This window comes from Aethalodelphis obliquidens, unplaced genomic scaffold (assembly GCF_003676395.1).
Source record: "Aethalodelphis obliquidens isolate GAN/ISIS:26980383/991018 unplaced genomic scaffold, ASM367639v1 scaffold86, whole genome shotgun sequence".
Taxonomy (NCBI): Eukaryota; Metazoa; Chordata; class Mammalia; order Artiodactyla; family Delphinidae; genus Aethalodelphis; species Aethalodelphis obliquidens.
The window spans coordinates 5,070,994-5,311,801 of record NW_020838030.1 but is presented as its reverse complement, the minus strand read 5'-3'; the positions used below and the strand labels follow the sequence as shown (position 1 = coordinate 5,311,801).

Genomic DNA, 240,808 nt, shown 5'->3' with positions numbered 1-240,808 from the left:
CACACACACACACACACACACACACACACACACACACACACACACACCAGAAAGGAAGAACGTAATTTAAAATAAAGGATAAAGAGCAGGACATTAATTATACACAGTGAGTTTTATGAGGAAATCCCTGCATCACCCTTAGGTTTTCTGTAGTGCTGCAGAATGGGAGACACTTCAAGGATAGAGAGCGGTCCAGGGACCTTTCGGGCAGACCACCTTATTGTGACAAGGAGACCTGGGCCCTTTGGACCTCGCTGTACTGGCTGCAGGCCCTAGTCCTGTTGAAGCCAAACTACAAAGAGATTCACAGAGGCAGCAGAGAACTGTGAGGGCAGAAAGAGGAAGCAGGGCGCTCCCGCAGCCTCAGCGGAAGCTCTTCCACCCAAAGGAGCCATGCTCCAGTGGTCCCTACCCACAAGACAAGGGAGGAGAGCAGAAGGGGCAGGCACGGCAGGGGCAGGAGGAGATGTTGCCGGACTGGGTCTGGCTCTCCTACCCCTCCTCCCTCCCACCTCCCCCACCACCACCCTCAGACTCAGGAGCAGAGTCTCTGAGCTTCAGCTTTATAAACACAGGGAAAAAGCTAATGTGAACTTTCAGCTGCATTACCAGGATCAAGGGATGTGTTATGAGTCTCGCTGGCCTCCATATTGTTCCAAGTACTTCCAAAAGACAGTGCTTAGCTTGGGCTCCATATTTTAAGGGATATTAATAATTTGGAAAGTTTATCAGTGGGCTGCAAACTCAAAAATGGTCCTCCTCTATTTGGGAAAAATACTGCTCTAGGAAAAACCCCAGTCCGGCCAGCCAGATTGGTTAAATCCACCCTAGAAACGGATGAGGTAGAAGATCTGGCAGCCAGATGGCTTTTAAAACGTTGATAAGTTGAAGTGTGGCAGGAAAAAGACAACAGAAGGTGAGGGAACAAGTCACCTTAAGCACAAAGGAAGAACCTAACATGAGAATTCCCAGCAGAGAAAACAAATACCTAGCACATATACCACCACTGCTCACCCCCAAGCCCATGGTAGATATAATCTTTTCCTACTGACCCTGGAACACAGCCTCAGAATCCTTCTCAACACAGCTCTCCAGCAGCCACTACCAATCCATCACAGTTGGCACTTGGTTGGGGATCGTTCTATCCCCAAACGAGAGTTCTCTCCATAAAGGGGCACAGATGGCACATTAGATATGAACTATTCCCCATCACTGACTTAGGAATACATTAAAGCGGTCCTCACAGCATGGAGACGTTACCATGGGAATAAGCTTAGACTTATTCTGGTTGTTCCAAAGGAAGTGACTTGCAGTTCTATTCAAGGAAGACCTTTCTAGCAAATCTTTCCAATAATGGGATGGTCTTATTTATGAGGTGGTCAATGCCTTGCTATGGGAAGTTCCAATCAGAAGCTTCACAGCTATCAGAGATTCCTGCCTAGGGTGGGCATTTGGGCAAATTCTGTGATTCTAAGTAGGAGTCGAGGTTTAGATATAACACGTATATACTGAGCATCTAATGTGTGGCAGGGATGGGCACACAGGCTATCATGGTGGATACTGTGACCCCATTTACAGAGGAGAGCACTGAGGCTCAGGGGGACTGAGTAACTTCACCCAGTGAGGGAGTGGTGGGTCAAGAACCCAAATCCCTCTCTCCCAACTCCAAATCCTGCATGCCCCTGCCTTTCTGCCCCCTGCCTCTTTTAGCTGCAAATGAACACCAAGACAAGGCCTCCTCTGAAGCCAACTAGTCCTCAGATAGTACCTATGCTGGCTGCTTTTTCCTCCCTAAAGATGTTGCCTAGCTGTTATGTGATGGCCTCACATCTCTGCTCTAAAAGTGTTCAGGTCCAGGGCCAAAGCTCCCTCACTGCTGGACAGCTGGCATCTTTTCTGCTAATCCTATCCCCAAACGAAGGGGCACCAATGGAATCTTTGATGTCGCACTTAGTATCTCCATCCTAAAATCCCATGCACTTTCTTTCTCTTGGTTTAAGGCACTTGTGGCTTCTGTTCCAATGCAGAAGTCCCTAAAATGGGTGACATCTGCATCGATCACTGACTCCCCAGATGAGTAGCTAATCGTCAGCTATGAGGTCCTGAGCAATGGGAGAGAGAACAGGAAAGTTTCAGTGAGGGAAAGGGAAGAGGAGAGTTTGAACTCCGTTCTCATTGCTGGTCCTGCTGCGACATCACGGCCCCATTCAGATGCCCTGGGATTCCGTCTTGTACCCCAATTCCCGCTCTCTCAAGTCCCGCCTTGTCCCACACTCCGGCAACAGTATCTACCTTATTCCTCAGTGCCTGGGTCCTGTCTCTGAATTACCCAACCCCTTGGCCAGGCCCTGCTTTTTGCTCTGTCTTGCTGGCACCATGCAGAACCCCCATCCCAGACACCCAGCACTCCCACCTGGATAGACCCGCACCTGCTTGCACTCCTCTTGCCTCTGTGGAGCTGGAGGCCCCTCCCCCAGGGGCTGGACTTCTAGCTTCCAGGCCCTCCTGTTACAGCCCCACCTGTCCCCTTCTGCTACAGTGAACCAGACCACCGTGGACCGTGCCTCCAGCCATGTTTCCCTCTTCCCTGAGTGCACTTCCCACTGCTCTAAAGTTACTTCCCCGATCTTGTTAAGGAACCAGACCACACTCATGTCTGTAATTCTATGTCTTTACCCATGCCCATTTCCCTAGTCTAATTTTTTGTTTCTCATCTGCCCTCAGAGAACATATATTTGCTGCCTAAAACTCTTCCTGGTGATGCCAGCCCACAGCCCTTTCCTGTCTCTCTTTTTGCACTCAATGTCTATACAGCAAAATCAGTCCCTTATTTATACTATTATCTTCTTCACTGCCTAATGAAACAATTTAGCACATCTGACATCCTCATTGCCACTAAGTATTTGTTTTACCTTCCAGCTAGTTTATAAATGTCAACGGATAAAAATATTCTGTTTCATCTTGCACCTGCTTAATGCCTAGTCAGGGCAGGGCTGTATAGACCTCCTTCGTTGGAAAGTGCCTGCCCCACCGGTAGCATCCTGGCTGGCAGAGTTGTGTCGTTAACCCCACATTCCTGTCCACAGTGACTGGTTCAGGGACCACCTAAGCTGGGCCAATCAGAGTGTCTTCCCCAGTAATACTGAAGTGAGGGAGGAGGAAAAGAAGGCAAATGAGAGAGAGACAGAGGGAAGGAGTAAGAGAGACAATCTTTCCACGCATTCACTCCAGCTAAAACATGAACTTCGGAGCTGTGGGCAACCATGTACACCCGTGACGTACACGTATCAGAAATAGCCAGTTTGCTAAGAAGGAAGAGTGAAGCCGATGTACAGAGAGAAGCCACAGTGAGAGAAAGTACACCAATTAACATCGAGAACAAACCAGGGCTCCCTAGCACCCCGTTCCTGATCCCAAACCAGTCTGAGGCCAACTTCATTTCCCCACCTGGGTTCCAGATAACACCCTGCATCTTTATAATAAACTCCATTTTCACTACCATCAGCTTCACCTGGTTTTTGTTGTTGCAACCAAAAGTTCTAATTAAAGTGAGGGCACATGTTAGGTGTTTAGTCAATTCTTGTACATTGATTGAATACATTCCTGATTTCTCCCTGCAGACCTCAATTTAAACGGCACTGGTGAATCTCTTTAGCACCTCCCATTAGATGCTTTGAAACAAAGACCTCTAACTGGATAACTTTTCCACTGGCCACATTCACGCTTAACAACACAAATGCCATGGTCATATTCAGACCAACTTGCACGCAAACACCCACATGCACCTACGTGTATATCACTTTGAATGCACAGGCAGGTACTCAGTGCATTTTGCCCCCTTCCTGGGTCTTTCACTCCAGAAAAGCAGAAAACAATGAAAAACAGAATTTATAGTCAACAGCCTGGGTGACATCTCTGATGGCACTTAGCAGTCATACACCCTGAGCAAAGCATCCAACCTCTGAGCCACATTCAATGAGACATTGCCACCATGCCACCTGTTCTGGGAGCTGGGAGTGCAGTCCCTATGTAGGACTCTGGACACTTAAAGCAGCATCTCTCCAAGGATGCTTGTTCTAGAACAAGGATTAGCACGCTACAGTCCATGAGTCAAATCTAGCCCACAGCCTATTTTTGTAAATAAAGTTTTGTTGGAGCACAGGCACGCCCACTCATTTCTCTATTGTCCATGGATGCTTTGGCACTCAAGAGCAAAGCTGAGTAGTTGAGACAGAGATCATATGGCCCACAAAGCCTGAAATGTTTACTATCTGGCCATTTACAGAAAAAGTTTGAACATCTAGAAGATGCCAATAGGTGTCAAAAAAAAAAAAAGGACCTCAGTTAATGAGTTCAGGAAACAATGGGTTAAATATTTTCTTTTTTTTTATAGGACTTATCAGAGCCTTTAATATGCAGCTGTGCTCTATGACTCTCTAAGGAGGGAACACACTAGAATGCTTCTCATGCCTATTTGAACACACAGCCCTTTTTAGAGCAGACATCTTGAGGGACTGGTGTTCCAGAGTCTAGAGAGTTCCTCACCTATAAAATACAGATGATGATAACCCAGCTCTACCTGCCCCACAGGCTGTGGAAGATCAAATGCGACAACAATGTGAGTGGGTCGAGCAAACCACAGGCAAATGAGAATTACACCTTCAGCCCAGTAACTTAAAGGTATTTTCTCTCCATTTCCCACCAGCCATTCTGAGGAAAGACATGAACAGCTTCAAGGAGTCAACTGTTTCCAAGAACCTGTTGATTCTAAAGAACTCGCCTGGCCTCCATAGAATAGTGCACTACTGGAAGCCTAATGGGAAGGGTTGCTGAGAGATTCAATTTGTTTCCATTAAAGAACATCAATCTTGACTCTGGATGGAAGATAGGCACCTCTCCTCTTGAAGGTTTGACTAGCTCCCCGCACTACAGGAGTGACATGGGCTCCAGATAGGCTGTTTCTTCACGCAAACCCATTCCACAAGCCATGGGGTTCTGATAGGGACAGATGCTCCTGCAGAAGGAACATTTGATCTCCCCCCCAAGAAAAGACCCTTGCTCATACTCCACACATACATGCTCCATGCCCCTAGCTTTTCCATGTATCACCTACAGCACCAACTGGATTTTGTCACCAAGTATTACCCAAAGGTAATACTTTGGGTAACACCAGTTAATGGAACAACTCTTTGAGACAAAAGACCTCTCTACTTCTTTTTTTTTTTTTTCCAATTATTTTTTTGGCTGCATTGGGTCTTCGTTGCTGTGCACGGGGTTTTCTCTAGCTGCAGTGAGCAGGGGCTACTCTTTGTTGCGGTGTACAGGCTTCTCATTGCGGTGGCTTCTCTCGCTGTGGAGCACAGGCTCTAGGCACGTGGGCTTCAGTAGCTGTGGCACGCAGTCTCAGCAGTTGTGTCTCGCAGGCTCTAGGGTGCAGGCTCAGTAGTTGTGGCACACGGGCTTAGTTGCTCCACGGCATGTGGGATCTTTCCAGCGCAGGGATCGAACCCGTGTCCCCTGCATTGGCAGGCAGATTCTTAACCATTGCGCCACCACGGAAGTCCAAGACCTCTCTAATTCTGACCCAGATGCAAGGAAGTGCGCAGGGAAGGCGAAGCAGGTCAGGTAGGGAATGGCCAGGGCCCCGGATTAGCAAACAACAATGATGTTATACTGAGATGTCACACTACTTAGAAATGGATGTTGCCATTTCCTTTTCCAAAACAAGAAGTGGGGATTGTGGGGAAGGGGACAGAAGGAAGAAAGTGGGAAGGGAGATGGATATATGGAAACACCATCCACCCACCCACCATCCTGCAACTCTAACCCTCTCCAGGCAGTTCAGATGGCACCTGCCCATCTTCTCCCCTACCATAAAGATCCAGCATCTTCCAGATGCCAAGTAGTCACAGACAGTCCCTGGCATTCCCAAGAGATAAGTCTTCCTAGAATAACCACAATCCACAAATACCACGTCTATCTGTGGAAGAAAGGTCCCAAGAAAGGCAAGTCTTCAAAAAACGATTAGGGAAAGGTGAAAGGAAAATAACAGGCAAAGGATGACTCAATAAAAGGATACACTGAGGCAACTACAGTAAAAACAGAAAATCGCCGCCACATGACTGTGGAGAGCCAGACAAGACCCTTTGTCTACACTAGAAATACTCAGACCAGAAGGGCATTTCCTAAGTGATAAGCCCAAGGTCCCATGCAGGGAGGGGCTCGTTCTACAAGGAAGTGGTGTTGGAGGGAGTTCCTAAGGATTTTGAAGGTCTGGGTTGGACAATTTCAGTCTGAGAACCTAAGAGCAGAGAGACAGACTCAAGCAGGATGAGGGTCTAGCAGATTCTGTCTCGGAGTGGGGCAGCCAACCAATAAGTCCACAGTGGGCCTCACTCCCCTGACTCCTAGCAGCCATCAGACACTGAGCTAACAGCCCTTGACCATCCTCGCTTCTGGTGAAGTTCTTGCAATTTCTACCACCAAATACCAAAGTTTCCTAAGAAGATTCAGACCCCAGCAGCTGGCAGAGAGGTTCTGAGGCTGGCACCAGGAGCCTCTGGAGAGGAAGGTGCTTCATACGAAACTCGGGCTTCCAAGCAGAAGCAGCCAGCTTGGGAGCCACCTGTGAGCAACACTGTCTCAGCCGCCTCCACCTGGTCTCTCTGCGACCCCGCCCACACCCCATCCCCTCCAAGCGGGAAAGGTCAGCCAGCTCGCAAAACAGAGGAAACCACTAGGCAGACATCTGCAGGGCTGTGCTGTGCAAGGGGAAGCCATTGTTCTGCATGGCTCCAGAACAGGCCCATGGTGTGGAAGTTACAAGGGTGAAGATTTGGATCAATATAAGGAAAACCATCAGAAGCCTTGGAGCAGTTCAAAAGAAGAGGCAGGGGTGTCTGCTGAGATGCAAGAAACGGGGGCTGATGGTATGCAAGCCAACATTATTCATTAGGAGCAGCTGCAAAAGCATCTCTGCTCCCCCCACCCTACTCCCAACCCTTCCCTGTAGCCCCCAGCTGCCTGCCACACTGTTGGGGAGATGACCAAGAGGCATCCAGGACTGCACCTTAAAGATATCTCTGACCATGCAGGGCATTTTGATATAGCCTTGCAAACAAACTGCTGCCCAATGTACTGGTCATGCTTAAATAAACAAACCTCTTCTGCTCCTCAGAGAGTAAGGCATCCTCTGTATAGTTAGTCCTGGAGGAAAATTTCAATTTGACATTGACACTGGTGCTGTTTGCATTCTTGGTCCACACTGTCTTGGCACCTATAGCAAGTCTTTCCTGAGATACAGATTTTATCTTGCTTCCAGCTGCTCTGAAGATGTCTAATTCCTCTTTGAGGTGCCCCACCCAACCCGCCTCCTAGAAAGTGAAATACAGGCAAACCACAAAGGCCATATTTTAAGTCAGACCATCCCAAACATGATATTCCCTCCAAAGTTGGAGAAAATCAGTGACTTTTATATAATGAAAATAAAAGTTCAATGAGATTTTGATTAAAATAAACAACCACCACAACACTACACCAGGTGTCACTAACTCCAGTACCTATAGGGGCCTCGGGGGCTCAGGTGAACTAGCAGAGCAGGCGAGGTTAGGGGGATGAGGACAGTGGCCAAGTGAGAGCTCGAATCCTACCCAGGAAGGGCTCTGGCGCTCAGCCCCATCGCGTGCTGCCACATGGGAATGCAGGCCCAGCGCTGCCAGACCTTCTGACTTTTTAAAAAGGTGCTGGAAGTCCAGATTTTATGTGAAATCTCCTCATTTTTACTTGTTGGCATCTAATTCACATTTTTCAAAGACACAGCCCAGGCCAAATCAAACACGACTAAGGGCTGGATCTGGCCTGTGTGCCTTCAGTTTGCAAGCTCTGCATAAAAGTTCAGCTTAAACAAATTACCAGAATGTGCAAAACAGATCCTTCCCCATCACCCCCTCCATCTCTGAGAAATGAGGGGGGCGTCAGGGACAGCGTTGCAGGTGAGATGAGGTTCAGGAATGAAGCAGGGCCAGTGACGTGTGCTGTCCAAATCTCTAGGTGAGAGCTGCAAGTTTACATTTCCACTTGGACAGAGTCCGAGCAAAATGGCTGCCTCTTCAGCGTGTTCTGCTTTCCTCTATCAGAAAGCAAGATTTTTACTTTTGTTAAGGAAATTATCTTCTTCCACTGGGCTGCAGGAAGCAGAATCACAGGGTTGGCAGAGACCTTATATGTCACTTAGAACAAACCTCCCTCTGATGCCTAAATCCTCACTCTGACAATCTTTTCCCGGGGCATGTCACCCAGCTTCAAACTCCTACACCAGGGAGCTTGAGGCTTCCTGAGGCTGTCTGCCTGTCCTTTCAAGACAGCTCTAATTGTTAGAAAGGTCTTCCAGACACTAAACTTCCATAAACCCAGCCCCAAATCAGATTACGTTTTTTGGCAGCTGCCTCCCCATGACTCACACCAAACTTAATGTCAACGAGAACCTTGAGTCTTTTTCACCAGCGCTCTGCTGAGCACACCTCTCCCCAGTCTGTGCTTGGCCAGCTGGGTTCTTAGACAGAAGGGCAAGCTTTACACTTTCTTCCTTCTTAAATTTCAGCCCACCTACAGGTTGTGATAAGGCAGCCATCCATTAACAGGTACAAATCTTTGTTAGTGTCCCAGATTCTTTTAAGAGGACCTTGGCACTACCTCTGCCCCACAGATTTCTGGAGCTGAGGGCCCTGCGTGCAATCAATAACACAGAAGGCACTGGGGCATTTGCCAGTAAATACGACCTGCTGTCTCCTTCTCCAAAGCCTGGTTGCTGGAAATATTTATGGAGGATTGAATGAAGGTTGGTCCCTTCCTCCAGATCAAAAAACTCAAACGCCCAAGCAGGTAACAAAAATGAGTGAAGTGAACTAGGTGGGCCCTAGAAAAAGTGGAGCCTGTGCCCCAGTTGGAGGGGGCAGCCAATTCTTGCCTCTGTCTGAAAACAGGCGCCCAGTGTTTTCTAGATCTTCCCATTTCATAAGAAATGCCAGAAATCTGGATTTTTATGTAAAGTCTCCTGATTTTTTAAAGACTTTCTAATTTTTTTTTTTTTTTTTTTTTTTTTTTTTTATTTTTCAGTACGCGGGCCTCTCACTGTTGTGGCCTCTCCCGTGGCAGAGCACAGGCTCCGGACGCGCAGGCTCAGCGGCCATGGCTCACGGGCCCAGCCGCTCTGCAGCATGTGGGATCTTTCCGGACCGGGGCACGAACCCGTGTCCCCCGCATCGGCAGGCGGACTCTCAACCACTGCGCCACCAGGAAAGCCCAAAGACTTTCTAATTTTTTAATGTTGGGAATTAATTCACCTTTGTAAATGTTCCAAAGGCCAAACAAAACACACTAGTGAGTCTAAGTTTGCCTGCAAGCTGCCGGTTCTGCTCTAGATGTTCTAATCTCACTCTTGGATCAGATCAAGCCCTTCACATCTGGGGAAGCGTAACAGAGTGTGACCCACGTTCCAGACACTAAGCTAAATACTGAGTGTGAATTATGTCATTTAATCCTCACAAGAGTCCCAGAGAGAACTTCCCTGGTGGCGCAGCGGTTAAGAATCGCCTGCCAATGCAGGGGACATGGGTTCGAGCCCTGGTCCGGGAAGATCCCACATGCCGTGGAGCAACTAAGCCCATGAGCCACAACTACTGAGCCCGCGCGCCTAGAGCCCGTGCTCCGCAACAAGAGAAGCTACAGCAATGAGAAGCCCGCGCACTGCAACGAAGAGTAGCCCCCACTCGCCGCAACTAGGGAAAGCCCGTGCACACAGCAACAAAGACCCAACACAGCCAAAAATTAATTAATTAATTAATTTAAAAAAAAAAAAGAGTCCAGCGAGGTGCCCATTTTAAGGAGGTGGAAGCTGAGGCGTAGAGATGTGAGATGACTTGCCCAAGGTCAAGCAATCAGTAAGTAGTGAAGCTGAAATTCCATTCTGGGTCTGACTTCAGAGTTCAATGCACAGTTCCTGGACCACACTGTTTGAGCAGAATTGCTTTTAGTGAACTGTGCTTCAGTGTGCAAACTATCAACTTACACTGGGGGGTTTTTTAACTACTAAAAATGTGTTGTGACTACTACAGGGGGATGACTAAGGCCACCACGCACCACATCACCAGGTCCTCAATGGCCTCCAGCAGCTGAAGGGCCCTCCAGCCCACCTCCCCCCAGTTCCCCTCAGGGACGGGTCAGAGGCAGCCCCCACAGTGCTTCTCCTTGGGGGAGAGTGTCTTGCCCTGGACTCCAACCTCAAACTCATCCTTGAGGAAAAGTAAAGGCTTTACTTAAAGTAATGAAAGGGAGTCTCTATTCTGAAATTTGAAAGGATGGTGGCAAGTCAGGCATTGTTGTTTCATAGATATTGCACCATTTGCTATGCTGTCATGTGATTCTCATTGTGCAATCCTATCTGATGAGCATAATTTGAAAGACAAGATAGAATGTAACTTCTTGGCCTTATTAAGAAATGGCAAACCCAACTGCCCATAGAAACCAGGGAGCTTAGGGAAATGAATGAAGCAGTGGGTGTGAGATAAGGGGGTGTAGGGACCCAGGAGGAGCTCCTGGCCCAGGAAATAGTGGAGACTTAAGAGTGCAGGCCTCATCTAAGAACGGCGGCTGCCACTCAGCTCTGGCTGACTGGCTGCTGTGAGGGAACAGGGGCCCAGCACACCAGATCGTCTGGTTTGTCTCATAAGAGTCAAAAATACAGATTTTTCTATGAAGTTGCTCACTTTGTTGTGCATCTCAATAAAATACATCTTGCTTGGTGATCAGTGCTGGTCTGGAAGAAAATAAGTTGAATTTTTTTTTTTTTTTTTAGTTTTGAGCTGCTTTAAACATCTGGAGAAAGAGTAGGATATCAAGGAGTCATTCTTAAATCCAGACTTCTGAGGATGCAGTCTGGGAGTCATTGATTCTCCATTGACTTCTTCCACAAAGGGAGATAGCCACACCCTGAGTTGACCATAGGCTTGGCTGTTAAGCTCCTGGTGGTGTTAGAAGAAAGGTCAACAAGGATGGGGAGGGAGGGGGATTTTGACCTCTAGTGAGCTAAAGGCCAACTCAATTTACTTCTTCCAAGTCAGGGTCACAATGAAGAGCATGGGAATCCATCCATTGGAGTGATACAATATTATACACTTGCCAGGTTCTAGGCACCTTTGCGGACCAAAATTCCAAGAGGTTGTACTTCCAAGGAGGTCAAACGTCAAGTCTAGGTGAGTCCAGGCTTCTGACTCTCTCTTCTCCTTTGTGTCTGGTTAGGCCTGTTGGCATCTCAGAGAAAAGTCAGGGCAGTTGTCCAGGCTGGTCCCTACAGGGACGGGGCAGAGGTTCAAGCTCCAGACCAGCTTTGGTTACCCTGGAGCAACAGAACCAAGATTCAAGTATGGGCTTGGAGGGGAGGCCTGCATGCCCAAGCCGCCTGGGCCAAAGGAGTTCATGTAGAGAACCAGACTTCTGCATTAGGGTGTTGAGCCACAGCTTCAAGCCAGGTGTTCATTTCCCAGTCCGTGGCCTCTATCATCTATTTCCCTCTGGAACCTCCCGGGGTGGGGGGGGTGGGAGGGGCAAAAGCCACCTGGACAAGGGACCAGGCTGGGGCCAGGGTCCAAGGTCTGGCATCCTAACCAAAGGCCAATTTGTTATTGCCCCATTCATGTTTCTATCTATTCAAAGGAGAAATTCCTTTCAGAGCTCAATATCTTTCTCTTGAAGAGTTGGTAGTATTCTCTTAAAGATACTATTAAACTCACATTTTTAGAGTCAGTACCTCATCCCATTCTCTTAAGATTTCTCTGCTTCCTGGTTCTGTCTGCCACACGATGTGCTGTTTCTCTTAATGATAACCACTGTTTATGGGGCATCCACTGTGTGTCTGTTCTGGCCTGAGTGCTTTGCAGAAAGGCCCAACGTAGGTATTATTGTTCCTATTTTACAGTGGTACAGAGAGCTGAGCCTCAGAGAAGTTAAACAATTTGTCCACACTAATAAGCAGCACAGCTGAAATCTGAGCCCAGATCTACTGGACTCCCAAGCCTACCATATTACTCTTATACTTGTGATTATTAATAATAATAACCAACACTGAGTCCTTACTATGTGCCAGGCACTGTGTGGAGGGCTTTACATTCATTATCTAATTTAACCCCCTAGATAACTCTTTGAGGTTGGATAATTATCTCCAATTTACATATGGGGAAACTGAAGCTCAATGAGATGAAAAGGCTTGCCCAAAGTCACACAGCTAGAAAGTAGAGAAGCTGGGCTGCAAAACTCGGGCAGTTCTATACCAACAACCAGGTCCTGGGACTTCCCTGGTGGTGCAGTGGTTAAGACTCCATGCTCCCAATGCAGGAGGGCTGGGTTCGATCCCTGGTCAGGGAACTAGATCCCACATGCATGCTGCAACTAAGAGTTCACATGCCACAACTAAGGAGCCGTGAGCCGCAACGAAGGAGCACACGTGCCACAACTAAGGAGCCTCTGAGCCATAACTAATGAGCCTGCCACAACTGAGACCCAGAACAACCAAATAAATAAATAAATAAATATTTTTTTAAAAAAAACATGTCCTTACCACCAAGCCTGCACTCCTTGGTTTCCTGACATTCTCAAACTGGATAGACATGCTCATGTCCTCATCCAAATACTCAATTAAAACAATGAACAGGGCAGAGCCTTTTGGCAGGCCACTAGAGACTTCATCTAGGCTGACAACGGTCCATGCAGCAATCAGCACTTGTTTGGACAATTATGAACCCATGTAATGGTGTTCTCCAGCTGTCCTGTGCTTAGGCAACTGGTACGGGAAAGGCAGAAGACAGTGCAGATTCGTGGCAGTGCTGGAGAAGGGTCCAGACTGCCAAAGCTGAGATTGGTCCCCTCTGCTCTAACTGCAGATCTACACCAGGGCTCTGTTTCCAGTCTTGGCCCCAGTCCACCCCTCTGCCCATTCAGATGATAATTATCTGGGTCTTAGAGGTAGCGGAGCCCCTAAATTGGGCCTCAGATAATCCTTCCAGTTTTGTCAAGCAACTTATTTTCCAGGGGAAGTAAGGGACTTTGTGGTTCACCAGCCAAGGTCTGGGGTAGAGGCCAAAGAGGGCCATTGTCTGAGGAGTCCAGAGAAGGCTTATTCTAGGGCTCTGACAAACAATAAAGGAAACTGGTGATCCAGGGGGCATTCCTGTTTCTTGGGAGAGTTTTCTCCAGGGGTATCAGGATTTGCCTTTTCACAATCTTTTTTCATTCATCTTGCCCTCCCTGGAAACAGCCATCCCGCACTTGACAGTAATGAGGATGGAGAGATGTGGCTGTCTCTTTAGAAACTGGGCAATTAAATTTTCCTTAATAAAGTTCTTTACCTTCTCCTGGCAGTATCATTTCTGTTGTCGACTTGGATGAATTTTTTTTAATTCCTTTAAATAGAAGTAGAAGACAGCATTTCCTGGAAGAGCATCTTAATATTTTCATAAGCCAAAACCTAACTGTGCACGTATTTTTCTATCCTTGATAGCTATTCCAGAACTTGCTTTGAATGCCTCTTGTGTTGCAGGCACTAGGCATAAGAATTCAGGGAATGAATAAAACAAGGCCCCTGCACTCAATGAGCTCACAGGGAGACAGACACATAAACAACGCGGCGGTAATAGCAGCATGTCCGCGGGGGGAGCTAGGCAAAAATAGAAATAATTAACATTTCTGCAGCACTCTAGAGTTTACTTTCTCACACAGCACCTCATTTGATCCTCGCAGCAACTAGCGCTTAAGGTAGATAACACCCTCATTTTACGGATGAGGAAGCAAGGATGCAGAATGGAGATGTGCCTTGCTCAAAAGATAGATCAGAGATGAAAATCAGGTCTATGCCTCTGAATCCCAGACTCTGGACACAGCACCACAATGGCTTCTGATTTAAACCCAATAAACTAAATGGTTGGGCTTGACTATTCCCCCTCTAGGACCATCTCTTAGAATTGTGGAAGAGCAGGGAAAAAAATCTTCCTCGCTACATGGAGGAATAATCCAGTAAAATAATACATTGCATTTCAGCAATCATTCTTACTGTATATAATGAGCACCACAAGAAGTTAAGCATAACTTAAGTATCTCTTGCAGATGTCTTTCTTTCTTTCTACATTTCTTTCTTTTCTTTTCTTTTATAGTTCAGTTGATGTCTGAACATCCTCCACAGCAGGAAAATTTGTCAAATTCCTTACTTATTGTCATCTTGGTGGCTTTTTAATTAGAAAAGTAATCATGCTCATTATTTTAGAATTGAATCAATATTGAACAATATAAGGAGAAAAGGTCTCCTTTCTGCTGTTCCCTGTCACTACCATCCTGCCCCATCCCTGACTTCCACTCCATTCCTAGTTCCCAAGAATAAACATCATTACCAGTCAGTAAGAACTATCAGACTCTTTTTAGGCACACCTAAATAAATAAAGACAAACATTTTTTATTAAAAAAAACACAGGATTGTAACATACACACACACACACACACACACACTGGGGGTTCAGGTTTGTTTTTTTTCTCATTCATCAGTAGTCGACATGGCAACTAAATGTTCTTTTGCCTTCAAAAAACGATACACAGACAGTCAAGTTGGTGAGTTCACCACAGTCCAGGTCCAAATATTTCAAGTTCATGAAAACTGGGACACTTGTAAAACGCAGGTTCCCAGGTCCCACCCCCAGAGATTCTAATGCAGGTAGCCCAGGGGTCACACTGGGTAAAAACACTGCAATAGGCAAAGAAAGCATCATGCCTGTCTAAGAGTTACTGGAACCTTCCTCTCCCAGCTGCCCATACAGGTAACGCCACCTCTACTGATGGTTTTCCAGTACTGTTGCATTTTCCTCTCCCTACTAATTGGTACACTCACTGAGGGCGTCACCTGTAGGCTCAGGTTCACTGTCCAAAGACTCAATGTTGGTGACCTTCTGAGTGGTTGAGCTAACATTTCCATCGTTCAGTGAATGCTCCTGTGTGCCAAGCAGCATGCTGGAAATTCTGATGTGTGTTATTTCAACTAATTCTCACACACACACATACACACACACACGAGTAGGTATGACTATCCCCATTTTTCATATACGGAAACTGATGAGGTATTATATCTATTTTTCTTCTTTCTTGGATTAAAAAAAAGACATCACTCAGCTGATGAGCCATAAGCCAAGACACAAACCCAGGTCTGTGCAATTCCATCCAGAGCACGGTCCCCCCCATAACACAGCTGCCTCCTTCCACAATCCATACTCTTGTCTCACCCAATTTATGTGACTTTAGCCTAACTCTATCCAACCAAGATGATTTTCAATCCTCTTCAGTTGATCCCTGGTTTTAATTTCACCTTAAAAGCACTTATCCTATGATTATATTTACCAACTTGAGTATAACTATTAGAAAATTCCTTTTTTGGAACTACTTTTATCTTTTACACAAAGAATTGTGTGTTACTCTTAGAAGAACCCATCTTCCTGACCCCTTAAGTATTTTGATAGCTTCTGACCCTTCTCTAAATGGAAAGATGGTTCGGTCTAGATCTTAAATAACTCAGGAAATAATGGTGGTGAGGTAAGCTTAGCCAATATGATTCAGTTTTACAGACAAATATCAGAAATCACAACATTTTCAGCAATTTAGATCCATTTGCTACAGGTTCCCTGAAGAACTCTGAACCACCCTTACATAATACTCAATCTTTTTGTGATTACAAGTTAAAATGTGTCTCCCTCACAGCATTATAAAGTCTATGAGGGCAGGGAATATAGAAGGAACTCAATAAATACTTGTTAAACTAAATCAAAGTGGACTGACCCACCACAACCTCAACATTTCTTTCCCACTATTCCCAATGGTCTAAAAATTCTGTGTTTCTGGCAGGAGACAATAGGACCCCTGCTGTTTTGGGCGCAGAGTTTCGATGGCACTATTATGCCAAGTATGAGATCCAGCAAGACAGAGACACTCAGGATAAGACCTGAGACAGGAGGGTCAGGCCAGAACTGATCAGGCCAAAGCCCTACATTAGCTTTGTCAAGGGACAAGTAAACTCAAAAGACCAAAACCAGGCAAAAGCTCCGGAGTCCAAATGACTGGGGTTGGAGGTCCAGGAGTAATCAGTTACCAGGTGTCAGAAGTGAGAGAGTGGCTGTTGTTCTGCCTCAGTTTCCCCAAGATGATAATATGTCTTCAGGAGATCCAAAACATACTGTCTGGAGAGGCCACTGATCAAAATACAGATGCTGTAAACTAAAAAGTAACGTGCTGGCAACTCTGCTTGAAATATCCTGCTGAGACAACAGCTGGGGAGCAGTCACATTGCTCAGACAGTTTGCATTCTTTAGTACAAATGAAATCAGAGAAGAGACACCCACTCTTTTCTGTCCCTGAAGGTGGCTAAGGTGTTTCACTGGTAAGGGTCCTCTCATGGCATGTCTCTCTAATTCCTTATAAGGCACTCTAAGCTATGGATGGTCCCCCTTTGGAGCTGTCCCCTCCCACCAAGCTCCAATTCCTCCATAGGAACTCTACCTGCCTACAGGAATCCAGGCCTTTCTGTCTGACAAAGAGTTGGAAAACTTACTGATCTATAGTAAACCATACCCAGGAAATACCCTCACCAGCCATCAGAAGAAAAGGGATAGCAGGTTACCACTGCTAGGAGCAGACCGGCAAACAGGAACCCCAAAAGTACCACTGATGACCAGGGACGCGGGCAGAGGGCCAACAATGAGGAAAGGTACCACCAGGGAGGGGGAACCTGCTGTGGAGGCTAAATTCTTTGCCTTTGACAGGTCTCTCCTTTTAATACTTCCTGCCAAAGGCAGGAACAGCTGCCTGGGTACCAACAGGGAAGTGAGACTATGTAGGACCAGGAAGGGGAGATTTTTTAGCTGAAAGTAGCTGGGACAGATGTGGAGATGGGGAAGTTCTTGATGAGTTTTATATAAATCTGGTGGGACAGAAATGGCCACACACAAACCTATCACCACAAGAAAATGGTTTCCGACAAACAAATCCCCAGCCCTCATGGACCATCAAAACACGTGGGAGGTCATGCATATTGACTGATGTTCTTACTTAGCAAAGTCTCTTTATTGTAAGGTCATACTCTATTTCAAGCCGTAGGCCTATAGGCCTACGATGTTTTGCCTATCAGCTTCATTTTTATAATTTTTCATTAAAGACCTAGGATCCTATTTTTTGTTATATATAGATATAAAACAGATCTGAAGTCTGAAAGGTAATACACTGAATTTTTACAGTGATTATCTCAGGTAGTGACTTCTAGATTCTTCTATTTTTCCTGTATTTTCAAAACTTTTAAAAGAATGAGCATGCATTATACCCAAAAATCAGAAAAAAGTATTATCAAAAAATAAGAGTTTCATCCACTGTCTCCAAGGTCAAAGACTCACAGGAGCCAGTGGTTAGAAAGGAACTTCAAAATCCTCTCACTTCTGGTCTTATCTCCCACCCCTACTCCATTCTACCTACTCTGGATTTTAGCCACATCAGACTTCTCACCATTGTCCAAGTACCCAGGCCCTTTCATGACACCCATGCTTTTGCGCTTGCTGTTCTCTCTTCATGAGATGCCTTTCACCACTTGGAGAGCTTCTACCTATCCTTCAAAACCCTACCCAAAAGTCCTTTCTTCTAGAAGAACTTCTCCATCTCTCCCCAGCAAAGCTGTCACTTTCACTCTGAGTTTCCACAGTGTGTGATTCCAGTGCTGTCCCAGTACTTACCACACTGTACTACAATCGATTAATCTATTTTTGTAACTATCTTTCCTGGAAAACTATGAGTCCATCGAAGACAGGGACAGGGACCATATTTTATCCATTTCTGTGTCCCCATTTCAGCTATATAATAGGAACTCAACAGAAAACATTAAATTCCCTGCAGTATCCCTGCAAGTGGCCCCCTGGTCTCTCTATCTCATTCCCCTCTAAGCCAAAGGTTGGACAGCTCTGCATAGATACAATTGTCCCTTCTTTGGATTCTTCGTCTTCTTGAATTACCTCTCAGTCAGGGTTTCAGAAAGCCTGGATCTGCTCCATTATGTGCCTCTAAACTACAATTCCTGGTACAAGCCCATTCACCCCAAAGCAGAATATACATGTGTGCTTAGGTGCAAAGTCCGGGGACCCAGTGGTAAAGAATCCGCCTTCCAATGCAGGGGATGCAGGTTCGATCCCGGGTCGAGGAACTAAGATCCCACACGTGTGGGGCAACTAAGCCCGGGTGCCGCAACTACTGAGCCCGCTCACCTCAACAAGAGAGAGAAAACCTGCACGCCGCGACAAAGAGCACACGCGCCGCAAGGAAAAAAGATCCCACATGCCTCGCCAAAGATCCCATGTGCCGCAACTAAGACCTGACGCAGCCAAAAAAATAAATTAAAATAATAAAATAAAATAAATAAATATTAAAAAAAAAAAAAAAGGCCAGCACAAGGACATCTACACTTACCATTCACTCACCGAATCCCACGGTCACCTATTATATACCAAATGTTATTCTAGGTACTAACAAAACACAAATGGACATGAGAAACAAAACTCTTGTTCTTAAAGACTTTCAATTCCGGTAAAAAGAAAAAAGAAGGGAAAATATCGTATAGGGAAAACATCATACAGCTTGAAGTGCTCTCCTGAGACTTCAAGTCAGCTAATCCAATAGTTACTCCATAGATACTTAAGATTGGGTGGTCAGGAAGTGACATGCAAGCCAAGAGTTGAATACCTAGAAGAGGCCAGCCATGTGACAATCCAGGGGAAGAGGATTCCAGAAAGAAGGAAAAGCTAAGTGCAAAGTTCCAAAGGGGGTACAATTTTAGAGAATTCAAGGCACCAGGAGAGTGGAGAGATGAGCTGGCTGAGATGGGCAGAGTAGGGCTTCGTAAGCCCAGCTAGCAGCTTGGATTCAATTCTTGAGCAGTGAGATACTACCAGAGGGTTTGAAACTAGGAAGTGACATGATTAGATTAAATTGTGTGAGGATTACTGCTGGCTGCTGCAGGGAGACAGACTATAAAGACAAGAGAAGAAGCAGAGAGACCAGTTAGGAGAGCGGCTTTAACGCAGGCCTAGACTTTTTTGGTTGTCACAACTTTGGGGGCGGGGAGGTGGCTGCTGACACCTCTACCTAGTGGGTAGAGGTCAGGGATGCTGCTCAACATCCCACATGGTGCAGGACAGCCCCTCACAACAAAAAATGACGCAGCCCCGGGCTTCCCTGGTGGCGCAGTGTTTGAGAGTCCGCCTGCCGATGCAGGGGACATGGGTTCGTGCCCCGGTCTGGGAAGATCCCACATGCCACGGAGTGACTGGGCCCGTGAGCCATGGCCGCTGAGCCTGTGCGTCTGGAGCCTGTGCTCCGCAACGGGAGAGGCCACAACAGTTAGAGGCCCGCGTACCGCCAAAAAAAAAAAAAAAAAAGACACAGCCCCAAATATCAGTAGTGCGGAGGTGGAGAAACCCTAAGTTAGGGGGATGTTGCCGTGGTCCCAAGAAGAGGTGATGGTGGCCTGGGCCAGGATGGTGCAGATGTAAAAGGAAGGAAATTCACTGCATTTAATATTTTGAAATATTGAAGGTTTTCCTCCCATATTTCCTTAGACTTCCTGGACCTTATTCAGGCAGGGAGGGCATTCTGTGTTCACTGTCTCAGGGATAATACAGGGAAAGAGTCAATTCTTGGCTTTTGACTTTCAAAATCGCAGCCCTCAGGGAGAAGAGAAAGAATGTGGGTTATGGACAATAGCTTTGAGAGAATGATGACAAAGAGCCAGGCTACCACCCCTATTAATCCCCCTCTCCTTCCCTCCCCCACACATGGATAAAGATTCTGGGAGACTATAAAGCAAGGTGTGTGTAGATTTTATGGATCTGTAAGAAAATAACCCACATCCTGCCTCACCACAGACAAGCCCAGGGAAGGAGGGTGATGAGGGAATGTCCACATATATTTGCACAATCTGAGACCCGAGGAACTGGGCCACTTCCCCAGGCAGCACCCTAGGGAGGTCCTGGAGGAGAAGTGAGTGCTGGACACAGCAAGATGGGCCTGAGACTAATGCCCAGAGTCTCTCACGACCCAGCACGGTGTGTGAGTCCCAGGATGACCCCCAGTGCCTGCAAATCTCATAGAAGGAGGTGAGGAGGGGAACAGGCAAAATGGCCTCAGGTTTGGAACAGAGAAGGACCACTGGCTGGACCGACCACTGCAGACCCAACAGGAAGGAGGATATCTTGGTAGTTGCCAAAGTAGATTGATAATAAACCACAACAGATGTCCCCTTGGCACTGCCCCAGTCCCCCTGCACCTTGGGACACAACACTGGAGAAAACAAGAGGAAAACCCCCAATTCACTTAGATTTATTTCTGCCACTCGCAGCAGAATAGGGATGTGAAATGTAAATCGAGTTACAGAAAAATAAAGAAAACCATATTTTTATTGCACCTGGATTTGTGGCTGAGATCTGCTCACCCTGAGGCGCCACAGGCCACGGGCTTCTGCGTGTCCATCTGCATTGTTATTAGCTGGCATCAACTGTGCGATCCCAGCGGTGGCACCAAGGTCCATTCAAGGTCCCTTGCACACTGCCTGCAGCTGAGTGCACCTCCTTACTGTCACACACAGGCGGGCACGCGCGCACACACCACGCATATTGATCAGAAAAGAACTGTCACCAAATTACCATTTAAATCAATGGTTGCGCGCTCAGTAAATGGAAATGTCAAAAGCCACATTTTCTAAGTGACCTCGAAACACCACATTGATATCACTTATCTGAGCTGGATACGCATTTGTTTTACCTCTTTCCCTCTTCAAACTGTCTTCTTAGGAAACTGTAAAAGTTAGGGAACTGGGCAAAAGGCAAAAAGAGAAAGAATCTGGGTAACCCACAAACTGTGTAGCCTGACATTGTCCAAAATGTAATCTCTGGAACAGTCTTGTGGGATATTCTATGAAAAAGGTTTACAAGGCTGAGTAAGTTTGAGGAAAGTCTGTGGCCCGCTTCTTGGCGGTTCACACTTAACACATTCAAGTCCTGTGGGAAACAAACCTATTTAACTCACTTTATGCTAGAACTTCCAAAACCTATTTGACCACAGAGCTATTTTTTTCCACCCAATGCCTCTTTACATCCAATTTCATGGAATACACCTCAGGGAACACTACTCCAAACATAAATTGGCCTAATGATTAAACAAATTAAGAGAACGGAGCCAAAACCCCACTCCTGGGCAGCCAAGATATTTTATAAACACCAACAAGCCATCAGGAAGAAATCATTTACAAGTGAAATCAAGCCGAGGATACAGCTTGCTGCAGCCTGTATTAGGCCAGAGGTTCTGAACTGAAACTCAGCACCTTTAAGACGTCAACCCCTGTCCCCTTCCTGGCAGCTACAAGGACAGGACCGAGTTTCTGAACCAGCCTCACCTCCTCTCCTCCTTTCCATGTTATACCCCCGCCTCATCCTATTTTCCAAGGCACCTCTGCTCTGCCTCCCAGGCAACCGTCCCCACCTGGCTTGCCCCACCCACCAAAGCAATTCAACTCCATGCGGTTATTGATCACCAACGAGGTGCAGGCACAAGGCTACAGCAATGAGGCTACAGCAACGAGCCAAGCGAATAGAGCTTTTGTGTTCACGGAAATATGGTCTAGAAGTGCCTGCGAGCCAGAAGTCTTCTCTGAACATCAGCTTCCACATCTGGAGGGGAAAAAAAAAAAAGTGGGAGCGTTGGACTAGAAGACACCTAGGATTGCTGGTTCTGTATTTCCAGGCTGGTGGATCCTCCGTCAAGTCTCCAGTGGGCCCTTTTTCAAAGTGGGAGTGAGGGATCTGACACAGCTAGGTGGCTAAGTAGGGGATAGCAGAGATTGGATTAGAAGGAGTGTGGAAGGGTTAGGAAGGGTAGGAAGTCAAAGACTAAAACCCGCCCCAGACTGGCCCCCCAGTGAAGGAACCCCTGGGTTTCAGGGCCAAATTGCCCTGGCATACATCTTGCCTCCCTGTACAACTGGAAGTCAGAAAGCCTCCAGTTTAAACCTCGGCTCTGCCACTGTTCGCTCTGCAATCTGATACAATTTATGTCTCTGAATTTTACGTTTTAATCCGTAAAATAGGAATAATAATGACTATTTCACAGAATTTGGGGGATCACAAAATGAGATACCATATGCATGACTGAGACGTAGAGATAAATAAATTACCTCCCACTGATAAGCAAAGCTGTATAGCCTGAAATGAAGCATGGCTTGTAACAGTCACTGAATGAGTGAGTGAGTGAGTGAATGAATGAACAAATAATAGAGGTTTCTGGAAAGGAAAGGTCGTCCCTAGCATATAAACTCTGGTGGTGAGAACTCCAGAAATGGCCAATATAGACCCCCAGATCCACTGATTTCCTCAGACTGGGAGGTGCCTGGTGTGCCATGTGCCCCAACCACATCCCACCACGACTGTGACAGACATCACCCCACCAAACATCACCTAAGCTTTCAACACATCAGCCTTCACCCAGTCTCCATAGACAAACATCTCCCCTATCAGGCACAAACAAGGAAACTCATCAAGCCATGAAAAATATTTCCTTAACAAATAAAAGCTCCACTTTCAATGGAACAGAAAGTATGACATTGTTAGGGGTTGAATGTTTGGTGTTCCTCCCCAGATTCACATGTTGAAGCCCTAACCTCCAATGTGATGGTGTTTGGAGATGGGTAGGGCCACTGGGAGGTGATTAGGCTCACATGAGATCATGAGAGTGGTGCCCTCATAATGGAAATAGTCCCCTTCTAAGAAGAGGAGGATAGAGAGCTCTCTCTCCACACACAGAGGAAAGACCATGTGAGCACAGCGAGAAGGCAACTGTCTACAAGCCAGGAAGCGCGCTCTCACCAGGAACCAAATCTGTGGGCACCTTCCTTGATCTTAGGCTTCCCAGCCTCCAGAATTACGAGAAGTAAATGTCTGTTGTTTAAGCCACCCAGCCACCCATGGTATATTGTTATAGCAGCCCAAGCTAAGACAAGTGTCAAAGAAAATATAACTCGAGCTTGAGCTTGAGCTGTGAGTTATAAGAGTAAAACTTCTTATTAGTAACTTATCAGTCACTCACTCAACTGATTGTACGCCAATCACATGGGGGAAATGAAAATGACCATAAGCATTTCTGCCCTCAAGAGTTCATGGCTGAAGGACTAAACATAAAATAGGAATGAAGGATAATAAGGCTAAAAATAGAGAGGCACATGTGAGGAATCACTCATTCTGCCCAGAAGAGTTATTAGGAAGGCGTCATGGAAGAGGGATCATTTGAGCAGGCATTGAAGTATGGTCAGGAGTTGCCCAGACAAGAAAAAAAGAAAAAAAAAAGAGGGGAAGAAGGAGTCATTTTAAGCAGAATAAAGGCACAAATGGGGAAATATTTGGAGGTGAAAAAGTGTATGGAGGATGCAGAGACAAGGAATTGGTCTAAAGTGGATATGAGAGCACAGGCCTATAATAGAGAAAACAACTGAAGATGAAACAGGTAAATTGGCTGAGGCCCCATCACCAAGACCCTTTATGGATGTCAACTTGTAGGCCACAAGTTGCAGACTGGTGGGCACAGGCTGAAGCTCTCCTACCAACAGGTTTGCTCATGTAGCAAAGAGTTTCTTAAAAACTTGAGCTACCACTTAAAAATCAGGAGATTTTCATCATGGCCTTGGATTTGGCAAAAGATTCTTAGATATGACACCAAAAGCATGGGAAAAGAAAGAAAGAAATAGATAATCAGAACTTCATAAAAATTTTAAAACTTTTGTGATTCAAAGGACACCATCAAAAAAGGGAAAAGATAACCAACAGAATGGGATAAAATATTTGCAAATCATGTATCTGATAAGGAACTTGTATCCAGAATGTAGAAAGAACTCTTATAGCTCAATAATGAAAAAGACAACCCAATTTTTTAAACATTTTAAAAGTTAAATTTTTAAATATTTAAAATGATAATCAGGAGACTTTGGTTTAAAATCCAGATGCCCTGGAAACACTGAAAGAACTAACCACTCTGGGCTCACATCCCTTCATGGTAATGACAGGCGAGAGCTGAGCAGGGGCTGCCTCCTCTAAGTGAGCTCTCTAATCAGCCACAGTCCTCACTACTCCCCACTGTTCCCCAACCCAGCCTACTTTCCTCACTGAAGCCACTGAAGGTGGTGAGGCCTCCTAAGGTCATTGTCCAATCACTCTATCGCATAATCTCTTTAAGACTAAATTCATTCTGGTGCTGAGTTGGAAGTTTTTTATGTTTGGGGTTTTTTAAATTTCTTTTCCTTCACTGATTTTATTGCCATATTCCAAGAAAACTCTTAGCCAAGAATGTATCCTATATTTTGCGTCTCTCACAACACCCAGCACAAGACTAAGAACAAAGCCGATGCTCAATGTTCACTGAATGAACCTATAAATGAATGAGTAAATAAATACTTCTCTGTGATCTTCTTCAATACCTTGTCTTCTTCCCCCCAATTCTAGACTTACGCCATTAAGAAGATGGCCTAAAATGAATATGGATGTGTAATAAAAAAATAAAACACGAAAATCAATCACTACATTTCTATTTTCATTTTCTATTAAGATGAAATGGAAATGGGAATTCTGAATAAATGCAGAACAGACCATTATGTCTAACAGCAAGACGAATTAGAGCCCAGGACAGTGGAGAGCACCTGCAAATAAGATTACCAAACACTATCAGGGATCTTTGAGGAAATTGTGAAAAATAGGATAGGCGCCATAAAGCTGGAGGTGGGCAAATGTTCTGATTTTCAAGAGGGGAAAGAAGTTCGAGCTTGCCAGTTCCAGACTGAGAATATGGTGTCACTCTCAGGCATGGTTCCTGAACAGATTCATAAAGGGACACTTGTGAACACCTCGGACAGAAAGCAACATCGCTTTGGAGCCAGCACAGGGTCACCAAGAACAAGTCATATTAAATTCACTTCATTTTCTTCTCTCTGACAAGGCTCCTAGCCTAGTGGATGAGAGAAATATAGCAGATAAAATATATACAGTGCAATGATGAGGTGGGCAGTGAAAAGGGCTAATTCAACCCTTGGGCTGTATTAATAGAAGCATTACATACACCATAAAGGAAGTGATAGTGGTTTTCTTTCTCCAACCACATTTAAAGAGTCGCATTTAGAACTTAGTATCACTCTTAAAGAAGGCTTTTGACAGTACAATCTTTTGGAGGTCTATTTGGCAAAATCTCTTCAAAAGCATAAAGCTCTAATCCAGATTACTGGTATCTGTTGAAAAATTGAAAGATCTGGCTGGGCCTACATTCTAAGTGGTAACAACTGGTTGAACCCAAGTAGAGACTGCCCATTTGGACAGGACATGTGCTCTCGGGCTGACCATAACTACCACCTCTTCTTATGTTGCCCTGGTTGAGGCAGTGGGCCAGCTGCCACAACTCATCTTACTTAGCCAGCTTCACTCACTTATTCTACCTGCCAAGTACTCAAAGGCACTGGAGTTTGCAACCCGGGATGCAGTAGCTCCCAAGGTGAGTGAAGATGATAAAGCAGCAGTGAACCATCTTATATGAACAAATGGGAGATAATCATAGTCCCTGGGTTATGATCGGAGTCTCCAAACACCCAATGGGCAGTCATGGGAAAGAAGCATCTGTCTTGTTCTATGAAGTCCCAAGGTATAGAACCAAAAGGTGGATTAGAGACATACTTAACCCAACATAAAAACCACTTACAACAGCCAGAGTGGTCCAAAAATAGAATATGTGGGCTTGGGAAGTGGTGAGTTCTCTATCACTGGAAATGTGCAAGCATGTGGTGTACTACTGTGTTGCAGGTATATAATCAAAGGGATTCAAGTATCTGATTAGGCAAGAGAAGGCATGAGTCTGAAATTTTTCACAATAGGAAAAAAAAAAGCTGTTTTAAAACATTCCCCTTTAAAGAAAAAAAAAAATTCCCCTTTGTTAGGTCAGTAAATGCTTCAAAAAGAGAAAAAAGGGACTAAGCCAACAAAGAACTCAGTATCATTTTTAAAAATCAAAAGTTCCCCTCACAAAATGCACAGAGGACAAAATCTGTCAAACTAGGTGGAGTGTTTGTGGCAAACTGGCCAGATGATATCGAAGGTAATTGGCATCAGGCATTATTTTTGGTGTTTGGTCAAACGCTCTTCAGAGGCCAGCAACAAAGGCAAGGGAGGAAAGTAAGAGGGTAAACAATGGGCCGTGATCGAGAGGCAGCCGGTCCCCACCACAAAACTGCCATCTGCTACTGACATCAATCCTTCAAGGGGCAGCTTCAGGCAAACAATGTATCGGGGACACTGGGCCTGGAAGAAAACCAGCTGCCTTCACATTTCCCACCTTGTGACCTTGGGCAAGTCATTTAACACTACAAGGCCTCAGTTTCCTCATCTCTAAAACTGAGCTCCTACAGACCCTGTCTGTAGTTTGTGTAGGCCAAGAGTGGTGAGGTCTGGGAGTGAGCCATGGAAACAGTTGAGCCCTGAACACACATCAATAGTTATGATGATGATGATGAACAAAGAGAATTTTGACAGAAAAGATTCCGGACAATTTCGGGCGCAATAGCATCCTGACCTAAATTGTGTGGGTGTCAACCCTGAAGGAATAAAATCAAACTCTTTTAACTAGAATGCAGAGACATTTAGAGTCTGGAAGAGACAAGATCATTTGGACAAATTTCCTGCTGAAATGCATTACCTTGTCCGTGCTAATTAGTTGTTAAAATAAAGGCAAAAAATAAAAAGTAAAAGAATCAGCCAGAGCTATAAATGTTTAATTGATCCTCAAGCAAAGTTCAGGGGCCCAGTGGTGGCAATCCTTCAAAAATGAGATGAGCACATTTTCTACCAAGACGATGCTTATAAAAACTCCAGACTGTCCCAAACTCACCATACCCTTCTCTCTTATGGCATTTTTCAAGGGAAACTCAGTTTTAAAAAACAGTAATAATCAGCCAGTCTTACAAAACATAAACTTCCTAAAAAGTGTGCAGGCAAAGGCTGAAACCAGGCTTTGTATTGAACACTCGAGAGAATTCAGATCTCTGACCAATAAAGGGCGGGTATCTAAATTTTCAGGAACGCTGAAACATTGTAAATCACTGTCTTCTACACTGAACTGAAAACTAAAGAGGAGGAGCCCAGGGAAGAGCAGGGTTTTCTGCTCATTTCTTCCTGGGGTCTACTGAGAGGTGATCAGCACGCCAGGTTTGAGCAGAACTGAAAGGCACAAGACGGTTGGCGAGACTGGAAAAAAACAAAGCTCTCCCCTGATGGCTGCTCCCCTCCCAAAGTTTCCCAAGCATCTGAAGCGTGTACAGCAGCTGTGATGCGCAGCCTCCCACCGCTCCTGTGGAGGCCACCCCACTTCCTGGGTCACTGAGCCTTGAGCTGCAGCAGCACCTAGAAGCAGGTGTGGAACCTCAGGTTGCCGGAGCCCCAAATAACCAACTTGCTCAACAGTCCACCTATAACCTCAGGGGCAGGCATCAACAGCCCCGAAGATGTATTTTGTCTTTACTCTTTCTTCAGGAGACCACAACACACCCTGTGTTGCAGCAAGGAGAACTGTGACCAGAAAGAAAACATATGCCAAGAGGCCAGGCCCAGGCTTCTCTTAGAGTACATCCCAAGAGAAAGGGTGAGCATGGTGGATGGTGCTTTCAGGTTTTCCTTGCCAAGGCTGAGCCTAGAACTCATGAGGGTGGGAGAAGCTCCAGTCTGGCCTAAATAAGGATTCTGCCTGAATCTGTCTATACGATTGTGTCCGGTTTCCTCTCTCCCCTTGCTAGTGTGGATTTACAGGAGTGTGCACCCAGTGAGTAGCACTAAAGCTGGAACAAGCAGTCAGAGGTCACCTCATCCTCCTGGCAAGCTTTCCCTGACACTACGGAAGCCAGGCAGCGCCTACCAGCCAGCACACTGAGCTGTTGGCTTTCAGTGAAGGCTGATGACCCTAAACACTAGTGCACAGACGGTGATCGGGGCTGCACACTGCGAGACAATACATTTTCTGCACTGAGCTCGCTCTTTATGCCTAAATGCCTGCATTAGTTTGGATCAATATGCTCCATAACAGTTAATCCATGGCAACCCAGTCCAGCTGAGAGTCACCGACAAAGAAGTGCAGCCCAGGGATGCTGCTTCCCTGAGCACATGCATGTGAATTCCAGCCCAGAGAAAGGGACAGAGGCAAAGCAATGACAAAAACCAGAAAGGAGAGAGAAAAAAACCCAGATCATTAAAAAAATAAATCAAATTAAGGGGTTTTTTGCATGGCGGGGGGAGGAGGCAGTGACTGTCAAAATGGCCTTAGAGTGACATGTCATGGCCAAGATGATGGAGTATCCGCGACACTCCTAAAGCAGGGCGTAGGATCCTCCTCACACACCTGCAATGCAGTGATCGCCGCCCGTTCTACAATCCATACTCCCAGCGCCAGTGCTCTCTGCAGTTGAAACCAGTCCGGACTTGTGCGGCTGCCACTGTTCCTCCTCACAATAAGATTATTGATGCATAACAGCATTTCATGATGGCAGGGAGGAAAAGGGAAAAAAGCCAAAGCAAGAGAAGAAGGAAAGGGGAGGGGAGGCATGACTCCCCAGCCCAAATCTCACCTTTTATTTGGGCTTCATATTCGGCAATGATCTCTTTGTCTTTCTTGAACTTAGTTTGAGATGACATCTTCCAATGTGGCCAAAGGCACTGACAGGCTGTTGGATTTATTGCTCCTTTTCTTCCCGAGTCCTCGCTCCAGCCCTGGTAATCACACGGCTCTGGTCGATTTCACAGGTGTAGGGACAAATCTCTTTCACTGGCTGCAGAGCCAGGGGAAAAAAATCCCTCTTGTTCTCAGAGGAAAATTCTCTTTACTCGCTGAAAAATGTCTGTAGTAGCTTGGTCTGGCCAAGTCCTCTTGACCAGAAGAAGAACCACCACCCTAGGAGCACGGTAACCTGCCTGATATTTTCAAGATTTTTCTTCCAAAAAAATAATATAACCGAGAGCGCTCACTCACCCCACTCACAGACACACACACACACACACACACACACACACACACACACACTTATGGGTGTACTCACACACTCATCCGGACATGCACACACACAGTTGTGAAGCACACACACACCCTCACACCCGCTTACCCGCTCACACACACACACACACACACACATCCACGAGAGGCGCGGCACCTCCTTGGTCCTGCAGTCAGCCTCCGGCTGGCTTTCGAAGGCTCTCTGCTAAGGAGATGGTCAGGTTGCCAAAGAGCCGGTCATCTCGCATCCTCCCTCCCTTCTGCGCCTTTGGTCCGATGTACAGTGAGGCTCAAAGCCAGGAGAGCGAGGTGGAAGTTCTCCTGCTGCAAGGCTTAAGCTCGGGGTGAACAGGGGGCCGGACTGCTTGCTCTGCGGGGCTGGCCAAGCGCTCCCCCCACTGCTCTCGTCACCAAGCTCCACCTCCCGGATTTTATAACAACTGACACATTGTAGCCTACAGGAGAGCAGAACTCACTGCAAGCAAAAAGGGGAAGAAACATTCACAAAAGGGAAGGAGGCAGGAAAAAGAACTGGGCTGGGGAGGCCTGAGAGGCCCCTGCAAACTCCTACCATTAGCAGTTGGGTTAGGGATTTTTCCTCCAAAAACTCCAAAAGGTCCACCTTTTCTTTGCAACATGAAATTTAATTCAATTTCTCAAAGCAATGGCTATGTGACAGTTTGTCACTCTGCCAGATCGTCTAGCAGAGGAGAGGGGCTGACCCATGTAGGCAACCTCATTAATATTTGTTGAGCATTATGGGGTGGCAGGGACAATGCCAGGCGTCTCAGACACACAGCTTTGCACAGCTGTTGGGAGCAGGCTTGCTGGAAACCCAGCCACCTCAGGGTCTCGTGGGGCTTTGGGCAAATCAATAACTCATTGAGCCTCAGTTTCCTCATCAGTAAAATGGGTTCTCTTTGGGGGCTTTTTCCTTCTTTCTTTCAACAAATATTTACTTTACGCTTAATACAGGTCAGGCACCGTTCTGGGTATGGGAACACAGCAATGATCAAACTAGCCCCCGCCAAAAAAAAAGAAAAAAAATCCCCACCCTCCTGGAGCTCCAGGGTGTCCACATCACCCAACTCTGGGAAGTCAGCACCAGTCATGGTAATATTCTCAGTAAAAGCAGCCCCGAGCAGAACTCAGAATGCATTGTGAATGGTGCCTCCTGGAGTTGTGTAAGGCGAGAGGCCCTGGGAGGGGAAGATGAAAGATAAACAAGATGAGAAAGTTATATAATATGGTAGAAGATGATAAGCGCTGTGAGGAAAAAATATTGCAGGGTAAGGGCCTTCCGGAATGAGGGAGCTCTTGGAGGTTCAAGTAAGAATGTGAGGCTGAGCTTAGTGCAGAGCCTGGTAATAAGTAAGTGAGAGCAATTCTTATTAACCATGATATCCCTCAACAACCTCACAGCATAGTATATGTGAAGGAACAGAGGCACAGGTATGGGAGGTGACTTACCCAAAGTCACCAGCATTCAAACCTAGGCTGTCTGACCCCAGATTCTGCCCGTGCAGATGTGCAAAGTCTCCTGCATTCTACTGGAGATTAAACCCATTTCACATGCAGTTAAGGCAGAATAAGATCTGTTCTGTAAAAATGAAATCAAGCACTACAGGGTTGCTGCCACTGGAATTTCACATATTAAGATGGTCCTTAACATGTATTGTCCCCCGAATGTCGTATTTTCACAAATTTCTCAAAATAATCTTCCATTTGCCTTTTTCTGAGTGCATAATGAATGACTTGATTTGGGTTCAGAAGTAAATAGGTTATCCATGCCAGTCCATTGAGGCTTCCTAGAGAAAGTGACAGCTGCAGCCATTCTCCCCAGGTCGGCATGGGGAGGTGAGGGGCACTCAGTATGAGCTGGAGCAAACAGTACAAGCCACAGTTGGGAATGCATGAGATCTGCTTGGAAAAAGCAAGCGAGAAGTCCACAGGGCTTATTATAGCTTTGTGCCCAGAGACAGGAGGTCACAGAGTTCACAGGTAGATGCCACTGGCCCACAGCCATCACCATTACCCCCCGCCTCTCCCTTCCCATAGACACACTCAGGCCCTCTGCAGTCATCCTTTGGACCATTTTAAAACAGTGAAAGCCACACATGTCACCTGAGAAAGATGTGCTCAGAGATTAGCATCCCTGCCTCAAGCCTAGACTCTCAAAGGAAAATGGGAGCTAGTATCATGCATTTGGGGATGTGACAAACTGGATTCCCTGCCTGGCTCTGCCACTGACCAGCTCTGAACACTAGAGCAAGTGACTTAAACTGCTTGTTGCCTATTTGAGGCAGGAACTAGCAAATGTCAGCTATTCTCTTCATTACTAAAATTTAAAATCCACAAAGATTTCTGGGAGACCCATGTGTAAGGACCTGAGCCAGAGAAATGTCGCAAAAAGCCATATAAAACTGAAATGAAGTATGGTATAGAGCTAGGTGCTGAACAACAGAAGCAGCTGGGCTTCGGCATAAGACAGGTGGTGGGGCTTCCCTGGTGGTGCAGTGGTTGAGAGTCTGCCTGTCGATGCAGGGAACACGGGTTCCTGCCCCGGTCTGGGAGGATCCCACATGCCGCGGAGCGGCTGGGCCCGTGAGCCATGGCCACTGGGCCTGCGCGTCTGGAGCCTGTGCTCCGCAACAGGAGAGGCCACAACAGTGAGAGGCCCGCGTACCGCAAAAAAAAAAAAAAAAAAAAGACAGGTGGTGGTTTAAATTCTGGCTCTGCCATTCCAGCGTGTTGGGGGGTCTTAGGTAGCTTCTGTGCCTTCACTGAGTCTCAGTTTCCTTGTCCGTAAAATGGTGGGAATCTCACTCTTTGCACAGGATCCAGTGTGATCATGGGTTTAAAGTGCCTGGCACATAGCAGAGGTCCCATGCAGTATTTCTTTTTAGGGTTCAACCATGCTGGGTCTAGGACCAGAGATGGGGCTCCACACATGCCTGGGTTGGAAGCAGGAAGGGAGGAAAAAGAAAAAGGGAAAAAGAAAAAAAGCGTTGTGCCCCCTGTGAATACATCATAACACACCGTGAACCCACAGCATCCAGAATCTTCCTTCCCCAAGAAGAGGTGGTATGACCTGCTCTTTTCCTTCCACTCCTCCCCACAGCTCACCCCAATCTCCCAGCTGCCCTCTGTGACATTCTCTTCCATGTGGCCACTTCTTCCTCGCTATATGAGAACCAACTGCCATACCTGATAATTACCCTTCACATGGAAGAAACAGAAACCAGATTGCTCCAAAAATAAATGCGGTAGGCGGCAGGGCCAGGGGCTCTGCCACGTGATTTGATCTGTGCCAGCCCCACCCCCCAAGGATGGGAATAGCCCCTGAAGGGTATATTTCACTTCCCTCAGGCTCATTTCCTGGATTCTTTTAGATATTCCTGAATTATACTAATAGCTAATATTTATCAAGCCCTCACTCCATACAGGCACTGGGCCAAGTATTCTATATAGGTTTTATCACTGACATAGATCTTATCACTGGGTCAGGTGCTGTAATCATCCTTGTTTTACAGATGGGGAAACAGGGGGACAGAGCAGTGAAGCAATTTGCCCAGGATCACACAACTGAATTGCATGCAAGCCCACATCCGGCCATATCAGAGCCCAAGGACTCAACCAGTACCCAATTCTATCCCAGAGCAATCAGCGTAGGAATAGTTGCTGTCAAGTAGTAACATTTTTCTTCAATCAATATAGTGTTCAACCTGAAGTCTGCCATTAAAGAAAGAATTTAGAGTTTAAAATATAAGGAAAACATGTCACAAACAGCCATTGATGAAGCTTAAATAACAATTACAGCTGAATAACACAAAACCCACTGAACTGGTTTCTTTTCCTGGTAGAAAAAAAAAAAAAAAAAGACTCTACTTGGAGGAAGAATGACCAGAATAGTTTTTAGTTTAAGGCAATTTTATTTTTCTGGTCAAATATGAAACACTCCCAAGATGACTAATAAGAGTTGATATCTTTTGTGACATTCTCCAATGCTACCAATTAATGCATCCTTGGCTGGCTTGGCAAATAATTCTGCCCTTCAATCTCTGCTCTGCAAAATGAAAGCAACAGCAGAACTCAGCTAGTTAGTGCCAGAATTTGATACAGTTAACAGTGACGATAATAACATGTCTTGTCTGTATATATATACTGCTTTATATTTTATAAAGCCCTTTCATATCGTTTCTCTTATTTGGTCCTCACAGTAACTCGGGGTGGGGAGGGGGTGAGGGGAAGAGGGGGGCAAGTGCGGCTGTTTTTAATCCCTGTTTGATAGGAGTAGGTAAGTTGCAGGGTTTTGTTTGTTTGTTTGTTTGTTTTTGCGGTACACGGGCCTCTCACTGTTGTGGCCTCTCCCGTGGCGGAGCACAGGCTCCAGACGTACAGGCTCAGCGGCCATGGCTCACGGGCCTAGCCGCTCCGCGGCATGTGGGATCTTCCCAGACCGGGGCACGAACCCGTGTCCCCTGCATCGGCAGGCGGACTCTCAACCACTGCGCCACCAGGGAAGCCCAAGTTGCAGTTTTAATGGAAGAATTATTTTATAACCTCAAGTATAATGATGGCCTTCCTGGGACTTCCCTGGCAGTCCAGTGGTTAAGACTCTGTACTTCCAATGCAGGAGGTATGGCTTTGAACCCTGGTGGGGGAACTAGGATCCTGCATGCTACACAGTGCATGCTTAAAAAAAAAATTAAATTAAATTTAAAAATAATGGCCTTCCTAACTGTGTCACAAAACCCATAAGCCATAAAAGCCTGAAAGATTCAACTACATAACAACTGTTTCAAAATTCTGCCTGGCCAAAATCACAAGCAAAGTCAAAGGCAAACTGCAAACTGAGAAAGCATGTTTGCAACACCTATCACAGGCCAAGGACTAATTTTCCTAATATACAGTTCAAGCAAATACTTGTACATGAATGTTCTAGCAGCACTGTTCACCATAGCCAAAAGGTGGAAATAATCCAAATGTTCATCAACAGACAAATGGATAAGTAAAGCATGTTCTATATGTATAATGGAATATCATTCAGCCATAAAGAGGAATGAAACACTGATGATGCTACAATCTGGATGAATCTTTGACACATTATGCTAAGTGAAAGAAGACAGACACAAAAGGTCTCATATTGTATGAGTCCATTTATATGAAATATCCAGAAAAAATAAACCCATAGAGATAGAAAGTAGGTTAGTGGTTGCCAAGAGCTGAGGGAGGTGGAGAATGGGGAGTAACTGCTTAATGGATACGATTTGGTGATGATGAAAATTCTTTGGTACTAGATAGAAGTGATGGTTGCACAACATTGTGAATGTACTAAATGCCACCAAATTGTACACGTTAAAGTGGTTAATTTTATCTTCTGTGAATTTCAGTTCAATATAAAATAAATACCAAAAAATGTTCCTTCAAATCTACGAGAAAAACACCAACAGTCCATTAGAAAAATCAGTAAAGAATATGAATAACAGTTCACAGAAAGAGAAAAACATATGAAATGCTAATCAACCTCATTCATAATGAACATAAATCAGGCATGGCTGGGTCCAGGAGCTCTAACAATTTCAAGAGGACACACCTTTCTCCAACTCACCATTCTGCTTTCCTGTATAGTGGCAGACTCTCCCCATAAGATGGCAAAGGTGGCCCCCAACAGTCCAGGCATACATTCTTCAAGCCGGCAATTCTGGCAAAGAAGGCAAAGTCCTTCCCAGAATTCCAGCAAAAGCCCCAAGAATGGTCAGCTGAGCCAAGCTGGGGCCCATGGCTATGCTTGAACCAATTAGTATGGCCAGAGGGATAGAATATTCTGCTTGGTCAGGCCTGGATCATGGGCTTGCCCAAGGAGCTGTAGGATGGGTCAGATCCAAACAATCCACGTGGCCCAAGAGATTCCCAAAGAAGAATCAGGGTGCTATTCCAGAAGAAGGAAGAATGGATGCTGGATGAGCAATCAACCTGTGTCTGCTATGAAAAGGATGTGGGAAAGAAGAAAGGGGGATTCACAGAAAAGATCCTTGGGAAATGTGATAAAAGCAGCTTGAAATTATCCAGCTTTGTTGTTTATAAAGCACATTCTCATCCATTATCTTGATCCTCACACAGCCCTTTGAGATAGGTAATATCACTCCCATTTTACAGATGAGGAAATGAAGGCACAGGGAGGCTGAAGGACTTTCTCAACCTCCCATGGCTAATAAATGGGAGCCAGGCAAGAAACCAGGACACCTGATCCCACATCCGATGTTCTTTCCCCACCCATATAGGCACCAGACCCTACGAGAGACACTGAGATACACACAGGAACCCTCAAGCCTCAGGCACATGCCCACTTGGCTCTGTTAAGAAAAGGGGAGGGCTTCCCTGGTGGCGCAGTGGTTGGGAGTCCGCCTGCCGATGCAGGGGACACGGGTTCATGCCCCGGTCCGGGAAGATCCCGCATGCCACGGAGCGGCTGGGCCCGTGAGCCATGGCTGCGGAGCCTGCACGTCCGGAGCCTGTGCTCTGCAACGGGAGGGGCCACAACAGTGAGAGGCCTGCGTACCACAAAAAAAAAAAAAAAGAAAAGAAAAAAGAAAAGAGGAGACTTAATCAGTCTCTTAACAATCAGGACCTGTCACTAAGCCTGAGGAGGGCTGCTAGGTGATGCTACAGAAGTCCTCTGGCTTTTTAAGAAGAGCAGTTCCTGATATGCAGCCCAGCTGTCCTCTTGTCCATCCAAAGGCTAGGCAGTCACAGGAACAGTGATTCACAGCTAGGCCTCAGAATCCTAATTCTGGAAGAACAGAAAGAAGGACTTGAGAACACTTGAGCCCTTGACTCATTGCCAGCAGAGTTTGCTCACTTCCAAGGATGATGAGGCATTTGGTCCACAGCCTCCATGGGGTTCGGGGGAACATTTATTCCACCTGAAGAGACCTTAGTTCAGTGAACACTTTGGCCATTCTCCCCATCTCTCACTTACTCCTCCCTAGAGGAGGAAAAGTGACTTAGCAGATTGGTAAATTTGGAAGGAGACACTGAACTCACCCCCTTAATCTTCTCTTTTCAGGTCTGCCTGCTTATAGGAAGTACCAAACTTGCAGTAGGAGAAGCAGGGCTAGCTCCTCCATAGTGGAGACACCTATGGGGGCCACAACCAGCTGGGAGAATCTAATTCAGGAATAGAGAGTTAATTCGCCATTTTGGACATGCACCTAATCCCTGTCCTCCACTGTAGCTTTATCATGAACAAAGCTTACGATTTAAGAAGTAGAATAACAAGTTTCTGGAGCTGGGTTGGAAGCCTGGTTCTACCACCTACTAGCTGTGTGACCATGGGCAAGTTGCTGGCTGGCACCTAGTAAGTCATATATGTGCTTGTTACATAAATAACAAGATAACCCTCTGCCTTTCTCCTTTATCTACTTCTCAGTTGGTTCAAAACTTGAAAGGGGAAGAATTGGGTTTGATATACTGACCCTATGAAAGTCCACACTAGAGAACTTATACCTTTTAAAGTTTTTTAATTCTAAGTTATGGGGAAAATCACAGCAATGCATAGTCACAGGTGCTTGGTCAGGTAGCCCAAAGTCTTAGTCTGTTCAGGCACTATAACAAAACACCACAGACTGGGTGGCTGATAAACAACAAACATTTATTTCTCACAGTTCTGGAGACTGGAAGTTTGAGATGAGGGTGCCAGCATGGTTGCCTGAGGGCCCTCTTCCAAGTCAGACTTCTCATGTATCCTCAGTAGGCAGAAGGAACTAGGGAGCTCTCTCAGGTCTCTAATATAAGGGCACTAATCCCATTTCTTAGGGCTCCACCCTCATGACCTAATCACCTCCCAAAAATCCCACCTCCTAATGCCATCACATTTGGTGTTAGGATTCCAACATGTGAATTTGGGGGAGACACAAACATTCAGACCACAGCACCAACCTACAAGGACTCAGGCCAGAGACTGCAGACCAACAGATGCCTGCCCAGGTCACAAGTCCTCAAGATCGGACAGGGCGTGAGGAGTGAAACAGGAGGCCATGAAACAAAAGCAGAAGGACAATATTCCAGGATCAGGACAAAGGGACTACTGGGGACTCCCAGAGACTCAGTCTTCTCATCTCTGCAATGGGAAAACAATATGAATTCTTAGGGTTCTTGAGAGGATTAAATGAGATAATAAATGAGAGGTCTTATGCTGTTGATGTGAGGAATTATTGAAGTACCCACTGAGCCTGTATATGTGGTTAACAAGTGTGTCCTGACCATCTTAAATACCCTCTATTGAGTACTGGGAGAAGAAAGAGATGATGTGACTTGATCAGGGTGTTACAATTCATAAATGCTGGAGCTGGGCTCTAAACCTAGGTCATCTAACTACTATTGAATACATCATGCAGGCCATCAGCTGTCAGTGGATTCCAGGGTAGGAAGTAGGGAACCCGTGTCAAATCCTCACCTCGTCTTAGAGTTATAAACTGAATGTTTGTAACATCCTCCAAATTCATATGTTGAAGCCCTAACCCCCACTGTGATGGTATTTGAAAGTGGGGCCTTTGGGAGATACTTAAGGTTAGATGAGGTCATGAGGGTGGGGCCTCACGATGGGATTAGTGCCTTACAAGAAGAGACACCAGAGAGCTCTCTCGGCAACACTCTCTCTCTCTCAGTCTCTCTCACTCTCTCTTCCCCCAAACCCCTCCTGTGTGTGAAAACACAGCAAGAAGGTAGCTGTCTGCAAGCCAGGAGAAGGTCCTAATGAAAACCAGACCATGCTCACACCTAACCTTGGCCCTCCAGCCTCCAGAACTAGGAGAACATAAATATCTATTGTTTAAGCCACTCAGTATGGTATTTTGTTACGGTAGCCTGAGCTAAGACACTCAGGTTAGGAAGCCTGAAGAATGGCTGATTCAAAATAATAATAATAATGGGAAAAAGAAGGATAAAGAGAAGGAAAGCAGCTACACTAAGGGATATGAATTGAAAATTTTTATTAACTCATACACTTACTCATTCAACAAATATATCTTAAACATTTCATATGAGCTAAGCATACAAAGAGCTAGACACAATCACAGACCAGATGGACATAATCCCAACTGACATGGGGATCTTAGTTTAATTGAGAAGACAGGTAAACAAGCAATTATAGCTAAACATGAGGAAAAAATACAGAGTTCCATGGGCTCTCATGGTAAATGCACCTGACCTACACTTGGAGAGCCAGAGATGACTTCTCAGAGGTGGAAATTTCTAAGCTGAGCCTAGAAAGAGAAGAGCTGAAGACAGCAAGTCCAAGACAGAGAGGGAAAGTGTTTTGGGCATGTGGAGTGGCATGAGCTAAAAGGTGATGATCAGTGTAGGTGGAGTCTGAGCTCAAGGTGGAGCCTGAAGGATATGATCCCGGAGAGGAACGTGGGCCACAGTGTGAAGAGCCTCCTAAGCCATGTTAACAAGTTTCAAGTTTAGCTGAGGTTCAGTCGGGAGCCTCTGAAGGGAACTGACCTCAACAGATTGGCCTTTCCGAAAAGGTGACTCCACTGACAGTGAGGAAACTGGGCTAGAATAGGCAAGACAAGGAACTAGAAAGCAGAGGAGAGGCTGTTAGCATCATCTAGGCAAGCTATAAAGGGAGTTAGACAAGATAATGCCACGTACTGCGGTGCTCTGAAGACTGGGTCCTTCACAAATGTTGCTTCACTGTATCCTTGCATCAGTGACAGCATACACTGGGTACTATTATTGTACCCATACTTTCAGATGAGGAATTATCTCCTACAGAGCTACCCTTCTGGGGTTAGCTACCTTAATAGCCTCCTTCCTGGTCCCTCTGCCTCCAGTCTAGCCTCCTTACAATCCATGATCAACCCAGAAGCCAGAGTGAGCTTGTAACATATAAATCAGATCCTGATGCGTCCCTCTAAATACCCTGCAATAGCCTCCCATCACACTCTTCCCCATGACCCATGCAACTGGGCCTCTGCCTTGCCCCTGACCCCATACTGCTCCCCCTCTGGCTCCCTACTCCAAGCCACAGCAGCTTTCTTACACTTCTGGAATGCTCCAAGGACTTGCTGTTCACCCAGCTCCCTCCAGGGTCACCCAGCTCCCTCCAGGACCTTGGCCCGTGTGTCAAGGCATACAGGGGCTCAGTGGACACTTCAATAATTCTCAGAGAAGCCCACCCAAACCACCCTACTCAAAAGGCAACTCTAGCCCATTCCCATTTTGTTTTCTTCATAGTGTCACTACATCTGACGTTACCTTATTTACCTATATGATTGTTCACTTAATGACCCTCTGCACCCCACCCACTCTATTCCAGTGGGTCTGATGGACCTTTCTGCAGTGGCAGAAATGTTCTTTACCTGTACTGATCGATACAATGACCATTAGCCTATGAGCACTTGAAATGTGCACATGTGCCTGAATAACTGAATTTTCAATTTGATTTTGTTTTAATGAGTTTATATTTAAATTTCATGGTTACTGTATTGGACAGAGCGGCTCTAGAGTATAAGCTCTCAGAAGGCAGGGACCATGTCTCACTATGTCTCCTGTGCCTAAACAGTACCCGACATTTAGTAGGTGCTCAATAAAAAATTCTTGAGTGAATGGACAAAGATATGAACAAGTGAACAATGAAATCCCTTCTGACCTCCTCTTGGCTCTGCTCTCCACCTCTCTCTAGAGGCCCTGAGGCTTCCCTCCACCCAGCTCAGGACAGGCGGTTTCTTTGCTGCAGGGACCTCAGGCATTTGGCAGAAACACCAGGTGCCAGAGCAGCAGAGTCAATTACTCCCTCCACTGCACTCCATTTGGAGCTGAACACCCGCTGTGAGGAGGTGGGATGGTAATGAGGCCTCATGAGGCCCCAGTAAATACTGCAGCTGTTTCTTATACAGCCATTCTCGCTTTAAGGAATGTGGAAGTGGTTCGGCCTATAAATCCATGTGAATCTCTTTATTTGTCTATTTCTCCTCCTCCTCCCTTGTCTAATGTTGGAAGGCACTGGGAGGGAGAACCAAGTCAGTGTCAGGTCAAGAGGCTGAATTCAATTAAAGTCTTATTTGGACCCAATCTCTTTTAGGAAATGAAATCAGCATTCAGCTGAATAATATATTTTTTGCAAGTTAGGGTCCCTCCTGGGCTCCATTTAGGCAGAAAGATAATTCAGAACAGACATTCAGTCTGGTCTTATTTCTGCAGAGTGAGGATTAGGACATCTACATGATCCCGTGGCAATAAGACAAAGTCATACTTCCCCCTGTAATAGCCCCAAATGATGATTGAGAAAGATATGGCTTCCAAGGCCTCTGGAAAGCACTGCTTCACCTTGTTAACTGTGCCAGGACTGGATGGGAAAGGAGCAGACACTATGCTTTGAGACAGTACCAAATATGAGACCGAGAACAGACAATGGTTTAAGAGACAGGATAAACTGAGGTGGACTACGTGAAGGTGGCTCAAGTTGAACTTCCTGGAGAATCCATGTCATGCACGGGCAGTGGATGCTGTAAGGGGTCTGGTTTCTCTAGGGGTGTGAAAGGAAACTCTTGGGCCTGCTCTAAGAGGCTGACATGGAGGGACAAAAAAAGGTATGACTACTGTATACTTCATGGCACATCTCTGAGAACTGCCAGTCCAGTGGTCTGAGATGCTTCAGGAAATAAACTGCATTTTCTCTGTGGTTTAGAAACTGTCCTTAACCTGGGGAAGACTCTGTTATAGCAGGAGACAGGGGACATATCCTCATATGCAATCTGGACAATGGCCAGGCTCTAGAGTATCAGATGCTCAAAAAATTATAATAACAGTAATAAAAGTTACCATTTAGGAAGCCCCAACAAGATGCCAGCCTCTGTGCAAAGCTATTTTCTACATTATGTCAATGAATTATCACAGCAACTCTCGAAGAGCTATAACCGTCCCCATTTCATAGGGTAAAAAGGGGGATGATTCAGAGAAGTTAAGTCATCTGCCTTGTTGGAGAGGCCCATGTGGAAGTAACAGAGGGTGACCTCTAACTGACAGGCAGCAAGGAACTGAGGCCCTTAGTCCAGAAACCCATAAGGAACTGAGTCCTACCAACAACCACACAAGCTTAGGAGTGGATCTGCTATGGACTCAACTGTGTTCCCCCAAAATCCATACGCTGAGGCCCTAACCCCCAAAGTGCTAGTGTCTGGAGATGGGACCTTTGGAAGGTAAATTAGATTTAGATGAGCTCGTGAGTGTAGGGCCCTCATGAAGGGACTAGTATCCTTATAAGAGACCAGAGATCTTGCTCTCTCTCCCTCCACCATGTGAGGACACAGCAAGAAGGTGGCTGTCTGCAAGCCAGGAACAGAGCTCTCACCAGAGCCCACCTGGCCCCCTGACCTCAGACTTCCAGGCTCTGGAACTGTGAATGTCTGCTGTTTAAGCAACCCAGTCTGTGGTACTTTGTTATGGCAGCCCGAGTTGATTAATATAAGACCTTTCCCCAGTTGAGTCTTCATATGAGACCTCAGCACCAACTGACACCTCAACTGCAGCCTCATGAGAGCTCCTGAAGCAGAGGACCCAGGGAAACCAAACCTGGATTGTTGATCCACAGAAACTGTGAGATAATAAATGTGTGTGTTTTTTGTTGTTTTTTTTTTTTGTGGTGCGCGGGCCTCTCACTGTTGTGGCCTCTCCCGTTGCGGAGCACAGGCTCCGGACGCGCAGGCTCAGCGGCCATGGCTCACGGGCCCAGCCGCTCCGCGGCATATGGGATCTTCCCAGACCAGGGCACGAACCCGTGTCCCCTGCATCGGCAGGCGGACTCTCAACCACTGCGCCACCAGGGAAGCCCAATGTGTGTGTTTTATGCCACATTTTGGGGGATAATTTGTTACTCAGCTACAGATAACTGATACAGTCACACAACCCATAAGTGCCTTATCTCTGACTCTAAATCAAATCAACATAGTTCCAAAACACACTCACTTTGCCTTTCATGTTTTCTTCTATCACTTTCCCCAGAAGTGTCAATATAGGTACCTAATGCCCTGAAACAGTCTGACACTGCCCCCTTTCCTGATGCCCTGTCCACCAGGCATAGGAAAAGGACCATATACTCTCTAGAAGGCAGCACCAAGAGCGGAAAGCAGGCAGAATCTGGAGTTAGGTGATTTAGATGGGAATCACAGCATTGCCAACACACCCCAACTATGTGACCTTGGGTAAGTTACTTTCCCAATCTGAGTCCTCAAGGCCATTTCTTTAAAGATAATTTCTTGTAAGATGACTATAAAGCCTTTATATGGAGGGATATACTCAGGACAACTGAGGATAAGGCCTGCCAGTCTGGAGTCTCCCACTGGACATAGTGCTCCTTAGTAGGGCTGGCTCATGAAGCAAGAGGGAGGGTTATTGTTCAACTATAACCAAGGACCCAGACAGTGTCCCCAACAGAGCCACTTAGCTCCCTTTCCTTCAAGATGTGTCCTCTGTCATTGGCATGTCTGTGTCTGCCCACCTAGACTTCAGAAGACCAACTCTTATTTGGGAACGACAAGTGTCAGTCCTCTGCATCATTTGCCTGGATGAAATTGTTACTCACCAGACCTACACCAGACGAGATCTGTCTGTAAATCTTCCCAAGTTCAACTGGAATCATTCCACCCAAACACATTTCCAGCACCATCATGCTAAATGGTGATGAGAGCCAGTAAAGGAAGCTGCCCACAAATGCGGTCGAGTTGGGAAGTAGATATCCCAAGAGAAGGCAAAAGCCAAAACAGGCCACATTTAGCTTCATTACTATACTTACATACCATACAAATTTTTCTTAGTCTGGATAAGTTAACTCATTAACTGTCATGACATAGTAATGTTTCCGATAAATTGTTACATGAAAAGGTAGAACGTAAAAATGTTAGCACAGCGTGATCTCATCTAAGAAAGAAAGGAAAGAAAGAGAAAAACATTATAAGGAAATGGTTCTCAAATACTCATGTATCAGAGACACCTGGAGGACTTCCTTAAACACACTGCTGGGCGCTACCTGCAAAGTTTCTGACTCAGAAGCCTGGGATGAGGCTAGAGATCTTGCATTTCTAACAAGTTCTCTGATGTTGTTAGCCTGGAGACTAGACTTTGAAAACCACCGCTGTAAGGAAATATGCCAAGATTCAGCGGTTACCTATGGAGAGTGGATCTAAGGACAATAATTTTTAATGCTGCATAATATTATTCTATATTTTCAAATGTTGATAATAAAAAGATATACTTTTCACATCCAGAAAAATACATTAGCATAAAGAACAGGGAAAAGTCGATTTTTAAAATATGTTTGTATCAAAAGAGTGAATCCTCTAGGCTTCCTTTTATGTAAAATTCAAAAGCAGACAAAACTAACCCATGATGATAAAAATCAGAGTCTTGGCAATGATTTTCAGGCTATGACACCTAAAGTACAATCAACAAAGTAAAAAATAAATAAGAGGACTAAAAAATGCTTCTGCACAACAAAGGAAACCATCAACAAAATGAAAAGCCAGGGCTTCCCTGGTGGCGCAGTGGTTAAGAATCCGCCTGCCAATCCAGGGGACACAGGTTTGAGCCCTGGTCTGAGAAGATCCCACATGCGGCGGAGCAACTAAGTCCGTGTGCCACAACTACTGAACCTGCGCTCTAGAGCCCATGTGCCACAACTACTGAGCCCATGTGCCACAACTAATGAAGCCTGTGTGCCTAGAGCCCCTGCTCCGCAACAAGAGAAGCCACTGCAATGAGAAGCCCATGCACCGCAACGAAGAGTAGCCCCTGCTCGCCACAACTAGAGAAAGCCCATGCACAGCAACAAAGACCCAATGCAGCCAAAACTAAATAAATAAAATAAATAAATTTATTTTTTTAAAAAAATGAAAAGGCAACCAACAGAATGGATGAAAATATTTGCAAATCACCTCTCTGATAAGGTGTTAATATCCAAAATATATGAAGAACTCACAAAACTCAATAGCAAAAAACCAAATAATCCAATTAAAACTGGGAAAAGGACCTGAATAGACATTTCTCCAGAGAAGATATACAAATGGCCAACAGGTATATGAAAAACGCTCTCAACATCTTTAATCATTACAGAAACGCAAATCAAAACCACACTGAGATACCACCTCATGCCTGTTAGAATGACTATTATAAAAAAGATAAGATGGGCTTCCTTGGTGGCGCAGTGGTTGAGAGTCCGTCTGCCGATGCAGGGGACACGGGTTCGTGCCCCGGTCCGGGAAGATCCCACATGCGGCGGAGCAGCTAGGCCTGTGAGCCATGGCCACTGAGCCTGCACTCCGTAACGGGAGAGGCCACAACAGTGAGAGGCGCGCGTACTGAAAAAAAAAAAAAAGATAAGAGATAACAAATTTCTGGCCAGCGTGTAGAGGAAAGGAAACCCTTGTGCACTGTTGGTGGGAATGTAAATTGGTACAGTCACTATGGAAAACAGTATGGAGGTTCCTCAAAAAATTAAAAATAGGGCTTCCCTGGTGGTGCAGTGGTTAAGAAACCTCCTGCCAATGCTGGGGACACGGGTTCCAGCCCTGGTCCGGGAAGATCCCACATGACGCGGAGCAGCTAAGGCCGTGCGCCACAACTACTGAGCCTGTGGTCTAGAGCCTGCAAGCCACAACTACTGAAGCCCGCATGCCTAGAGCCCGTGCTCCGCAACAAGAGAAGCTTCCGCAACAAGAAGCCCACACACCACAATGAAGAGTAGCCCCTGCTCGTAGCAACTTGAGAAAGCCCACATGCAACAACGAAGACCCAGCGCAGCCAAAGATAAATAAATAAACTAAATTTTTAAAAAATTAAAAATAGAACTAGCATATGATACAGTAATTCCACTTCTAGGAATGTATCTGATGGAAACAAAAACACTATGTCAAAAAGATATCTGCTCCCATGCCCTCACTTTTCCTAGCAGCATTATTTACAGTAGCCAAGATCTGGAAACAACCTGAGTGCTGAATAGGTAGAATGGATAAGGGACTTCCCTGGTGGCACAGTGGTTAAGAATCCGCCTGCCAATGCAGGGGACACAGGTTCCAACCCTGGTCTGGGAAGATCCCACATGCCTCAGAGAAACTAAGGCCGTGAGCCACGACTACTGAGCCTGTGCCGTAGAGCCCGCACACCACGACTACTGAGCCTACATGCTGCAACTACTGAAGCCTGTGCCCCTAGAACACATGCTCCGCAACAAGAAAAGCCATCGCAATGAGAAGCCCACACACCGCAGCAACAAAAAGTAGCCCCCACTCGCCACAACTACAGAAAGCCCGCATGCCGCAGCAAAGACTCAACAGCCAAAAACAAATTAAAAAACAAAAAAGAATGGATAAAGAAGTTGTGGTATTTACATAAATTGAAATATCGGCCATAAAAAAGAAAGAAATCTTGTGGAATCTAAAAACAACAATAACAAAACCAAACTCAGGAAAAAGAGATCAGATTTGTGGTTACCAGAGATACAGGGGGTGAGATGGGGGGACTGGAGGAAGGTGGTCAAAAGGTACAAACTTCCACTTATAAGATAAATAAGTACTGGGGATGTAAGGTACAACATTGATGACTATAGTTAACGCGGCTGCAGAGTATATCTGAAAGTTAAGAGAGTAAATCCTAAGAGTTCTCATCACAAGGGAAAATTTTTTTTTCTTTTTTTTGTATCTGTATGAGATGATAGATAACTAAACTTGCAGCAATCATTTCACAACATATGTAAGTCAAGTCACTATGCTATATACCTTAAAGTTATACAGTGCTATATGTCAATTATATCTCAATAGAACTGGAAAAAAATTTTTTTTAATAAATCAGAACAGGAGTTGCCTATGGGGGTGGAAACTGACCAGGTGAGGTCACCAGGAACTTTTCAGAGTGATGGAAATGTTTCCTTGACTGGGGTGGTAGTTACTCAGGTGTATACATTTATCAAAACTAGTCTAATTGTATAATAAGATCTGTACATTTCTCTGTATGAAATTTAACTCATTTAAAAAACACTAAAAAAAAAACTATAGTAAGGAAAATGTAGTGTTGTTTATACACATATAATACATCATATATACACATATACATAATACCTATAATCTTAACTATATAAAACTGGTATGTGCATAAGGCTAATCTGACCAGATAATAGCACAGCAAGTGAAAACAAGTAATTCAGAAGGAAGGCAGGGGTTTAAAATTTTATTTCTATTTTTGCTTTTTTAATATTGTTTGAGCAAGAGATTTTTAAAAAGTTAACAAGAACTCAACTCTTGTTTTGTTCATGCTGCTGGTACTGTGTGCTACCTTTCCAGGAAATGGCCTAAATCTTCCACCAGGAATTCCTGAGGACCAAAGCAGAGTATCCATACAGTGCCTGTGAGTCTGCTGTGCCACCAGATCCCCATCAGGACTGAGGCACTCACTCCCCAAGTGCCCAGGAGTGCTGGCTGTTGAGGGCTCCCAGTTACAACTCCCCTCAGGCCTTGACCTCAGCCAAGGACACCACTCACTCCACATTATGCCCCCTCCTCAGACACTTGCATCAATGACTGTGGCATAGGTGGTCCCACCACACTTTGGACAACTCTGAAGGATCATTCCAGCTTCAGAGATTCCCAGGGATTGATTCTGCTGCCCTCACTCCCTCAGAGGTGTTGCTGCTGAGAGCAGTTCCGTAAACCTACACATAAACTTCGGAAAGCTTGGGACAATTGCTTTCCCCATTGAACAAAAGGTACCATTTTGTAGGCTGAATTTCCATCACATCAGCCTGGCTAACAAGGCAAAACGAACCCTACAGCCAAAGCACGATGCCAAAAGAAGAAAGCACAGAATGGCAGAGGATGGAGAGAAAAATTAGGAATGTACACCTCTGTCCTGTCTCCTGGAACATATGAAGTCCACAGGAAATATCTCAAGGCTGAGTGAACAGGGACTTCCCTGGTGGTCCAGTGGTAAAGAATCCGCCTTACAATGCAGGGGACTCGGGTTCGATCTCTGGTCAGGGGATTAAAGATCCCACATGCCATGGGGAAACTAAGCCCACATGCCACAACTACTGAGCTTGCATGCCTCAACTAGAGAGCCTGCGTGCTGCAAACTACAGAGCCCACGAGCCCTGGAGCCAGCGCACCACAACTAGAGAGAAGCTTGTGCACCGCAACAAAGAGCCTGAGCACCACAACGAAAGATCCCGCATGCCTCAACAAAGATCCCACATGCCGCAACTAAGACCCGACACAGCCAAAACTAAATTAAATAAATAAATAATAAATAAATCTTAAAAAAAAAAAAAAGACTGCGTGAACAAATAGGTACTATACACCTATCTCTTTCATGGTGCTTCTCATATTGCAATCACAGCAGAAGATCATTTGCATGGAAGGTCTTAGACCTGCTCCATTCTGACATTACAGTAGTTCTGGAGTTTCGATAACTTAATGCCAAAATTTGTTTAGCTTGACAATGATCAAACTAAAGTCATTTTTACCTGCCACAGCAGATGAATGTTCAAAAACTGTCACAATTTCTGTAGCCACAAGTCCATTGCAACGCCATGGCCATTGTCTATGACAATCTACCTCTGGGCAGCCATCACCAGTCATTCACAGTCCACCAAATCACATCATCTCTTCACAGTACAAAATGTTGTCAGTCTTTACAGTGGTGTGATTTTTGAGTGAGTGATAACTTTTTTTTTTTTTTACTTAAGAAAACTTTTTTGACTGCAGTAAAATACACATAAGGTTTATCACCTTAACCATTTTTAAGTGTACAGTTCAGTGACATTAAGTATATTCACATTGCTGTGCTACCACCACCATCTATCTCAGGAACATTTTCATCACCCCAAACTGAAATCCTGTACCCACTCCCCAGCTCCTGGAAACCTTCATTCTACTTTCTGCCTCTGATTTTGACTGTTCTAGGTCTCTCATATAAGTGGAATCATACAGTATTTGCCCTTTTGTGACTAGAAGGTTTCACTTAGCATAATGTCCTCAAGGTTCATCCATGTAGTAGCATGTGTCAGAATTTCATTCCTTTTTTAAGCCTAAATAATATTTCATTGTTTGTATAGACCACATTTTGTTTATCCATTCATCCATTGATGGACATTTGAGTTGTTTCCACATTTTGGCTATTGTGATTAATGCTGCTATGAACATTGTTGTATAAATATTTGTTCAAATCCCTGCTTTCAGTTCTTGTGTGTATATATCCAGAAATAAAATTGCTGGATCATATGGTAATTCTATCTTTACTCTTTTAAGGAACTGCCATACTGTTTTCCACAGTGGCTGTACCATTCTACATTTCCATTAACAGTGTACAAGGGTTCCAATTTCTCCCCATTCCCACTAACACTTGTTATTTTCTGTTTTGATAGTAGTCGTCTTAATGGGTATGAAGAGATACCTTATCATGGTTTTAATCTGCATTTCTCTAGTGATTTGTGATGTTCAGCATCTGTTCATGAGCTTACTGGCCATTTATTTTTCTTCTTTGGAGAAATGTCCTATGTCCATTTTTTTTTAATATCTTTATTGGAGTATAATTGCTTTACAATGGTGTGTTAGTTTCTGCTGTATAACAAAGTGAATCAGCTGTATGTATACATATCCCCATATCCCCTCCCTCTTGCGTCTCCCTCCCACCTTCCCTATCCCACCCCTCTAGGTGGTCACAAAGCACTGAGCTGATCTCCCTGTGCTATGTGGCTGCTTCGCACCAGCTATCTATTTTACATTTGGTAGTGTATGTGTGTCCATGTCACTCTCTCACTTCATCCCAGCTTACCCTTCCCCCTCCCCGTATCCTCAAGTCCTTTCTCTACGTCTGCGTCTTTATTCCTGTCTTATCCCTAGGCTATGTCAATTTTTTAATGAGGTTGTTTTTAATGCTGTTGTTGAGTTGTAGGAGTTCTTTATGTATTCTGGATATTAACCCTTTATCAGATAGATGATTTGCAAATATTTTTCCCATTCTGTTCATTGCCTTTTCACTCTGTGGCCTTTGTTGCACATAAGTTTTAAGTTTTGATGTAGTCCAATTTACCTATTTTTCTGTTGTTGCCTATGCTTTTGATGTCATATCCAAGAAATCACTGCCAAATTCAATGTCATGAAACTTTTCCCCTATGTTTTCTTCTAAGAGTTTTATAGTTTTAGCTCTTATATTTAGGTCTCGAATCCATTTTGAGGTGTTTTTTTTTTCATATGGTATAAAATAAGGGTCCAATTTCATTCATTTGCAAGTCAATATCCAGTTTTCCCAAAACTCTTTGTTGAAAACACTGTCCTTTCCCCATTGAATGGTATTCAAACCCTAGCTGAAAATCATTTGACCATATATATGAGGGTTTGTCTCTGGGCTCTTTATTCCATTGGTCCATATGTCTGTCTGTAAGTGAAAGACCACATTCAATATCCTTTTAGAACAACTCTGATGTTCAGCCTCCCAGATTAAAGTCTTCCACTGAATCTGTTTCCATACATGCTCTTCCGAAAGACTGTACACTTCTTAGGAGCCAAGACCATGTCTAGTTTTTTTAACCTCAGTGCCTGGCACTATACCTGGCACATAGTAGGTGCTCCAAAAATATGTGTCCCAGATGTGGCAAGATCCCAGTGGGCAAGTTTTGTTCATCATATGCCCACCTTGAATGGGGACTCAGCATTTCAATGTATTCTCAAAAGAAATTAAACGCCGCAACACATTAATAAGCAATGTCTATTTTACCAAAGAATTGTTGGGGAGACAGAAAGGAAAGTTTACACTGCACATAGTGTGACGAGATTTCATAAAAGTTCCTTTAAATATTTTTCTTCTTTTCCCTCAAAGTCTTCTCCCCTGCAGTTAGTTCATTTTTGCTCCTTCTCTTCCTCTTCCTTTTTCTCAGCCTCTAAAAACTATGCTCTATTGTCCCAAATCTATTCGGTTCTCAGCCTTAAAGTACCAACCCACTCAACCAAATATGAGCCTGGTGGTTAGTTAATGGAGCAGAACCATCTACATATTGTTCTTCAAGCTTAATGCTTAGGAACTCATCTTCACCCCCACCCCAAGCAGCTGATCAAAGTGTTCACCCACCTACATACGTTTCCTGAAATGAGGAAGGACGGGCAGTCCTAAGCGAGGAAAGAATCTACTGCTAGGAAAATAAGACTTTTTTCCATTGGGTTACAAAGATATATTGAGTGAATGAGTTGAGATTATCACTATCAAGCCTCAGTCAATGTCAAGATACAGATGCCTGCCAGAAGCTGCAGTTCCACCTAATCCTAACCCCTTCTCCTGCAGGGCCCCGGTCAACTACTCTTCAGTGGGTTCCTGGCTTAACAGAAACCACAGCAAAGCTCTCAGCCTGAAATAAAGAGCCTTCTGGGTCACTACGGCGTCTCCTAGTGTGCTTTCTCTGGCTCTGTGGGTCTCTAGTTCCTAAGCCCACATGTCTTGCTGGGCCCTCCTTTATTGGCATCCAGGCCCCACCTGTCTTCCTCGTCTCTGATCCATGTAGGTGCTCTGACCGTTATTACCTCCCTGGTATAGCCTCCAGTCTACTCTGATCTGTCTACCAGACATGGCCCTCTTCCACCCTAGATCCACTGCTTCGGTTCTTTCCTGAAACCGGATACTGAACTTTTCAGAGAAATAGGAGTAGGATACAGAGTAATTCTGTTATTTAAACACTTACTCTGCTGAGTGCTGTGATTAAGAGTTCTTAACCAGCATGTTTGGGTTGAATGCTGCTCTGCCACTCATAAGATATGTGACCTTGGGCAAGTCACTTGACCTTTCTGTACCTCGGTTTTCTCATTTGGAATATAGAGATAATAATATTAAATAATATAGTAAATGCTCAATTCACGTTCATTGTTGATATTATTATTATTACTGCTCACATGCATTGGCTTCATTTAATCCTCACAAAAATCTTGTAAAGTAAGTAGTATTCTCCCTGACTCATAGGTTTTACAAAAGAGGAAACTAGAGTTCAGAATAAAGTGAGTACCTTGCCCATGGTTACAGAGTCAGTAAGTGGTAGAGGCAAGATCTAAACGTGGATCTGTTTGACTCCCAGACCCCATGCCCCTGCCATCGTGTCAGACCTCCTCCAAAGGCAACTACCTCCAAAGAGTGGTCAAGGCTCCTTGGGGAAAAGAAGGAGACAAGAGGCCAGCAGCTGGGGCAATTCAGGGAGTGATGGAGAGAGGTGGAATGAATATTAAACCAGAGTTAAAGTAAGCAGCCCCACTTAGTCACTCACTAAGTGCACACGCAACCAGTCTTCAATACCCTCATCTAGAAAATGGGAATGATAGTACTGTGTTTATAACAATAAAAATAATTAGCCCTGTGCTGGGAGCAGTAAATTGGTGTGTGGTATAAGTCATGTGAAAGTACTCTGCATGTTGTGAAATGTATCACAAATGTAAGACTACTATTCAAAGTCAGTATGGGATAGTGGAAGAGACAGTGTTTGGAGTCAAGAGAAATGGGGTCACACTGCAGTAGCTGGGTATCCTGGACAGGTTATTTCACTTCTCTGAGCCTCGATGTCCTCTTGAATAGGGATATATCAGACTCTGTCACTTGGAAGTGACAGAAAACCCAACTCAAACAGGCATTTGCATAAAAAGGGAGTTTTTTCTGACTCAAGTATTTGGTTTACAGCTGAGGCACACAATGTCACCAAGTCACAGGTTCTCTCTTAACCTCTTAATTCTGTTCTCTGCATTGTTTCATTCTTCCTAAGTTGTAGGCCCCCCATATCAGCACATCAAGATTACATCTAATACCCCAAACAAGAGCAAAAAAACTTCTTTCTTGTGCAAGTTCTGTAATTAATTCTCACTGACCTGGCTTGGATCACGTGATGAATCCCTGGACCAACCACTGAAGCTAGGAGATAAGAATATTCTGATTGGCCAGGCCCTGGAATAAGAGCGGTGGGATGAGCCCCACTAGAGCTGAGAATGGGGAAAAGGGAGCGGTACCCCAAAAGACAAAATGCTATTGCCTGGAAAGGGGGGAATGGATGCTGGGCCAGCAGCAACAGATGTCTGTTACAGGGGATGCAATGGCCACCTCATGGAGCTGTCATGAGGTTTAAACGAGCCGTGCATATAAGTAGGAGATTGCGATGATTGTAGAGGAAGACAGGGCTCTACGAAGTAACATCCAAGCTACTGAGAAATCAGTCTGATGAGAACAAAATCAGTGCCCTGATGAGGCCAATGGAAAGTCCCAGGATAGGCAGTAAGGTGGTGGAACCCACACTGGACTGGTGCTGGGGCAAAAGTCAAGGTCAGCCCCACCAGGGGTGAGGTTTAGGGCTCAGAATGGGCAGGTGATGAGATGTGGTTGGGATTGTGGCCAAAAGGCCAATGCTGGCAGAGCTGTGCCCCTGGCTTTCGGTTGAGTGGACAGCCTGTCCCCCTAAAAAGGCCAGGCCCAGCAGGCGAAGGAAACCATAGCAACCACAAGTTAAGGAAGGCAGATGAAAAGCTTGTAAACACAGCTTCCAGCCATGTGGCATAGCTTTGGGCTCCTAGGAGACAGCCACATAAAGACCAGTCTGGCTCATGGCGACCAGGCAAAGGGGACTATTTCTGGACTCAACTGTGGGCTGACGCAGTCTGCAAACTAGACAAGCAAACAGGCAGCACAAACAGACATCACTACTACAAAAGCAGAGTCTCCATGTAGCGCACTTCCAGTTGCTCACGTGTGTGGAGCAGCAGGTTGGCTCTCTTTGCCCACACCATTTCATGCCCCGCTCCCCTTCCCACCTCCATGAAAACTTCTGACCCAGCCTCAGTGCTGGGTGGAAAGTGACTGTTTATAGAGTGGCGGCAACTGGGAAACCTACTAAGAAGCTCTGTGTTTCTCTGTCATAAATAACCAGCTGTCTCGTGCAATGTCCTGAGCTGCACAACCAGCAATGACAACCTGCCTTTCCATGCACCATCAGGCAGTGATTGTGGGTCCTCAGCATGATGCTGACAAGTCCATTTTTCAAGGCCATGGCCAAGCCCGCTTTTCACTACTGCAGAGTTAACCGTAACTCTGCAATGCCGGGTATGACAGTACCCACCCAGAAAAGACATTTAATAGGAAAAAAAATCCGTTTTTTCTCCAATCTGATGTTCCAAAGAGAAAAATCAGCAAACTCTTTTTTTCCTGATAAATCCTTGAAATTTTAGGTGCACAGAACCCAAACAGTAACTATGGCAACACAAGCCACTCCAATAAGACTAACGCAGATTATTTCCAGCACAATAGCCTGGCTTGTGCTCAGAAAGCAGAGGTAATGTTGGCTGAAAGCAATTCCTGAATTGGTGGGGGGGATAAAATCCTCCGGCAGTGGAAGCTTCATGCTTAGGTTTCTGGTTTCAGGCCCCTAGGATTCAGTGGCAAGATGAATTAACTACTGGATTAATATCTTGCCACTCCACACTGTTGAACTGGCAGCCTCTTCACCCTCTGCTTGGACTTCTTCACTTCCAACCACAAAGCCATTCAAACCCCAGGACTCACAGCGACAACAAAAAGAATATGGGCGGTGAAAAGTACAGAATCAGGCAGTTTGAACAGACGTTAGGGATTACCTGGACTGGGAGTCTCTTGAAGTCAGGAGAATATGCTACATGTTCTGCACAGAGCTGAGGACCTGACCCAAGGTGCGTGAAGCTCTGTCTAACCTCATTTGTTTTACAGATGAGGAAACCAAGACCCAGGACTTGGCCATGCTCACTCAGAATCAGGAGATGACAGGGACTCCTGGTTAAGCCCACTGGCTGTGGAACAGGACAGAGCAGGGTCTGCATCATGGTTGTTAGATTCTGGGCAAGTCACTTAACTTCTTTGAACCTGGGTTTACTTAAGAATAACAATAATTACAATGACAATAATAATAATAAGGCCTACCTTTTAAGGTTGTTGTAGGAATAAATGAAGTAATCCATGTAGATCCATGTAGTATATTTAGCATACAATAGGGGCTCCCAATATAACTAATACTATTATTATTAATGGCAAAGCCAGAACTAGACCAGTTTCCCCCCAGAAGACTTGTGCATAATGCAAGAGGAAATCCAACTTCATCTTAATCTATAGGACCACTTCTTTCCATACCCCATCTTCTGACATAAACTGACAACTTAACCTATTCACATTTAACAATCTTTCCTTGTGCAGTGGTTCTCAAACATTTTGGTGTCAGGATCCTTTTCCACACTTAAAAATTACTGAAGATTCCCAAAGAGCCTTTGTTTATATGGGTTTTCAAAACTATTTATTAGTCTATTTAAAAATAACAATAATAACCTCATTACATTTTAACATTAATTACATATTTTCATGAAATATAACTATTTTCCAAAACAAAAAAAAATGTAATGAGAAGAGTGGCATTGCTTTACATTCATGCAAATTTCTTTGATGTCTGGCTTGATAGAGAGCAGCTAGGTTCTCATATCTGTTTCTGCATTCAATCTATTGTAATGAGTTGTTTGGATTGAAGTATATGAAGAAAATACAGTCTCACACAGATATATAGTTGGAATAGGAAGGAATACTTTATAGACTTCAGATAATTGTGAATTTTCTTCTTTGATAATCAACTACATCAAAACTCAGCAACTGTTAGTTTCTTAAAGATTAGTTGCATGTAGAATCTGAAACCATATCAGGGAACTCTGTTATATTAAATTCTATCAGCTTTCATGCACTTTGAATGGATTTCTTTTTTACCTATGCATGATTCTTTAACATCATGCATTGGTCATTTGGAAAATACTGGCTCACTGAGTTATGCAGACCTTCCAAATGTTGTCACATTTCACTATACAAGATCACATTCATTAACATCACTGCCAGTCTCAGGAGATAAGTCTTTAAGTGTTAGGAAGCTGTCAAGTTAATAGTGGAAGATATTCTAATTTTTCCTTGAAAGCTTGAATTTGATCTTTGATAACAAATACTGTCAGTGTTTTCCTTGACAGGCTAATTTCAATTATTTTTGAGAAATTTTCTGCCACATACCTAAGCTGGAGTAACTATAGTTTTTTGTTAAAAGATAATTTTTTAAAAAGGTAAAACTGTAACTCTCATACAGATAAAAAACAACCACATGTTAAAGATTTTATTTAAATCATGATGAGAGAATCAAGCAGATGTTTGAACCAGTTCAAAGGAGAAGCTAAAGAAGCACAAATTTATAATGAATAAAAGAATGTTGAAATGAATGCGCACATGGCACAGAACTGGCTTTTTCATAGAGGGGGATGGGGTATCCCTCCACCAGACACAAGTAATTTGCATATCTATAGAAAAGAATTATTTCGCATTGCTATCAGTTAACTACAACTTACAGAGTTGCAAAATAGCTCCATACAATCCTAACCAGCTAAGTATGTGCTATACACAACGCAGGGTTTTCATTTGAAGCATAAACCTTCCCTACAGTCTTCTGTCACTCATTCTTTCAAGTAAAAAAATGGTGTTTTGTGAAACAAGCAGCTAGTTCAACTCACAGCTCAACAGTTGCACAGCACTCTTCCTGAGACAATCATCCTACTTTGGTATGCAACACAAGTAACACTAGGAAAGATTGGTGCCACTGCCTTGATTTCTGCTAAGGTGCCAGTGGCTTTAGCCACCATCGCTTTTGCACCATTAGTGCAAATGTCAACGTGGTGAAATGGCAAATGATAGTCTTAGTATTAATCTAAGGATATTTTTTACCTTGAGGACCCCCTGACAGGGTCATGAGGAATCTCAGGGTTCCGTGAATGTTCTAGAATCAGTGCTCTGAAGTATGCTGTTGATCAAGGTAATGACCTAAAGAAGAATGAGCAAATAGCAAAAAGCCGGACATCTGCAAATTGAAAAATCAGACCTCACATGGGTCACTGCTTGGGAAGGGAAAAGCTATCAGTGAGAATCTGGGAACAGTGCCATGGAGTTGGGGGAATGGAGAATTTAAACAATAATAAAACCCACTAAAAGTTGGTATGCTTTGTTGTTAGTGTACTGGCAATTCCAAACAATGCCACTGATGAAATACTCCTCCCCACGTGGGCAGACCATTCGCATTGCTCCCCACTTGTTCACCACTGTCCAGAAGTATAGACCCAAGTAAGACACAGGAGCTCACTAGCATTAGAGTTGCAGACTGTATAGGGGAGAGACTGCAGCCCTTCTGTTCCTATTCTTTTAGTAACTGACAAGTAATCTGACAAGCATGGATGCTTGTCAAAATCCAAATCGATCAGTATCTTGATCCTCCTCTCCTCCCCAAAAATAAGGATTATAACTCTTCAACTTTAATCACATTCTCCCCAAATTTTGAACCATTATTATCATAAACCTCAGTTTTATCTTGGTTTTTTTAATCTTACAAGACATTGTTTTTGTCTTATAGAGTTGACTTTTTTATTCGTCCACATATTTATCATTTTCTTTGCTCTTCATTCCTTCTTGCACCTCAGACCTTCCTTCTGCCTAAAGTATATTCTTTAGAATTTCCTTTGGTGAGTCTGCTGGCGATGACTTCTCACAGATTTTGTCTGCATATCCTCCTTTAAAAATAGTTTTGCTACATATATAATCGTAGGTTCACAGTTCTTTTTCTCTCAGGACATTTAAGATATTTCAATGGTTTCTACTATTGCTGTTGAGAGGACGACTGTCAGGATAACTACCATTCTTTAAAGATGATCTGTCTTTCTCTCTGATTGCTTTAAGATCTTCTCTTTGTCTTAGTGTTCTGCAGTTTCATTTATGCTATGTGCAGGTGTGGATTTCTTTTTATCTAACATGAGATTCACTGGGCTTCCTGAATGTGTGAACAGGTATCTTTCAGCAACACTGAAAAATTCTCAACTAACATCTGTTCAAATATTGTCTCTGCAACATTCTTTCTCTCCTCTTCTTCCGGAACACCAATTATACGTGTATAAAATTATTTAATTCTATCTTCCAGATCACTTAATCTCTCATATTTTCCATCCCTTTGTGTCTCTGTGCTGCATTCTGAACATATTTTTTAGAACTCTCCCCCAGGTTACTGATTCTCTCCTCAATGTTGCCTAATTAACTGCTGAATCCATAATCACTTATTTCTAGAAATTCTTTTTTTAATATACTTTGTCAGTTTTACAGTCTGATTCTTTATTTGTAATTTTATTTCTTATTTCTTTAAACATATTAAAATACTTCTTTTATATTCTGTGATAATTCCACTATCTATAGTCTTCATGGGTCTGATTCTGCCGTCTGTTGTTTCTGCTGGCTCAGTACTCATGTTGCCTCGCTTCCTTATGTATTTTTACCATTTTTGATCATGAGCTGAAATTTCTTAAAACTTTATCATGAAGAATTCCTTGAGGCCTGGGGAAGACAGGTTCCTCTACGGGGTGTGCATTTGGTTCTGCTAGGAACCTCAAGGATACTACTACTAACCTAGAATCACTTTGGTTGTGTGAATTCATGCTATAGATCCTTATAAGGATTGACTTATGATTATAAATTTTCAGGGAAGATTTTTTTTGACCCTCCACCCAGGCCCAGTCTTCAAGATAAGCAACTATTTTTATTCTTCAGGTGACAGGTTTATTTCTAAATCACCCTTGCACTAAAGTGCCTTTACAGTGAGGTATGGCCATTTGAGGTCCTCACTTTATGGAAGGGGTCCTATTAGACCCCTACCTTAGGCACGTTCTAGGCTTCACTTTCTGTCTCCCCATGAAAAACTAAAGCTCAAAAATCAGCCAGTTCAGATGGGAACATACTGTATAGCACAGGGAACTCTACCTAATGCACTGTGGTAAGCGAAATGGGAGGGAAGTCCAAAAGGGAGGGGATATCTGTATGTGTATGACTGAATCATTTTGTTGTGCACTGGAGGCTAACACAACATTGTAAAGCAACCATACTCCAATAAAAATTAATTTTAAAAAAATCAGCCAGTTCAGCAAGTATCTTTGAGGCAAAAGCCAGCTTTGGGGTTCTGCTTACTCTACTTATTTAGTTTTTGGTCTTTGAGGATTCCTTAATAACTTGCTGGCTCATGAACACATTTTTTAATGGCTTTTTATGTCATCTAGCACATTTAGCTCTTTTCAGCGGGAGGATCAGTCAGGGTAAGCCATTCCACTATACTGCAAGAAATGAAAGTCTACATAAAAGCATGTGGTGCATAAATGATGATTTATCTGATGCAGTTTGGTTGTGTGGAACAGGAGTGAGGGAGAGCAGCAAGGTCACAGCTGGGTTTATACTTGAAAAGCTCAGCAGGGGTTAGCGAAAGAAGGGCCTTGAATGTCATTCTATATTTCAACTTTATTGAGTAGGTAATGGAGGTTCTTCCAACTCTGGACTATAAGATTCATAAAATTTTTCATATACTAACACCTTAGGATTCTATTATTGTTTCCTTGAAAGTAGTGTTTCTCAAAGTGTGGCCAAGTTCCACCTGCATCAGAATCCTCTAGGTAACTTATCAAAACTTGCAGATTTCCAAGCTCCATCCCAAACCTACTGAGTCAGTATCCTCAGAGAAGGAAGGTGGGAAAGAGACCACTAAAGGATTGGAAAATCATTTTAATAAGATAGAGTAAAATCTTGCAGAGCATGTCTTTTGCTATAAGGATGAGTATTATTTCATTAAACCTTTATTTAGGTGTTATAAAGTGTGCGTGTGGGTATGTGTGTACCTGTGTGTGCACACACACACTGGGCCAACCTGTAAAATGTATTTCATGCATTGAGGTCAAAAAAGTTGAGGTCAAAAAAGCTGTAAAATGTGTTTCATGCACTGAGGTCAAAAAAGTTAGACAATCATTATCTTAGAGGATGCCCTTTATATTATTTTTCATCAGACTTTACCTGTAATTAAAATATTGTAAGAAAAGGAATGCAGCATAATTTCCCTCTGAATAACCCTACCCATAGCATGCTGGGACACATCTATGTTTGTACATAAATCAATTAACTTGGGCACTTCTTGACTCAAAATGAAGTGATGAAAAAGCATCTCTATGAATCTGGTATGGGTGGAAACATGATGTTAATTGTCACCTATGCAAGAACTGTTTTCTTCTTTTCCTCAAGAGATTACAAAGCCTGTGTTCCGGCTCTCATCACATCTCAACAACCCTATACTTCAGGAAATGAAGTATCACAAAATCCTGGCACAACTGACCCCAAAGGACTGAGTGGCTCCTTTTGCCGTGGAGGATTTTGTTGTACTAGGTATTGCTCCCACAAGTGGTCGTAGGTTGTTGCCTGGAATGCCTTTTGCTATCTGGATACTTTTTTCCTTTGTACTTGTACTTGCTTCAATCTGTGGTTTATTCTCCCAAAACACCAATAAACAAGGACAAATATAAATTTATCCATTCAAGCATCAATGCCAAACACACACACACAAATTGTTGTCTTAAATAGACTTAATTTCAATCATTCACATAATGCCTTGAGTATGTTCTCCATTTCCACATACCTCTAGTACTTTTACCTTTTTTCTTTAAATCGAATCACATTTATACATAAAAAAAGTTTTCAGAAGGAATACTTTATACTCCTTTTGCAAAAGGAAAACTAGCATCACTTGCCAAAAGGTAAGGTAACTGTAAAAATAAATGGGAGGGAAGGAACACCAAGTTATCAGCGTCAAGTTAGATTCCATCACCTGCCAGGCCTTTGAACCTGAATGCAGCCTGTTCTCCTTGTTTGAAAAAGAGATGCGAATGAGGACAAGACTCTTGCTCTGTGATGCTATCAAAAGGGATGAGAGATTGGAAAAGGAAATAACTTTCTTGATAGTGATTCATTTTGTTTTAAGGCTGAGCAGGTAGTTCTTAGAATTGTCTCCTGTTTCATTAGTATTTCAAATTTTAGAAAAGGATGGTATAGATTTGGTTCTCAAACTGTAGTGTAAATCAGAATCACCTGAAGGGCCTGTTAGACCACAGATGGATGGGCATCATTCCCAGTTTCTGATTCAGCAGGTGAGACCCAAGAATTTGTATTTCTAACAAGTTTCCAGGTGGTGCTGATGCTGTGGGTGCAGACCACACTTTGGGAACCACTGCACAGGTAAATCCTACACATCTTTCACAACCTTGTTTACGAGGGTCCCTCCTTCTCTGCACTCTCTATCCACGTTAAACTGCTCCTAACCACTTCCTGTTCATCTTCCTCATTCCCAGTCTTTTCACCCAAACCATTTTATTATCCTCCCTTCACAAATCCCATGCTTTGAAATACTTTTTGTCTATCAAACAAAACATACTTATCAAGCAATAATTCATTTTCTCATGTTTTATTAATCAAAGACAAGGGTAGGGCTCTCCTGGTGGTGCAGTGGTTGAGAGTCTGCCTGCTAATGCAGGGGACACGGGTTCGAGCCCTGGTCTGGGAGGATCCCACATGCTGCAGAGCAACTAGGCCCGTGAGCCACAACTACTGAGCCTGCACGTCTGGAGCCTGTGCTCCGCAACAAGAGAGGCCGCGATAGTGAGAGGCCCGCGCACTGCGATGAAGAGTGGCCCCCGCTTGCCACAACTAGAGAAAGCCCTTGCACAGAAACGAAGACCCAACACAGCAAAAATTAATTAATTAATTAATTAATTCCTACCCCCAACATCTTCAAAAAAAAAAACAAAACCACAGTTTAAAAAAAAAAAGACAAGGGTAACTACCAATCAGAGCTTCCAATCAGCATGGGGTAACTGGTATTTCTATTCTATAACTGACTTGTTATAATTCTAGCCCAGAACAAAGAAACCTGATGTTTTGGTTTAAATAGCCTGTGCATCTAATCTCTGGTATATATGAGTTTTTTTGGTTACTCTTTTTTGAAGTCCTGAAAGTAACTCACAGGCACCCCCTCCCTGCTTCCCTCATTACCCCGTGGGGCTGGGAAGCTCAGGTTGGGACCACCTGGTATCTATCACTCATCTGGTAATTAATCACTCATTATCTTCTGTCATTTCTTCTATTGTTGTCCCTTAACAGCATGAAAGGACTGCATCTGGCCCTTCTTTGTAAACCGCATGCTACCTTGCTTAGGGCTTTAGAATATTAGCATCTCCCCAAAAAAGGAAGAAACAAAAAAACCAAAAACGATGTATTTCATGTTTGGCTATATATACTACAATTGTATCCAGGGGAGAACAACACAATGAAAGAATATTTGCAGTAAAATAGACCAGTATTGTAAATAGGCGACAAACTCAGAAGTTACCCTTTGGGGAAGGAAAGTGAGTCAACAAAACAATTAATTTCCAGAGGTGGTAAAGAGACTTGAAAATAAATACTTGCCTTCTTAAGTTCACCAGGATGTGATTCCATTGGATTGCTCTGCCTGGGGCCTCCTGGAAGGCTGTTAGGAGGAAATGTTGAAAATGAGTCTGATTTAACCACAAGCAGACAAACTGGGGATTTGGAGTGATGGTAAGGTCTTAATGAATCAGACACAACTCTGCCTTCCTCAAGAGTATGTGACTCTTCCTTTTTCCAAAACGCCACTTAAAGCTCTTGTCCTCCTGGAAGCCATCCCTGGTGGTGATTACTACCACCCCACCCCCACCTGATTCTGATCACATTTTATTTTGAACTCTCTTAGCAATATGGACTCACTGCATGTTGCTTTGAAATTGCTACTGAAGCTTTTTCAAGCGGGTATGTGGGTGTGGGTGTGGATGTGAGTGTGTGTATGTGTGTGTTTGGGAAGGCACGCTTCTTCCCTCCAAAAAATAGCTCCCCACCCACCTGTGACAAAGACCTAAAGCTTGCCTATGATAATTTCTTTGATGACCTTGTTTATGCCAGGCATCTTCTTTCAACATGCCAGTGACAGTAAGCTGTTATCCATCATTAATCTGTTGGTGCCCCTTCCTGCCCTTTGCTGATGATATTCAAAGAGTACTGCTAGCACTGCTTTGGAGAGTTCCACCAAGGAAATTCCAAGGAAATCTTTTGACTACTGATGACTCCAGAAAAGATGCAAAAAGCAAGGTTTTAGGTTGTTGTTTTACTTGTTCCAATGACTTATTATGTTTAGCTAATTACACAGCTTATCAAAATAAAAGATCTTCTGTGTGCCATGTGATGGTCTATCCCATCATTCATGCCTGATTGAATAACATGGTTAAAATCCAAGGAGCTCCTCCTCTAATGAAGTTCCTGCTCTGTCCGTTGCTACGGCAACTTAGGGCCATGGTCCAAGATGACAGCAAATATATTAAATATTGCAGCAAATCCATTTTCTCCCTGCTTTAGTGACCTCAGAGCCAAGACTGTATTTGACAGTGTACAAGTATAGAAGTATTGTGCCTGCGATTTTTTTTCTTTTTCAACATGGAAACCAATCACATTTATATTCACAAGCACAGTGTCATCCATGTAGCAGGCACTGAAAAAATACTTGAGGGAAATTAGTTATACATGATGCATTAACTACACACATATATCGTCGCTTTTTCCTGAGACCCCACCAAAATGACGGTAAAAGAATTAAAAAAGAGTATGTTCACATAGATGAAGAAAATGGGACATGATACCACAGTAAGCAAGTGATTTCTGCTTTTTTTTCAGCTTTTTTTTTTCAGATTTTTTAAAATTGTGGTAAAATACACACAACATAAAATTTACTATTTTAGTCATATTTAAGTGTACAGTTCAGTGGCATTTAGTACATTCACATTATTGTGCAACCATCATCACCATCCATCTCCAGAACTTTCTCATCATCCCAAACTGAAACCCTGGAGCCATTAAATAATAATTCCCTATCCCCCCTCCCTCAGCCCATGGTAAACCCTATTCTATTTTTTGTCTCTACATCTTTGACTACCCTAAGTAGCGGAATATAAGTGGAATCAGATAATATTTGTCCTGTTGTCACTGGCTTATTTCACTTAACATAATGTCTTTAAGGCTTAGCCATGTTATAGCATGTGCCAGAATTTCATTCCTTTTTTATCCCCTACAAAATCAGACTATATTTCATTTTCAGCTTTACTGAAGAAAAACTGATACAATCTTATTCCTTTTTGAGGCTGAATAATATTCCACTGTATGGATATTACTACCCTTTGTTTATCCATTCATCCATCAATGGACATTCTGGCAGTTTCCACCTTTTGGCTATTGTGAATACTGATGCCATGAACACTGGTGTGCAAATATTTATTCAAGTCCCTGCTTTCAAAACTTTTGTGTATATACCCAGAAGTGGAACTGCTGAATCAAATGGTAATTCTATGTTTAACATTTTTGAGGAAACATTATTTTCCGCAGCAGCTGCACCATTTCACATTCACACCAACAATGTGCAAGGGTTCCAATTTCTCCATATCCACCCCAACACTGTTAGTTTTTGTTTTGGGTTTTTTTTAATAATAAGCCAGCCTAATGGGTATGAAGTGGCATTTCATTGTGGTTTTGATTTGCATTTCCCTGATGGTTGGTGGTGTGCAGCAGCTTTTTATGTGCTTATTGGCATTTATTCTGTTCCTTTTTAAAAGATGGAAAGCGGAGGAATGGTAACATCATAGCAGAGCAAGGGAGGGGGAGTGGGGAAGGGGGTTACAGGTGAGAAGCAAACTGACTGACCCACAAAACCTCTGAAAAATTTGGCCCATGATAAAAGGATGGAACACAGGGCTTCCCTGGTGGCGCAGTGGTTGAGAGTCCACCTGCCAATGCAGGGGACATGGGTTCGTGACCCGGTCCAGGAAGATCCCTCATGCCGCGGAGTGGCTGGGCCTGTGAGCCATGGCTGCTGAGCCTGCACGTCCGGAGCCTGTGCTCCGCAACGGGAGAGGCCACAACAGTGAGAGGCCCACATACCGCAAAAAAAAAAAAAAAAAAGGATTGAACACAGTAAGGATCAGAGCTGAAAACATCCTCTGCCCCAGAAGCCAAGCAGTTACTCTTTACCCAGGCAGGAGAATGGAAGCTTGATCCCTGGCGGATCTGAACTGGGGAGGCCCTAGATTCCAGTACAACTGGCACAGTAGCCAGTAGGAGTGAGGTAAGGTCTGGAAATAGGGAGACTCAGCGAGAGTGCATCCTGAGCAGTGGGAACCCCAGTCCTCTTCCTCGACTCTGCTCCCCAAATGCAGGCAACGTGTGTTACCCCTAGACAGCAGATGAGAAGATTCTTCTCCTAAGAAACTGAACTGCCCCAGAGGAAGAAAACCATAGATAATAACATCTGGAGTTCCCCTAACAAAACAGCAAGACCCCCACCAAAAACCCAACAGTAAAGGCTTCCACTTGATAAGTTCTGTATGTACACATAGGGCTTACAGTTAGGTCTTTCTTTTGCCTTTTTTAATTGAAATATAGTTGATTTACAGTGTGTCAGTTTCAAGTGTACAGCAAGGTGATTCAGTTATATATATGGAAAAGAATTTTTATATATGTATATATTTATGTATATTTATGTTCTTTTTAAATTTTCCATTATAGGTTATTACAAGATACTAATTTTAGTTCCCTGTGCTATAAGTAGGTCCTTGTTGGTTATCTATTTTATATATAGTAGTGTTTATATTTTAATCCCAAACTCCGAATTTATCCCTCCCCCCTCCAATTAGGTCTTGTGCCTTACTCTAAAATATGAAGTGATAACTAAGGGTTATCAGACACTGGAGGAAAGCCCCCATCATGAAAGACAGAGAGCAAAACAAACCACCCCCGCAAAAAAAAATTGGATCAGCAAGAAACAGATCATGCCAGAAACAGAAGAAAGCTTCAAATAAAAATTACAATTAATACTCCTAGAGAGTTCAGAGAAGATATCACATCCATCAATTTTTTATTTTTCTTTTAATTTTATTTATTTATTTTTGGCTGTGTTGGGTCTTCGTTGCTGTGCGCAGGCTTTCTCTAGCTGCGGCGAGCGGGGGCTACTCTTCATTGCGGTGCGCAGGCTCCTCAATGCGATGGCTTCTCTTTTTGCGGATCACGGCCTCTGGGCGCATAGGCTTCAGTAGTTGTGGCTCGCGGGCTCTAGAGAGCAGGCCCAGTAGTTTTGGTGGATGGGCTTAGTTACTCCGTGGCATGTGGGATCTTCCCGGACCAGGGCTCAAACCCGTGTCCCCTGCATTGGCAGGCGGATTCTTAATCACTGCGCCACCAGGGAAGTCCCATCAATTTTTTAAAAGCAGTATATTATCAAAAATAAAAAGAGCCCTTGGAAATCAAAAGTGATCATCAATGTTAAAAAGTTAATAGACAGGTTGGAAGTAATAAAAAGGCAAAATGATGGAAAATAATAAGGATAGTATAAGGATAAAGTATTTAGGGAATCATTTGAATTCAACATCCAAATAAGAAAACAGAGGAGGAAAAGATTATCAAAGAAATAATTTAAGAAAAATTTCCTGGAACTGAAGGACCCAAGTCTCCAACTGAAAGCCTAATGAATGAAGAAGGATGAATGCCAAGTTTCAGCATACCAGGGATACAGAGAAGAACTAGAAGTGTCCAGAAAGATAAGTCACATACAAAGAAATAGGATTAAAAATGGCATTGGACTTCTCAAAAATGACCCTAAAAGCTAGAAGACAATGGAACAATGTCTTTAAGGGAAAATAATTTGCAACCTGAATTCTATATGGCCAAACGGCAAATCCAGAGTGAGGGTAGAAAAAAAGACATTTTCAAATAAGCAAGAACTCAAAAAAATATATCTCCCATGTATCATTTCTTAAAAAGCAACAGAAGGAGAAGTGTCACCAAAACCAGGAAGTAAAGAAAGACCTGGGACCCAGGAAACAGGGGTTCCAACATAAAAGAAAAGAGAACTCCCAGAATAATAGTTATTATTTAATTTATCATTACTTTAGGTGAAAGGCATAAAGTAAAACCTGTCTGTACTGGAGGAGGAGGGCTTCAAGGAGGAAAGTTCCAGATAGAGGGGTATACACACTTGAGCATGAAAAACTATTGATAGGACATGAAAGTTCTAATTAGAAAGAAAAGGACAGGTACATAGAAAATAATGCAAGTAAAACAAACAAACAGGGACTTCCCTGGTGGCACACTGGTTAAGAAGCCGCCTGCCAATGCAGGAGACACGGGTTCGAGCCCTGGTCCAGGAAGATCCCACATGCCGCAGAGCAACTAAGCCCATGAGCCACAACTACTGGGCCTGCGCTCTAGAGCCCGTGAGCCACAACTACTGAGCCTGTGTGCCACAACTACTGAGGCCCACGCTCCTAGAGCCCATGCTCTGCAACAAGAGAAGCCACTGCAATGAGGAGCCTGCGCACCACAACGAAGAGTAGCCCCCGCTCACCACAACTAGAGAAAGCCTGCGCCCAGCAGTGAAAATGCAACACAGCCAAAACAAATTAATTAATTAAATAAATAAATTTATTTTTTTAAAAAAAGCAATCAAATATTATCAACTCCAGTATACAAGGAAGGAAATGTAATCACAGTATACTTTTTGGCTTTGCAATGGACAATAATTACATAAACATAATATGATATCAATAAATATTGATTATAGGGGTTTGCAGGAAAAGATAGAAGGCAAGTAACTGACAGACATTTTAATCTCAGATAACACCAAGTCAGTAAGTGATTTCTATAATTGATAAATCAAGAAACAGTATCAGTATTTTATTTTGATATGTAGCAATAAATATCTTGATGGTTGAAATTGAAAACTTTTGGGTAAATGATGGCCTAACGGGTCTTCTCTGACTTAGATTCTTTTTTGTGGAAATAGTGTAGACTCATTCTTTTTTTTTAATTGAAGTATAGTTGATGTACAATATCATATAAGATACAGGTGTACAATATAGTGATTCACAATTGTTAAAAGTTATACTCCATTTATAGTTATTATAAAATACTGACTATACTCCCTGTTTCGTACAGTGCATCCTTGTAGCTTATTTTATACATACTAGTTTGCATCTCTTAATACCCTATCCCTGTATTGCCCCTCCCCCCTTCCCTCTCCCCACTGATAACCACTAGTTTGTTCTCTAAATCTCTGAGTCTGTTTCTTTCTTGTTATATTCACTAGTTTGTGGTATTTTTTAGATTCCACATACAAGTGATATCATACAGTATTTGTCTTTCTCTGTATGACTTATTTCACTTAGCATAATGCCCTCCAAGTTCATCCATGTTGTTGCAAATGTCAAATTTTCATTCATTTTTATGGCTGAGTAATATTCCATTGTGTGTGCGTGCACACACGCGTGTGTGTGTGTGTATATCACATCTGCTTCATCCATTCATCTGTTGATGGACACTTAGGTTGCTTCCATATCTTGGCTATTGTAAATAATGCTGCTATGAACACTGGGGTGCATGTATATTTTTGAATTAGTGGTTTTGTTTTTTCAGATATATACCCAGAAGGGGAATTGCTGGGTCATATGGTAGTTCTATTTTTAGTTTTTTGAGAAACCTCCATACTGTTTTCCAAAATGGCTGTACCAATTTACATTCCCAACAGCAGTGTACAAGGGTTTCCTTTTCTCCACATCCTCACCAACATTTGTTATTGGGGTTCTTTTTGATGACAGCTATTCTGACAGCTATGAGTTGATATCTCATTGTGGTTTTGATTTGCATTTCCCTGATGATTAGTGATGTTAAGCATCTTTTCATGTGCCTGTTGGCCATCTCCATTTCCTCTTTATTAAAATGTCTATTCAGATCTTCTGCCCATGAAAGATACTGAAGACAACACAAACAGATGGAAAGATATATCTTGTTCTTGGATTGGAAGAATTAATATTGTCAGAATGGCCATACTACCCAAGGCAAACTACAGATTCAATGCAATACCTATCAAAACACCAATGGCATTTTTCACAGAACTAGAACAAATAGTTTTTAAATTTGTACGGAAACACAAAACACCCCGAATAGACAAAACAATCTTGAAAAAGAAGAATAGAGTTGGAAGAATCACGCTCCCTGACTTCACACTATACTACAAAGCTACAGTAATCAAAACAGCATGATACTGGCACAAAAACAGACACGTAGCTCAGTGGACACAATAGACAGCCTAGAAATAAACCCATGTACTTACAGTCAATTAATCTATGACAAAGTAAGAAAGTATATACAATGGAGAAAAGACAATCTCTTCAATGAGTTGTGCTGGGAAAACTGGACAGCTACATGCAAAAGAATGAAATTAGAACATTCTCTAACACCATAAACAAAAATAAACTCAAAATGGGTTAAAGACCTAAATGTAAGGCCAGAAACCATAAAACTCCTAGAAGAAAACAGTAAAACATAGGCAGAACACTCTTTGACATAAATCATAGCAACATTTTTTTGGATCTGTCTCCTAAAGCAAAGGAAATAAAAACAAAAATAAACAAATGGGACCTAGTTAAACTTAAAAGCTTTTGCACAGCAAAGGAGACCACTAACAAAATGAAGAGACAACCTACTGAATGAAAGAAAATATTTGCAAATGATATGACCAATAAGAGATTAATATCCAAAATATGTAAACAGCTCATACAACTCGACATCAAAAAAACATTCTTTACCAGATTCCCAGAGTCAGTATGGAAGAATAATAGTTAAGAGTACACATTCTGGATTCAGATGGCCTGAGTGCTCAGCTTGACTCTGCCACTTCTTATTAGCTGGGTGAATTGGGGCAGGTTAATGCACCACTTTGCCTCAGTTTCCCCATATGTAAAATAGGAAACATAACAATACCCACCTGACAGGATTATTGTGAGAATTAAATAATGCACGTAAAGCACTTAGCATTCTTCCGGGCACACTGTACACATTCATAAAGTGTTAGTGATCATTACTATCATCCCCTAGTATGATTCTATCAGGATATGCCACCCCCGCCATCTTTCAGTGCCCTTCCGAAAAGGTCACTATGATAGAGTGACAGGTGAAAGACACAGAACAGGTAAGTGGAATTCAGCTCCTACTCCTCAGTTAGAAATAGCTAAGTCCTAAATGCAAAGCTCTACAGGCTTGGTGTCTTCCTCCACCTTGTTCTTTCCTGCTTGGGACAAGAACTGAAGACAATTTGGAGTAATACTATAAGGAGCAGTTAACAACAGGAGTCTGAAGTCAGACAGACCAGGTCAAATACTTGCTTCCCACCTATTAATCACATGAGCAGAGGCTAATTACCTGACTCTATGGGCTGAATTGTGTCCCCTCAAAATTTGTTTGTTGCAGTCCTAACCCTCAGTACCTCAGAATGTGACTGTATTTGGAGACAGGCGATGAAGTGTGATGAAGGTAAAATGAGGTGATGAAGGTAAAATGAGGTCATGTGGGAGGCCCTAATCCTATAGGACTGGTGTCCTTCTAAAAAGAGGAGATCAGGACACAGACACACACAGAAGAAAGACCATGTGAGGACACAGGGAGAAGACAGCCATCTACAAGCCAAGGAGGGAGGCATCGGAAGAAACCAACACTGCCAACACCTTATCTCGAGCATCCAGCCTCCAGAACTGTAGGAAATAAATTTCCGTTGTTTAAGCCACTCAGTCTGTGGTAGCTTTTTATGGCAGCCCAAGGTGACTGACACACCTGATCTCAGTTTTCTAGAAGGTAAAATAGGAATATACCTCATGAGCTAATTGTGAGGATTAAAATGTGTAGAAAAGTACTTACGACAGTGCTTGGCATACAATATGTGCTTAATAAATTGTAGGCTAGTATGATTATTGTGTTATTATTATTATTATTAAAACACAATTGGGACTTCCCTTGTGGCACAGTGGATAAGACTCCGTGATCCCAAAGCAGGGGGCCCAGGTTCCAGCCCTGGTCAGGGAATTAGATCCCACATGCCTGCCACAACTAAGAGTTCATGTGCCACAACTAAGGAGCTGGCAAGCTGCAACTAAGGAGTCCGCCTGCCACAACTAAGGAGCCCACGTGCCACAACTAAAGAGTCAGCAAGCCACAACCAAGGAGCCCTGGAGCCACAACTAAGGAGCCCGCCTGCTGCAACAAAGACCCAGTGCAACCAAATTAATTAATTAATAATTTTAAAAACACAATTACTCTGATCTTTCCACAGTAACAGAAGAAAAGAGAGATGCTGAATGACCAATTCAGCCAAAATTGTTGAAGCTGTTACAGTGACTTCATAATTCACCTTCATGTCTTTAGTCTTGCCCTCTTCAATCCACCTCCACAGTGCTGCCAGAACATTCTTTCTAGAATAAAAATCTGGCTCTGATATCCAGTAGCCAAAAATGGCCTCAAACAATTCCTCCCTTCCCTCCCTATATGTGTGTGCCTCTCCTCCTACCAGAGGTGGGCCCCATGTCCCCTCCCTGTGAATCTGGGCTGTGCCTGTGACCACTTTGACTAGAATAATACTACAGAGGGGCTTCCCTGGTGACGCAGTGGGTGGGAGTTCGCCTGCCGATGCAGGGGACGTGGGTTCGTGCCCCGGTCCGGGAAGATCACACATGCCGCGGAGCAGCTGGGCCCGTGAGCCATGGCCGCTGAGCCTGCGCGTCCGGACCCTGTGCTCCGCAACAGGAGAGGCCACAACAGTGAGAGGCCCGTGTACCGCAAAAAAAAAAAAAAAAAAAAAAAAGAATACTACAGAGGAAACAACATCTTGGGACTTCCAAGTCCTCACATTAAAAAGGCCTGGCAGCTACTGAGCCACCAAGAAGAACCGGCTACTCTGCAAGAGAAAGTGGTCATGGGCAAAGGCCCACATAGAAGAAGAGAGAGGAGAGAGGCTACATGGAGGAACATCGAGGTGGCAGACATCCAGCCCCTCCTCACTGCTACTGCATGAGAGAGTCCAAGCCAGACCAGCAGAGGAACCACCCAGCTGAGCCCCAGCCAACCCACGAGATCATGAAATATAATAAAGTGCATTGGTTAAGCCAGTCACTTTGGGGCGGTTTTCTATGCAGCAAAAGGTAACTGAGACCCTGATCATGACACTGCTCTACTTCAAAATCCTTGGATCTCATAACCAAATTTCCATCACCTTCCCAAGCTGTGTGGCTGGGGCAAGTTACATAATCTCTCTGTGCATCATTTTTACCATCTATAAAGTAGAAGTAATAACAATAATACCTTCCTCAAAGGATTGCCCTGAAGATGAAGAAACAATATACATAAGACACTTGGAACAGTATGGCATACAATAAGTGCTCAATATGAGTTAACCATCATCATTAGATGCCATATATTATGACATATAATAATGGTTAATATGAGTTAACCATCATCATTATCCTCCTCCTCATTCTTACTTTTTTTATTTTTTATTTTTTTGGCTGCATTTGGGCCTTCATTGCTGCGCGCGGCTTTTTTCTCTAGTTGTGGTGAGCGGGAGCTCCTCTTCATTGTGGTGCGTGAGCTTCTCACGGCGGTGGCTTCTCTTGTTGCAGAACACGGGTTCTAGGTGTGCCAGGCTTCAGTAGTTGCGGTGCATGGGCTCAGTAGTTGTGGTACACAGGTTCTAGGGCACACGGGCTTCAGTAGCTGTGGCTCGCGGGCTCTAGAGCGCAGGCTCAGTAGTTGTGGCGCACGGGCTTAGCTGCTCCGCGGGGTGTGGGATCTTCCTGGGCCAGGGATCGAACCCATGCCCACTGCATTGGCAGGAAGATTCTTAACCACTGCACCACCACGGAAGTCCCACCCTCGTTAGTCTTGCCTCACCCTCCTCCAGGCTGCTCCCTAACCACTCCCCATTTGCACTCTAGGACACGGTCACACTAGAATACTTTTTTCAGCCAACACGTCACACTTCACAACTCTTGACCTTTGTATATTCCATTCCTTCTGCCTGGAATGTTGTTCACCTGCCTTGCCTGCCTGGAAAATTGCCATGTCCTCCTATGAAGCCTTCTTGGATCTCCAGTCAGTGAAGCACCTGCCCTGTGCCCCTCAGAGAACCTAGTGCTTATCTCTGTGGAAGGGCTTCCCATACTCTGCCACCTGTGTGGCCCTGTCCATCTCCCCAGCTGGACTCTGAATGAGTCCTTCCTTTAAGGACAGAGCCCATGCTTGATTCATGTGCCAGCAGAGCATGGCTCATAGTAAGCTTTTAATACATGTTTCCAGAAGAGAAGGAGCCGGTTTTTAGAACACTGGTTCTCAACAAGAGTGGGGAGCAGGAAGGGGGACATTTGGCAATGCCTGGAGACATTTTTCGTTGTCACACAACTGGGAGAGTGCTACTGGCATCTAGTGGGTAGAGGCCCAAGATGCTGCTAAACACGGGACAGCCCCTGAGACAAGGAATTATCCAGCCCCAAACGCCACTAGTGCTGAGGTTGAGAAAGCCTGTTTTACAGGATCATCACCTATGAGAGAGAGAGAGCGAGCACTGAATGCACACATACTCAGTGGCCTAGATGCACATTCCCACCCTGTCCCAGCTCAGCCCTCTCTCAGCACCTCTGGGAGCTGTGGGTACCAGGAAAGGTACCAAGGATAAGTAAGGGCTTAAATCTGGGTACCTTCCTTCCTGCTCAACGAGATCCTGACCAAGAACCTTCTCTTGTCAGGATACTTTTCTCCGCATCCTATGGTCCCTTCCAGCCCTGACCGACGTTCTATGATTCTGTAATTATAGGTTGGTGCCTGCTGTTTCTTTCTTGGCTAAAAGATGTCAACACTGCAGGCTCTCTCACATGCCAAGAGAGGAAAAATCCCAGATAGGCTGGCCTGAGTCACTGAGAGCTCGTGTTACATCTGGATCACCCAGAACTCAGTGAATTCATGTGCCTGAGATGCAGGCAACCCACCCTGCCCAGGTAAGGGGCCTGCAGGCTGCAGAAGAAACAGGAGGCTGGGAAGGTGGCCCTTGAAGACTGTGTGGCTAACTCAGCTCTAATCTGAAGAGGGCTCTTTGTTTGTTGGTCAAAGTATGCTGTGTCTTTACCAGGAAGCAGGGAGACATCTGTGAAATCTGCTCCTTTGTCCCGAAGGATAAGAGTGGTAGGAGGGAGACGCAAGAGGGAAGAGATATGGGAACATATGTATATATATAACTGATTCATTTTGTTGTAAACCAGAAACTAACACACTATTGTAAAGCAATTATACTCCAATAAAGATGTTAAAAAAAAAAAAAAAAAGAGTGGTAGGAAACCTCACCCTGCAGGATTGCTTCTGAGAGAGACAGGTCCTGCAGAGAGGCGTGAGCAGAGCGGATGCTGGGGCTCCTCCGGGGGCTTGATTTTATTGTTTTTAATTGGCTTCAAGAGGAGGTCAGACGGTGTAGTGGTAAAAAGCCTCAGCTTTGACATCACACAGGCCTGAGTGTGAGTCCAGGTCTGTCACTTTCTGTGTGAGTCTGGTAAATGCCTTAGTCTTGACTAAGCAACTCTGAGTTGAGAACAATAATAGTATCCACGGGTTGTTCTGTGGATTAACTGATATAATGAAATCACAGGTTTAGCATACTGCACAGCCTAACTGCAAGTAGATGGCACTTGTTATTATGAAAGGATACTACAGACGCGTGAATAGCTGGGGAGTGTGATGAATCATACTGAAACTCTCACATCAACGCATATCCAGGTAGGATGCTGGTGAGTTATAATACTGAGAACTAACACTTTTATAGCTCTTACCATGTGCTTACAACTGTTCCAAGTGCTTTGCACATATTAACTCGATCCTCACAAAGACCCTGTGGGATGGGTATTTTATAGCTCCTGTTTTATAGATGGGGCAATGAGATGCAGGACTGGTAAGGGGAGGACAAGGGTTTGGACAAAGGCAGTTTAGTTCCTGGATCCCTGCCCTTAGCAGTGCACACACTACCCTGAATGACGCCAGAGAATGGTAAGAAATGGGGAGGGCTCCCCAACCTGCCACAACACCTGCCCTGCTCCCAAACACCTTCTCTACCCCCAGACAGCTGAGCCCTGCAAACGCCCAGCAGGGAAGCACCTAGCTCTGCAAGGGACAGTCCAGAAGTGGCTGCAGGGACATGGGCAAGGGATGACACAAGGAGGCAGGAAGCAAATGAGATTTGGAAATGGGAAACTGGGACTCCATCTCAGCATCACCTGGTGACCATGGGTGAATCTGGGCCCAGATACATACATTCTCAGAGCTTTGTTTCTGTCCCTCTAAGAGAAGGGCTTAGACATGATCAAAATCCCTGCTAGCTCTAGAATGCTAGGTTCTTCTAGTTAGAAAAGGCTGCTGCTGGATCCTTGGCCAGATCCTATCCCGGGCGAAGAGCGTCCCCTGGCGGGCAGTTCCAAGAATGTCCCAGAGCATTGGGTCGGGACTCCGAAAACCTGGTTCCTAGGGGCTGCTCTGCCCACATTCAGCTGTGTGGTCCCTGGCGAGGTGCTTCACCTCTCTGAATCTCAGAATTCTGATCAGTAAAATGACACATAAAAAACTAGCAACGGTGATGATATTTATAATAGCTAAGACTTTTTCCCCCCACATTTTTTCACCACTTTATTTTGAAATAGTAATGGGTTATAAACCAAGGTGAATGATAAATTTTAGAAGTGATGTATTTGTTCTGGGCACTCTAATAAGTTATAACGTTGCCTCTATTTTTCCTACATATATTTTTGTCCTTCATGGGTTTTTTTGTTTGCTTGGTTTTTTGTTTGTTTGTTTGTTTGTTTTGCGGTACGCGGGCCTCTCACTGTTGTGGCCTCTCCCATTGCGGAGCACAGGCTCTGGACGCGCAGGCTCAGCGGCCATGGCTCACGAGCCCAGCCACTCCGCAGCATGTGGGATCCTCCCGGACGGGGGCACGAATCCGTGTCCCCTGCATCGGCAGGCAGACTCTCAATCACTGCGCCACCAGGGAAGCCTTGTTTGCTTGTTTTGATTTCAGTTTGGGGGAATTTATTTAATTGCGATATGAACAATTTCTTACCACAAGAAGAATTTAATTGTGGTGAGATCTATTCTCTAAACAGGTTTTCAACTGTACAACACAGTGTTGTTAACTATAGGGGCTATGTTGTCTAGAACTTATTCATCTTGCATAACTGAAATTTTATACCCACTGATTTAGCCAAGACTTTTTGAGCATTTATGACGTGATAGGCCCTGTTCTAATATTATATATATTTACTTAATCCTCCACATAACCACATAAGAAAGTTCAGAAGGACTGCACAGCTTACTACATTAATCCACAAGAGACTACACCAATTAGAAAAGTCTACAATAATGACATTTGTAAGGTGATTTACATTTGATAAACATGACCCCATTGATCCACACAACCACCCCTGAGATCAACGTTGTCATACTCGTTTACAGCAGGGAGACAGAAGATCACTCAGTCAACAAATATTTGCCTACGTGTGCGGAGCCCTGCGCCAGGCCCTGGGGGAGAACAGGAGCAGGGCGCTCACGGGCCACGTCCCCTCAGCATCCTCTGTCTGGCAGGAAAGGGAGACATTCATCCTGTACTCGTGGGATGAGTTTGCTCTGTGGAAAAATCTAGGAGCCATAGGAGCTTCACTTGGTCTGGGAGGGGAGCAATGGCAAGAACCATTCCACCCAGGGTCACATGCCCCCAAGTTTTGTGTGTTGCCTCATCATGGGACCCAGCACACTGTTTACAGACCTGTTTGTCCACCCCTGGCTTCCGAGTTAGTATCTGAGCCCCTTAGGAAGAGTGCCTGTGTCCTAATCACCTTCATAAACCCACCACCCAGCAGAGGGGCTGGCAATATGGTGGCTGCTCAATAAATATTTGCCCAGCGAAAGCCCAACTCCTCTTCCATGCCCACACGTCCTCCCTCCTTTCGTTCCCTGGGCCTTCTTCTCCTTCACAATAATCCACAGAGATTAGGACAGTGGCTCCCTAGCCCAGGCCCTGACCATAATTCTCCAACCCAGAGGAGTTACACAATGTTAACTATTCCAAGTATAATAGAATAAAAGTGTTGGGGGAGGCGGGCAGGGGGAGGGGCCAACAGTTTTCAGACACTTACTCTGTGCTGAGCTTTCTATCTTTATTACCATAAATCTCATAACAAGCCTGGGAGGTAGGTAGTAGGTGGCAGGGCTGGGATTTGCATGCGGGCAGCCTGGCTCCACACTCCTGTACTCATGTTCACCACATTCTGCTGCCCCATCACTCTTTCCCCTAAGCTTCAGTGAGTGGCCTGTGCTATTCTCAGCCAAGGACAGACCTCAAAGATGGTCATTCAGACTTCTTCCCTTCCACACTCCAACCTTCCTAGAATCAGAAGATTCTTCTGGAAGCTCCAGCCTCACTTTCTGAAGGCTACAAAGCATCTTCCCAGGATTTCTCACTTCCAGTTTCTAGCCTCTTGTTCCTGAAGACACCCTGAAGGACACATGGATATAGGTACAGTCCACTGGGTTGAACCAACCAAAGAAATTGACACCTGAAAGATATCATTCTCTACCTGCTCACCTGGGTAATAAAATCAGTGAGGATAATAACAATAGAAACAACAATGTGTATCCTTGACTGAGCTCTTAGTTGGTGCTGGCCTTCAGCTGTGCCCTTGTCAAATTTCATCTCATTTAATCCTCACAACAACCTTCAGAGGTATGTACTACTTGATTTCCATCAGGTAAGCTTCTTGAGAACAGAGCTATATTGGTTTGGGCCTTCCAGGAAGCTGACAGCAAGACAGAATTAGACATGCAAGAGACTTATTGGGAGACACATCTCTGAAGGATAAAGGGGAAGGAGAAGGGGGAGGCAGGAAAGCCTCTGACCCTGATCAGGTCTGACACCCACGGAGAGAGAGGGGGACAGAAGGATTGGGCAAGAAGAGCCCAGGCTGCAGTGGCCTACACCCTCATTGCAGCCTCAGTATTAACAGGGTGGTGCAGTGGAGGGAGGCTAAAGTTAGCTTCTTTGCAGCTCTTAAGAGTTTCTCTCCTAAAGTTGCTCTGAACAGCGTGATCCCATGGCTGTCACAGAAAACTGTGTTCCCTGCTGACTCCCCAGCACCTAGAATAGTGCCTAGCCCAATGCATTCAATAAATACTTATTGAATCTACCTGTTACTTGAATGAATCCCCTTTTATGTATAAGGAGACTTAAGTGCAGAAAAGTTGAGTGACTTGCCCACGGTCACACAGCTGGTAGGTTGTCCGGCCCAGATTTCAGTCCTGGTTTTCCCACTTCAAAGCCCACACACTTAAGGCTGTGTTTCTCTGTAACCTGGCTTCCCCACCTCCCTCCTCTTTCCCTGCACTGAGCATCAAAACATTGCTTGGGTGTAATATCAGGATTTTTTTTCTTGCCTTTATTCACTCAGTCAATCACTCATTCATTCATTCAGCAAATATTTCTCAGGTACTGCACAGGATGGGAAAGGTCCCTCCCTTGAGAAGCTCACAGCCCAGGGTAGGGCGGCAGTCACATAACAAAGGATTAGTGTGCGATGTGACAGGGTTACAGTGGCAGGGCACTGCCCAGAGTTGAGTCTCAGGATGTGGTGGGTCAAGAAGTGGAGCAGAAGCCCACCTAGGCCCAGCTAGCTTCTATCGCTGCCTGCCTCACATGCCACCCACACTGCCAGCCAGGGCACAGAACTTCTGGAGGGAGTTTCACCTCCGAACATCCAGGTCAGCCAGGGGTCTTTGGGGCTGGAAATGCTGATAGTATGAAATCACTTTAAGGAGGGAATGGTAGCAAGCCTGGTAACCATGTTTACACAGAACTGAACTCAAAAATACAGAGGGAAATGGCCAGCCTAGGAACCCACCACACATCTATTGAGGTGATGTTTTAGTCAATCAAATGTAGGCTACATTTAATGAAAAGATTGAATAAGGCCTTTAAAAGTCTATCATACATTACTTGAAAACCACTTAGAAACTCCTGTTAGAGGTCCTAAACAAAACAGATGTCAATGATCAAAACTGACAAGACAAAAAAAAAAAAATCCTACAAAGATAGTATCTTCAGCAAAGTAGAAAAATATGTCCCAGAGAAAACAGGAAAACCCCAGGGGTGGAGCTGAAATCAGAGAATCAAAAAATTATGTAATCCGTTACAAAAATCGCAAACAACCTAAATATCCAGCATTGTGGGACTCAACAAATGTGAAGCTCACAAAATGGGATTTAAAAAAATCAGGTTACAGCCCAACTCCGTTTATTGCATCATGTACGTATATTCACTGAGGGACGTCTGAAGGCTGTTAATGAAAATGTTACCAGTGGTGCCCTCAGGATGGTGGAATTTCACGAGATTTTTATGCTCTTCTTTCCAGTTGTCTGTGTGTTCAGATATTTTTAAACAAGCATAGATCATTTTAAAAACAAGAAAATGTATAAAGTTATTTTTACTTTGAAAACCAAAATAATCAGAAAAGCACTGAAATGATTCCAAACGCTATGGACAATGAGGAGATAAAAGGAAGATGACAGTCCAGGGAAGACCACCTAAAAGACCTTTTTATGAACATATTAAAAAGGAAGCAGTTTTCACAGAGAGCCGATTGTTAAATGAGACTCAATAAGTAGACTTCAGGGTCCTCTCCAGAATGTCTTTAATGCCTGTGATACCACATGCCTGGCACATGACAGGTGGTCAGCAAATACTTGTTGCATGAATCAATGAACAATCATTTTGGTAGCTATCTGCTCCTTGTAATTTTATCTCTATTCCTTTCAAATTTGGGTGAATTCAAATGGATTCACCAGATCTTATTTCCTTTTATTTACAGTGTCAGTGGTAACTCCAAAATTTATACATAGGTGCAGCTGAAAAGGAAGCAGTCTAGCTGGAGATTCATCCTGGAGGCTTGTCTTGAAACTGTGTACACGGTACCTTAAATATGACTGAGAAGATGCCAACTGTTCACATCTAAGAAAATGGAGGCTGACGGAAATGATGGAGAACTACAGTCCTCTCAGATGACCCCTTGGCTCTACCAAAGGACAAAGCCAGTCAACTAGATCACAGGAACGTGGTCAACATTCTTGACCTGGCCTCTGTCCTCCACTCCAGCCAAACCCCACAGCCCATCAATCATGTACACCCTTGCCTCACTGTCTCAATGGGTTTAGAAGCCAGGATCCCTGAGCATTTTTATGGTGGCCCCCAATGACTCCTGCATCCTGGTATTCACATTCTTGGATAGAGTCACTCCCATCCTGACTCTGGGCTTGGCCACACGGCTTGCTTTGTTTTTGGCCAATGGAACACTGGAAAATGTGATGCAAGCAGAGGCTAGATAAGCACTCGCACATTGGGGCTGGTCCCCTTGGAATGCTCCCTTTTGGGACCCAGCTGTCACATAAGAAGGTTGGGCAAAACAAGTGAATGGTGAGAAACCACACTGGGAGAAAGGCCCAGCCCAGCCATCCTAGTGTCCTGCTTTGTCAGCCGCATGAGGGACCACAGGGTGAGACCAGCAGCATAATTGCCTGGTCAAACCACAGAATCGTGAGAAATAATAAATTGTGTTATGCCATTAAGTTTTGGAGTGGTTCCTTATGCAGCAGTAAATAATTACAATAACCTCTGATCCCTATTTCCCTGTTAACCCCGTGATGACTTCAACTGCTACTCCTCTCCCTGGAGCTTACTCCCTCCACTCACACTGGCTGCCTTGCTGTACCTCAAACACACCAAGTCCCCAGCTCAGGGCCTTTGCACTTGCTGTTCCATTCACCTGGAGAGTATTTCCCCCAGAGACCCACATGGCTTGTTCATTCATGTCCTTCAAATCTACTCAAATGCCACCTTCTCAATGAAGTCGCCCCTCACCAGTCTACTAAAAACTATCACCTTTCCCTATCAATCCTTATTCTCTTTCCCTATTCTTTCCCCTTTGCACAAATCCACTTTTAAAAGACTTATAATTTACTTATTTTATTGCCTATCTCCACCCATTAGAATATACTGTAACTCCTTGAAGGCAGGTATTTTTGCCTTGTTCACTGCTGTACCTTCAATGCCTAGAACAACATGGCAGGCACTCAGTAATAGTTGTTGAATAAATGAATGAAAATATAATATGAAAAATGAGATGCTCTGTACATAAAAGAGCTTACGGGAATACTGAGGAGAGATGTCTAACCCGGTTGTGGAAGTTAGGCAGAGCACAAGAGGGTGGGAAGATATTCAGGGCAGAAACCCAAAGTAAAGACACTCTTTGCTCTGGTGGGCACACAGAGCAGGAGGGAAAAAAGAGCCCATGCAATGAAAGAGATGTAACACAGCATGAAGTTTCTGTTCTATAGCCCCTCACAATATGTGTCCAGGTTGCCCCTCCCCTCCCCACAGCTGAAGGGATGTGATCCCCTACCTCCAAGTCTGGTCCTGTTCCTAGTTCCCAGAACAGACCTGACCTGAGATGGCAAGGACTTAAGTCGATCCAGCACCCCTCTGCAGAAACCAGCATCGAGTCACCCCCTGCCCTGCCCAGGCAAGAGCCAGGCGGTTGGGGAGCAGGGTGGCACTGGGGCCCAGTTCTGACAACCAAACTCCAGCCTCATTCCCAGCACCTGGAGCCTTGTCTTAGCAAATGCCCAGTACCTTTGGACTCCAGACCTGCCTTGGCAAGACCACGTTTAAAAATAGAAAACTGGCTTAAGCACTAAGGAGATCTGTTGACTAGAACAACTAAACATTCTAGTGGTAGGTCTGGCTTCAGGCACACGGCTCAATGATGTCATCAGGATTGGGTTTCTCTCCATTTCTTAGCTCTATCTTCAGTAGGGTTGCTTCATTCATCCTCAGGCTCTTTAAAGGCCCCCAGCCTCTGCCATAGCTTCAGGCTCTCACTTTAGGGTGTCAAACTGGCTGCTGTGTCTCCAGCTCCACCTTCTCCCAAACTTTAGCATCAAAGGGAGGACAGCACCTGCCTCTCTACCACCAATCCCAGAAAAGTCTCAGGTGCATTTCATTGCCTATGGCTAGGTCATATGGCCCATCCCTAAACCAATCACTGTGCCTTTTCCCCTCCCCATGCTGGGTGGGAGAAAGGGATTGCTAATTCGATTGGCCAGGTAGGGATCCAGTGTTCTCTCCTCTGTGAGAGTGGAGCCTTGCAGAGATCAAGTAGCCTAGAGGAGAAAACACAAATCTGGGCTGTAACTGGAAAGAAGGGGAATGCTGCCGGAGGGGCAGACAATAACCTCTTACTCCAAGTTTAGTTCCAGAGCCTGGCCTCCAGCAACGCAGCCAAAGAAATAAGTCCTTGATTAAAGAATGTTTTATACCTTTTGCTACATTCTACAAAATTCAAAATTAATGGTGAAATCACATCTTTTATGGTGAAATGAAAATCAAAGATGTTCAAATATACATAAACCATTGAAACATATGGGGACTTAAATGATGATAATGATTTTTCAATATAATTTGCTTCCAGGATTTAAAAAAAACAATGTGATGCTATTAACATTCTTCTTTGAAAAAATAAGATAAAATTCAGGAAGGAAGAACAGAGATGACCTAAATAATATCTATTATCAAAAACCCATTTCAACAGATTCCAAAGGTTGTCTGGACTCCTCTCTGGTAATGCAATTTTGTTCTGTCAAATATTTTATGAAAGTGGGTCACTGGCTAGAGCCAAAAACAGGTTTGTTTTTTTCTTTTTTAATGCAGCAATTTGTCCTATATGATTTTTTTAAGCTGGATTTTTTAATTGAGTCAATATTTTTTGTCCATCTGAAGGAATGCATCAAATGTATTTGTTTAGAAATCAGCTATCCTAGCGATTTCTAAAATTGTTAAAGAAACATTTGATTTAATAATTGTTCTGCCCCTTAACTACTTCCTGCTAAGCATCTTAAGGCAGGAGAAGTTGGAGGAAGGTTTGGGTTTTTTTTTTTAAGCCTGAGAAACTGGGACTTCCCTACATTTCAAAGCACAAAGGCCTATTATTCAAGGAAAGGGGCCAGGGAGGCAGAGCGATTCAATTTTGTAGGCCACTGTGTACTTCTTCCTTTCTCCTGCCAAATCAAGGCTCACCCCGGTCCCAAGTGGACTACATGCACGGCAGTGCTCTGTGAAAAAGTGAAAGCAGTCGAAGAAAAAGAAAAAGCAGCCAGCCAGGAGAGCCTGGGGAGTACTCATTATACTTGAATAGAGCCAGTGAAAGGGGCTTTGGCTGAGCTGCCTGGGTGGGGCCACTACATTCAGGCTCCCTTTGTAAATTCCATCTGTGTGCTATCATTTCCTGACCCAGAAACAGGGAAATGTTTAGGTCATAAATTTCCCCAGGAACTTTGCCTGGCCACAAAAATCATTCCCTCTGAAGTTCACCGGCTCCTTGCATATTTGGTAAAGGTTTAAGACCATGTTTGTCTGGGATTTCCTCTCCCGATTTACTGAAGGGTCTTCTCCCCATCTCCCTATTTTCCAGAAACTGGGTCCTCCACGAAGGGAAATGAAACTGGGATGTTTATGAGGAAAACTCTGGGGGAAATCAGAAACTCTCCTTCCTCATACGAGAAGCATAAAATGTCTGGCTGGCCCAAAGCTGAAGCTAGTCAAGTGTCAAACCGTAACTTGACTATGTTTGAACAAGTCTGAGAAACTGAGAGTGTAAATGAGAAGAGAAAACAGAAATGATGTAGAGCAGTTGTTCTCAAACTTTAGCATGCATCAAAATGACCTGGAAGAGTTTCTGATTCAGTTCTGGGGCAGGGCCTGAGAAAGTGTGTTTCTCACAAGTGACCACCCTTTGAGAAACCCTGATGTAGGGAGTGGCTGTACCAGGCCTCAGACATCAAGCAGGACATTATATTCAAAGGCTCAATAACATCTGGATTCAAATTCAGTAAAAGTAGTCTGGTACCGACCTACAGACACAGGCTAAGTGCTTTCTAGGGTAGTAGTTATGGCTCTCAATCTACCACACAGTTATACACAAAATATAAAAATATTTGTATAACTCAACTTCATTCTTAGCCTCTATTCAACCAGAGTGGTAAAAATGTAACCTCGGCTAATTTAAAGTCTTCCTCCCACCTTCAGGGAATGCCTCTAGGCTCTGGGTGTTTATGGATAATCACTGTGTGTCGGGGTGGGTGGGTGGGCTGTGATCAGGGCTTGCATTCTGGTCCTTGCTGTCATCTATCCACACAGCTGTCAGATGAAATCGCCATCACCCTGTTTGGCCCGTAGGCTTCAATCCTCGCTGATCATCACTGACATATCCCTCACCCCAGGCTGCATGACCCTTTCTGGCCCAGCACCATTTCTGGGCCACACTGGGAACCTGGAGTTGGCCAGCCCTGTCCTTTCTGCTCCCCAGGGCTCTACTTTTATCAGACTCGCTGTGTGTCTTCTTCCCACCCTTACCTCCCCTCCTCTGCCCAGAACAGTGGATTCTCTGCTCCTCTGAGGGAGAATCTCTCTTCAAAGCTCTTGCCCCCACTCATTCTGGCCATGTCCAGTGATCTCAGTGTTCCCCTAAGGGCTTTAGACTCTTGGAAACCAAAGTAAAAAAGATTCTTATTTGTTTTTTCTGCTCTGACGTTTCCTTCCCTGAATTAATGAGCACAGAATGGCCTACCTGCTTAAATGGGGAAGACTGCATAAACAAAAGAGCCATAGAAGGGTGAAGAAAAACTAATTTAAAATACACACACACATTAGCATTTTAGAATTATTATCTATTATTATCTTGCTATATCTGCATTCTCCTGTTTAATCTTCAAGGCAATCCTGTGAGGTAGATATTATTCTTACAAGTGAGAAGATTGGGGTGCAGACAGACTAGAAAGCCTTGCCTAAAGTCACATATGCCAAGTTTTGAACTCAGGGCTTCTGGTTCTGAATCCAAGGCTAACTCCACTGTTATCTCAGCTTGTCCTCCAGAAGAAGAAAGGGAGAAAGGGAGGCCTGTTGATGGAGAAGGCATAGACCAGAATACTGACCAATGTTAGGAAATCAGTTGGCCCATGAGATACAATTAAGCCAAAGCGTAGTGGTAACAAGGCAAAGTAATAAAATAAACCAGGAGACAGGATGCGAGGGAAGTAAGGGGTTAACAGATTCGTAAACACCAGAAACTAGGGAGTCAAAAGGCCCCAAGCAAAGGCCACAGGTCAAGTAGTAACTGCTTCGGGACTATGAGAGGCAGGTTAAGAGTCCAGAAAATTAAGATCAAAACCAAGGCGTCCTATGCCCCTCAAATCCTAAGTTGGCCAGGAGTCAGGAATGTAGGAGTCACAGAAGTAAATCAAGGCATCAATAGTAAGAGCTAGACCTTAGACTATAAACGGATGCTTTTGCCCTTTAAGTTGTCCTGGGAAACTCAGAGCCCACAAGTTGAGTAGGAACATGATTGTGAAGTGAGGACTGGCTGAGTGGAAAGCCAGGACAGGAACGGGAGAGCAGAGATCAGAGCAAGTCCTCGGGGTCTAAAGGCATGTCGCTCTGCTCAGGGAATGTCTGTTGCCTTTGTCTAGCTTGCCGGCTTCTGATAACAAAGCCCATCCCATCCTTTGGAGAAACAAATGCCCCCAACCTTAGCTCATGGGTTCAAGAGGGACTGACTGCCTACTGGCCAGGCCAGGATTCCACATACATCACAGTGATTGGCTCAGGGGGAAGTTCATGACCCAAGGTAGGCCAATCAGTGTTGTTGTGGTCTGAATGTTTGTGTCCCCCTCAAATTCATATGTTGAAATCCTAACCCCCAGATATGACGGAATAAGCAGGTGAGGTCTTTGCGGTGGTGCTTGATGTCATGAGGGTGTTTGGGTGTTTGCAGAGGTGTTTGGGTCATGAGGGTAGAGCCTTCGTGAATGGGATTCGTGTTCTTACAAAACAGATCCCTTGCCCTTTCCACCATGTGAGGACACAGCAAGAAGATATCATCTATGAACCAGGAAGTGGGGCCTAATCAGATACCATACCAAATCTGCCGGCACCATGATCTTGGACTCCAGCCTCCAGAACTGTGAGAAATAAATTTCTGTTGTTTGTAAGCCACCCGTCTGTGGTATTTTATTACTGCAGCCCAAAGGAACTAAGACAAGCATCAACCTTGGCACTTTTCTAGAGCAATAAGAAAAGAGGCAACTTGGGCTACTGGGCTTGCTAAGCCAGTATAATGTAATGGTGCTGTCCATTTGGACCACCTCCCAGGGAGAGTCTGCCTGAGAATAAAGCCAATAGAGTAGGAAATAGAGCTAAAATACAGGGGCAGACAAGAGAAAGAAACTGTATCCTACGAACATTCTTTGAGTGCCTGGATCCAATCTTAATAAATTCATCCCCTTGAACTTCTCAATTAAGTGAACCAGTAAATTCCCTTTTCTGGTTATCTGTTAATGTCTGAAAGAGTCTTGCTAATTCACTGTGCATAAAAATTTGCACTGAATAATGAAAATATGGACAGGTGCACTGAAAGCACAACACTTTTGTGGAATTACATAAAGAATAAGATCTAAATGTTCCCCTCAGCTTTTTCTGTCAGAGGTCCTACCTCTGGGTCTCTAGCCAAACCTCTCACACTGATAAAGGAAGTTGCCTTTAAGACCCAATGAAGAGGGACTTCCCTGGTGGCGCAGTGGTTAAGAATTCGCCTGTCAATGCAGGGGACACGGGTTCGAGTCCTGGTCCAGGAAGATCCCACATGCCACGGAGCAACAAAGCCCGTGTGCCACAACTACTGAGCCTGCACTCTAGAGCCTGCATCCCACAACTAATGAAGTCCACATGCCTAGAGCCCGTGCTCCGCAACAAGAGAAGCCACCACAATGAGAAGCCCGCGCACCGCAAGGAAGAGTAGCCCCTGCTCACCACAACTAGAGAAAGCCCACGCACAGCAACGAAGACCCAGCACAGCTAAAAATAAGTAAATAAAATATATAAATTAAAAAAAAAAAAAGACCCAATGAAGGGCAGAGAGGTTAGATTCCAAGGTACTGTCTCCAACCAGTGAATATTCACTGTGGGCATGCTGGGTAAAAGGCTCTGAACAATGTTAGCTCCAACTGTTACCACCAAAAAAACTTAATTCCAACACTTAATTATTCATAGTGCTAAACGAGGCCCACGCAAAGAATGTTACACAGACACCATCTATGTCCAATATGTGCACAACATCTGGTGGTTTTTAAATATGTCCACAAATTAGTTGACGCTCCTTCCTTTAAAACATGGAGTTTAATTTACTGCCCCTTGAAAATGAACAGATTTAGTGACTCACTTCTAAGAAATAGAACGTGATAAAAGGGATGTTTTCTCTCTCTCTCTCTCTCTCTCTCTCTCTCTCTCTCTCCCTCCATTCTAGGCTTTCGAACCAAGCAAGGCACCACAATTTGAGGAAGCCCAAGTCACAGGGAGAGGACACATGAGGATGTTCAGACAACAGCCCCAGGTAGGTCCTCAGCCAACAACCAGAATCAACCACCAGACAAGTGAGTGAACAAAACTAAGATGACTTCGGCCCCAGCCTTCAAGTCTTCCAACTGAATGTGCCAGGCGTGGCAGAGTAGAGCCAGCCATTCTACCTGCCCTAACTGAATTCTGGATCCATAGAAATTGTGCGAGATCATAAATGATGTTTACTATTTTTAAGCCACTATGTTTTGAGGTACTTTGTTACATAGCAATAGATAACTAATACAGAGTCCAGGAACAAAATAGTAGATGGTTATTAGCTCAAATGCTAATTCCAATCAACTGATAGTTGTCTGGAGAAAGTTGCACCAGGGCTGAGCAACAAAGAGAAGATGGAACTGAACTAGCAATGTCTGCCAAGAGCACGGAAGTGGGAAATGACAGCATTTGTGCTTTTTATTTGCCAGCCCTGGTCTAAGACAACTGACTGCAGACCCAGAAAAAGCATGTTTCAAGAGAGAAAGGGAGAAAAAGACATGTAGAGGGGGTAGCAAAAAAAGCACTAGGCTTGGAGATAAGATACAAGGCTTCAAAGCTCAGCTACTTATCAGCTGTGGGAACCTAAGCTAGCCATTTAACCTCTCTGGTCCTCAGCTCCTTCATCTGCAAAATCACAGGACTGTTGTGAGGGTTAAACTAAATGTGATCATGATACAAATGTCTGGCAGTAGGTCCTCAACAAATGGGAATGTGGTGGGAGTCCTGGCAGAACCTAAGCAAAATTTGGATGGGGGAGATGGATTTGAGGTCTATTTGACTCTCAAATACAGCATTGTCACATCATTCAAGGCCTTCCCAAAGCTTTATTTCCTAAGTATGTTCTGTGACATACTAGGACTGTAGGGTGTTAATAGCACATTCTGTGAAATACTAATTATGTGGGATCTTAATAGGTATTACACAGATAATAAGAATTTGCTTACATCCACTTACCATATGACCCAGCAATCCCATTCCTGGGTATTCACCTTAGAGAAGTAAAAATTTATGTTCACACAAAAACCTGTACATGAATGTTTATAGCAGTTCCATTCATAATCACCAAAGGCTGGAAACCACCCAGATGTCCTTCAACAGGATAAACAAACTGGGACATCCATACCATACAATACTACTCAACAATGAGAAAGACCTAACTCTTGATACATCCAACATGGATGTGTCTCAAAGGTATTACCCGAGTGAAAGAAGCCAGTCTCAAAGGCAGTATAATTCCATTTATATGACTTTCTTGTAAAAAAGAAAACTATATTGGTGAAGAACGTGTCTATTGGTTGCCAGAGCTTGGGGGAGTAGGGATATGACTATAAAGGGATAGCACCAGGGCGTTTTGGGGTATGATGAAACTGTTCTGTATCCTGACTGTGGTGGTGGTTACACGAATCTATGTATGTGTGAAATTTTACAGAATTGTACACCAAAAAAAAAAGTTATTTTTACTGTATATTATTTTTTTAAATAAAAGCAAAAGAAGATTTCACTTAAATTTGGGAAAGTTTGGGTTAAAGTGAAATAGGGTGCTTTACAACAGGACTTCTCAGAGCCTTTGTATTTTTAATCACATATTTAATTTAATATATATTAATTTAATTTAATATTTATCTAATCACAAATGAGCATCTGTGATTCTCAAAGACTAGAAGAGAATATGTAGCATTTCTCTAACTTATTTGACCAAGAAACCTTTCTTTCCCAGAGCATCTCTGGAGCCTGGTGTTTCCTAGATTCACCCTGAGAAATTCAGATCTGGTAACAGGTATGAGCTGGGATCCATGGAAGACTAAAATGACACGTTGTGAGTCAGGTTCTACTTAACACTGCAGTCTCAGTGCCTATACAAATGCCAGGATGAGAAGGATACAAATAATAAAAAGTAATGGGTACTTCTGTGATTTTAAAAATTATATATATATATTATATATATAACTTAAACACACACAAACCAATATCTCTCTCTCTCTAACATGTACTTATTCATATGTTCATATGCATTGAAAAAAGTCTAGACGCTAGATGAATTTCACCAAAAGGCTGACAGTGACTAAAACTGGGTGGTAAGATACTGGGTAATTTGAAATAATTTTTCTCTTTTTGCTATTCTATATTTTCAGATTTTCCTGAAAAGAATGTTGTGAATTACTTGTAAAACAACAACAACAACAACAGGATTTAAAATAAGAAAACCAAAAAGTTAAATTAGCTATCATTCATTTGAACACCTGCTGTGTCCAGGAACCATGCAGAGCACCTTCCATACATTATCTTTCTCACTGAATCCTCACAATTTATGTGGGAGACACTATTACTATTCACACTTTAAAGATGAGGAAATGAGACGACGCAATTTGCCCTAGTCTGATGTGGGATGACTCTGGAATACAATTATGGAAGCAAACTTGTACACATCCAGCTACTGTCATACACACTCCACTTTAGGGACAGCTGGCTCAGTTGGCAACTATCGAAGACTCAAAACCCAGATATAAGCACGCTTCCCAGTCCCAAATATCCTAATAATTCTCTCCTAGATAAGTAGCCATGTGGTAGAAAAACTTGGCCACAACATATAGGGTCTCTTTCTTACAAGAGAGGTAGATTCCCCATTCCTCAAATCTAAGCTGTTTTTGAGACTTGCACTGACAGAATATGGTAGAAGTGACATCATGGAAGTTCCAGAAGCCTTGCAGCTTCCACCTTTATCCTCTTGGAACCCCAAGACCACCATGGTGTGAAGAAGCCCAAAATGAAATACCACATAGAGAGAGAGGCCCAGACATTCCCCATAGCCCAAATGAGCCCATCCCCCAGGTGACCTTCCAAATGAATGCAGCCATGTGAGTGAGTCCAGGCAAAATGAGCAGAAAAACTACCCAGCAAATCCATAAAATAGTGAAAAGTAATATACTGTTGTTGGTTTTAGCCACTAAGTTGTAGGGTGATTTGTTCTGCAACAATAGCTAACTGATACAACTTGAATTTACAAAGCTGAGAGCCTATCTCAAGTCATTGAGGTGCCTATGCTAGGTCAATGCGGCAAAAAAAAAATACTAAATAACACAGTGAGGTAGAAGCCCTTTCAGTGAGGCTCTCTTGCACTTCTTTTCCTAACACGTAGATCAAGCCCACACTCCATGCCCAGAGAGTGATTACAGATCTCACACTCCCTTCTAAACAGACCAAAGGGTTCTTCTTTTGAAAACAGAACTACATACAACTAAACAGATAATGGTAAGAACGTGTGGAAGAGTATGCAAAAAAGAATGTCAAGAGAGCTCTTTCTACGTGAAAGCAAGGCCTTGTTTACATAGGAAAATGTGTGCTGAAATCAATTGATATTTTTTCCTTTGCTTTTACAGCACATTAGGTTTTTCTTCCCAGATTTACTGAATCATGAAACATATTAACTGTGGCAGGCTGAGTTTCAGTTAAAGACAGAAGGCAAGGGTCCTTTACCTACAACTAAATGCTTCTTCAATAATAACAGTCTCATGAGCAAAAGGAACTTGATCCAAAGAGAATATGATGATTGTGAATATAGCTGTCGTTTTTATTCAGACACAAATGGCTCTAGACCAGAAAATCAAATTAGCACAAAACATGATATGGAACCCACTGCTAATACCAGGAAATGTTTCTTGCACGTGGGTAATTCCCTATCAAAATCAGCAACCATGATCATAGGAAAAAAATACCCTAGCTTCTTGACTTATCGTCTCTCTTGACAGGATGCCTTAGCATATTTTAGTTTTACAAAATACCAGAATGTTATCACAGATTAATCAGATTCTTAAAATAAAATTACAGTCTATATTTTAAAAGCAATAGCACCACAAAATACTGCAGTGGTGTTTGGGGTTTGATGATGACAATCCTTTTCAGAAGAAAGTGTCTCACGGTGGGGGTGAGGAGGGAGAGTACAGATGGTATCTGGTGGCTCCTTCACAGTGGGTCACTTTGCATTCCTTAGTCTCTTTTAAATGCTATCTACAGAGCACCTTCTCAGTCTTTCCTTCCTCTCCATTTCTCATATTTCTTGACCCATTCCCTTTGTTGATTTCAATCACTTGGCCCTTTCTAATTCCTCCTTTCCTTGAACCTTAGTCCTCTCTTTACTGCCTTACCTGATACACAAAGGGCGTAACTGCTCCTCACATGACAGCCCTGCACTCTCTGGTATTAGCACAAAGAAAGAATTCTCTCTCAGACAGGGTCTGGTTACCGTGCAACTTCCCATGTCCTTTTCTCAAAGATCCAAGTCAATCCCAGTCTCTCTCTCTCTCTCTCTCAGCATCCAATCTCTGATAAAACAGTGAGTATATTTGGATAATATTCAGATGGAGAGAAAGTAGATTTAATCATGAGCAACTTTTAGATTATACTTTCAAACATTTCCCTCAACTGGTAACAGACACAGCTTCTAACATATAGCAGTGGAAATTACGTTCAAATCAATGCTTACTGAGTGTCTGCCACCTGCCACACCCCATGCTGGGGATAAAGATCTACATAAGGCTTAGGCTCTGCTGTCAGGGAGAAAGCCTTGCACAAATTATAAAGAAAAGCAAAGAATAACAATCAACCGTTTGATGGAAAACCTGGCAAACGTCACCTAGTAACACCAGTTGGAGAGAATTCAGAATTCTGAGCTTCATTTCTTCATTCTTAATATGCGTATAATGATATTAATAATAATACTTGCTTCACAGGATGATTATTATAGGGAGTAAAATTAGAATATGACTGAATGTATCTTGCAACTGTGCAACTGAATTTCAATTCCAGTCAAGGGAATTCCGTTCCCTTCAGCATTTACTTCGGGCAGCACCTAGTTTGGGCCAGGCCCTGTGCTACAAAAATTGGAAATAAAAATAATCCCTGAAACCAAAGCACCCAAGGACTGAGGGAGTAAGCAGAGAGACACATTAAGAAAATATAATACAGTGTGATTATGTGCTATAATAGAGATACAGAAAATGTACCAGATCTTAGATGAGGGACGAAAGTATCCAGCCAGGGGTATGGAGAGTAGGGAAAGAAGGAAAAGGGCATCAAGTGATGCTATACAAACAAAGTAGATAATAATAAGAGTAACTATCTTTCATTAAGGACCTTCTATGTACTAGTTAGTATATTAAACACTTTACAGAAAATATTCACAATAAATAAAGACAAGATAGAGGGTTCCCCTTCTTGAAAACGTGGTACCCTATTAACTTACAGAGTTTGGCTTTGGTGGCAACCAGGTATATTGGCCTGGAGAGACTAACAGTCAGTTGCCCAGATGGAAGGGAGAAAGCACTGAAGAAGAAGTGAAAAGTGATGGGTTTTCATCCTGCTCTGTCACTATGTGGCTCTAGGGATGTCCCTTAGCTCACTAGTCCTCAGTTTCCTCAGCTGCAAAATGGAGATTTAATACAGCTGACCTTGTGGGGTTGCTGGGATAATGGATGTGTAAAAGGCTTTCAAGTCTGTTGAGCACTCTTCAGGGTAAAGCCCGGGCTGGAAACTCACTTGCCTATAGGGCCAAGTCATCCTCCACTCAGGTGGAGGATGGTGACTACATGCTGACCATAATCATGTAAACCCCAGACTGGTTGGAACCAGAAGGTTGGTGATTAAGGTTCCTGAAACATCATCCCATTAACTCACCACCAACCAATCAGAAGAAGGTCATACACCCCACAGCCTTTACCCTGAATGTTGCCTTAAAAACCCTTCCCTGAAAGCCATCAGGGAGCTCGGATCTTTTGAGAATGGGCCACCCATACTCTTTGCTGGGCCCTGCAATAAAAACTGTACTTTCCTCCACCACTCGGTGAAGTAAATTGGCTTTACTGTATGGTGGGTAAGCACACCCAAGTTTGATCTGGTAACAGTAGAAAAATCCAAAGTTTAAACCTTGGTAAGTGAAAGAATACATAAACACTAACAGAAAAAAACTAAAAGGAAAGACTGATGTATGGGCAAAAATATGATATGTTCACTTTTCCATATGCTGGTTTTGGAGTCATGGTACACAAAGGTCTGGAAGAAATATCTAACAGTTTTTGAAATTATGAGACTTGTTTGAGAGTTATCAAAATTATAGATCAATTTAGCAATAATCAGCATAAAGGTGGAAACTAAGCCACAGGATGCCCTCTTCCCCACTCCCCCATTTTCCTCAGCCAGGCTAATCCCTTCTCACTGACAGGGGCTTCATTTTGAGGGGCCTGCTTCCTATGCCAGCTTTAGGCCCTCCTAATAAGCTCCCAAAGGAGCACTGAATTACATCTATCCCTCAGCACAGCTCTGGGTTCCAGGGTGGTAACCAAGCACCATCAGCAGGTAGTTTAAGGAAATAAGCCCTGGAGGAAGGTCCTTAGATGTGTAAGGAGAATTAACTTTGGGATTTTACCACATTTATGGGACACAAGTCAAGTGTGGACAGAAATGTCATGGCCTCCTTGTCACATGCCAATGGTGCCCTCTACTACAGAGACTGATTATTACAAAATCCCGAAGTCCAAGGCACCTAGACACCAGTAGGTCTTAAATAAACTTCAGAAGCTAAGATCCATGCCTGCAATCTTCTGGCTACTTGTACTCATGAAAATATGCTTGAGCATTGTCAACCAATTCAGTAAGTACTTACAAAGTGCCTACCATGCATTTGGCCCTGAATGACCCATGGTCTTTTCTTTCACACTGAACCTTTGAAATCATACAGTCTCATCTTTAAATTCCAACTGTAACCTCTATTGGCTCTATGAATCTGATTAAGTTATTTAACTGTTCATGGCCTTGGTTTTCTCATCTACAAAAATGGAATTAAAATGCTGCATTCATATATTTATGTGTTCATGGGTACCTTCATCCATTCAAAGCTCCTACCACGTAGCTTTGACTACACTGAGTGCAGGGTACTCTCACAGTGTTGAGGAAAAACGTTTTCTCGACCCTCTTAGGGTGCCTAGCTGGGTCTGAAAGTTAAACTGACATAGATTAACAGGAGAAAAGCATACAAATTAATGAAATATAAGTTTTATGTTACATGGGAGGCTTCATAAGGAAATGAGGACCCAAAGAAACAGTTAGACCTGAGAGGTTAATGCTAGAGGTTTTTTTTTTGTTTTTTGGTTTTTTTTGCAGTACGTGGGCCTCTCACTGTTGTGGCCTCTCCCGTTGCGGAGCACAGGCTCCGGACGCGCAGGCTCAGCGGCCATGGCTCACGGGCTCAGCCGCTCCGCGGCATGTGGCATCTTCCCGGACCGGGGCATGAACCCGTGTCCCCTGCATCGACAGGCGGACTCTCAACCACTGCGCCACCAGGGAAGCCTGAATGCTAGATTTGATGAAGAGTGGATAGTCAGGGAGGAACGGGAGGGTAAGGAGTAGGAGGGAAACTTATCAAGATCTGCTTGTTAGGATTCTTCTCAGGGTCCCTTTGTCTTCAGAGATGAGGATATACCTTTCCTCCAGGTACAGATATCCCCTGTTTTTCAAAAGCTCACTTTATGCCACTTCACTTTTACAAAAAACCTACATTTTCCTGCTTCTGCTAACTGAAAGAAATCTGAAGAGGATTTTCATTTTTACAAAAAAAAAAAAAAAGGAAAATGAAAAAGACAAAAAAAATGAAAATAGCATTTAGCGTTTGTTTTGCAGTGAGCACACATCCAGAGCAGCGTGGCTCCACAAAGCTCCTTCCCCAGGAACTACACTCAGCATCTCAGCACTAGGCACCTCACCTTTGAACGGTGTCTGTGAGCATCTGTGCTTTATCTTCATTTACTTTGTGCATCCATTAGCAAGATGTGTCCTGAGGTAATTGCTTCTTCACCTCGTGCCACTTTGTCTTACGAAAGGTTTCACAGGAATGCTCTACTTTCAGATAGCAGGGGAAACCTGTATAGGGAGGGCACTTCTCACATGAAGGTTTTATGACTTGTTTCAGGGGAGAAGGGTAGGGAGAAGGTCAGAGTGACCCTCCTGATTCTGCTGTGTTCTCAAATTCCTTCAGCTTAAAATACACAATATGCCAAGGTGCCATATTTTGAGGTGGCGTGTCCTGAAGCATCACAGGCATGGTCCCTGGAGCACTGGAGCTCAAATCTTACTGGGTTGTTACGAAAATCAAATTAGATCACATGTGCAAGTTACAAGACACAGTGGTTCATCTATAAAAGTGACATTCAATAAATGCTAGTTTCCTTCTGAAGGGTACCAGCATACGCCATATGAAATTATGCCTCTTTTGCATATGGATTATTTTAAGCTAAAGGGAATTGAAACAAGCAGAGGAAAGAAAAGCTCTTCACCTCCCCCTAACTGCTTAAAACTAGAGTATAAATTCTCCCTTTTGTAAAGGAAACTTATATTTATGAAAGAACTTTCCATTTGTAAAGGTGTCTCTGTACCAGGAAGAAGGACGACTTTTATCACCTAAGAAACTCTTACCTACATAATAAGACAATTATCATATATTTCCTCCTCTCACTTTGTCATAAGTTTTCTCTCCTACCCAGAAGCCCAAAACCCCTTTTCCTTTGTCTAGCCTAAGATGGTATATAAACCTCAATCATCTGGCCACTTCCTTGAGTCTTGTTTCTTTGTGAAACTCCCATGTGTACCTATATAATTAAAACTGGTTTTCTTCTCTTGTTAATCTATATATTATCAATTTGATTCTTAGGCAGAGCCACAAACCTAGGATGATAGAGGAAAAAGGCTTTTCCTCCCCTGCACGTCCTTCCTATAGGTCATGGAACACAAACTCAGGTGCCTCTGGTGGCCAACATAAATGAGTGCAGCAGCAGGGACTGTGGTGACCTGGAGAGCTCATGTCCACACTAAAGGGCAGTGACCCACTCAGCATCAGCCAGTCATTTCCGGGAGGGACTGCAGGGCCAGCGTTACAGATCTTCCAGTTTTAAAGAGAAGCAGGAAAATTGGGTGTGGAATATGCCTATTTTTAAATGTTGTCAACTAATTCTAAACCCTAGGTAGACCAAATAAAATACATCAGACCCAGGTGCTGCCTGTTTGCAACTACTACAAGAGGGCTGGGCACGCAGATAACTCCCAGTTTTAAGTACCGTCTGAGGCATTATTATGCAGCAAGACCAAGGGACTCTCCAGTAAAATTCTTATTTCACTCCAGCGTGGACTCAATCAATCAGCCTAACTCTCTTCACACTCCAGTGAAACAGGAACCTGGTGCGACAGGATCATTATCACCAGAGGAAAGGACAATCTCACCACGGGTCATCAGCTTGCATTATATAAATGAATCTAAGGGCTCAATATGAGGAAACAATGAAAATGCACTCACAGGGCAGTGAGGCGCAAGCAGTGCAGGAACCCAATTGTGCTGATCAGACTTACAGAGCCAATCACAAATACAGCAGGAGCATTCAGTCAGCACTTTCAGGTGAGATTTTCCCAGTGTGATACTCACTGCTTTCACGCTTCCTTCATCTCTGACTCATTCTTTCCGGTTCAATCTATTTTGTTTATGGATTTAATATCTGGCACTATTCCTCTAAAGAGTTTACCATTTCCCTCTGTCTTCTCTTCCTCCTGTTCCAGAGCAGGGCAGATGGAAAACCAAATAATAAACAATGACAGATGTAAAAAGATACAGATATTTATAATGCTTCAGTTTGGGGCCCCAAATGAAGCTGGTAACAGACATAAGATTGGAGCTGCCTCATCCCTTGCAGGAGAGTCTAAGCATTGTTGCCTCTGACAAATGCCATGCTTTATAAAGCCCAGTAATTATAATTTGGTGCTAAAGACCCACACTTTCCATCGGAATGTGTTTCTTTTATTTTGCCACTTAAGGGCAACTGAGCATTCCATGAATCAGGGATGACCTGATAGACTTGAGTCACCTAGAAGTCCACCGTATGCTCTGGGAAGACCAACATCCAATAGTCTTCTCACCTGTTGGGAAGGTTCGGGGACAATGAAATTGGTACCCAGCTGCACTCCTTGATGTTCATGGGACACAAGAGCCCTATGGAAGAGAGGCTGAACTGCCCACAAGTGGAATATGCTACAACCTGTATGATGGACAGGGGAGTTCCTTTAAAAACCCAACTGTTAGAAGAGACAATAGGACCACTAAGAGAAAATCACCATAAAGGAGGGAGTCTGGCAGGGTGGCTGTCTTAGTCATCTCAGGCTGCTGTAACAAAATACCACAGCTAAAATAAATATTTGGATTACGTTTCACGAGACTGAAAATGACTTTTGTGGGAATCTGAGCTTGGCAGTACCCTATGTGTATGGTTACAAATAGCCCTAAATTGCCAAATATAGTGGGAACTTGTTAGCACTTATATTACTTTACCTTACTGACACGTGATACTGTTGACAATTCCTTCTCTGAAATTCTCCCCTCCCTCACTGCCTTTTCCCTCTGAACCTCTCTGGCCACTTTTGGGATGCTACAGACAAGCCTGGTGCAGGTGGAGCGGCAGTAAGAAGAGAGAACACGTGAGGAAGTACCTGTGGAACAGTGAGCAATTGCCTTAAGAAGTAACACCCAGACCCTTGAGGGCTACGGACCCCTTTCCCAGCCTGAAGAGCAGTGAATGGCAGATCAGACTTGAGAGGGACTGCACTGACCCCTGAACTCTGGTCACACAGCTCCACTAGGAGCAGAAGAAACCCCAGCATCTATTCATTCAATGTTTGCTCGCACATTAGAGAGTAAGCAGAAATGAAAGCAACCTTGAACTTGTCCAACTGTTCATTCTCGCCAGGCTTTGAACTTGGATTAGCCTATTACAGGCTGGCCTCGCTCCCCACTCTTCAGTCTTCTCCGGGACCTCCTCTTTCTCACCCTGCCCTGAACTGTAAGGGTTCCACAAGGGTCCCCGCTCAGCCCTTTTCTCACTGTTCACTCTCCAGGTAACCATAATAACCAACCAGTTTTAACCATCACTCATTCACTGATGATCCCTAATTCTGTATCTACTGACCAGAACTAAGCTTCAGACTAGTGTACCACAGCTTAGTATGTGTCCCACAAACTCCTCAGACTCCACATGTCCAAAACTGAATTGATTTTTTCCTTCCACAATCCTGTCCTCCTCTTAATTCTCTTTCTTGATCAACGGGACCTCCATTAACTCAGCTGAACAAGTCAGAAAACCAAAACCCTGTCATCAGAATTGGCTCTGAGTTTCTTTAAATGCATATTAGAAGGTACTCTAAGGCAGCGGTCCCCAACCTCTTTGGCACCAGGGACCAGTGCTGTGGAAGACAATTTTTCCATGGACGGGGTAGGGGGGAGGTGGTTCAGGCAGTAATGTGAGTGATGGGGAGCGATGGGGAGCGACGGGGAGCGGCAGATGAAGCTTTACTCACTTGCCTGCCGCTCACCTCCTGCTCTGCAGCCCAGTTCCTAACAAGCTGCAAACCGGTACCAGTCTGCAGCCCCGGGGTTGGGGACCCCTTCTCTAAGGATATAGATGAATCATGTTAGCTCTTTTAAAAGATGACTGTTGGGACTCCCCTGGTGGTCCAGTGGCTGAGACTGCACGCTCCCAATGCAGGGGACCTGGGTTCGATCTCTGGTCAGGGAACTAGATCCCACATGCCACAACTAAAGATCCTGCATGCTGCAACTAAAGATCCTGCATGCCACAACTAAAGATCCCGCATGCTGCAATGAAGATCCCACATGCCACGACTAAGACCTGGTGCAGCCAAATAAATAAATATTTTTTAAAAAAAAAGATCAATGTTTATTGACTTGGAGGTGTGGTGTGTGTTTATAGTTCTCAGAAAACTACTGAATATGTCTTCAATAAGCTTTTCCTTCTCTATCCACACTGCCTTATCCTTGGTTCTTACTTACATTGTCTTTTGCCTGAATCACTGCAATAAGCTCTCATGCAATCTCCTTCATTCATATTCTAATAACCACAACTGCCAAAGGGATTTTTTAAAATTTTAACTATATTTAAATACCTTTCTTCTTATTACAGAATTAATACATGTTTATTGTGGACATCAGAAAAGAGTTTGTAATAGCACAAAAAGATAATCACCATTAACACTGTATTATATATACTTCCAGCCATTTTCTATAAATAAACATACATCTTCAGATAAAAAGGATTATATTATACATACTTTATATGCCCTACTTTTTTTTTTTTTTTTTTTTTTTTGCGGTACGCGGGCCTCTCCCATTGTTGTGGCCTCTCCCATTGCAGAGCACAGGCTCCGGACGTGCAGGCTCAGCGGCCATGGCTCACAGGCCTAGCCGCTCCGTGGTATGTGGGATCTTCCCAGACCGGGGCACGAACCCATGTCCCCTGCATAGGCAGGCAGACTCTCAACCACTGCGCCAACCAGGGAAGCCCTGCCCTACTTTTTAAAATTAGAGTTGTGAACAATTTCTTAGTATAAAATTACCTAGTAAAAAAATATTTTATTATTATTTTTTAATTTTTATTTTATTTTACTTTTGGCTGCATCGGGTCTTAGTCATGGCATGCGGGATCTTCGTTGAGGCATGCAGGATCTTTCGTTGTGGTGCACAGGCTTCTCTCTAGTTGTGGCGTGTGGATTTTCTCTTCTCTAGTTGTGGCACACAGGCTCCAGGGCACGTGGGCTCTGTAGTTGTGGCGTATGGGTTCCAGAGCATGTGGGCTCTGCAGTTTGCGGCACGCAGCCTCTCTAGTTGAAGCGTGCGAGCTCAGTAGTTGTGGCGCATGGGCTTAGTTGCACTGCGGCATGTGGGATCTTAGTTCCCTGACCAGGGATCGAACCAGAGCCCCCTGCATTCTAAGGCAGATTCTTTACCACTGGACCACTAGGGAAGTCCCTAAAAATATTTTAAAATATCCTATAATAAACATCTTTGTACATGCATCTTTGTTCATATCATAATTAACTCTTTTGGGGTAGAATTGCCAGGTCAACGGGGATGCATATTTTTAAGACTTTGAATCTTTGCCAAATACTCCATGGAAAGGTTTTACTCATTTATTATGTTTCCACCAGTAGAGTGATCATTTTAATGCAGAAATCAAATTGTTACTCAAAGACTTGGAAAAAACTTACAGCTTCAAAAACACAGGCCAGAGAAGGCTCGGAAATAAGGCTGTTGTAGTCATTTGGGCCAGCAAGTTTCCACATATAGTTGTGGCCCACTACAGTCTTCCTGACGAAACATGAAGAGTTCAAAATATGAAAGTTCTTTCTTCAACTCTTAGAACAAATGCCATGCAAGGCCAAGGACTTTCATTTTTATATATGACTAAGTACTTAATAGCTTTCTTCATTAATTATTAAGAGTGATTACAATTTTATAGTCTCAAAAAGAAAAAAAGTGCAGTACTGCCAATTATCAAAAACTTTGGCTGCCACAGAAAGTTTGGTAATGATGCAAATTTCCTGCCACACATGTGACAGCACAGATTGCTGGAATTTCCACAGTTTTCAGGAATGATTTTGAAGGGACTGGGGAGACTTCATAGTGTCTTAAGTTTCAAATACAGCCGTTCTTGTATGTGTTATTTCACGGGTCAAATATAGTTGTTTTTCTGGTTTTATGATATTGTTCATGCATAAACGTTATGATATTGCCACTTGGGGTTGCTATTTTGTTCCTCCCTAATCCTTTGTTATCATCAAATTCTCTTCTCACAAGAAGTGGAATGGATGGGTTAGGTGTATTACGAGGTCTTTTGTGCCAATTAACATATGTGCAAATCATTGGTCTGAATGCCTCAAAATCTCACTGCCCTGAGTCTACGTTGATTTACTAAGTTGGTTAACCTAGTAAAGAGACCTGGTAAATTATTGCCTATAAGGTGATCAGATGTTTGAAAGAAGGAAAGAAAACAGAGTGGCTGAAAGCAATTTTGGGAAAGAGTGACAGGAGGCTCACAGACTCACCCTTTCTCCTCCCAACTCTTGGTTTTTAAAACAGTGGTCTTATGTGACAGAATATATGCAGGAATATATATTATATGAATATATATATAAAACAGGACTCAAACATTAGCAGGGGTAAGAGATCTGAGCCACCTATTAGCCTAATAGAAACATAAACAACACTGTGTTGAGAACTGCACCAATACTGTTTTGTACTCAGCTCAAGCTACCCAGCTGCTGGCCTACAGATTCATGAAACTCCTGCTTTGAATCTGAAAGACTAGCAGGAAAGAGGAGAGAGCTCTTCCTACATAAGTGATTATTGGAGGAAATGGAGATATCTGTATAACTGGTTCTGAAGATAGGTTCAAAGTTTCCCCTTGATTTTAAAATATATAGGATTTACCTTGACAAACAGCTCATGAGACGATATGAGAATCTGGTTTTCACCAGTCCAGCTCGCATTTCAACAGGAATTCCATAATGTTACGAGCCCGAGGAAGAACTGCTCCACTGCATGGCAGTACATTTCCATTCCCTTATGGAGAAAAAGGGGACGAGAAAATTAGCTAAATCAGTTCTGCTTGATTCTGCTCACATCTCTACTGCCAAGAGTAGCAGTTATTCACCAACAGGCACTAGAAATACCCACACACCCAGAGACATGTACAGTCAAGCATTTGTTAGACTATAACTTAATAAGCGTGTTGTTTTCCATTATCCAGGCCTCTAGATAAAATATTCAGTACCATCAAAATTTGGCTTGCCTTAACAGCAGAATTTTATGCACAGTCCTAGGTCAGCTATAAATCACAAATAGTTACTTTTCATCCAAGACAAAGTTCCAAAAAGTTTTCTCTGCCCATCCTCTGAGGTAGGATGAAATAACACCAATGAGGGTCCCTGACAGGCCACAAGCAAGGGTAGGAGAGAAGATGCAATGACAGAAAAAGAAAAGCAGGGATAAGTGGAAAGAAAAGAGAGGAAAGACTAAAAGTAATAGAACATTTATAAGACAAATGTGAATGATCTCATGTGTTACAGTACTGAATTGCCATAGGTTATATTTATTCAGCATCATCTACCCTATGCCAGACACTGTTCTAAGTGCTTTTATATGCATTATTTAATTCATTCAACACACATTCGTGGCACACCTTCTGTGTGCCAGGCACTGTTCTAAGAATGTTCTGTAGAGAACAAAATAGGTGAAAATCTCCTCCTTCTTGGAACTTACATTTCAGTAGGGAAGATCTTATTTAATCATCCAATAAGGAAATGAGATAGGAAAAGTATGTGAGAAGGGACAGAAAAAGAGAATTTAGGAACAGGGAGATAAAGGAGATGAAGGTCAGAGTGAAGTGTCCTTTTCAAGGCTTTCAGATGCTAGAAAGAAGATAAATCTCTGTTCACGCCTCAGCTCCTCCAACATAAAGGTTTTGGAAGGTCTCCAACATAAAGGCTTCGGAAGGTCCCACCATAACCAATTTAGTAAAAAGCCTGAATTGGAAATGTCTGAAGAAATATACTTCTATATTATATCATATGTATATAGCAATTTGAAATGCTAACAAAGTCTTTCTGAGTAGATATCCTGTTTTAATAAAAATACAAGACCTATTTGTAACAAGCAACATTCACCTGCACATATAACCCTTGTTTCTCTCAGTCTTTTTCAGTGAAAGAGGGAAAAAAAACCCAGTGACCTAAGAAAAGATAAACCAGATATTTGGCTGAATCCCTCACCAGCACCAATTATAATACTAATAGATGCCATTTATTGAGGACTTTCTATTTGCTGTATAACAAAGTATCCCAAAATTTAGTCATTTCACAGCAATGAATTATTATTTCTTATAATTATATAGGTTGGCAGGTCAGTTCAGGTCTCAACAGCTCACTCACATGGCTGCATTCAGGTGGGACTCCGGCTCCCTGATGCCTCTTTCTCCATGTGGTCTCTTACCACACAAGAATCTAGGCTGAGCTTCCCTACAAAGTGGCACAAGTGGTCCAAGAGAGCAAAAGTGGAAACTGCCAGGCCTCTTAAGACCTGGGCTTGGAATTGGCCAACAACACATCTGCCACGTCCTACTGGCCAGAGCAAGTCATAAGCCCAGGCACACTTCTAGGGGAAGGGAAATAGATCCCACCTCTTTTGGGGAGGAATATTGATCCTTACAATGATGAGAATTGTTGGCAACCATTTTGCAGGCAAGCCATCTCACTTGCCACATGCCAAAAACTATACTATCTTAATGAATCTTCAACAGCAACTTATGAAATAATCACCATTTTATCCCTATTTTACAATAAGGAAAATTAGTTCCTGAAAGGTTAAATATCCTCCTGCAAGTAGGTGGCAGACCTAAGACCAGATCTTAATCACCTTCAGAGTTCCAATTCACAACTATCCCTCAATACAACAGTCAGTAGAGTTAGAGGCATTGAACCCCATGTTCCCTCCCCCTTAGGGAAGCAGGAAAGCATGGCAATGAAGAGCTTGAACTCGGATCAAATTGCCTTGGTTCAAATCTTGGCTCTAAGTCTCATTAGCTCTGTGACTTTGGGCTAGTTACTTAGACTCAAGTTCACAATCTTCAGAACAGGGCTGGTAACAACATCTACTCCACAGGACTATTATGAGATAATGCATGTAAAGCACTGCCTGGATAGAGTATGTGCTCCATAAATGTTAATTACTTTTGTTATCCCCTGCGTGTCCTGACTAGTTCACCCTGAATCAAGCAGTACTACAGTGCCAAGACCATGGTCTCCGAGGCTGCTGCTGACCAGTGATCCTGAGTCTATGCAACTTAATCATCTTCCCTGTTGGCCTTGCTTCTAATTCTGCTTTGCCTCTAGACCCATGCTGCTGCTGCAGTAACCACTGCAGAGGGTCCTGCTTCACTGTGGTCCCTCTCTGCTCACTAGTTGCACTTCCTGCTTCCTTCTGGAGCTTCCACTTCATGCTAGAGATCTGGTGGCCGTCCGTGTTTATCTAACAACATTCTCCCTTTGTCAGTGCTTTGTTAATTCTTCTGATTACACAAAGGAAGAACGGCTCTCAGGGTCAACCCCATTAATACCTTGCTTCGTCTTTGACTATTTAAAAAAGGCTCACAAACATCCCTTTCTAACAAGGGAAGAGGGAACAGAAGTTTCCCCAGTTCCAAACATTTGCTGGATGTTTCCTGTACCAACTCAGTTCCTTTTCTGCTGTCTGTGCTTTCAAAGAACTGCCGTGTTTCAGAATGAGTGACCACTAGGTGGCAGGGGTGTTTTGCTCCCCAGCTCATTACCTTCTTCCTCCTTGCAATCTCAATTACAGCCAAAATACAGTTCCTTTTAAGATGAATGAGTTGCTTTTAAATAAACCTACTTATCCATAGGAAGTTTAAGGTGAACGATAAATTTCAAGGACATTCTCTTGAAAATTCACTGTGATGTCACTAATTCTATTGGAGAGTTCTCGCAGGAGTTATATTACTTAAAGCAGTTTTATAGCCTTTGGCTTGACAGGGCTTGGGAAAAGTAAACAAATCTCAGCTTGTTCAGGGCATGGCCAAAGCTGATTGCTTTCCTCTCTAGTTGTTATCATCACCTGACAGGCCAAAGGTCCGTTGGGTTAAGAGTTCATGGACTCCTAGTCTACCACATCATTTCATTAATAGGATTGTAGACACATCACTTGTTTCCCAATGAGGTCCCAAAAGGTTTTCTTGGGGACGATGGAATTTTAGTAGTTTCTTGAGTGAGAAGCAGGTGTAGGGGTATCCTTTCTTTCAATTACATCCCCACAGGAATCCAACCTGGCAAGCGGAATCCTAACAAAATAGGTTGGGAGCTATAAAGAAGAAAAGTAGAGAGGGGCTTCCCTGGTGGCGCAGTGGTTAAGAATCCGCCTGCCAATGCAGGGAACATGGGTTCATAGCCCTGGTCCAGGAAGATCCCACATGACGTGGAGCAATGAAGCCCATGCGCCACAACTACTGAGCCTGCACTCTAGAGCCCACGAGCCACAAACTACTGAGCCCACAAGGCACAACTACTGAAGCCTGCACGCCTAGAGCCCATGCTTTGCAACAAGAGAAGCCCACGCACTGCAACGAAGAGTAGCCCCTGCTCGCCGCAACTAGAGAAAAGCCTGCGCACAGCAACAAAGACCCAACGCAGCCAAAAATATAAATAAATAAATAAAATAAGTTTTTTTTTTAAAAAGGAAGAAAAGTAGAGAAAGGTACAAAGTGGGCAGCAGAAAGGCCAGAAGTGCTGATAAAACCCTCACCTAACAGTATGGGGAATCAAAAGATACTGTCTACAGCTGATAAAACAAAAAAATGTTTCATATATCGCTTAAATTTACCCCAGTAAATTTAACATAGAGGAACAAACTATATTGGGCTGTAACTTTAATGGGAGGGGAAGGGAGGGGGAAATAGGCTAAATCTCAAGTACCACAACAGACTTCACAGGTAACGCCAAAACTGAAAAAGCAAAACATAGCACTTCAAGCATGCTATTTAGCGACATGGAGGAAATCACCATGTAAACTAAAGGCAGACGTGGTTAACAGTCCTTGCTTCCGTACAAGAGCAGAGGAAGGGACAGGGCTGGGGAGTGGCTGTACTCTTTAACTTTCTAACCACGATATTGTTTTACCCTTATGAATAGGCAAGGATAGACAGCTATTAGGGTAAAATAGATATGTGTTCATGGGAGCAACTACCACTCAGTTCCTAATTTGTATCACTGTATCTGATAGGGATTATTAAATTTAATCATTTGCTTATTTACTTAGGGGTCACTTTAGTTTACTATAATACAACTACCAGTTAGGAATTAGAAGCTTCAATTTCTACAGGTATGTGTTACTTATTCAAAACTGGCATTTTCAAGCAAGGATGCACTTTAGTCAATATTTTCACAGCAGATCATCAGGGTTTGTCTGATGTAAGCTAGAATACTATTTTGGTTCTGGTTTATGACTCTTTGCAATAAACCAGAACCAGAACTCTAAAGAGCAAATATGTCCATTTTTACTTCCTCTGTAGCATTTTGGCCTGAGCTCTTGAGCATTCATCCCCCAGCAGAATATGGGCACTTTGAACCAGCAAAATCTGCTAGGTCTGACCCTTAAACTTCCTGTTCTTTACCTTGTTTTCAAACCCACATCCAATTCATCAGCAGTGACAGGTCATCCCTCAAAATACACTAGAATCTGACAATTCTCACCACACCCACCCCTAATATCCTAGTTTGAGTCATCATTCTCTCTCACTTGGACCACTGAAATGGCCTGGGGACTGCTTCCATTCCTGCACTCTACTGTTCTCCGTGCAGCAGCCAGAGTGATTCTTTTAAAATCTAAGTCACGGTGACAATTTGTAAAACATTGGCCTATATGATGTACCCATCCCATCTTATCTTCTCCCTCTCTCCCCCTCATTCTCTCCTCCCAGTCTACACTGGCCTCCTGGCTGGCTATTCCTAAACCCTGTTGAACATGTTCCTGCCCTCAGCCTGGAATGCTCTTCGCCCAGATACCCAAATGGCTTGCTTTTCATTTCCTTCAGGTTCTGCTTTGTCACCTTATCAAAGAGGCCTTCCTGACCACCTGATATAAAATAGGTTTTCCCCTCCATCTCTCTAGCACTCTTCATTAGTTTTTCTCCGTAATACTTATCATCACAGGGATGATATGTGTATTTTTCTGTATTGTCTGTCATTTCCATTAGCATATAAGCTCTAGAAAAAATTTTCAGTGCTGTATCTTTAGTGCCTGAGAGTGTCCAACATGTAATACATGTTCAAGAAGTTCTGTTGCAGACTTCCCTGATGGAGCAGTGGTTAAGAATCCACTTGCCAATGCAGGGGACACGGGTTCAAGCGCTGGTTTGGGAAGATCCCACATGCCGTGGAGAAACTAAGCCCGTGCGCCACAACTACTGAAGCCTGCGCGCCTAGAGCCCGCACTCCGCAACAAGAGAAGCCACTGCAATGAGAAGCCCACGCACCGCAATGAAGAGCAGTCCCCTGCTCGCCGCAACTAGAGAAAGCCTGCATGCATCAACGAAGACCCAACGCAGCCATAACTAACTAACTAAATTTATAAAAAAAAAATTCTGTTGCTTCAACGACAGACCTAACATTACAGGTAGTTACTGTCTTACGGTAATGTTTCCCCACGTGTGTGACCTGTTTATGAGAGACAATTTAAATAGTATAAAGGTATGCATTAAATAACACTGAATCAAGTGGAAAGAATCTTTTCAATATTTTAATCCCTCTCATTATGTCAAGAAGGTCTCATTTAATGCAATTTTGTCTCTAATACTTGATAATTTATCCTTTTAAAAAGCAAATGGGCCTCACATTTAGAACCTTTTATAGGGAACACTATCTGGCCAGCATTTAATAACTTTGTTTCCACTGTATTTTTTTTTAATGGCACGATTTATTTTAATTATGTAACACGTTAATCTCATTTAAAGCTTGCAAGAACTCTTATGAGAGAAGTAGCATTTTGCATGTGAGGAAACTGCAGAAGAGTTTCCCATGACACCAAAGTTTCCTTTAAGACAAACTTCACCAATTTAAATATTTTAAACTGTACAATTCAGTGTTTCTTAGTAATAGTCACAATGTTGTGCAACCATCACTACTTCCAGAACATTCTCAACACCCCAAAAAGAAACCCCATACCCTTTAGCTATCACTCCCCAATCTCCTCATTCCCCCCAGCCCTAAACAACCACTAATCTTTCTGTCTGTATATATTCGCCTATTCTAGACATTTCATACAAATGGAATATGTGGTCTTTGGGGACTGTTGTTGTTTTTTTTCACTTTGCATGTTTTCAACGTTCATCCATGTTGTAGCATGTTTCAGTACTTCATTCCTTTTCTTAATGACTGAATAATACTGCATTGTGTGGATACACCACTTTTGTTTACCTATTCATCAGCTGAGGGATATTCTGGTTGTTTCCACTTTTTGGCTCTTATAAATAATGCTGCTAAGCACATTCATGTAAAAGTTTTTGTTTGAACATCTGTTTTCAGTTCTCTTGGGTATATAGCTACCAGGAGAAATGCTGGATCATAAGGTAATTCTGTTTAACTTTATGAGGAAAGGACAAACTGTTTTCAACAGTGGCTGTACCATTTTGCATTCCCACCAGCAAAGCCCAAGTGTTCCATTGCTCCACACCCTTACTGAAACTTGGCATGTCCACTTTTTAAAACTTTTAGCCACTCAAATAGGTATTTCACTGCGGTTTTAATTTGCATTTCCCTAATGACTAGTAACCTTGATCATCCTTCCACGTGACTGTTGACCACATGCGTGTCTTCTCTGGAGAAATATTCCAAATGGCCTTTGCCCATTTTTAAATGAATTACTTTTTGTTGAATTGTAAAATCTCCTTCTAAAATAACTTGTTGAAACTATAAATTTAAAGAAAAGTGTTAAGTAAACAACAGTACAATTGGGCAAAAATAATGAAGGCAATGTACAACTCAGGGACTAGTTTGAGCAATACTGGCTCAGACGCTAAGAGCAAGCATTCTGGAGTCACAGCACCCAAGTTCAAATCCCAGTTCTGCCTCTAAAGTGCTGTGGGGGACGTTTTGGGCAAGATACTTAACCTCTGTGAGACTGTTTCCCCGGCTTTAAGAGGGGTGGCCCCTGCCACTTGAGAATTATTGGAACAAATTAAATGACGCGTGTGAAGCGCTTACTCAGTGCCAGCGCCGCTAAGCGCTCTCTAAAGTTAGCTACAAGGACGTCTGGCGACGAAGCCCGCGGCCTCCCCGGTTCAGCTTGCTGAGGCGCCTGTCCGCAACCGCAGAAACCAACCACCACGTACTGCACGCCACCGCGCACAGACCTTTACACACACGCCCTTTCCTCAGCGACCTCGCAGCGGCGCCCGCCCCTAGCGCGGAGCCCCTGTGACCGCGCCACCACACTTCCGTTTCCGGGGCACCGAGGCGACTTCCGGCGCGGTGACCTGGGCGCGCTGGCCTCGGCGGCACCGGGAGCCGGAAGGGTGTTCATTGGCGACCGGTAACCGGGCGGCGGGTGGGAGTGGCCCGTTGGGGCGCTGCTGACCCTCGGCAGGGAAGGGCGACCTTCGTCTTGCGACCCGGGCCGGAGACTGGGTACACTTCAGCCCGATCCACGGTGGAGCCCTTCTCGCTACCTTTCCCTGGGCTTCACCTGCTCCCCAGGATCCTGTGATTAGGGCCCTGGGGGTGGGAGTCGGGAGACGTGGGTTTCATTCTAGCCTGCGCCATTGGTTGGCTCTCTGACCGTGGTAGGATACGTCCTTTCGTGGGCTTCAGCTGCCTTATTTAGCAGATGGAGGTCGTTATCACAGTGATTGTGAGCTCCTTAATGGCAGGAACTGACATTTATTTGTGTTAGACACTGTCGCCTGTCCCGGGTACAGAACAAGAACTGTGTAGGTACTCTGGGCCTACTTGTTTTGGCTCACGAAACTTTGAAAATCTGCCGAGAACTATTGATCTCCACCTCCCACCCAGCTCTTTAGTCCCTCCTACTCCACCCCGCCCCCCACCCTACCAAAAGCTCAGATAAAGGAAATTTGGCTTACTGGTTTAAATAGTTCACAGGTCTCTCTTGATGCCCATCCAAGCATCCCAGAGCCTATCCTGTCCTAGGCATTCAAATATTTGTAGTCACTAGATAGTAGGTGCTCAGTTGATCATTTTTTAATGCATGAATCACTGTCCATTTCAAGGAGGAAGATAGATATCCTTAATTAGCAAGTTTTAATCATGGGCCTGGCAGTATGCTATTCCCACTGAAGTCTTACAACTCTAAGAGAGAGGCATTATTCAGTTCCCATTTGGCAGATAAGGAAGTTGAGACAATGGAGAATAAACTTGTTTTAGGTCATTCAGCCTCTGAATGGTGAGGGCAAGAATTCAGACCCAGGTCTGAAATTCCAAAGCCCCATGTTCTTAACTGCTAGCTGAAAAAGGACTAGATGTAGAAATATTTTTGAATGTGTTGTAGCAACTTCTGTTTTGGGATTAACTGTTGTAGTTATGCGATGGCTATCATCAAGATAGGTGATCCCAAACCAAACATTGCATGCTGTGGAAATACTCTTGTCTGTCTCCTTTTCTTCCACAGTACCTGTATTGCTTGTTTAATAATATTTTATATCCTCCACTTTGTACCCATGTTATTCAGTCCTTTTATCTTTGGTGAATACTGATTCCGTTGTGTTGCATTGTTCTGCCAGACCTCCAAAGCAGATGTTTTTAGTTATAGTTGAAATAAGAGGTGATAACGTTTAGGCATTATTTCTTTTTCTTTTCTGTACTACTTTTAAAGGGACTATATTCAGGACCTTGGAAGCACTGCCAATATGTCTGATGTTCAAGAAGCCACTAACCAGCTCCTGGATGTGAACCTTCATGAGAACCAGAGGTCTATACAAGTGACAGAAAGTGGCCTCAGAAGTGAGTCTGAACATCTCCAAGTCACTATTGGAGCCACTGTGCCTACTGGTTTTGAGCAAACAGCTGCAGATGAAGTGAGAGAGAAATTGGGGTCACCGTGCAAAATCAGCAAAGACCGGGGCAAGATATATTTTGACATTTCAGTGGAAAGTCTGGCTCAGGTTTGAATGAAGCAATGTTTAAAATAGTTTTCTAAATATATCATTTTATGGTTACTTTCTAGTTTACAGACCTCTCTGGAATCCTTATTGCTTTTCTTTTCTTTGCTCTGCCCCAAATCAGGTAATTTTAAAGTATTACTGCATTTTCCATTGGGTACTGATTTGTAAGTGTGACTACTAGGTTTGCTTTATTTTTTAGAAGTGATCCTAGTATTTCCTGAGGATGAATTCACCAGAAAGGATCCTGTGAGACTTATGAAGAAATTCTTAGTATCTGCTACGCCTCTTAGAATTTATTTACTTCAGCATCTAGCTGAAGTTTAGACTTCAGTGGTGAAGCATAAAGGGAGAGATTTTTCTTTTTATCTGTGTCAAATTTATTCTTGCTCAAAAGTAATTAGGAATCACTGAAGGTGAGAAGTGAAGGTCAGCAAAACTGCCATCCCACTAAAGTAAAAGCTAAGCTGTATCTCATTACTACATAAGCAACATGAGGGCAGGGATTGTTGCCTGTTTGTTTGTTTTTTTTCTTTTTTTTGGTCAATATCTCCCAAGCTCTTAGTATCTGGCATATAGTAGACACCCACTACATATCTGTGGGATGAATTGGTAAGCAAGTATTTTTCATCCAGTGTTTTAGATAACAACTCAGCAGCTTTGTAAAGATAGGCCCTACCATTATCCTCATTAATTAAGGATTAATTAATTTTATTCCTAAAATTGAGCTTAGGAGTAAGTAATTTGCACAGGGTTGCTTAGCTAATAATCACAGAGCTGGAGCTCAAACCCTACCTATACAGTACCCCAGAGAGCCATGAGGGCAGTATAAAGCCCCACTTCACTGTCTTCCTCTCTCCCTTCCCCCCAAAACCCATGTTGCCCACATAACACTTCAAGCTTCTATCCTGCCATCTGTCTTTTTTCCTTTTCTGTAGAGGAACAGAAGCTGGGAAAAATTTTAAATACAAATTATAGGTATTAGCTGCTTTAAAATCTTTGTACCTGATTTTTATATTTAAATGCTGATAGTTTATGCGCTTCAAAAGTTTTTGGAGAAATTTGTTTCTAACATTTTTTTCCCTCCCCAGGTTCACTGTCTGAGATCAGTTGATAACTTATTTGTGGTTGTTCAGGAGTTTAAGGATTACCAGTTCAAAGAAACAAAGGTGAGCTATCCCAAACGCAGTAGCTGATTTTCAGCCGTCTTCCCAAAGAGATTATTTCCACTTTTCACATTCTGTGTATCGTTTAGCATTACTGCTGCTTTTATAATATAGAATACTGGGAGACTTTTACAGTAAAATCCAGAGATTTATTGATAGTCCATCGCAAAAGTTGCTTTTAAAAATCATTATTGCAGGGGGTGGGGAATGGATGAAGGGAGTCAACAGGTACAGATTTCCAGTTATAAGTAAGTCCTGGGGCTATAATGTACAGTATGGTGACTGTAATTAATACTGTATTGCACATTTGCAAATTGCTAAGATAGTAGGTCTTAAAAGTTCTCGTCACAAGAAAAAAAATTTTAACGGTATGGTGACAGATGTTAACTAGATTGTGGTGATCATTTTGCAATGTAAACAAATACTGAATCATTATGTGTACACCTGAGACTAAAATAATATTATATGTTAATTGTATTCCATTTTCTAAAAAGATGAAAGAATAACAACAAAGAAATAAATATCAATATTGAAAAACTTATAAGAAATAGAACAAATTGTTTGACTTTCTTACAAAAGAGGGACACCTTAGATGAGCTTTGCTGATGTATATGGTTTCAAAATAGAATTGCTTCTAGGCTGTGAACCAGAGTAGGTGACAGTTTGTGTCATCTACAAATAACACTTTCTCTCACCATGCTCCTTTTGCCCTGCTTTCTTCTCTAGCTTGTTTTTTGAAATAAAGCCAAAGTAATATCTAAATACTCCTTCAGTTGTTAGGATAACAGCTTTGTCCCCAACTTGTATTTAGCATCTGATTCCTAAATATTGAGACGCTGCCTAAGCTGAACGCTGAAAATAGATCACAGTGAGTCTTTGGTATTTTTCCAGATTGCTTTTTGGTCTGGTTTCCAGAGTCAAATGCTTGAAAACTTTTTTCTTTCAGTTTTATTGCCTATATTAGAAATAATCTTTTTTAAAGTTGTGATGTGCTGCCTAATTCTCTAATTTTTATTTATTGACAACAGGTTGATTTCAAAAACTAAACTGATATGAACCCCCAACCTAGAAAAAAACAGACCTAAAAGAACTGAGACTCAAAATAGATGATAATTTTATTAACTAAAAATGTAACTTCTAACACTAGTTTTATAACCCTTCAGCCTTCTGATAGGCATTGCCAACCATATCATATCTATAAAACTAGTGAATAGCAGGCAGGGTACTGACAGTTTTTGCTCTTAAGTATTTCAAAATTGTGATAGTCAATTCTATACATGAATAAATGTTAACATATTTTTTAAAACTATAAGTGTCCATCTTAAATTCTTGCCTCTAACCTACTAGGGTGTTATTAATATTTTCTTCAATTACTATGTTTTTGTCATCTTAGAATTTGTATTATTTTGAGTATTTTTGGAGGTGAATTTGTTATTATGGAATGGTTCTATATGAGCCAGGTATTCAGAGTTGCCTTGTAAGTAACTGCAAAAGATATTACTGGTGGAAGTCCCAGAAGAAGAGCAGCAGGGATTAAGGCAGATTTTCTTTCATTTTTTTTTCTTTTTTTAAAAAATAATTTCACCTTTTATTTTTTTTTTTAATTAATTTATTTATTTTACTTTTGGCTGCATTGGGTCTTTGTTGTTGCACACGGGCTTTCTCTAGTTGCGGCGAGCGGGGGCTACTCTTCGTTGCGGTGCGCGGGCTTCTCATTGCGGTGGCTTTTCTTGTTGCGGAGCACGGGCTCTAGGTGCATGGGCTTCAGTAGTTATGGCACTCAGGCTCAGAAGTTGTGGCACATGGGCTTAGTTGCTCCACGGCATGTGGGATCTGCCCAGACCAGGGCATGAACCTGTGTCCCCTGCATTGGCAGGTAGATTCTTAACTGCTGCGCCACCAGGGAAGCCCTGAGGTAGATTTTCAGATCTCTGCAAGGGCAACTTCTCTTGTGTATAACCATGAGAAATTGTTAAGCCCTCCACTTCGTGGACTTAATTTGGAACATGCCCCCAATAAAACCTTGTTTTTAAACATTCGCTTCTAGTTTTCATTCTGTTGACCATCAGTTTTTCTTTGTTGCATTATACTTTCTCATGGCTTATAAAAGCCTGTTAGTTTAAGCATTCTAATGGGTTCTCTTATTTTTAAATATTCAGATGATATCATGAATTTTATTAGCCTTTTTATTAACTGATTTTAAAAAAGGCTAACATCTGTGATTAAAATTTTTTTAAGCTAGTTTATACATGTTCTCAGAGCAAAACTGTAAAGACTGAAAAGATATACAGTGAAAAGTATTCCCCTGTTTTCATACCAAGTGTTTCCCTCCTTGGAGGCAACAACTATTACCAATTTCTGAGATATCCTTCTAGAGATATTTTATGAATATGTGTATTTTATTTACATATTTACACAAATGGAAGTATGACATACATACTGTCCTGTGCTGTGCTTTTTCTCATTTTTCTTGGAGATGATGGCAATATCATTGTTGGATTTGACTGTATCACAATTTAATCGGTCCCATTTTAGGACATTAGGATTTTTCACAGTCTTGCTATTACAGTAGTGCAATGAACATCCTATATACACCCTTGTACATATTCAGTCTGAGGGTCATTTTTCTGTTTAATAAGTTTATCCCATTGATGTTTATTGACACGACAGAAATGTTTGGTCTTGGTTCAGTCACATTTATGCTACATGCCTTCTGCTTTCTTTTTCTTTCTTTTTAAAAATTTACGTTACGTGTTTTCTTTGCTTTTTCCCCGTGCACGTGTTTTAAAATATTTGGAAGGCTTGTATTTGCTCTCTAGCTATTACCTTTATAAATACAACTTAATCTACTGCTTACACAGTATTTTTGAATCCCTACTAAGAGCAGTGATGAAATTGGCATATTTCCCACATCTCTCTTCCTTCCCTTTCACCTTCCAGTTTTATAATTTTTCTTAGTGTTGAACCACATGCCTTTAAATCCTTTAAATATACTTTTTTAAAAATCATCTTTATTTATTTTTTTTTTTAAAGATTGGATGAAACCCGAAAAGCTTTAATGCTGCATGAAAAGTCACTGAGATTATATTCTGGAAGCACCAAACTGCCTGTGTTTTGCACTTTCTCTGCTAAGCATTAATTTCTATCCTTTGACCTTGGGGTATGAGAGAAGAGGATATCAGTGTGCTTAAATTACTTCCCATCTTCTGTTCCCTTTCCCCTCTAAGGACAGGCCACTTTGTAACATTTACATTCTGTTTTGCAGTCATAATCCCTGTATTTGTTTTCATTTTAGTCCTATAGTTAAATTGATTATAGACATACTACCTGTCCTTTTGTTACAGTTTTTATCTCTTGACTGGCATGAGTTCACAAATGTTTGTCTTTCACCTTTCTATTTGATTAATAGTTTGGGTTTAAAATTTGGAGTCACGCTTTCCTTCCTTAAGAATATCATAGACAATGTTTGTTCTCTTCTAGCATGAAATGTTGCCATGGAGAATTCTGAAGTCATCCTGTTATTTTTCCTCCTTATTTGTTGCTTTCTTGTTATTTTTGCTTGATGCCCAGATGATTTTTTTTTTTCAATTTTGAAGTTCACCAGGGTACATCTCCTTGTTGCTAATTCCAGTTAAGACATGTCAGTCTGTAGAGAAATTCACTTCCATTTATGTTTCTTGAAAGTTTTCTTGAATTATTTTTTTAGTATGTTTTCTTTATTTTAAATCCCTCCATCAGGGATAAACCAGTTATACATACAGCAGGATCTCTTTGACTGTCTTTGATGTTTTATCATGTTCTCTCTAATCCATTTTAAAATTTTTGCTCATTTTTATTGTATTTGCTTTACTTTTCTTCACATTCCTTACTGTGTTTTCAGCGGTGGCTTTTATATGTGGTGCTTTCAATATGGTCTTCATTTTTGCAGTGGTTTGTTTTTTTATTCCACTTTTCTTTGAACTCTACAAGATCCTGTTTCATCTCCTTCTGGCGGCTCCCCTCATCTTTTTCCTGCTTTTATATCTCTGCTTTGAGCTCTTATTTTACAAAAGTATCTCCTTATTACATTTTTTGATGTCATGTCAACATATTTGACCACGGTTTTCAGCTGCTCTGTGGCAGTGTCTTTCTGGTCACTGGATTTAGTCCACTGTTTTTCTGTCCCTTTTCTTCTTTTTTCCGTTCATATAAGTCTGGTGCTGATAACTTTTGATAATTGCTCATCTTTGAATGAGGTAGTTCCTCTTGGGCCTACTGTTTATAGGAGGTTCAGGAACTGTTCCAAGCTAGCAAGAAATCCCTCTGGTTCACTGTGAAGTTCCTTTTGACAAAAGGTTGTGGTGAATGAGTTCTCTTCCTTTTTTTTAAATAGCTTTATTGAGGTGTAATTTCCATACCACTTAATGAGTTCTTTTAACCATTACTTCTCCCTAGCTGGAAGCATTCAGCAGCTTTAGGGTTATTCACAATGTAGAGTATCTCTCCCCATCTCTACTCTGTTTCCAGCAAATAGAGCATGTCTGTGAGATTCCTTGTTCAGCCTCCATTTCTCTCCTCTGCTGCTTCTGGGTACAAACGAGATCCAGGGACGCTCCCTCTCAGTGCATGTACTTGTTCCCTGCTGTTCCAGAGAAGAGTTTATTTCCTACTGCTCTGCAGACTGCTCTCCCCTTTGTCTGAGATCTGTAGTCATTCTCCCTCTGTTGTCTTTCTGCACCTCTGCTTTACCTTCACTGAACCTGGGAATTCTTATGTTAGAATTCTTATGTTCTGTTTCTAGGTTACAGGTATCATGTAGATTCTATTAGGATAGAGTTGGTATTTCTGTTGTTCTTTTCTTTTAGAGTGGTTTCTGAAGAAAGAAAGGGGCTGTACCAGTGTTATCCCACCATGTTAAACCTACAAGTCCTATAGATGCCCTTTATATGGAAATTATTTGTAAATAAAATTGAATTTGCCCAACCTGAAATTACCATTATTTCATCAGGTTTCAAGTAGTATTAGAGCCTTCACTCATTTCCAATTCAAGTCTCAGCTCCATCAGTCAGCACTGATTTCTTTCTACTTTGATCTTCAGTAACATATACTGTCTGTGCCAGTGCTCTGCACCAGAACTTCTGATGGAAATGTTGTATGTTTATGCTGTCCAGCATGATAGCCATGTGAAGTGTAGCTAATATGACTGAGAAACTGAATTTTTAATTTTAAATCATTTAAAATATTTCAGTAGCTGTATGTGACTAGTGGCTGTTGAATTGGATAGCACGGCTCTGTACCACCCATTTTAACATTTTACCACATATCCATTAGCTGTTTACTGAGCACCTTTTTTACACCAGACACTGCTCTTATGTGTGGTTTATAGCAATGGTCAAGACAGCCAAGGTCTTTCCACCCTGTGCTTACCTTCTGGGAGGAGCCTAAACCTAATAACTTTAGATAATGTTAAGTTCTCTAAAGAAAATAAAATGAGAAAAGAATGACTTGAGAGGATTACTTTAAGTAGAGCAGGTCTCTCAAAGGATGTGCCTTTTAAATTGCTGTTAAATAATGAGAAGAGAACCAGCAATGCAGAGAGGCCATATGAAGCAAATACCTTCCAAGCAGAGGTACGAAGCTAGGGAGAGAATGATCCTGAAGTGATGTAAGAGACACAGGCAAGAGTCGGGTTGTTTGGGCTTTTTAAGGAAGTTAAATTTTGGGGGGTGTAATGGGAGGCTGTTGAGGGGCTTTAAGCATGATCAGGTTTACTTTTCTAAAAGATGACTATAGATACTATTTAGAAATTGGATAGATACATTTTTAACTGCTTAAGCTTTGGATTTTTTCTTTTCAAAAATAGTTAATTTGTATACACAGCACAAAATTCAAAAGGAAGTCAGTGAGAGGTAAGCTGCCCTCCCTCCCCTGTCTTTCATCTCCTCATTTCCACTCGCTGGAGGTAACCACTGTTAATAGTTCCTTATTTGCTTACATTTTAATCTTGAATCCCAGCCTCTGATCTACCATTCTGTCTTGTATTATTCTGTCGTAGCCTTAATTTGTGTAAATCTTAATTTTCAGTGAGACTTTAATTTCCTCAATTGCAGACATTATACTATTTACTCTTTTGTCCTGTACTCCTGCCACCCCCAACATAACAATTAACATAGTCTGTAGGCAAAGTAGGGGTTTATTTGTTCAATTAAAGTGGTGAGAAATGAATGAAATGAATGGATTTCATTCTCTCTTTTATAGGAAGAAGTTCTAAAGGATTTTGAGGACTTGGCTGGGAAGCTTCCATGGTCAGACCCTTTAAAAATATGGAAAATTAACACATGTTTCAAGAAAAAAAAAACAAAGCACAAAAAGATAAATCAGAATTCAAGTAAAGAGAAGATTGAAAGTGGACGAGGAGACAAAACAGATGAGAGAGATGTCAAAAAAGAGTTCACTAACAATGTCTTAGATTCACAGATCTTAGACTATTATGAAAATGCAGCCATCAAAGAAGAGATATCAACATTAGTAGGTGATGATTTGACATCTTGCAAAGATGAGACTGAGGAAAGCTCAAAAGAAGAAACTGATCCTGAAGTGCTGAAGTTTAGAGTCACATGCAACAGGGCAGGAGAGAAACATTGCTTTTCCTCAAATGAGGCGGCAAGAGATTTTGGGGGTGCTGTTCAAGATTATTTTAAGTGGAAGGCTGACATGACCAACTTTGATGTGGAGGTAAGTGCAGGCTCTTACTGTGAGGATTCAAGAAGCCTCTCATAAATGTGTAGAATTTTCAAGACTAACCCAATCTTATGGACAAATTAAACTGAGGCCACAAAGCTAATAGGGTATCTTTTTTTTTTAACATCTTTGTTGGAGTATAATTGCTTAACAATGGTGTGTTAGTTTCTGCTTTATAACAAAATGAATCAGTTATACATATACATATATCCCCATATCTCTTCCCTCTTGCGTCTCCCTCCCTCCCACCCTTCCTACCCCACCCCTCTAGGTGGTCACAAAGCACAGAGCTGATCTCCCTGTGCTATGTGGCGGTTTCCCACTAGCTATCTATTTTACATTTGGTAGTATATATATGTCCATGCCACTCTCTCACTTTGTCCCAGCTTACCCTTCCCCCTTCCCATATCTTCAAGTCCATTCTCTAGTAGGTCTGTGTCTTTATTCCTGTCTTGCCCCTAGGTTCTTCATGACCATTTTTTTCTTAGATTCTATATATATGTGTTAGCATACAGTATTTGTTTTTCTCTTTCTGACTTACTTCACTCTGTATGATAGACTCTAGGTCCATCCACCTCACTACAAATAACTCAATTTTGTTTCTTTTTTATGGCTGAGTAATATTCCATTGTATATATGTGCCACATCTTCTTTATCCATTCATCTGTCGGTGGACACTTAGGTTGCTTCCATGTCCTGGCTATTGTAAATAGAGCTGTAGGGAACGTTGTGGTACATGACTCTTTTTGAATTATGGTTTTCTCAGGGTATATGCCCAGTAGTGGGATTGCTGGGTCGTATGGTAGTTCTATTTGTAGTTTTTTAAGCAACCTCCATACTGTTCTCCATAGTGGCTGTATCAGTTTACATTCCCACCAACAGTGCAAGAGGGTTCCCTTTTCTCCACACCCTCTCCAGCATTTATTGTTTGTAGATTTTTTGATGATGGCCATTCTGACCGGTGTGAGATGATATCTCATTGTAGTTTTTGATTTGCATTTCTCTAATGATTAATGATGTTGAGCATCCTTTCATGTGTTTGTTGGCAATCTGTATATCTTTGGAAAAATGTCTACACAACGACTCAAAACCTATGGGATGCAGCAAAAGCAGTTCTAAGAGGGAAGTTTATAGCAATACAATCCTACTTAAGAAACAAGAAACATCTCAAATAAACAACCTAACCTTACATCTAAAGCAATTAGAGAAAGAAGTACAAAAAAACCCCCAAAGTTAGCAGAAGGAAATAAATCATAAAGATCAGATCAGAAATAAATGAAAAAGAAATGAAGGAAACTATAGCAAAGATCAGTAAAACTAAAAGCTGGTTCTTTGAGAAGATGAACAAAATCGAGAAACCATTAGCCAGACTCATCAAGAAAAAAAGAAGACTCAAATCAATAGAATTAGAAATGAAAAAGGAGAAGTAACAACTGACACTAAAGAGATACAAAGCATCATGAGAGATTACTACAAGCAACTATATGCCAATAAAATGGACAACGTGGAAGAAATGGACAAATTCTTAGAAATGCACAACCTTCCGAGACTGAACCAGGAAGAAATAGAAAATATGAACAGACCAATCACAAGCACTGAAATTGAAACTGTGATTAAAAATCTTCCAACAAACAAAAGCCCAGGACCAGATGGCTTCACAGGCGAATTCTATCAAACGTTTAGAGAAGAGCTAACACTTATCCTTCTCAAACTCTTCCAAAATATAGCAGAGGGAGGAACACTCCCAAACTCATTCTGTGAGGCCACCATCACCCTGATACCAGAACCAAAGTTGTCACAAAGGAAGAAAACTGTAGGGTATCATTAACAAGAGCATGGGCTATTGAGACAGAGCTAGATCCAACTTTTGACTCCCTAACTGTGTAACTTTGGACAAGTTATTCTCTCTGAGCCTCTGTTTCAAATGGAGCCAATAATAGTTTATACCTGTGTGTCCTGAAGGTTAAATGAGATTATACATTTTAAGTATCTGGTGTGATACCTGGTCTATACTACATGCTTAATAGATGGGAGCTATTAAGACTTGAATTTTCCAATTTCTAATCTAGTGCTTTTTACAACATTATGTGGACTTTCAGATTATAAAATTCAAAAGAATTAAAACAACTATTTTGTTTTGTGTGTCTTGGTTTCAGACTTTGCTTCTGAAGTGGAATACATTTTTAAAACAAACCTTGACCTTCTAAAATCAGGACATCATTGCTAATACTCATGCTAGAGCCAGCTGTCCTTTTTCTTAAATTCTGCTAGATTCCCAAATCCAGATACCTCTTTTTAGCATGCTTACCCTCCTTGGTCTCAATCTTCTACTATAAGGGTGATTCACATGTGAGCCATACTAACAAGTCTTTCCATCTCTGACAGCTTAAAAGGCCCCTAGCAGCTGACGTTTTCACCAAGGAGTCATTTACTGTTGCTTTTGGGACACTTGAATCTGGGGCAAGTTGCCTGTTCTCTCTGTAACTTTTGTTTTTGCATATCAAATCAGAAGAACAAGTCCCCATTCTTTTTTTTCTTGTAACAGCTGTTATGAGAATGAATAGGCTAACTAGAACAGTGATGTCCAGAAGTTAGCATGGGAGCTCAGAGTACAGACTCTGGAGCCATACTACATGGATTTAAATCTCAGTTTACAAGCTGCATAACTTTGGGCAAGTAAACCGACCTCTTTGTGCCTTGATTTCCTTATCTATAAAAGGAGGATAATAATACCTAGCTCAGAGGGTGTGGCTATGAAATGAGGTAACAAATATAAAGTGTGTAGAACAGTGGTTTGCATATAGCTAGGTAAGTGTTAGCTGCTGCTGTTAAGATCATGATGAGGAAATTTTAGGTGGAAGATTGCAGAACATATTTTATTTCAACTTTTATTTTTGTTTGAATAGTATATATTTAACTGTGTGTTAGAAAAACTATAACTAAGACCAAAAAGAAACATTCTTTCACAGACATTACTTGAGTCAAGTTTTAAAAAATACTAAAAAAAAATAGGTTTTAAAGCAAATGTGGCCCATCGTTAACAGTTGGTTAATCTAAATGAAGAGCATACTTAAGAGTTCGTTGTGCCAGTGTTGTGCCAGCATTTCTGGATGTTTGGAATTTTTTCCAAAAAAGTTAAAAATTTTAAAAATGCATATTAAAAACCTGGAAACCTTCAAAATGTGTTTCTCTTATAAAAATTCGGGGGGAATCTGGTTATAGCTAACTTGTGAATACGGTGAATTAAAAGGAGAATAAAATAGATTATAAAAATTTTAAATACAGTATTCTTAAATTATTTCATTTATATGAAGCTCAAAAAAAGACAGAAGAGTTTATCACGGTAGTGGTCAGATTAATGATAATTTGTGGTGGGTATTGACAGAGGGCAAGAAAAACTATATATATGTTTATATGATGGTTACACAGCATTTATATGTAAAAATTACTGCGCTTCACACTTAAGATTTGTGCATTTTACTGTATGCAAAGTATACCTCAGTAATAAAGTAACAAAAATTAATAAAGCCTCAAATTTTAAAATCTTAGTGATAAGTACAGTTCGAATAACCCTAAAACTATTTTATTATTTTATAGGTTCTTTTGAATATCCATGATAATGAAATTGTTGTGGGCATTGCATTGACAGAAGAGAGTCTCCACCGAAGAAATATCACACATTTTGGACCCACAACTCTTAGATCTACTCTTGCCTATGGGATGCTCAGGTAAGAGAATGGGTTTGCCATGTAGATGAAAGTGACAACTTGGTTTGAATTTTCCCTTCAAAATGTAATTTTTTGTGAGGTACTGTGTTAGAATCTAGTAGTTAAGGAACAGGATAAAAAGCTAAAGCTCTTTCTTTGTATCCAATGTTGATTCCTTGAGATCCTGAAAATATCACTTAATTACTATCTCAATTTTCTTGATTTTAAAATGAGAACAGTAGTTTTCATCTGCCTCTTGAACGTGGTTATCACGTTTCTGTTTAGAAAGGATATACTGCGTGTTGGGAAATAGAACAAATTTTGCTTTGTTTCATTTCTATGCAGTGAAGCAGATGAAAGCAGAGATTTTTTTAATGTGTATAATGTATAAGTGAACACAGAGAGCTTTTACTTATATTTTAGAATTTTATACTCACATGGAAAATTTTCCACTTTTCCAAGAGCAAGATATAACTTTCTTTCTCCTTTGCCCTTTTCCCTTTGATTGGGTGTTTCTTTCCACCACTAGGACGAGTTGTTTTCTCTAAGTTTCTGTTTGCCAGACTGCAAAATGGGTTTGATATTAGACTTAAAGGATTATTAGTGAGGAGTAAATTGCAAAAACAGATGAAAAATACCTGTTACATACGGTGCCTGGCATAGCCTGGTAGTTAATTGTATTTCCTACTCCTCCAATATTTGCTTCCTCTTTTACCCTGCTCATCCATGGAGTCCTAGTTCAATACAATTGGAACCTGTCAATTCAATGACAACAATAGAAAACTGCACCCGTTTGATTAAGGAAGAGCTCCTAGTCTTCATTCATTTAACAAACACTTATTATCTACTGCCAGGCATTATGGTTGGAGCCAGGGATATGGAGAGTTATTTTGGGTGCAACTGTTAGAAACCTAAGTAAGCTAGTTTAAGATTAAAAAAAAGTGATGATTGTGTGGGAGGGGGAATTACTGGCAAGATACTGAGAAGTCTTGGGAAATCCACAGAAAAACTAAAAGCCATATCTTAAGAAGGGTAGGAACCAGGTCTTAGAAAACCACCAGAAACCTAGACAGTCACTTTTATCTACCCTGGGAGCCTACAGGTTCTTGTTTTGCTCATCTGTGCAAATGGCTGCCCGTCATCTAAATTTATGTATTTCCAATTTTAAATAACCAGCCAGCCCCACACTGCCTAGGTCTTCTAGCTCTTTGTTCCCACGTCTTAGAAGAGAGAATCTGGTTGACATAGTTTCAGTCATGTGTTCACCCAGACGCAGCAGCAGTGGCTAGGAGTACGGGGTTGCTTACTACCAAGAGGGTTGCCAAGGATTCTGTTGCCGTGTGTTGAGGGGCAGGAATGGAGAAGTAGAGCTGGGCAGGTATTACAATAAGAATCCAGAGTTAGTCCCCAGGAATCTCAGTTTTGTAAGGGAGAACCATAATAGAATGTGGAAAGAATAGCAGGACAAAAGGAGGAAAGAGAAACCTTGTCGCCTGTCTGAGGAGGGGATGCTTCATAGAAGAGGTAACATTTAAGCCACTAACAGTAATTCCTCTAATCCTGACTCTGTCACCTACTAGCTTTGTGTCCATGGACAGGTTTGCATCAGCTTATCTGTAAATGAGAATAATAATAGTAACCTATCTCACAAGATGGTTAAAAGGACTAAAAGAGATAATGCATGCAGAGAGCTTAAATCCATGCCTGGCAAATACTAGGTGCTCAAAGTAAAGCAGTTATTTTATAGCAATGTTATTATCTTTCAAATTGAATTAATTAGGAAAGGAATACTGAATGAATAATTTCCAGTAAACTTATATTGATATATATTCTACTTCACACATTTGAGTTGTTTTAAATGTAACAACACAGGTCTATATACAAAATAACATGTGTTTTCTAAAAGCATATACACACATATATTAACAGATCTAGAAGCTATTTCCATTTGGAAGTGAAATGGGATTTTGGATGGTAGTCAAAGGGGACTTTTAGTTATATGTAATGTTTTTGTAAGCGCTAGGATATAGAGTCAACATGTAATTACAAATTGATTTTAAAAATAAATATCAATTGTTTCTTCATGCTAGCATAACAGGCCTTTGATCTTACAGCTTTAGGAATAGTCTTTGTGGAAGTCTTGTCTGTTCACATAGGCTGTTTTCTTCTCTAGGCTCTGTGCTCCTCAGCCTACTGATATAATAGTTGATCCGATGTGTGGAACAGGGGCAATATCAATTGAGGTAATAACTTTTCTTTAGCTTTTATTTATTTATTTATTATTTTTTAAATTTTATTTTTGTCTGCATTGGGTCTTTGTTGCGGTGCATGGGCTTTCTCTAGTTGCAGCCAGCGGGGGCTATTCTTTGTTGCGGTGTGCGGGCTTCTTATCGTGGTGGCTTCCCTTGTTGCGGAGCATGGGCTCTAGGTACATGGGCTTCAGTAGTTGTGGTTTGCGGGCTCTAGAGCACAGACTCAGTAGTTGTGGTGCACAGCCTTAGGTGCTCCGTGGCATGTAGGATCTTCCCAGGCCAGGGCTCAAACTTGGGTCCCCTGCATTGGCAGGCATATTCTTAACTACTGCGCCACCAGGGGAGCCCTTCTTTAGCTTTTAGATAAGGAAGTGATACATCCAGAATGTTCTAGAACTCATGGGTAAATAGACATAATGAAATCACCAAGGTTAGATCCATGGACCCAAGAGTTTTGAGTGAATTACACTAGTAAAGCTGGAACTTTTGTGATAAGGATGTAGCCACTTATTACAAATAGCCAAGGACTAGATTTAGGTTTTAAGTCATGTTTAGTCACTGGATTACAGAGGAGGCTGAGAATTACAAACTGGTGAGTCCCATTTCTGTAACAGACAAACTGGTAGACTTGAACAGAAAAGATAATTGAAGGTACAAGCTTGAACTGGAGGAGGGCATTTCATCTCTATAAAGTGAGACTATGCTTCTTCATCCTCCTAGGTTCTTGTAAGATGGGGAAGCCTGTGACCATTAGTTAGGTTTGTTAGGAAGTTTAACAAGGTTACAAAGTTTTCAGAAAATACCATGACATTGAGAGGACTCAAAAACTGCCTAAAGCAAAGCAAGAAATAGAAAGGCATTTTCTAATTGCAGAACATTTAACAGGAGAGTCTCCTTGAATCTGTATTATTGAATCAATATTACCTAAACTTTTATAATAAATAATTTGGAAGAGGGCGCCAGTAAAATTGCTTAAATTTGTAAAAAATTTAAATTAAATTTAAATTTAGGGCTTCCCTGGTGGCGCAGTGGTTGAGAGTCCGCCTGCCGATGCAGGGGACACGGGTTCGTGCCCCGGTCCGGGAGGATCCCACATGCCGCGGAGCGGCTGGGCCCGTGAGCCATGGCCGCGGGGCCTGCGCGTCCGGAACCTGTGCTCTGTTACGGGAGAGGTCATGGCAGTGAGAGGCCCGCGTACCGCAAAAAAAAAAAAAAAATTAAATTTAAATTAAATTAAATTTAAATTTGTAAAAAATTACAAATTTAAATTTGTAAAAAATTGCTTTATGTATAGTATATGTAAAGCCAATGGGAACAAACTGGGAGATACTACAGATTCTGTGACTGAGCAGAAACTGGACAGATGAGCAAGTCCAAAACAACCCACAAAGGGAAAAATAATCCAGACTGCAATTAGAAAATGACATCGGCTATCTGGGAGTTAGAATCCCAGAAGGAAATCATAGTAGTCTAGATGACTGCTGTTTTCTGCTAGTGTCAGCTAGAGAAATTTACTCTGGCTAAAGAGCCACACAGAGAAAACTCAGTTGTTGTCACAAAGAATTCTGGGAACAAAGCAGAGTGTGCTTCTCTAGCATTAAACCATGATGTGTCTATGGTCTGGAGTAGCAGTGAAGGTTACTACATGTCAAGAAATATACAACAGAGCTAGAGAGAGACCAGAGGAGCTCCCAGCCCCACCAAAAAAAAAAAAAGATAAAAAGAAAATGTTTGAGGCATTTCCATGTAGGGGTAGGCATGAGAATGTCGATATGGAAAAACCTAAGTTGGTATATGATCAAAATGAATGAAATTATGAAAGGAATTGAAAGGGTATATAAACAGTTTGTTCACCAAAGTATAAAGTATTTGATTTATAATACTGCCTTTAAAACTTGGAAGTACTATAAAACCCAAAAATCTAAATAGGTTTAGAAGAAAAAATGAATACTCGGCAATCAGAATCACCAGAGAGGTTTTCATCAAACTCTACATCATCCTCCCTACATCACCCTTCTCCATTACCCTCAAGGGTCTGGGCAAAAGAAAAAGCTAAGAAGCCCTGTGTCCATAGATATGGGGGTATTACTGTTTACCATGGAAGAGGTGTTTGTTACTCATCCCTAAACCAAGGGCAGAACTGTCTCTGCTTTCATGTCAGAAACCTTCTGTTAATCTGCATAGAACATTGTTCAGGCCTAGGGTAGTATGTCAGCCCATTGCACAAATAATATGGAAAGCTCGGTATTTCTGTTCTGTTGACATGTTTTTGATTTAAAATTACAAAATCCTGGGTTTCCCTGGTGGCGCAGTGGTTAAGAATCCGCCTGCCAATGCAGGGGACATGCGTTTGAGCCCTGGTCCAGGAAGATCCCACATGCCATGGAGCAACTAAACCCGTGCACCACAGCTACTGAGCCTGCACTCTAGAGCCCGCAAGCCACAACTACTGAGCCTGAGCGCCACATCTACTGAAGCCCGCACACCTAGAGCCCATGCTCCACAACAAGAGAAGCCACCGCAATGAGGAGCCTGCACTCGCAGCAACTAGAGAAAGCCCGTGTGCAGCAACGAAGACCCAACACAGCCAAATATAAATAAAGAAATTTATTTTAAAAAAAAAAGTGACAAAATCCTTTCAAGAATATGGTGGTTATCATTCAAAAGCCTATATAATAGACATTACACTTTATTTAAATTCTCAAATATTCCAGGTTATCGGATTATATAAAAATTCCATAATCACAAAAGGATATAGGTTAGTCAGTTTGATTTGGTTAAACTATGTTTGTATTTAAAGTCTGTAATACCTACTGTGTGGCAGACACTGCTGGGTGAGGGACTGAGTGAAACACCAGACCTATCCTTAAGGAGTTCCTAGACGTTTTGAGCCGCAGACAGGTATAGAAATAATTAAAAAGAGAGCAAGTGCAGTGGCAGATACATGTACAGAGTGCTTTTGGAGGGGCAAATGAGAGACAGCTTGGAGAGTTGTGCTTGATGTCACAGAGGGCATGACATTTGAGCTGGGCCTTGAGAGATAAGAGTTCAGCAAACAGAACAGGAGGGCATTTCAAGCAAGGGGAATAGCAAAGTTGACAGCATGCAGTATTTTGCCACTTTAGAAAAGCATTGGATTATTGGATTGGATTGGATTGTCTTGTTTATTGACAAGTGATTGAAATGATTTTACCTTTAATCATATTTTGGTTTTGTTTTTTTTTTTTTGCAGTTGGCTACTTCTATTTTCATATATACTCTTGTCTTTTAGGGGGCTACAGAATGGTCTAACTGTTATCACATTGCTGGTGATAATAATCCATTGGCTGTGAATAGAGCAGCAAATAACATCTCATCTTTATTGACCAAGAGCCAAGTGAAAGAAGGGTAAAATTTTAATTTAAAAGATTTTGTAGCATCTCTTAGACTTAGATAATCAGTTTTCTTTCTTTCTTTTTTTAAAATTAATTATTTCTTTTTGGCTGCGTGGGGTCTTCGTTGCTGCACACAGGCTTTCTCTAGTTGCGGCAGACAGGGGCTATTCTTCATTGCGGTGCACGGGCTTCTCATTGCAGTGGCTTCTCTTGTTGCAGAGCACGGGCTCTAGGCTCCTGGGCTTCAGTAGCTGTGGCACACAGGCTCAGTAGTTGTGGCTTGCAGGCTCTAGAGCACAGGCTCAGTAGTTGTGGTGCACAGGTTTAGTTGCTCCGCAGCATGTGGGATCTTCCTGGACCAGGATCAAATTTGTGTCCCCTGCATTGGCAGGCAGATTCTTAACCACTGCACCACCAGGGAAGTCCAATAATCACTTTTCTTATTGGCTTTATGAACTAATACAACCAGTGCATTGTGACAGTATTATAGCCAAATGAATATATTGAAACTCCATTTAAATTTTAAAAGTTGATTGAAACTAATTTGTATTTTTAAAATATTTTCAATTTAACTATAATTTCCCCCACCCTAATGCAACTATTTTTATTTCTGTCTTCCTTTTTCTTTCCTTATTTAGATATCTTTTTTCCCATGTAGTGGAAGAACTGCATAGATTCATTTTAATTTCATAAGTTTTCCATTAGTGCATGCAGGCATCCAGCTGGGGGTTTAACAGAGGCACAAGACTCCTCCTAACTGACTAGTGGTCTTTTCTCTGGAAATGTTTTAGTATTGAATAAGTGATGTAGTTTGGAGAAGGCACCCCGTGAAGGGGGTGAGAGAAGGGGCCCTAGCTGTCCTCCTAGCTGTCGGGGAAGAGGACCGAAGTGGCAGCGGTGCACTCTCATATCTGAAACTTAATTGAACACCAACAAGGAACTCAGTCCTCTGCTACATGCTATAAGTATTAGAGAAATACCAGGGGGAAAATAATCTAATGTTCAAATATTTGCATATCCCACACATATTAGCTTTCATGTCCTCTTATTAGTATGTTTCAGGACCATTTTTGATGATTGTAGTCTTACAAGACCACATGGGCCCCAGGACCTAATTCATTCATAACTCAGACTGACACATAGACACGCTTTGTAATCATTTTCTCAATTCAAAATTTCTAGGTTCTTGTAAAACAAGTACATATTAAAATATTAATATTTTCTAATGCAATTAAACAGTTGAAAACATTAAAAAATTTTCAAACGCTTATGTTTTTATTCAATCTGTTTTTTAATGACTGCATAATATTCCATTGTACAGAAATATTACAGTTTATTTAGCCTTTCCTCTGTTATTTGGCACTTAAATCTCAGAGTTGGAAAAGACCTGAAAGCTGTCCCTACAGTCCCTAAATGTCCTGTAGGAGATCCTGACCAGTGGTCTTCCAGCCTGTATAAACACCTCTTATGACTCTGAAGGCTGTTGATTCCAGCTTAGCACAGCTTTGAGTGCTAGTCATATCTTTTAGGGAACATGAATCTCTCCCTGTACCTTGTACAGATCTGGGTTTTTTCTTCCACTTGAGTCCATAAAGAAAAATCTTATCTCTGTGTCACAGTGATGATTAACATCAGATATTTGAAGGGCTACCAACCCTCCTCTCCTTATCCCAGCTCTCCACATCCTCTCTTCTCCAAGCAAAATATTCCAAGGTCCTTCAGCCATATCCCTTTGATATATGTGCATTGAAAGTCTGTTAGCCTCTGGGAAATTTCCCATCCTGAGATGTATGTTGCTATAGTACCTTAAGCCCTAGCCCATTGCTACAAATTGGATTTGACGACACACCATCTGTGCCAGCCTTTCACCATTCTTTCAAAGTCTCAGCTGTCTTTGGGAAGAATTGGTTGAAATAGCACTTGGTCTGCAGTTTCCTACGAGACGCCTCATCACAAAATTGTTTCTCTGGTCTCCTCTGCTTGGAGTCCTTCATTTTCTTACAAGGTGGCAGAAATATGTAGCGGTAAGCAGATTTGTTAGGTCTTACAGGTGCTTCATATCCAGGAGCACAGGAAGTCATTATATCCCATGATTGACCTCACAGCTGCCTCCATGACCCTTAATGTGAGGTTTATATTTGTAAGTAGAAATCAGTTGTTTTTAAGAATATTTGTTCATTTTATGCAAATTTTCATATTATTTATACATGGTATGCCTTAATATTATTTTGTCTGTATATTGCTTATCCTCTTTTCTTTGCTAGTTTTTTTTTCCCTTTTGATTAGATTGCCAGTGCTTTGTTTTGTTCTTTCATATACTATTTGTTCTGTGGTTTTATGCTTGATGCTTTTTGTTTTTTATTCCTATTTCCTATTGAGGTCTTTTCATTTGTTATCTAAAATGTTAAGTTATATGCTGTAAATGTCTTCTTTTTTTTTGTTTGTTTTTTTTGTTTTTTTGCGGTACGCGGGCCTCTCACTGTTGTGACCTTTCCCGTTGTGGAGCACAGGCTCCAGACGCGCAGGCTCAGCGGCCATGGCTCACGGGCCCAGCCGCTCCGTGGCATGTGGGATCCTCCCAGACCGGGGCATGAACCCATGTCCCCTGCATCAGCAGGCGGACTCTCAACCACTGCGCCACCAGGGAAGCCCAATGTCTTCTTTTTAATAAAAGTTTTTACTAGAGCTGACTTTTATGCTAAGTACTCCTGTTGACCATATCCTATAGATTTTGATAAATCTGTTTTGGTTACTTTCTAAATGATTTGTTATATACTTGATTCTCTCTGTTCTAATTGTTTAGGACAGTGCTTTTCAAACTTTAATGTTCAGATGAATCACCTGGGTAACCTGTTAACTACACACAGATTCTGATTCAGTAGGTTTAGGATGGGACCTGAGGGTCTGCATTTCCTGGCAAGCTTCCCAGTGATGTTGATGCTGCTGGTCTGTGGCCCAACTTTGAGGACCAATGGTTTAGATCATTTTTTATACATAAGTAGTTAAAAGCTTTTAGTTTATTTTTATATTATGTTTTATTGTGATTAATGAATTTTTATGGTATATTTTGTTTTATATTTGAGATTTTTCCTGAGGCATAGTACATGACTAGGGTTTCTTTGAAACCTGATATTTTTAAGCAAATAATTTTTCTAGTTTCTGAATATTTTATCATTTTTCATATCCTCTGCATCTTCACTTTTTGTCTGTTCAACCTGTACTATTTCTATCTTACCTTGATTTTTAAAAAATATTTATTTTTTTAATTTATTTGGCTGCATCGGGTCTTAGTTGCAGTACACGGGGTCTTCATTGAGGCATGCGGGATATTTCATTGTGGCGAGCGGGCCTCTCTCTAATTGTGGTGTGTAGATTTTTCTCTCTCTAGCTGTGAGTTTGTGGCACGTGGGCTCTCTCGTTGAGGCGCAGGAGCTCAGTAGTTGTGGCAATGTGGGCTTGGTTGCCCCGCAGCATGTGGGATCTTAGTTCCCTGACCAGGGATCAAAGCCACACATCCCCTGCATTGGAAGGCAGATTCTTTACCACCGGACCACCAGGGAAGTCCCAATCTTACATTGACTTTTAATATTTTTTGCCTTTTTTGTTTTGTTTTATTGTAGCTATTGGTGCTTGTGAGTGTAATACATATTTTTAATATCTGTATTTTTCCTATTATGTAGTGATTACCTCTATTGCATTTTATTTTTTCTTAAATTCTTTATTAAATATCAATATTACAACATTTAATTTCTGCTCATAATCTTGATTTGCTTTTAATTTTTAGCCTGTACATTATTATTGCCTGTTATAATTTTGTTTCTTAAACTAGTAGGTTTGCCTTAATGGGGAGGATTTAAATCATTTATATTATTATATTCATCCTGCCTTCTGTCATTATTTTTTTGATGTTAACTTTTTTGTTCTCGTTTTCTTATAGTATGATACATGTTTTTTAATCTTAAAACCAGTACCTCTATATTTCCTAATTTTACATACCTGTTTCTTTAGGTCTCCTGTTATTTCTGTGTAGACTTACCAAACTTTATCCTTCAGGTGTGTCACCTCATCAGCTTTTTTCTCTTTAGTGTTCTGGTTTTTTCCAGTGTATGTTTCATCAACAATGTTTTTACATCATCAGTTAGGTAATTAACTGCCTCAACACTGTTTTCAAGTTGTGTACTACAGTTCTTTGTGTTAACGGTCTTTTCCCCTTAATCTGTCTTCTTAAATTGTAGATGAAACAGATATAGACAGCTTTTGAAAACGAATCTTAACTAATTTTTTAATTTACTTTTTTACGGACTGTCATTATAAAAGTTTTAGCTTATGACCTATGCTTTCTGCCTACCTGCTACTTTAAAAATTTTTACTAAGTTCTTGATGTTGTCACTGATATTATTATTTTAGTTTTTGTATTTTATAGCAGTCTCTTCAGAAGAAAAGTCTTCTAAAATTTCATTCTTCGGGATATGTTGAAGCACCTTTTCTTTTGTCGCCACAGCAAACTGTCCTGGGGCTTGCCCATAGATACTATTCAGTGGGATATCTGCAACTTGCCACTAAGAACTGGTTCTGTGGACATTATTGTAACAGACATGCCATTTGGAAAAAGGTGGGACTTGTAAAAAAATGAATTTTACTTTCATTTGTTATATTAGTACCCACTTGTCTTCTAAATCTGTTGTATTTTCCTTGAGCTTATTCTGTCAGAAATCTTCCGTTTCTTTTAGCAGACTTAACAGTTTTTCACTTAAGAATGTAACAATATGATAGATTCACCCATTTTGTTTCTTATGAGAACTCAGGAATGTACTAACTACACTTTGATCCTGACCATCACAGGTTTATCCACTTTGTAGCCCGTTGTTGAATTACATTAATACTTCAGAGAAAGGTTGAGGAAAACTTGGTTATCAGGATATTTTTTAATCACTGGTTTCATTTACATAATGATTGCTTATACTCATTAAGGGGACAATTTACATAACTATTAACATAACTATTATAGTTGTCAGATCTTTTCCGTAACCAGTTCATCCCATTCAGAATTCTTAACAACTTAACTAAATCTAACCATTTCACTGACATGTAATGACAAAGGTCTGGCTCTAGAAGGCAACTGTTTTTCATACCTCAGGACTTTCTTATTGCAATGAAAATGAGTTTTTAGTAACTTCTCATTTCATATAGTCCTAGATACTTATTTTTTGCAAAAGTAAGTGACTCATTAGACCTTCTTTTATAGGATGGGCTCCAAGAAGAGAAACTGGAACCTTTATCCAGCCTGCCTACGGGAGATGAGCCGTGTCTGTAGGCCAGGGACAGGCCAAGCTGTATTACTGACCCAGGACAAGAAATGCTTTATCAAGGTGCTGTACGTTAGCTTGAAAACTCAGCCAGCCCATGACAACTTTAGGACCTTTTTAAGTATACTTGGGGATATTTCAATAAGATTTGTTTTCTCCCAGTGTTTCTTACTAAGACCCCTGGTTGGTAGAGAAGCAGTTATCAGCTAATTACTTTTCTACTTTTTGTGTGTACACAGGCATTATCTGGAATGGGACACCTGTGGCGGAAGGTACATACCGTCTGGGTCAACATAGGGGGTCTTCATGCTGCAGTTTATCTTCTGAAACGTACACCTCAAACTTTTGTTCATCCTTCAGAACAAGATGGAGAAAGATCTCCTTGGTGATGCAAAGACTGAAGATGATTAGTAGCGCTGCCAGTGCTTCCTGACAGTGGACATGTCAGCATGAAGAACTTGCTTTGAGAGAAAAATAGTATTAATAAAAGTGATGTTTGGTGTAAATCTCTTCACCCTAGATAGCAAAAGGTGTGAATAGAATGGAACAAGTCTTAAGAGAAAGCAGAGCTTTTCTTTGGAGCTGTTGTAGTTGGGCAATTAGTACTTTTCTTAAAATGCTTTAAAGATGCTAAGCCTACTAAAATACTCTGGGATTTGGGTTTAGAACATTTTATTTTCAGGCTTTATAGCAGTTCCTGTTTTCCACTGTAGCAGGTGGAAAGCTACCCTGGCCTAAGGGAAAGGCAGAGAGCATAATCAGATCGTGAGGTTACATTTCATTGCCTCTGCAGCTTTGTTATTTAGTTGCTCAGGTTCTTCACCTCAACTTTAAAAAATGAAGCATTATTACACTTTGTAAAATAGTGTTTGCCCCATGACAAGGTGAAATCTCACAAGACCTACAGAAAAGTTTACTATCTGCTTTAAAAATTACAATATGCATCTGTTATTCAGATTAATAGAACTAAATAGACATTTCTATTTGTAAACAGCAGGGATTACACTGGTAGATGAAGTATGGGACCAACAAGCCATATTTAAATAAATTTTTCTTTCAGTACACAAAGGTGGTGATGCCTTTCAAAGTCAAACATAAACCTGTCAAAGTATTTTTGTTGGCTTCTCTAAAGGACTAGAGAACAAACTGATGTATCTTTGAATTAAAAACTTTGTGTAAGTTCTTTTATTTTCTCTCAGTCACTATTCATATTTAATTGCTTTTGCAGTAGCAAAGTCCTTCCCAAGACAGTGGAAAATGAAATAACCTAAACATCAAGTCCTTGTAAAAACAGTGCTTCTGTGCAACAGAGTTGGGGTTTTATGTGGCATTCTGTATTCAGTTTACTTTGGAGTTTCTGGCTGCATTCAGCTTAGATTTTCATTGTCATGTCAGTAACATACTAACTTTTGATGTCTCATTTAGAATAAAAGGACACAGTACTTCTTTCCTTTGAAAGAATAGAGTTCACATTAGCAGCAGAGCCAACAGTCCTTGTATGGTTTCTCTCTGATATACCTCACCCTTGAGAATGAATTGGAAGTAAGACATTTATAAGGGTCTTATATCCTAGACTGGAGTTTTTAAGGTCATCAGAATGCAGTTTCACTATTATGGGTTCAACATAGAACAAACAGCCTTTCACCTCTCACAAAAGAAACCATTTAAACCTCTAAGTGTTGGTCAGCAGTCCATAGGACTGGAAAAGTACAAGGACCATGTTTTCTCTACTGTTCATCAACTGCCTGACACATTACCTATCAGCATGGACGTTTAATATCTGTTGAACAAATGGGTATTTTTGCATATTGGCTGTTTTTACGTGTATCAAATTTGTGCTCAATATATCATAGCTTTAGTCCTATTAAATACCATCATAAAAACATGAACAGATGTGATTTAAGATGATATAAGTATGTAGCGAACATTGTAATAGTTTGCCATCTTCCTCTCTAGTATTGTTTTGTAATCTGGTGACAGGAACAGGAAATGCGCTACATGAGGATTCAGAAAAGCTGAGATTGAATTATATATGACACTGCCACCTACTAGTTCTGTGACCTTGGTTTTCAACTTTTGAAACAGACCTGTACCATGGGGATGTAAAAAGATGGGGAAGGTAATCTTAGTAATCTGAAAACAGAATGACTTGAGTTATAGAGCAGACATTCAATGCATTTTAGAGGGGAAAAAAAAACAACAGACATTGAGACAGATTTTATAAATTTAATGAAATTAAAGGAAGATGGTTATCTCCCAGAGACAATATACTACTTGGCTAGAGAGGGAAACATTTGTTTAAACATTTCTTTTAAAATGGTAATAAGACTTTCAGAAAATTTTAGATTCTGACATGTCACATTGCAGACATGGCTCATGTTTCCACTGCAAGGACCAAAAGGTAAGCTGAAGACTGAAAAAAGGAAGTATTTTAAAAGGTCTGTAAAGTGCCTGAAGTATACTCATGCCCACAAGTGCTTAATATTAATTACTGAGCTAGGCATAGGAAAAGTAGAACATCCTTATTCTAAGCATAGCCTTTTCCAAGTTCAGATGAGGTGTTATGTGGGAATATGATGAAAGTTTGAAACTTCTAGGACAAAAAAATCAAATTATTGTACCTTGGTTACATTTTTTTTTTTAAGTTCAGGAGAAACACCATATATAGGTCTCTCCTGTGCCAAATTTTAAAAAGTGCACAATGTGAAAATATTCATCATTGTTTACAAGAAGCCTGCTCTGTCACCCTCATACTTTTGCCCCAAGGCTAACACGTATGCCAATCAGTTGTGAGGTAGTAGCTGTTCAGTGATATATTCCATGATGAAAGCAGTTTTCACTGCAAAGGAGAATGGTGTTTTAGTTTTTCTCACGCCCAAATTCTGAATTTCCAACTGCCTACTATTGTTATCCCTTCTCCTGTAAGTCCTACTTAAACTCAACAGGAACCTATCTTTCTCCACTAAAACCTGCTCCCTGTCTTAGCGTGCCCATCCTCCCAGTAATCCACACTTAGTGCTGGGAGTCATTTTTAGCTACATCCAGCTACTCAACAGGCATGAGTGTTTGTTTACAATATACACTGTGCTACAGCAGCTTTCTCAAACTTCTTGGCTCAGGACCCCTTCACATTCTTAAAAACTGAGGGCTCCAAGTAGCTTTGTTTACCAATATTTTACCATAATTAGAAAAACAGAAAAAAAGTAAAATACAGTAAAAATATTAACACTTTCACGGAAGTAACTATTTTCAACAAAGAATGGCACATTACAAAGCATGTAATCTCATACAATAACCTATCCTTTAAGATACTTCAGTAGGTTTTTCTCATAGTTTTTTGGAGTTGATTCTCCCTATGTGTCAGACAACTCTGTGAAATATTCATCACCTTATTTGATAACAGAATGTATTCATGTTTATGCTTAGGTGCAAGGAAAACTACAAGATTTTATAATAACTGCATAATACTGAGGTTTGCTGGGGTTTTGGAGGTATAACCTGAAGAGTGAATTTCTAAAGACACAGATATTCATACCCTAAACCTACGACCTTAGGAAATTGTGAAAAATTCAAGAATATACAGCACCATTCAATTAACATTAGTGATGATGTCATCCAACACATACCATGTAGCCTCTATGTACTTGTGAGAATGAGTTGAAAAGGTAAGTTACCTCTTAGTACAGTAAGCCCCCTACATAACGAACAAGTTCAGTTCCAAGAGGGCATTCATAAGTGCAATTTGTTCATAAGTCCAACAAAGTTAGCCTAGGTACCCAATCGGCTATGTAGTACTGTACTAATAATAGGTTTATATAAAAATAAATACAAAAAATAAAATATTTTTAATCTTACAGTACAGTACCTTAAAAAGTACAGTAGTACAGTACAACAGCTGGCATACAAGGGCTGGCATCGAGTGAACAGGCAAGAGTTACTGACTGGAGGAGGGAGAGGAGGTAGAAGATGGTAGAACTCAGAGATGGTCAGCAACAGGAGACAAAAGGCAAGCTGCAGTTTCACTCACACCTGACACTGATGGCACAGGTTCTGGTTCCTTGCTGGATTCAATTCTATCTACCCTCTTGAAAAAACAACCCAATGATGTCTGGGTAGTAGCTCTTTTTTTCTCGTTGTAGATGACACGGTTGCACTGGATTGCATCCCGAACGGCTGCTGCAACCTTCATGTACTGTTCTACATTCGGATCCTGCACCTCAAAAACTAACAGTGCCTCCTCGAATAAAGAAAATCCCCTTGCCATTTCCTGTGTCGTGAATCTCTTCGGTTACTTCCTCCTCTTGTCTCTCTTCGTCCTTTCTCTGGGCCTCCAATTCCATCAGGTCTTCGTTAGTAAGCTCCTCGTGTTGCACAGCAAGGAGTTCAATGAAGTCGTCCTCTTGCAGATCTAGCTCCAGCTTCTCTCTGAGGGTCACTAAGTTGCTAAAAACCTCTTTGGACTCCTTATCCCGGGCAGCTACCATATCTGCACTCGCTGCCTTGCCACTTACTTCTACATTGTGAAGGTTGGCTCTAGCCTTGAACTGATGAAACCAGCCATAGCTGGCATTAAAAGACGCACCCTCTGGTTCTTCACCATGTTTCTTCTTCAAGTCTTCATAAAGCCTTTTAGCTTTTCTTGCATCAGCATTAAGCTGAGGGCGACTCGATGCTGATGCTGATCCTGCATCCACACACTGAGAAGTTTCCCCATCTCCGTCACTTTTCCCGCTTCTTCAACATTATTGTCGCCATCATTGGCACAGCAGACTTCACATGTTCCATGATCTTGTCCTTGTTCTTTAGAATCATGCTGATGGTTGAACGATTCATGTTATAAGAATGAACAACGTCTACCATCTTTTCGCCTCGCTCCACCCTCTCAATTATTTTCACTTTTGTTTCCATCGTTATCACTTGGGGCTTCTTAGCAGTACCAGCTACAGCGCTTCTGGACATGCTGGGCTTGAAATAAAGATACTATACTACTGTATACAGTAAAGTACAAAAAAGCACAACCACTTGTAGAGGCTGCAGGCATGTGACAATGTACGCCAGACACGTGAACTAACTTACACGACTGGACGTGCAAACACATGTTCGCATCTTTGAAAGTTCGCAACTTGAAGGTTAGTATGTAGGGGACTTACTGTGTTATGAAAACAGTTTTGACCTTGAAGACTTCTGTATGCTTACACAACAGGGATATAGCCATAAACAAGCAATGTCATGCCCTCAAGGAGCAACCTAAAAAAATAGGGAAAAAACCCCAATTACTAATTACAACTGCGAGAAATGCTATGACAGCATTCAGGTGGGTACCCAATACAGTGGAGTTAAGGCATCAAGGAAGGCTTCCTTAAGAAGTGATGTGTCGAGACCATTTTCAGTGACCATTTGGTCAGTCTGACTCTTTTAACTTCCTTTCCATTTTGACTGCCATCACTGTATACCAGACCTAATCACTTCCTGTTTGGACTACTGTAAAAGAATCTCCTAAGCGGTCTCTCTGCCTTCAACCCTACAACCCATCCTGCATCTGTAGCCAGATTAAATTTCCTAAAAGACTGTTTCCATCAGAGAAACACAGTACCCTAAATTGGTAAGGAATACTGACTAAGCAAGTCAGATCAGTCTCAATCCCTGGCCCTTAATTAGTTGCTATGTCTATAGGAAAGTTGTTCAACCTCACAGCTTCAGTTTCCTACTCTGTAAGATGAGGTTTCATGTATTAGAACCACACTAAATACAATGGCAGAGTCTGGCATACTATCTGGTACACAACTGGCACTCAATGAATATTATTAGTTCATTTCTTCTAACCTGTGTTTCCATTAGCTTTGCCTATAGTATGCACTAGTAAGTTACCACTACTTATTATACTAAAAAGTCTGGGCTGAGATTTTAACCAAAGGTCAGTAAAAAGAAGAAAGTCTGTAAAGAGTGTTGACTGAATTGACTAAAATCCATATACTAGAGGTGGGGTTCATTAGCTGGTAACATAACCAATTCTATAAATGTGATCTGAAAATGTGTTACTGTTGTCAGCAGGAAGAGCCAATCGTAAACATGTTTTTTAAAAACCCAAAAAACTAGAACACAAAGGGTGACTAAGTACCAGTACAAAGCAAAGGTCCAGGAAAAAAGCTAGAAAGTAGAATTATTAAGTGTAACCATGACTTCCAGATATAATCAGAGAGGCAGAAAATAATCTCTCTAGTCACCAGGAAGGTATACATCATGATACCAGGAATAAGTCATCAAGTTCAACACTGGCCTAGATAAAATAAACCTAAATATTTTATACCATTCTATTAACAGTTCTCTAATAACCCAGTTTCTCACCCACTCCATCAAGAATCCATGAGGAGTCACGGATAAGAAGCCAAGTCTTCTGGAGAAATACATCCTCCAATAAAGTTGTACGCTACTATGTAACTAAATCAAGAATTCTCAGCCTGCAAAGTAAAGTACCAGACTTCTGGATATGTGACCTAACAATGTGCTCTAAAATTAAGATGGGCTTAAAACAAACTAGTCTTACACTTGTGATGTTGATCCCTATCATATTCTGGATTAACAGTTGCAAACCATAATTATACCAAACCTCTTCCGTGCATAAAAAATGAGAGAAACATTATGTAGTTCAAATTTTTTAAATCTTAAAAAAAAAAGATTATAAAATCCCTTACAAAGCCTTCAACTCTCTCATGCAAGTACAAGTTTTCACTCTATTTAATTTCTGTCCTAGGAGTATAAGAAATAATATGGCTCTACTTCAGAAGGAGGTAAGTAGCTGCTTTGTTTAAAAAATTGTAATAAAGCCTAAGGAAGTCAAGCATAGGAAGAGGATGAGTGCAAGGGTTTGCACAGGAAACCCAAGGAAGAGCTGAATGGCAGACAAATGTACTCAGAGACCATGAGGCATCAGATTCCTTTATGAATAGAATATCAGGTGACTTGGGTTAAGTATGATCCTAAAGTTTCTCCATAAAAGGAGCATTGCTTCTGTGGATTTAAACTATTACTTGAAAACAAACTTCACATATAAATCAATAAAATCAACATTTATTGAGTATCCAGTTCTGTGTTCAGGCACCAGGGAATCAAGAACAAATCTGTATCATTGAGGAATGCATTTAGTGGGACAACAGACAAAAGAGGGAACTTTCTTGGTAAAAAAGTAAAAAAAAAAGATTACTTGGAATAGTTTAACATTCCTTTTAAAACAAAGCAGTCTGACCTGTATGTTTCCCAAACTATTAAATATAACTTTTTTTTTTTGCCTTTCAAAATGTTTCCCCATTTATTCAGTTTTTCTGGAGGAAAAAATTACAAAGTAGAGGGGACATACAGTTTCCCTGAAGTTGTAATCATTTTTGTAAGATAGGCATACTGTAGCCCTTCGGGTCTGTATTTGTAGTGTGCTTTCTGGGCCACCAACATCAGAAGCATATAAAAGACACAGAATTCTAGTGACCCCCACCAGTCTTAACTGAATTCAGAATCTCTGAGTGTGGGACTGGGAATCTGCATTAAATAGCAAGCCAATTATGTGCACTTCTCATATTTTAAGGAGAAATCTTAAGAAATTTTAAGTTAAAAAACTTGTTTTTTAAATATAAAAAATTTGAAATTTACAAGATGCTATCTATATTAGCATACAAACCAAAAAGCATTTTGGTGTTAAAACATATCTATTAATTTATACTTCATCAGAATGAAAACTTACTTTGTGATGATTTCCTGTAACTTAAGATATGATACTTAGGGCCTCCTCTGATGGAAGTTTTTCCAAAATTGAAAACTTTGTAGAACTGAAATTCAGGGCTAGTTTCACTAACATCAGATATAGTCCTATTCCTCATTAAACTTCTGTCACCGTTATCATTTAATGAAATCCCACTTTCCTAAAATCCATTATGCCTTCTTGAAACTCAAACGAATCAACAGTTGCTTTCTCAACACACCATTGTCCAAGGCAGGTTTATCTTTAGTAATGGTTTGCTGGATTCAGCTGTCAGCTAAAGTATACAAATAAGTTTTAAAACAAACCAACCGGGCTTCCCTGGTGGCTGCAGTGGTTGGGAGTCTGCCTGCCGATGCAGGGGACACGGGTTTGTGCCCCGGTCCGGGTAGATCCCACATGCCGCGGAGCGGCTGGGCCCGTGAACCATGGCCGCTGAGCCTGCGCGTCTGGAGCCTGTGCTCCGCAACGGGAGGGGCCACAGCAGTGAGAGGCCAGAGTACCGCAAAAAAAGAAAACAAAAAACCAACCAACGAACCAACCAACTTGGTGGGGGGTTGGGGGGGGGCTGGGCGCACACCTAAATGGGCCAGAAAGGTTCAACTTTTATTTCCTTACTGCTCAGTATGAAGACAAAATTATCAATGTCCATATTAAGTATTCTGCAATCTACAACACAATTTTGTGGCTATAGCCACACCTCCACAGTGGCAATTTAAGCTTAAATTACATAAAATTAAAAACTGACTTCCTTAGTCATAATAGCCACATTTCCAGGGCTCAAAAGTAATGTGTGATTAGTGGCCACCACATTGGACAGCACAACTATGGGGTATTTCCATCACTGCACAAGGTTCTCGTGGGCAGTGCTAATCTAGAGCATTAGCAAGTGCACAAAGAAGTGTTTGAGAGGCCAATCTATCAAACCTTATAAAGACATTCTTTCATTTAGGGTTGGCTAGCCATCAAGGAATATACTAGGAGCTTAGGTACAAGACTCAACAAGAGCCTGTGCCCTCAAGAAGCTCCGAATAGTTAAGAGAATTTAAACAAGCAACAACAACAACCTGAGAAGTGCTATGATTCAACCTGCTTTGGGACCAAGAGAAAGCAATACTAACTTTTTTGTAGGCGAGTCTGGCTTAAAGGACGGCAGATCACAGAAGGCAAGATGATATTTGAGTCTTAACAGTTTTTACTGGAACGGTAAGGATTATCAAGGGTAACATTCCAGGAGGAACCACCCTACAAGGAGGTCTGATAATCTCACTATGATTTGGGTAAACAGCAGTCAATTCAGTGTGACTTGAGAAGTAGTGTTTGTGTGTATATGCAGAAAACTGTGGCAAAGGAAAAAGCTGTTAAGGTGAGATCAGTCCATTGAGGGACCTTGCATATCACATTTGCAACGATGGAATTCATCCTGTCAGTAGTTAGGGAGCCAATAATGGAGTTGGATCAGTTATTTTCATGCTCTATCTTTATGTTAGGACAACTGTCCTGGACACACAAAAGTTGTAACAGCAGATACCGGAGATGGAGACACTAGTTCAGAGACTACTAACATTATGGCAACTGAGCTCAGTTACTGATGAGAACAGCACTGGAGATGGACTGAAAGGTATTCAAAGGACATAAAAGAGAGATGTTGCTGAACCTCACACCCAATTCTCAGGAAAGCAGTAGCCAAAATCATGTGGACTGAGAAGAGGGTCAGGAATAGAATCCCAGATGAGGGAAAAGGACAAAATGAAAATTAAGGTGAAGATTCAAGAATATCCGTAAAGGAGAAATAAACGCATTGCTGGGCAAGAGTGAGGCCTATGCTCAAGTTGGGTAGCCTGTGTGGTTTCATGACTTACCGGGCTACCAAAACAGGAGACAAGAAAGCCAATGGTATGTCTGGGACTAAATGAGCAAGTAAAACAAATAGAAAATGGGCTGAAAGCATGAGTGAGAGTTGCTAAAATGCCTGACCCTGGGGATGCAAGGGTGGGGGACTAAAATTTTAAGATTAAGATTTAAATCTAAGATGCTCTATTTTGGTGGTGTAGCAAAGGCTTCAAATGGGTAAAGTTTAAAATTCAGGAGATCATGCCTTTCATCTACCTCCCTTAATCTCCAGGAAAAATGCGAAAAAAGATCTTAAGAACTAATAACACGCAGTCTCGCTGCATAAAATCAGCCCCAGGTGTTGCCTGGACTCCATTTCCCCCCTCCACCCCTATTATAATTACTTTGTGACACAAACTCAAGTCTGTGGGTAGAGAAACTGGGCTCGTCCTCATAATCTTACACCTGCTCAGTTTCCTGCAGGACAACGCCCAGGAATCAGGTTAAGCGTGGGCAAAAGAATCCCGCCCACAATCGAGAAGGAGCGACTCGACATGGAGGCGATGACGAGATCGCGGGGGAGGGAGGGATTTTTCTAGGCCCAGGGCGGTCCTTAGGAGACAGGAGGCAGCCGAGAACTCCCATAAAGGTATTGCGGCACTCCCCTCCCCTTGCCGAGCAGGGTGCGGCCTTCTCTCCGCCCCCTCCTCTGCAGCTCCTTCTGGATTGCAGCTCGCGCCGATTTTTGGAGACCATGCGCCTCCCACCCACAAACCATCAGGACGGACCCCCGCTCCTTCCTCCACCCCCACGGGTCCAGGAGCACGTCGGGCTAGTCTCGTCCTTCAGGCGGCGGACGCCCAGGGCGGAGCCGCAGTCGCCGCCACCCAGAAGCCTCGGCCCTGCAGCCCGCCCCCGCCTCCAGCGCGCGCTTCCTGCCACGTTGCGCAGGGGCGCGGGGCCAGACACTGCGGCGCTGGGCCTCGGGGAGGGCCGTACCAACGACCGCCTCCCCGCCGACCCGCGCAGTGGTTTCGCTCATTTGGGACCCGAGCCAATAACAAGGGGCCGTTGCCGGGGCTTCAGCAGCCAATCAGATGCCGAAGCCAAGCAGGCGGCGGGTAAACCGACTCCCCCGAAGGAAGGGGAGGGTGGCAGGACGTCCGCACGGAGCCACTTTCACTGACCCTCTCCTCCCCCCCGCGGCAGGCCGACCGCGCCCGCCAGTCCAGCTCGCTCCCCACCCCACCTACCTACCCGCCCCAGGGGGCAATGCGAGAGTCTCTAGGCGGCTGCGCACTCCCGAGGCTGTAACTGACAGGCGCTTTGCTCCAACCAAAACACGCCATTTGTGTTTTCACACACGGCGGGAGGAGCGGCAACCAATCAGTGACAGCAGAATAGCCGGAAGCGCCCCTCCCTCTTAGGGAGCAATGGCTCCGTCCGGATTCGAGCCTTTTCCGCTCCCTTCTCCCTCCCCCTCCGGTTGCCACCGGGCAGGCCACACTCCCGCCTGCCTCTAACCACCTCTTTCCCTTGCAGCGTAACAAACGCTATGCTCCCGACTTCCCGCGGGGGAAGATGACCCCCAGCTACCGGCCAGACGGCCTCAGCCACCCACCCTACCCCCCGCCAAACCGCCAGGCCCCCCCCCCCCCCCCCCCCCCAACCCCCCGGCCCCCCCCCCCTCCCCACCAGAGTTCCGCTCCCCTACCTAGCCGAGGCTCTCTGAGGAGCGGGAGCTCCAGAGCACAGCCTCTTCTCTAGGCGGCCCCGGCGGCTTCCGCTGATTGGCGGCGAGTTGGCCAATGAGTGCGGGGCGGTGGGCGGAGGGGCCAATGGCGGTGCGGGAGGGGGCGTGTCCCGGGTGCCCCTGGCGCCGGCGCTGGGAATCCCCGTGCGGTCAGTGGCGTTTCCGCTCGGGCAGCGGGCTGAGTGAGCTGCTGCCGCCGCCGCCGCCGCCGCCGCCGCCGCCGCCGCCGCCGCCGCCGCCGCCGCCGCCGCCGGGGGAGGGGCGGCCGCCGCCCGCCTGCGCTCAGAGACTCACGCAGCCCCAGTCCCGCCAGTTCGCCAACACTGTAGTGCCGGCCCCCCTTCCTTTCCTGGCCCTTCCCCCTCCCCGGCTTCGGCTCGCTCCGCCTTTCTGCCCCCCACCCCCACCTCACGGGCACGGGCCATTCCCGGCCAGGAAACGCCGTGGCGCCGCGTTGGGCCTAACTCGAGTCCTGCTGCTTCCCGGGAGTGCCGTGCGCCGCAGCCCGGGCCCAGGCCTGGGACAAGGTAAGGGTCCGACAGAAAAGCGAGACCTACCCTCACGACCGGGCCCCGGGGGAGGGAAGGGTCACCTCCTCCGTCTCCCCGCGCTCGCTCTCGGGACGTGGGCCTGGCCCTCCCCAGGCCCTCAGCAAGGAGGATGCTGCCCCTTCTCATCCCGCTCGCCGCCCCCCACACATCGTTGCACCCCTCTTGCCCAGGCAGAGAGGCCCCGTCGGTAATCTCGTCGACCCCGCTACCCTTTTCACGTCTTTCCTGGGTCAGGACGTTTCCCCTCCCCCCACGCCTCTTCATCCCTTTTCCTGGGAACTGCCTACTCCACGTTTACCTTTTACTTGAGGGTAGGCCTCTCGCTGGTCTCCCCTCAAAATACACAGGCACACTTCTTCCCCCTCCCCAAACCTCACCCCCACCCCCGTTCGCGCGGCCTTGTGACAACTCTGATCCCTCTGGGGGCCTCGATCTCCATCTCCCCCTCCCCCCCCAGAATGTTTCTGGACGCCTTCCCTTTCGGCCAGGGTCCCCATCGCAGATGATTGCTTCATTCCCCACACTAAAGACGTTACCTTCGCCACCCCCAGCTCGCATTCTTGGGCTCTCGGTGGCGTTTGCCCCAGTATCTCTGGCCCTACTGAATTTGTAGGGTTCTCGCTTGGAGTGGAGCCAGATTGTGTCGTTTTGCCTGCCTTGGGCGTGGAGAGCGATCATTTGCGAACGTCTTTAAAGGCAGAAAAATGTAGCCTTTATGAATTCCCTTTCCGTCTGTGCGGAAGCCAGGGATGCGAAGTGAATGGTGGTGAGGAAGAGCCCTGGTTTTAAGTAGGTGAATCGCGTGAGAGGAAAAGTTTAACTGTCGGGAAAGCCCCTTCTCTGCTAATTTATTCTACAGAGTTCTTTTGCTTGTCTCACTTCTTAGGAATAACTGGTCTTTCCCGTGTATACTGGTGCTGGAGCCAGCTCTGCTGGTCTGGGTCAGGGGTTGCGTGTATGACCTGCATTTTCTGCTTTCTCATGTTACTCGTGCAGTGTGTTCACCACTAACTCATTTCTTGCCCAGACCTCTGGGTTCCGTTGGGCTTTGTCTGTAGTTAGTTCATTTTTCCAGTTTTCCCCGTTCTTGTAGTACTGGAAAAATCCCTAGGTCCTCTGCTAATTTCCCTTAGCACTTGATTAAACGAGTTGCATTTAAATAACAGATATGTAACCAAGGTCATATTAACATTTTTTTGTTGGGCAGTTACATAGCTATACTTTGATTAGGGAGGATTCAGCTGAGTTGAGTGTTTGAGCTTTTCAGGAGAATGTTGTACCCCCTATTTGGGAAAATTTCTTGGTGATTAGTTTTATATCATTAATGTTTTTACGTCACTTTGAGAGAAAAATTACAAATGGTAATTTTAGGTGTATGGAATCTGAGGTAGTATTAAAGCAGAGAATATTCACATTATCAGAGGTTTCTGGGCCTCTTGGAGGACAGAGGTAATTTTTTTATTGGTTTCTACCAGTTTTCTCAGGAGGATCATTAGTTTTCTTCTGTAGCCAAAAATTCTGGCCCATTATGGGATTAGAATCTTTAAGGTTTACTCAGCATGTCATTATATATAGAAAAATGAATTATGTCCTTTGGTAGGACGTAACACAAGCCGCTGTCTTTAACTGCAGACTTAAATTTGACTGTAAAGAGAGTGTTTGGCAAATTGGCCTTTTAAAGACTAAAGCTTAATCTGCACTCCTAAATTGCTGGCTTATTAAATATATATTTGGAATTTGGTAAATGTTGATTTTTCTAATAAAAGGACTTAGTTCAAACTAAAAGGGTGACTTTAGGATTGTTTCTTTCTAAAGGCATAATTCCAGCCCTCCTGGCATGGAACACTGGTCCTCCCCCCACCCCACTCCACCCCCCCCCCAAAAAAAAGAGTGTGTAAGGAGTGGGGGTGGGGTAAGGAGAAGGTTGTTCCTTTGGGTTGGATCACCGGGGTGAGTATACAAGGCAGCAGCAGCTGCTGGCTCTGGAGCTCTGGTTGCTACGTGAGAAGCTTGAGTAGTGCTGGCTGCTGTCTCCAGGGAAGGACAGCAGTGCAGCGTCCATTAATGCTGTTGGCTGCAGGGAGCTGCACTTAAGCGATGGCTGCTTTAGGACTAAGAAGAAACCTTGCTTTCCTGGGAATTTTCACTGCTGAGCTGGTTTGCATTTTATTGGTGGGGACATGAGAACTAGCAATTCGTAACCTTCTACCCATTTATGGATATCACCATCTGGAAACTGGATCATAGTTAAAGACTTTTCTTTTTTGTTCGGTTTTTGGTTTTTTGGCACATTTTGGGTTTTGCCTGGGGTTTTTGCTTGGATAGGACTGGAAGTTCCATTTGAGTTTTAATTTTTCAATACATTTACAACCAAAGTAATAAGAATTTAAGGATCTCCCTGAGAACGAGAATGGGGAAAATATCGGTTCATTTTTCTGCAACTGACAGGTTTTCCTCCATCTCTTTAATCATTAAATCAATTTTAATACTTTATTTGTATGTCTCCTTACTTCTGGTTAGACCATATTTACCTTATTGAACAGGTGTTTTGCTAAACATTTTACTAAATTCGGAATCTTAAACTTTAAAAAGAACTGTCCTTTTAGGAATTATTTCTATATATATAACTATTAGAAGTATTTTCTTTTTTTCTGTATTTGTAATAGACTTCTCCAGATTAGATTTTTTTTCTTTAGAATTTGACCTATGATATTGATTCATTAAAATAATGTTGAATATAGTCATCTGAGATCACAAGGATGTATATGTTTGGCCGTGATCCATCTGAAATATGGGACAGACTAGAAAGAATATTCAGAAATCAAGTATCTAGTGGACAGGATACTTGAGAAGACAGCCTCTGAGCCCCTTATGTGGTCTCTCTTCCCCCACAGCTCCCACACTTCAGGGAGATCTCTGATTAAGCAAACAGTTTGCTGAGTATGGAAGAACTTGAAGAAGAACCACCACCACAATATACCATCAGTTACATCCCTACAACTCTTGCAGCCCATGTATTTTTTTCCCTAAGAATTTTGATATGTTCAGTTTTGTGCAGATGTACCCAGTCATCTGTAATGTGTGGTGTGACTCTGGCATTTGTGGCGGGAACCAAAAAGAATGGAAATGAGTTTTGTCATTCACAAAGGTTGCTTGCATTGTCGCTCAGGGATATAAGCAGACTAATGAAACAGAACCTTTAATGGATAATATTTTAGGTGGTTCTAATTCTTATTACTATCACATATAAAAGATGTCATATCAGGTAAATATGGTTTCACTCATACTGGCCGTTTAACATAGTTTAGATATAAATGTCTTTAAGTTATTATGTAACATGAAAGTTACCTTATAAAGTAATTGCTTTTAACTTGTATTTCCTGTTTGGAACCCCCTTGTGATCTTAATGTAAGATCATTTCCTTAAGAGCATAGAGGGCCTTTTCATAGGATTTATTTAACCAGTATGCTTGAAATTTTTAATATCTTTTGATAGTGTTTTGTGTCCAGGAACTTACATACTTTCTGGGCTTATTTTGGCCTTTCTGGAGGAGAGTGGCTACTTCATTTTTTTTCCTTTGGACAGGAAAATAATATGGGAGAAAATGCAGATGTGCAGACAACCACTTTTACTTTATCCTCTTCATATTCAAATAACTTATGAAACATTAGGCCACAGTTAAGGACAGTTAATGATTGTTGGATACATCTTATCAGTGAGAAATTGGATCATGAATAAAAATTTTTTATAACTTGTGGTTCACCTCTGGTGATGTGTCAGTTTAATTTGAAACTAAAAGGCCTAGCAGTGAATTTTTTTTATAAAAATTGTTTTGGCTATTGAAAACTAAAACTTATTGATAGGGATGTTTGTTTAAAACAAACAAAACTTTGACTCCACAAAATTGTAAGATAATACATATTTAGTAATACAACTGGTAGTTATTTGTAAAAAAAAAAAAAAAATCCTTTCAGAGGCACTCCTTAGAAAATAGGTATAATGTACCTATGATAAACAGGGATTGATACCATTCCTTGCTACCAAAAATTCCCAAATATGTAGTGAAATGGCATTTTTAACCTTTCCCTTGATGCAATGATTGATTTCTCTTGGAAAGGGTCAGGGAAGTTCACCAAAGGTTGATAGAATATCATTTCTTTAATATCTTGATACATATTTTGTTTAATTAGTTGCAGTCTTATGAAAAAAGATACCCTGTAACTTGATGGGGGACGGGTGTTGGAAAACATTACTTTAGAGAATCCTCTTATTTTGACAGAATATATTAAACTCTTAACACTTTATGAAGGGAACTATGAGAGATAATAAAGGAACAATGAAGCAGAATCTCTGTCTACTTCATATGAGCCCTCACTGAGCGAGGAATTTGTAATCCCATCCTGCCTCACTCAGTTTCTCCATCATATGGATTTTGTTTGCTGAATACCTCAGGGAGAGATGTAAGGGTCACATTAAGTATCTTTGATACAAAGACAGGGATAAGGAATTTTCTGCTTATTGGAATAATGTCTTAGTGTTTTTAAAACACTAGGATTATTGGCCAGTTTTGCTTGATGTATACGACTGTTGATTTCATCTGACTGATTCCTCTTCTGTGCTCTTCTGTCTTTCCTTGAAGTATGAGAATTATCAGAGTTTTGATGGCAAATTGAAGGAGTAACAATCATTTTCTTAGCCATGTTAGTCATGTTATACACCTAGAGCTGAGGGTACTCCTTGGCCTATGTTATGAATCACAGAAAAAACAGTGGATGTAGGACTTTATACAGAATTTGTTTCTGTCTGGGGAATCAAGTTTTTGATGTGCTACCTAATTGAGAGAAAATGCAGAGTTCCCTGCTGCGCTGTTTGAAAAATAGGTGGAAGCATGGGAGGGGCCTGAGACCTCTGCAGCAGGATTTGGTCTGAGTAGAAAAGGAAGATATTTGTTTGAAATTGCCAGCTGCTTATATCAGACTGACTCGCTTATTATGCCTCTAGTTGGCCTGTCAATATGGCCAAACAGCTAGATAAGTACGGGGCAGGACAAAGGGCTCTTTGCACAGCAGGGAGGCAGTGTTGATGGGGGAGGGGCAGGAGGTAGGAAAGGCAGGAGGAGGAGGTTCTTTTCCCTGGGAGATTATTCAGTTTGGCATACAATTAAAGAAATCATTTATAGTTCCTACTCGAGCATTGAATTTGTGCCAACCATATAATGTTAACCCCAAATTTAGTATGTCCCTGAATATCTGGTAGGAACCCATCCCCTCCTCCAAGGAAAATAAAAGCTTTGTATAGATTAAAAGAATAAATCCCATGTTCTCCACCCTCCTAAATACAAATCACCCCTCCCCCCCAGTAGACCAATTCTGGAGCATCTGAGAGCTGAATTCTCATTAAAAAAATGGAAAAGAATATTCTATCTGAATAAAACTTTTATATTTCAACACATACATTGTCCTTATTTGGGTTGGGATTAGAACAGAGTAAGTAGAATAGTTTGCTTCCCTTTGTGAAATAGTTGCATATTGTTAGCTCCAATTTTATATCAGTATCATGGAGAGCATCCTTCAGCATTCAAGTGTTGGGTTGTCATCATGTAAAATGCTAACTAAAGAAAGGTTACTTACTGTTTGTCTCATCCCTACTTCCTATAGAACATGATATTCTCTGGAGTTTACCCAGCCCCCCTTTTAAGTTAGGCACAACCTTGTTTGATACATACGTGCTCAATTCCCAGTTGCAAGTGGGATGGTTGCATCTAGTTTATTATAATTAATATGAATCAGAGTTGGAAGAGATCTGTCATTATCTATCCCTTTAAGCAAAATCATAATGAAATATTTGAAAGTTTTTGGAGGTTTTCATTAAAATATTAAAAGGATCAATGTCCTGAACAGTATTTATAGTTACTTTTATTTATTTATTTAAATTTATTTATTTATTCATTTATTTTTGGCTGCTTTGGGTCTTCGTTGCTGCGCGCAGGCTTTGTCTAGTTGTGGCGAGCGGGGGCAACTCTTCGTTGCAGTGCGTGGGCTTCTCGTTGCAGAGCACAGGCTCTAGGTGCACGGGTTTCAGTAGTTGTGGCACACGGGCTCAGTAGTTGTGGCTGGCAGGCTCACTAGTTGTGGCGCACAGGCTTAGTTGCTCTGCGGCTTGTGATCTTCCCAGACCAGGGCTTGAACTCATGTCCCTTGCATTGGCAGGTGGATGCTTAACCACTGAGCCACCAGAGAAGCCCTGTAGTTAGTTTTAAAATAAATGTTGAACAATACATATGTGCCACTTCTTTTTAAAAACCCAAAATATTAAAGAATTGCATTCACAAATTAGATAGCAGTTATTTTGATTGCAAAAGGATTCCTGCTTTATAAAAGGTATATGCTGTGGTTCTTTTAAATGCTTAATATATTTTAGGAGAATTTGATTTTTAGACATGATTGGTTTGAACTCAGCTTTCCAAGAGTACATCTGTTGCTTGAATTGAGATACCACCTGTATTGCAATGTTATTAAACTAGCTTTAAAGTTTTCCCTTCTATCCAGACTGGAGGAGATGATAAAGGAAACTGGAGTGCTAATTTTTACTTATGGGTTCAGAGCTTGTGGCTGTTAGCAAAGAAGAGATGTTTTAACTTAATAGAATAGCTAAAAAACTGCCTTTAATGCACATTATAATAGTAAACAAACGACCAAGTTTTGTGTCTTTTCCCTCAGTAAAAGAAATATGTGTTACATACTTAACATTATATTTTTATGTGCAGTGGTCTTGGCAGTAAAGATATATTTTGACCTGAAAAGGGAAATTTGAGTGACTAATCATCTCTGCCATTAGTTAGAAGTTTTTTTCATTAACATGAAATTTAGTGGGCTGTATTTTATATTATTATGGAAATTAAGGGTAGTCATTTCTTCTCTTTAAAATTCATTCACACGGATTATTTCCATAGATTTGTAGGAGTAAAATAGAAGCCATCTAGTTCAAACCCTGGCCTCCATTCCAGACAGTTTTCTTTACGAGTCCTAAGACCCACATTGCTAGCACTAGGGTAAACATCCTTTACGCATGTGCTTGTGCATGTACACACACTCGGGCGCACACACACCACTTCCCAAATAATTAGAAATCTCTTCATCGTGGTTCCTAGTACTCCTATTACCCTAAAAAGTTCCTGGCAAGAGTGAGGAGGGCGCACATTTTGATCCCAAAGGTTTTGATAACTGCTTTGGCTCCCCAGACAGCTAATCTCATTTTCAGTAAGACGTAGTCAGCAGTAGGCTAGAATGAAGGTGAAACGCAGCACTACCTACCTCATCTTGCCTGTGCAGCTGCTCCACCTTATTTCCTGCTATTATCACCCTGCAGTGCCTCTCCCCCAGCAAAAAGGAAAATAGGACAAAGGGGGAAAATTGGATGGGCTATTAGGATTTTTATTATGATTCGATTGTTTATATATACTTAAAGACAAAGCTGATTTGTCCTATTCTTAAAAATCAGTAGTGAAAGAGGTTTTATAACTTCAGCACCTTGCATTCTCTTTCTTGATAAGCCATTTCAGTTCTTAGCCTTACAGGAAAAAAAACTGTTTTTAAGCATACTTATTTTTCATTGGTTGGTCACACAATCATTATTACCACCAGATGCCACCGTATTATTAGCTTGAAAAAAGAGAGAATCTCTTCTGTAGATAGTATTTGCAATTTGAATTGGGAATTACTAATTAGTGTAGCTCAGATTTATGACAAAAGTAAGGTTAAAAATTAAACCTTGATGAATATTTACCCCTTTACCTTAGTGGAGGTGAAATTGTTTGAATATAGATTTTTCAGACTTCTTTCTTCAAGCTGCATAATTTATATTTTTCAAGCCTTGTTTTTCCCACACCACCTCCCCAAACAAGAAATTTTATTTTTATTATTTTCTGATGCTGAAATTTCCTCCTCCCCACTCATGAAATGTGAAGACTCAGATAAAATCCAGTAATCTAATAAGGCATGTGCACTGCTGGATATAGTAAGAGGATAATTTCATAATTCTTAGAAGTTATGATCTGGTTAGGATGTTCCAGTATAGTGTTAGCATATTTAGTAATGTTGACTTGTTAATTTTAATGTATATCCAGATGGATGTCATTGTTTTACATTTGCACCCATTGTTTGTCATTTTGTTTAAGGTTGTTTCTTTTCTTTTTTTGTCCCCCTGTCTCCATGGTTTTTTATTCCTGTCCTGTTATGATCTTTGGCCTGTGTTGAAAAATCTATTTCCTTCCACCAACCTCTGTGCATGCCACAACACATACAGTTTGTACTCTCTCACAGCTCTGCGAAGGAGGATGATCTGCAGTTAATAATCAACTGTTTGGGCATTCTTGGCATCCAAGGAAGGTTTTATTTATGAGGAATGACCTGGAAGGACCTGTTGGCAATTACTCTGCCTTTATGTTACATTTTCCTTTATTAACGTAGGCTGTTGAGAGTTGACTTATTTTAAAAGAGAAACCAGACAGGAATGGAAGAGCCACAGTCAGATAGTTATTTGAAAAATAAATGTTTAATATGTTAGCATTTGGGATAGAGTGTAGAGGACACTTTTTTAAAAAAACTGTATTTTAGTTCTAAAGACAAAAGAGTTTAATCTCTTAAAGTAAAACAAGGAGAAAGACTTTTGAGGGACTGTGATTGATTGCATGCCACATGTAGCATTAGATTGTTGTGTGAATACATAAATTTTTATATTCTTGATTTCTGTGGTGCAGACTGCTACAACCATGCAAGTTAAGTGTCTTTATGCCCACAGCCTGGAAAATATATGGTGAAATGACTTTAAGAAAACAAAAATAACAAAGAACAGGCTTGAGGAAATTGTAGAAGCAAGTCCAAATTTTTGAAGTCCATTTTAAATTATTTGCATTCTTACTAGAGAAATTTAGTTTTATTTATGGCAATTAGAACTTTAATGTCATAGCTTAGTAATAGAAAAGAATAAAGGTAGGTTGACAGGGTATCAATCCACATTTTAGTATGAGGCTAAATTGTACCAAATTGTTGCATACTTTCATATTTAGGCTACTTTTATTGAAAAGGTTTACCCAATACTTTAAAACCTATGAAATGGCATAAAATATTCACAGTTTAACAGGTACTCATCTCTTGGTGACATGTTATATAAGCAATACTAAAACCAGATATTTGCTAAAAATTAAAAAATTTGAAAATTATATTAACATGTATGGAGCTCTGCAGTTACTGTAGCCATACCACTTTAGAACAAGTAGGTAATAATAATGCCAACCCCAAGGCCCTTTGGAGCTTGGGCTGGCTGACCTGATCAAAATGTTTTTGCTTACTCTTGCTTTACCCCTAGGCTGTTAAGATTTGAAGTATTGCTAGGAATAAGGTGTCTGTTCATAAATTGAGTAGGAGTCTGACTAAGTCATGTGTGGAGGCCCATGGGAAGACGTGTATTTTTAGAAAAGCAAGGCTCTGGGTAAGTGTAACTTTCCTCTCATAGTTTATCATGCACAGTTGGTATGAAAAGAAATGGCTGGAGGTTTGCAGAATACACTGAGCAACGAGAAGAGAAGTAGGCATATCCCACTTTATGATATAACTGTGCCAGGCAAGAAAGATGAAAAGTAATTTTTTGTGTGTGAAGAATACCTTAGCTTTTCTGAACTCTATTACATTAGGAATATGTTTCTATGGAAAATGGTTACCCAAAGGATTGAGTTGAATATCTTCTGTGAAAATGATTTTTAATCTTTTGTGGATAGAGTGACCATACGTCTTGGTTTACCTGGGAGAGTCCTGTTTTGTGTTTAGCAGGTAGTTAGTGATAGCACCCCTTTCACTCTCAAAAATGTCCCAATTTGGGCCGTAAATTACATGCTCACCCTAATTATAGAGGGTTGTGGAACTTTTCATCACTCCACAGCAATGCAGTTTTCTTTTATAGAGCTCTTCTGATTGTCCTCTCGGCTAGGATTTTTCTGTTGGCCTCTCTGAACCCCCATTTCCACGTGGACAGTTTAGAATGCCTTTTTCTTTTCCTTTCAGTTTGTGGTGAGGGAGGGGATAGGTACAGATTTAATTTTTGATGATGAAAAATTCCAAATACAACAAAATAGAGGGAATGTAGAAAAATGGACTCCCTTTGGATTTTACTGAAACCATTCCATTTGGTCAAGATAAGGTCCATACGTTCGTTGCACTTGGTGGATTAGTTTGTGTCTTTCTAATTTATAGCTTCTCTCTTCTCTTTTTCTCATGTAATACACTGACTAATGAAATTTATCATTGTGTTGAGTTCTTACTCTTGGATTTTGGAAAGTGTGTCTCTATGGTGTCATTTAACATATTCTCCTATTAGATGACCCCCCCATATTTTATGTAAATTAGTGATTAGATCCATTTCAAGTATACTTTATAAAAGTAGTGGATACTTCCCTTAAGACTTACATAATGTCTGCTTGTCTTTGTGATGTTAGGCAGCTGTTGAAGGCCCCAGAGGGTTTCTGTTTTTGTAGTTTCTATTGAGATTTACCATATTAGAAATTAAAACTGATAATATTTTTAAATATTTATTAACCAATTTTAGAATAGCAATAACAAATCCTGCTGACATAAGTAACATGACTGTTATGAAAAATAACTTTCCAGTTTTTTTAATGGTATTGTTTAACATTTTTGTAAGTCTCTTTAGTGATAGAAGGTAGCTGCTTTCTCATAGTTACTTCTGCGTTTAATTTGTTGTGATAAGTTGTTTTGGTTAAAGACTGAAGAAAATCTGGCCTAACACAGATGCGTAGTTAAAAAGGGAAAGCCTTCACTTATTCCCCGAAAGAATCTCAAGACCTTCAGGAGTTCTCAGACCACAGTTTGAGAAGAACAGGCTTAGATCCTTATTTCCTTTATGGTTGTGGAATGGTGATATCACTACTTCATTTAATTTCTGTAATACTCCCCCTCATTAATTATATGGTACCCTAAGATACAGTTTGAATACAAAAAGCAAGATCAGTACTTGGTTTCTTTTTCCCCCCTCTTACTAATTTTCAAAATAATGGGTTGGTAACTTAGCAACGTCTAGAGGTGAGCAATAAAGTGTTGTTATTATTGTGTACTTAAGGTTTTAAACCTGTTTGATATGTTTCAGTCCCTTGGAGTTACTAGTTTTGACATTCAAATGGTCCCACATTTGGCTGTTGGCTTCTAAGTCGTTTTTATTTATTCTCAGTCGTTTCCTGGCTTGTTTTGATTGATTCCTTGCTTTCTAGTATGACAAGATGTTCTAGGATCATTTTGTGTATTTCCCGCCCCAAACCTGGAATTACTCATTTCTGCAAAACTCTGATTTCTTTTAGTGGGAAATGGTACTTAGAGACCATGGTCTGGGTGTTAGGAGTGTTTAGTGCTCTTGGGTTGGACCTTGTTTCTAGACCTTTTCAGTGAACAGAACTAAAAAATGGTTTCTCTCCTTTCCTCTTTTTCTCTTTCCTTTTTTTGTTTTAAAATATCAGTTGTTGGTGTTTGATAACTTCTATTTTGAATTTAGTGCTTCATGATATTTTCATAAGCCTAATCTTTTCCCCATGCCTCAAATCCCAGTTTCCACTAATAACCAATGTAATTACTTTGCTTTGTCCCACAATACACACACAACAGTTTTAGAATGGCAGAACAATATGATTACTGGAAAGTGAGTTTGTTTTGTTTGTTTGTCTTTGCCCTGAGCATATATTCCTCCAAGGATATACAGTCAAATTACAGTGGTTTTTCCATTCTGTTATCTTCCTGTCCCTGTATGTAAGACTTACGAATACAGGTTCATATGAATACTATTTAAAGTGATATTTTGTCGTGGTGCTTCTGTTGTAACACAAAAGCATATAAGTTAGTTTATTTACTAAAACTTATCTGCTTCTAGATTTTTCAGTAACTGATAACTTTTAGGCCATGGAAAAGGACATAGACTTTTCTGTTCTTCTAGGGTCCCGAATTTCTTGACTTAATATAAACAGTTCAAGATAAGAAACTTCCTTTCTCCAGTAAAAATTCTCTCTCTTGAGTTGTTAGATCATTTTCCATTTGTCCCTGATGATTTCAGATACTTGACCTTGACTACCACATGGGACACTGGAAGTACTTGTAGTACAAAGGTCATCAATTAACATTTTTTCGATGATTCACCCTTAGACCTGAAATTTAGATATTATCTTAGAAAGGATGTCATCTAATTTTTAGCTTTGTCATTTAAAAGTCAAATTATTTGATTTTATAAGTTTTAAATTAAAAATCAAATTGTTGAAAATCTTAAACCTGTTAAATATTAAATCTGTCTTATCCTTTCTAATTATAATACCTAAAAAGAAAAAAGTTACAGCATCATTTCAGCAATCTTATGTCACATTCTAATATATTTATTTTGTATGCTAAAAAATATTAAATCAAGATATGCCAAATGGTGAAGTGATAGTGGTTAAAGGTGTGAGGGTTCTGAAATTGGATAGACCTTGGGTCAGGTTCTAGTTTGGGGGTTTCCTTGCTCTGGCCTTGGACAAGTTTCTCAGCTTAGTGAGTGTAAGTCTTTGGCTACATAGGGATAGTGCCTTTCTCATGAAGTTGTGGGCGTTACATGAGCTGATGCATACAAAGTGATTGAGGACACAGTGGCTTTTAGAAAATAAGCATTCTCCAGATGTTAGCTTTTATTTTGGAATTCGTTATTGTTATGAATATTTGATCAATTCTCTAAACTCTGTCTGCATCTTAGGATAAGTAATGCTTACATGCTGTAAATATAGAATCTGATTTTCACAACTTCACTTGGTTATATGGAAAGAACCAACTGTTAACAGAGGAATAATTGGTGTCTAGCTAAAATTTGAGACTTCTGACTTTACAAAGGTACCAGTGCTTGCTATATAAATATAATTATATTAAATATCTTAATAGAGAAGGGAGTTTTGGGTGTGGTTTTTTTTTTTCTTTTTTTTTTGGTTTTGGCTACATTGGGTCTTCGTTGCTGTGCGCGGGCTTTCTCTAGTTGTGGTGAGCGAGGGCTACTCTTTGTTGCAGTGCGTGACTCTCGTTGTGGTGGCTTCTCTTGATGTGGAGCACGGGCTCTAGGCGCATGGGCTTCAGTAGTTGCAGCACGCCGGCTCAGTAGTTGTGGCACGTGGGCTTAGTTGCTCTGCATCATGTGGGATCTTCCTGGACCAGGGATCAAACCCTTGTCCCCTGAATTGGCAGGCGGATTCTCAACCACTGTGCCGCCAGGGAAGTCCAGAGAAGGGAGCTTTAAGGAAACAAAACTTATTTTCAGGATCCAAGGTCCTTTTCAGACATCATTAGAAGCGGCTCTAGGGCTTCTACTGACCAGAGTGAAAGGAATTTTTTAACTCTGGAATTCTAAGATATATCAGCCTTTTAAGAGCCTTCAGGTAAAGCTATGTAAGTCCAGGTTGCTCATCAGGTCAGGTGTTTTTGTTTTGTGTTTTGTTTTGTTTTTAAGCTTTATTGAGGTATAATTGACAAGCAAAATTGTGATATATTTATAGCATACAGCATGATTGTTTGATATACACATATGTTGTGAAAGGATTCCAGCAATTAAGTTAATTAACATTCATCCATCACATGTTTACCTTTTTGTGTGTGAGGGAACCTATAAATTCTAATCTCTCAGCACGTTTCAGTTTTCCAATATGTGTTATACATTAGATCCTCAGAACTTAGACACCCTTTTCACTGAAAGTTTATACGCTTTTACTAACCTCTTCCCATTTCTCTTACACTCCGACTCCTGGCAACCACCATTCTACAGTCTTTTTCTATGGGTTTTTGCTTTGTTTGTTTTTTACCAATTCCTGTATAAGTGGTGATACCGTGCAACATATGTCTTTCTCTGACTTCTCTTAGCATAACACCCCCCAGGTTCATCCATGTTGTCACAAATGGTAGGATTCCCTTCTTTTTTATGAATAATGTTCTATTGTAGGTAGGTAAACAGCTAGATAGATAGGTAGATATCACATTTTCTTAATCCATTCATCCTTCAGCAGACACTTAGGTTGTTTACATAACTTAGCTATTGTAAATAATGCTGTAGTGAACATGGGAGTACAGATAGCTCTTCAAGATGTGATTTTGTTTCCTTTGGATATATACCCAGAAATGAGATTGCTAGATCAAATGGTAGTTCTACTTTTAATTTCTTGAAGACCTCCAGACTGTTTCCCATAGTGGCTGCACTGATTTACATTCCCACCAACAGTGCACAAGGGTTCCCTTTCTTCCACATCTTCATCAGTATTTGTTATCTCTTGTCTTTTTGATAATAGTCATCCTGACAGGTGTGAGGTGATGTCTTATTGTGGTTTTGATTTGCATTTCCCTGATGATTGGTGGTGTTGACCTTTTCAAGGATCCGTTGGGCATTTTTATGTCTTCTTTGGGAAAATATCTGTTCAGGTCCTTCGCCCTTTTTTTAATTGGGTTTTTTTTTTTGTTCTTTTCCTTTTTTGGCTATTGAGTTGTATGTGTTCCTTAAATGTTTTTGACGTTAACCCTTTATCAGCTCTGTGGTTTGCAGATAATTTCTCCCATTCCATATTATGTTTTCTTTTCGTTGATGGTTTCTTTTGCTCTGCAGAAACTTTTAGTTTGTTGTAGTCTCACTTGTTTATTTTTGCTTTGGTTGTCCTGGCGTTTGGTGTTAAATCAAAAAAAATCATTGGCAATAAAGAAGATGTGATACATATATACAATGGAATGTTACTCAGCCATAAAAAGGAACAAAATAATACCATTTGCAGTGACGTGGATGGACCTAGAGATTGTCATACAGAGTGAAGCAAGTCAGAAAGAGAAAGACAAATATCATATAATATCGCTTATATGTGGAATCTAGAAAAATAATTCAGATGAACTTACTTGCAAAGCATTAGTAGAGTCACAGAAGTAGAAAACAAACTATGGTTACCAAGGGGGGAGGGGTGGTATGAATTGGGAGATTGGGATTGACATATATACATTACTATATATAAAATAGATGACTAATGAGAATCTACTGTATAGCACAGGGAACTCAGTGCTCTCTGGTGACCTAAACGGGAAGGAAATCTAAAAAAAAGAGTGGTTATGTGTATATGTATAACTGATTCACTTTGTTGTACACCAGAAACCAACACAACATTGTACAGCAACTGTACTCTAATAAAAATTAATTTTTAAGAAAATAATTAGCGGGAGTTCCCTGGTGGCGCAGTGCTTAAGAATCCGCCTGCCAGTGCAGGGGACACGGGTTTGAGCCCTGGTCCGGGAAGATCCCACATGCTGCAGAGCAACTAAGCCCGTGCGCCACAACTACTGAGCCTGTGCTCTTAGCCCGCAAGCCACAACTACTGAGCCTGCGTGCCACAACTACTGAAGCCCACACGCATAGAGCCCTGCTCCGCAATAAGAGAAGCCACTGCAGTAAGAAGCCCATGCACCGCAATGAAGAGTAGCTTCTGCTTGCCAAAACTAGGGAAAGCCTGCACGCGGCAACGAAGACCCAATGCAGCCCTAAGTAAATAAATAAATATATTTAAAAAAAGAAATCATTGGCAACATAAGTGTCAAGGACCTTATCTCCTATGTTTTCTTCTAGGAGTTGCTTGGTTTCAGGTCTCACATTCATGTCTTTTTAATAGATTTCGAGTTGATTTTTCTGTGTGATATAAGATAGGCGTCCAGTTGCATTCTTTTGCATGTGGATATTCAGTTTTCCTGGCACCATTTATGGTAAAGAGAGATTATCCTTTCCCCATTGTGTATTCTTTTTTATATATATGAATGAAATTTTAATTACATTATATTTTAATTATACGCAAATAAAAAAAGCCACTTTTAGTTTCTTGTACAACCTCCATTATTTACAGAAAATGTCAGAGGAAACACTAAAATGCTATTGTATAAATTTACATTTTAAAATTCAATTCAGATTTACAACAAACTGATTTATATAAAGAGTTAAATTTTTTAAGAAAAATTACTCCATCAGAATTATCAGCTGTAGAAGTACTGTGATTTATATTTTGAAATAATTTATCAGAAATTTATCCCACCCCATCCCTTTCCCCTTTGACAACCATAAGTTTGTTTTCTATGTCTGTTTCTGTTTTGTAAATGAGTTCTTTTGTGTTATTTTTTAGATTCCACATATAAGTGATACCATACAATTTTGTCTTTGTGTGGCTTCACTTAGTATGATAATCTCTAGGTCCATCCTTTTTCTGCAAAGGGCAGTATTTCATTCTCTTTTTATGGCTGAGTAATACTTCATTGTGTGTATGTACCACATCTTCTTTATCCATTTATCTGTTTATGGACACTTAGGTTGCTTACAGTGCTGTCATGGCCTATAAAATACTCTTAACAGCTCTAGTAACAGAAAGATGCTTCTCAAAATTAAAGAATATCCAAAGAAGTCCTAATTCATAGCTTTTGCTGAATTTCTCCCCATTGTATATTCTTGATACCTTTGTTGAAAATTAGTTTACCGTATATGCATGGGTTTATTTCTGGGCTCTTCAGCCTGTTCCATTGATATATGTGTCTGTTTTTATGACAACACCATACTGAGTTTTTGTAATATAGTTTGAAATCAGGAAATATGATGCTTCAGATTTGTTTTTCCTTCTCAAGATTGCTTTGGCTATTCAGCGAAAATGCCATTGGAATTTTGATAGGGATTGCTTTGAATCTGTAGATCACTTCAGATAGTATGGACATTTTAGCAGTATTCTTCCAGTTGATGAGCTCGAGCTGTCTTTCCATTCGTTTGTGTCTTTGATTTGTTTCATCAGTGTTTTACAGTTTTCAGTGCACAGATCTTTCACTTGGTTGGATTTATTCCTAATTATTTTATGCTTTTTGATGTTGTTGTAAATAGGATTGTTTTCTTAATTTCTCATTCCTGTAGTTTGTTGTTAGTGATTTTTTTATATATTGATTTTATATCCTGTCACTTTGCTGAATTTGTTTTTTGTTGTTGTTGTTTTGGGGTTTTGTTGCTGTGTTGGGTCTTCGTTGCTGCGCATGGGCTTTCTGTAGTTGCAGCGAGCAGGGGCTACTCTTTGTTGCAGCGCGTTGGCCTCTAACTGCAGTGGCTTCTCTTATTGCGGAGTACGGGCTGTAGACTCATGGGCTTCAGTGGTTGCAGCGTGCGGGCTTCAGTAGTTGTGGCGCGTGGGCTCAGTAGTGGCAGACGGGCTTAGTTGCTCCACGGCATGTGGGATCTTCCTGGACCAGGGATCAAACCCATGTCCCCTGCAGTGGCAAGCGGATTCTTAAGCACTGCACCACCAGGGAATTCCTTGAATTTGTTTATTCTAAACATTTTGGGGGGAATTTTTAGGGTTTGCTAGTTATAATACCATGGCATCTGCAGACAGAGATGATTTTATTTCTGATTTGGATGCCTTTTCTTTTTTTTCTTTTTTTCCTTTTTCTTGTCTAATTGCTCTGGTTAGTACTTCCACTACTGTTTTGAATAATAGTGGTAAGAGTGGAAATCTTTGTCTTGTTCCTGATCTTAAAAGCTTTCAACTTTTCACCATTGAGTATGATGTTAGCTGTGGGTTGTCATATATGGCCTTTATTATGTTGAGGTACACTCCATCTGTACCCAATTCATTGAGAGTTTTTATCATGAAAGGATGGTGGAATTTGTAAAATGCTTTTTCTGCATCTATTGAGATGATCATATGGTTTTTAATGTGCATAACATTGATTGATTTGGGTAGTTGAACCATCCTTGCATCCCAGGAATAAAACCCATTTGATCATGGTATATGATCCTTTCAGTGTACTGTTGAATTGAGTTTGCTAATATTTTGTTGAGGATTTTTGCATGTATGTTAATCAGGGTTATTGACCTGTAGTTTTCTTTTCTTGTAGTATTAATATCTGGCTTTGATATCAGGGTAAAATGAGTTTTGAAGTGTTCCCTCTTTAATTTTTTTGGAAGGTTTTTGTTTGTTTGTTTTAGTACTTTGGGATTAGAGTGAGATTGAGGGGTGCTAAAGTGAATTCAGATTGGATGACAATCCTTTAGATATAGGAATGGGAGTTCTAGGAAAGGACAAAATGGTGGTTTGAGTTATCTTCCCCCCAAAAGGGGAGGGGGCTAAATTGGGAGATTGGGATTGACATACACACACTACTATGTATAAAATAGATAATTAATAAGGACCAACTGTATGTAGCACAGGGAACTCTACTCAATACTCTGTAATAACCTATATGGGAAAAGAATCTTAAAAAGTGGATATATGTAAATATATGTATAACTGATTCACTTTGCTGTACAGCAGAGATTAATACAACATTGTAAATCAACTATATTCCAATGAAAATTTTAAAAATAAAGTTATCTTCCCTCCAAAACAAAACAGGAACTGAAATGCACGCTTTTTTTTTTTTTTTTTTTTTAAAGAATCTGTCTTTTAGAGATACATGCTGAAATATTTATGGACGAAATGATATGTTCCTGGTGTTTGCTTTAGAATGGAGGAGAGGTAAAAGATGGAACAAGATTGACTGTGAGTTGGTAATTGTTGAAAGATGATACATAAATGGAGTTTCTTCTAAAAGTTTACTTTTATTACTTGTTTGAAATGTTTCACAATAAAACATTTTAAAGGATAAAATAAAGGTGTCTATCAAATTGGCTGTTTTGAGTCTTGTTAAAGCAGATAGTAACATACTCAGATGTTTCAGTCTTTCCCCATTGGTGCTACTTGCTTTCTGAGCCCAGTTCCTTTTGTGACTGTCACATGATACTTCCAGTCAATGGAAAAACAGAGTGGCTACGCAGATATGACTTTGTAGTAAAAGGAAACTAATATTTTTTAAAAGTCTGTATAGAATTCTGGAGAGCCTTCCTGAGAGGAATTGGACAGGATTGAGGAAGCAAGTGGCTAAATTAACAGTATATTCAGTATATATTAGATTTCATTTTATGAGCTGGTTGAATTTCTGAAAAAGTATCTTATAAATACCACATCAATGCCAAACAGTTCAGGTTTCTCTAAGAAAATTAATAGGGTATTTGACTAAGAGTGCAGATTATTCTGTGACTGTTAGCAAGTTTTAACGTTAGTAGACTTGGCAAGTTATTAACAAAACTCAAACTGTAGGTTCCTTTCTTCCGCTAAATACTATTGCCTTGGAAGCAGGAAAGTGGTTCCTATTTGCCTTTTGACCTCTATTTACTTCTGTAATATTGTAACCCTGCATACCAAAAGTAGGTACCTGCAGTGTGCTAAGTATCTTGCTAAGTTCTCAATGTTATGTTACTTAATTCTCAAAGTAGTGCTATAGGAGTGGCTTACAGATGAACAAACTGAATCAGAGTGATCGCACAACTAGTAATAAGGTGAGTCAACCCTGTATGATTCCAGGATCTTTTCATTATACTGTATTATGTTATTTAAAGAAGACTCCACCAACATAATCTGCACTTTCCTCTCCTCCTGACTTTGGATGTTGCCATCCATCTGTAGTTTTTCCCCTTTTTCCTCTAGGATTCTTTGCCTCAAATTGGATAGCGGTCCTGGATCTGGATAAAGAGAGGAAATTGATGAGGTTTTATTGGACTTTGTCCCCTACTGGACATATTGTAAATTCTGACTTCGAGGGTATTTACCATTCAGTCAGTTACCGGCTTCCATTTTTCCAGACTGCCTGCATTTCAGGAATGGGTGTAGATCAGAGGCCTAGGAATCCCTAGAATTTTTCCCTGAGTTTTGTCTCTACATTTTTCTGAGGTAATGTTTCATAATCTTCTTAAGATTATCACAGAAATCTGTGTTTACTCTTCAAAAAGGTTAAGAACTATAGGCATCCTATGATTTGGTTCCTAAGAGAGCAGCTTGACTCAGTTGATTTCTTCTTCAGCCTGAAGAGGTGCCCCCCTTTGACCTATTGGGCCAAGCAGCAAACCACCAGAGTCCACCCGTGAACGTACTTGTTTTCTTATAAAGAAATAATCTGTGAATTCTTGTAGTTTTGAAATTTTAAATAATTTTGCTACTAGAAATCAAAACCTACTTGTATCAAATTGGCACAGATGCACACTCAGTTGTGCTTGATAAATCAATTTTTTCCCAAAGAAAATACCTTTTAAAAAGGAAGTAAAGGACTTCCCTGGTGGCGCAGTGGTTAAGAATCCACCTGCCAATGCAGGGGACACGGGTTCAATCCCCGGTCCGGGAAGATCCCACCTGCCATGGAGCAACTAAGCCCGTGAGCCACAACTACTGAGTCTGCACTCTAGAGCCCATGAGCCACAACTACTGAGCTTGCGCACATAGGGCTGGTGCTCCACAACTAGAGAAAGCCCGCACACAGCAACGAAGACCCAGTGCAGCCCAAAATTAAAAATTAAAGAAAAAAAAAAAAGGAAGTAAAAAAGGGAGGCATTAATAATAGGTCTAGAAGTCTGCTAAGACTTCTAAAAGGAATTTGAATTTTTGTAGAATAAGGAATGGTATCAAGCTGCTCCCAAACATTTATCTTTAAAACTTATTTTGGCTTGTAAATAAGGATTTTGTTTGAACTGTAATAGACTGATAGCCAAATAAACATTTGTTGTAGGTCCCCCTCAAAGAAAATTTTAGGCCAATATTGTTTCCTTTGAACAGTACACTAATGTAGAGTTGGTAGGAATTTAATGAGTATGTATGCTCAAATAATAGCTAAGAGGTGTTAAGTTAGAAATCTGCTAGAAAAACTGTAACAAGGTAGTTATACCCCGGATTTTTTTTTTTTTTTTTTTTTTTGCGGGACTTGGGCCTCTCACCGCCGCGGCCTCTTCCGCTGCGGAGCACAGGCTCCGGATGCGCAGGCTCAGTGGCCATGGCTCACGGGCCCAGCCGCTCCGCAGCATGCGGGATCCTCCCGGACCGGGGCACTAACCCGCGTCCCCCGCATCGGCAGGCGGACCCTCAACCACTGCGCCACCAGGGAAGCGCCCCCAGATAAATTTTTAATATAAATACCAAAGCAAATGGAGAGCCTGCGTCGTGGGCTTCCTTCTTGCTTTCATGTACAGATGGGGGAAGAGTTGGAGTTGAAAACATGAAACACAAACTTAAGTCTTAGTGGATTCTTAAGAAATCCTAAGTTCATTGAAGAGCCATGGGTCATGTAATTTTTTTCACAATTCAGGGTTGAATGTAAAGACATCTTTGCTTTAACAGGGGGCTTTATGGTGGTTTGGCCCAAGAGGTCAAAGAAAGGCACCTTCTTAGGCAGGGATTTTGTTTGTTTCCCTTTTTTTTGTCACTTTTAGTAAGTATCATCTGATACATTTATCAGAGTATAAATTGTTTAGTCCTGTCGTGGCTAAATGTTAATAGATAATGGTCCTTAAGGGCATAAATGAAAGGCTCTTGTGCAGAAATATTGTCAGTTCTCCATAATTATTATTATTATTTTTTTTTTTTTTTTTGCGGTACGTGGGCCTCTCACTGTTGTGGCGGAGCACAGGCTCCGGGCGCGCAGGCTCAGCAGCCATGGCTCACGGGCCCAGCCGCTCCGCGGAATGTGGGATCTTCCTGGACTGGGGCACGAACCCGTGTCCCCTGCATTGGCAGGTGGACTCTCAACCACTGCGCCACCAGGGAAGCCCCTTAGTTATTATTCTTGGGCACTGGTGCTTTGTGGGCCAGGAGCCCCAATTGCAAAGGATCTAATGTGTTGACAAATGCAGGGTTTTTTGTTTTTGTTTTTTGTTTTTTACTGTACTTTCCTAGTCAGCAGATAATCTTCTTTGCCCTTTTTTTGAGGCTAAAATTCTGAGAGATCAAGGTGTCAGGGTGGTTTCTCCTGAGGCCTCTCTCCTTGGCTTGCAGATGGTCAGTCTCTTGCCTCTTCGTATGGTCCTTCCTCTGTGTGTGCATGTCCCTGGTGTGTTTTGTGTGTCCAGATTTTCTCTTGTAAGGACACCAGTTATGTTGGATTAGGGCCCACCTTAATGGTCTTATTTTTTTTAATTTTTTTTTTGAGGTTTAATTGACATTAGTTTCAGGTGTACAACATAATGATTTCATAATGATTTGTATATGTTGTGAAATGATCACCATAATAAGTCTAGCTAACATCCCTCACCTTAGTTACAACTTTTTTTTCTTGTGATGAGAACTTTTAAGATCTACTCTCTTAGCAACTTTCAAATGTGCAATACAGTATTAACTAGTCACCATGCTACAGATTATACCCCCATGATTTATTTATTTTACAACTGGAAGTTTCTACCTTTGACCCCCTATAGCCATTTCTTCCACCCCCCAAAATTTTTGCAGTTTTAAAAGCTATCCTCATACCCAAAAAGATTGGGAACCACTGCTCTGAAGTTATTAGTGGTGGTCTACAAGAGATTTGTCAAAATCTAGGGCATAGGCTTTTTTTTTTTTTTTTTAAGTCTTAGTTTTTATACTGGTTACCAGGCACTGAAAAAGGAAATACCATATTCAAAAACAGTAATGTTGAGCATTTAGAAATATTTTACTTAGGAAAAAATAAGTTTATACATAGAAAATGTTTTAACAAAAAAGAAAAAAAGAAGCTAAATCCTAAGATGCTTTATGTTTTACTCCACTTTGTTCAGTGGTAGAATTGTGGGCTTTGCTTAGGGTCAGACTCTGACAGGACAGGAAAAGCAACAGAGATGATTGAAAGAGACAGTAAAATAACTGGGAAATTTTAACATAGTATATGGTTGTGATTATATTTTGCATGAGAATTTGGAGCAACTTTACTGTACCAGTTGTATTCATTAAAAAGTACTGTTTTGTCCGTGTCCTGGGGCTAGTTTATTGTTAAGTATTAATTAATGAATGAGAATTTTGGCCCAAATACAGCTGAAGGGTTTACTGAAACTGAATTATGAGGGTTTTTATTTTTATTGGCTACGCCACGCAGCTTGTGGGATCTAAGTTCCCCAACCAGGGATTGAACCCAAGCCCTCAGCAGTGAAAACGCAGAACCCTAACCACTGCACCGCCAGGGAATTCTCTGTATCAAGGTTTTTAAATTATTTTCATATTAAGATCTCCAGAGAATAATTTTACAATCCATAAGTTAAATATTTTTGATGTTTTTCATGATGAGAACTCTTACAAGTTTCTGCATCTCATAACAAATTACTAGCTAGTTGGTCCAGAGATGTTCATCCTCTTGAACTTCTAGGGAAATGATGTACTTACCATTCCAAAGATTTCATTTTACCCAGTAAGCTACTATATGAGTAAATGTAGGCTAGTTTTTGGCTTAGGTAAAACAATGTACATCAGTGTTTCTTTGAGTTGATCATTGTCTTACATCACTGTTACTTTTTAAATTACAAATTATCCTGAGTTTAGTTTTATTGTTATCAGTATAGCTTATGGAGGGTAGTTTGGTAATAGAATGTGTTGGTATATATTTGCATTGGCATTGATTTGGGCCTATTTTCCACTAACTGGATCTTAAGATATCTTTGCTTTGTGGTTTATATAGGTATCAGCTATATATATTCCCAAATGTTTCTGTTCTGTGACACTCACCATTATTAGTGAGTTTTTTGGCTGGAAAGTATGCTTCCATTGAGTATGTGAGCTTTTTTAACCCTAAGTTAGTCATCAGCCTAAGGTTCTAGTACTCTTAAGAAACTGCTCATTAAAAAGAACAGCTGGCTAGCACCTCAGATATGATCCATTGCTAGTGTGATGTTACAGTCCTTAGCTTTTCTTTTTTTTGACTCAAAACCAATTTTTTTTTCTTTTCTAACATCTTTATTGGAGTATAATTGCTTTACAATGGTGTGTTAGTTTCTGCTTTATAACAGAGTGAATCAGCTGTACATATACATATATCCCCATATCTCTTCCCTCTTGCATCTCCCTCCCTCCCACCCTCCCTATCCCACCCCTCTAGGTGGTCACAGTCCTCTATAATGCATTGGTTTATCACACTTAACTGCTTCCAGGTGTTTCTTCTGTGTTTTATCCATTTTTACTTATTGACACATAGCATATACAAATAAGAATGCTATGTCAGAGATGTGGGTCGTGTGTATGCTTGTACTTAACTCTGCTATAAGGAAAAATTTGCATTCCCAAGAACACAAGAAATTTTGTTATCAACAAACTCAGATTAAAAAATTGCTTACTGGGACTTCCCTGGCAGTCCAGTGGTTAAGACTTTGCCTTCCAATGCAGTGGGTGCAGGTTTGATCCCTGGTGGGGGAGCTAAGATCCCACATTCCTCAGGGCCAGAAAACCAAAACAGAAGCAATATTGTAACAAACTCAATAAAGACTTTAAAAATGGTCCATATCAGGGCTTCCCTGGGGGCTCAGTGGTTAAGAATCCACCTGCCGATGCAGGGGACATGGGTTCAAGCCCTGGTCTGGGAAGATCCCACATACCGCGGAGCAACTAGGCCCTTGCCCCACAACTACTGAGCTTGCGTGTCTGGAGCTTGTGCTCCGCAACGAGAGGCCGCGGCAGTGAGAGGTCCGCGCACCGCAATGAAGAGTGGCCCCTGCTCGCCTCAACTAGAGAAAGCCCACACACAGAAATGAAGATCCAACACAGTCAAAAATAAATAAATAAATAAAAATTAAAAATATAATAATAATTGCTTACTGGGACTTCCCTGGCAGTCCAGTGGTTAAGACTTTGCCTTCCAATGCAGGGGGTGCGGGTTTGATCCCTGGTGGGGGAGCTAAGATCCCACATGCCTCAGGGCCAGAAAACCAAAACAGAAGCAATATTTTAACACACTCAATAAAGACTTTAAAAATGGTCCAGGGCTGGGCTTCCCTGGTGGTGCAGTGGTTGAGAATCTGCCTGCCAGTGCAGGGGACACGGGTTCGAGCCCTGGTCTGGGAAGATCCCACATGCCGCGGAGCAACTAGGCCCGTGAGCCACAACTACTGAGCCTGCGCGTCTGGAGCCTGTGCTCCGCAACAAGAGAGGCCCGCGCACCGCGTTGAGGAGTGGGCCCCGCTCGCCGCAACTAGAGAAACCCTGCGCCCAGAAACAAAGACCCAACACAGCCAAAAATAAATAAATTTATTTTTTTAAAAAAAATGGTCCAGGGCTTTGCTGGTGGCGCAGTGGTTGAGAGTCCACCTGCTGATGCAGGGGACACAGGTTCGTGCCCTGGTCTGGGAAGATCCCACATGCTGCAGAGCAGCTAGGCCCGTGAGCCATGGCTGCTGAGCCTGCCCGTCCGGAGCCTATGCTCCGCAACGGGAGAGGCCACAACAGTGAGATGCCCATGTACCGCAAAAAAAAGAAAGGTCCATATCAGGGCTTCCGTGGGGGCTCAGTGGTTAAGAATCCGCCTGCCAATGCAGGGGACATGGGTTCAATTCCTGGTCCAGGAAGATCCCACGTGCCACGGAGCAACTAAGCCCGTGCGCCACAACTACTGAGCCTGTGCTCTAGAGCCCACGAGCCACAACTACTACAGCCCGTGCACCTAGAGCCCGTGCTCCGCAACAAGAGAAGCCACTGCAATGAGAAGCCCACGCACCGAAACGAAGAGTAGCCCCCGCTCGCCATGACTAGAGAAAACCCGCCCGCAGCCATAAATACGTAAATAAATAAATAGATAAATAAATGAATCTATTAAAAAATTGTCCATATCAAATTTAAAAATTGCTTACAGTATTTGTTTTTTGGGGGTTTTTTTTTTGGCTACACGGCTTGTGGGATCCTAGTTCCCCAACCAGGGATCAAATCTGTGTCTCCTGCAGTGGAAGAGTGGAGTCCTAACCACTGGACCACCAGGGAATTCCCAGTAGTTTTTTTTCTTAAAAGAAAAAGATTGACATTTTTAATAGTTATGTGTGTATAACTGTAAAGCCTAAACATTACTCAGCAAATCAATTGATGAATTACGTTACGTTTTTATCCATTTTCACTTTTGCCTTGGAATGATGGTCTTTCTTTCCCTGTCACTGCCACCTGTCATTATAAGCCAACCACTCTCACCATATTTATAATAAACAAGGGATAACTTTATTCAGCAAATGTAATATGTACAACTGATATTTCTGGGATTTGCTTTAAAATAATCATGTAGAAGAGGAAAGATTATAGATAAAATAAGATTGGCTATGAGTTGGTTGTTGATTAAAACTCGGTAGTCTGTGAGTTCATTACAGGGTTTTCTCTGGTTTTGTATTTGTTTGAAATTTTTCATAATAAAGTTTTTTTAAGATGCAAAAAAATAGCATATCAGACAAGATAAGTAGTGTGAACAAAATTTTGAAGGAAAAGAAACAGATGAATAGCTAATTAACAAAGGTGGTTTTCCATTCAGGCAAAGGAGTTTGAACTAACCCAGTAGGTATTAGGTAGCCATTATAGGTTTCTAATAGTAGAATGATAATGGTCATAGTTATTTAGCGTCATGGGAGAATGAAGAGTAGATTGAAGGGTTGAGAACTCAGGAGAGCAGTTCACTGCAACCTTGAAATCATAAGGAGGTGAGTAGTGTTGGTGAATGGATGGATAAAAGACAATCTGTGAAATATTCAGAGGAGAAAGAATACCTCTGCATCTACGCTGTCAGTCAGGTGCTAGTGCCAGCTCAGTGAAAAGGAGAGGTTTTTTGCCTCATTGACCCAGGACTTAGATTTGAACCATGTCTGGTGTCATAGTGGAGTATATACCAAATGATTTGTAGCTACGTTACAAATTTAGTCAATATTTTGGCACTCTTTTAGTAAGTCAATATTGACAAGCTTCTTGTAGTTTCAAACTTTTTTCTCTTTCTGAAGGTAATTTAAAATGGAAGGCATCATATATACTACTGAGGCAGAACTGCTAGAACAGAGTTTTGATAGCTTATTTGAAACTGAAGAGCGCAAATCAACAGATGCCAGCTAGATGGCTAGCATTTGTTTTTTCATTACTGGGAAAAGAAATTTAGAGCTTGGCACTGCATTCTATTAAATGAATTTAAAGTTATGTCATGGGACAACCATAAGAAAATACTTCCGTTGTGTAATGGTGCCTTATCTAGGTTTTACTTTGAAGATCCCATCCCAAGTTTAGTGAAAAACCAACTGAGATTTCCTACTTAGTATAAAAGAATTTTAGAGGACATCCAGTACATCCAGTCAGTAGTCTTAAAAGTGTATCACAGAAATGTTGAGAATTTGCAATTAACTTTCATTTTAGGGTTTTCTTGTAGGCTGTAGAGAGTCTTCTAAGGAAGAAACTCTATGAGGAATGTTAGAATTGAAATTATTTTGAACCTTACGGGAAAATGTAGCCTTCCCACTATGTTTGTAGCAGTGTAAAATGGCTTTAACTTTCTGGAGGGTGGTTCGGCATCACTACTAAATGTGCTCATGCCCTTCTAGCAGTTCCACTTCTAAGAATGTGTCCTAAGGAATTGTTTATACACATGTATAAAGAAGGGCATATGTACATGTACATGTCCATTCAGTGCAGCATTGTGTATATTATGGAAAATTAGCAACAATCTAAACATTCTCATGCAGAGAATTGATTTAAATTATAGTGCATCCATAGGATAGAATACAGTGCTGTCTTTTTTTTGTTTGGCTGCATTGGGTCGTCGTTGCGGTGCACGGGCTTCTCATTGCGGTGGCTTGTTTTGCGGAGCATGGGCTGTAGGCGCACGGGCTTCAGTAGTTGTGGTGTGTGGGCTCAGTAGTTGTGGCTTGCAGGCTCAGTAGTTGTGACACACGGACTTAGTTGCTCCATGGCGGTTGGGATCTTCCCAGACCAGGGCTTGAACCCCTGTCCCCTGCATTGGCAGGCAGATTCTTAACCACTACATCACCAGGGAAGCCCCAGTGCTGTTGTTTAAGAGGAAGAAATAAATTTTGTACATGTGCATATAGAAAGATGTCCGAAACTTACTACTAAATGAGCAAAGCTGATTAAAGAAAAGTAGGGTTCTCACTTTCATCTTTGGGGAACTTTGGAAAGTGGAATTATGTGAGAATTTCACTTCTACTTTTTATGCGTTTGTAATGTTTGTATATTTTTATAAGCATTTATTATTTCTCAATAAGTCAATAAAGATACAGCTATTGGTCAGGAGAGGATCCCCGTTGTGCATATCAGAATTATTAAGCTTTAAATTCCTTTACTGCTAGATACTTAGCCACCTGGTCTGTCAAATAATCACAGAACACATATAGTGAGCTTCTGTTTGTCTGTGTTTTGAAGGTTCTTGCTGCCCATTGTTCTTTATTCTTCTTCATTCTTAATAGACTTTTTCATGAGACCAATCAGTGAAAAGTTTTGCCTAAACAGTTTAAGAGATTTATAAAAGAATCTGTTTCTGTACCCCTCTGTGTCATTGCTAAAAGATGGAGTGGTTTGGGGTTTTCTTTCTTTGGGGGTAGGGTGGTGTTTTCACTTCAGGATGACTCATTAATTGTAGAGACACACTTCAGGATTTTCTTTTCCCTTCATGGTTGTGAAGATGCAATACTTTGGCACACAGGCAAACAGAAAGAGTTTTTGCAAAGTGCCTACCCTCTTCTACTTGGATAAGAGAAACTTTATTATTTTGGGGGGAGCGGGGGCTGCGTTGGGTCTTTGTTGCTGCATGCGGGCTTTCTCTAGTTGCAGCGAGTGGGAACTACTCTTCATTGTGGTGCATGGGCTTCTCATTGTGGCTCCTCTTGTTGCGGAGCACGGGCTCTAGGTGCGTGGGCTTCAGTAGTTGTGGCTCGCAGGCTCAGTAGTTGTGGCTCGCAGGCTCTAGAGCACAGGCTCAGTAGTTGTGGTGCATGGGCTTAGTTGCTCTGCGGCATGTGGGATCTTCCCAGAGGAGGGATCGAACCTGTGTTCCCTGCGTTGGCAGGCGGATTCTTAACCACTGTGCCACCAGGGAAGTCCCAAGAGAAACATTTTAAAATAAAACTTAAGATCGTTTTTATATGTAGTAGAGTTACATGAGTAGTTACTCACTTCATGATTGTTGAATGAACGAATGAAGAAAACCCTGACAAATCTAGGTAATATAAATCCCAAGAGAGCCAGGAATGTTAATCTGGACTTGTTTGTCTAACGTAGTACCAACAATAATTGGTGCTTAATTTTTTAAAATTTTCTTTTAGGGAATTCCCTGGTGGACTATTGGTTAGGACTCTGCGCTCTCACTGTGGAGGGCCGAGGTTCAATCCGTGGTTGGGGAACTAAGATCCCACAAGCTGCTCAGCAGCCAAAAAAAATATATTTTTTTCTTTTAATTCAAATATTGCTATCTAAAGTTAGTAGTGATTACTTTAATAAGTAGAACCTATCCATTAAAATCCTAATTTTCTTCTTAACTCCACTACTGTGTGTGTGACTTCTTATAAGTTAACACTTTTATAGCTCTGTTTCTTCATCTATAGAATAATGAATTAGACTCTGAACTTGAAACTCTAAATTTCTTATCAACTGGAGAAATTTTGCCTAAACTACTGAAAATATAAAGATATCAATTCCTTATAAATATGTATGTCTCACTTTGTCTGGAGTAAGTAAACATGGTTCCCATTCAGGGTTTGAAAATGAAAAAAGTATGGATTTAGAGGAGGCAGACACAGAGGTAGGAGAGGTTCTTTTCGATCTAGTATGGAACATGGCTCTAAAGCATGATCAGAGGCTTCAAACACAGTAGGACAAAACCTTTAGAAAGTCTTTAGAATATAGCTCTTTAAAGAGGTAAATCGAAGTTCATTGAGGGTATCATCTTTATTTGACACTTAGAAACCTAAAATTTTCCTAACTGATTATTGTTAAGGGCAGAAAGAGTCTGTGCATCCTTGGTTAGTTTAGCAGTAAATATCTGTTTATCATTGTTAAATGAGTTGTAAATAAAATATTTCTTTTTCTTCACTGTCATCTTAAAATAATTTAAGATTTAGTTTCGTTATTTATAGAGTGTACTCTTATCCTGTTACTCACCCCCCTTCCTTCCAAGCACAATGAAGTATGTCTTCGCCTCTATAATATTGCCATTATTGAAGTATTTCATGGGGAAAGAAATTCTTACTATGGACTGAAATAGGATTTTTTTTTAATTGGGTTTTAATTACCTCCTACTCTAGTAAGTTTAGAGCTTTTGTAGACATCAGTTTATTGTGCCAAGCCCAGTAGCCCCTAGAGGGAGTATAAATTTAGGCAAAGGAGCCAAGGGATAAACAGGTGTTGAAGGAGAAGAGGTGGGAGAAAAGCAAAACTTTATCTTGGCTCTAAATTACTAAATAACGATGTTTCTTTAGTCTCTCTTAATTGTTTATCCCAACACGTTTGTCTTTTCTTCTCTTCAGCCCTGAATTTCTAGATCCTTTGCCTGTATTAACTTGCTTCAGATCATAAGCCTAACTTATAACTTACACTACCCCAAGTACATAAACTTTTCCCCAGATCTCTGAGCTCTTTCTCTTTTCTTAGAGTACATCTCTTATTTTCCAATAATTCTTATTTATTTCTTCTAATGCTTATCACTTCTCTCTCCTATACTTTTCTTTTTTTGCATGTTTCTTACATATCCTTTTCTCACACGGTTTATTTTACTTTAGCAAAATTGAAATATACACTGTTAGAGATGAGTGAAAATAATTTTTAGCCACATTCAGATTATTAGTAGCACCTCCTCTTTGTTTACGTATATTTTAAAGTTCCAGAGAGCCACTTAAATTATTATTTGCTACAAACACTAGTCTTTGTGCACCTATGTCAGCAGTACAGGTATTATTCTTTCTACTGTACACTGAGAAAACCGAGACATTGCATGAATTGCCCAAGTCAGTGTCACGATTCACAGAAATTTAGAGCAGGAGGAAACCCAGTGAAGATTTTACTTTGAGGAACTTAAGTCTCATCTATAAAAAGTGATTTTTCAGAAATCACCAGACTAATTAAGTTGTAGGCTAGAACTCAAATTTCCTAACTCCTAATACAGTACTTTTTCCTAACATACATTTTCTCCTCCCAAGATAAAAAGCTTTATGTTAAACAGTACAACGGCAGTGTTTTTCCTCAATATCTCAGTTTGGGTGGGAAATGGAAGATAAGCGTATAATGCAGCTGCCACATTAGTTCTCAGGCAAGTTGGTTGTGTAGCTAAATGTACATATATATTTACTGCTTTCTTAAGTGTTATGTGATTTAACAATTGAGGATATAAACATACAAAAAAGTCTTCTAATATTCTCTCTGTCTTCCCTTTTTACTGTTTAGTCATTCAAAAGTAGGAAATTTAAGTATAGAAGTATTTAAGAATAATCTCAACTTACATGTATAACAAAATTTTGAATAATCAGATTCAGAAGTTGAATCTTAAAATTAGTGGTTATTTTCTTTTAACCCTTATTGAAAATTTTTCTGACTTTTTTTCCATCTTAATTGTGTTGAATTTATTCATTTATTGGCCTATTAAAAATTTTTACTGCTTCAGAGTTATTCTGTATATCTGTTGATTTTTATTAAGAGTTTAAATATCGGGGTAGTAGATTGGGCCGAACATATTGATTTCAGAATACATTTTAGAAGCTTGTGTTTATAGTGAATCCCAGTTTAAGGGTTATTGCTTTCAAAAAGAAGAAATTTGGGCTTCCCTGGTGGCGCAGTGGTTGAGAGTCCGCCTGCCGATGCAGGGCACACGGGTTCGTGCCCCGGTCTGGGAAGATCCCACATGCCGCGGAGCGGCTGGGCCCGTGAGCCACGGCCGCTGAGCCTGCGCGTCCGGAGCCTGTGTTCCATGACGGGAGAGGCCACAACAGTGAGAGGCCCGCGTACCGCAAAAAAAAAAAAAAAAAAGAAGAAATTTGGTTAATTGTCACATCTGGCTAGTTGGAGTTTAGAGAAATGAGGTTTCTTGTATACAGAGTCTTTTATTTAGTATGCAAGGCAGGAAAAAATCCTAATAATTTCATAACAATACTGTGTGAACAACCTGATACCAAAGCTCTGAAAAAGAAACCAGGCCTAGGAGATGAGGAGTCTAGGGAGGATTTTTTCTTTTTTTAAAAAAATATTTATTTATTTATTTGGTTGCGCCAGGTCTTAGTTGCCGCATGCGTGTGGTTTCTAGTTCCCTGACCAGGGATCGAACCCGGGCTCCCTGCATTGGGAGCGTGGAGTCTTAACCACTGTGCCACCAGGGAAGTCACCTTGGGAGAATTTTTAGGTGGAGGATGTTTTAGATTCTAAAATAGTAAGTTATGGCTAATAGGATGAAAATAATCATTAACCCTCTTAAAAGATCTGAAGTAATATTACTGCCCTTGAGAAAAGTGGGCATTGCAAACTGATATTACTGAGCCTACCTTTTGTGTCAGCCTAAGCAAGAAGAGATTTTTCTCTTTTTCTGTAACACCTGCCTATTTTTAACATATTGAGTTTCACATAATTTCAAAAATGTCTAAAAACACACCTTTCTGGCCCTGAATTAGTGAGTGTACATATTTGTCTTTACTTTGAAATCTCATAATTGGGCCCTAGATTGCAGAGTGAATTTAAAACTTAGGGAATCCACTACATCCCCAAACATTTTTTTTTTATAAGAAGGGGAGAAAAGTGTAAAATTTCAACGTAAATACCTTGCTGTTAGCTTGAGAATTCATAAAAATAAAAATAATCTCAGTGTTTTCTTTCAAATGTAATGATAGAGGATAGATATTATAAAGCCACAGGAACTTAAAAGGGACATTTTGAGAAAATGGCGTGTTTGTATATATCTAAATATATATTCACTAACATATTTTGTCAGAGATCAAAACTGAGGAAGAAATTTGACTTTCTGGTGGTTTGTGAGAGAGTTGATCAGAGATTGCTTCTTGGCTAAGTTGCTGTCTGCATAGGCTGTTAACAATTGTTTCTCTGGCAGCAGATCTTGTTCATCAGGATTGCATCATTTCTGGGAGAATGGCCAAGGTCCACAGCCACAGTACAAAGACTGTCTGAAGCATATGAGGCCTGTTCTTTTTCTGAAGCGGCACTCCTCTTCCTGCCAGTCCTCTTCACAGGATTACTGAAGCAGACTTGTTCAGAATTTCTTTCATCGGATTGGCTGTTTATTGGACTCTTGTCTCCCAGCTGCTTCCGGCTCACCTGGCTGATGCAATTTCTTTTTCTGAAATCTCTGTTGGAGTTGTTCTTAAAACACTTTTTGTCTGTTTTCTCTGAGAGTGACCTGACAGATCACATGGGTCTTGTGCTTTCAGCAAGTCATATAGAGAAGAGACTGTCAGAATGGCAGATACAGAGACTATTGACCATTTCTGAATTCAATTTAAAAGACTGGGGTAATTATAAACTATTTCTGGCACGTTCTTAAAAGCCTTTTCCTTAGAAACTATATGTAAATGGTGACTTCTCAAAAGAGTACTCAGTACTGGGAGTCAAGCTGGTTCTGCTTCTGAGTCCAAGAACTTAACTACAGTTCCTGGGGGGTCTGATGGATTGTAGTTAAACTGAAATGAAATTGAAATTGCGATGCATTCATTTTCCCCCTACTGTATACTCATGTACTTATTTCTCTTTTTACTCCTCTCCATTTTTCTTTCTTATTTGTTGTTGCTAAAGGAGTCTGTTTCTTCCTTGGTGTAATTTTTTTCTTCCTTCCATTTACTGTTACCTTCATACCTTTTATTTTTACAGTTCTGAGTATGCTCTTTTAAAATTGTTTCTAAAGAATAGTTTATTTTCCAATTTTTAATAAAAAGTTAGAAATCCATAATATATCAACATAAAGAACATTTACTCTCTACTGCTTGGTAACTGGAATCTCACACACAACTCTTTTCACATATATGATATAGCATTTCAGATGTTGAAACTCCTTTCTGGCTAATGTTAAATTTGACTTTTTACCCCCCCAAGTCCTATGTCATCACCTATTTTCATTTTGGAGTGTAGAAAGCTAATTAAAGCTCTGTTTTCTACATGCTTTCCATTGTGTAGATGACCACAAATGGATTCCCTCTTGTCACTCTTTCTGTAGTAGGACAAGAGGGTAGGGGGAAGAAAGGACTAATATGAACTCTAATAGATCATGGTAGGTCCCTGTCTGACTGGAGAATAAATCTGACATTTGATTAAAGAAAAGCCTCCGAATTTAAGAATGGGTCAGAGGAGGAGAAAAGCACCTCCTAGGAGAGATAAAAAGAAGGAATCCTTTGGGAAATGGGAGAGAATTCTGATTTGAAGGAAAGAAAAGGATTACCCAGAGACAATATATATCACTTCTTAACTCAAATAGACAATTGCCTTTTCTACCCTTTATTTAGGTTCTGGCTTTACAGGAAAATAAGATAACAAGGTTAAAGGACAAAGATACAGTACTAAATGGAACAATTACCGTTAAAATATTATTTCTGTAGAATTCTATTCCATGTGTCCATCTGTGTTATTTCTTTCTATACTAATTTGCTTCTCAACTTTTTCTAGGTCTTCAGAACTACTGGCAGATAATTTTGGGGGACTTCATATTCAGAGGTCTATAAAAAGGTGACTGAGCCAAGTAAATTCTTTTAATTTGTTTTAATTTTTGTACTTCAATGAATGCTAAAAACTATAATTTTGATATGAGTGATCATAATTTATTCAGCAAATATTCTCAAATACCCTCTGTGTGCCAGGTGCTGTTGTAGGCTGTGGAACTACAACAGAGGATAAAATACAAAAATCCTTGTTCTCATTGAGTTTTTACTTTGGTAGGAAGAGAGAGAGACAAATTAACAAGTAAAAGATACTTTGAAACTGTTCCACCTAGAGATTTTAATTCTTATCAATTCTTTCTAGGACATATCTCCAACTATGTGATAAATTAGTAACTGCTATAACTACTAAGCTTGGTAAACTATAGTAGGAGCCTATTGTCTTGTCTTATAAAACCAGGGTAATTATAGTAAAATACTGCATATAGATGATCTGTTAGAAGTTTTTCAGTTAACATTTTAATAGCTACATTTTGCATGTTATTTAGGAAAGGAACTAGTCTTGGGGTCATATGAGAAATTAGGTTTTGTTATCTTTTTTTTTTTTTAATTAAAAACACCCAATATTATAAGAGTATTATTTGGAACAGGATAACCAAGCTAATCCAAAATGCCTTCATCAGAAGAGTGGAAGAGGTCATGTAAAATTACACAAAAGGGAAATGGAAGAATTCATGAAAGTAATTAACTACTTAATCTTTCTTAAAGTTATTTTTCAACTATCCAAATTAGCTGGGTTGAGATTTCATTAAGGAATGTATTAATCACTTACTCATTTATTAAGGAGATATTATCTGAAGTGATTTTTCCATCTTTTCCTTTTAGTATATCTTTTTTTGACTCAGAAAAATAACCACTGTCAGCTTAGTTTTGTAAATTTTCTTTTATCTAGACACCTACATTTTTTTATGGGCATATAACAGTAATGGCTATGACAGAGGATTTTTTAATGGTGTTGAGTAATTGGTAGTGAGGGGTTCTTTACTGAAATATAACACACGATTCAGATTCCTGTATTGGTCAAGGTAGTAGTATGCTCATTATTAGACTCTGTTCTGGTTATTTAGCCAAGTAGCCTCTGGACTTTTTTTTTTTTTTTTTTTTTTTTTTTGAGAATTATGCAGTGATACCAAATAGAGAAAGAGTTGTAACCAACAATCCCCAATGTTTAAAAATGCCCTTTTGGGCTTATTTGATAAGTATTCTCTCTTCTGTTACTAACAGATTTTATTTCAATTTCCCAGAGGATTAGAGAATGTACTGCTCTCCTCTGTTCGGTTTGTTAGGGAAAGGAAACATTTATGTGTAAAATAGGCCCAAAGGCAGAAAGTTGTATTAGTCACTTTTGTTTTATGAGCTGTGAGGAAGCAATAGATAGGAAGATTTGCCCTTTTCATTTCAGTCTCAAGTCCAACATGTCACCTCAAGTTGAGTGGGAACAGGTATATTGCCACACCCGGATTTGGAGAGTCCTAGGTCCATTAGTGAGATCCAGCTCTTTCAAAGTGTAGGTGCCAGGGAGGACTGCTTAGTTTATTGCTGTTCTAGCATTGTAAAATAATGATACAGAAGAGTATTATCTTTACGTGTTCTTAAAAATCTTGTCCTGATTCACTGTTCACTATTGGTTTTCTTTTCCATGTTAATTTGCTTCGTATTTCAAAATAAGAGTCAAGCATCTGAGATCATCTACCATTTTAAAATTTGCATTGATCCCCTGTATTGACTCAATTAATATGGTATAGTTTTCATTTGATTTAATTTTTTTAGTATAAATAACCATTTTCTACTGTCTTATTTGTCTTATCATGAATCAGTATATCAGTCATGACTTCTTTTTGTAGTTTTTTTGCAAAACTCTGTATTAACCTGGGCCTTAACAGTCACATTGACTTTCTTTCCTCCCACATAAAATGCTTTGTGTTCCATTCTTTTAATGTTTTTTTTTTACAGAACTATAAAATCACTAATGTAAAGTCAAAGTACACTTTTTCCCTTTGCACCATACCTCCAAATCTCTTAATCTACTTAATCTACTTTTGTTTCTTTACACTACCAAGTTTGTTTCTTTCTGTTCCCAAACTCCACTGGCTGTGGTCACCAACTCAAGGTATCCTCACTGCTTTTCCATGCAAAATTTTCTTATTTTTATCATGAAACTGTACACTTTGTGGTTTATGTTTTTATTCATACCTAGCAGTGGATATTATCTCACAGATATCATTACTAACTACATCTTCTCCCAAAATTATAGTTATTAAAAAGGTTTAAAAGAAGGAAAAGAGTATTCCATGACAAAAGAAGGCAATAAGAAACAGCTATTCAGTCAAATATAAGCAAATTGATTTCTTTTATCATCATATTTAATTTGGAAGGAATAACATTAAACTATAACATTAAACTAGTAAATTCTTTTAACTGTTCTCTTTCTTGTTAGTTAGGTCCTAGGGTGTCAGAAATTTTTGTTTGATAAGCAGTTGTGGAATGGGAGAAATGTGCTCATTGGTGAGCAGACTGTTACTTTCCCTTTATCTGAAAAGAAAAAAATTAAAATAGAAATGAAAAGTGAGCATAACTTTTGCTAGCTCACTTTGTGGAACATTAATGTAGAACATAGTAAACACGATACAATGTTGATCCCTTGTATTTGTTTTATATTTATCCCTTAAAAGCTTTGTTCAAAAAATAGAAAAATATTCAGTAATATTTGCAATAAATTCAAAGAACTTTCTGGTTACTAGATGTTTTCCTTTTCTGTTCTAGGATTCCTAATGTCCATAACATGTTGGTTGAGGCTCTGCAGCTCACCCCCACTCTCAGAGTGGCCAGTCTCTGATAATTGGACCCCGTGATTTCCACTCTCTGCTGTGTTGGACGTCATGAGCATTGCAATCCCTCTGGGAGTCACCACACCAGATACATCCTACTCAGATATGGCTGCTGGATCAGAGTAAGTGCTGCTTCCTAGGTAGCAGATACATTACCAGTTTGTGTGGAGACAAATTTCTTGTGGGCATCTAATAATAAATAACGTGGTATTTTCTAAACCCAAGCCTAGCCCATTGTAAATGACATTAGACCTTTCCCTTTCCCCCATAGAAACTGGAGGAAAAAAAGAATTAGAAGCGGGAGGAAAAGAATTTGGCGGGGCGGGATTTCTGAGTAAATAATTAATAGAATTAAATTTTCAAGGTAGTGATTATGTTTTCATTTATTTTGATGGGTGAGGAAGATTGAAATAAGTAAGTGTCACTACCTGCTTCTGTAGAGTTAATGATTATCTGATGAATGAAGGATAAGGAGGAGTTCTCTCCAACTGATTTTCCTTGAAGGCCTCTTCCTATGTACTTCTCATTGTTCTAGAGTAAAGGGGCTGCAGCTATATGGGCAGGTTACTTAGACATTCTGATATTTGGGATAGAAAATGTGGAAATTAGTATCATCTGTTTTTATAATATTCATTGCCTAGAAAGAGGACCTTCAAAATCAGTGGTACCAAACTTTTTTTTCAGCTAAGAGCAGCTTTAGGAATTCAGAATTTGTCGAAAAGTCCAATCCCTAAAATAGACTCTCAATTCTTGAAGAATTTAAATGCCAAATGGCAATGAAGGTAGGCCTTCATTATAAAACTTTATATTCACAGTTTAAAATTTTTTAGACTTTTGTATCCCTTCTCTTTTAAGTTGTCCAAGATTCCCCCTGCTCACAGATTCCCCCCCTCTTGTCCTTTTACCTCCCTTGTACCCAATCTTCCTTGCTTACAGAAAGGAAGTGGAAGCCCCCTACCTTTCAAGACGAAGTGGCACTACACCAGGATGTGAAAGTCCAGCGAAAGAGACCCAAGGGGCCTAGGGGGCAGCACACCCCCAGAAGCCAAGTCTATTCCAGGCAGTACCAGGGATTAGGGTCTGGGCTGGAAAAATCCTGGTGTTTTGAATATGTTCAGGTCCAGTTCAGACTCTTGATCCCACAGCCACTTCTTGAGTGAGGTGGGTGTTGCTCTAATTCCCCTGTTTCTCTTGCCATTCTCACAGTCCCTGGGGATTCCTTCCCCTCCAGCAAAGTAAAGAAGCTGTACCAGAACTCTGGGTTCAACTGCATCCCTGATAATAGTGGTTTTCTTCCTTAAGACTGAGAATATTAGTAAAGAGCATGTATGTTTCTTCACAAAGCCACCTAGGATAATTTAACTGTTTCATGACTTCCTTAAAGAGGAAGGCTTAACATGAAGCTACCCTAAGAAGCAGTGTATTATATTCTGGGGTCGTGTAGAATTGAAAGCAGTTTCTGGCCTTATTCCCATATAAAAAGGAAGATGGAGGGTCGGGGGGTAGGGAAGGGTGGATTGTGTTACTTCCAGGGCCTTTTTTCCTGTTTTGTTTTGTTTTTGTTTTTTTGCATGCCACAGAGATGTAGTTATGCCAATAGCCGAGACTACCAATTTTACACCTGTTTCCCAAATAGAGTACTTAAAAATCTTCCTGCATTCATAGGTAATTGTGTAGTGTTAATGAATTTGTATAAAGTCAACCACTAGCCTCCTATATGGATTGGCTGACAGACTGTATATGTAAACAACATTAACATTTGTCAGAAATTTCAACGAAAAGATTAACTCAACGAGTTTGGGGTTAGTAGCTAAGGAAAAGACCTAAAGCTATTATTCTTAAAACAGGGATTTTTCCCATAGTACAGAGCTAACTGCCCATAAATGTTGCTAGGGAGTCCAGAAGTAATTGCAGAATCAAAAAATACTTGTGGCCTAAAAGTTTGACTGCAGTGTTTCTGTTTCCTGAAACATTTTCATCCATAATATCCAGACAGATTTCTGATACTGTGGTCTTAGCTAATTATACAGTTTTTCGTTTAGTATTCCTATAAAGCAAGAGAATGTCAACAATTAGCTTATATACCACTCTGTTAAATTATTGATGATATTTGTTAATGCTTCACTGTGCATATGTCACTGTCATGCATATTCCACTGTTCTGGGCACTCTAAGATTAAACCTGGGGACAGGATAACATCCTCAACTAAATAAAAGATCTAGACCTTACCTTATGGGATTTTAAATCTGATGGCAATGGTATGCATTATGTTTTGTTTTTGTTTTTTTTGTATATTTGTAGGAAAACCTCTAGATGTAACAATAGAAGCAAAGACTTTTCTGAATTTACAATCCTGCCATAAATGAATTAAAGACATTTTCTAAGAGGTAGTGTTATAACAGCAGGTTGCATATTATACTTGGAACACAGTTGATGGAGTATATCTTTCGTAAGCATGGCTTCTGTGTATGTGCCTAGCTGTCATAGAAGTTCAAACATAGGGGAAGAAAGGCTATGATTACATTTGCGTAAAATCATTCGCTAATAAAGAGATGCAATCCTAACACTCCAAAATTTTTATCGATATTTTAAAATATAGATAAGAGCTGATATATGTTTCTGTATGTCAGGGAATATCCTAGGAAATCCTGTAGTTACCTGTCAGCATATAACTATGTATTTAATCAGTAACCAGTATGGAAATTGCAAAGTTTCCTCATCAAAAGATGTGAGCTTAAATTTTAGTATTTGGCATGCATAGCAATATATTAAATGCTATGCTTGACTACAAAGTATTGTGCAGTGGGATGGCCTTTTAACCTACACAATATACATTTTATTTTTATTCCCTAGACTTGCACATGAAGTGCATATGTTCATATTTACCCAGTTTGGAGATGGGTAAGATACAACCGGCACAGCTCCATCTCCATGGCCATCTTTTATTTCATGCCACTTTCCTTTTTCCCGTCCAAAAAAAACAAATTCCATTTCTAATAAACAGCTATCATGTTTCACCCCATGTGTTCAGTGGTACAAAATCTCTTGCATAAAATATGTACAGCTCTTTGAAATACTTGTTTATCTAGTAAATTAACAATGTTGTGTAAAGTTATTACTTTCTCTTAACCTGTCCATCATAGAAACTAAATTCTACCTTCATTTTATTAATGCTTGTTTGCCTTTGGTTTATTTAAGAAACCCCACCTGTTTCCTAATACTCAGAGCTGATTGCCTCTCAGTGAGCCACGTTCAGATCATCTATTTCTCAAGAATACTGACCTGCATTCTTGATGTATTCCCCTACCCCCACCCAGTTCCCATCTTGCAGACACTCTTAAGTAATAAAATGCATGCACTTCACTAACAGAGAATACTTTCCTGTGTCTAAAGTTCTTCTTCACCTAGAAATTACCTTTGCTGTTATTTATAAGATCCCTTCTTACAGTTTTGGAGCAAATAACTGGGTGAGTTGGATACATATCTCAGAATTTTCTTTTATCCCTCACTTCTCAGCTGACATTACACCACATTGAACTGCACACTTGATTCCTGCCAAGTCCTATATTATGTGTATTTCTAAGCAGGAAAAATGTACATTACTTGAAGCAAACAATATTCATTATTTGATTCCCTAAAAGACCCTTTGATCCACCACTAAGGCTGAGTTACGTGTGTCTTTGGAGTTTCTGATTTGTGAATCTCAGTGCTGGTTAATTTAAATGACGGATAACCCATTATTCAGTTCTGCAAATCATACAATTGCATTCGTTAATTATCTTTCAGTATTCTCCAAAACCTAACCAGGTACCTAAGTAATCAGAGTTAAAGTTCTTTTTGCCCCAAAACGTGAATTTTGTCCTTAGCCACCTATGCCTTTTTATTATCAAGTAAGGGTTTACATTAAATTTCTAAATTTGAACACATTTATAATTATTTTATTTTAATAAATTGTGTTTGAACAGTTTACTTTCCACTCAGTGAGGGTACAGAAACATACTCAACCAAGCTTCTCACTAAGCCTGGTTACTTAAGATCTTATGTAATTTTCTTTAAAAGAAGAAAGTTATCGTGGTTTCCAAACCAATTAGGCATAGTGGAAAGAGCACAGACTTTAGAGTCAGACATTGTTTCAAATCCTGGCTCTGTCAGTGGGTAACCTTGGTGAAGTCATATAATCTCACCACCTCAACTTCATGTTCTGTAAAGATGGGGTGCTGTTTATCATGTTTAGTAGTGGCAGAGTAAATGAATTAATACATAAAAAGCACCTTGCAAATAATGGGCAATTCAAAATGGTAGCCAATACTACTGTTGTTATTTGTCGTTAGACTAAACTTCTGAGTACAGTTTTGAATAGTTTGAAGTTCTATGGTATTATCATGCAGCTATTAAATAATTGTGTCCTTGATATGCTTGCATGTCATTGGTAGATGAGAAATTATTACTCTAATATTTGGAAGGTGTTTGGGGGTTCATCAAGATGAGAGGTATGATAAATATAAGATGCCATTGTTTTTACCTGTACTTTCTTCAGGGTATCCTGTCTTGGTAGTGAATGGAAGAGGGCCTGGTCCCTGGGGCAGTGCAGAAGGCACTTTCATCATCTCACTCACTGCAAATGTCATGTGAGGTTTCATGGAAGTATTAAGAGATCCAATTAAGAAGAATAGTTCTGAGTCTAAACCAGCCCAGAGTGGCTTCTCTAGGGGAAACTCCCTGCTCAGCTGGTACGTTTGTGTTTGTCATTAGGGACACCTTGTATCCCAGGTGCCTGCTTTGAGACATCTGCCTGTACTGGCTTCATGTTACACACAAATCCACATTTAATGACACTCCTACTGTTATTTATAGGCTTAGTTATGTTAATCAGATTGTTTCACTGAGTTCTTTCTCTTATTCTAGTGGCTGGTGGTTGTGGAAAGAGGAGGGGTTAGAATGGGAAGTTAAGTCTTAGTTTAAGGGAAGATTAGGTGTTATGCTATCATGCGTTGCTTTTCGCCTTTGTGCAGCCCTGAATCTGTGGAGGCTAGTCCAGCAGTTAATGAGAAGAGCGTGTATTCCACTCATAATTATGGGACCACTCAGAGACATGGGTGTCGAGGACTGCCTTATGCTGTGAGTATGCATTTGTTTCTCTCCAGAGCAGTGATCTTCCTGGAGTGTAATCCATTCTTATACATTGTGACTTTCTTGAAATGTTTATATGCAGCATGACGAAGTTGCCCCTTTTGCACTTCCCTGCCTCCAGCGGACGTCTAGCCCTGCATCATTGTTCTTGTTTTTATGTCCCAGTTGACCTTGGCATTTTGTTTTATCACTTTCCTGGTTGAAGCCAAAAAACGAAGGGTACTACTTTCTTCTTTCTTTCCATATGTACCATACTTTAGGGGAGAGAGGGGCCAGTGTTTGGACACTGTTGATTTAAAAAATCTTATTTTCAGGATCATAATTACGGAGCCCCTCCTCCTCCGACACCTCCTGCTTCTCCCCCTGTCCAGACGATCATCCCCCGTTCTGACCTGAATGGCCTGCCGTCGCCCGTAGAGGAACGCTGTGGAGACAGCCCGAACTCTGAAGGAGAGACTGTTCCTACCTGGTGTCCTTGTGGTCTTTCTCAGGATGGCTTCCTTCTCAACTGTGACAAGTGCAGGTAAGATCGTGTTCCATCTAAATCCAGCCCTGGGTTGCTGGGATTAGGGTTTCTTATTAGTAGGGAAAAGCTCAAAGTATTCTTTCTTGTGTTTGTTAATGTAGATGATTCCTTAGTGCTCCTTGGCTCGAATTCTCTGCACTAGGTGAGAATTGCTGACAACAAGGAATGAGAGATTGATGTTAAAGCTATTGAATTTGATATGAAATTTAATGTCCTGGAAACATTTGGTAGGTGGGAGGAAGGGGGTAGTATATGCAGAGATACTTCTCCCATGTGTGTTGATGATGCGCTGCATGCTGTTGGAAGGACTACTTTAAGTTTATTTTCCCTCTTTAGGGGAATGAGCAGGGGGAAGGTTATTAGACTTCATCGGCGGAAGCAGGACAACATATCAGGTGAGCCAAAGATGGGTTAGGACCATATTTTGACATATACTATTTTGTGGTTTTAATATTCATCCCAAGAACCCCTCTTGTAAGTTCCCATGGTCCCCAGCTCTTTTCATGGACAGTGATTGAAGTCCTCTCAAGACCATTGTAATTCTATTGTTGTGAATTAATTGTATCCAGAGTCAACAATTTTAGCCCTATAGTAATCAAATTATTCCTTGTGAGCATGCACGGGCGCGCACACGTGTGCACACGCACACACACACACATCCTTTTCTGTTACATATACATTGAGGCAGTGGAGATTGGGGACTGAATTCAAGGGTAGAAATACATGATATAGAACAGGGTTTTCTATGCTTAATGCCAATGATGCAGAAAGAATCTTGTTTCTATATGGAATGTAGGTATATGTTCCACAGATAATAGAGTTAATAGTAGAAGTAATAACTTACTGGGTATGGGCTAGATCGAAAGGAATAAGCTGCTTTTAATGTATTTATGAGGCTTTTTGTACAACATGAACTATGAAATAACCTTTTTTCAGGTGGGGATAGCAGTGCAACAGAAAGCTGGGATGAGGAGCTTTCTCCTTCCACTGTGTTGTATACAGCAACACAGCACACACCTACAAGCATCACCTTAACTGTTAGAAGAACCAAACCCAAGAAGCGGAAAAAGAGTCCAGAAAAGGGTCGTGCAGCACCAAAGACGAAGAAAATCAAGGTATGAAGGGTAAAACTATCTCAAATAGAAATGTGTCTGAAATAGCCCAAATTTTGGATGAAGAATGCACCAGAATTCTTTTAAGAAATTTGATCCAGATGTTTGAAGGGCCACTTTTGCTCTTCTTGCACAAATCAGCTAATTTGTATTATGAACATGTAGATCAACCTCTCTTATTCCATATCATCACAACTGGCACAGAGTTTCTTTTGCTCCAGCCCCCATCCCAGGTATGAAATCCCAGCCCCACCTGGCACAAGTCCATGTGTGCTGCAGCCTCCAGTCTAGGCTTCCACTGTCCTTACAGTATCTCCCACCTCCTCAATCCCAAAACCCAGTCTGAAATTCTTGTCCTGGTACATGCCCACTTCATGTCGTTGGTTGATTGTTTTTCCCTTGTTACAAAAAATTCAGGAAACATCTCTTGAATGGTCTAGGCTTCCTCAGTGTTGTGGTCACTTTCCTGTATTCTCAACTAAAAAGTCTCCAGAAGAAATCTCTTCTGTTTTGTGTTCTTTCTTCCCCATCACGGCAACTTTGTTGCTCCTAGGTGACTTGCCCACCCCTTGTTAAGGGGATTGGTCTTTGTTTCCTTCTTAATTTCAAAACTGGTAAATCTGCAGCCTTACTTAACATTTTTATTTACTTTTTCTTTTAGTGTCAGGGGTGCATATAGGATTTAAGTGATGCATGCTCTTCCCTGTTTATTACCTAATTCTGCAATGGAAAGTATTGGAATTAGCCTCAGAGTTCACTGGCCATGTGCTACCCCTATTCTTGATAATAGTGTGGGGAATTCCATTGTATTTGTTACCTAGGGTAAAGGGGACAGACTAGAACACTAGTTCTTGCCTTAGTTTTAGTCTCAGATAGGTATAACTGTCATTTTGGTACCAAGTTTTGTTTTGTTCTACTTGTTTTCCTCTTTGGGATAGGCATTTCGAGAGGGATCCCGGAAGTCCTTGCGGATGAAGGTAAGGGGTATTCTTCCCTGATGCTGTGTTTTACTTCACTGTGATCTTGCATTTTGGTCAGCTTCTTTCCTGACATTGATGGTCTGGGAATCTTGGACCCTGCTTTTCGTTAGTTTGTAATTGTTGCCATTCAGTTTTCATAGAGCCTTTCTCCAAAGTAGATTTTCTTGACCATTTTCTGAAATATTTTCCCTTTCTGTAATTAGCCTTCATTTATTGGTTTTTCATTAGCTGCTTCTCTCGGCATGGGGGTAAGTGACATTTTGCCAGACAAAATGAGGCTGATGTTTTCCATCATTGTGATTGGCCTCCACCTCAGGAGTGAGGATTTTCTGGTGATAGAGCATCTCTTGTGCACCCGCCCTAGCACCCTGTAGGCTTTAATCACCAGTTGGAAGGATAAATTTCATCAGTAGGAAGGTAGTAGTTTTGATAAGAATACTGGAATTAGTTAACTTTTGAGCTGTTTTCTCCTGGCATATCTGTTTGGTACAGAAGACTCGGGTGATGCTGGTGTGCTTCTTTTCTTCGGTTATCAAATAAAAGAGCTTATGAGGCATGATTTCGGGTAGTGGTTGGAGAATAGAGAAATTATGTACAATGGTTTAAAGGGACTTTCAGTTACTAGGTGATAAGGAAAGAGTTTGCCCAAAGGAGATTTGAATATACTGTCTGGTATCTTCCTTTACCTATGTGTGTATATAGAAGGACAGCATACCTCCCAAACCATTACTTAATGGCTTCAAAGCATTTAATTAGAATTAAGGTTGAGTGTAATTCCATAAGTATACTTATGCCTAAATGTGTAACTGATATAAAAGCAGGATCTTTCCTGTTGACCGTTCTGTGGTAAACATTAAACTCTTGTTAGTGAGGGGAGGCTTTCTTAGGATTTATGCACACACACACACACATACATATGGAACACCAATATGACTCATGTTAGAAAGATCTCAGGTAGCACTTTATATAAAATTAGAAGTCCTCACCGTGCATATACCCATAAACAGATTTGTACATATCTGTAAAAGAGATGGGAGAGGACTTAAGAGCCCAAGACCATCAGAATCCTGGGATATCTTGGAACACAATTACTGTTTCTTTGTTAGATCTATCTCCTGCAAGGAGACAGTTGCTTAGAGGGGACCTTCAGTAGATTTAAGGGGCAGACGTAGCCCCTGATCCCAGGTGTTAAGCCTTTTCTCTTTTATCAGCTAACTATTGTAACTTAACTTCCAGAGGTTTGAAAGCAGTTGATTGGCTCTCCCAGAAAACTACATGTAAACCCCAAATATTGCTTGCAGTTTTGAGATGTTGACAGATAGCCCCATAAGCATGTTAAAATTTAGATAACTAAAAAGTACTGGGGCTTCCCTGGTGGTGCAGTGGTTAGGAATCCGGCTGCCAATGCAGGGGACATGGGTTTGAGCCCTGGTTCAGGAAGATCCCACATGCTGCAGAGCAGCTAGGCCCGTGCGCCACAACTACTGAGGCTGTGCTCTAGAGCCCACGCACCTAGAGCTGGTGCTCCAAGACGAGAGAGGCCACCGCAATGAGAGGCCCACACACGGCAATGAAGAGTAGGCCCCCCCACAAAAAAATAGTACTAGTTGGTTTATTTTGATTCTCATATCAGAATTCTAAATTGAGTTATAAATTTTGTACTCAGAATTAATTGTTAGTAAGAACTACACCAAACATCTGAGTGGGAACAATACCTTAAGAATGAGAAGAACCTATCATTTGGCTTTTTAACCCCAAAGTTGAATTTCCCTACTGGAGACTGCTCTAAACCAGGGTTTCTCAACCTCGACCCTGTTGACATTTGAACCAAATAATTCTTTGCAGGGATCAGGGCTGTCTTTCGCATTACAGTCGGCTGTGTAGCAGCATCCCTAGCATTTACCTGCTGGGTGCCAGTAACACACACACCCAGGTGTATTAATCAGAAATGACTTCAGGTATTACTAAATGTCTCCTTGGTGGCAAAATCCCCTCTGGTTGAGAACCACTGCTCTAAACCCACTGAGATGGGGTCTCCAGTACCTGGAAGAATGGGATAGCAGAGTATACAGTTATATTAGTGAACAGTAGCTAAAACTATGGCAGGGCTTCCAGTATACATTGTTTAACAAGTTATAAGTTCAGTGATCACTGCTGGGTGCTTAAACCTGGGAATACTATTTGGGCACCCCTAATCCCCAGTCTTATAAACACCCTTAAGCCTCAGCTTTTGTACTTTCCTGTTGCTCAGCTGCTACTGACACCTCAAGCTGGTGATAGTCTGTTCTCAGTGTGTTAGCCTTAGGTGTTTGTTACATCCCTTGTTTATTGTTCATTCTTTCGGACTCTAGTGACAAATGTGGAAAACAGTGGTGTTAACTTTTTCCTTTGATTTCCCTGTTCCTTGGGGGAAGGATGGTAGACAATAGTCAATCAAAACTAGTGACACAGAAGTGAAAGAAAGTAATTGTTATAATGGGTATAAATGTTTTCTCTGTAATTTGTGGAAACTATATTTAATTTTTTCATACCTGTTTTTGCAAGTTTAGAGTCGACATGGATTTGCAGGTAGCTTTGGTACTATAGTGTCTTTTCCTTCTTGTTGTCACTAGTGTGACATCATCACACGTTTGTTTTGTTTTCTGACGACACCTTAAGTCCTGAACACAATGGAGGAGAACATGTATCAGAGTTCAGCTGTGTCTCTATAGCACAAGCACATATAAAACTGTTTAGGATGATGTTGGTGAGATGTAATAATCTTTCCTCAGTACTATGTTGTCATAGAGGGCAGCGGTTTTCTGAAAGAGATATAGCACAGTATCTCTCAGCATTTCCTACACTGCCCCTACCCACGCCCCTCCACCCACCTCACCTCTACAGAGGGTGGCTGTTTTAAAATGTCAAAAGTAGAGTGCTAGAAAGATATACTCCAAATGATAGCTTTTTCTATGGGAGGCAAGAGTATGAGTTACTTATTTGTTTATTTGGTTCACATGTATTTTTAGAATGAACATGTATTAATTTTATATTAAAAATAATAAGTCGCACAAAAACATTCTCCTGGATGCTAGTAAAACTACCAATTTGAGATGGCACACTGTTGTTTGATAAGTATTGAAATTTAAGCAATATGGATATTTTAAGGTGTCTGTATTGTTCATTTTTATGAAGATTTTCTTATGAACTTGATGTCATTCTTCTGATAAGTTTGATTTTTATGACTTAAAAACGGTCATAAAATGACAGTGATGGGATGGAATTGCAATCCAGATTAATTTCTCACTTTATAAATGAGGAAGCTGAACCTCACAGCTCACTGGTAATGAAACCATGATAGAAGCCAGATCCTGACTCCCAGGCCATTACTCTTATGGCACACCAACTGCCAAGTGAAAACTAATCTTCTCTGGATATTCAGCCCGCCCCACCCCACCCACCCACCCCTGCCCTTTAATGGACTCTCCTAACCTACTTGACCTTTGTTCTCTACAGAATTCTCCTTCTGAAGCACAGAATTTAGATGAGAATACAACTGAGGGATGGGAAAATCGGATAAGACTATGGACTGATCAATATGAAGAAGCCTTCACTAATCAGTACAGTGCAGATGTACAGAACGCCCTTGAACAACATCTACATTCTAGCAAGGAATTTGTGGGCAAACCTGCTATTTTAGACACTATTAATAAGACTGAATTGGCCTGTAATAATACAGTTATTGGTTCCCAAATGCAGGTAAGGATCAAAGGGTTAAAGACTCCCTAAGTAGTTGAGGTTTTTGTTTTTTTTTTTTGGCGGTACGCGGGCCTGTCACTGCTGTGGCCTCTCCCATTGCGGAGCATAGGCTCTGGACGCGCAGGCTCAGCGGCCATGGCTCACGGACCCAGCCGCTCCACAGCATGTGGGACCTTCCCGGACCGGGGCACGAACTCGTGTCCCCTGCACCGGCAGGCGGACTCTCAGCCACTGCACCACCAGGGAAGCCTAGTAGTTGAGATTTTAAGAACCCAGGAAAAGGACATATTTTGGAATTACTGTTTCTTTCAGATGGCCTTAGAATAACAAATTAGCCAGCTATTGAGCATCTTTAACTAAAAGCAAGTTACAGTAACTGGAAACTGTTCGGATACGTGTTTTTAAACTACGTATCTTTATTAATTAAAAATAGATAAATTAGGGTAGGAAATTTTATATAGTCTCAGTAGGAGTTATTAAGATTAATAGAAACCTAAACCTAAACTCTTACATTAAACATAGAGCCACTAAAGTTTTAATCATATACTTTTCTTAGATTTTTTTTTTTTTTTTTTTTGTCTTTGAGGATTCGGGGGGTGGCAGGTTCACTAGATGGAGCCTGTTTCCTAGAAATACTAAGGTTTTATCATATTTTAAAATGTCTGATCATCGAGCTAAGTAACATACAAATAAAACCTAAAAATATTGGTGCCTTTTCCTCAACTAAGAAATATTTTAAATGTCTGCTAAGCTGCTGTTGATATTATCTAATGTTAATATTCTGATTTTATTTAGCTACAGTTGGGAAGAGTCACTCGTGTTCAGAAGCACCGGAAGATCCTGAGGGCTGCAAGAGATTTGGCTTTGGACACTCTTATAATAGAGTATCGAGGCAAAGTCATGTTACGGCAGCAATTTGAGGTCAATGGACATTTCTTCAAAAAGTAAGAGCATCATTCATTGAGTAGTAAGGGCTAAAGTAGGCCTGGCTGAGCATATGGCTATAAAAACCATCCTGGTTGATGGGATGCTCTTGGGGGAAAAGATTACAGCTCAGATAAGCTCACCCCTCTCTGCTATTTGTAGAGAAGTGCAAATAAACCTGCAAATTGTTTAACGTATAAAGTGGTGATGACTCCTTTCCAAGCGAAGCATTCCTTGCTTTGTGCTTATTCTTTAATCAGAAGCAGACAAGCATGTGATGTTTTCCAAGTGTAGGCATTGCAAAGGACTACTGCTTCTTCTGTCAGCATATGCTTCATATTTGAAATCATGGGGTGGCCTTTTTATTTGTATTGAGAATTACAGGAATTTTAATTATATCCCTAGACCATACCCCTTTGTGCTCTTCTACTCAAAATTCAATGGTGTAGAGATGTGTGTGGATGCACGTACTTTCGGTAATGATGCTCGGTTCATCAGAAGATCATGTACACCAAATGCAGAGGTAAGATTTCTGTAGCAATTTCTCTTTGAATGGAACCACCAAAAGGACAAGTCAACTGAAGAAGCAGTCTGAAAACTTCACCCAGATTAAGGTCTGTAGATAATGGTTATGATCTTTCGTTGTAAGAGATGAAAAACAAAAGTAATAATGCATCTGTTCTCACAGGATGTGGGCAAGGAATGGATTTTCTTTAGAGAAGGCAGAAATGGGCAAAAGCATGTTAGCATTTGCTAAAGAGAAAGAGCTAGACTGGATAAGAAGTCAGTGACGTTATATTAAAGAATTGCCATATAAAAGATTTTATTATTGGGTCAAAACGAAAGTGTGTGGTTGCAGTTTTTTAGATTTTAGCTAATAGGATTGTGAGAGAGATTCTAGACATTTCTAAAGTTCAGTATTTGGTGCATAATGAGTGCAACCACATCAAATGCAGCAAGAAAATCCACAGAGCTTTTCTTATAGACTTAAGGAATTTTAATTTTCTGGTGCAACTGAAAACAGCTTTAAGATGTAGAACAGGGGCTTCCTGGTGGCACAGTGGTTAAGAATCCGCCTGCCATTGCAGGGGATACGGGTTCAAGCCCTGGTCTGGGAAGATCCCACGTGTCGCGGAGCAACTAAGCCCGTGTGCCATAACTACTGAGCCTGCGTTCTAGAGCCCACGAGCTACAATTACTGAGCCCTTGTGCCACAACTACTGAAGCCTGCGTGCCTAGAGCCCACGCTCTGCAACAAGAGAAGTAACTACAGTGAAAGGCCCACGCACCGCAATGAAGAGTAGCCCCCGCTTGCCACAACTAGAGAAAGGCCGCGTGCAGAAACGAGGACCTAATGCAGCCCAAAATAAATATAAATAAATAGATTTATTTAAAAAAAAAAAAAAAGATGTAGAGCAGACCCTGATTGCTAACATCTCAAGATTTCTTCATTTATTTCAAGAAGTATCATAAATGTTCAATTACTATATGATAGTTTCAGATGAAATGATGGAGTTAAATGACAGACTACCATTAACTCTAAGTGAGGAGGTATCATTTTGGTAAAAGGTTTTTTCCCTCTTATGGAGAGTTCCTGGTCTTTTTGATAAATCATAACCATAAGCCTTGTTCACACAGGTGCGACACATGATTGCTGATGGGATGATTCACCTCTGTATCTATGCTGTGTCTGCCATCACCAAGGATGCTGAGGTCACCATAGCATTTGACTATGAGTACAGTAACTGGTAAGATTTCCACAACCTTTCCTAACATGAATTGCTTGTCTTACAGATTAAGCTATTCTGTTCAGTCTGCTTTTGTGCCTTGCCATTTGCTGCTCTTTTTTTTTTAAACCTAATCTTTCCATGAGTAATGCATTTTCTGCCTAGAAATTGTGGAGGGAAAGACAGACTGAGGGTGTTTTCTTAAGAGACACAGCTACATAGTGTGATACTGCTTACCAATCTTCTAACCAAGGGTGTTTTGGCCTCTGCCTCTATGTAGCAAGCATAACAAAAAGTGTATGTATGAAACACACGTAGAAATTGTAGTAGCATCTATTGTTATGCACACAGCACTTGTACCAGGGATCATATAGAATGAGAATTTAAAGCTTTGCTCCATCCACTCAAGCCATGTAATGTAGCTGTATATGGCAATGCCGAAAAACAGATTGCAAATCATAGGTGATTATGTGATGGGTTTTGTAAAATGGATGCTTTTCTCCCTTGGTCCTTTCAGGCAAACAGGGGTTATGTGGCAATTGATGTTTGGGCACAGGTGCAAGAAGAAACGGTATTAATAATAAGTAGGGAATCAGTAGATAAAAGTGAGGACATGGAGAAGGGTACGGCCACTGCAGAGTCTGTCACTGATTCACTAAATAGCGTAGACAGTTGGGAGAATTGAATTTAGTGGGAACTTCATTTCCTTTCCACTGACCATATATAGGGGAAGCGTTGGGGTTATATAGAGAAACACAGAATGTTGAAAGTATTTATCGGACTTTCTTAATGACTATTTACCTTGTTCAAAGATGAAACTAGAGTAAATTACTATACTAATATTACAAGAGAATGAATGGGTAATATAACTGATATTCAGGGGTACTGAAACAGGCACTTTTGGTTGTTTCTTTGGAGCAGTAATTATAAAGTGGACTGTGCATGTCACAAGGGGAACCGGAATTGCCCTATACAGAAAAGGAATCCCAGTGCTGCAGAACCGCCACTTCCACCTCCTCCAAGCCTGCCCACCATCGGAGCAGAGACAAGACGTAGAAAAGCACGACGGAAAGAGCTAGAGATGGAGCAGCAAAATGAGGCTCCAGAAGAGGAAAACAACCAGCAGCCAGAGCAAATTCCTGAGAAAGTAATTGTATCCAGTGACCATGAGGTAATCTCCCCTGGTCAGAGGCTGTTGCTTTGGTGTTGATCCTCTTCAGATGAAGAGGATCTCAGGTTGCCACATGTTGTTTTATGTAGGGAATCTATATTAACACTTAATAACCTTCATATCAAGGTGGGTGTGCTTTCATTCATTATCTTTTTATTATTTTTTACAATGTCAAGAACATCCATTCAGGTACTTATCAGGTTTCAGTCCAGTGAATGAGATTTATCATCTGTGTTTACTATGTAGCCCCACATGAGTAACACTATAAAGCACTAGAAATTGTTTCTAGAGAGTTTTAAGCTACGAGCCAAAAAACAGGGATTGAGTTTTCTTAGAGCTTAAGAATACAGCTGAGTATTTACTCTGTCTTAAAGGCAATAGACAATCCAGAAGAAAAAGCAGAAGAAGAGAAAGAAGAGATTACAGATGACCAGGAGAACCCAGCTCATAGCAAGAGGGTGAGTACCTTCTAACGTTTTTTTGTTCCTGCTGACTCATGTTACCTATAGCATGTAAACCCCTTGTCTTCTGAATTTATATCATCTCATTTCTTCAGTAAGTTACTATGCCATCACCTCTAGGTCACAGTGTGGGCTTTTTCTATAAAGTAGATTTTATTACGATTTTTTACACAGACACACGTAGTTCTCTAATGACTATTACCAGATGATGGTTTTAAGAGGTTTCTTACTAACGGTTTGATTTGCAAAAAACTGTCTTAATGGAACAAAATATCCTTAGGCTACTTACTCTAACTTAGGAATTTCCTAAGTTTGTTGTGTGAATTTTGACATTTAAAAAACAAACACAACATTCAGTCATATGGATTCAAAAATTCTGCTTTATGGCTGAAATCAGTCATGTTTATTTCTGTCCCTGAGAAGCTGTTTAAGAAAATCTGCTTGACTTTTTTTTTTTTTGAACTCTGAAAATACAGAGAAAAATTGGTTTTGATGGCTATTTTTCTTTTGTATTAAAAAGTTTCAAAATAGCTGACCCTTTTTGAAAAGCTTGGGTTTGACCTTGCCTTTCTTTACAACTCTTTGCAACATTTAAGATGAAAATTTTTTAGTTTTTATCTTATGTTCTCAAAGATATATATATTATCTTATTAGTATTTTCTATAAATATCTATCAATTTCCATTAATAATACTTTTGAAAAGCTGTTCCCTTCTCCTGGTTGAGGCTTCCTTCTATGCTAATGTTATTTCTTTCTAGACCCGGGAAGATAGGAAGGTTGAAGCCATCATGCATGCTTTTGAAAACTTAGAAAAAAGAAAGAAGCGGCGGGATCAGCCCTTGGAACAGAGCAACTCTGACATAGAGATTACTACCACCACCTCAGAGACTCCTGTGGGAGAGGAGACAAAAACTGAAGCCCCTGAATCTGAAGTTAGCAACCCTGCTTCAAACATTGCCGTCCCAAGCAACCCACAGAGTGTTGGAGTGAACACCCGGAGGTCTTCCCAAGCAGGGGTAAGATGAAAAGACTCCAGGTCTTAGTCGGTCTTTCTTTTGCTAATATCAGTTACCTAGCTTTTGGAATGGTTAGTGTCAGCATTTTCAGCTTTGCCTTATTTCGCAGTAAGTAAGACTATTTTCAGTCAGCTGATTCGTGGGATTCAAGGAGACAGAATTTGAATGACTAGATACTCTCAGACTAGAATGGGACTTTCTACAATTTCTGCCAGATATTGTTGGTGGTGAGTTCATAAAAATCATGTGGTTTCTCTTTGGCTCTCTGTGTAGCACTGTCATGTACCTGACCTTTCATAAGATTCTCAGAATTAATTCTTCGTTCCTTTTCCTACCTTAGCCATAGATTCTAAGCCTTAAGCTAAAACCTTAGTATCTGGGAAAGAGACAAAGGAAGAATTACCTTCCCTGCTAAGAACCTAAAATTAGGTGGCTACTTTCAGCTGTCTTTAGACCTATTTTATAAATACTTATTAGAAAAAGAAATAACTGAGACATCTTCCTGTAGCCTTTTTAGCTGATTTAAATGTATGAATTTTATAAGGATTACATTTGAAATTAATGTTTTTAAACGCTCACTTTTTTCACCAGTAAACATTCAGAATGCTTAAAGTGAATAGGAAGCTGGATAGAATGTTTGCTGATAAGAAATTTCTGGTAAGCAGTTAACTTTGCTATTGTTATAGGATGTTGCTGCCGAAAAACCAGTCCCCAAACCACCTCCAGCAAAGCCTTCTAGGCCCCGACCGAAGAGTCGAATTTCTCGGTACCGGACCAGTTCAGCCCAAAGACTAAAGCGTCAGAAGCAGGCCATTGCACAGCAGGCAGAGTTATCACAAGCTGCCTTGGAAGAGGGGGGAAATAACAGCTCAGTAACTCCTACTGAAGCTGGAAATGTAGACAGTTCAGGAGAAAACAGGCAATTAACAGGGTCTGACCCAACTGTGGTGTCAGTTACTGGATCCCATGTCAACCGTGCTGCATCTAAATACCCCAAAACCAAAAAGGTAAGTTACAAGTACATCTTCGTTAAGTGTAGTCTGCCGGAAGCTGTGGCTTAGTAAAGTGAAAGGACCTGTAATCCCCAGGGGAAAAAAATAATAATAATCTAAGATTTATTAGATTGAAAGTTTTAGATAAAATGCTTAGACACATAGGGCTGAGGTCATCCTGCTGCCTTACTTTTGTTCGCATAATTTTTAGGCAGAGTTTAAATTGCTGAGCTGAAATCATTCTTTCCATAGTGCTCATGGAGAGGGTGAAAGAAGATACCCTTGTGCTCTGAATGTGCGATTCATACTCTCTGCAGCTGCTATATCTACCTCTGTCTAGTTTCTAGATGAGGTTTGTGTTTGTGAGCTACACTGCTTCCTCTGGCTTTTGCATCTGCAGCATCAACTGATGGTCTCTTTTTTAACTTAGTATCTAGTTACAGAGTGGTTGAATGACAAAGCAGAGAAGCAAGAGTGCCCTGTTGAGTGCCCTTTACGTATCACCACGGACCCAACTGTACTGGCAACGACCCTGAACATGTTACCCGGTCTTATCCATTCCCCGTTAATTTGCACCACCCCCAAACACTACATTCGCTTTGGCTCACCCTTTATCCCTGAGAGGCGTCGAAGGCCGCTTCTGCCTGATGGCATGTTCAGCTCCTGTAAAAAGGTATGTCTGTGTTTACGCGGTTTTTTCTTTTAAGCTAGGATTCCAGTACTGGTGACATATCTAACACGTTCTCTAGATAGCCACACTCTGCCCGTATGAGTTTATAATGAGTTAGTTGTTCAACCACAAATACTGACGCATCAAGAGTCAGTGAGACTAAGGTGGGATGTATACTACATTTTTGGTGCTCAGTTTGTGAGTATTCACTGTTGTCTTTTCTGAGAGCCCTTGTGGTTACTGAGTTGAGAGCACATAGCAGTTGGTGACTGGGTAGGGAGGGGTGTTCTGTGTGTGCTCCTGTGATATTGGTTAACATGTCCATTTGTGATTATTGTGTGAGATTGGGCCCCAGGTACTCTAGAGCACTGTTGTACAAGTTAAAGAATGATTGAATTGTGTTTTGGATTAATTCAGTCACTGTTATCATTTGACTGAGAGTAGAGGAAAAGTCCTGTTTACAATTGGCATAATTCCTTTTCCTTGATCAAATGACAAGTTGGACTGTTTATTCCCTAGTGATTATGGAACCCACTATAAAATTTTTCTCTCTCTCTCTCTCTCCCTCTCTCTCTCCCTCTCTCTGCCTCTCTCTCTGCCTCTCTCTCGCTCTTCTCTAGTTATATATTGTTTTTGGATCTAGTGACAGTAGTATTTGATGGCTGTTTGTTTTTGGAATGCTCTTTCTTAGTTCCCAGAAGCCCTGCATATTTTCCAAAGGTGTCTCTCAAGAATAGATCACTCCCTCAGACCTATAATGTCATTTTCGTGTTTCTAGAAGTATAGGACACCCTTTCATTTGGTCTTCTTTTGAGGTAGAGTCTGTTCCCTGGAACACCCTTTTCTCTTATCCTCAGATCTGGATTCAGGCTGCCTTCCTCAGTGTCTGCCATTGCCCTCCTCCACTGGCATCACGTACATGAGGATGCTGCATATAGATTATTTGATGTGATGAAGTCTCCAACTCCAGGCAGGTCTTCCCTGACTCCTCCAAACTTAAAGCTTTTCTCTTTTCCCAAAGAGCAGATACTATTTCTTGGGGGGAGGGGGCATAAAAGATGAGCCAAAGTGGTGTGGGATATGGAGGGGAGGAGGGCAACAGGGATCTGCACACAAAGGAAGGGTACTACCACTGAATGAGCAGCATACACTGAAGAAAGTCTTTTCCTAATCTTACCTAAGTGTTTGAGTCACTTACTGGTTTATTTAGGGGAAATTACCAAGTAGAACAACTCCTAAAGAGAAATTTGACCATGAGATCTTTGCCAGAAGTGTTTGTGGATGATGGACTAACATAACTTTCAGGTGTCAGAAGTGAAAACAGTGACAACTTTCTTAAGAAGAAAATAAGACTAGAAATTTGCCTAAGTGATAAAGGAAAGTTGGGTCTCTGGGGATCTTTTATTATACCAAGTTACTTATCCTGGATCTTACAAATTATCTGAGAAGGAAAAAAAAGTATTTGCCATTTAATGACCATTATGATTAACCTAATTCTGTAATAATTGGAGAAGGGCACTAACTGTGGTATGGCATGCGAAACTAATCTTCCTGTTACATTTAGCTCAGTCCCTCATTAAGAGTAACAGCTCAGAATCTTTAACTACATTTTCAGAGTAGTAGTGAACAATTAGAGAAGCTGTAAATATGGTCTTTAGTTTGGAGGAACAAGTCAAGAGATGGTTTAATATATATGAAATAGACTTTTTCCTTTTGTTCTGTCTTTGGCTAGACACAGTACTAGATTTCCTAGGATGTTAACTACTGAAGCATCTTACCAAGTCAGATAATAGAATTTCTTATTTTGGTCCTTTAAGAAGGGTGAACAATTATTAATACAGAGTAATAGTGAAGTCTGAATTGTAAATAGTACGGACTAGCCTCTTAAAATACTGCCTTGATCATTGTGATGCTGGGTTATAATCTTTCTATTCCCATCTTGCTTTTTTCCAAGTAGCAGAGTTCTGTGAAAATCGAAAACGTGTAGAAATATGACTTCAAATCTGATAGAAAATCCATTTCTTAGAGCTCTTTTTACCTGGTTATGGTTTAGGACTTATATCTGTATCTCATCTTTGTGTCTCCATTGGCAACAGTTAGAAATACTTAACTCATGTCCGTGTTATATTCTCCACATGTATCTGACCATCCTTAGTCTTGTTTTATACAGGCTCTGCTCAGGCACTTTTATCTATTTGTGTCATATTGGTCTTTGGGAAGAGTTCAGGCTATGTATGCTGACTTATATATCAAATTATCTTACTTAAATTGGGTCTTTTAAAATTAAGTTTTAATCACAGATTTAATAGTTGCTGTTAATGTATCAAGATTATATTACACAACAAGACTAACTTTTTATGGGACAAAATTAATGAAATTGGGCCTTATATAGAAATTGAACTCAGCTTTATCCTAGATGGGGAAGGAGAAGATTTTTTAGATTGGTTAGAAAGTACTCATATAGTACAGGACCTAAGAAGATTTCCATGATAAAACAAAATTGTAATAAATTTCTGAAAATCCATCAGAGAAGAATATAATTTAAACAGATGAAAACAACCATCCTCCATGGGATTAGTTAGAACAGTGTACATTCTTAATAGGCTTACTCTTTCATATCTGATTAAAGGAGATAAAAGCTTCATAAGTTTAAAACAGTATAAAGTTGCATGGGTATATTTGCACCCAGATTCTTAGAGTATTTGGCAGAATGTTTTGTGATGTCTCTGTAGTTTCTAAATTAAATCGATTCACAGTTCTTAACTAGCATGTTATAGCATGTCTTTTGTTGGATTTTACTTCACTTGTTATTTTAGAATGGAAGCATTTATGACTGGCTAAGAAGCCTTTCGGTAGTATCCCTCCTTGCTCTCTCTAAATCTCTAAACTTACCTTGTAGGCATAATATGTGTGGGCATTTGGTTTCCCGTTCAGACTGAAAATGAAACACTGTGTTTTGCATTGATATTTCATGATGTGCACTAGAGTGTTGTTAATCTGTATATCTCTGTACATAGCACTGAAATTCAGTTGAACTAGTCCTCACTGAACATGTGTGCCCAGTACTGTGCTACAAGCTTTCTTCACACACACTGTCTCACCATTCATGATAACCCTGTGAGGCTGGGATTATTGCTTCAATTTACAGATCCAGAAGCTTTGGCTCAGAAGCGTTCAGTAACTGGCCCAGAGTTAGGCGTCTAGTAAGAGACACAGCCAAGTTTCAATCCAGGTCTTTGGACCCTAAAACCCAAATTAATTCCTTTCTCTTTCCCCATCGTAATGAGACCCTTTAAGACATTTCTGTTGCCCATCTCTGAGCTTCCTAAAAATCTCTTCAACACAGACTTTCAGGGAAGGGAGAAATGTTCTTTTGACTTTAATAACTGTAGCTAGAACTTGGGGAGAGGGGTTGTCTAAAGTTAATTTATTATCTGTAGGGGTGATTGGGATTTGTTAGATACAAATAGCTGTTCATGTTCCTTCTTTACAGGCCCTGAAATATTGTGTAGACGTACATATAGGGTCAGGGAGGAATGGGTTTGATCATGTTGCTGTGTTCGACCTTAAGCTAACCAAAGCAGCATCTTATTCCTTAGAATGCCCTTGTCCTGGTTTTACTTTCCCTTTTTGTAGTCATCAGATCCAGAGTGTAAGTTCTTTTATGGGTGCGTCTATTTGACACTGGAAATATAAGAAATTGACTTCTCTAGGAAGAAAGGACAGTGACCCCAAATGAGTCCTGTCATCTGCTCTGATGAAAAACTTGTATGTAATAAGGTATCTATAACAAAGGATTTTCACTCTTTTTGGCCTCCTGGCCTTATTTTCCCCATCTGTATAATGAGTGCGTTAAGACAAGGTAACCTCTGAGGTCTCTTCTATGTAAGGAGCTATGGTTCTGACAGTTTTCATCTTTATATCAGTATTCTGTATGTAGGAGAGTTAGTTCATTCTTGGTCTTGTTTTGGCTTTTCAGAGACCTGATCAAATCCTAAAATGCTGATGTGATTCAATAGATGCTGAGCTGTCTTTCTTAGGTACTTACTCACTCTTTACCCCCTCATGTTCATAATTTTATTCTTGCTTTCATTTGGCAGACCACATGTTCTGGTTTCCTCACATTATTTCCTAAGTTTCTAAGAGGGTAAATCTATTAGAATTTCTCTCTTTGGTAAAGAGAATATTTACTTACCTGTAATATTGGTTTTCTAAAGGTGTAAAGTTATAATCACCTTTGCTCTTCCTATTTGGGATAGGGTCTGACTCAGAAATTGATGTTTATCAAAATTCGATCTGTCTTATGTCAGGGCAGGAGAGCCACAGAGTGGTGAGCAACCTACAACTGTGTATCTTAAGAGAACACAATTACAGGTAAGAAATTTTCTCTCTTCCACAGGATGCATAATCTTATTATGCTAATCTCTGCAGACTTTCTGACAAAAATCTATTTCCATCATTTTAGATTCCATTATTCAACAACAAAAAATGACTGATTAGAGAGCTCTTTTTTACTTTTTTTTGCCTTTTTGATTTCTGCAGAAGGTCATTTATTCAGGTGATGATTTGTATTATTCATGCATAATTTAACCAAACTACTTAACAAGGAGGGAAAACTCAGAGGATATTCTGAGAGTAGACTTTCTGGAAGCATTTCGGTACTTGTAGTGAAGAGCTGTTTATCCTCGTCCAAAGTTTTCTTGTGAATCTTTTCGATTATTCAGATATGCCCAACACAGGGCAGACAACTCTTAAGAGATCTTTTATCTTCCTTCTATGCACTTATTTTATGTGCTGGTTTCATCCTGTGTGATCAGAGTCTCTCTTAAATAAATGCTAAGATTTCTTCCTTATCTTTTCCCATTTATCCCATTCTAAGCAGTATGAAAAGTTAAATAGTAATCTTTTTTTTTTTTATTGGTTTGGGCTTTTTTGTGGGACTTCATTATGTGTAATCCAGGTTTTCTCAGTTATGCCCCATAAAAGGAATTGATGGGGCACTATCCTAGAATGCTGAAACACAAGACAAAAACTACTTGACTGTGGACCCGAATGAATGCATTGTATTGCATCTCTCACCAGTTGATATGTAATGACCTGGTTAATGCATTTAAAATAGGTGACCTAAATAGTTTTAAATGATTATTGATAATTCCCTGATTCTTTTCCCATTATAGCGCTGGATAAAGCAAGCCTTGGAAGAAGGGATGACCCAGACATCATCTGTACCCCAAGAGACTAGAACTCAGCACCTATACCAAAGTAATGAGAATAGTAATTCTTCTAGTATCTGCAAAGACAATGCAGGTATGTGTGGCAGACCTTTCTGAATACATGAGCAATGATTATTTTGGGTCTACATAAAAAATTTCACTGAGTACTTTAAAAAGTCTGATACAAAAAAAAGAAATAGCATTGTTCTCTAAATAGTTACTATACATCTGTCTTTACAGAGGAAGAGAGAGATCTCAAGTCAGGGATCAGTATTCCCAGGACGACAAAGAAGGAACTAGACAGTGTACAGATAACAGCAGAAATGGTTAAAAAAAGGTTAGATACATTTAAAGTAGTAAGTTTAGGAAATCTATATCCATATTTATAAGAGGAGAAATAAGCAAGAAAGATCCGGGGCACTATTCAGGAAAGAGTCAAAATCGTAGGTGATTGAGTTGGGTGGGACTTGGTTGAAGGAGCAGGGGATGAGTGAAGTAAATGAGAAATTATTATGAATTGGTTGTTTTCAAACTGGAAGGTCATGTAAAATCATCTGGCCCACTGGTTTTCCAGTGACTCTTGCAGGGGTTTTAATTGAATTGCAGTTGAAAGCACTGGTGTATGGACTTGATACCAACTTAACTTATTTTGGGATAGTCTTATTACCGGTTTCTCTTGGCCAGTATTACTTTAATTGAAAAGTTCTGTGTGATTCCTCTTAGTTTATTTATCTCTAAATCAATTTTGTGAATATTATGCAATCAAAACAAAATGCCAAAATAAATAAGATGCTAAAAGTCACATAGTAATATTTCCGATTTTCATAAAAACCACTTCTTTGTTTCTGTTTATTGTCTGAGTAAATATGAACTTGAATTAAATAAAGAGATTTGTACTAGGAATATCTGCTTTATATTAAAACTTTGTGTAATACTGTATTTGGGGGAAAAATAGGCTACTAAAAACAGATTTTTTTAAAATTATTGACTTTGTTTTTCTATCCCTAGATTGGATTATACCTTGTAAGTTATCGCATGTGTAACCTCAGGATAATAAGATCCCAGTGTAGAACATCTGGAAGATAAATGATACCATGTATTTAAAATATCTTATTCTCTTCACCAAATATTAGGGAGATTTACTCAAACCAGGTTAACATAAAGAAATGCTGGTAAAAGATTTCCGTCAATATTATCAATTTATTGGCAGCTTTTACAGTACGGTGAGAGTATTACTTAACTGAAATCTTCTATCTAGTATACACACATATGTATATGTATGGTCTGTGTGTGTGTGTGTGTGTGTGTGTGTGTGTGTGTGTGTGTATTTGAGGATGGGAAAGGGAGGCTGTATTAGCAATTCATGTCCTGACTGGCAAAGACTCATAGGGAAAGTTGCCTTTGTTACTATGTGCCCTAGTTGGAATGGAAGTAGGACTGTTAGTCACCAACCTTTATTGAACTTCTCTCGTCTCTAGCAGTGAGAAACATTCAGAGGACACACCTTGCCCTTCAGGAACAACGTAAATGGGAAAATATTTAATTATAACCAAGCAGGGCTTCCCTGGTGGCGCAGTGGTTACGAGTCCGCCTGCCGATGCAGGGGACACAGGTTCGTGCCCCGGTCCGGGAAGATCCCACATGCCGCGGAGCGGCTGGGCCCGTGAGCCATGGGCGCTGAGCCTGAGCGTCCAGAGCCTGTGCTCCGCAACGGGAGAGGCCACAACAGTGAGAGGCCCACGTACCGCAAAAAAAAAAAAAAAAAAAACAAGCAATACTCAAATGAGTGACTTGGTATATTGCTACAAGTTAGTGTAAATCCTGAGGAATTATTTTTATTTGGTTTCTTTGGTTTTTTTTCCTCTCAAAAAGATCAAGAAAATATTAATCAAGAAAGGGAAAAAAGAAAACAAAAAGGGATACAAATTGGTGTAGTAGAAAGAATCCGACAGACCTGAGTTTGAAGACCATCTCTGCCCTTTACTAACTATATGATGTTGGGCAAGTTATAAAGTTATCTCTGAGCCTCATCTGTGAAATGGGTATAGTAATATCTGCTTTGTAGAGCTAATATGAGATTAAATTAAGGTACATAAATTACCGTATCAGACCCTTAATAGGAATTATTATTGTCATTATCTACAGATTTCTTGTCGAACATCTATGGAACATTTGCAGAAATTAGTCATGTACTAGGATACATTAAAGATTCTAAGTTCCTAGAAGCTAAAGTTGTATGGAAATACATGGTATTACTCTTCAGGCAGGGGAGGACATAATGTTCATTATTTGTAAATGATGTGGATATCTATCTAGGAGAGCCTAAACAATCATTTGAAAAAATTAACAGGAGTTCAACAAAACTGCTGGATATGCAAAAATTAATACCATTTATGTACCAAGAAAATGAAGAAAAATTTTTCATTGCCGAACTTAACAGAACTGAGAAACTGCCTAGGAATAATGGTGGGGACATGTAAAGCAAATCATTACTGAGAAATATTTTTTTAAGTCTTTAGGAAATGAAGGGAACTCCCATACTGATTAATGGAAAGAAGAAATATAATGAGTCAGTTTCTTTCCTGGCTTCAGTAGTTTCCATCAAACTAGTTTGTTTGGGGGTTTGATTAAATGATCTTGGAAGTTTATCATAAAAAGCAAACATGAAAATAAGAAAAAATTGAAAAAGTAATGACAAAGAAGTACTTTACCTAGAAGTGTAAAACTAACTTCTATTATGAATCTAGAAGCTGGTAATTAGTACAGGTGCAATAATGGATGTATATATGGAACAGAATAGCCAGAAGCAGGCCTTATGTAAGTGAAAGATTTGGTAAATTATTCTGGAATTTTTACTTGCATGGGGGATGAGAAAGACTTAGATCTTTGCCAAAGTAAATTCTATGTGCATTCAGTGTTTTGGGTTTTGTTTTTGTTTTTGCGGTACGCGGGCCTCTCACTGTTGTGGCCTCTCCCGTTGCGGAGCACAGGCTCCGGACGGGCAGGCTCAGCGGCCATGGCTCACGGGCCTAGCCGCTCTACGGCATGTGGGATCTTCCTGGACCGGGTCACGAACCTGTGTCCCCTGCATCGGCAGGCGGACTCTCAACCGCCGTGCCACCAGGGAAGCCCCCATGTTTTTTAATTAAAGTTAAATAAACAATGTTTCTATGTCCTTAGTTCTCTGAATTAATAGAAGACAAAAATATTGGGAGAAAGGATTTGCAACAAAAATGACAGGGAAGGGCTTCCCTGGTGGCACGGCGGTTGAGAGTCCACCTGCCGATGCAGGGGACACGGGTTCGTGTCCCGGTCCGGGAAGATCCCACATGCCGCGGAGCGGCTGGGCCCGTGAGCCATGGCCGCTGAGCCTGCGCGTCCGGAGCCTGTGCTCCGCAATGGGAGAGGCTACAACAGTGAGAGGCCCACGTACCGCAAAAAAAAAGAAAAAAAAAAAAAATATATATATATATGACAGGGAAGTAATACCCCCTACTAGCAATTTGGTAAGATTTATCATGCATTTTATTTTTTTAGTTTATTTTTTTGGCTGCATTGGATCTTTGTTGCTGTGCACAGGCTTTTCTCTAGTTCGGCAAGTGGGAGCTACTTCCTTGCAGTGCGTGGTTTCTCATTGCGGTGGCTTCTCTTGTTGCAGAGCACAGGCTCTAGGCGTGCGGGCTCAGTAGTTGTGGCTCCCGGGCTCTAGAGCGCAGGCTCAGTAGTTGTGGCGCACAGGTTTAGTTGCTCCGCGGCATGTGGGATCTTTCCGGACCAGGGCTCAAACCTGTGTCCCCTGCATTGGCAGGTGGATTCTTAACCACTGCACCACCAGGGAAGTCCCTGTCATGCATTTTAAAAATTCATTCCTTAACCTAGAAGTTGTTGTTCTAGGTACTTGTTCTGTAGAAATAGGTGTGGACCAAAATTTTTATACAAAGTGTTAGTCATGGAATTATTAATAATTGCAAACACATGCAGGATAAAAACAACCTGGGTTTCAACAAATAAAGAAATGTTAGAATTTGTGGTTTATCTTCTATTACACATACTTTTGGTGGAATACTATAGAGTAGCATTAAATTTTTTACTCTATTTTATCAAATTAACCTCCAAAAAATAGCACAGTACTACTTTTGAATTAGATTTCACTGATCTGAATCTTGAATCTGTAAGACTATTAAAAGAATAGTTTATTATGATGAAATAAAATTTTTCCGTGGAATGTAAAGGTGGTTGGTTCAGTATTTGAAATTTTATTCATATAATTTATTAGCCAGCCAAATGGAGAAGGGGGAGTAATAGCACAGTAACTGTGAATTTAATGATAAATCTAATAACATACTGAATGATTTTTTATTTTACATCTATCTGAAAACAATTGCCAGTTATGTTTCCTGGTGAAAACTAGTTAGATTAAACTTTTAAATTGGTTATCAACTTATCCCACTATTACCATTCTTATATAACAACATCTAGAATTGTTACCCAAACTGATTACCAAAAAGAAAATCTATGAGATAAAAGTTTTGGTAAAGAGGATGTATTTGTTGCCATTGTATACAAATAATATGCTACTCTACCTGGAAAAGCCAAGAGAATTAACTGAAAAACTGGTAGAGATCAATAGGGTAGCTGGGTACAAAAATATGTAAACATTTTCTTACATGTTAGCAATAACATTTAGGTAATACACAGGGAGAAATACATCCAGTTCACAGTGGTAACAGAAGATAGTGAACACTGCAGAATAAACCTAATTAGAAATGTGGCAGATCTATAATGGAGAGGAATATAAGGAATTCCTTGGCGGTCCAGTGGTTAGAACTCCACACTCTCACAGCTGAGGACCTGGGTTCAATACCTAGTCAGGGAACTAAGATCCCACAAGCTGCGCAGCAGAGCCAAAATAATAATAATAATGAGGAGGAGGAATATAAATGAAGGCATGAGTAGCTAAAAGATCGTGCCACGGTGCTCAGTTAGAATTCTTGACAAATTACTCATGAATTTAATACAACCCCAGTCAGCCTTGGGGAGGGGGTAGTATCAGCATAGTGTTTGTTAGTTTGTTTTAAAGTTGTTTGTTTTTTGATGTGGACCATTTTTAAAGTCTTTATTGAATTTGTTACAATATTGTTTCTGCTCTATGTTTTGGTTTTTTGGCCGTGAGGCATGGGGGATCCCAGCTCCCTGACCAGGGATCGAACCCGCACCCTCTGCATTGGAAGGCAAAGTCCCAACCACTGGACTGCAGGGAAGTCCCATTATCAGCATAGTTGACAAATGATTTCTACAGTTCATTGACATGAACAAGTATGCTAGAATAGGCAAAATATTTTGGAGACCTAGAGTAGAATAACTGGAATTGCCCAAACAATTTTACTAAAAAGTGTACAGAATAACATTCAGAACTAAACCCAGTATCTAGTCGGATAAATGTCATATTTCAAATCAATAGAGAAATATGATTATTCTATAATTACAAAAGAATTTGGAAGAATATGCTAGCCATTTGGCCTGTGAAAAGGATAGAACATACTAGTACCAAAACTACTATATGTTCTGAGTTGAATTCAAAAATTAAATATGGAGATAAAGGGAAAATTGGTCAGTATTTTTATTGTCTTGGGGTGGGGTGACAAAAACATGACATCAGAGGCAGAAAATAAAGGAAATGGTTGATATATTTGACTAAATAAAAATATAAAACATTGTATAGCCCAAGACTATTAATAAAATTAAAATATAATTGTAACATTTTTGTCATTGTAATGGAAGGATTTTTACTATGTATTTCTGATTGAAAATAGTAGGTTATTGTCCAGTGTGATTTAGACAGGGTGAGTAAGGACATGTCAGGAAAGAGTTCTAGATGAAAATACACCAGCATATTAACAATGAATTAATTTGTGGATATGATTTCAAGTTATGTATGTGTTTCAATATGTGGGTGTTTGTTTAGATAACCTTAGGAATTATTTGAGTAAAGGTAAAAAACCATAAAAGATAGGTTTAACCACATGAAATTTGATAGCTGTGTATGGCAAAAAGAAGAAAAATGAAACTTGAAAAAAACAATTTTGTAAATATAGTGCCGTTCATAGAAAAAAGTACGCAGATTACCACTGGCCCATAAACCTCATAAGGGCAGGTGTCAGGTCTCTTGTTGAATATATCATAATAAGTACTCAGTAAATATATTTTAAATGAATGACCTTTAAGTTGATTTTGGGGGTGGGAGAGTTCATCTGAACTTTATAACTTTTCTACAATCAGCTTTATCACTTACATAATTACCTTTAGTAGTTACAGCGTTGGACCTAGCAGTATAGCAGTCTTTTGAAAGATTCACTGTTTAAGACTCTCAAAATATATAAACCTAACTATAAGTCATGAATCACATGTTTGTTTATACCTAGGCACTTTTCAAAAGGAGAAAAGAAAAATGAGTATCTGGAACAGAAGGAAAATAGAAATATACTTCTAATCTAGGAAAAATTTTAAATTTTTATATATATGAAAGGAGAAATATGTATCTCCAGTGTTTTTTGCTTTTATTTCTTGTCTCTGCTTCAACCTCTACTGCCCTAGTTCAAGCCTCATAACTCTTTCTGTTTACTTCATTAACTCCAAATAGTTTCCCAGTGTCCATTCTTATCCTAACCATTGCTACCAGGAGAATCTTTCTCAAGCACAGCTCTGATTACTGTCCGAAAACTTTTCCTCAAAGACTTGGGGTAAATGTCACTCCTTCCACCAAGCCTTGGGGGTATAATTTAACCTAATGATTAAGAATGTAGATGGGAACCAGGTGACCTAGTCTTTCTCTCTTTATACATCAAATTCCTTATCTGTAAAGTGGGGATAATAATAGTACTGGGTTTATAGAGTTACTCAAATTACATCTGATAATTCACATAAAGCACGTAGAATAGTGCCTGGTGTGTAATAAGCACTTAAAAGCATATTTTTTTTTTTTTTACTAACATAGCAGTATGATCACCTCTGTTGAGGTTCTTAAACTTACACGTTTTATATATGTTTTCTTTTTCTTACACATTTGTAAACTCATTTAAAATAGAATACATGATAACCATTTTCCCCCACTTACCTGGTTCAGTGGTTTCCATATTGTAGGTATTTAGTAAATGAATAGCTTTAAACTGTAAACGAATAAAAATAGATTTTTCCTTTGAGAAAGTGAGACAGGTGCATTGGCCTGAGTGGTCAGTAAAATTTATAGTATATTAACTTCCTTTCAAAGTGGAACTAAGAAGTGTACAGTAGAAAGTAGGATATTCCAATCAGAAAAAGAGTACCACCCTACTTTTTGAAAATGATTGGGAGAAGTTTCTGTAGAAATGATTTCACACTTTGAAGCACTATAAAACTAAGGACTCAACAAGGATCAAGTAATCATGTGTAACTCTTTCCTACTAAAACAATATTACATAAAGAGCTGGTAAAGAATGGCAAAAATACATAAAACCTTGAAACTGAGCTCAGTAGAGGGTGATTTTAGCAAAGAGACACAGATTAGAGATGTTCAGAAATTCAGTGTGAAAAAACTAAATTTATATTTTCCACTACAAGAGATTAAATTAGCTCCAGGGATTAGTTATCAGAAGGGTCAAATTCATCTGGTGATTTTCTGGGAGGTAGAGAATTTTGAGAATTACTTTAAGTGTGACAATTAAAAAGTCTTTGGGCTTTTGGTTTGATTGCAGGAGATAACAATGGGATGAGGCAAAAGTGGAGTTACCAGCCATTGTGGGCTAGAGATTAATAATGGCTTCACTATGAAGCAGCCCTTGAGGATGTAATTTCAGACCTCTCATCCAAGCTTTGTATTTCACAGACTTGTTGAGCCCATTAAAGAAATGGAAATCTCGCTATCTGATGGAGCAGAATGTTACCAAGTTACTGCGGCCTCTTTCTCCAGTCACACCACCCCCTCCCAATCCAGGCTCAAAGAGCCCCCAGCTGACCACACCTGGCCCATCTCACCCAGAAGAGGAGTGTCGAAATGGATACAGCCTCATGTTCTCACCAGTCACGTCTCTTACTACTGCTAGTCGCTGCAATACTCCTCTGCAATTTGAGGTGATTTGGGTTTGGTTGTTGGGAGTGCTGAATATGAAAATCATTATTTGCACCTCCTCATTTCAAATACATCACTCCAAGTGTTTCTTTACCATGTTCTTCGCCCATCTTAGCAAGAGAATGGGAAACCTCAGGGTCATTGTGACCTATTACCTGGTAGCCTCTCATCTTGGCAGTCCCCATACTTCCCAAAATAGGAGTAGTGCTCCCACAGGTGACACTCATCTTATCTTTTGCATGCAATTCATCAACCTCCATTACTTTAGGTGGTAATCGTGCTAGATCTTTATCTTTACTGTATACCTTGGTTAAAATAGGCCTCTAGCTGCTTAGTAACCATTAATGACACCTGCCTGAGCGCTCAGGTTATACTGATTGGTTGTGCCTCCATTTCTAGGCCTTTAAATAAGTGAAGTGTCTGTTATTTTGCATTCTCGTGTGCCTAAGTAAACAGATTTAGAAAGCACTGAGGTATGGTTTATGGCAATTTAGGGGTTTTATTCATTCCCAGATTACTTTTCCTTCTCCTCATGTGTTAGGAATGAGAAGTAGAAAGAGCCTAGCAACATGCATTTATAAGAACCAGATTTATTACACTCGCTCTCTGGTCAGCTGTTTCAAAAAGTTACTTCTGAATTGCTTTAGTATTCAAGTTTGAGTGACGGCAGCTTTACTGAATAGAATCCGTGTGCGTGCGTTAAAAAAAAAAACTCATCTATCGCATGTTGCTTTGATTTATAATTAAATTAAACAGACACTATCTATTCCTTCTCAGAAAAATTTGTTCTGATGACTAAACACTCAGCTCTGACCCTACCTTGCACTTTTCCAGATGTGTTCTTTGATAAAGGTGAATGTTCTAATCAGTGCCATCCTACCTATTCAGTTTTTGTGAGAGCATGGAGATTAAAAAGACCTGAACCTTTAAATGACTAACTCAGAAAGAGGAAACTTAGCAACCTTGAAAGTAAGAGACAGCTGTATTCTGTACCTAAACTCGACCATATTAACTTACTTTCAGAGCAAACCTTTTTGAGAAGGCGAACAGAACCTTCTGGTTACATTTGATTTCTAGGGAAGTTACCCTTTACCAAATTCCCTGTGGCGTTCTTTTTAGTCAGATAGCAAAACAGCTGATATGGGCCTTACTAACTTTACTTGGATCTAATTGCAGTTGATTTTTCATTTAGCAGCCAAAGTTTGATGGTAAAATTTCGTGAGAGGACGTTCTCACTGGGAGGCAGTAGATTCTAGGAGTAGAATTTCATACTTTATTATAATTAATGTTTTATTATAATTAAAGGTGAAATTAGAAGGTGGGTTGCCATCTAGAACAGCCGGGTTTAGCACTCAGTGTATTTCCTACCCCTTGCAGCGTTTTGGATAACTGAAATTCTATGCAAATGTAAGGTGTTTTTATTTTCTATTTTTTTTAATCAGAGATCATTTTAGTGATGCGTAGTCTAAGCATAATGTTAGGATACCAGGAGGGAAAGAAAACATAATACATTAAGTAGCCGATCCTTTCAAAAAGTTCAGTGCATGTTTTCACTGTTTTAGTCTCATGATTTAACTAAGAAAATTTGGCCTTTTTCATCAATTCAAAAAACAGATTTCATCATCCCAACCATCTTTATCACCATTCTAATTGCTATACTCTTTCCTATATTCTAGTATGGGGAGGTGGGGAGCCTTATTTCCATCCAAGACTATGACACAAGAGAAATAGCAGAAAGGTGTCACAAGTGAAGATCAGCTTGGCTGGGGGAAGAATATTTTTGAAAGAAGGAAAGTGAGAAATGCTAAGGGAATGAGTTGAAAAGACATGTAGTAGAAGAGAGGCAAGATCATGAGGAAAGGGAAGCATCAAAAAAAAAAGTGAAAGCAACATTGGGAGGCCAAGTTTAATGAACCCCTCCTTTCCAGCAGAATAACGCTTCCTTTGTTTTCCTGCCTGGAGAGCCATACCCCACTATCCATCTCGCACATACTACCACCCCACCAAATAAAGTGAACACCAGTACCCCTGCTCTGCTAAAACAGCCTCATTTCCTGCCCCAGGATGGGCCAGCCACCCAGGCCACAGCTGTCCAGAGCCTGTGATATTAGAGGCCCTCCCCTACCTTGCCCCTGAATCCTTGTCACAGCAATCACTGTCATTCTCTGCTTTTTACCCTTCATACCTTCCCATCTGAACTTACTGCCCAGTTCCTGTTTCATACGGGAGTGCTGCCTCATGCAAAAGCCGCCCTAATGGTAGCCCTGTTTAGGACCAGAGACTGGAAGTGTACACATCTGCCGTTTTTTTTAATTTTCTTTTCTTTTTTCCCTCTATTCCTCAAAGTACAGTGGATTTTAATATCAGAAGAACTTTAGTGGTGGTGGTCAGATCCAGTTGGATTATGTTAAGAACCATCTAGCCTATGAGCTAGAGAATCCATCAATCATAACTTCTGCAACTGTCATTCAAGAGGAACTGGCCATCTTCCTAGCCCTGTCAGCCCCCAACATGCTAAGCAGTTTCCCTGGGTAATGGTGGCAGGCTTGAGTCACACAGGAGAATTGAGGAAATGTGACATTCAGAATAGGGTGTGGGGTGAAGAGAAAAGGTGCCCCTAAGCATGAGGAATGAGTGGTAGGGTGCCCCTCAATAACAAGTACTGTAGGAAATCTCTTCTAACATAGAAAGACATATACTGTAATAGTGTAAAATCTTACCAATTTAACTCTTGGTATCTGCTTGAGATGTTTACTTACAGCATGATACATAACCAGTTTATCCTTAAATGCTTTCAAAGACGCCAGGAAGCATTTTAACAAGTCATTCTGTCCATCGAGATGAATTCTGCATTTGAACATTTCCCTTGTGCCTTCTTACCCTTCTCCCTGCCCCACCCCCCAAAATTTGTGGCTAACCATCTATGCTTGCTTTTTTTTGCTTTATTTTTTGTTTGTTTTGTTTTGCTTCTTTGAGTAGATGAATAACAAGATGCTTTTCCTCCTCTAGAACATATCCTCCCCTGAGAGTTCCCCTGCGAATAGGCCCGAGTCCCTGTCACCCGAGGTAGTTATCACACCATCTCAATCACACTTGGAGGCTGAGAGTGAGTGTGCATGAGTGTGCTCCTGCCTGTGTGGGGAGGGCTGGGGGATCTGAGTGAATGGGGTGATGGGCTGGAGGGTGGCCGATTGGTCACTGTAAGTTGAATGAATCTTCCCATGTGTGCCTGTGGTTACTCAGAACTCTCAATGTAGATGGAGGAAAATGAAGTAGTTGTGTGTGTGTGTGTGTGTGTGTGTGTGTGTGTGTGTGTGGTGGGTTTGTTTTTGTTGTTTTGGGGGGGTGGGGGGGAAGGGTATGGCTGAAGAGTTTTCTTAAAGAATAGAATCTAGAAATCAAGTTTAAAGGAGCTGAAGATGCGGTGGGAACCTTGTTAAAGAAAGTCTAACAGTGTGTTTGTTAAATAAGGAAGGTTATATCAACAGTTGGTAGGAGCTGTTTTTTGATCTTTATTATCTTGGGCTGATAAAGGAGCAGCTTATATTGGAAAAGTTAGGCAGCGATTTATGCCTTATTCCCGGGTTAATCTGACAGCTGTTTAACTGGATGTTTTGAGCTTTGGTTGATAGATTAAGCAGCTTCTTTAGAAAGAGTCATGCCTCTCAGCTTAAGTCAGCCCATGGCTTCTGTGACTCAGGGCTCCATTCTGCAGTGCTTGGGAAATGGTTGCTGTACAAATGGTATCTCTTAGAATATCAAATCCTACTGCTATGGAGATGTTAAATTCAGATTTTAGTGCTAGAGTTTCTTAACTGTTAAAAGATTTGGATGAACGTAGTAATGATTAACTCCATGAATCCACATGGAGCCTTTTTCCTCTTAAAGAGAAAGTGATAGTCTCTCATAACCTTTCAGAAATTAACCCACACCCTTCCAGTAAAAAGTTAGTGCTAAAATCAGTGACAGGTGACCAAATTCTGAATCAGTAGGATTTTATAGATCAATGTGAAACTGAAGAAGATTGTATTCTAGTGTACTAGAGGTCTTCTGGGTGTTTTTTACTCTATTTTGTAAGGAATGTAAAGCTCTCCCTCAGTTGCTAAAGATTCTAAGATAGCATGATTTGGAGGCTGACATGGTGTGTCACCTGGGTTTCTGGTACTATTCTTTCTAGAGAGTTAGCTGTAGCTGACACAGTGGCAGAAAATCTTGATGTTAGGAGGTAATGATGACCAAGTAGATGGGTTTATTTTTGGTACGTTTCAGCATTTCAGATGCTCTGCAGTGATGAGCATTAGTGGTCTTGTGGTATGTTAACATACGTTAGAGGATGCAAAAAGAAGAATTGAGTGGCCAGAAAGTTTTATGAGAAATACATACTTAATAGTGAAAGTGAGTGAAGAACTGGTTGGTTGATGTCGTTAACTAATACCATTCTTCTTTCCTGAACCAGTAACTTAAATACTTGACTTTTCGTCTACTTTCTACTTTCTTTCACCCTTTTCCCTCCTCCCACCTTCCATCAATATTAGTTTAGAAATGAATAACTCCAGAAGCCAGTTATCTTAAGACACTATTCTCACCTCTGTGGCTCCATGGGGCTCAGGTAAATCCCTAATTATACTGCCAGTCCCTGAATGTAGTGCAAGGTGACTCAGCAAACCTGATGAAAGGCTAAGCAGGCAAAATAGTCACATTTGGCCAGTTATCTAATTCTGACTTTCCCAGTATTCTCCTCCAGAAAGACTTTAAAACAATTTGGGGAAGGCCAGGATTCTTTGGTAATCTGGCGTGTATACACTGGTATTACATGGGACCTTTACAGATGTTAATGGCTTTCTCTCTTCTACTTTCGTCCCTCTTACCTATTCTTATTCACCTGTGCCCCCTCACTTCCCTTCTTTTCTGCCCTTTGACTTTTTCCTTTCTCCTCTACCCCATGTCTCCGTTGATTTTTATTCTTTCAGCTTTGTCACCGAAAAGACCTGGACTTGACAAAAGTAGGCTACCTTGACTCCAACACTAACAGCTGTGCTGACAGACCTTCCCTGATAAGCTCGGGTCATTCTGACCTGGCTCCTCATCCCTCTGTCGGACCCACCTCTGAGACTGGCTTTACAAGCAGGAGTGGAGATGGACATCAGACCCTTGTGAGAAACTCGGACCAGACATTTCGGACAGAGTTTAACTTGATGTATGCCTACTCCCCATTGAACGCTATGCCTCGAGCAGATGGATTGTATCGAGGGTCTCCCCTAGTAGGGGATAGGAAGCCTTTACATTTGGATGGGGGCTATTGTTCCCCTGCAGAAGGGTTTCCCAGCAGATATGAGCATGGTTTTATGAAAGACCTCTCTCGTGGATCCATGTCACCTGGTGGCGAAAGGGCTTGTGAGGGAGTCCCATCTGCCCCACAGAACCCACCACAGAGGAAAAAGGTAAGTGTTTCACATTTTATAGGCTCTTTTGAAGAACTTTAACTGAATAATTCAACAGATATTTACTGAGTTACCACTGTGTTTTCAGCACTGTTCTCAGTGTGAGGAAAATGAAGATAAGTAAGACGGTCTCTTGGCATGTCTAGTGAAAGACTGTTTTAATATAATTTGATGAGTGTTGTAAATGTTAAGCAAATTCAAATGCCTACCATGTATGTGCCATACACGTGGCTAGGCAATTCAAAGGATAAAGCAGTGAAAAAGAATAATGCTACTTACATGTTTTATATAGTACTTTTCATGTTCTAGGCACTGTTAAGCTCTTCTTATGCATTTAACCTCACAATAATCCTGTAAGATGGGTAATTTCCCATTTTGTAGATGATGAAACTAAGGCAAGTTGAGTAACTTGCCATGGTCACACAGCTAGTATATGGAAGAGCCAGGACACTACCCAGGTCTGATTCCAGATTGCATGCTCTTATTGCCACCATGCTATATTGCCTCCTAGGTTCCGCCCTAAGGGAGCTTATAGCAAGTCAGACTGAGCTTAGCAGATAATTGTACTAATGATGAGAAAGGAGTTGTTCAGATGTGATGAGAACAACTTAACAGGAAATCTGACCAAGTCGGATATGTGGAGGGTACTTGAGAACAAACAAGAGGTTCATAGCCAAGTTTGAGGGGTGGTAGAGTGCAAGGTGACAGGTCACTGATTTGTCTGATCTCAAAACAGGAAGTAGGAATCAATCAGCCAACAAATTGAGGGGGTGAAAATCTTACAGAAGAGAGAGCAGAACAAGTAACTGTGACACTCCATTGAGTGGGCAGCAGGGATGTGATGTGGTTGCAGTTGAATGTTGCTATGGTGGCAGGTGAATAGTGGGGATAGTCAGGAGGAGAATACAGAGGTGGGCAGGGCCAGGTCGCAGAGATCTGGTTTGGGGCTTGACTTGTAGGTGATGCCTGATCTATAAATTACAAAGCCAAACGTGTGCTTTTTTTATGTCAGTGGTTTTCAACTAAGGGCATTTGGAAATGCATAGGAGTATTTTGAGTTGTCACAGCAACTTCCATTTACTGGTCAGAGCTAGAGGTGTTTAATGTTGTGTGTGTGACAGTCTCACATAATTGCAAAATGTCTGTGGTACTCTTGTTCAAATGTAGCCTAGTGGCTTTTTGTCTTTGCATTACAGTGAAATACGTTAACAGAATTTATTATTAACCCCTTTCCATGATTGTCTATAGAAAATGCATACACAAAATTGTCTTAATTTGTGTTTTCATTATATTTTACATTTGAACAGATAAATGAGAGCCCTAAGTGGATAAAAGAAGGAGGAAACACTGGCAGATAATTTGTAACAAAATAGCATTGCGGGGAAAATTCCCTGGTGGTCCGGTGGTTAGGACACCGTGCTTTCACTACGGATCGAACCCTGGTTGGGGAACAAAGATCCCACATGCTGCGATGCGCAGCCAAAAAAAAAAAAAGCACTGGGTCTGGAATACTGTTGCATCAACAGCACTGACTAGCAGGAACAAAAGTGGAAACAGTCTTTGGATTTCTGGTTTCATTTATTATGTGCAAAAGTGATTGAAATCATGGTTTCATTTATTATGTGCAAAAGTGATTGAAATCATGCCGTCTTTGAAATTATGACCTGTTATTTCAGAAATATTGTGGAGCACCTGCTATCAACCAAGTTCTGCACTGTATGTTAAAGATAAAAAGCCAAATAAATTTGGTCTTTGCCCTTGTAGAACATGACAGTTTACAAGCATACAAGACATTGTAATAGGTCGACAGGCAGTGTAAGCACAGTGTGCTGTAACAGCAGAGAGGAGGTGTACTAGGCAGGGCAGGGAGGAGGGGTTTGTTGTGGCAGTCAGGAAAGAATAAGGCAGAGGAATGGCAGATCGAGAAGTTTCCAAGTACAGGCTTTCTAGAGCTGGCTTGCTGAAATATAAACAGGAAATCATTTCCTTTCTCCTTTTACACTAGTTTCTCTATGTGTAAAACAGTAACAGTAATAAATCCCTGGATATATCTTGAAAATTTGAGCACATTTAAAAACCCTGAAGCATTGGCTTTTTCTTTTTGTTTGTGTGTGTGTGTGTGTGTGTGTTGTTTTGTTTTGTTTTTAAACGACTAACTAGAGATTTCTGGGGAGTGAGGAAGAGCTATCAGAATCACCTAGGAGACTTTTTCAAACTACACAGACTCCCAGCTCTTCACCTTCCCTTTTCTGGGTGCTACCATTGTTCCAAATAGCTATGATAGCACACTTTTGTTGAAGGGAACTGTAATCTCACAGGTTTTTCTGAAGGCAGAATAAAGGTTGAGGTCTACTGGTGAATACCATTTTTCAAAAATGCCATCTCCTAGTGTATTCTCTTTTCCTTACCAGTTTCTGACTGATTTAAATAAGTAGCTGTGCTCAGGTCTCTCTCACATTGGAAAAAGTCACCTGTTGGTGCCTGCTTTGTTTGCATGGCTTGCTAGCAGTTTACTAGGATTCCATCTTCTTTCCCCATTGCTAGTGATCCACTAATGATGTCTAGCTAGGGTCCTATTTCTTTTTTCCTTCCTAGGTATCCCTGCTGGAGTACCGCAAACGGAAACAGGAAGCCAAGGAAAATTCTGCTGGTGGGGGAGGTGACTCTACACAGAGCAAAAGCAAGTCTGCAGGAGCTGGGCAAGGCAGCAGTAACTCACTTTCTGACACTGGTGCCCATGGTGTGCAGGGATCCTCAGCCCGAACCCCATCTTCCCCTCACAAAAAGTTCTCCCCATCTCATTCCTCTATGTCTCATTTGGAGGCCGTAAGCCCATCGGATTCCAGGGGCACTTCATCTCACTGCAGACCTCAAGAGAGTATCAGCAGTAGGTGGTAAGTTTATGTTTGATGCTTTAATGATTAAATTCAGGAGGGAAGTAAACATCTAGGCTCTTTACCTAAGATGTACGGAAACACTTATCTGAGAAAGCCAGCCAACAGTGCTATCTACCCTATTCAGCTGATTTAATAGTATCAGCCACAATCCACCAGCCCTACAGAAGCAAAGAATTGCCACCGAGCCTGCAAAACAACATGTTGGATGGCATATAGCTGTGGACACAGTGGAGTTATTTTTTTTGCTGGGCACTAACACTGCCTCTTCTATTTTCTCATTTCGTGTGAAAGGTAAGTCAGGATTTGAGCTCAGTTCCCCTTAAATTAACAACAGATATCTCAGTTCCACACGGCTAGAATATGCAGAGAGATGTGACACGTTCTGAAAGGATTTGTCTGGTTTAGGGGACAACGCAAATAAATAATACTAATGTCAAGTACTGAGTATCAAATGAGTGAAATAAAGAATGAGGCATTTTAGGGATCTTGAACTGAAGAAATGAGGTCTGAGAAAGGAGAGACATGGCTCAAGGGAGTAATGTTCATTCATCTGTGAAACAAACTGCTACCACATGCCAGTCACATGAGCTCACAGAAGAGAGAATTAGCATTTCAAGATGGAGGTTAAAAGAAGTAAACAGCTTCAAATCCCCCTTTTCCTTAATTGCTATTTTTCTTTAGAAGTGTTTATTCTTAAGTGCCTGACATAGTTTGAGGCAGAGAAAATACCTTGTTTTAAATTGGTCCTGAAGAAAATAACGTTTAAAAAGAGGGTGTTCTAAAAATAAATAAATAAATAAATAAAAGAGGGTGTTCTAAGAGAAAACGTTGTACAGTTTTTTGTCAGAGCTTTGTTTGTTCCAGACTCTTATCTCTAAAGTCCTGTGGCATAAACCTCCACACCCTATTGCCTTCACAGGATGGTTCCCACATCAGTAGAACGACTCCGAGAAGGAGGGAGCATCCCCAAGGTCCTCCGAAGCAGTGTGAGGGTGGCCCAAAAAGGAGAGCCTTCTCCCACGTGGGAGAGTAACATCACAGAAAAAGACTCAGGTGAGCCTATGGCCTTCTGCCAACCAGGTACAGGGACACGAGCCAGGCTCTACACAATGCACACCAAATGCTGGGCTGAGGTGAGTCCATTTCTTATGCAGTTGGGCTCCCCTGTATGCAGAGTTCCAGCTCAGTCTTGCTTTCACTCTTTTGGGCTACAGCATTCTTAAGATCTAGCATTGCTTGCTCTTTGTCTGCTCTTTTTTCCCAAAGGATACCTTTATGTAACTCATCTCTCCAAAGCCCTGGGAATCACCTTGATGAAGGATGAAGAGAAAAAAGGAGACAGAAATCAGATCAGGCATTTAAAACACCCCATAATTAACCGCTCCTTTTGCCCTTCTGGCATGCTGCACTCACCTGATTTGTCAGAAAGAGAGCGGCATGGGTTGGTGCTGGCATTGGTGACTTGAATGAACAATGGCTCTCTCACACTTATTCTAAGAAAATAAGTTGATTTTGTATTACCTTCCAGACCCTGCAGATGGTGAAGGCCCAGAGACACTGAGCTCAGCACTCTCTAAAGGAGCAGCCGTTTACAGCCCTTCCAGATACAGCTACCAGGTGAGACAAGAAAGTGCTCATCTCTGGGCATAAGAATGTGTTCTGGGTTCCAAATGTTTTGTGATCCTGGCCATCCTTTGCAGTTGAGATGCCGTCTTTGCATATAGTTTCAGCAGCTTTGGAAATAAGTCATCATCTGCTCACCTTCAGGTAATAAATCATGCCAGAAAAATTAAGTGACCAAAGACAGCCATTTTACTGTCCTTGGTATCCTAAAAAGAACAAATGTTTAAGAAGATGAAGAAAAAGTAGGATATTTTAAATATTCACAAGCCTAAATGGCTTAAATAGGGACTTTTTCACCTCCTTATGTTTTCCTCCCAACTCTTTCTAGCTCCTGCAGTGTGATAGTCCACGGACAGAATCACAAAGCCTCCTTCAACAGAGTTCCTCCCCCTTTAGAGGACATCCCACCCAGTCTCCGGGATACAGTTATCGAACTACTGCACTGAGACCTGGGAACCCCCCTTCTCATGGTTCTTCAGAATCCTCCCTCTCTTCCACGTCCTATTCCAGCCCTGCCCACCCTGTGTCCACAGACTCGTTGGCCCCATTTACGGGGACACCAGGGTATTATAGCAGCCAGCCACATTCTGGAAACAGCACCGGCAGCAGTCTTCCAAGGAGGAGCTGCCCTTCTAGTGCTGCTAGCCCTACCCCGCAGGGCCCCTCAGACTCGCCGACCTCAGACTCGGTTTCCCAGTCCAGCACAGGAACTCTGAGTTCCACCTCCTTTCCTCAGAACTCTAGGTCGTCATTGCCATCAGACTTCCGGACTATCAGTCTGCCCAGTGCTGGGCAGTCAGCTGCCTACCAGGCCTCCAGGGTATCTGCGGTTTCCAATTCACAGCACTACCCACATCGAGGGAGTGGGGGTGTGCACCAGTACCGGCTCCAGCCACTGCAGGGGTCAGGGGTCAAGACTCAGACAGGACTTTCCTAGGGCTTCTGGATTTGGGCAAACAGAACTTGAATGAGCCCATAGCTGCTTCCTTCCAGCTGCCTCTGGAACCTAGGCCGAGCATATTGCTGGGGGAGGGGGTACAAGGTGCCAGAGGATTGGGTCTGGTCAACAAGAAACAAGACTTGTGGTCGTGACTGGCTCTGGCCTTGGAGAAAGATGTAAATCTTGTCTGAAGCAGAGACTATAAAGAAGTTTCTCCCTGCTGTTAAGGGTACATTGTTGACAAGCAAATGGTGTTTCGGTTAGTAATGGTTCTAAGTGCAATGAGTTGTGTTGAAGCCTCCGTCTCCCATCCTTGCCTGTATCCTGTAGTCACTTGTGCAGTGAGGACATCTTTTTAAATCAAAAAAAAAAAAAGTTTTCAAAGGAAAAAATGGTGAGAAGAGCAAATCTCAAAGCCCCAAGCCATCTGAGTAGTGTTAGGGTTTTATGCACTTAAGAAAAAAGGTAGGTATATAAGACAACCATTCCAAAAGCAGTTATCTGGCCAAGATGTGTCCATCCAAGAATATTCCTTACCTTTGTCTTAGAAACACCAAGAAAGAGGCGGGGATAGTGAAGCTTGGAGTGTGCTTTGACTGAGGGGTGCCTGGATCTCTGAGGAAGAGCTCATGGTCAACTCTTGATTATTCAGGAGCAGACTGTCCTAGTAGATTGTCTGAGCCCCCAGCTGGTACCATCCCGCTCCCCTTCCCCAAGCTATTTCACAGCTCAGTAATCTATGAAGTAAGTAGGCAAAGAAAAGAGATATAACTGAGATGGGCCAATTGCATTGCTACTTATCAGCTTTTGGCAATAAATTTGATTAGGAAGGGTCCCAGGTGGTTAGGGAATTCTTTGAATTTTATTTTTTCTACTCCCAATTAATCAGGAGTTGACGATCCCCTGAGTAGGACTGCCTCCATGATTGGGGAGCATGCACTCGTGACTGCAGGGTAAGAGTGGAAAGATACATTTGTGGAATGGCACCGACAGGGCTGTGATTGTGTGTGGCATGTCCCACGTTTCTTTGGGAGATGCTTATTTGAGAGTGGCCCAGGTGAGAGTGTTATAAAGCCACCCACATACCTAATAACACTGTTCTGGATGAGAGATGAGAGCAGACTGGCTTCTCCCCATCAGTGCATTGTGCCTGTTGTACACCCCTGCAGGAGCCCTGGAGCCAGCCAGGTGGGGTACACAATCTTTTTAAATTCCATACGGTTGCCAGCTTATTTCTTTCACTTGTTTACTGTAATATCCGGCGTGTTTTTATTTATCTAATTTTGTATTCAGTTATAACCATGGTAGGGGTAGCAGATATCTGACAGGTGTAATCCCTGGTGCTGCAGTGGACCTTACTTCTTTCTTTTGGACAAGATAATACTGTGAGTCTCCCTCCTTCCTTCCCTCCAGTTTGTTTTCTCCTTTTTTCCCTCAGCCTCTTACATCCCCTTTCTTTCTACCCTCTCCTACAACTATCATATGCACAGTCTTCTCTCTTTGTGTGTGACTGTTACAAAATTTCACTTTTTCAAAATTGAAATCAGGTGTTTGCTCAAATGAGGGGAGATTTTTTTTTTAATGCTGAGACTTCAGCAGAATACTTTTCTTTTTGTTTCCCCCACAAACCCATCAGTCTGGGAGAGCGTTGGGAGTGGAAATCATGTTGCCTGGGATGCTGGTTTCTTTGTATATTATATAAAACGTATGTAAATGTCTCTCCATTTGGGCTGGGGTTTGCATTCTCCCCTTGGCTTTTGACTGAGGGGAGAGGCCAGCGGGCAGGCGGCCCTCACCCTGCCTGGCACGTGCAGAGACCCCAGCCACTCTGTGTGGGCAGGGTGCTGTCAAGACCAGACCTCGGGGGGGGGGGGGGGGGGGGGGGGGGGGGGGGGGGGGGGGGGACTCTTGGAAGGGAAGAAGTATCACTTCTTTCTCAAGTGGAGTGTTTACACCTTGCTGTAACATTTGAACTTTCACAAGAGATGTAATAATTTTGATAATAAAATTCTTAACCATAATAATCATAAGTTGAGAACTTCTTTGTCCAGTTCTGTGACCTTGGCTTGCCTGGTTTTCCTAACGCTGTCCTTACTTGAAGAGAGCAAAGATGGACCCACATTCAGGAGACTGTGCTCTTGGTGTTGTTTTGTCCATAATGGGGTCAGGAATACAGACTGATCTTCCTTCACCATTTTATGATTAAGATCAGGCTATAATCCTTTACTAAACAGCTACTGAGTGCTAGGCTATATGTAAGGTGCTGGGAATATGAAGATAAGACAGCCTCCTTCTCTATTACTAGGTACGTTGCTTTCGATGTGATATAAATATTAGAAGCTGAACTGTATTAAAGAAATAAGCAAGTGCACCTTGTATACAACTTCACAGTTAACCAGGCTCTTCCATTATGTCATTGGTTGTCTCATTCATCCTTAGAATATGTTAAGGTAGGTATATTATTCCCATTCTATAATTTTTTATTAGTTTCAGAGGATATAATGTGTCCAAGATTTCTCTCTTCTAAATGGCAGGCTCCAACTGACAGTATTGGAAATTTTGCAGTTTACCCAGGAAACAAAAAGAGATAGCTAGAGATGCTTTGAAACTGACTAGAAATCACTCAACTAGCAGGAAAAGTATATCATACCAGTTCTTGCCTTAAAAAGCAGTCTGGGCTTTTTAGCCTTCAGGCATCATTTTGATGGTGCATGGTTCTCTGTTTACTAAAGGTCACCCTGAAGAAAAAAATGCACTATTGTCCAAATGGAGTAGGCCATTTACTTTGAAACTACACTGATTATCAGTTCATCAGCACAGCCTTCATACCTGCTATGAGGCTCAGAGACAGAAAGGTTCCTGTGCTGAAGATGAATAAAGGAAACAGCTTGGAGAAAAAGCATAGTTATTGAAGGAGATGGTGTTCCTCTATAACTTTTCCCTGCTCCTACACTCAAAACTTACTCTGAGATACAAAACCTTGGGCAACTTTATAGGAAAATTACACATACCCATGAGCCTCAAAACACCAATAGCCACAAGACCTTCATGGTATCACGTTCTGTTCCAGAGGAAGCAATGGTGTGTCTGATGGGTCTCAGAACTCCAAACGAGCACTCACTTGGAAGTTCAGCGAGCCAATTTGAGAACAACAGTCAAACTAGAAGGGATTTGCAGTGCGGGCAAAGGTGCTTGGGTAAGTCTGAAGGGGCTGGAGCAGTCTGGGCCCAAGACAATTCTAAACAGCAAAGCTCCCAGGACAGAGCTCCACACTGAAAAGAAACTCCTGATAGAATCCAAATTGAGCAGGAGAGGTGGAGGATCACATTAAATAAAGTATTTTGAATGAGTGAAACTAGGATTGTGCATAAAAGTGTTAAATAACTTACCTTGTTCTTTAACTCCTGAGAGAAACAAGTTGGTCATAGGTTGTTCTGCTGGGGCTTCCCTGGTGGCGCAGTGCTTAAAGATCCGCCTGCCAGCGCAGGGGACATGGGTTCAAGCCCTGGTCCGGGAAGATCCCACATGCCGCAGAGCAACTAAGCTCGTGTGCCGTAACTACTAAGCCTGTGCTCCAGAGCCCAGGAGCCACAACTACTGAGCCCACGTGCCACAACTACTGAAGCCCACTCACCTAGAGCCCATGCTCCACAACAAGAAAAGCCACCGCAATGAGAAGCCTATGCACCGCAACGAAGAGTAGCCCCTGCTCGCTGCAACTAGAGAAAGCCCACACACAGCAATGAAGACCCAACACAGCCAAAAATAATATAAATAAATAAATATGTAAAAAAATTAATTGTTCTGCTGAATGTCAACTGCTATTGTTTGCACAGTCCATATTTTAATATTTTACACATACAGAAAAAATGTGCTGTAAAACCTTGAAACTAGAAAGAAATCATACCTCCCTTTATTTACCCATAAAAATGGGTAACAGAAAGTACCATAGTCAAATTCCAAACAGTTACAAGAAAGGAGCAGAATAATATCCCCACAGATAAAAGCATGCTAATGAAATAGGACAGGAAAAGGAAATAACAGGTATACAGATTGGGAAAACAAATGACTGTTCACAGAGGAGGACATAATTGTCTTATAGAAAATCCAAAAGAATTGACCCCCCCCAAAATAAAAAGATGCAACTAATAAGCAGTTATAGCAAGGTTGCAAGGTATAAGGTTAATGATATAAATGTCAGTTGCTTCCTTACATACGAACAACTGGAATTTGAAAGTTTAAACACTAACATTTACATAAGAACTGAAAAAATGAAATAGGTATAAATCTAACAAAATATCTAAAAGACCTATATGGGTAAAACTACAGAATTCTTGATGAAAGAAATCAAAGAACTAAAGAAACAGGGATATTCCATGGCCATGAATGGGAAGACTCAATGTCAGGATGTCTGATCTCAACTTGACCTTTAGATTCGTAATCCCAATCAAAATCCCAGCAGATAGGGCCTCCCTGGTGGCGCAGTGGTTAAGAACCTGCCTGCCAATGCAGGGGACACAGGTTTGAGTCCTGGTCCAGGAATATCCCACGTGCCGCAGAGCAACTAAGCCCGTGCGCCACAACTACTGAGCCTGTGCTCTAGAGCCCGCGAGCCACAAATACTGAGCACACGTGCCGCAACTACTGAGGCCTGCGCACCTAGAGCCCGTGCTCTGCAACGAGAAGCCACTGCAGTGAGAAGGCTGCCCACCACAACGAAGAGCAACCCTCACTCAACGCAACTAGAGAAAGCCTGCGCGCAGCAACAAAGACCCAACACAGCCAAAAATAAATAAAATAAAATCCCAGCAGGTTGTTTTCTGGATATCAACAAAATTATTCTAAAGTTTATAGGCAGAGGAAAAAGACCCAGAGTAGCCAACACAGTGTTAAAAGGGAAGAATGAAGTCAGCCAGCCTTTGAGACTTACTATAAAGCTACAGTAGTCAAAACAGCATGGTACTGGAATAAGAATAGACAAATAGGTTGATAGAGCACCCGGAAGCAAACCCACACAAATACAATCAACTGATATTTGACAAACAAGCAAGGGCAATACGGTGGGGAAAAGATAGTCTTCAACAAATGGGGCTGGAACAGTTGGACATCCACGTGCAAAAAATGAATCTAGACACAGACCTTAAACACTCTTCACAGGACTTCCCTGGTGGTGCAGTGGTTAAAAATCTGCCTGCCAATGCAGGGGACACGGGTTCGAGCCCTGGTCCGGGAAGATCCCACATGCCACGGAGCAACGAAGCTCGTGTGCCACAACTACTGATCCTGCGCTCTAGAGCCCAAGAGCCACAACTACTGAGCCTGCATGCCACAATTAATGAAGCCCGCACACTGCAACGAACAGTAGCCCCTGCTTGACACAACTAGAGGAAGCCTGCTTTCAGCAACGAAGACCCAATGCAGCCAAATAAATAATTTTTTTTTTTTAATGAATCCGCCTGCCAGTGCAGGGGACATGGGTTCGAGTCATAGTCTGAGAAGATCCCACATGCCACGGAGCAACTAAGCTGGTGTGCCACAACTACTGAGCCTGCGCTCTGGAGACCGCAAGCCACAACTACTGAAGCCCACACATCTAGAGCCCGTGCTTCGAACAAGAGAAGCCACCACAATGAGATGCCCACGCACCGCAACAAAGAGTAGCTCCCACTCGCTGCAACTAGAGAAAGCCCGTGCGCAGCAATGAAGACCCAACACAGCCATAAATAAATAAATAAATTTAAGGAAAAAAACAAACAACTCTTAACAAAAACTAACTCAATGTATCACAGACCTAAATGCAAAACTATACCTAGACAATAACAGAAAATCTAGAAAACCTTGGGTTTGGCGATGACTTTTTAGATACAACACCAAAACCACCATTCATGAAAGAAATAATTGGTAAGCTGGACTTTAAAATTAACATCTGTTCTAAAAAATACACTAACAGAGTGAGAAGACAAGCCACATACTGGGAGAAAATACTTGCAAAAGACATCTCTAATAAGGGACTGTTACGCAACATACAAAGAGCTCTTAAAACTCAACAACAAGTAAACAGACAACCAAAAGCAATCTTAAGATTGAGTGCAATCCTTACCAAAATTCCAATGGCGTATTTCACAGAAGTAGAGCAAACAATCCTAAAATATATGTGGAACCACAAAAGACCCTGAATAGCCAAAGCAATCTTGAGAAAGAACAAAGCTGGAGGCGGGCATCATGCTTTCTGATTTCAAACTATATTACAAAGCTGTGGTGATTACAACAGTATTAAAAAAAAAAGACACATAGATAAATGGAACAGAACAGAGAACCCAAAAATAAACTCACGCATATATGATCAATTAATTTATGACAGAGGAGCCAAGAATATACAACAGGGAAAAGGACAGTCTCTTTAATAAGTGGGAAAACTGGACAGCCACGTGTAAAAGAATGTAATGGGACCACTGTCTTACACCATGTACAGAAATCAACTCAATGGATTAAAGACTTGAATGTAATACTTGAAACTATGAAACTCCTAGAAGAAAACATAGGCAGTATGCTCCTTGCCATCGGTCTTGATTATGATTTTTTGGATTTGACACCACACAAGCAACAAAAGCCAAAGTAAACAAGTGAGACTACCTCAAACTAAAAATCGTCTGCACAGCAGAAGAAGGGGAACCATGGACAAAATGAAAAGGCAACCTACTGAATGGGAGAAAATATTTACAAATCATATATCTGATAAGGTGTTAGTATCTAAAAATATATAAAGAACTCATATAACTCAAAAAGAAAAATTGCAATTAAAAAATGGGCAGAGGATCTGAATATACTTTTCCAAGTAAGAGAGAGAGATGGCAAACAGGACATAAAAGGTGCTCCACATCACTAATCACCAGGGAAATGTAAATCAAAACTACAATGAAATACCACTTCACACCTGTTAGAATGGCTGTTATCAAAAAGACAAATCAGTTCAATGAAGATGTGGAGAAAAGTGAACCCATGTGCACTCTTGGTGGGGATGTAAATTTTTGCAGCCTCCATGGAAACCAGTACAGAGGTTCCTCAGAGAATTAAAAATAGAACTACCATACGATCCAGCAATCCCACTTCTGGGTATTTACCTGAAAAAAAAAAGACTAACTCAAAAAGACATTTGCACCCCCATGTTCACTGCAGCATTACTTACAGTAGCCTAGATATGGAAACATCCTACATGTCCATAAATGGATGAATGGATAAAGAAAATGTATATTTACAATGACAGCCATAAGCAAAAAATGAAATCCCACCATTTGCAACAACATGGTTGCTCCTTGAGGGCATTATGCTAAGTGAAGTAATTTAGAAAAAGACAGATACCATATGATCTCACTTATATGGGTAATCTTAAAAAAACAAACAAACAAAAAAAAAAAAACTCAGGGATACAGAGAACAGATTTGTGGTTGGTTGCCAGAGGTGGAGGTTGGGAGGTAGGCCAGATGGGTGAAGGTGGTCAAAAGGTCAAACTTGGAGTTATAAATAAGTCCTAGGGATGTAATATACAGCCTGTTGACTAGAGTTAATAATACTGTATTTGCGGGCTTCCCTGGTGGCGCCGTGGTTAAGAATCCACCTGCCAATGCAGGGGACACGGGTTCGAGCCCTGGTCTGGGAAGATCCCACATGACGTGGAGCAACTAAGCCCGTCCGTGCACCACAACTACTGAGCCTGCGCTCTAGAGCTCGTGAGCCACAACTACTGAGCCTGCATGCCACAACTACTGAAGCCTGCGCTCCTAGAGCCTGTGCTTCGCAACGAGAGAAGCCACCACAATGAGAAGCCCGTGCACCACAACAAAGAGTAGCCCCCGCTCACCGCAACTAGAGAAAGCCTGCGCGCAACAACGAAGACCCAATGCAGCCAAAAATAAATAAAATAAATAAATTTTAAAATAATAATAATACTGAATTTGCAAGTTGCTAAAGGAGTAGATCTTAAAAGTTCTCATCGGGCTTCCCTGGTGGCGCAGTGGTTGAGAGTCCGCCTGCCGATGCAGGGGACACGGGTTCGTGCCCTGGTCCGGGAGGATCCCACATGCCGCGGAGCGGCTGGGCCCGTGAGCCATGGCTGCTGAGCCTCCGCGTCCGGAGCCTGTGCTCCGCAGCAGGAGAGGCCACAACGGTGAGAGGCCTGAATACCGCAGGAAAAAAAAAAAAAAAAATCACAAGAAAACAATTTTTGTAACAGTGTGATGACGGATGTTGATTAGACATTGCGGTGATCGTTTCACAACATAAAATAAAAGCAAGAGAACAGAACAAATACCAAAAGTTATAATTCAAGAAAACTTTTCCTTAAATATTTCAAACTACAGACTGAAAGAACATAATGCATACCTTGTAAATTCAACCAAGAATTCAAACCCAATATCAAGACATTCTAAAATTGTTGGAGGTTAAAGAAAAGAAAAAATCTTGGATATCTAGGCCTAAAAAGTTATTTACAATGGAAGGAAAATTAAGCTCTGTCAGGTTTTGGTTTGTTTTATGGCTGCATTGGTTCTTCGTTGCTGTGCGCGGGCTTTCTCTAGTTGCAGGGAGCAGGGGCTACTCTTCATTGCGGTGCATGGGCTTCTCATTGCGGTGGCTTCTCTTGTTGCGGAGCACGGGCTCTAGGCACGTGGGCTCAGTAGTTGTGGCGCATGGGCTCTGGAGTGCAGGCTCAGTAGTTGTGGTGCACGGGCTTAGTTGCTCTGCGGCATGTGGGATCTTCCCAGGCCGGGGATCAAACTCGTGTCCCCTGCATTGGCAGACGGATTCTTAACCACTGCGCCACCAGGGAAGTCCCTCTGTCAGGTTTTTTGACAGCCACACTTTATGGCAAAAGAGAATGGAATAATATATTTAAGATACTCAAAGAGACTATGAACCAAAAGTTTCATACCAACTATGTAATAGCAGCAAACTGTCATCCTTATGCCAGAACCTGGGAAACTTTATTCCTGTTAATTCTTTCTTAGGAATATGTTAGAAACTGAGCTGATTTGGATGACCAAACTATCTTAAGAAACAGCAACAGAAAGTCTGGTTTAAGAAACAGCAACAGAAAGTCTGGTTGTGAGTTAATTATATGCAGTTAGCTACGTGTAGAACTAAGAATGAATGAGGAATATAAGGTGAGACTGCAGTGTCAGCTAGTTCATGTGACCTAGGCAATGTAAGTACAGTGCAACTACAAAGAAATAAGCAGAAAATAAGCAGAAAATAAGCAGAAAAATAATATGGTTTTAGTAGTTATATTTGTGGTATTATATATGAGGGCTTTAATGTGAGAGGAAGCAAATGAATCCAATGTCCTTGAGAACCAACTAAGAGTCCACATGCCCCAACTGAGTCTGCATGCTGCAACTAAAGATCCCACGTGCCACAACTAAGACCCGGTGCAGCCAAATAAATAAATATTAAAAAAAAAAAAGACACACCAATTTAAAGAGGCTTCTGCTAACCAGCGACAACATTTTAAGCATTAATTATGATAACTGTAACGGAATCAAGTATGTTTAAATCCATGAGTTCATAATGGTACCAAAACATAATAATTGTTCATCTTGGGAGGATGTTAGGGAACCAACTCTATTTTTGAAAACTAGAAAATAAAGGGAAATACTCCAGCATTATTCTTGCCTTTCCTATACAAGTTGTACCACTATCTGGCTAGATCGAAAATGAGGATGTTTCCCTTTATAGAAGCTCTCCCACAAATAAGAGAATGATAGGTTTGGAGCATCACTATTGTTTAACCCATAATTACACAAAAGCAATTAGATACTATGTATCTCTTGATTAAAAAACAACAACAACTATGAAGCAGTCATTAAAATGTTCAAACATACACTTGAATGTGAATAAGCATCTAGATCCAGTTTTCTGGAACTACAGAGAACAGAGGGAACTTGTTCAGCTAAACCACAAGAATGGAGCAGCAAAATCCCAGCTGTGGAACACTACATAACAAATGGTCCAGTTTCTTCAACAAATTGCAAGGAGGGATGAAAAGAAACAAAGTGAGTAAAGACATATCCAAAGAATAGTCAAAACTAAACGATTTTGTTTAAAGATGCTCACTTGGATGAAAAAAATTATAGAAGTTGGAAAGTGATTACAATAAAAATCCAGGCGGTGGTTACTCTTAGGAGGGAAGGAAGGGGGGTAGTGTTTGGGGGCACTGGAAAGGCTTCTGGGGCGGTCAGCAAGATTTTCTTTGGTTATGGTGAGAAGGTTATGTTTAATAGGTCATCTGCCTGTACATTTGTCTTATGCTGCAATATGTCTAACAAAACAAAGAACAAAGCCTTACATAGCCACAATAAACAGGCAAACAGCCCTGCTACTAAGTGACCTAATGTCATTTGAGCCCGGGGTCTCTGTCTGACTTATTTGTGTATTTCTAGAGCCTGGCAGTACCTGAGCAGAACAGGCATTTGACACATATTTTGTTGAATGACTAAATGAATCCGAAGAAGCCTCCAACCCACTCAGGTTGAATTTCGGCACCTAAATGAGCTTTCCAGAACTCCAGATCTGTATGGGTGCCAGCAGATGGTGTCACCAGTCCTTCTGCTCTGCCTCAGTGGACTTGAAAGGGGTTTCAAACTAGAGCTCTGTTGGAAACTTGGAGTCTGGTGAGTTCTACCAATTTCATGCTCCTTAGTCACCTCCCAAAATGACAGTCCTCCATGTCGTCTGGCTTCCCAGCGCTCTCTAATTTTACGACATACCATCCTTCCCTCCCAACTTTTCTGCAGTGCTCTTTTCTTTGATGGACAAACCCCTACCTCCTCCATATTGTCTGTTGGCCTTGACTGAATATGGTTCTCTCGTTAGGACGCCACCTCCTTTGCAGCCTCTGACGTGGAGGCTGCTCCTTCTCTCACATCCTGTTGCGTGGAGGCTCTCCCTAAATGTTTCCAGACAAAATATATCTTATCCCTCAGATTAAAAATCCCTGCTTCCTCTGCTGCTCACGCGTTGGTTACTGCGCTTTCAGCCTTCTTCCTGCTGTCATCTTAACTGTCCAACCTCTCTCTCTGATTCTTTGATTTTTGGGGCAACTTGGCTTGTCTTCTGCACACCGATTTCTGCCATTATCCTTACCATTTGGGTAGACATCCTAACCAGGTTGCCTCACATCTCAAAGTCTTTTATAAGAATTACTCAGAATATTCAGGTCAAATACCCAACTTTCTAATTAGATACAGTCTCCTAACCTTCCAGCTTTTTCACGTAAACTTTAGCACCTTGATTTCTCCATTTCCTCTGTCAGTTTGCCCCATTGCAGGCTCTCCTTTTCCCATACCCAGCCTAGATCTGTTGGTGGCTCTCTGACTCGGCTTACCTTGCACCTCCCTTTCAGTCTATAGTCTACCTTCTGTGCCTGCCCTCCCATCTGTTGGTGTCACCACATATTCATGGTCACCCATCAGTCCTTTTCTTGATCCTTTTATATCCTTGGACAGCTCCTTTAGCAACTGTTCCAAACTTTCATAATTCTTCTCAAACCCCTTGCTCATTCCCTTCTCTTTCAGTAGACAGTGTTGCCTCCTGCTTCACTGAAGAATTGGACGCCATCGGGCAAGAGCTCCCTAAACGTTGTACTTTACCCCCAAAAAGAGGCTTCCTCGCCTCTTCCATTAGTCATCCTCTCTTTATCTTTAAACTCTTACCGGCCATGACCTACATTCAGAACTCCTCCTCCTCCTCTGGATTACATGCTGGTATTTGTCCACTGCTTGTTCACTCTACTTAAGATTTCCTGAAAGAGTTCCAGTCACCGATTCTCCCTTCTTAGACACGCTTCTCCAGAAGGTGACCCGCACTCAGTCACCTCCCATTCTCTTCCTGAACAGACCTCATTTTGGCTCTAACCTCACTCCTCTGAACAGGCTTTTACCAAATCCAGCAGTAGCTTCCTTGTTCCCAAATCTAGGAGACACATTTTTAAGTCCCTAATTCTGGACCTCTGCTCCATCTGATCAGTTGACCTTCCCCTTGAATTCTAAATCCTTGGTTTCGCTAACACCACATTCTCATGGTTCTCGTCATAGCTCTGACTCTCTGGACATCCATTCCTCTGACCTTTATATGTTGTTGTTTTCCAGCATTTTGCAGCCCCATGCTCTTTTCACACTACACAGTCACCCTGAACAAGCTCATCTGTACTTCATATGTCAACCATTACCTGCATGTGTTTGTGTTTCTGGCCCAAATCTTTCTCTTGAGCTCCCAAATTAATTAAGTCAACTGACTACTGGACAGTCCACCAGGATGTCCCACATGCATGTCTCAAATTGAACTGATTATCTTGCTCCCCTGCTATACTGGCAAATTTTTCTTTTCCCCCCAAGCAAAAAATTTAACTCTCCTCCTTGACGCCACTGTATCCATTATCCCCACAATCAGTCAGTTACTAAGTGTAATTTCTATTTCCTAAATATTGAATTCCTTACCTCTCTCAAAAGCACTGCCACCACCTTGCTTCAGGCCAGACTTCTGCTTTACTTTTTCTTAAAATTGTCTCCATCTAACTCAACCCCCTAACACTACAACCAGAGTGATCTTTCTGAAATGCCTATCTAATTGTGTCCTTTTCCTGCTTAAATTCCTGCCCCATTGCTCTTAGGTCTGAACTGCTGTACACAGCATCAGAGCTTAGTCATCATCTGGCCTGTGCTGATCTCTCCAGATTAATCTCTGACCCTCCCTACCTCACAGTTTACAGTTCAGCGTTTCTAAATTGCTCTTATTTCTTCACAGGTTCATTTCGGTTTCTCATCTCAGCCTTTTTCCCCAAGCTGCGCTGTCTTTCATGAATGGCTCTCCTTGCCCCTGCCTGCCTGCCTACCTCCTGTTCATCCTACAGTTAAAATTGTCCATCCCCTGCTCTACCCACCCCACCTAAAGCCATGCAAGGTATCCCTACCTGGGGTACCCACAGTACCTTGCACCAGGCAGACTTCATCTCCCCAACCAGACCCTTAAGACAGAAACTCTGATTTTGTTACTTTAAGTTCCTAGCAGATACTATGTGCTCAAAATGTGTTGAATGAAGATTCAATTCCCAAGTGCAAAAATTATAATCAATGTAGCTGACACATGGGGCATGTTAACTATGTGCAAGACACTGCAAAGCAATTCACACGCATTCCCTCATTTGTTCCTTACTTTAGAGAGAAGTGAAAGGACTTGACCAAGGCCACACAGGCAGAAAAGGGTGGAGCCTTGTTTTCAAGCCCATGTAATCAGGAGCTGGCAGAGACTGCCAGCTCTTCTCTCCTTTCGCCTTGGAAACAACAACAATTTTATTTGTTAACAGATTACATTTCAGTTAGGTGTGCAGTGTGACTCAGTCCTATGGGATCTCCAGAAGTCTCTTTAAAATGAAATTGTGGATCAAAGTGACGAGTCCAGGCAGCCACTTCAGGCCATGAGGTGTCCTTGAGGATGAAAGCCAGGATTGAAAGTGGTGCTGGGTTCCATGTCAGTCATGGTCTGGCTACCTCCACATAAGGTCTGGTAATACGCAGCCACGGCTGGTACAAAGGGTCAGGTTGAATCTCGCCCCTCTTAATCCCCTGGGGGCCAACTCAGAGAAGGAGAAGCTAGCATGGGTGATATAAAGTGTTTCTTTATTTGAATGTCATTCCACCTGCACTGAAGCTCAAACCCAGCAGCAGCAGAAGGGGTCTGGACCAAAATCAATGTTACCAAATTGGACGATGAACAGTGAGGACACGTTCAGACGGAACTTACTAATGGGGTGTAGACAACACCAAGCTATCCTAATGACACACAGCATAGGCCCTCTGCTGATCAGAGCTCAGGGGAGGACTGTGGCTCCCTTGTTCCCTTCTCAGGAAACTCCAGTCCCCCCCGAAGGCTAGCCCTGAGCCAGGCAGGGGCCTGCGGAGGTTTCTCGTGCTGGGAAGGTCCCAGCTTCTCCAGAGAGAGGGTTTCCCTTTCTCAGTTCACACTGGAAGCTGGAGAAGGGTGACTCCCCTGTGCCCAAGTAGGAACTTCAAAAGGTGGCCAAAGAATTCTTCCCTACAGCCTTGTCTAAAAGCTCTCAACTTCTTGGCTATAGCAGGCCTGAAAAAGATCTTGATCCTACCCATGGCGTTTTCCTCCATGGGTACTGGTCCCCAGAGAGGAAAGTTCACACATCCCAAGACCCGGAAGGACTTGAACAAGCAGTGCTCTGAACCCCCACTAGGCTGGAGCTGCATTGGCCTCTCCTGAGATAGTCCCACACCAGGCAAAGGAAACCAGATGGTGCCAGAGCCCTCTGGCCCAGGCACGGCTGGGGGAGGAGTGCCTCAGTGGGCCGCTCAAAGCTCGGCGTCTTTCAGGGACCAAGAGACCGATCTGGGAACGGACCATCTCTGCTTCAGCGTCCTCCCGAAGGCTTAAGCCAAGTTGCCGGACGTGGGTGAGAGCAAACTACAGACATCCTTGCTGTGATGGCTTCCTGGCCCCGGAGAGCCATCTGGGCCCCGGCTTGGTGACACTTCAGCCTCACCTGGGGTCTCTGGTTGAAACATGTTTCCCGCTCTGCTCCCACCTCTGCTAAAAAGCTTCAGGGACAGGGCTTTGGTTTGGTACCCACTCCAGCCTCTTTCCCTTCCCTAAGGCACCCTGGTGCTCCTTCAGCCCCACCAACAACACTCCCCTCCTAACCCCAAGCTCCTGGGTGCGTCTCCCACTGCCCCACAGCAGCTGGCTGGGTGGATGGTAACAGGGAATCACTGTCCAACCACCCCAAGGGGAACCACCCTCCCTTTCTCTACCACTAACCCACTCCAGTGGCGCTAACTTGCTCAGCAATCACCTAGACAGTTCCCTTGATGTGGCGCCTCTACCCCAATGGGGTGGGGCACGGCTGCCTGGGCCCCGCCTCCGCCTCTGAGGAGGTAGGTCCTAACCTTCCCACCAGCAGCCCACAGGGGTCTGTGGCCCCCGTGGGTGGTAGGCTCTCCCCTCGCACAGTGGGCACGCAGCAGCTGCTCCCCATTCCTCCGAGTCCTGTCCCCTCTATCCTCCTCTCCTTCCCCTTCCTTTCTCCCCCTGCACCTGGCCTCCAACAGCTCACCTCTCCCTTTGCCTCCTTCCCATCCCCGTTCCTTCCTCGTCTCTGGCCACCTCCCCTCCCACCTCCAGGTGCTCTATCCATCACGCCTCCCTCTCTGGTCACTTTCTCCACTTCTGTACCCTCTAAATCCACCCCACCCCCCATCGCCTGGTCTCCCTCCCTCCTTCTCTCCCTGTCTCTGCACCTCCTTCTTCTCTTTCTCCCATCTCTGTCTTCTCCCCATTTCTTTTTTCTTTTTATGGCCGCACCATGCGGCACGTGGTATCTTAGTTCCCCGACCAGGGATGGAACCCGCACCCCCTGCACTGGAAGCGTGGAGTCTTAACCACTGGCCCGCCAGGGAAGTCCCCTTCCTCCCATTTCTAATCCCTTGCTCCTGGCCCCTCCCCCTGATGCCCTCCAACATTGGGCTTTGGTTTGGATCTTGGAGGAACTCACTTCTGCCCCCCACTCCACACCTTCACGAGGCTCCCCTCACCCTCCCACTCAGCACGGGACCCTGGTGGGAGCAGGGGAGAGGGGAGCACAGTGCAGGGACCAGAGCACAAGGGGCAGGTGTCTGCCCAGGAGGAGGGAGTAGAGAGGGCCGGGGTCAGGACTTAGTAAGTTCCAGGTTTCAGGAACCCTCCCAGGCCCCAGCATGTGACTCCAGTTAGGGTCCAGATGGGGGACTCAGGCAGAGGATTTCTAGGGTCTGTCTTGGAAACTCTGTCAGGTCCAGGTTCTATGGAAATGAACACAAGGCTGCAAATACATGGCACTCGCTGCTTTCCTCCCTCCTTGGGCTGAGGCCGACATGACAGGGAGACCACACGCTTCCCCACTGAGCCTGCAGGGGCCTCATGCCCCCCCTCCACAATAGGCCAGGCAGCCAGTACCTGGAGACAGAAGTAGGCACACGAAATGAAGCCAACCGGCCGCCAAAATGGGGGCTGGAAGGGGCCGTCCACGCCCCAAGCCAGATGGCTCTACCACCAGGTCCCCAAGGCAGTGAGGGGAGGTCAGAAACACCTGCAGTCTCCTTCCTGTGCTCCCTGCAGGAAGGGAGGAGATGTCCCCACGGTGGGAGGAGAGGGGGAGAGAAGACTTCATCTGCCCCATAAACACCTACACACACACGTGCGCGCGCGCGCGCGCGCACACACACACACACACACACACACACACACACACACACACACACAC

At 41.6% G+C, this 240,808-nt stretch overlaps 3 protein-coding genes, 2 long non-coding RNA genes and 1 pseudogene across 35 annotated transcripts in view; 3 read left to right on the top strand and 3 right to left on the bottom strand.

Moving 5' to 3' along the window:
- Nucleotides 1-29,534, bottom strand: part of SRGAP3 (SLIT-ROBO Rho GTPase activating protein 3) — a 252,356-nt gene extending 222,822 nt beyond the window's left edge. For 2 of the 5 annotated variants that reach the window (XR_003430173.1, XR_003430175.1), the window contains exon 1: nucleotides 28,745-29,534. Coding sequence is in view for 2 of the 5 variants with exons in the window: in XM_027093960.1 (XP_026949761.1) it covers nucleotides 28,745-28,811 (67 nt within the window). In the remaining 3 variants the exon portion in view is untranslated. The remainder of the gene's footprint in view (nucleotides 1-28,744) is intronic. The other 3 variants (XR_003430174.1, XM_027093960.1, XM_027093961.1) reach the window with 2 other exon arrangements.
- A 31,990-nt stretch (nucleotides 29,535-61,524) lies between these two features.
- Nucleotides 61,525-108,305, bottom strand: LOC113613256 (uncharacterized). Of its 2 annotated transcripts, none has more exons than XR_003430139.1 (3): nucleotides 108,158-108,305; nucleotides 100,821-100,952; nucleotides 61,525-61,588 (listed from the first exon to the last, which is right to left on the bottom strand). It is a non-coding gene; the product is annotated as an uncharacterized LOC113613256 (long non-coding RNA). The 2 variants fall into 2 exon arrangements; XR_003430140.1 differs by lacking the exon at nucleotides 61,525-61,588 and adding an exon at nucleotides 95,979-96,094.
- On the top strand, nucleotides 68,292-93,618 carry LOC113613255 (uncharacterized). Its single transcript, XR_003430138.1, has 3 exons — nucleotides 68,292-68,302; nucleotides 73,352-73,357; nucleotides 93,517-93,618. It is a non-coding gene; the product is annotated as an uncharacterized LOC113613255 (long non-coding RNA).
- Nucleotides 108,306-108,400: 95 nt separating the features above from the next.
- On the top strand, nucleotides 108,401-133,783 carry THUMPD3 (THUMP domain 3 tRNA guanosine methyltransferase). 6 transcript variants are annotated; one of them, XM_027093913.1, is made up of 11 exons: nucleotides 108,477-108,580; nucleotides 109,785-110,073; nucleotides 111,162-111,239; nucleotides 117,474-117,950; nucleotides 121,554-121,684; nucleotides 123,837-123,906; nucleotides 127,187-127,302; nucleotides 131,791-131,901; nucleotides 132,535-132,658; nucleotides 132,835-132,867; nucleotides 132,956-133,783. In XM_027093913.1, the coding sequence occupies exons 2-11, from the start codon at nucleotides 109,819-109,821 to the stop codon at nucleotides 133,004-133,006; spliced, it is 1,446 nt and encodes a 481-aa protein (XP_026949714.1). In that variant the 5' UTR covers nucleotides 108,477-108,580; nucleotides 109,785-109,818; the 3' UTR covers nucleotides 133,007-133,783. The 6 variants fall into 6 exon arrangements, 5 of the variants coding, with proteins under 5 accessions (XP_026949711.1, XP_026949714.1, XP_026949710.1 ...); XM_027093910.1 differs by having other exon boundaries at nucleotides 108,401-108,485; nucleotides 132,835-133,783; XR_003430165.1 differs by lacking the exon at nucleotides 127,187-127,302.
- An 8,001-nt stretch (nucleotides 133,784-141,784) lies between these two features.
- Nucleotides 141,785-144,976, bottom strand: LOC113613265 (uncharacterized; annotated as a pseudogene).
- Nucleotides 144,190-227,991, top strand: SETD5 (SET domain containing 5). Of its 21 annotated transcripts, XM_027093812.1 has the most exons (29): nucleotides 144,325-144,455; nucleotides 162,963-163,068; nucleotides 163,839-163,904; nucleotides 178,954-179,013; nucleotides 181,767-181,953; nucleotides 182,768-182,992; nucleotides 186,369-186,561; nucleotides 186,844-186,949; nucleotides 187,276-187,484; nucleotides 187,824-187,882; nucleotides 188,424-188,602; nucleotides 189,538-189,576; nucleotides 193,075-193,317; nucleotides 194,113-194,261; nucleotides 194,647-194,764; nucleotides 195,880-195,989; nucleotides 196,887-197,139; nucleotides 197,514-197,597; nucleotides 198,359-198,616; nucleotides 199,303-199,623; nucleotides 200,039-200,281; nucleotides 205,456-205,585; nucleotides 213,353-213,597; nucleotides 216,605-216,661; nucleotides 218,566-219,036; nucleotides 221,632-221,930; nucleotides 222,853-222,986; nucleotides 223,462-223,550; nucleotides 223,885-224,857. In XM_027093812.1, the coding sequence occupies exons 7-29, from the start codon at nucleotides 186,470-186,472 to the stop codon at nucleotides 224,491-224,493; spliced, it is 4,497 nt and encodes a 1,498-aa protein (XP_026949613.1). In that variant the 5' UTR covers nucleotides 144,325-144,455; nucleotides 162,963-163,068; nucleotides 163,839-163,904; nucleotides 178,954-179,013; nucleotides 181,767-181,953; nucleotides 182,768-182,992; nucleotides 186,369-186,469; the 3' UTR covers nucleotides 224,494-224,857. The 21 variants fall into 21 exon arrangements, with proteins under 21 accessions (XP_026949631.1, XP_026949630.1, XP_026949627.1 ...); XM_027093813.1 differs by lacking the exon at nucleotides 163,839-163,904; XM_027093831.1 differs by lacking the exons at nucleotides 162,963-163,068; nucleotides 163,839-163,904; nucleotides 223,885-224,857 and adding an exon at nucleotides 227,567-227,991 and having other exon boundaries at nucleotides 144,313-144,455.
- The last annotated feature ends 12,817 nt before the right edge of the window (nucleotides 227,992-240,808 follow it).

Bases quoted from the DNA above. Each gene is read 5' to 3' on its own strand.
- THUMPD3 (XM_027093910.1), top strand. From the start codon at position 109,819: ATGTCTGATGTTCAAGAAGCCACTAACCAGCTCCTGGATGTGAACCTT. The intron at 131,902-132,534 runs GTGGGACTTGTA...CTTCTTTTATAG, and splicing joins GACATGCCATTTGGAAAAAG to GATGGGCTCCAAGAAGAGAA. The intron at 132,659-132,834 runs GTGCTGTACGTT...GTGTGTACACAG, and splicing joins ACAAGAAATGCTTTATCAAG to GCATTATCTGGAATGGGACA.
- SETD5 (XM_027093811.1), top strand. From the start codon at position 186,470: ATGGAAGTATTAAGAGATCCAATTAAGAAGAATAGTTCTGAGTCTAAA. The intron at 194,765-195,879 runs GTAAGATTTCTG...TTGTTCACACAG, and splicing joins CATGTACACCAAATGCAGAG to GTGCGACACATGATTGCTGA. The intron at 205,586-213,352 runs GTATGTGTGGCA...TGTATTTCACAG, and splicing joins TATCTGCAAAGACAATGCAG to ACTTGTTGAGCCCATTAAAG.